Raw genomic sequence first — 252,943 nt, 5'->3', positions numbered from 1 at the left:
TCTTGTGTCGCTCTGCAGCAGAATGGACCAGTTTTTTTGGAGCCACTGAGCTTTTCTGTTGGGCCTTTGAGCTGGGCCCTGAAGCCTGTCTGCTCCTGGGGCGCTGTACGGCTGACCCAGTGCAACTGCAATTCTATTTAAGTCAATACCTGACTAATTCCTTTTAGTTCCATTTTTTTTCTGACTGTAGAGAACAAAACTAGATGCAGATTTAATTTACAACACATTTGTAAAATGATATTTAAACTGCATAATTTCTTTGTTTTTTCTGTTCATTCATTTTCATAAGCAGCAGTCAATCAGATATGATAATTCTTACTGTGATGGAGCGTCCTGTATGTTTGTGGAGCCAAGGGAGCAGTAGGGCGAAGGTTAAGATAATCCTTGATTCCACCTGATCGACAAGTCAATATTCTCAATGACGGCAGCTGAGTGTGTGTGCGTGTGTGCTTGCATCCTTTGCACATTAGCCTGACACTGAATGCTTTGACAGGTTCTTATTGCTTCTGTCTCTTGGGGTTTCACTTGAACCACACACTTAAAATACGGAGCTGCTGCTTCATATACAAACACCAACAGTCAGAATGCATGCTCAAACTGTTTGCAAGCACTTGAAAGAACCCGAGCACACACAACACACTGCTGCAGCAGCACACTTCTTCACATTAGAAACCTTGAGTGAATGATTATCCGCAGTGGAACAGCTGTGTGCCAGGATGCATACATGTGCTGCAGATAAATATGAATGAGCAGCAGATAGGCTTCATGCATTAAGGTGGGTGCGGCCATGCATATTCACTCAGCTCACTGAACACATTCACATGCATTTTAGACACATTCTCACACAGGACTTTACAAACTACTCTGCACGCACAACACAGTGGGCTGTTTGGCCTTCAGAGGGCGGGGACTGGCCGAGGTTCAAAAGCAAGACAAGCATCAAAATGATATTCAGAATAAATTTTAAAAAAAAGCAAAACATGAAATATAAATCAATAATACAAAATGATATGAGATTTTAAAAGTCTTATGAAAAAAATGCATGGAATGAAAATACAAATAGAAAATCATTTAGTAACAATGTTCAACAATGACTGCTAAGAAAGCTATTCAAGTCTCCCACCCTTTGACCAACAAGGATGACAAGTTATTGTTTATTAAAATATATACATTACTGTTCAAAAGTTTGGGGTCACTTAGAAATGTCTTTTTTTCCGAAAGAAACGCATTTTTTTCAATGAAAATAACATTAAATGAATCATAAATCTAGTCTAGACATTGTTAATGTTGTAAATAACTATTCTAGCTGGAAACAGCTGATTTTTAATGGAATATCTCCATAGGGGTACAGAGGAACATTTCCAGCAACCATCACTCCTGTGTTCTAATGCTGCATTGTGTTAGCTAATGGTGTTGAAAGGCTCATTGATGATTAGAAAACCCTTGTTCAGTTATGTTAGCACATGAATTAAACTGTGACTTTTCATGGAAAACATGAAATTGCCTGGGTGACCCCAAACTTTTGAACGGTAGTGTAAATAAATAGGTAGGGTTAACCCTTTGTATTGCATGTTACATGTATAAACAGAAATTGCATAATATATAGGAAACTGGAAATAATCAATAAATAATTTAGGGAAAATGGGTGGGATTAAATAAGTGTTTGTTTACTTCTTCTCACTCCTTTTTGAATATTTAGACCTAGTCTAGTATTGTTGAATATTTCCTTTGCTTCCTGATTTTGTTTTTTAAGAATGTATATATCATGGTAGAGACTGCGATTTGGTAGAATTGGAGTTTCTACCAGTAGAGATTGCGATTGGAGTCTCTACCAGTAGAAACTCCAATCCTACCAGTAGAGACTTGTCAGGGCTAAGGTTAGACTTTTAAGGTTAGGGTCAGGGGTCAGGGCAGGGGTCAGATTTAAAGGTCAGGGTTAGGTAAGGTTAGGGTCAGGGGTCAGATTTAAAGTTCCATCTCTGCTGGTAGAGATTACAATCGCAAACTCTACTGGTAGAGACTCCAATCGCAATCTCTACTGTTAGAGACTCCAATTCTACCAAACCGCAGTCTCTACCCTGACATATATATATATATATATATATATATATATATATAACTTCCTTGTTTTACATATTTGAAATAAATATATCTCAGATTTTAAAAAATATTATAAAAAGAAAATTTCTAATTGAAATTAAAATGAAGCTTGAGTTGCTATATCAACAGAACTGTTTCTGGATTAGTACATTTATGATAATCAAACACAAAGACAACAGCCTCAAACTAATAAATCAATAATGGCTGGTGAATGCATGAGTGATTTCACATGCAAAGGCTTGCTTTGTTTTCTGGAGGATCTTTCTGCTATCTTGTATGTTCATGAATGACTACCTTCTATAGATCAGCTGATTAACTGAAAAAAATCATATTGAATCAATATGAACATAATGGTTAGTTGTGGTATTGGTATTTCATCAGAGAGGAAATCGTGTTATTGAGCCACATCTACTCTTCACCCTTGGCTGTGTTATCCTGCCTCCTTGTGTGGGCGTGAGCATGTGTGCTCACTTGTGTTTGTGTTAGATCTGCTCAATCAGAGGCCTTTCAGAGCAGCTGTTAGCAGCAGACAGCACTCAGAGTCAGGCCATGTGTCAGGTGTCATTCATGCTTCCTGTCAGTGTTGATGACGAGCTCGTCCCTCAGGTACTTTATGTCACTGTGTCCTTCTTCCACTCAGACAGCAAACTGATCAGGACAGACATAAGGTAAACCTCACAACACAGTACCATCCAGATGTGGACCGACAGTTCATGACAGCTCCTTCAGAGGCTGCTTCTGAGAGAAATTCACCAACACGCACAGACATCTGTGAGCCATTTCAGTGATTCATAAATGAATGACCCATTTTTGTCCAGTATTAAAGACAGTTAAAGCCAGCATCTAGTGGATGTTGTACATTGCAATTTAACCCACTGAACCTCAGATTGTGCCAGTGGGTTTGAATTGAAAAAAAAATCACTCAAATTACACCATTTACCTTTATAAAAAGAGAGGATGGTGTACAGAGGAGCAAGCTGTCAGCAAGTTGTTGGGACATACTTTTAGCATGACAGTGCAAAAAATTGTATGTCTTTTATTTATTTAGGATTTGTCATTCTACGTTTTTCTGAGTTCCCTCTTCTTCTAACCATGATTGTGCCGTTTCCATAGAAGTACTGGACGACAGGACTTTAGTACAGGACTTTTGATTGCAGGAAGAAAATGAGTCCACAGTGAGAAAAACTGTGACAGGAGAGAAAGAAACATTGAGGAGCGTCTACATTGACTTCAGCCTGAAGTCATAGTTGAAGCATGTTCACAATACCTCCATCGATTTTTAAAGTCGACTGCATTTTCGCACCATTAACCAAATTACCCTGAAGATGACTAAACTAAACTAAAACCCTGTGTCTTATTGTCACCGTGTGGTGACAGGCAACCAGCACAGACTCTATAAAATCTTTGTGTCTTGCCAAGAAGTATTCTGGAAACATAAAAGACTGTTATTGTATGACATTTGGATACATGTCATACATGTATCCAAATGTGTGTTGTGTTTTCCTTGCTTTCCCACCCCTCCCTCTTCTCCCATCCCTCCCCCTTGCCCTCCTCTGTCCCTCTCAACCCGCCCGGCCAGCAGGCAGATGGGTCCCCCCTATTTAGAGCCGGGTTCTGCTCAAGGTTTTTTCCCTGTTAAAAGGGTGTTTTCCTTGCCACTGTCACCTTTGGGCTTGCTCTGGGGGTCAGGCATATGGGTTCCGTAAAGCATCTTGAGACAATTTGACTGTAATTGACGCTATATAAATTAAAAGCTTTTGCTTCATCCATCCCCTTTTCAAACCAAGATATATTTTTATGTCTGTTGTCAAAAGAGCTGTGTGCAAGTTTGAAATAAATTTACTGATTTTACTGATATATAAATAAAATTGAATTGAATTGAATTGAATTGTTCAAATTATTGACCTTTGCTACAAGGAAGAACATTCTGCTCTTTTGGAGCAATGATGCCACCCCAACAAAGAAATTGTGGCACAGTCTCATAATGGACTGTATCTGCAATGCATTTATTACCTGTATGCTTCACTCAACAGTGGACGTTTTCCATAAAGTCTGGGAACCAAACGTAAAATATATTGGACCTATACTGTCTTCTACTATATTATTTCCTAATTTGGCCTCGCCTGTCTGTAAACTCCAGTCTGATGTATAATTTGTAATTGTCTTCACACCTGAGCTGAGTTTTTGTTTTGTTACTCATGCTATGTTTATGTTGTTGTTTTTTTTAAAGAAATACTAATTAACATATTATTTAAAAAAAAGACGTATTCTGGAACGTAGGACTGCAAAACTAGATATAGAGTTCTAGAGTGAGTGTTAGAGGTGCTGCTAAGTTGACATCCAAATGTTACTTAACACAGCCAATTTTTCATAAGCATCTATCACAAAAATCAGATCATCTCATGAGTGGCCTGAAGAACCTTTAATCTCCACAGTAACAGGCGCTACACAGTTAGAGATACACGATCGAGGAAGCCTTTCTTTAAATGACCATTACTGAAGAAAAAAGATAAAGTAGCAATTTGACCCCTCATCTTGTCTTACCAGGCCATTATAACCAACCTGACAAAGAAATGCCGCTTAAATCCAAAATGCTCTCAATAACATTTAAGACCCTCAAGGCTATTCCATTCATTGATTACCACTGATGTGATCATTTACATAAGTATGGGATTGTTCAAGGTTAGTTCATGCTAAAATGATTTTCTGAAACCGTTTCAGGTGATATTCAAAAATAATGCATTTCCTATATGGAATCAAGGTCCATGCATGGCCATCTCCATGCTCTCCTCCTCTCTCTGTGACGACGGAGAAGAGCTATCGACTAACCATCAAATCTTCTATCTGCACGGTGGGCCATTTCTCCTTGTCTCAGCACTCCACACCTCCTCCATTATAGCTCATAATCTCATCTGAACAGGCAAATGACCCTCTGAGACATAGAGAACAAGAGAGAGGGAGAAAGAGAGAGAGAGGGAGGAAGAAAGGAACAGGGAGAGAGAGAAAATATGAGCATAACATGGTTTTAATAACATTCACCTGCCTGACACAAGAGAGGTTTGCAGGAAAAGTGAGATGGATGACTTAAAGGGGTGTGCATTTAAGACCCAATGCAAAAACAGCACATATATTTATGTAGGTACAACACACTGCAATTTGGTAGAATTGTGATCTGAAAGATAACGGCAGTGTTTGTCAACATGTGTCTTATTCTTAATACATTTCATGAAAAACACAAAACTAAGAATGTGTCAGATTTTCTCTTTCTGTGCCTCTTAACCCCAAAGTCCAATTTACACTTTTTAAAGAGAATGTTATCTAAACCATAAGAAATATCGCATTTAATAGTAAATGCGTCCATGTTGCTATAGTGAGTATTTTTGAGGATCTAAAATGGCACCAACATTTCTCAGTTTCAATTTCAAAAACTGAATACAAAATGCATAGAACAAATTGTCATTTTTCCTTTACTTTCGATGACTTTCCATTGACTTACACTAATTTCATCCCTTAAGCAAAGCCCTACTACTGATTTAAGTTCTTATGTCGTGCTTGAAGCAGGACCACATACAGACTTGTTAAAGACAGCTGTGAACATCAACAATACGCTGAGAATGCACTATTGCACTAATTTTGCGATTCCCCTCAGAGGACTCTGTTCAATACTAATAATAGGTCATATCTACATATTTTACAAATAAACACTACTGCCTACCACACACACGATCAACCTTGTAGCATAGTCGCCTCAAGGACACAATATTTGAGCCCCAGTGCCTATGATCATGGAGAGGTCTATGCAGACTATTGTGGACTTGAGGAGATAATACTTAATGTCCTGTGGACCATTGCAAACCCTCACATGCCTGACATGGAAAGTACAACACCATGATTTCAGATTGTGTCAAAAAAGTATGTCCCAATAATGTAAGCATTGCAACTTAACACACATTCTGAACATCGATCTTTGCAAGGACCCTTGCTGACGTAATGCACTCCAAGGCCCCTTTCTCTATACGTAGCCATCACAACCAAAGGCCAAACGCCAATCTTTCCCCTAACCAGATATAATCTCAATTCTAAAATCAAGTCTGAGTGCTCAGTCCTTTAAACATGTTTCACGTTGAAGACAAGTCAAAATTTCCTCAGTTTTCCAAAATATCTACACTCCCAAAGCCAAAACTCACACTGGTTCTCTCAAAGACAGCCGTACAAGTAGATTTCCTCAAACAAAGCTGCATTTTCATGACTTCAGAGGACATTACACTTATGTACATTAAGTTCCTGAAGACTTTTCTAACCCTAGCTATTTCCACTACTTGCCAAACCCTTCCCCTATCTTAAACCGTGTTTTACTCAAAAGTTTCATAGTTTACTCAATAGGGACTTGCTGAGTTGCTGCTTGGGGATCAGGAGTGAACAGTTCTTTTCAAGTCCAGCCACTAACTCTCTATTGGATTGATATCTGGGCTTTGACTTGGCCACTACAGAACATTCACCTTGTTGTCTTTGAACCATTTCTGTCTATCTTTTATTGTATGCTTGGGGTCGTTGTCTTGCTGGAAAAGAAATCTTCTCCCAAGTCATAGTTCTCTTGCAGACTGAGTCAGATTGTCCTCTAGGATTTGGTGATATTTTTCAGCATTCATGTTCCCCTCCACCTTTACAAGCCTCCCAGGACTTGCTACTGTGATGCATCCACACATCATGATGCTGATACCACCATGTTTCATGGTGGAGATGGTGGGTTTGTTGTGACGTACAGTGTTTGGTGTCACTAAACATAGTGTCTAGTCTCATCAGACCAAAGAACCTTCTTCCAGTTGACCTCTGAATCTCTCACATGCCTTTGAGTGAATTCCAGGTAAGATTTTATATGAGCTTTTTCCAACAGTAGATTTTTCTTTGCCACTCTTCCATACAGCCTTGACTGGAGAAGGACCAAGGCAACAATTGCTGTCTGTAAAGTCTCTCCCATCTGCACCACTGAAGCTTTTAACTCCTTCAGGGTGGTCGTAGGTGTCTTGGTGGCCTCCCTCACCAATCTTCTTCTTGTCTGGTTATTCAGTTTGTGAGGACAACCAGCTCTAGGCAGATTTAAACAAGTGCCAAACTCCTTCCATTTCTTAATGATGGATTTAACTGAACTCTGTGGGATGTCCAGTGAATTATAATCTTTTTATAATCTCCTGACTTACACTTTTCAATGGTCTTTTCTCTGAGTTACTTAAAGTGTTCTTTGGTCTTCATGTTGCAATTGTTGCAGGAATACTAATGAACCAGAGACTGGACCTTCCAGATACCAGTGATTTATACCACAATCACTTGACACACATCAGCTGCACTAATTCTGACACTGCATGCATCAACCAGCTGGACCTCTGTTGAATCAGTCCCCTTAAATGTGGTGCATATTTATGCAATCATTTACTTTGACTTCAATATTTTCAATGAATTGACATGATTTAATACAAATCTGATTTCACTTTGCTATTGAAGAGTTGTTGTTTTTTTTTTTTTTGCAAATTCTTGTCAAAAATGCCAAATTATATTAACCATGATTTCATGTATAAAAGCAACAAAAGAGTGAAACGGTTAAGGGGGGTGAATACTTTTTATAGGCAGTCTATGCCATACATGTAAAATAAAAGAAGTGTTGGAAGCTGGATAGCAATATGTAGGTTTTGTTGTACAAATATGTTACTCAGTTTTAGAAAAGAGTTTCTGAATGGTTTCATGCCTACTGGTTAAGCCTGTATTTTGGATGCTCAACCTCAAGCTGTTGCAATGCTTGATCACTTTGATCAGAGCATAAACTTAGCTGCTTTATACTCCTAAAACTGAAACAGCCTGGCTTTACCACATTTGTTTTTGTATCCCACTGCGTCTTCTCGTGCCTGCGTTACCACCACCTCTGTAAAATCTACCTATCACTCTCTGTGTTTCCCTTCCTGGGTGGCTAACTGCTGTTGCCCCCCTTCCTCCCTCTGCTGACCATTGATCCCCAGTGACAGTGATGTCTCTACTGCTCTCACTGTGTTGTCCTGGCTGCTGTCCACCCAGGATCTCCCCTGACCCCACCGGCATCAGCACCTGCTGGTTACCGTGACAACTACATCCTGAGCTGTTATTGGTCTGGCCTGCCTGCCTGCTTCGGCTCGCCTTCTGTTGGCAGCCATAACTCCTGCCAAACGAGGCTTATGATCCCTCTCCTCCTACGCCCTTTATGGGTGCTTGGGGAGACAATGGGGCGATGCAGGCCCTCCTTTCCCCCCCATGTCTCTCTCAACTGTATTTCTCTTCATCCCCCCTCCACTCCTCTTTCCTTTCATCACACACATATATATATGGCTGAAAGTGGTCCGTCACCCCCCCTTCCCCCCAGCTGCTCAGTGATGGATGGAGAGGCAGAGGAATTAACCTTGGCTTTATGGGGACTCCTCTGCCACTCTCCACTGCTGTCTAAGATCCCTGTTTGCCTCTCTGACTCGTCCTCTTGATCACGCTCTCCCTCTCTTTCTCAGTGTGTGTGAAGGGTTCCTCTCAGCAAATGCCCCATGAACAGGGCAAATGATGCATATGGAGAATTGCCTACAAATGAGGAGCGATTTGTCTCTCCTCAGCTGGAGGCAGTTAGTCAAACAGAGAGGGCAGTAGCCCTGGTGACAAGTCTCTGATACTGTATATATTTGACACGAGACAACGTGGGACAAATGTAATTAGAAATACACAACTTTAACATATTTTTTTTCATCATTTCCTGTAAAAACAACAGCATCATACCTTTTCCCTACATACAAACAGGAGGCACAGTAAAAGGAACAGATATGAGTGAAGAAATATGCAGGCACCCACTCAGCCCATCTGAACACATATAAGAAATTCTGGACCGTTATTTCAAGGAACTTTGACAATTATCCTGTTGGAACTGTGTTTGCCCATTTAGTTCAATTTTCAGACTAACATTCCCTGAAAAATAGTGTCTCAGTTCACGTCCAAGCACATTCTAGAGTTTGTTTGCTATGTGAAAGGAAATAGACCAACAATAACAGTTTTTCAAAGTATAGATGATTTTAGCAGGAATTCAATAGATAAGTTACTATTGGATTGGTCTGTTGATCACAGCAACTGTCAAGAAAGAAAGCTGCTTTAACAATACACATTAATTGGTCACATTATTAGACAAGAAAAGCACTCGGAGAGCGCAGTAGTTGGCCAAGGCTATTCATTCCCCCATATGGGATTGCCAGAAATGCAGCATTTTTTAAAATTTGTTTTAGAAATGCAGCATTTGTTTATTAGTTATTGATGATCGGAAATCACGGCAACATAGAATGTGTCCATTTTATATAGATGTTACCACAAACGAAATAACCTTGCGCTGAGCCCAGGCGTGACGCTGTGCTGCTATCTCACAACAATACAGAAGTTCATGCATCACTGCCAAACTCTAATCGCTTGGTCCTTGTGACATTTCTGGTCTTCCCTGAAAATTTCATCCAAATCCATTAGTCCATTTTAGAGTAATGTTGTGAACAGACAGACCAACAGATGAAAAGACAGATAGACAGACAAACAGGCAGACAGACAAACCGATGGAAAGACAGGCAGACAAACAGACAGACAGACAGACAAACGTACGCCGATCGTCACATGTTCCTTGGTGGTGTGAGAAAGAAGTGCAATCCATTGCTGGCCAGTACCACTGCCACTGTTTCGAGTCAGCAGAAATATGGTGCTTGTTGTCCTGTCTGAGTCTCATCAGTTAGCATTTTTCCTCATCATGTTTACCCAATCACCTTCTGAACCTGCATAACGGTGTTTCACAACTGTTTAGAAGTACCTATCTCAGAGCAAGTTTATATTAAGGGACTGTTGCAGCCATGACAACAAAAAACTGTCTCCATTAAAGTCTGATGTTTTGTTGACCCATCCATTCACACTGACCTCTTCCTTGCACAGATTTTGTCACTCCCCAACAGCGTCACCTGACCCTCAGGAGGGCTGTCACTATAAAATGTAAGTGTGAGTCCCAATAGGCTGTCTGCACATTTGACCTGAAGGTGTTTTTAATATAAACATACTGCATTCTGTCATTATTCCTTGGAGAACAGTCTCCTCAATATTCATGAAATTATATCGAGTTAGAGCCTTGATCATTAGTCTTTGAGCTCTCTGCATATTCAGACAAAATAAATAAACACATAACTGGTGAAGCGATTCTCTCACAGTACACTCAGTGACAAATAGTCACTGCTTTTAAACACAGCCTAAAAACTTGCCATGGCCCAGATTCTGCATTTCATTTTTACTCTAAAAGTGTGATCTAGGAATGACTAACTTCCACCCACAACCTTCTGCCCTGTTTCCCATCATCATTCTTTCACACACAGTATACATCTCGCACAATATATTGTGCACTTGTGGTTTTTACAATTACTGAAGGCACTGCATATCACGAGCTACAACATGGTTGCACTCCTGTATCAATCCAATAACTTCCATCAGAGCAGAATGATCAGCCCTGCTGTACATGCCTATAAAATCACAAGGCGACATGTCACACAAAGCCACCGACCCCACTCTTAACCCCTCTCTTTTTCCTCCTCTCACCAGCCCCTCACCCGAGTCAATTCTGGGTAGTGATGGTGAAGTAGAAGGGGGGAAGATGGGAGAATGACAGAGGAGAGAAAGTAAGGTAGGTGGGGGTGATGGAGGTTAATAGTCCGTCTCTCTTTACCGGCTGTAAAGGGCTCAGACAGTCTGTTAGTGCTTTAGTGCCAGGTCAATCGTACATGTCCCTTTGTATTAAAGCTCAGAGGTGACAGACAGCAGGAGAGGCAGGGTGAGGGGGAGCTGAGGAGATGAAGCTAGTTTTTAGTTACAGGACATTAGAACAAATTGTAAAATGGCTTTACTGAGCTTTTAAAGCAACAGGGCTCAAAAATGAATTTTAAGGATAACTGTCAGCATCGACCTGGAAATGTTGACTGTTTGAACAAAACACTGGCCACAGGTTATTTTGAACACCCTGAAAAATAAAACTACTTTAAAATAAGGCTGAACAGAATGCATCAGTATTACAAACACCCACATTAACAATGCTGTAATTACTGTAGAGTACATCCAAATTTTTACGATTTTTCCAGAATATGGTTAAAAGTAAATCTGATGAATCACTGCATTTTTTTGGAGCCAGAAAACAAAGAGTGACATTTACAATCTGATAGAGTGAGTTGAACAAAAAAATTTAGTTCGTAAAGCAATGTTAATTTACATGAAGTTTAACAATTTTTTCTTGGTTTTCAAATTACATTTAATAGAAAAACAATTTGTCACACATTACTGCCTTTGAAAAAATGCTGCCAATCTATAAAAATGTAACTTGCCTTCTTTATGTTAGGTGATTTAGTGGTCGATCGCAGTTCTGAACCATAAAGGAGCATATACCCTACTGGTCAAAAGTTTGAGAATGCCTCAATTTTTCCATTTTTAAAATTAAAATTCAAGTAGTTTAAGTCCAATGAATAGCTTGAAATAGTACAAAAGCATGTGGTGAAGTGCCAGAGGTTTAAAAAAAAATGTAGGTCTCTCCTACAGAGAAACTGCAAAGAAAGTCAAAGTGTCAGAGAGTCCAGTTTTCTTCACCATCAAAAGACACTCAGAAACTGGGGGAAACTATGGAAGAGGTCTGGAAGACCCACAACAGAATCAGAAGAAAGCTCCTAAGAGTCAACAGTTGATGATAGGCTGCTCACAAGACAACAGCTTCAGGCACAGCTTAATAATGGTTGTAGTAAGAAGTCTCAGTTTCCACTGTGAAGAGAAGACTTGGAGTTGTAGGTTTGATAGGTGGAGATGAAGCAAGAAAGCCACTGCTAAGACATTAGAATAAGGAAAAGAGGCTTGCCTGGAAAATTAAACACCACCAATGGACTACTGAAGACTGGAAGAAGGTATTATGGACTGATGAATAAACATCTGAAATCTTTGGTTCATCACACAGGACTTTAGTACGCTGTCGAGTTGGAGAGAGGATGGTTCCTCAGTGTGTGACATCAGCTGTTAAACACGGAGGAGGAGGCATAAATGGTCTATGGCTGTTTGAATGGATTCAGGGTCGATGACCTTAAACCTAAACGGCTACCACAACATTCAGCAGTGCCGTGTAATGCCCTCTGATATGTTCGTAGTTGGTAAGAGGTTCATCCTACAGAAGATAATGACCCAAAACAGAAGTCCAAGCTGTGCCAGAACTCCCATAGGAAAAAAAAGAAGATGGTAAGCTTGAAAACATGGAGTGGCAGCACAGTCTCCAGATTTAAACCTTAAGAAACTGCTTTGGGATGAACTGGACAGAAGAGTGAAAGCAAAGCAACCTACAAGAACCACACATTTATGGGAACTTCTGCAACAGAGTTGGGAAGAACTTTTTGAAGAATATTTGATTTCCATTGTGGAAAGAATGCCACGAGTGTGTTCAGCTGTTTTATCTGCCAGAGGTGGATACTTTGAAGTGTCAAGAGTTTAGAATACATTTTGGTTTTTGATTTGATGTTTTGTTTTTTTTCTTCATTTGTTTATTTGTTCTATGCTTCATTTCAGAGAACAATGAGACACTAACATGCATAATTTTCATTTAAAAACTGGAAAAATTTGGGTGTTTTAAAACTTTTGACCAGTAGTGTATATATGTCTGCAATTCACAGTAGTCTTTATATAGATTGATTGATTTTCTTTATTTTCGTGTCATGCACAAAAATGTGCCCAACCCTCATGGGTTTACAAGACACCAGTATACCCGCATTGCAGCAGAATACATCCAAAACATCACAATATTCTGTTACTCAATCCTTAAACAAAATGTCGCCTTTTTATCACAGGCCTGGCAAATAAATTCTGCCATGAAAAAAAGTCCTCTTCTAAAACATAACTTTAATTTTTCATGGTCATCCAACCAAAATAAATCAAAATAAACAGAGGATATCTTACTGAAAAGTACCTCTCTTACATCTTCATATACAGAACAGTAAAACACAAAGTGAACCTCATTCTCAACTTCACCTAAATTACACAGCAAACAAAGTCTTTCCTCCTCTGGAGTAGCATTAAACCTCCCAGTCTCTAAAGCTAATGGTAATGTTCCTGAACGTAGCTGTGCACACAAGGATCTCTGTTTTTTTACTTCAATTATACTTAACATAAGGTTCCACACTGTACCTATCTTTTATAAGGCAATAAGTTCGTAACTTCAGTTTATACCAAATATCAACAGACCATTTTTCTCTAAACCTTAGAAACATATTACTCCTCATCTCCTGAATGTCACATGACAACCTATTATGAAAAATAAATGATGAGTTATTCAGACGGAAAAAAAAGACTTTATCTCGTTTGCCCAGGGGTGAAGATTGGAGATGCCCCAATTAAAGACCTTTTTAGTGATTCTCTGATTTGACATCTTCACCAATCTATTCCAAAGACGAAGCATTTTGCATTTATGTCTGATGTTTGGGGGTTCCCATCCCATATCTCCAGTAATGGCCAAAACTGAAGTAAATTTATGAACTCCCAGAAATGATCGAATTGCTCTGAGATGCACTGTATTACAAGTTGTATATTCCCGGAAGCCCCAAACACCAGAAGCATAGTCAGACACTGGGCAGACACATGAATTGTATAGTTGTGTATAAGTATGGAATCTTAGATTACCACAATACTTAACTTTGTTCAGTACAGATCCCAGAGCTCTTCCAGCTGACTGAGCTAAAACATTAGCAGCTTCCTTAAATGTCATGTGTTCATCCAGTGTCACCCCAGGATATTTATACTGGTCAGTATACGACAGTACTATTGGACCAAAATTAAAAAATAACTGAACTTTTCTCCACTGATTTTCTCCTGAAATGTACAATTTGTGTTTTGTCTTGATTTATCTCTACTCTCCATTTCCGCCACCATTCCTCAGCACTGTTCAACATATATATATATATACACACACACACACACACACACACACACACACACACACACACACACACACACACACACACACACACACACATATGAAAGAACAAAACTGTATTTTACAGGTAACCATATTTGCAGTTCATGTTGAATATTGCAGAAAATCTTTTTAAAACAGTAAAGCTCATATGCAGTAATAAACCATTTAATTAAATTACAATAGAAACATACGGAGATGACCATAGTAACCACTGTATTACTGTGATTTCACAGGACATTTGGTTAGTGTATGTTCTGTATACATCTGCAACAATTTTTTTGTCTCAGCTACAACAAACAGATGATCAATGAAGAATGCACTCCTCAGTTCCAGCTTAAGTTGCCATCTCAGTGTACCTTTTATCATACAAGGATGCATTAAATGACATACTGTATCTAGATGCAAAAAATTGGATTTTGCTCACATTGCTCTCAGGTCATAAAAAAAAATAGGCATGTCAGCGTTCAGCCTTGCCTTGTGATGGGAACTGGGCATAACCTGGATGCACTCCAGGCAGAGAGGGAGAGCAGAAAACACTGCTGCAGAAACAGATTTAGATAAATGCATAACAGTCACTTTCAGGTATGAAAATAATGTGAAATGAACTTAAACATTACTTCTCAGAAAAAAAAACATAGATATGAAAGGAGGTTCGAGAGCAGCTTACAAACTATCAACTGTCCAATGACTGCAAATTCACTAACTCATTTTTCATAAAAGGCACTACAGTTGCTTACACTACATACACACAAATAGGCCACATAATATTATAACCTCCTCCTAATATTATATTTACTTACAGATTAATCAAATAATATTATCTCTTAACAAGTCAGCATGTTGCATCCTGGAATATATTGTAATTTCGCAGTTGAGTGTTGTACATTGTGTACTTCGTGTGATTGATCACTGATGAATTGTATGGCAATTTATGGTAAAAATATGCGTGGACTAAATTGGTGAGCAGAAAAGACAACACTCTCACTGTCCAACAGATCCCTAGTATTATTGTATGATTCTTTCCTGGTAACAAAACCAAGTCAATCTGATCTACTAGTTCCCCGTTTATGAAGGCTCCGATTAGTAGTTCCCTTTATAACCTGCATCCTGAAGTAAAAGAGTCAATGTTTATATGCAACTCAATTTGACCATTTGCAGCAGTTCAGCCAGCTTCTGAAAAGGCTGAATATGGCTGTCAGATGTCTCTATAAAACACACACACACCTACATGAAGACATGTGTTGGTAAATTCGTGTTGAGCCGTCATACTGTGTACATGCATGACAGTGAGAGAAAGTGAACGCTCACTCTGCGGCTCTGATTGTTTCAAAGAAACTCTCGTCCTGCTCCGTGATCAGGTGTGGCGGCTGAAGCTCCTCTGTCTCCCCATCAGTCTGTTACCCTGACGATAGGAGCTGAGCCCTGTCCCCTTTTAGTGTCAGCCCCGGCCATGTCCACGTCACAACGGCCACACTGACAGTCCACACGAGTGGCATGAGTGTGTGTTTGTGTTTTGGGGGAGCCACTGAATAGCCCTGGCAGTCTGTCCCTTAGGATCAGTCTTTCTAGCATGACCCGCAGACCCGTACACACACACACACACACACACACACACACACACACACACACACACACACACACACACACACACACACACACACACACACACACACACACACACACACATCCACAGAAGGTTGAGTAAAGAAAGAGATATATTTTCAAATTAACAAAAGCCAACAGGTTTTTTTACAATTTAATGAAACCAACAAGAACTGTAAAAACAGCACAATACCAACATTTTGAAACAGCAAAAATAAAAGTCCATTTTGATTTAAAAACAAAGCAGTAAAATAAAATATGAAATGTCCTTAAACCCTCTCTTAGGGATTCCTTTGATTTGTGTTCCTTCTCTGTCTTTTGTTAGTGTGTTTTCTCTCTACCCAGATAGGACAATTGTGTATAATGGCGATGATTCCTTATCTAGAGATCCTCTGAAATCAAGAGAGCGGACTCTTCCGAGTGAAGATTGAGGCAGCTGTCCACACTGGTTCATATGTCCATCTCAGGCAGTTCTCACTGGGGCCGGCTCGCCATCACGTTCACTAGAAACTAAATCCAAGCATGTAATCCAGTCAAAAAAACAGTCTACATATACAGTACAGAGCAAGTCAGCATAACTCATCACAAAGTGCATCTGTTCTATATCTATTTAAATGAATGAGATCTCAGCCATTTAAAAATCTTCTTTCTTAGCTATTTCTGTACTGTTTTAATCCTACTGTGTTTTAAGGCTTATCAGTGCACTTTTCAGAGTATTTTAATCAAAAAATAAATTATTCTGCATTGTTAAATTCATAGAGGAATTCTTAACATGTCTTATCTAACATGAAATAAACCCTTTTTAACTTTCAAAAAACATTTGACCAACAATATTTGTTTTAACATCTATCACTTAATAAAAACACATCAAGCACAATATTTCAAAACACTCAGTGCTTTGGGAATTTACTCACATTGGTTTTAGCTAAAAGTTATTTTTGACCTTTTTTAGCCTTTATTATAGTGCACAGTGGAGAGAGAGTGACAGGAAATGTGGGTAGAAGAGAGGGGGGAAAGACATGCAGCCAATGGCCATGGGTTGGACTCAAAACCATCCGGTGAGATACAGTGATACAGTGACACCCCAGTTTTAGTTCATTTTTAACTCAATACATACAGACATGAATCAGTTATGTTACACAAGCTAGTGATTCTCAATACTATTAGAGCGTAGGTAGCTACTTAACTCAGGGGAGCATCAAAAGAAGTAAACATCACCTGACTCATTTACCACCGGTGTCACAGCCAGGGTTTTGACCTCCTCTTTACTGCCGTCTGCCCCTCTGCTGCGGGTGTGCATTTCTCTACTTGCTGCATCCATGCTGCTGGAGATCAGTGCGGCTGCAGCTCATTCTCCAGCAGCAATAAAGAGTGGCTCCACACTGTACTTAGTCTTTGAGCCTACTAACTGTCTGCCTGCCCAGCCTCTGCATGGTGTCGACCATGGTGCAAGCGCTATTTACCGCTGGAGCAGCCCACCTTCCACCCCGTGAGGATTCCTCCTGGAAGAGGATCTCAACCCTGGCCGTCCTCCAGACTGAGGATGTGGACCCACAGATTGCTCTGGTCTACACGGCCGCTGCTCCCCGAAAAGGACCCGGCATCTCCCCCTGGCCGCTGCCACTGCGCTCTCTATTGGATGTGATTCTCACTGGACTACTGCTCCCCAGTAGCCTGCCCTCTCCTCTTCCTCATCTGTAGTGAGTTTATTAATTGCTGTGTTTCGTAAAATAAACCAGTTTAATCCTGACCTGCCTGCTAACTGCTCTTTATACTCTCACTCTTGGGTTCAAATCCCCCTCGTACCGTGACAACCAGAGCAATGGACCGTCAAATAGTAAACAGATCTGGTACATTCCTATCATTTCCAAAACTTGGTTCTTCAGCTGACTTAGCTCGTATAATTCTCCATTTCTTCCATCTTATTTCCCTCTGGAATAACTTCTGCCACTTCTCTCCTCTCTGTGCGCAGTCTACACAGCAGTCTACACAACAACAGGTCTGCTCAGAAAGGACGGGAGAAACACAACAGCAGGAGTTAAGCCTTTCATGTCCATGCAATTTTATGCTGGTTACAATTACTATTTGGTATTTTGTCCTTTAAATGACCAAATGATTTCATAATTACAACTATGGATCGTTGTTAGCTAACTAAGTTGCTACTGTTGAAACTAAACTGCTGACTGACATTAGGGATGTCAACTGCAGTTTCCCCTAAAATGGAGTAAAACTGACTGGAAACATCCTGATCAGATGCATGAACCACCTCAACTGGTTCTTTTCGGTGCAAAGGTGCAATGACTCTACTCCGAGATGTCTCCAGGTGTCCGAGCTTCTCACCCCGTCTCTAAGGCTAAACTAATCTACAGTACAGACAAAGCACATTTTAGCTGCTTGTATCTGCAATCTCATGCGTCACTACCCAGAACTCATGACCATTTGTGAGGGTTGGAACATGGACTGACTGCTATCTTCAGTGGCCTTTTGACTTAGCTTCCTCTTCAACATCTGGTACAATCCCCCCATTACCCTATTTTCTCATGCTCCATTTTCCTGTCACTCATGAACATGATCCCAAGATACAAAATGTCAGGAAAATTCTTCAGTGGAGTCAAATTAATATTCAGAGTTGCCTCTTAAGTCAAAGTAAAGTTTTACTTGCACAAGGTGGTTTTCAGCCCAGTGTGACACAGTCAGGATGAGGGTCCTCCACCTCAAACTTTTGATGATATGAGTCTGCTGGAAACAGATAGATTGCTCCTTCTGTTTTGGGGTAAGTTCCTGCTGCAAACAAAGGGATTTAAGTGTTATAAAATTATAATGATGTTATGATTTAATGCTCTTTATGATTTCAAACTATGACATTATGATTAAATGCTCTTTTTGATTTAAAACTGCTGTATAACTGTATAAGCCAATGTACCCAGTAAGTTTCCATGGTTGACTTTGGCCATGAGAATATAACAAGTTGGTCCTACAAGCAACCAGTTGAAATTGGCTGCTCAGAAATTGATAATACCAATGTAGCTTGTTTATGTGACGGCTTAAAAACTAAACTGTTGCCACACATTGTCAGTCACTCGTTCACAGTGTGTGCTAAAAGCCATGCCCTGATAAAGCCAACAGAACCACATCATCTGCATACAGCTGAGATGCAATTCTGAGGTTCGCAGACCCGACCCCCTTCTCATCCCTGCTGCCTATGAGTGAATATCATAAACAGTCTAACACTCATCAGAAAGTTGTTTGATTTTTTTATGATGTAACTTTGGGTTACATTATAAGCAGATTTTATGCAGTTCAACAAGGTTTAACACACTTTTCCTATTTTTGTTGAGTTGTCATGTAATGCTGTGGTAATCCATAACGCCTGTGGACAGACTCTGGTGTGTTAAAGCGGTTGTAAGTGTCACTAGATTTGTCACAGGTCCGTTTGAGGAACTTTTCCTCTCGCTTCCATGATTTCATTTTAGCATGGCAGTTGGTCAGGTTGAAACGAGTCGAAGTGAAGATGTCTTTAATGGACATGCAGAGCTGGACATCACTGACAAGGAAGCGGAGACCGACAGAGGCATGATATTACTGAGAGGACGAATGAGGAGTGAGCCACCTTTAACCCTGTGTGTCGGATGTTGTGAGAGAAACCACTCTTGCTGACACTCACCAAGGAGGGACCGTCACACACTCTTTCACACACACACACTCTCTCTCTCTCTCACACACACACGCACACACACACAATGACATAAAGCAGTGTGGCAGACAGGAAGGAGAGACAGTTTCTAAGACGTGGGGGGCAGGGAGGAGCTGCTCTGCTATTTCCTGCATCTGAGGAGGAGCATTAGACCCAAGACAATGTCACAGCCAATCACCTTCAGTACTGTCACATGACTCCTTGCAGTTGGCCGTCTCATCGTCCTTCCTCCTTTCTAAACCTTTCTGACAAGCCCCCAATCTGACGGACTCCTCTTGTCCAAACACACCTTTTCTCCCTGTCTCCACTTCTATTTTTAAATTTTTTTTTCCTCTCATCCAAACTCTCCTCCTTTCTCCCTTCGTCTCTCCTGTTTGTGTCCATGCCAGCTCATTGATCTCTGTCAGTATTGAATGTCAGAGACACGTTCAAAGATGCTTTTCGCTCCCCATTAATAATTCACACTGCCTGAATCATCAATAATAATTCTCACAGAGCAATCATTCAGCTTTACCACCTCTCTGTCTCTCTCTCTCTCTGTCCCCCATCCCTCTCTTTATCCTCTTCCTGCCCTAGGCCATTCTTCCCTTCCACATCTTATTCCCTACTTAAACTCCTCTCGCTCTGTGATATCTCTTTTTGCTTATTCGGCCCACTTTTCCAGCCCATTTATGTGTATCATATCTTCATCCTTTTTCCCTTGGCAAGGCATTTTTTCATGAGGTCAGTCTGCGCTTTCACACTGATGGATTATCTAAACATGGCTGATTTTAATGGAACAAATAGTAGTGCTGTTTTCCTGTGATTTCCTTCATGTAATGAATCTTTAACAATATTACTAAACTGGCAGGGCAATCCTTGTGTGGTCTTCTTCTTTAACTGCGGTTATAACTCAAGTCCTGTCAATCACCTGCTCAAAAATGAATGAGGATGGACTATGTGCCACCACCCAGCCAGTGTATATTTACTTTAATAGATATAGTGGAGAGGAGGAAGAGGTGGAGGAGGATAAATAGAGGCAAAAAGCCTCTCTTAATGTACATGTAAAACTCTCCAGTGGGCCCATGCCAAGTGTAAGTGGTTGAGTGATATTGGCAAAGGGAAAGAGGAGGGGATGGAGGGAGAGAAAGTGTCAGATTTAGGCATTTTCCTTAATGCTATAAGAGCTTATTGATATTTTGATTTTCACTGGGGGCTGGCAGGTGCTGAGGCAGCTGCTTTTTGCTCCGTCTCTTTACGGGTGAGAGATGTGGAGTTCATCCCATCCCACTCACGGAAAACCGTCCGGAAAACTGTCTCCTGGGAATGTCGCCACGACCAGAGAGAGAGAGAGGGAGAGAGAGAGAGAGAGAGAGAGAGAGAGAGAGAGATATGGAACGGGAGAGAGAAAGAGGGAGACGAAAAGGGTGGGAGGGGAGCGCTGTTGCATGCAGGGAAAGCAGAAAATGGGTCATCTAAGGTCCATCAGCTTCAGGACTTGTTTCGTTTTATTTTTATGACGAGTTGCCTCTGTCAGAAGAAGAGATACAAGTCTAGGCTTCACTCTGTGAACTATGATTACTTCAGGAGATCAGAGGCTGAGAGTCAATGAGAGTATTTACTGTGCAGAGTTTGTCTTGATCAGGAAACAAGATATTTCAACAATTACTTGTCTGATATCTGCAGTATTTTGTATGAATTTTCATGGTTCCCAGAGCAGCTAATATTTTTGGTGACCTTTACTGCTGACGGCACCTTCATTATTTTTTTTAATGTCTGCATCGATGTAATGTTCAACATCAGTCTTGCAAGTTTTGAAGCAGTGATTTTCAGCCTTCTAATATGAAGCATGACAACTTTCTTCTCCCTAATATTTTAGAAGAGGAAAAATTATACACTATGTCATAAGAAATAAAGGCAAAGTTCAGAAAAGGTCAGAAATCATGCAGAATACTGGAACCGAAAGGACTTTAAACGTATTTACCACCCTGGAAATCCTTTTGCAGTCACTCAAGAGAAAATTCGTGCTTTGCTACTCATTTCATGAATTTTCTAGAATAATGTGGGACTTGTCGCTGCTGTGATGCAGTGACTTGCCATATTCTGGCTAGTTGTAAGGTACTAGCACTATCGGAAACTTTATAAAAATTGAAGTTAATTTGCATGGAAACACATTATTACCTCCGCCAGGAAGTTATGTAATCACCGGAGTTTGTTTGTCTGTCCGTCTGTGTGTGTGTGTGTGTGTGTATGTGTGTGTGTGTGTCTGTCTGTCTGTCTGTCTGTCTGTCTGTCTGTCTGTTTGTCTGTTAACAGCATAATTCAAAAAGTCATGGACGGATTTTCACCAAATTTTTACAGGATGTCCGGAAGAGCAAGAGTAAGAATCGATTAGATTTTGGAGGTGATCCGAATCACCGCCTGGTGGCCATCTCTCAATTGTCCTTCGACCTTCAAAAAATTCCTGGATCCAGATGGTGATTCGGATCACCTCCAAAATCTAATCGATTCTTACTCTTGCTCTTCTGTAAAAATTTGGTGAAAATCCGTCCATGACTTTTAGAGTTACGCTGTTAACAGACAAACAGACACACACACACACACACACACAGATGGACAGACAGACAAACAAACTCCGATGATTACATAACCTCCTGGCGGAGGTAATAAAGATGTGGATTAAGGTGAATGTCTTCATATGTCTCTCCTCATATCAAACATTTGTTATGAGCACCAGTGACATGTGTGCAGTCAGCATGCTTACATTGCAGACAGTCAATGAGGTCTCACATTCAGGGACACACACTTAAAGAGGTCCACATGAACCTGAGTAGACTTTAAGAGACAAAATTTATGACACACATAAATCCATGCAGATGTGGAAAGCGAAAACTGGACTTTACTCTCATCTCATGAGCCCTTGTTGCAGTCTGAAATAATAATAATAATAATAATAATAATAATACATTTTTTTGTATATGCTTTTCAAAACACTCAAAGACGTGTTACATAAAAATCATCAAACATTAAAAATATAACAAGCCATAATACACATCATAAAAATAAGTTCATGTTATGTGTTAAAAGCAGTTCTGAACAAGTGGGCTTTGAGGAGTGATTTGAAAGTGGTCAGGTCTGTGCAGTTGCAGATGTGTTGTGGCAAGGAGTTCCAGAGGAGAATGCTCTGTCCCCCCAGGATTCGGTGCTTGGTTCTGAGTGGGGGAGAGAGAAGGTTCGTGGTAGATGAACGAAGGCTGCAAGAGGGAGTGTGACGGTGGAGGTGGGGGGCTTTGTTATGGAGAGCTTTGTGGGTCAGCAGGAGGACTCTGAACTGGATGCATTGTGGGACAAGGAGCCAGTTGAGGTTTTGGAGGACAGGTGTGATGTGCTCACAGGAGCGGGAGTGGGTGAAGAGGTGGGCGCAGAGTTCTGGATATACTGAAGTTTATTGAGGACTTTTGAAGATGAACCATAAAGACCGTTGTTGCAGTAATCAATAAGGGATGTGATGAATGCGTGGGTGAGGGTTTCAGCAGCAGGGAAGGAGAATGAGTTGCAGAGGTGTGTGATGTTTTTGAGGTGAACGAAGGCGGTCCAGGTGATCTGGTTGATGTGTTGTTGGAAGGTGAGGTTGATGTCAAGAATGAATCCCAGATTATGGATGTAAGAATTTCTACAGTCTGGATAATTTCTACAATAGGATGACACAAGCAGCATGTGGGGCATTACTTTTGTCCTACAGTGCAAAGTATTGTATTAATACTGATGTGACATTGATGACGGCTCTATTTCAGTTCGACGTCTTTGACATTTGGGATTTAAACTAGGGCTGGAACTTTAACACGTTAATTTAGATTAATTAATGATGGAAAATAATGTGTTATAAAGAATAGTGCATTTAATCATAGCTTTCTCAGTTCCTTAATTTCTGGAACACTGGAACACTCCAGCCCAGTAGGCAGGGCCGGCCGCTGGCATAAACACTCTATGCCGTTGTTTATAGCCACATCCACTTGAGGGGGCCACACCACATTAAGTGTGTGATTCGCATTTTGTCCCTGTCTTCATGGGCGTAACGGACGCGGGGTACGCGTGGGACATGTCCCCCGCACTTTCCACATCTGTCCCCTCTGTCCCCCCACACTTTTTTCAGCCGTTACAACAGCTAAACCCGTTATTAGCATCCAGTAACGTGTTTTCCCGAGCCGTCTTTGAATGCACCATGAGCTCATGCTAACGCAGGTGTTCCACAGGAGACGTGCTGCTGTGCTGAGCAGTGCTGAACGTGCGTCTGGAGTAATGTTTAGCAAACCAGCCAGAGCTAGCAAGAAGCAAAAAACTTTACACAGTTTTTTCCAAACAAACCGTGTAAGTTGTGTGACCTTGTTGGATGCAAACAATGTTAGACTTGTTAGCTAAATGATGACAAGGTAAAACGTGGCAATATATCAATATGTTAAGCTAGTTAACAATAATTCAAATGTGGTTGCCTCTGTTACATTACTGCTAATTAGTTTATTCTTGGAATAAACCCAGTCCTCTTTCATTTCTGGGCAGAAGATGTGCTCACAATTGCTCTCCATGTATTTAAAGCTGCTGTCCGGAGTTTGAATCGCAGCGTCTCCCAAAACACTGGTGGTCCCACCCTCCCTCCCTCTGATTTCGCCCCTTTATTTGTGCACGCGCGCAGTACATGAGAGAAGTGCCCGGAGTGCTGCAGCATCTTGCCTGTTTTGCTGTTTTCCCCTCTTCTACATTTAGTACATTTAGTAAATAATAAAGGAATTACGTTAGAATGCTGTATTGAGTAACTTGTCCTAATACCAAAATAACATGAATCTGCTAGGACGAACGAGTAAAGTTTCAATATGTGATTACACTTGTGTATCCCTCTCGATGACGTTGTTTATCAAACTTAGTGCATTTACGCGTGTATATGTGTTACATTGTTTATTTATTTCTATCTAGAGTTCAGAATTGCATGACTCCTCTGAAGAAGAGTATGTCCCAGACGCCCCAACATCTTCCTCCAGAGGTCGGGCATCTAAACGAAGCCATCAGGCGGGCTATGGAGGCCGTGGTCGGGGAGCGACGCGAGCACCCCGAGCCAAAAAACGTCCTGCAGTCTCTTGGCCTGACAAGCCGTGGGATTGGTAATTTTTCTGGAAGTTGCTGAGCCCTGATGCTCTCTCTTCCACAAGCAAAACAAATGTGCGCGTGGTTGCGTAGTGCGTAGCTCGCCCACCTCTGCATGGGCTTGCTTGCTGTGTGCGTAACCGTTGATTGACAGCATGACAAAGCTGAAGCTCGAACTTGATTGGTCGGCAGCGACCGGCGCTTTTTGGAATAACATGGGGGTCTATGAGAGGAAGGCGGAGCTCAGGAATAAATTTTCATATCGCGTTATACTAACTTTATATTATAGTATCGAACTAGACTAACACATTTAAGCTTTGTTAAAAAATGATACATAAATTGAAAACAAACGGAAACTCCGGACAGCAGCTTTAAGTCTTTTGGTCCCAAAAGAGGAGAGTCAGGGAGGAGAAAAAAGAATAGGCTATCTATGGTATAAAAGTGGTTAAATTTACAACTATTTTTACTTCTTCTACTTCTTTCTAATTCTATCTCAGAATTTTGATTTTCAGATATTTTAATGATTATTTCCTTAACAAAGAGCAGAGTCAGGCAGGAGATGGACCAGAGGCGGCAGCCAGCAGTAATGTTGACCATGCAGGGTCTGCAGAGGTGAAAAAAATATATAAGTGGCTGAGAAAAAAATATGTATCTATGGGTTAAAGTGATTTTGAGGTTAAATTCTACTGCAATTTGTACTCTTCCTAATGCTATTTCAGAATTTTTCTTACCACATTTTTTAATGTTTATTGCCATAACAGAAAGAGCAGAGTCAGGGAGGAGATGGATCAGAGGCCAGCAGCAGGGACAAGGATGTAGGGTCTTTACAGGTAAGGAGAGATTATAACTTCCTGAAAATAAGATATCTATTGCAGGGAGAAACCAGGCAGTACTGATCATTTCATGTTCAGTGTTTGGCACCTTTGGCTACTCGTCCAGTAGATGTTCAAGGGACATTGTTGTCAACTCAACTAGAGTTTGGCCACTAAAACTTTAGATTTTATAGTTTAAAGTTTTATACTTTATAGTTTAAAGAACTAGCCTAGTTGGTCCCCTGGTATTGTACTGTGGCTGTTAGGGATTATGTGGTTCTTTAGCCACTAAGGACGGTGCAATTAAATGTAAGAGAATGATAAATCGCTCTGAAAAATTTGTCCCCCTCACTTCTGAGATGGTGGTTATGCCCATGCCTGTCTTTATTCCAATAAAACATAAATCATCATGGTAACATATCAATTTAAACTGGCTTATTAGAAAACTATATGGGAAAAATACAGGAAAGAAAAAATAAACCAGCAGTCAGTTGGTGACTCCATGCTTCGTGCGTAAGTTAGGCTACTGTGACACCACGGCACCGTTTCAAACTTGATCGATTACACTGGTCTGGAGAAGCCACAGATGGAAAAGCAGTAGCACTAGAGATGGCATCATGGCTCCAAAAAGGAAGTTCAGGAGTGGGCTGAATATTTGCTGTTAATCATGTGCATGTGTGTTTTAACCCAATTACAAGCTGTGCACGTGATTTGGTAGTTACCCTGTGCATGTTTTGGGGCCACAAAAAAAAATCTTGCTTAGGGCCACCAAAGTCCTAGGTCCGGCCCTGCCAGTAGGTAGCGCTTATGAACCAAAAGTCTGTTTTTCAGCCAAGAAGAAGATCACAGGAGTGACGTCAGAGCACAAGAAAGTTTGAACAGTGCAGGAAGACGAGACCACATTGAGCTTGCAGGGCGGAAAGTTTTCTTTTAAAAATCTTCCTGATGTTGTCGCGTGCAGGCGTGTGAACCCAAGCAGCAGGCAAAAACAGGGTGGTGAAATTAATAACGATTTAATGAAAAAATATAAATGAACAGAAAACACTGAATAAAGAAAGCCGGAGGAAAGCAACGGGGAGGAAAAACAAAACTCAACTAAACTAAACTAAACTAAAGGTGGACCCGAAGGCTGAGGTGAGCTAAACATAAACTAAACTAAAGCGCGGGGAAGGTGACTCACAGAAAGTCCAGTCCAGTGTCTGATGGGCGGAAGGGGGGGAGAACCGACAGAGCTGATGGAGGGGGAGAGCTGATGACAGGGAAACAGGCAAGTAGTCCGAATGAGAGAACAGAGTCCAGGAAGCGATGTGTAGGAGATGATGAACGGAGAAACGGAGTGCGTCGTCTGGTATGAACAGGATGCAATGAACCAGCAGTGAGTAGTGAGGGGAGTCGGGCTTATATGCCGCATTGATTGGAAACTCACGCTGGCTGTCCTGATTAGAACTAGAGTCAGCTGTGCATCAGCACAGCCGCTGGTGGTTCGCTTGATGAGCCAGATCACTGGAACAGGCGGAGCGTGACAGATGTCAGCTTGGATAAAAGTGTGGTTGTGTATAAATTGTGCAACAAAGAGTTTTCTGATCACCACAGCACTTAAAGCTCATGGTATCACCTCAATGGAAAACATGTTGCTGTTAGCTTTAGAGCTAACGCTTGTACCCACGTTGGAGCTAACGTTAGCTACCACAGTCCTGGTTACAGCTAACGGAGTAGCCATCTGACAACAGATCCCTATTCAAAACATTAAAAGTGCTTAAATTTTAAAATGTTGAATATGATTGCTATAACTGCACTTTGAGTTTGCAGTAATCTGTGAATGTAGTAGATGAAAAATGCAGATAAATATAGAAATAAAACAAACATTTTTGTTGTTTAAAAATTATTACTCCACCAAGGAGGTGGAGCTTCATTGGAGTTATGTGAAGATCTCTGTTGGTTTGTCTGTCTGTCTTTTAATAACATAATTACAAACTTTTAGTTTAAAAAAACATTTTTTGAATAAAAATGTATAGTTCTACAAAAAATAACCATCAAAATGACACCATTTATCAGACCCATGTTAACAGAATGAATCTGTGGATTTTCACTTTTTGAAGATCCTTGAACTACTTATGCTTATGTTTTGAGCCATTCAGTGGAAAAAACAAACTAAATCCAGGCTTTAAATCATCAAAATTACTTTTTTCTGTATGTCCCATTTAAACATTCTATAAATTTTAAATTCTAAACACTTATATATATCTTCATTGATTCATCTATCAACCAAAACTATTTTGAATTGAAAAACTTTATTGATTGAGTGAAATCTTGCTATTTGACAAAAATGCGATTAATCGCAATTAATTAATTACAAATGACTAATTCATTAGATTGTATTTGTAATTGCGTCCCACCATTAATGTAAACATTTTTCCATGCCTCATAAAGACTCCTAAAATAACACAGATGTCATTAATGTTTCTTCTACCTCTGATTTTCCTGCTAAAACAAGACAACTGACAAAACATGAAATGAAACATTCACTCTCTGCAAAAGATAAATTATTTCAATTTAATTATCAAATTACTTCACCTATTTACTCACATAGCTAAGAAGATTTCAAGGATATTTATTTCAACCTGGCAAAATTCCCCATTAACGTGTCTGTTGTGACTGTGTTATGCTCATTGTATTTTCCATCTCCACTGTAGAGATCTAGGAAAATGAATAGCAGCAAAAAGCAGTGTATCTCACTCCATCTAGTGTGAACTCCCTCCTGAATCAATTAAAATGTTTGTTTTCAAACTCAGCTCAAACATAACAGAAATAAGACTAAACTAAACTCAAATTACCCTTTAAAGGTAGGTTTTCTTACCTATTTCTCCTCAGAAAACAGCATTTAAGTTGCTCCTAATTGAGTCCTTTCATTCTCCTAATGCCACTCCACTGTCATTACAATGACACTGATCCTTTATGATGACTTGCATAATTCATAATGATTTATTTTCTAATTTATGGGATATACAAAATCTGAATCTCAAAGCGAATACATTTTTGCAATGAATGTGAATGAAATGAAAGGGCATGAAGTATAACATGAAGCTGCAGGTATTCCACCTATTGTACACTCTGGTTGTCTTCTTTTCTCTCCGTCTCATTGACTGTCTGCTCCACCGCAAATAAATACAAGGACTCCAGCATCTCATTAAGAAGAGGAAGCTTGTAATCACCCCACACTTGTTCTCCACCTCAAGTATCTCCAGCCCACTTTTGTCTTTAATTGAAACTGCTGACAAACAGCTCTTTCAGGGGTCTGACCCTGTTTTCAGTTGTCTCTCTAAGCAGAGGCTGCAGCCTCACACAAATATCACAAAATCCAAAGATTCATCTTCTCTGATTTACCCATACAGTATCAGGAGTTGTCACAGCAGTCACACACACACACACACACACACACACACACACACACACACACACACACACACACACACACACACATATATATATATATACACCTGCCACATTCAGAAATACTCTGATGACACTGCTATCGTGACATGTATCAGAAATGGACATGAAGCTGAATACAGAGATCTGATAAGTGCCTGCTACTCAACGCCTCAAAGACAAAGGAAATGATCACAGATTTCCACAGATCCAAACCCCCTCTTCAGCCAGTGAACACTTGTGGCGTGGACATCGAGATGGTGACATCATATAAATATTTAGGTGTCCACCTTGATAGTAAGTTGGACTGGTCTACAAACGTGAACTTCATCTACAAAAAGGGCCAGAGCCGATTTTATTGCCTCAGAAGACTTCGATCACTAGACATCTGCAGTAAGATGCTGCAGATGTTTTATCAGTCTGTGGTAGCAAGTGTCCTGTTTTATGCTGCAGTCTGCTGGGGAGGCAGCATAAAACAGAAGGATGCAAGGCGTCTGAACAAACTGATTAAAAAAGCTGGCTCTGTGGTTGGAATCAGATTGAACTCCTTGGAGGATGAGGTGGAGAGACGGGCACTGAGCAAGATGGAGGCCATTCTGACAAACATGGATCATCCACTTCACATCTGCCTCAATGAACAACGAAACATCAGTGGACGGCTCCTATCCCTGCGCTGCAAGACCGAAAGATTTAGGAAATCTTTCTTGCCATCAGCAGTCAGGCTATTCAATTCAAAATTAAACAGATAAGAACCCTGACAACTGAATTTCCCTTCGGGGATGAATAAAGTGATTCTGATTCTGATGTATATGTATATACAATATCCTTTATTTTTGTCGCTATGCCAGTGGTGTTTAGGGTTGACAGACACCCCCCCCCATCTGTTAAAGGAAACCATTGATTTGTGTTGTGCAGCCTCAGTGAAGCCCACAGGTAAGGGATATTCAACACCTGAGGAGGACACTCTCACCTGTGTGTCACTGCAGGTCTCCCCGTCGCCTGCACTGCATCTCTAAAAACATACAACATGCCTGGAGGTTTGTGCATGCAGAAATGTGACGTTCTCCTTTCTTTAAGACTTTCATAACTTTATAAGAAAATACAAAATAACAGTTGAAACTCACTGCCTTTTCAGCTCCAGAAAGGTGCTATGTGTTTTGGGAGAGTGAGCGACTGATCTTAACTGACTTCTTGCTAAAGGGTCAAACCATTAATAGGTACTACTATGCATCAGAACTGAAATAAGGAAAGCTTGGATCTAGCTGCTGTTGCTCCAGGACAATGAGTCCATCCACTCAGGACAAGTGGCAGAAACAGCCAAATGTGACTCTGAAGTGTTGCTCCACGCATAACAAATGTTAGTACTGACTTCAGTACTAACTTTGTCACACTTAGATTTGTGATTAATCCCGGTGTAAATGATAGCAGCCTTAGTACTGACTCTGGTCAAAAATGGTTTTAACAGCTACGACTATAAGCTTTCAATGTCAAATGAAGAAGAAAAGGAAAGGAAATAACCATTGTGTGTGTGAGTAGTTGATTAAACTTAATATCTTGAATTTACTGAACTTGTTTTCTCAAATCCAGTTAATTGAACTCAGCTAGTTTTACACACTCACAACACATGCAATGACTTTGAACTATCCATCCATCCATCCATCCATCCATCCATCCATCCATCCATTCATTCACTATCGATACACCGCTTGATCTGCATTAAGGTCGTGGGGGGCTGGAGTCTATCCCAGCTCACTTAGGGTGAAGGCAGGAGACACTCATAGACAGGTAACAGTCACAGATCACAGGACTACACATCACACTCAAACAATCACACTCACATTCACACCTACAGACACTTTAGAATCACAAATTAACCTCGGCATGCTTTTGGACTGTGGGAGGAAGCCAGAGTACCCGGAGAAAACCCACGCATGCACATGGAGAACATGGAGAAAGATCCCAGGAAGGCCGGGACACGAACCTGGGAATCTTCTAGCTGCTAAGCGAAAGTGCTAAAAGTAACCACTGATACACTGTTCACTCAGCTCGACTTTGAAATAATTAATCCAAATGATTTACAGTATAAAAATCCCTAATAACTAATGTTTCTTCTTTAAAAGAGATGAGGAAATCTTATTTATGAACATCATTTTTTTTAACATTATAAAAAAAATTTTTATAAAGTAAAAAGAACAACTAATTAATAATTGTAACATAAGTGAAACTCCAGGCTGCTGTAGTGTAATGTGATCTCTCCCTGAGCAGGGCTCCATGTGCAGCAGTGTGTCTGGACTCTGTGTGTGGTGCTCAGGGATATGTAACACTGAGAGGAGAGACTCACCTGAGGCCGGTGCCACTTTTCACTTCCTGTACTTATTGACACCTGCTTCCTGTTGCAGGAGGAAGTGGCCACGCAGCTGCAGTGAAACTGGAGAGAGTGTCTGAGCTGCTACACTGTGAGTGTGTCGGCAAAAACTCAGCCTCCGGATAAATTATGAATGAGAGTGATGGAGGGGATAAGAAGAGGAGGGGGAGGAGGGAGAAGCAGACGGAAGGGGGAGGTATGACGTTATAGGGTTATCTGCTGTTTTAGTGAAACAGCTGGAGAGCTGAGACACAGATCCATCCTCTTCTAACATTTCATATCCACAGCAAGGAGATGAAGCAAAGAGAAGGATTCCGTCACTAATGAAAGTTTGCTTTTTTCAGAATGAGGTCAAAGTTGACGCAAACATTTATTACCAATAAATATACCCGAAGGATAGTAAAAATGAGGAAAGTTACATTTTACTAGTGAAAGTGAGTTCTCTGTTTATTGAAGAAAAAAGACAGATAGAACAAATGAGGGAAAAAGAAAGAAAGAAAGAAAGAAAGAAGTCATTGGGAGTAAGAGAGGCAGAGTGAAAAAGAAATACTGAAAAAAGAACAAGAAAACTGAGAATTTTAAAAATGCTGAAGACTATTAGGAAGACACTGAAGAAATAATTTCAAATATTTAGAAAGAAAGAAAGAAAGAAAGAAAGAAAGAAAGAAAGAAAGAAAGAAAGAAAGAAAGAAAGAAAAAGTGATAGGGAAAGGGAAGAAGAAAAGAACAGAAAGAATGAAGATAATGTAGAGGTGGGACAGATTTGGGGGAAATGGAGAAATAGGTGAGAGTAAAATGAATTACAAAAGTGAGCACAACAATATTTCAGATTTTTTTTTTTTTACATATACTCAGTTACATAGGAAAGAAAGAAAGAAAGAAAGAAAGAAAGAAAGAAATGAACAATTGCAAAGACAGAAAAAGAAGACCAGGAATGAAAGAAACAATTAAGGAGATGATGGAAATGGGGAATGAAAGTAGGTGCAAAACAATAAAGCAATCAAAAAAACATACAATAATGGGAAAATAACAGATAATTAAGGACAGAATGGAGGACCAAAGAAACTGTTGTCAAAAACAGACTGAAAGATAAATGAGGTGGAAGAGGAACGGGTTTTTAAACACTCACCTTTTCCCATCTTTAATGTAGAAATGTACTACACAGTGTCAAAAAACAGAAATACTCAAATAAAATAACAGTAATTTAATGTGTGTTCTTCACTCCAGTTCTGTGTCGTCTCTGCCCCTGAACCTTATGTGTGCAGACAGATCCTCTGTGTGACCTGGTGCAAGTCCTGTCTGAGATGTTTCCACACGCTGAAGGAGTGCAGGAGGACAAACTATATTAAGGGAAACCGCAATGTATTAAAGAGAAGCAATCATTTGATCCATAATTGATTGTCTCCATATGAGATGGCTGGTGAGTGGAAAACAGAGGGAGTCTGATCTAGATAACAAGCGCACCTCCCTGCGCCGTGACGGCTGTATGTGACCGCAGGATGGAGAAAGGCGAGTGTGAGAGTGCCTCGCTTCCATCTCTTGATGTTTTTCCCTCTTTTCTCTTTTAATGAGTGTCAGAATGCAGGTTTCTTCTCTTTTTTTTTTTTTAAAGAAAGAGTCGGGGTGGTGGGGGAGGAGGAGGGACGGGGAGGAAAACAAAACAACAAGAAAGCAGAAAAAGACCAAAAGAACAAGCGTTTCTGATAAAGTGCTTACGGAGCGTTTACAGCAAGTTCTGCAGACATGCGGTTGAGCGCTGATGTAGGGCACAAGCCCACAAGTCGTGAGGAGGTTTATCTCATTGATTAGAAGCACACAGAGGGAATAGAGAGCGAGAAACACAGGTAAGCCTGAGCATTAAACGCTGCCACTATGATAATGTTTAGTCTCTTTTAAAGGGATAACTACTTTAAATAAAGACTCTTTCTTAATCATTATGTCTCATTAGTGTGAGTTGACTCTGCAGGACAGACCACTCTGGGGACAATTTAAGACGGTTTTTCCCCTTCTTTCCTAAATAGTGGTGGTGTGTTGAGGTAGTCCACCAGTTTTACAAGATTGGTTTACTAGTCACAAGGAGAATTGCTCAGGTGCATAATGAGGTGCAGCCAGACCATTCTACACAGTGCTGTGGATGGAGGTCTGGTTGGGATTTTACAGTCTGAGCCATACACAAGGCAAAAATTCAGAAGGCTGCAGCTTATTCCATCCATCCATCCATCCATCCATCCATCCATCCATCCATCGCTTAATCCTCATTCACGTCGTGGGGGGCTGGAGTCTATCACAGCTTACTTAGGGTGAAAGCAGGAGACACCCTGGACAGTTCACCAGTCTATCACAGAGCTACACATAGAGACAAACAATCACGCTTTCACATCTATGGACAATTTAGAGTCACCAATTAACCTCAGGATGTTTTTGGACTGTGGAAGGAATCCGAAGTACCCGGGAGGACAGAGAGAACATCCAAACTCCCTCTAGAAGGGTCCCGGGAAGGCCGGGACGTGAACCGGGGATCTTCCAGCTGCAAGGCGAAAGTACTAAAAGTGCTAACTGTGCAGCCCAGCTTCAGCTTTCTGATATTGCATGATCTCGACTTCATATGATGCAGTTTGACTTTTACCAGTGTGGCCTCAAGGTAACCTCATGAAGTCTACGTGGCCCAAATAGACATTTTCCCAACACACAAGCATTACAAAAGCTTAAAATCATCATTTGGATGGACAAATTTCTGGGGTCCTGAAAAGATGTATCATTCAGCTTTTTGATGCATTTCAGGTCTTGTTTCTCTCTCAACTAATTTTTCTGATCTGCACTGAGCAACTTTCATGGGATAAACCAGGGAACCATCTTCAACTGCCTCGTCTTCCCCCATACATCCATGGTCCAGCTCCTGCAAACACTCACTGTTTGATGAAATTAATGAACCTTTCCTTAGAATTAAAGTGCAAATCCACTTCTAAGATTTTAGACTTCAGTAGGAACCAATGTGCCTTGAGCCACACAGAGTGGGGAAGTCAGAAAGTATTGTTGGTTTTCTCTTAATGGGATTTGCTGACAATCAGAGAAATCTAAAATATTGACACATCACAACTAAGAAGTACTTCAGTCCAACTAATAGTTGCCATCCTTCTCTTCTTCATCTATGGACGGCAGGCAGGCAGATTTGTTTACCTCTCCTCTCACTAAAATGCAGAAAAGACAAAAGACATATGAAACAAAAGGGTGAGGGCCCTTAGAGGAGATGTTTGTCTGCTTTAAAGCTATGAGTTGTATTAATAAAACAGCAGCAGCTGTCACAGTGCGCGCTTTTCCCCGACAGGACAGCAGTGAGAAGGCTAATGTGATCATGTCATGGAGCCCCAAAACGCACAATACATAGTCTCCTTTTCTAAACAAACAGGGTGACTGATGAACACCACCACAACAAAATGCCAATAAAAAGACAAAGGAAAATATTTTTAATGACTCCTCTCAGTAAACAAGAGGCCCTCCATCTCCTTCATCTTCCCCCCACCTGTCCTCTCCTCTTTGCTCTCGTCTCTCCCCTCCTTCCCTCCACCTGTCTGTTCTCGCAAACTGCCGCTGACTGCCGGAGACGCCGCCGTGCGATGAGCTCTGACTGAGAGCTCAGCTGGTTTGGGACACTGGGTCGATGTGACAAGTGCTGTCCTGGCCCTGCCTTGCCCCGTCTCCGCGGTGACACAGAGTTTGTGGTGACTGGTCGTCTCCATGGTGACAGGGCTGTCAGGGGATGTTGGGCAAGTAGCAGAAAAAACACACCTGTCTGTTACCTAACTGGTGCTGGGAAGAGTTGAGGACATACGCCGCGTTACAGGCAACTTGGAACACCGACTCGTGAAAAGCCCTGGAAAAAGTGGTGAAATACAGCATGAGTGCTTATGTAGTTTAGATTGTTTAAATGTGGTGGTGGCAGACCTACCCTAAATATGAGTGTTTACTGTCATTGTAAAGATCAGGTTTGGTCATAAGGGAAAGAAATGAAGATAACAGAGGCACACAAGAGAAAAAATCAAGACAAGGAAATCAGAAAGAGAAGAGAAGGCAGGATTGACTTGAAATAGAAGGACAGACTAGGACTCAAGAATATGCTAGAGAAGAATGAAAGAGAATGAAATGAAATGAGGCAATGAAACCAATGAAATAACATTAAAAAGGGAGGAGAAAAGAAGGCAGAAATATTTCAGATAATTTTGAAATGTGTGCAGTGAAATAGAAAAGAAATATGAGAAAGAAAGAAAGAAAGAAAGAAAGAAAGAAAGAAAGAAAGAAAGAAAGAAAGAAAGAAAGAAAGAAATATGCAGATGAAAAAATAATTAAAAAAATGTAAGTTGGGGATGAAAGAAGTTAGAAAACAATAAAGCAATTAAAAACATATAACAGTATAAAAGGAAAGATAATAATTAAGGACAGAACGGAGGACTGAAAACAAATGTTGTCGAAAACAGACTGAAAGATACATAAGGTGGAAGAGGAACACATTTTTTTAACAGCCACCCTTTTCCATCTTATATGTAGAAATGTACTGGGCATTGTCAAAAATAGAAATATTCAAATAAAATAACAGTCATTTAATGAATGTTGTTTCTCTAGAACAGGAGTAAAAAGGAAAAGGGTGAAGGAAAATTGAACAGAATCACGAAAACAAGGAGGAAAAGAAGGAAAGAGAGGAAGACAAATAATGAGAAAAGAGAAAGAGAAAAACAACCTTTATTCTGATGCTAACTGCACTCATCAAATCAAAAACAACAAAATATGAAGTATTTACCTCTAAAATAAAGGGGAGAAAACATTTAGGTCTTCAAATCTGCATTCATGTACACTGTTTAACCAACTGTCTTCCATCTGCAAATAAATATGAAGTCACACTCTATTTGACTTGATAAGGAACTTTTTGCAGAGGCAGTTGTACACCAACTATAAGAACCAGGTTTAACTCCTGCTGCTGGAACAGACTGGAGTGTGAAGCTGAATGACAAGTTACAAATATGAAAGTACAATTTTTACACATCCAACTTTGCCTCCAGAGCAGGAATACATCCAGCTACTCTTATTTACCTCTGCTGTGTCGCACAGCCACGTAGAAACACTCAGCCAGCAGTCCTTCAGCAGATATTGTATACAGCACAGACAGAGGCAAAGTGACAGTAAATTCAGCCTGATTGAGCACCAAATAAAATAAAAACTGTCACCACACCGCCACCAGAGCACCATTAGATAAATGCAAAATAAAACCTTAAGTGCCATAATCACCAGAGTGCAATTAAATATGAAATGAAAATGTCAGAGGAATAGACACCAAATGGCCATAACTGCTGTCCCATATCAGCATCTCCAGGCCGGAGCCGTAAAGCTCATGTTTGTTTGCTCCTCTCCCTTTTACTGGTGTATGTTTACGGTCAGGGCTCAATCATATACAGTATCTTAATGATGATGGTAATTAGACAGCAGGCTGCAGGGATGATTTAACCACACCAAAATGCAGTGAAGGAGAGAGATGGAGAAAATCCCAGAAAACAAAGAGAGGACGTCGCTTGTTGTGTGGAAGTGTGTGCTTGTTTATGTAGAACTGTAGGTATGTATGAATGTACAGGTGCATATTGATACTGAATGTGTATTCTTCTGTTGTAAATGCAGTAATGCATTGATGTGAAATCTGCTTATATCTTATATTTGGTTGTTAGTTGTGAGCATGAATGTTCATAAACTCAACTCAACTCGCACTGATTTGCAGGTAAGAAACAGCTCAGGGTCAGAATCACGAGCTTCTCTTTGGGTTGGTTAATACAATTAGTCTGACTTTGCTCTGTGGCTTCATAAGCACATAAACACCCCCTGTGACCCTCTAGTAATACACCAGGTTATATCAATGATAAATAAACCACAGAGTTCTGTGTGTGTGTGAACAAGCAGGTGGAGTAATGATTAGATTTCCATTAGTAAAAGAGGTAATGAATGTGTGTGTGTGTGTGTGTGTGTGTGTGTGTGTGTGTGTGTGTGTGTGTGTGTGTGTGTGTGTGTGTGTGTGTGCGCATGTGCATGGACTGTTAATGTCCGTGTGTGTAGTAAGAGGTGAATTAAAAGTGCATTGACTATGTGGCAGCACATGCTATATATTAAGGCCAGGCAAAGCTGGCTCAAGTCAGAGGGCCTATTCATCTTCCAGCGAAGGCTCTGCCCCCGCCCCCCTCAATAAAACCACAGCCCCCACCCACCCACATCACACTCCACCAAACCATAGACCCCTCCCCTCTGCACACATAATCAAATTAATTAACATTCCTAAGATCCCACGCTCATTAATCTATCCAGAGTGGTCAGCAAAAAAACACCAGCAGGGAATAAGTTTGGCAGCCACACTGATCTAAGAAGTCAGAGCAAATTTTGTTTTTGTTTGTTTTAAGCAATGGGTCTTATTTATTGGCATGATTTTGCAAATCAGTTTGATAACCATCTTTGCTGCAGAGGCATCAAATGTGGTGACATTTCTCACTGATTGTTGATCCTTACTTTGAACTAGATTGTTGTATTTGGGCCTGGGCGAAATAAAGATAACGATATGTACATTTAAGCTAACTGGGTGCAAACTGTGGCTTTATATCTAGAACAAGATTATTTCTACTTTAATCTTGAAGTCCTTTTCAACAGATTTTGTTGTGCTATATTGCAGAAAAATATTCCATTCATATCCTTTGGCAGAGAGCTTGGAGGAGAGTCGCTGCTCCTTTGGGTCAAAAGGAGCCAGTTGAGGTTTGGACATCTGATTCTGATGCCTTCTGGGTGACTTCCTTTGGAGGTTTTCTGAGCATGTCCACCTGGGAGCCCAGATAGCAAACTATGGGTGAATCAATGTTGAATCTATGTTGAGACCTAATGTAGAAATTATACAGAAAGCACAAGGATGATACAATGTTGAGTCAACATTTGCTTACATGGATTACATGTTTGCAAACAAAGATTTAACATTAATTAAACACTGACCTGTCAAACATTTTAATTAAACCAAAATACAATGTAGATTCAATGGTATCTTTTAAACACAAACTTCAATGTTGACAAAATGTTGTTGAATCAACGTTCATCCATCCATCAATCTTCAACCGTAACCACAATTCAACCTTCTTAACCCTAATTCAACATCGATTTAACATCTTTTGCAATCTGGGTAAAGTGTGATTTATGGTTGAAAAGCAAGCGTTGACTCAACATTTTATCAACCTTGCGCTTTCTGTATAATTTCGACATTAGGTCTCAACACAGATTCAACATTGATTCACCCATAGTTTGCTATCTGGGAGGAGTCCTCAGGATACCCAAAACTCACTGAAGGGATTATATATCTCATCTGACCTAGGAACACCTTCGAGATCCCCCAGGAGGAGATGGAAAGCATTGCTGGGTGCAGTATCCCAGGATAAGTGGAAGAAAATGGATGGATGAATGGATATCATTTTGCACATATACTGGCCTCAATGCATCTCTTTTGAGTTCAAAGTTCTTTTAAGCCTTATTTTCTGCCCCTCACTGCATCATATGTACCCAGATTATACTCAAATAGTAAGCTGACCACCCTGGTGCCATAGTAAAGCTCTATACTGTCTAACTTGTCTGATTTCTTCAAAGACAATAAAATGTTTTCTGCTACAGGAGTTGGCAGGCCATTTTTGGGCAGCCCAAATCTTTGTGCATCCTGAGGAACCATTTTTAGGGCTGCTGTTGGTGAAGAAAAAAGTGCTTATTCCAGGGCAGGAACCTGATGAACTCAATGAAACGCCATATTTCTGCCATCTCGAGTTTCAAATATCGAGTCACAATATAAAATTCAGCCCTGCCTTTGCCCAAAGTCAGCTGGGATAGACTCCAGCTAGTCTATGACGCTACAGAGGATTAAGAGGTGTATAGATAAAGGATGGATGGAATATAAAATTCATCATATAGGCTAACATAACAACTCTCCACTGTTCAGTTTCCTATATGCTCAGAGTTAACATTAGTTCCAGAAGGTATGATTTTGGGGCCGTTCCTGTAGAAGTTTATGGCACCATGTGTCTGCCCAACATTCCTACAGTTTATAACCGGTTAAGAATGACAGCCATCGGGTTAGCTGGCACTGAAATACACCCTCATTTGGCTAATGATGGTGATGTAGCTTAGCCTTCACAAGTGCAAATAAAGAAATGTCTCATGAACAACAGATTTTTTTCCCCTCTTCCTTGTCAATTACATTCAACCAATACTAGTCTCGGAGACTTGTTTGGAATAGCGGCTCACGCATCGACCATAGGAGACAGCAGCATACCATGAACACCTATTAGCATGTTAGCATTGCGTAGGACCAGTAACAGCATCTGATTGCAGCACAGTCAGCTGAATAGCTTCTGCCTTACATGATTTAAAGCAAAAATACAGCTAACATCATGTTTTAAATCAGGTGTTGATTTTCACACTTTGTGGAATGCGCAAAATATCTCTGGCATCACGTCTACTAAATGTAAGCATGATTTTATTTGAATTTCTTGTGGATGGATACTGTTTGAATCAACAAAGGCAGATATGCATCAACAGTGTCAAAAAACTACAATATAAGCAGTGGCGGCTGCTGGTAAAATTTGTTGGGTGGGCTAACAAATGCATCATACCGATTAAATAGCTAACATCACCTATGATACACACAGTTACATCAATTACAGGTACACTATACTGTAGTTCTCTCTCTCTCTCTCTCTCACACACACACACACACACACACACACACACACACACACACACACACACACATACACACACGTGTACTTTGCAACTTGTGTGTTTGACAGGTGATCTGCTAACCGGCTGTCTAAAAAAGAAAATTGGTCAACCAGGTCCAGAAATACGCCGGGTTGGGTTGAAGTGGGGGATTCGTCGGACCCCTGTAAAGCTAGCTCGTGTGCTCCACAAAATTTAATACAGTCCAAAATCCTTGATAGTGAATGTCTATTTTTTTTCACCAGCTCGTTGCACTTCTGTACAGCGACGTGGTGGCCCTCATCCAGCTGACAGACGATGTTAACTTTTCCTAACATGGGCATCTTGATGCTGTTTCCAATGTGTCTTGTGCTGCATTCATGTTTTCTAATTTTGTCCGACAAATGTTTCAAATCCACAATTCCTTGCTGAGTCCATGCGGTATCTCCTCCAAAAAGTAACCATGGGAAACAGAAAAGGGAATTCTTAGCTACACTTGCCGTTAGCCAGTCCTTTCTGTCAAACCAAGAAACGCAAAACTTACGATTTTGTCGTTTGTCACGTTGAGTTACTTGAACATCGTTTGGCCGATGTGATCCCAGTCTCTTAACTTCCAGCTTTTTCTCCAAAGACATTGAGGGAAATGGACAAGAAAGAAAATAATCCACCCGTCATAGCTTAACTTTTTCTCCCTCCTTCCCTACTCTGGCACAAATAGCGCACCGCTGTGTTAACTCGCTGCTATTGGTCAAAAGTCAGTGGCCTGTGGGCTGACTGAAGTTAGTCCAAATGATCACTAAATCACAGGGGCGTGACATGACACCTGTCAATCACTTACAAGAACAAAATGAATGAAAGCGGACGGTATCTGCTGGGGCTGTAAAAAATAAGCCCATTTAGAGATATTCTGTTTTTCTTTGGACTGATTGGTGCTGTTGCTACCATTGGTTTCACCTAAACTTAAAAAAAATCTGTTGTAAGTTATTTAAAAGATAATTTTCTCATCTTTTTTGTGTTAGCTTGGGAGGGCTTAGCCCTGTTAGCCCATTTATACCAGCCATCCCTGAATATAAGATATCTAAAGCGTGTATAACAAGAAAAGCGCTCAGAAAGAACAGTACTTCGCCAAGGCTGCTCAGTCGTTCTATGATTTTGTGGTCAGCAGCAGTGGATTTGTAGTAGAATCGCAATCATGTGACCATCAGCAGCCAGCTGATGTATTGTTCACTTGTTGTCATAGTTACAGTGACGCAGTGCCGCTATCTGACAATGATACAGAAATCTTTAACAAATCAGTGGATCCAGACTATTAGCTGCATCACTCCCAAAGTCTAATCACTTGGTCCTTGTGTCATTTCTGACCTTCCCTGAAAATTTCATCCAAATCCATTTGTCCATTTTTGAGTAATGTTGCTAACAGACAGACAGACAGACAGACAGACAGACAGACAGACAGACAGACAGACAGACAGACAAACCAACGGTGATTGTCACAAAACTCCACCATGTTCCTTGGCGGAGTAATAAATAGGCAACGCTGAGAACCTACTACCATTTAATTAGCTGAATCCAGAGCTAGAAAAAACTCCCTGCCTAAGCTGGCTAATGACATTTATTAGAGTACATACATTTACACCAGGGGTGTCAAACTCAGTTCCTGGAGGGCCACTATCCTGCATGTTTTAGATGTTTCCCTCTTCCAACACACCTGATTCAAATGATCAGCTTATCATCAAGCTCAGCAGAAGCCTGATAACGAGCCTGGTCATTTGAATCAGGTGTGTTGGAAGAGGGAAACATCTAAAACATGCAGGATAGTGGCCCTCCAGGAACGGAGTTTGACACCCCTGATTTACACAGACAAGGCAAAGTGATTACTATACCTCAGCCCTAAAACTGTTGATAAATCACATGACCTGATCACATGCATAAAACATCCATCCATCCTTTCTCTATACAACGCTTTATCCTCACTAGGGATACTAACCTATCCCAGCTGACTCGGGCGAAGGCAGGGGACACCCTGGACAGGTCGCCAGTCTGTCACAGGGCTACATATACAGACAAACAATCACACTCACATTCCCACCTACGGGCAATTTAGAATAATCAATTAACCTCAGCATATTTTTGGACTGTGGGAGGAAGCCGGAGTACCCGGAGAAAACCCACGCATGCACAGGGAGAACATGCAAACTCCATGCAGAAAGATCCCAGGCCCAGGCCAGGATTTGAACAGGGGATCTCCTTGCTGCAAGGCGAAAGTGCTACCCACTACTCCACTGTTCAGCCCACATGTATAAACCCCCATATTAAATCACATTATTTCCAAAGATCAAGAAGCCTGCTGCATCAGATGAAACAACAAAAGAAATCAGCCCTGTCTGTATTGTTAATCCTCTCCAGCTGCGGAATTTATTTTGGAACAGAAGTCTGTCCCACCTTTTAAATTTAATTAATAGATGATAGTGTGAGGATACAGGAGTTGTACCTGTCTACCTGTTAATTAATTCACCAGGGTGAGCTCCAGGAGATTGATTAATTCATGACAGGTAGCTGATCCCCTCGGCCCTGGGGCTCCCCTGTGACCCAGTCCTCCCATCCCCTACCTTTACATCATGGTATTGTTCCACACCTCCCCCCCCCCCCCCTCCCCCTTCTCTCCTCCCATTCTGTCTTTGCTCTCTCTCACTCCTTTTGGGACCTCTTGTGACACAAAAGAAAACTGGCTTATTAATTAAAACTTCTGAGACTTAATTGCTGTATTTTAGGTGTGCTTCTTCTGTACCCTCCCCTGGGACTTAAACTTCAAACTTATATTTGGAATGATGAAAATAAAAAGTGAGGAGAACAGAGGAAGAAAAAAACAGGTAGGGAAGAAGGTGAGGAGACAGAAAATCCTGCTGGATGACAGAGTTTTTCCAACTGTGCTGTAGTAGAAGCTCAGCCACAAGGAGAGAGACTGTATTGATCCCTTTCCCCTCTCCTCTAACAAGGGAAGATTTGAGCAGATTTCCCCTCGATGTCTGGAGGAATACATCCCTTTCATCCCCCTCACTTCTCCCGTTTATCTCTCCACTCTTCTGAAGAGTGCCTCCAATCCCTCCACCCCACCCCCAAAGCCTACAAAAAGAGGGAAACCCTGTTTGTGAAGGCTTCAGTAAGCCTCCCAGTGCGCGTGCACACACACACACACACACACACACACACACACACACACACACACACACACACACACACACACACACACACACACACCCCTCTTGCATGCCGACACAGTCTTGCTTGTCCGTCTATACATGTGAGTACAGGATGTCACCCTATAGCTCATTATCTACACCTTATATGTTGTTATAACCCAACCCCAGGCTGCAGTCAGACTGATTTAAAGCACAGCCGTGCCTTTCATTGAAATAACGCAGTCGGGTTTCCAAAAAACTCTGTTACTCCGACTGCTACTGCTGACCCTATGTCCTTGATTATATTTTACACAACATACCTTCGCCAAAATAACCTCACCTTCTATAAATTTCCTGTTTCCAAAGCCCCCCACCAAAAACAACACTGTCTGAAAACTTTTGAAAATGACTTTGTTTTTTTAAAAAAAAAAACAAACAAACAAACTCTTCTAACTTTTCACAGTGCCTTTACTTTCTAAAACATTCTCTAACTTTGAAAATATCATGACTGTCAAACTCAAAAATGAAAACATCTCAATTTTATTTAAAAAAAAAACTATACATACCTATCTTCCATCTATCCAATTCATGAAAAAGACCTAAAATTATGGTCCAACCATGTGCTAACAAGATCTTCAAAAAGACAGCATTGAATATGCCCTAATCCCAACATCATTTTAACCCTGGATGTCCTCATTATGAAAGAGCTCCATTCCTACATTCTACATTAGTTTTCCTAAATTTCCTTATGAGTCACCACATGTGAACTAAAAGCTTATTTTGAATCTTCTCCAAAAATTGCATGTTGATCAAATTGCTAATCAGGAATAAATCTGGATAGTTGGGAAGATACTTTAGGACATACACACGCACGCGCGCACGCACAGGGCTTGGCTGGAGTCTGGTAATACGCCTTTTCTGTTTGTCATCTACATTAATGTGCCTTGTGTACAATCAACCCCAGCCTGTTTCTGGAGGTTTTGACTAACTGGTCTCTACAGCTGTATATGTTGGTGAGGAAAGGCGTAGATGTTTGTGTGTGTGTGTGTGTGTGTGTGTGTGTGTGTGTGTGTGTGTGTGTGTGTGTCACTCAGAGAAAGAGGGGTGTTGCTGGGATGAAGCTCCTGTCATAAGGTCCAGCTTTGTGTCCCCGACTCCCACCTCCTTCCTCCCAGTCCCCCGGAGAGGCAGAGGAGTCATTAGCTCAGTCTTATGATGTCGTCACGGTGTGTTACCGACAAGTCGTGAGGCCCTCACGCCAATCCGTCCCTCTCCATGGCCCCCTCACCATTTTCCGCCCTCCCCTGCCACTCAGCGCCTCCTCTTCTGGCTTGCTGACCACCCCTCCCACCCTCCGCCTCACAAGCCCTCTCTCCCAAAACATCTCCTCATCCCTCAGTGGTCAGTGCAGGGAGAAGAGCTGCTGACGCAGGCCAGCAGAGGTAACAAGCTTACCTGAGGATAATCTGCTAAGAAAAATTTCAAGGGAAGAAATAAGAGAGTAAGAGAAGGTTGGAGACAGAGAGAGAGAGAGAGAGAGAGAGAGAGAGAGAGAGAGGGAGGCAGGAAGGGTGGATGGATGGAGAAAAACTTAGCGAAGTTTTTAGTCCCTGGCTTGCTGCGGCAAGCACTTCCTATTCTCCAAGTCAACTTCCCCTCTATGGTCAAGCACTTACTGCTCTCACAATGCCCTTGCTGAGGAGAGGGAGGAGGAGGGCAAGCAGGGGGAGGAGAGGGCATTAGGAAACATGGAGCAAAAATGCAGAATGTGGACTGACATCTAATCTCTCATCGAATAAACCAATAGCCTAAGATGAATTCATAATTATCTGGGGCTTTTAATGATAAAAACATGATTTCCACATGCAGAGACTTCTCTGTTAAACACCAGTATCCCGGCTCCTGATCACTATGTGCTCTTTGTGTAAGCACCAGTGAACACAAAGCTGCAATTTCAATAAAATTAATTTGATGTTGTTTCTTAAAATCACATTTATCCAAGTTTCTGATATCAGAATATGAAACAGGATTGTCATGTTCAAACCCACAAAAAGTTGCATTGGTTCCATTCTGAATATTATACTGTGTGAATATTTCACTATTCTATGTGAAGGTTCCACTGTTTCCTCAGATACTGACCTCATACCACTACAGTGTTCAAAGTCTCCTCAGATACCTTATTGCTGATCACTAAATTCAATATCTGCTTTAAATCTGTTTTTCTGGAATCCAATCATTTTATCTAAGGAAAATTTGTAACGCTATTTCATCCCAAACAATTACCTCCATCAGTGATAAGAGCTCAGAGGATGAGAAGGCTGAAAAGGCTCTATGTTTCTGTCATCGCTTTTGAATTGCTAGGTTTTATTTATAAAAATAATATAATACAAATATGGTTTAGACTAGCCTTTTGTGTTACAAAACACGTCGATCTGCAGTAATGTTTTCTAAAAAGTAGAATCAATTACATGTTTGGTTCACAGAATGAACGTTATAGTGAAACAGAATGTAGACAAATTTCCTTTCTCTTTTTTTTCTGTTGTATTACTCTATGTTGTCAATAAGAAATAAACTTGCTCAGCAACATCTTCTGCATCAGCGGTTGTAGCTTCCATTTTTGTCTTGATAAATGCTCACCCACAAACACTCATTTTCTTTCTAACAACTTGTAACCAAACATCTGGCTCTTTCTCTCACTCCTCTGCCATTCTTCAACGCCAAAGATATTCAAACTTTTGTTTTAGGTTCAATACTTGACTACACTTTTTGCATTACGTCCCTCCTCATTTGATAGAGCTAATCTGTTCTGCATGCTGGGTGTAATGTTAAAAATTCAGAATAATGAATGTGGACATTTGCATTAAGAGTTTTGTCCTCTGAAAGTCTGAGTTGAAAACCAAGCCAAAGCAGCGGAAAACCACTGTAAAAGTTGAGAGATTAAAAATGCAGACCAGTGAACCGTGTGTGTGTGTGTGTGTGTGTGTGTGTGTGTGTGTGTGTGTGTGTTTGTAGTACTGTTGGGTTCTCTCTTTTAATCAAGCCCTACTTTAATGAACTGTCTTTGTGCATCACTTTCATTAGCACATTTACTCAATCAATACGCACTGTGTATTCAAGCAATTCAATGAAAACTGTAATGTGATGGTTGGATTGGAGGGAAAAAGTGTTTGTGCGTGCATGTGTGTGTATTTGTGTGTTTTTTTGTTGTTTTTTTGCATAGGCATTGTTGTGTAGTGTGTGTTCCGTGGTGTACATTTGCACGTGCATATACACTGAAGCTAATTTTGCCAAACTTTAATGTAATGTGTGCGTGTGTGTGTGTGTGTATATAGAGAGATAAAAGTGTGCAATGAAGCTGTCCTAAACCTTGCAGATGGACTGAGATGGCCCCACAATTAACTTTGTCATTCTGGTTCAACCCGAGCCGTCACTAGTGATATCCGTCACTCAATCTCTATTCATCCTTACGTCTTTCCCATCATGCAGCAGTTTGTCCACGGAATGCACTGATTAGCCCTCTGACCATTTAATTAATTAGGCTCGGCACTTAATTATGACAAACTGCATTACTGCAGCGGCACGCCAGGGCTCAGGCAGGTTATGTTCGGTAACAATTTGATTTGAGTGAAAATGGGGAGCTCTGATGGAGGAGGGGGGTTTATTGAGCGGAAAGAGACATATGATGAGATTAACAATAATCAGAGCAGCGGGAATAGCCCATGACCAGCCGAGGCGGGGGGAGGGAGGGCAGGGAGGGTGAGTGAAGGGCTGAGTTGGATCAAATTAGGTTTTTCTCTTCTCATTAGGATCTGGAGAGCAAAGTGATACTGAGCGAGTGTGTGTGCCTGTGTGGTCTGTTGGGCAGGGATTTAATATGCTCTGTACGTCCGTATATTTTTCTTGAAGCTGAGATAATAATCTAATCTACATTTTTGTCTCTCCGCTCTTTGTTGATCAAAGAATAAAAGATTCATAGTTGGCTTTTCTTTTCAAGCTTGTAAAAGCTGGAAATTTGACCACTAAAGCAGTATTCACATGGGATTAGTGTGACCTTGGTACATCAAGTAATTTGCAATATTTGCAGAACAAAGTTCACAAACACTGAAGTCCTGTGTTGATGCAAATCTGTGAATTTGTGATTTGTTTTTTGTTTTGTTTTTTATTTACTGCAATTTCTTTTTTGGTTTTGTTAGTAATTGTAAATGAAAGTTTGAAACATTTTGGGTGCACATTTATAAATGAATTCATTCACAAAAAGAGCAAAGTTGCATCATTAATTTTTGTTTTATAACTGTGCAAAAATCATCTGCCTTTTAATGAGCTATTTCTAACAGAAGAATCCAATAAAAATGAAGGTGCAACATCTGCAGACACTTTCTGGTGTTCCCGTTTCTCCAGGTTCAGCACTAATAGCTTCTATTGGTTAAAGTGCTATGATTTGCATGGCAAATTTCAGAAATATCTAACTTAATATTGAAGAAATGTAGTCACTTTGCAGCTGCTAACAAAGCCACTCACTGCTCCATTTGAATGAACTGATTTTGTTGTTTAACAGCTGGAAGGAGTGGGCCTTCAGCAGCTGTCTGCCTTTTAGAACTACTATTTTTTGGTTGTGTAACTACATACAGTATATTCTGCAGCTCTCATCAATCTCACTGAAAGCAGCCATAATAATAATAATAATAATAATAATAATAATAATAATAATTATTATTATTATTATTATAAGGTAAAAGTAATGACAATAGATGTGAATATTTTTATATAAATATTCAAGCTTTAAAATTGTGCTGAAATGGCAATAAGTCTAATGCACCTGAAATTCCAACATTTTTTTAAAATGCAACCTCAATTAAACTTGATATACTGAAGAAAAATATACCCAAATCTTTGCTGTGTAAAAGACTGTTATGAATGACAGCTATTTTATTCTTACTTTGTCAACTCAAGAACCTATATCATGCATCCTTGTAATGTTTCACAGCTTGGTTTATCGGTTGTGGTAGACCGGACACTCTGCCTGACTGCAGTTCCAGTAACTGACAACCAGCATATCATAGGATCAGAAATATACTCCTTTTCTACACTGCTATGATTTGCTCTCATGCTTTTCATACCCATATTTCCCTGACAAAAAAAGTCCTGTTGAAAAGCTTTTCAAAGCTGTTTGAGGAGGGTATTAAAGGGATGAACTCTCATTCGGATACACTGTACACTGTTACATCAGTCCTCTGTACTGTGTACCCTGCAGCCGTACCACAATATGATAATGCCCATGTGAATAGCATGGGGAGTGGGTATGGTAAAATGATGAATTATGATAAATAGGGCCATAGCATAGGCATGAAGGAGGGGAAATCACCAGTGTAATGTACCATGGTGTGTGTGTGTGTGTGTGTGTGTGTGTGTGTGTGTGTGTGTGTGTGTGTGTGTGTGTGTGTGTGTGTGTGTGTGTGTGTGTGTGTGTGTGTCCTAGTGAACCAAGCCTCCTGACATCACAGACCAGGAGCGTTGACAAAAAGAAACAGATTGGATATAGAGTGAGGGGTGTGCCTGGAGGGAGGTGAGGTGGAGAGAACGAGGGAGGGATGGAGAGAGGAGGGGGATGAAAAGGCCGTCTTCCAGACACATATATTAACCCCTGACTCCCCCCGACACCGGGAGTCTGATCCCTTCAGCTCGCTCGTCGCAGATTTAACATAGCAGGACCTCCTAACAGGGGAGCAATATTAGCTTGATGCTGCCAAAGAGCGATAACATCCACACAACATTACTCCAACACTGACACAACGTCAACCTCAAATGGAAGTGACTTTACTTGTCCTGTCAGCTAGCGCTACACTGATATTTTCTGGTTTGGTTTTGTTTTGCATTTTTGTGAGCTCAGGATGAAAAAAAACAAATCCAAACGTGCTTTATTTTAAACAACAAAAACAAAAACCCAGCTCACTCAGAGGCTGTGTTGTAACTAAAACCTGCTCAGTGTTCAGACACAGCTTCGAAGAATAGAGATATTAAACACACTCTCTGGGAGTCGCTATGGCAATCAGCAACAAATCGATCAATCCCATTGGACACACTGATGCTTGAGCTAACGCTTCATGTCCCCATTGACCAGCTCATGTCACACAACACTCATAGTGTGAAGGAGGACACAAGTTGGTAATAAAACCATGTCATTTTTGTGAATTCCAATCAACATTTGCTGCAGTTAAAGAAATATGAGAAAAATACCCAAATACACACAGACTATAGACAAGATGATGGTGCATTAAGATCCATAGTAAAGGTGGAGTATGTGATTCTAATCCAACACACTTGCTTCCAAGCGGCCTGTGTGCAAACCTTTCTATCAGAAATGATGTCCCTTTACAATTCAAGTGCATTGTGAAAGGCAATTTAATAGCCACAAAGTCTGTATATAGATGGAGGAGAGGAGAGTAAGAGGCATAAGACTGAGACAACACTTTCACCTGAGAGACTAGTGTTCATGTTCTGTGTCATCTTAGGTTTAAACGACAAAAGTTTTCGGAGGAAGCACAAAGGTTTTGTTGCATTGCGGCCTCCTGTTTACACAGAAACACTATTCTAAATGACCTATAACAGAAACATTTGAATACAGCCTCCAGAGTGGAATTTTTTTGATCTAATACTTGAACAAGTATTAGATCAGTAATTCTTTTTGCTGACAAGTTAGTAAGGTTGAGTTTTGTTTGTTTTTTTACCTTACTGACATGTTTCGACTACATCTGCAGTCTTCTTCAGAGTGTCATCTGGCGTGTCCTTTTTGTCAGGTGACCAGTCTGGAGTCTGTCAGACCGGCCATACCCCCCACTGTCCGATGGTCTCTGGAGGAGGGAGTCCGAGATGTGTAAGCCTGCTCGTCCCGGTTCATGGAATTATCGGCCTGATTCCTAATCCAAATGGCCTCTTTCCACCTCGTGTGCTTATTGGTCTCCAGTGTAACAATTTTGCCCTTATCCCAGTCCATAATTTGGTTGTTTCTCTTGCAGTGGTCTGTGATGGCGGCTTTTTTGTTTTCTTGATCGGCTAGGACATGTGATTACATGTCAGATGACTCTCTGTGGAAGACTGCAGATGTAGTCAAAACATGTCAGCAAAGTAAAAATGAGTGACCCTTACTAACTTTGTTGGCAAAAAAAGAATTGCTAATTTAATTTAAGAAAATGACAAAATGAACATCATCAATCTACTGTATGAACGAGTAGCTGGAGTTTTCAGTGAGAACTCTGATGTCATGCTTCACTGTGTGCATTACACTTTTATTGTAGTTGCCAAGGGTGAACAGAATGACAACAGCAACCATGATGGACTACCAGCACTACTGCAATCAGCGAAGACGCATTCATTACATCAGAAAATCAGCCCACCTCTATATCGACAGCTGTACTTCTTCTGGTCTGTGAAGAACTAGTGCTCATGTGGGGTGTGCCTCTACAAAGTTACATCACCGACTAGCAGCCCTGCATGTGTAACCATGCACAGTCACACTGTAACTGGCTGATTCAAAACCCCTCGACTCTACGTTGTGCAATATTTTGTTTAAAGAAGTTGGAAGGCTGAGACGTCTTCCTTGCCGCTTATTCTGACAAATGTAAGAAAACCTCTGGTCAGCGGTCTCAGGCGTCTCGTACACAGCACACTCATGCACGCCTCTCAGGAACTGACAGTAAATTTACACAACTAGAAAAGCGCTCGGAGAGTGCAGACCTCCGCCAGGCCATCGCTCAATTGTACAGATGACCAATCGGAGTTTGTTTGTCTATCTGTTTGTCTGTTAACAGCATAACCCAAAAAGTAATGGACAGATTTAATTTAAACAGTTTGTGCACAAAGCATAACATGCATGTACAGTGTAACAGCACAGTGTTTTGACGCACGCACATAACGGTAGCGTTGCGCGCGTGTGTGACGGTACCGTATGCGTCGCCGCCGCTTCGTTCCGTCGGTCTCGACTCGCTCGGGCAGGCCGAACTGGCCGCGCGGAATTCGGCCGTCGCCTGGGATCGATCCGGCGACCTCTGTCTGTACAATTGAGAGATGGCCGGGCAGCCATCCCTCGCAATTGTCCTTCGACCTTCAAAAAAATCCTGGATCCAGACGGTGATCTGGATCACCTCCAAAATCTAATCGATTGTTACTTTTGCTCTTCCGGACATCCTGTAAAAATTTGGTGAAAATCCGTCCATGACTTTTTGAGTTATGCTGTTAACAGACAAACAGACACACACACACACACACACACACACACACACACACACACACACACACACACACACGGACGGACAGACAGACAGACAGACAAACAAACTCTGGTGATTACATAACCTCCTGGCGGAGGTAATTATAGAATATTACAACAAGGTAATAACACAGAATATGCACCTGATAAAATAAGAAAACCTCTGGTCAGTGGGCTCAGGCGTCTCGTGCACAGCACACTAAAAAAAAGCCACAGCATGTTCTTTATTCTAATGCTCGCTACATAGCTAGCTCATGGAGTGTCTCAAACCCCCTAATTACATATTTAAACAAATAAAAATGATAAATATATGTCAGCACACTCCAATAGACATCTGGATGACATAATGTACACATACTCATAAAATATTAGGGCTGGCCCGAATAGTGGTTTCTGGCCTCCGAATATTCGGGCCCTATTAAAGACGAATATCCGAATATTCGTTCCGCCCCGAAAACGTCGGGGGTCGGGGAGGGGGGGTGGGGGGGTGCGGGGCGGCGGGGCGGAGGTGCAGAAGTGGCGGCTTGTGACACAGATGGCCCGAAAATTATCTTGTCTTGTGTTTATGCAAGGAAGTGAAGTACGACGTCAGAGTCGGCAGCCACCCGGCCATTCGGGTGCTGTTTACAAACATGAATGGAGCAGCCGAAATGAGCCGAAGAACACGGCGGGATGAGCCGAAGTAGGCCGAAGGCGCAGGGAAGAGACAAGCTCCGAATATTTTCTCTGGGGGGAGGAGGGAGTGATCACATAGACATATGTGTATATGTTTATGTGATCACATGATGAGATGAGCCGATAAGTGCCGATGTGGGCCGAAGGCAGAGGGAAGACAGTAATACGGCATATTCTTTCTGCCCGGTAACGTCCAACGGGGGGGGGGGATATTGGATACCAAATTAATATCCGGATAGTGCCGTAGCAAACAAATATCCGGATATTCGGGCACAGCCCTATAATATATACAAAAGAACAACAAGATAGTAACCATTTATGAGCACGTGCTGTGCTCTCTGACCTACCTCGTGCACGCCTCTTAGGAACTAACAATATGCCACCAACACCAGTTGCACACTACAGCTCTAGAGAGGGCGCTATTGAGCCAACAACAATAAATAAAATTAAGTTACAGCAAGTGGAATTATTTACCACATATACACTGTTACACATGCATACTACAGCGGTTTCAGTCCTTTCATCGTTCCAATGTAAACATAGATTTTTTTTCACTCCATTCTTGTGTAAACTCAAGAAGGCAAAGGAAATACTTTTGTGTTTTTGGGGGAAACACTGTCGAGTAAACGAGGCTTTTGACTGTAGTCTTGTTTTCGCTCACTCCTTAGTTAGGTTTAAGAACCAATAGTGCATGCTTAGATTTAGGAAAATCTGTGGTCTGGGCTGAAATGTGACCTTTCACAACATGTTTAAAGCCTCCGCTCCATTTTCTGGGTTACCGGGGCAGCAGGTCTTATTCCATTAAATATATGATTACTTGTCTAAGGCAGCATCAGTAAAGCAATTAAATGCAAGCTAATTGATTTTTTTAATGAAAAAATTACTTGTGACTAGGCAAAAAAGTTTTCCTCAAAACAAAATTGAGAATGCAGTTTAGCTGTATAGGAGCATCTTTATTAGAAGACGAACCTGCTCCATGGTACAAGAAAAGCAACAAATTCTAAAAACTAAAAAGTTGTCGTTTGAATTGTTGGGCATTTCTTTCTTAAAATGTTGAGATTGATATTTTTAAATACATTCCCAATCAATCTCCAGTTAATCATTTATTTCAGCTCTCCTGCACTTAAAGAATTTAGCTTAAAGATTGAATCAACAAAATAAGAGTGCACAACAATAATAAAAACAAACAAAAATAACAACTTGTTTCTGAAACACAAGCTTGACTGAAATTCACCAAAGTGCAAAATTAAAGAAACATGATTTCGGAAAGTGAATCAAAATGTATATTATTGTTTTTACACTTAAACTCTTTTCCTACTTTGGACATCAGACAAATGGATTTAAAAGTGGATGCAAATATCTTTTCTCTGTTTGTCTTTGTCTTTGTCTCACTAGCATACATACACATACAGTAGTGTAAATATATACTCATTTGCAGCTCTGAACATGCGACAGACATCGCAACTGTCACTCATACATACCGCTGTGATGACAGCTAATACAGTATTCGTACAGTGAGCTGATATATTCGGAGCAGGTGTAATTTGTGTGGCTCCATGCGGGGAGCCCCTCACAACCCCTCTCACAGTGTGGTTTGGTTCCCTCCCTCAGGAGCAGAGTTCAGACACATAATCCACCCTGCTAATTGGCCCCCGATGCAACTGCAGTGACTCAGGTACACAGAAATACATAGTCACACGCAGCGCACACACACACGCACGCACGCACGCACGCACGCACGCACGCACACACAGAACACAGAGAAGCTGAAACTAACAGCAGATAGAAAAGGAAGAAGTGTAGGCAGCAATATGAAATATTACTAAAACCATAGCAGAATGCGTGTGTCTTTTCTAGATATCCAAACATCACAGTAAGAGTCTTTTGGCACTGACAGAATAAAAATGCTTTTTTTAAAAAGAAAAAACGACTAACTTTTCATTGTATTGATTTCCCTTTGGAAACTGAAGTATCATATCAGCAGTATTTTAAAAAATGTTGTCTATTTACACCCAGCTTAAACCAGTCGAGTGCACAGTGAACAGCTGGTAAATGTAACACACCAGTCCTGCAATTAATCCTGCTTCATGATAGTTATGCTGTTCAGTCTCTGTTATAAGTGCTGGGTCAACTGTGTGGTCAGACTGGAGACTGAATCATCCACTTTTGTTTGTTCCTCCATCCATTTTTATCATGGCACCTCTGCTTTACACAGAACAGGAAACAACACCTGTCTAAGGTCTTCTGCACACTAATATGGATATGCTTTCAGACATGTCTTCCATTTCTGTTTCACATGAAATCATTTTACAAACTCTCTCTGTACAAACACAAATGCCAAAAAACCCAACAAACTCAAGCAAGCGTGCTGCGCCAGCCTGCATCAACAATATATATCAAATAACAGAGAAAATGATGTCATGTCATCGTTTCTGTGGATGCTGCAGACTAAGTTATATTGCACCGACGCAGAGGCTTCAGCAAGCTGGTGAAGTGGTACGGCAATGCCAAGTTGAGTTGTAAATCTGTAACGGTGGGCTAAGAAAATGTAAAGAAACTGCTATATACGGTATGTTCCAATATGACTGTTGTTGATTTAGAAACATGCTTTTTACACAAAGCAACAATGAGCATGTGTGCTTTGAGCTTATACAGTCTGTGGCTTAGAGGTGACACATCATTGTTTTCTAATCATTCCATGTGGAGGTTTTTTTATTTAATCTTCACTTTAGAAAAGGTTTAATGCCAATAATTGTGGGTGAGAGACCTAAATGTAGAGGAAAATGTTAATTTTGCCAAATATCTATCAATATATGTACAAGACATAAGATAGTTTCAACAACATTGAGGGAGGATTTACTGGAGGACTTTTTGTGTATATCAGCTCAACCACCATTCATTCAAAGCATCCTAGAGACTAAAAATTAGTTTACTGTCAAAGTTACAAAACTTCACTTCACAAAACTGTTGCTTCATGTTCTTCAGTTTCCCACAAATGAAGCATGTTTCAGTGTCATATGACATGTATCACATGTAAGCACTGTCCTAGTTTATTGGTTTCATTACAACCGGTTTACTTTGAGTAACATTTTCAGAATTTCTAGGATGTAAACCATGAGCAGGTGTTTCATTTTGTAGTTTAAGTTTTGAGTGGTGAAGCCACAATTCCCTACATTGTGGAAAACAAAGTTCCCCATACGAACTAAATCACAAAACTGTGATCATGCAATCATCTTTCACTTACACGCTGCACTGGAAGGAATCGGATTAGCCCATAAATCATAATGTTCGTCTATGGTGTGCTGTAAATTTAGCCACAATATCTTAAGTGTCTGCTTCAATATTTCGGGCCACGTTGTTCCACATCTTGTCACCTCCTGTCCCCCTCCCCCTCCTCCCCCAGTGGGGGTCAGTTTGCTGAGGGCAGCAGTTTCAGGACGTCCTGTGAGCGCATGGGTAAACCCAGCTCTATATATATGCAAATCCCATTCATTCCCCTTCCAGAGCATAATTGACAATCTATGAGAGGTATTGATCGACATGAAGATGTCTCTATGCACATTTGACTGTGTGGACAAGTGTGTGTTTATTTGTTTAAGTGTGTGTTCAGAGGAACTCTGGATTAGATTAAAGATGAGGGACAGAGACCCTGAGGTCAGTGAATATCTACCTGTATCTGTGTGTTGGGCTCAGGTGAGGGTTAATACACTGCCTGGCCAAAAAAAATGTCACCACTTGGATTTAACTAAACAAATAGGCAAGAGCCTTCCACTGGATAAATACTGCAGTGGTGAATATGTTTCAGCTGCAACAGTTTATTTAACCCTCGCTGATGCAGTGAGGAGCTTCTCATTTCTTAAACAAGACATATCCTGTGGTCATGGAAAGGATGCTAATCAGAAGGGTCAAATTATTGGCCTGCATCAAGCAGAGAAAACAACTAAGGAGATTTCTGAAACTACTAAAATGAGGTTAAGAACCATCCAACATATTAAAACATGAAGGATAGTGGTGAACGAACAAATGTGGTCAAAACAAACTCTTAGGTGATCGTAGGAAATCAATAGTAGAACTTGCGGCCATGTTAATAATGAAAGTAAGAGCATTTATACACACATACACACACACACACACACACACACACACACACACACACACACACACACACACACACACACACACACACACACACACACCACCACACACACACACACACACACACACACAATGCAAAGGGAACTCAAAGGATTGGACTAAACATCTGTGGAGCTCTAAGAAAACCACTGATGAGTGAGGCTAATCGGAAAAAAAGGCTGCAGTTTGCTAGGTATCATAAAGCTGAGACTCTGGAGCAATGGATGAAGTTTATGTGATCTGATGAGTCCAGATTTACTCTGTGCCAAAGGGATGGGTGCATCAGGGTAAGAAGAGAGGCGCATGAAGTGATGCCCTCATCATGGCTCGTGCCTACAAGCCTGTGGGGTTAGGGTTATGATCTGGGGTTGGTCAGGTTCACCAACCTTATGTTCCCAAAGAATGAAGTCAGCTGATACCTGAAGATACTGAATGACCAGGTCTTTCCATCAATGGAGTTTTTCTTCCCTGATGACGTGCATGTTCCAAGATGACGATGCCAGGATTCATAAGGGTTAACATTGTGAATGAGTGGTTCAGGGAGCATGAGACATCATTTTCACACATGGATTGACCTCCACAGAGTCCAGACCTCATCTTTGGGATGTTCTGGAGAAGATTTTGCTCAGCGGTCCGACTTTCCCATCATCAATATAAGATCTTAGTAGAAAATTAATACAACTCTGGACACAAATAAATGCTGTGACATTGTAGAAGCTTATTGAAATAAATGTGAAATGTTTGTTGTTCCAGAGCTAAAGCGGTCCAATGATATCAGAGTGTGCGCCTTTTTTTTTTTTTTGGACAGGCAGTGAATTTTGCTGATAATAAATAGAATTTGCAGTGTGAACGCCCGTTGCTTCACTGTGATCTTGCTTGAACTAAAACACCCTGTTGGCTGCCTTTAAACAGAAATGTTTGGAAAGTTCCACAGAGGAAGAGAAACAAGACAGAAACTAGAAGAGTGCATCAACATGCAGAGCCTCAGCAACGCAACTTCCTTAAACTCCCCAAATTTATTCAAGTACTGTTTGTTCCAGAAATGGTACTTTCCGTTTTTGAAACTTTCAACTTTTACACTTTAAAACTCATCTGATAAAACAGTGACTTGCAATTTTGTGGGTTTAAAATTTGCATTCAAGATGATCTAAATGTAACTGTTGATATTCTGAATTCCTTTCCTTCTTTATTCCTTACTCCTTCCTTCTGCCACTTATTTTCCCTTTCTCATCTTCCCTTCTTATCTGCTTCTGTTTTCATCCTTTCTCATGTATCCAATTTTTCCAATTATTTTTTGTCAACTCTCTTCTTTAAAGTCCACATATCTTGATTCTCTCCTTCTTCTGTCTTCTCTTCTTACCCATTTGATCCCTCTTTTATTTCTTGCACACCTTTCCTAATGTGTCATTTTTAGCTTCTGTTTCTCATGTCATTATTCCTTTCATGTTTTCTTATTCTTTTCCTTCACTTCTTATTCTCATTTCTTTTGTCCTCTCTATTTGTTGCTTCTTTTTGTTTTCTTTTATCCTTCCTCCATTCTATCCTCTCTTATTAGGTGATCTGAAGGCATGAAAAAGATCAAAAAACAGGCATGCACATGTTTAGCTCTACTTAAAACCCAACAAACAACAAGGACAGGTTTTTTCTACGTATATAAATAAAATATTCAATGTTTGCATGTTACCATCAACTGCTCCTCTAATCCAAACTGCATGTCACTTGGTAGCACTGAATTAATTTAAACTTCCTTGTTCTTCTTGTTAAAATAACAGCCCTATGGAACAATGCCTGTACAGTAAGCTGTGCAATATGCCAGTGGTGAGTGTGTTTGCACATCTGTGCATTTACCGCTCATCTTGTGAACCTGCCTCCTCAGCAAGAGAGCTTTCTCAGTTAGAACTAGAAAGTAGATATACATGAACACAAACAAAACTGTGTGCTTTTTTGTGTGTGTGCTCCCATGTGTGTGATCACATGAAGAAGAGCAGGCGATGAGTATTTACCAGCTGACCAGTGTCTCACTGACAGATTGAGATTGGGAATCTTTCGGCACACGCAGGATTTATGGCCGCTTTGACGCCGCTTTCCTCCTAAATTACAGCCTGGCTGGGAACAATGAGATGGCCTGGGAATCAGGTCCGATGCTCTGAGCCTCCCCTGGGGTTAACAGTCCCTGACTCAACCCTTAGCACTCCATTTTACACCCCCAACCAACAGCTCATCCTCTTTTCGGCTCAGAGAAGAGAAGGAAGGGGGAGAAAACAGTCCAGTCGAAGAAAATCGCTTTTTTTCTTCTTTCAAATTACAAATTTCCTCTACTCACACAAAGATATAAATCAGTTTGTATTTATTTATAAAGAATGCCAATTACTTGATTTTATATGGGATTCTAACTATGACCAGCAGTTCCATGTTTCTGTGATTATTCTCATGATTTCTCCAGGTTTCCATCCTCCTGCTGTCCTTACTCTGTTGAGGTCTGTTAATGTTCTCTCCCCTGCTGGGCTAGAGATGGGCCACCTACATTGATTTCACACCCAAAGCTCAGATAAAGAGGAGAAAATCAGCTGGTCCACTGTCATGTGTGATTGTGCTTAATGTCTGTGAACACAAACTGCATTGAGGTAGAGGAGAAGGATTCAGCAGCACGATGAAAAGTATGAAAAAGAGTGCACTTAAATTATGCACTCTTATGTAAATGGTTTGCATATGGAGTAGAGACATGCAGTAATTCACTGTTCAAAGGTTAAACTGCTATGGCCAAATATATGATTTCATTTGCTTAAGTGGTATTAGCATGTATATCTAGTTATATGTGTCTACAAGAGTAGACAGAATGTGTTTCTGGTGACCTATTTGATAACGAATCGAGATGAATTTAATTTACATTTTAATAGCAGTCATGTACAACAAAGGTGGAGGTCTTTATGGGTCCTCTTGGTATGATGCAGATCAGATATAGTTGGTAAGGTGGGTAGTGTCAAAATTATATTCAAACTAATTTAGTTCACAGAGCTGTCACCATAGGTTTGTGCAGTAATGTCTGATACCTGAATGGATTAGAGAGGACTTTCTATAATGATAAAGTGCAGGACACATGTTACACATGGCTACTTTTTCTCACCATGGCTGCCCACTGGTGGACCTTATCCACAGTATGTGTGCCTAGGTATTATTTAAAGACATTTGCATGCCATTGTTTTATTTTTGGTAAAACAAAACATGCAGAATTGTCTTTCTTTTCTGTTTCAAACCCGACTTCAGACATGAAGTTGGATCAGTCTATCACTCTGGTGGACACAGGGCAGAGTACAATAAAAAGCTGTGATCTAGGACATATCAAAACAGTTAATGATACCAAAACCACGTATACTTGCAGAAGGGAATTCTACCACGCTCTTTCACAGATTGGATGCTCTGTCCTCGAGTTCATCTAGTCACTTTTTTAAAATGACTTTTAGCCTGCTGTGTTTTGATAAGGGAGTGGAGGGAGAATTTAAATCATTAAGAAAAACAAAAGGTTTATAAAAAGAAGCGATTCAGTCAAACACAGCAAGGAGAATGTGGAGAAGGGAGAGAGGTCAGTGGTGGAGGTGTGATCAGAGGAAGGGGCTGTGTTTTGTGTGTGTGTTTGGTGTGTGTGCTAGGTGGGGGGGGCAGGTTGTTTATGGTGATCTTGTCACGTTTCGTCTCTCTGGGACAATCAGGAGATTAAGTGTTGAGGAGTGGCTAGGGAGCGGCTGCAGTCACATGCCATTACTCACTCCCTGCATCACAATTAGTGCAAATGGCGCATTACAGGAAAATTATCATCAATATGATATTAAGAGACACTATCTGAACCAATCAGGGGGAAAGTGCTTATCCACTAGTAACCAATGATGACTCCAAGGCACCAGCACACGGAGGTGACACTGACATGGTCTTTGATCATACAGACAGATGGACACAGATTGAAAAGAAGCAACTCAGAGGAAACATGTCCATGCAAAGACTGTGTGATCTCCAAAAGCAGGAGGGTTTAAATTCAGCAACTTGGTTTGGACCTTGTTACAGCCGTCATTGCTGTAAATGTGTAGGTGGGCTGTGTGTTTTTTTTTCTCTTTTTCAGGTTACGACTTGACAAGCAGTGTGAGTGGCCAGGTGCTCCTGTGACCACTCTGTAATTAACATGGAGTCTTAAAAGTCAGTCCACCGTTATCATCGTTGCCAGTGGGCCAAGTCAACAGCTAGTATACTGTGTGGTGTTGGTGTCTTTGTGTTTTGTCTTGGCCAGGTGTGTGGTGTTTTGCAAAACTACCGATGAGCTGGAATAGACTCCAGCCCCCGTGACCCTAATGAGGAAGAAATGGTGTATAGATAATGAGATGGAAATGGATGGATGGATGGATGGATGGATTATGGAAGGATGGATGGATGAAGGATGGAAGGATGGATGGAAGGATGGATGGAGGATGGATGGATGGAAGGAATGGATGGATGGAAGGATGGATGGAAGGATGGATGGAGAAGAGAAGGATGGATGGAATGGAGAAAGGATGGAATGGATGGAAGATGGGATGGAAGGATGGATGAGATGGAGGAAGGATGGATGGAATGGGATGGATGGATGGATGGGGATGGATGGATGGAAGGATGGAAATGGATGGGATGGAAGGATGGAAGGATGATGGATGGAAGGATGGATGGATGGAATGGATGGATGGATGGATGGAGAGAAGGATGGAAGGATGGAAGGATGGAAAGGATGGATGGATGGATGGAAGGATGGATGGAAGGATGGATGGAGGATGGATGGATGGATGGATGGATGGATGGATGGATGGAAGGATGGATGGAAACTGATCTTCAGTTTGATTAGTGACTATGAAGCATTTTGTAGTCGTCGTGGTGAGTATCGGTGTCTGTTTTCCTGTTTAGCCTTCGCCTCATTCACAGCTTCCTCAGACAGACAGGTGAGTTTGAGTGAGTTGCTTCATCTCCTCCATCACAACTCTTTTGTTTTTTTTACCTTTATTATTTTCAGGGTTAATCTTGGGCAGGGTCCAGTCCCTGGGTGGGTTAGGTGGTCAGGACCTGGACTGCTGAGTTCAGCATTTCAAGTTGCCCTAAGCCCTGCACGCTCCAGAAGAGTCAGGCAGGTTTGTAGAGTGTTGGTGTTGTTAGGCTCTTTGTTGGTTGCTGTTTTTCTTCCTCATTAAAATACACTAAGTCATGCTGGCTGATGGTGGCAATGACTGGAAAATACCTGAAACAGGGCAACTCTTTTCAGGTTTTGTGATGAGATGTGCAAAACCTCAACAGAGTCCAATTGAATCAACAGCAGAGTTATGGCCATTTAAACCTGATTTTTTGGCTACCTGTGAGCAACACAGAAAGCGGTGAAGGAAATAATGACATAAGATCATCTTGATGAGATGACATAGTGATGAATGTTGCAAAAACGTACCTCATTACGCACTAAACAGACACAACGTTTATTAGAGTTTGCATTTCTGGTAACAATGAATACTAGAAAGCACTCAGAGAGCGTAGTACTCTACAATGCTTGTTCCCTTCCTCTTAATGGCATTGTCAGAAATGCAGCATTTGTTTATTAGTTTATTGATTATCAGATATTATGGCAACATAGAATGTGACACTTGAATATTAGATATGTTATCCATGTATAACGTTATATACGGCTACTGAATTGTTGTGATATAAATATGTAGCGGGCAGTGGGAATTGATGGGACTCGGAAACACCACCAACAGTTAATCAGTTGTTCCTTGTATGATTCTGACAGAAAGGTCTTCGATAAGTCGCAGTGTGAATTTGGTAGTAGATCACAATCATATGATCGTCAGCAAGCAGCTGACGAGTGTTCTCTTGTTGTCATAGGATACAGTAAGCCGTGCCGCTATCCCGCAATGATACAGAAAATCTTTAACAAATCTTAGATCCAGACTATAGCTGCATCACTGGCCAAAATCTAATCATTGGTACCTGTGTCATTTCTGACCTTCCTTGAAATTTTCATGCAAATCCCGTTAGTCTGTTTTGAAGTAAAGTTGTAACAGACAGACAGACAGACAAGACGACAGACGACCAATGCCGTTCAACACATACTCCGTTGCAATGACTTGGTGAATAAACTAGTAATATTCATCTTACTTAGTTCTCCTTTTGGTTTCCCAAACCATCCTGTGGAGATACTGATGTTTTAACTACCTAATGCACCAGGATAATATTTTACTGGCTAACTGCTAACTTAGTCTCTGTGCTGTTTTATTGCTGGGCTGCTGTGCAGTTGGTGTATCAGAATTTATTGTTGAAAGTGGATGGCACTAATATAAGCTTTAAGAATGAATAAAATATTAAAGCTACAGACTGTAGACCAGAAAAACAGGCCTGTAAAGACACAAGAATACTTCACAGAGCTGAGGGGAAGTGAAGTGTTGAGTGATTATTCTCTGCAGGTGTGTCACTGCACAAAACCATCTGTCATTTTACATATAATTATATGAGGAATATTTATTAGAATTTAGGAGGAGAATCTATATTATATTAAGATATTTTAAGGTATTGTAGCAGTAGCTCCCCTGATTGGACTTTATCAGCACATGAAGTGGCCCATTGTCAGTACCACAGTATTCTCATACAATTAGACCTTCTCTGCCTTCTAGTAACCTCTGTTGCACATTAATCACCCATTCTGATCACTGACAGGCAGAAAGTGACCCTGATATGTTGCTAACTTCTTGCGATCCATAGATATGTCCCAAAGAGGGACTTGAACTTAATTTTCCCTGGGTGAAGATCTGCTGCATCCCCTTCTTCCCTCCATTTCTTCCTGCAATTAAATGAGGTTGATACCAGAGCACCGTTAAATGGGGAGACTACTGACTTTATTAGAAGATGGACGAGGTTGCTACCTGTCCATTTGGGAATGATGTGCACTGAGAATGCCTATTGAAATGCATGATGCCATCCAAATTGGGTTTTTCTCCTTAAGTTAAAAATTAACAAAAAAAATCTTCAACATGTGTGCTTTTCTCATTTCATTTTAGTTTAATTTGCACAATGCATTGACTAGTTACTGAAATTAATGCGAAATAGATCATGTTTACACAAAATTTATAGTGTATCACAGTAAAAGGTACTAAATATGAAAACACAAATGCTAGATGAATCATACAAACGCTTCCCATCCAAAATTTTAAAGTGGTGGAAAACATATTATGAAAAGTCACTGACAATTAAAACAGATATGCTTTTGTTCCTCTTATGGTTGAAAGGCTGTTGTGAAGTTGTGTATGTATCACTAATAAATCAATCAGGTTGTGTGTAACAGGGCTCCCATTAAACAGCAGCATGAGCTAGATTTCCTAGACAGACTTGTGTTGAACTCCTCCATGTGACGTTTCCGTTTCCCTTCAGTGCAGGACATCATCTACAGTTTCTGATGAAATAGTGCTGCAACCAGAAAATATCTTAGTCAAAATTAAACTCAGCATTTCCTTTTAAATCTTGAAAAACAACAAAAAAACACAGCATGTGTGAAAGAAGATGGTAAAACCCAAACCCTGGGGAAAATCTACCCCTCTCGTCTGTCCTGCAGGTGGCAAAAGTAATGTCATATTTGTTTGTATGATGAAATGTACAGCAACTCCTCATGTCAGTCAGGGTAAAAATAAAACCTGTGGCAGGGCCGGTTTGTCATCTGATGGGTGGATAAATGATGGTGGAATTTACAGGAGTCCAATTTAGACACACAAGGAAGGTGCAAATTAAACATGAGTGCAGAATATGTCACTGCTTTCTGTTTCCAGATAAGATGGGGCAGAATAAAATGCTTGCTTTGCTTTTTTAGGTGAATCACCTACGTTCACCTCACAGTGAAAGAGAGACGAGTGCAAATCCTACAGTTCTAACATCAGCTGTAATTCTCCATTCCTGTGCTTATTCTCCTCACTTCTTCTCCCTCTACTCCAGCCCTCTCTCCTTCATTACTTCTCCGTATGTAGATAGCCACACATTATTATTTCCCTGCCTTATTTTGCTGACACAACGCTAGCCAAATGAAGTGAGATATGCAGCGGGGCTTATTGGTGGAGATGGCCTATCCCTTCTGGCCAAAACCATTAACAAAATGGACCACACTTTGTCTCCTGGTAGTTTTCAAATTGTTGTGTGTTGAGGGGATAGAGGCTATTTTTAGAGTTTAATCACTTGTGGAAAATAACAAACAACAAATCAACAACATTTTCAGCTGTCCAGAGATTTCTGCTAAGGTAGGGTATGAAAATAAATACAAGTGGACACCGAAAACTGGATCCGAAATCAAGCCATAATGAGCAGTGTAATATGCATATGCTTTAATAATATCCACATTAAGCAAAAGTCTATATAATTGTACCACAGGTAACGGACACAGTTATTTGTGGTGCAAATACTAAGAAAGCAATTAAAATATTTTCAATAAAAATCTTGACTTGAAATTTACAGGAATCCACAAAAGGAGTAGCATCCTAAGACAGCCTTGTATCCCGTTCAACTAAACTACATGCTCAGTTACGTTTTAAGAGAAGGGTATTTTCTGCCAGATGTTTGTGTATTGCAGGTACAGTGCTGTGAAAAAGCATTTGCAGAAATCTACTATTTTTGCACATTTGTCACATGTAAATGTTTCAGAGTATCAAACTCATTTTAATGTAAGATAAAGATAACCCAAGAAAACACAGCTTTTCGAAGATGATTTCATTTTCTTTTGGAATATTTTATTTTTCGATGATTTCATTTTTCAAAGGAAAAATGATATCCAGCCCATCTTGCTGGTGAAAAAGTTAATTGCAAAACTTCACTGGTCTTAGATTAGGTCCGTTTACCATGAAGACACTGGGAGAAAATGGCATGCATTGGAGAGGTTTCAAGGCGCCAAGTCACTACTGGCCAAAAAAGGAACACGCTCGGTCTGGCATTTATAAAAAAATATCCAGATGTGCCGCAAACTTTGGGGATAACATCCTGTAGACTGATGAGTCAGAGGTGGCAACAAGTCCTCAAACTGATACGACCCACACAGGTTGTATGTAACGTGCCCCGGGAATACGACCCATGAGAGCGTATTTACGTTAGCGCCCCTACAGGAGACAGGAACGGGCGTGTACAGACGACCTATGTGGTCATTTTTTCTATGAGGACAGGCTTGAGGTGGAACTTGTTGGAAGACATTGGTCTGTTACATTCTACAATTCTCCAATTTCATTTAGCAGATGCTTTTATCCACAGCGACGTACATCTGAGACTAGATACATCGCAAGCAAGGATCTAGTCAGGAGAAAACAACCTGGAGAAGAACCATAAAGTGATGTAATAACAGGACCATGGTGCCTACAGGCAGTGGAGCAGATCATAGGACTTTTTAAGCATTTTTTTATTTCATTTGTTTTGCTTTTTGCTGTCTGTCAAGTGTAAAGGTGTTTAGTGAAGAGAGTTTTTAGTCTTTTCTGAAAGACTGAGATAGACTTTGCAGATGGAACAGAGTTTGGTAACTTGTTCCACTACCAGGGAACCACAGAGAAGAAGAGTCCAGCTATGGACCGGCCCTGTTGTGGTGGTTGTATCAGGAGCCTTTTTTTCGCCAAGTGTAGTAAGCCGGAGGGAGAGTAGACCTGAATGAGAGAGTTCAGGTAGGAGGGAGCTGTTTTGATTGTAGTTTATATGTAGTTTACGTGTGCATATATAATTTGATTATTTTAACACATTGCTATGGTGTCCTAACAGGCTGTACCTACGAACTGATGAGGCTGCATTAACATATGTAGCACAATTTGTCACCCTTATTTATATTTTTGCTTGTGAGTTTAAATAGAATAATACAACTTGGTAGCTACTTGAGAAAGTCCTAATCAGCCACAAAAGCCCACTGATCTTTCTGAGAGGTTGACTACCCGTTTCCTCTCTAGTTCTTTAGATAATAGTTTTCTGTTGGTCAGTGTTGCAAATGACATTGTCACTGTTTACGAAAGCTGAACTACACAGAAGCTCTGAAGGAGCCTAATTCACCTTTACATTTGCATCCACTTATTGACTGTGAAATGGACTTATTTGGTCTGAAATGTTGCTGCTGTGAATGTGAGCCTGCTCTACTAACCTGAACTGTGTAGTGTAGGAATAGGATTGTTCCTTATTTACATTATTTCACTTAACATGAGAACCGAACATGTCATACAATTTGTCTGAATCTGCCGTTTTTATATTTTATTAAGTTTTTCCTGCATGTGTCAACTGTTGGTAAATGATCATTTGTATAACACAGGCTACATAGGAAATACAACTGAAAGTGCATTAAAAATAAGAATACATTGAAAAGAAATGCATGGAACTACATAAAAACTACATAAGCCTAAGAAGATATGTTTTACACTTTGATTTGAAACTGCCTACTGAATCAGACTGGCTGTTCCAGGTGAGGATTGATGATACAGAAAGCAAAAGCTTAAAATGAAATCTAACATGACTGTGAGGCCACTAAAGAGCCTTTAAACCTGGAATAATTGATCTGTCTGTTTGGCTCTGGCTGCACAGTGGTTAGCACTGTCGCCTTGCAGCGAGAAGATCCCTAGTTCGTGTCCCGGCCTTCCTAGGATCTTTCTATATGGAGTTTGCATGTTCTCGCTGTGCATGCTTGGGTTTTCTCCGGGTACTCCGGCTTCCTCCCACAGTCCAAAAATATACTGAAGTTAACTGATAATTCTAAATTGCCCGTAGACGTGAATGTGAGTGTGATTGTTTGTCTGTATATGTAGCCCTGAGACAGACTGGCGACCTGTCCAGGGTGTCCCTGCCTTCACCCTAAGTCAGCTGGGATAGACTCCAGCACCCCGCGACCCTAGTCAGGATTAAGGGGTGTACTGATAATAAATGGATGGATGGCTCTGTTCAGAAGATGCAGTGCTGCATTTTAGATCAGTCAAAATTAGTTCAAAAATTTCCTTGGAACACCATAATAGTCATGTCTGCCAAAATAATTATATATTTAAATTGCAATTAAAAGGCCATGAATCTTGAGCATGTTGTATAATTGCTGTCAAATGTGATTACCGTGCAGCAACATGACTCACGTGAGGTTTTGCACAGTTCATCCTTGTACAAAACCCTAATAAACCTGTGACACATAGCGACAATGTCCACAAACCATGGCCGCTGTCAGACACTCAACATAATTGTTTATCACTGTCAGTATTCTGATGCACTTTCATTTAATAACCCATGCAGAGGATTGTGCAGTCTTGGTGGAAGTAGCTGCTCTCTGGGTGCTTTCTGGTATGGATTTAGAGTTTGCTCTGAGTGTGTGTGTGTGTGTGTGTGTGGGCAGGTATAGTATAAATAGTGTGGACATGTGTGTGGGTGGGAGAGGGAGAAAGAGAGAGGCAGGATGAGAGACAGCCGGCGTGGGTGTAGGTGTGGTGTGGCCAGCCGGCTCATTTCACAGCTGTATAGGGATTAGGTGGTGGAGTGCGGTGGGGTAAGCTGTCTCTTTTATCTCATTCAAACATGTTGCTAATTCAGCAGAGAGCGGCTGCCGCGGGAGCCTGTGCCACTAAGCGCTGTATCATTCTCCCTGCCGTGAATAAACTGCTAGTCCTAATCCCCAATCAGCCGCCGTGACACGGATTATCCACCCGCGACCAAGCGCAGCGGACCCGGCAGAGAGGAGGAGTGGAGAGGAGAGAGAAGGTGAGGAGGGAGAGGAAAAAGAGGGAGAGGACAGGAGAGGAAAGTGTGGAGGAGAAGGAGGAAGTTAAGGACAGAGGAGGAAAAGGAAGAGGGGTGGAGAAGAGAGAAAGGAGGAGGAGGGAGTGGGATGAAGAGGAGAGAGGTGGTGAGGAGGAGAGGAAAGGTGAGGAAGAGCGGACAACAGAAGGGAGGAGAGAGGATGAGAGAAGTGAAGGAGGATGAGGGGTATAACAGCTGGGAGTAAGAAGAAGTAGAGAGGGGAGAGAAGATGAACAGGAGGAGATAAGAGGTACAAGGAGAGGAGACAAGGTGGTGAGAAGGAGGACAGAGTGGGAGATAAAAGGGAAGAACTTAGGTAAGAAGGAAGGAGAGGAGACAAGGCAAGGAAGAGAAAAAGAGGGGATGTGAGGAGATGAGAAAGGAGAGGAGATAATGATGAAGAAAGAGGAGAGGTGAAAAGGAGAGAACAGCAGCCCAGAGGAGAAAGAATGGAAGGGGTGAGGTAGAAAGGAGAAGGAATGGAAGAGAGTGAGAGGTATTGGGAAGAGAAAGGATAGGGCGAATAGAGCTCAGAGGAAAAGGAGATGGCAGGACAGGAGAAAAGCAGGGGTCAACTAGACGAAGAGAAAGGGACATGAGAGAAAATTAAGAAAGAAGAAAGGAGAGGGAAAAAATGATGTGAAAAAGAGAGGCATAAAGGTTGGGATGAAGGTAGGAGAGGAAACCAGAAAGGGAGGAGAGGTGAACAGAGAGACAGACAGGGAGGAAATCATATCGGAGAGAAAAGGAGAGATGACGGAGAGAAGAAAAGAACTGAGATGTGACGAAATAAAGGAGAACAGAGGAGAGGCTTAAGGTAAAGAAAGGAAGTGAGAGATTTCAGGCTTTAGGTAAATAGCCAGTGAGAATAAATATGAAATTGAAAAAGAGAGACAAGTCCACATGAGAGTAGAAAATGAAGAAGAGGAAAATGTCAAGGAGAGGAAGGGACAAGAAGTGAGAGTAAGAGGGTGAAAGAGATGGAAGTGAAAATGAAAGAACAGGAAAAGACAGACAAAGGACAAATAAACGGAGACAAAGCAGAAGGAAAAGAGAAAGAAATGAGCTAAATTTGAACAGAAAAGAGGATGATGAATGAATGAGAGGAGAAAGAAGAGGAAGAATGGCAATGCAGCAAATGATCAGATGACAACTAGAAAAGCGCTCAAAGAGGACAGTACTCCTCCAAGGCTGTTCGTCCCCATATGGGCATTGTTGCAAATGCAGCATTTGTTTATTAGTATTGGTGATCAGAAATAACAGCAACACAGAATGTGGTCATTTAATATAGATGTACCTACAAACAAAATGATCTTGCGCTGAGCACAGGGATGTGGTTTGTTATACAGTATACAGATACCGAAATGGCGTGACCTAAATATGTAGGCAAGCAGCGGGGAATTGATGGGACTGGAAGCACCCCCACAATTCTAATCAATTCTTCCTTGTATCATTTCTGATAGATAAGTCTTGATAAGTCCGCAGCAGTGGATTTGTAGTAGGATCTAAATCATGTGATCGTCAGCAGGGCAGCTGATGTAGTGATCACTTGTTGTCATGGTTACAGTGACATTATGCTGATATTTCACAATGATACAGAAATCTTTAACAATCCAGGACTATGAGTGCATCACTGCCAAATCTAATCACTTGATCCTTGAGTCATTTCTAACCTTCCCTGAAATTTCATCCCAAATCCATTATTCCATTTTTGAGTAATGTTGCTAACAGACAGACAGACAGACAAACAAATGGACACACACATGCCGATCGCCAAGAATACCCCCGTGTTCCTTGGTGGAGTAAACTAGTAGCATATCTGTATTACTCAATCTCTTTTCCCAGTGTGGTAAAACAAATGTTTTAATTTCTGTAAAATAAATAATCAAAGAAATGTAACTATTTCTGACTTTAAACCACACAGAAGACATTTCTGAGTTCTCTCTACTTCTAGCCCTGATTGGGCCGTTTTGATAGTGGTACAGGGACTAGTTTGTAAAAGCAAGCACAAAACGAGCAAGAACGAGACAGAAGTAAAAAGTGGCCAGAATCTGATGTGAGTTCAGAGAGCTAAGTGAATGAATGGCTCCTGATGCATCACCCATGGTTTCACTTTGTGTGTGTTTGTTGTCGCTGTTGGTGTTCCTGTGTGTGTGTGTGTGTGTGTGTGTGTGTGTGTGTGTGTGTGTGTGTGTGTGTGTGTGTGTGTGTGTGTGTGTGTGTGTGTGTGTTGTGTGTGTGTGTGTGTGTGTGTGTGCGGCGCCGCGTGTGTGTTTACATCCTGCAGCTGAAGATTGAATCCTGCCCACAGCGGCTGCAGTCGGACCTGTGGGACACCAAGGCTCAAACAAGACCCCAGAGGACCAGGGCACTTTTTACATTCTGCTAACAGCTCTCTCTGCCATACACTGCATCTCTGTGTGTTTTTATTCCTGTGCTAATTAGATCTTAATTGCTGTAACACGGTGTTAAGCCCCAGCCTGAGCCATCACTGGGGAAATATCGCTAACAGCCAGCTTTTCCCGCAGGGGATTGTGGGTAGCAGAGATGTTCACGAATACTTAATCTCAGAACAGAGAATACGAAAACAAACTTTCCTCCTTGCAGATTAAATAAAGAACTCACATAGATAACATGCCAAAAAGATAAATCCATTGGAAACCACTGTATTCTTCAACTTAATGTCCAGTGAAATCTATCCACCAACTTTTTTTAAACTTTCATTGTTTTATGACAGCATCATCTTAAAGAGTGACTTAATAAAGCAGGGCAGCAGATTTCAATCAGGTATTTAAAATAAGCCGAGCTAAGTGCTTCTATTTGCCTCAGAGGCGGATGTGTCTCCGAGGAGAGACAATCATCAATGGCAGGAAAAAGAGATGAGTATTGATATAGTTATTGAAACCAATGTTTCAAAACATGCCACATCATCAGCACAGCAAGATGAGATATTAAATATACATCTTCCTTCACAGTGATAATAGAATTACAGCTCAGAGATGCAACTAAAACCATTTACTGATCCTTCACACAGAGGCTTATGAAGCTTCAGAGAAGCACGCTATCACAAATTTTCCTCTAAATTAAGTTTTTAGTATTTTTCCAATGTTTACAATTGTAGTTTACACAGAGTTAACTACTATATAGTTGATTGAAAGTACCCAAAAAGGACTGTAACTAGACCTTCCAATGATACACCGATCAGGCATAACATTATGACCACCTGCCTCATATTGTGTCAGTGTCCTTTATACTGCTAAAACTCTTCTGACCCAGTGGTTAATGTACACAGGACCTGTGGGGATGTTCTGTGGCCCCAGGGATGGTGACAGTGAATTCTGTGGGTCCTGGGTGGGACCTACCTAGATCAGGCTTATCCCTGGCACATCCCACAGATGCTCAGTATGATTTGGATCTGGTGAGTGTGGAACCCGGCTGAACACCTTAGCTCTGTCGTGTTCCCCGGGCCACTCCTGAGCAGTTTTTTGCAGTGTGTAGGAGTGCATTGTCCTGCTGAGGGTGGCAACTGGCATCAAGGACTGCTGTTATCATGGAGGGTAAGGGGTGTTTAGGTGGGATCGTACATATGAAACATCCACATGAATATCAGGACTCAAGGTTTCCCAGCAGAACGTTTCATTATGACAAAATGACAGACCAAGTCATAAAGTTGTGGCTGATCAGTGTATACTGTATTTATATAGTGTTGCACCATAATTACCCTTAATTGTCACTGTGGCTACTTGTACCTTACAACATTATTTTCAGTCAAAATTGTGAAAATTATAAAATGCAGACATATCCCATAAATGACAATATAATAATGTTTATGATCCAGAAATGAGATAACATTTGAGAATAAATATACCACTAAATACATAAAACAATGAGGAATAAAGAATAAGTCAAGTTACATTTTAATGGATCGGGAACATCTATGTGTGACAAACTAACTATTAAAGATATTTTAGAATATATTTTTAGTTACATGATGTTTGCTTTTTTAAATGGCTTAAGTGCATATATGTAAAGTTATCAATAATATTTTTGCTGTCTGAACTGCATCAAGTCGAATCATTACTTTAGGAACAGTTGCCAAAAAATATTTGTTCAAGTCACACTGTTAATTCTTACAGCAGCCTACTGTTAACTATCTTTCTTGTTTTTAGGTCCAAAAAAATCATCAGATTTGACAGTATTTAAACAGATTTTAAATAAACAATACTCTACTGTTATGATCTGGCTTTATTTTTTACAATAATTTATAAAAGCGCAGCAGTGTAATACCATTGTTTTGTAAGTTTTAGCACCTTTATTAGAATTGCTATTAAATGGTCTGATTGCACCCAGTCTGAAAATGCATTTAGCTGACTTTTCACATGCTTTTATGCAGTTTTAAAAATGCATTTTACCATTGTCAGAAGCAAAGCTGTGAAAACAACAGAGGCAAAAAATGAGTACCATTGAGTCCATTTGATTGAATAAAAAGTCTTCATTAGGAGGTGCTTCCGGCAATGAGCTAGTACAGATGCATCTTCAGCAGCGCTGTAGATTCCGACCATAAAAACTTCAATAATGGACAGAACCATAAACTGAAACAAAATATAAAAAGAGATAGAACTTCAAGGAAGCAAAGAACATAAAGCTCGACAAAATGCCTCCAAAAAAGGGACCTAAAACCGAAGCAGCGACGGTAACAGACACAGGCCGGAGGACCGAGTAAAGAGGCTAACGGCAATGCTAATAATTCGGGAAGACCAGTTGACCCCTATCCTGGGAGTTATAGCATTGCTTCGCTCGGAGCTAGCCGGCTTTAAGACTGAAATCTGCCATACAGTCAAGGTCAAGATTGCAGACGCCACAACTGGGTTGAGAGGAGAGTTGGCGACTTTGAAAGCGGAGAACGATACCGTGATAACAACGCTAAGAACCAAAATAGAGGAACAAGGCCAGGAGCTTCAAGAGCTAGCCGGTGCAACTAATAATTCGGCCGAATCGGTACGGGAGCTTGAAACCACATGAGGGAGTTTGCGGTTATGTTATTGAAAGAGGCCATGGACTTGGAAGAGATCCCACTAATCCACAGAGCCCACAGAGCCCTAAGAAGAAAACCAGGAGATACAGAGCAACCCAGACACCTGGTAATAAAATGCACGACTGTCATATTTACGACGATATTATGAGGAAGGTAATGGGCAACACGGAGCTTTCTTTCGTGGGCAAAAAATTCCGCGACCTGCCCCCGGAGGATACAGGCTTCTATACCCAGCCAAGCTGCGTCTGAGTCATGATGGAACAGAGAAGTTTTTTACTGACCCAGAAGAGGCCACAAGATATGTAGAGCGTCTACTCCGGAACATGGACAGTGAGTGAACACTTCATTAAAGGAATACCGATAACTAAAGGGAGGTGATTTTGAAATTTCTTCTTTCTTCTGTTCTTTTCTTTTTTTTGGTAATATCTCACCTGCCCTAAACTGAATCTACATTTAAAGCTTTAATATAACTCTACTTACGTTAATTTTACTTAAATTGTTTTGATGTGTTACTAATACATACATCTGTTTGGTTCGGTTAAGAAGGTTTCTTATGTTGTTTTGATTATTATATGGTTCTGTGTCATGGTAAAATAGGAGCTAAGTTTAAAGTTGATATGTCGGAAGCTAAGTGGGAGGATAATTAGAAGACAGTATGGGCTATTGGAGAGGAGGACAGGTACCCCTCTCCAAGTTCATCTAAGTGTGGAGAAGTTTGGTTTTATGTGTTGTTTTTTTTTGTATATGTGTTTTTTGTAAATGGGTGGGTAAGAGGGTTGGGTGCTATCCGTGGGAAAGTACAAATTCATCGCTAATACAACAAATATTTTATTAGTATGACAAAAACGGGTACAAGTGGTGTTGGAGACATGAGAGGGCTTCTAACCTTCTGTACTTGGAATGTAAACGGGATTATGAACCAATAAAACGCAGTAAAGTATTGTCACATTTAAGATCGTTACACACAGATGTAATCTTTTGCAGGAGACGCATCTCAGGAATGATTCTCATTGCAAAATTAGAGCTAAATGGATAGGACAGGTATACCACTCAAAATTCTCTGCTAAAGCTAGGGGGACAGCAATAATTATTCACAGGAATGTGCCTTTTTACATAAATCAACAATTGCAGACAAAGAAGGGAGATTTATTATGGTTACCGGAGAAATTCAATCTATTCCAATTACATAATAATGTAATATCTATGGACCAAATAAGGATGATCCTGACTTTTAAGGAAAACATTTAGTCTTATTCCAGATGCTTCAACAACAAACTTGATACTTGGGGGAGATTTCAATTCCGTCCTTGATACATATTTGGATAGATCCTCAACTCAAAGAATGTCTTTCTCCAATGCTTCTCGTTTTTTAAGATCATTTATATCAGTTCAGGTCTTTTAGATAAACTGTTAAATCCTTCGGGAAGGGAATATTCATTTCACTCTGGTGTTCATAATACATATTCCAGAATAGATTTTTTTTTTACTGGACAAAAAACTGGTACAAGGAGTACAAAGCAAATCTAGTTCCGAAATCGCGCGAGCTTTGCTTTCTAGCGTCCTGAGATTTGGATACAGACCACAACAAAGAGCGATCGCCAGGTCATGTGGAGGTTTTCGTTCACTTCTCATCTCTAGTATGTAAACACTTTTTTTTATATCGGATTGTTAACTCCACTACTACCCATTTAATGCAGTGGTGTTTTTTTTTTTTAGCTGTTTACCTGTACATGTTTCAATGAGGATAATTCACTTATTTTTGATCAAAAATGTATATTAAAACTTTTTTTTAAATGTGCATTGGAAACACCTACATATAAAATACAATAGTTTTGCATGACATTGATTTTTAATATATATGTATATTTTACATTTTGAATTTTTTCTTCCTCACCTCTTCTGTTCAGGGTGGGTTTGCAGATTTGTAAAATTAATCATTTTTCATTTCATATATTGATTACACTTTTAAAGCCAAATACAAGAAGTTTAATATAGAAAACATACTTTTAATAACTTGTTTTGGATATTTTTTTTTTTTACTTTAAAATGGGTCAATTTGACCCGCCCCATAACAGAACGGTTAAACTGAAAAATTCAATATAAGGTAATGGTTTGCATTTAAAGGTGTTGACTTTTACTTATGGCTCTTGAAGCTTTAATTAAGAATGGAAAGTGAAAATAAAACAACAATCCCCCCCCCCCCACACACACACACACACGTAAAAATGACAATAGTGATGCTTTTCTATGGTAACGAGCATGTATCACCTGGCCTGCCCACCTCCTCATGACTGATCTATAAAACCAACTGGTTGCCACTGTCAAAGCAGATAAATCAACCAATCACATGCATGGATGTGTTTAATCACACATTAGTCTAATGCATATCTCCTGGTGTTCGGGGAACTGTTTTTAACGCTGACACACACACACACACACACACACACACACACACACACACACACACACACACACACACACACACACACACACACACACACACACACACACACATACAGACAACAGCTCAGCAGAGCAATCTTCCGCCCCATCAGTGCGTTAACTTTCTAATTTACTGTGTTCTTGAAGTGGAGGAGATAGTGAATTAACATCCCGAGGAGTAGTCAGTCTCCCACACAGCAGGAGATCCGAGGCTCCCTGCAGCCCGACAAACATCCAGACGATCCGAGTGTCTCTGTAATAAACACACTGGCAATGTCAATGTGATGACATTATTTTGTGTTATTATGTTGTTTTGAGGGGGCACAAAAGCTTTATTTGCCTTTGAAGGTAGAGATAAACCATACATCTAAGATTTCAATCAAATAGGTGCTATATATATATATATATATATATATATACAGATAGATAGATAGATAGATATTTAACTTTTTAAAATCACTTCTTTAAACCCACTTTTACAGACTCGTTTTAATACAGTAATTTATTTTATGAGGTGTTTTATGACCTGTACCTCTGTTTTAATGTTTGCTGATTTTGTAATTGCAGCTATGTAAAATGTCTGAGTATTTTTAAAAGCGCTATTCAAATAAAAAGTATTATTATTATTATTATTATTATTATTATTATTATTATTATGTGAAGTGTACTTTTAGATTTAAGTAGTGTCAGTGGTTTATTCTGTATCATGCCCACTTTATTTACATGTTGTCTCTAGTTTTAATTTTAGCTGACTCTTTCTTTGGTGTGATGTCGTCTAAAATTGTTTTTTAATTCTTACATTTGTTTTATTTTAAGATTCAAACTTTTAAGCATCATTTTTATTCTGTAACTTTTAAACTGCTGAGTTCCTTTGTTTGATATGCGTGATAATCTAGCTAATTGTTATTTTAACTTATTATTCCACCAAGGAATGCAGCGGAGTTGTGTGACGATCGCCAGTGGTTTGCCTGTCTGTCTGTCATTGCACAACATTTTATTAAAAAACAGATTAATGAATTTGGATGAATTTTTCAGGGAAGGTCAGAAATGACACAAGGATCAAGTGATTAGATTTTGACAGTGATGCTGCTTATAGTCTGGATCCACGGATTTGTTAAAGATTTCTGTATCATTGTGAGATAGAAGCACAGCGTCAATGTAACTATGACAATAAGCGAACACTGTGTCAGTTGCCTGCTGACGATCACATGATTGCGATCCTGCTACAGATCGACCACTACGGACAACAAAGTGTTTAAAGATTTTATCTGTAGGAAATCATACAACGACTGAGCAGCCTTGGTGGAATACTGCTCTCTGATTGCTTTTCTTGTGTAAAGCCATTTTCATTTTGTAATGAGTTCAAAATAACTGCCCATTCTGGCCATTTAAATCTTTCTAGTTTTGAGTGCAGCTATCGGCTGATATTATTTCCCTTTGAAGTCTGCCCACACATCCACTTCCAGAAAGTACATGCAGTTAAAAGATACTGCCAAATTCAAGATGCACATCATCGTGGAAACGAAACAAAGTTGGAAAGCTCACTTAAACCCACTGATATAATTGTCAGTGTAACTTCTTAAAACATGTGTCTCTCAAGCATTTACTGTGAGACTGAAGCAGCCCTATTATGGTTTTGTAGTCAGTGTAGAAATGTTCCCACAGCTGACCTTTGATAATCATGAGACCGACACAGAACATGGGTGATATGATGAGGTACAGTCAGAACTGAGTTGTAGGAGTGTGTGTGCTCTGCTTGGTGGTTAAAGCGTCAGGAGTGCCAGGGCAGAGACAACAGCAGATGAGAGAGGCTGAGCAGCAAAGCAGCCGTGAAAATCCTCTCTACATCCTCCTCCTTCTGCAAGCAAATCCCTATGAAATGGAATCATCTTTTCTTTCTCCACCTCTTTATCTCACCCCATCCTCCCTAACAAACCCCTTCTCATCCTCTGGTCAGTCCCTTTTGCCCAAATTTCCATTTTATTGTGCCGCTGTACAGTTTACCTTTCCCTCTCTAGTTCTTCTACAGATGCTTCTTTGACGGTTGCTCTCATTTTCATAAAATGATGATGTTCTGCAGAAAGAGAGTTAAACAGGTAAGTCACGGAGAGAAGAGAGCGAGAGCAGGAGAGAGATGGAGAGACAAAGGCAAAGACAAAGAGAGAGAGAGAGAGGAAAAGTTAGTGGTCAGCAACACCGCGGGCATCATAAATCAGATTTCCCACAATCCCCTGCGGAGGGGCCCTTCGCTCGGCCTTGTGCGGACACGCTCAGCGGGGCGCGGAGCATCGATTGGCGTCGCCATGCCGATGCTGACTGTGCCGGGTTCGGAGGGCGAGAGGGGCGAAGGGGTGAGGCGGTGGGAGGGGTGGCTGGTGTTGGGTGTGTATGTGTCGGTGAGGGGGGGAGTAGCTGAGTGGGGGCCCATGAAGAAATCTGCCTCAGCATCAAGCTAAAACAGCAAACCAAACCCTGGAAAACCAAGGTGTGTGTTTGTGTGTTTGCGCAGGAGAATGTGCAGACTCGGGGGTAATTTCCTCCCCCATCAGCACACCCTCATTCACTTCAAAACTTGCCCCCTTCTTCTTCTTCCCTGCTCATCACAATCTTCTGCCCACTCACTCCGGGGCAAACAGGGAACAAGACCTTCCTGCTGCTGTAGGGTTTGTGTAGAGAGGCTAAGATCCAGCTCACACAGCCGGAGGGCAGCTGTCGACTCAAACACTGAACCCTGGGGAGGAAACGCAAACTGACATCAACCAACATGTCAGCTTTGTCTCCTCGTGTGTTTTAATAGATCTTATGTCTTATTCACCTCAACTCTAGGGAGAGTGAAGTTACTTTGTAATAAACTGCCTCCTTTTGGCTTGTTTTATCATAGAAGCAAATACTGGTTTATTTCTTTCGAAGGTGGATCTCAATGAAAGGGTTGCAGTCTTTGGAATAAAGCTGTGTACTAACGACAGTCTCAAAAGCACTGATTCAAACTTGCAGGGTTTCAGACGTTTAGGGTGTCACCAGGATGTTGTGTTGCCAGGGCATCTCTCAAGTATATGAGATAGTTGGCCACTGTCATTTGCATATATAGAGAGGAACAACTGTCCACATTTGGAGGCCCAGTGAAGATGGAGGTCTACAGGGACTTTTACTGACTGAACTCTTGTTTTGACTTTGACTTACACTCACTGCTTTTCAGTTGCTGTTTGTTTAAGTTTAGGCACCAAAACTATTCGATTAGGTTTAGAAAAGAATAATGGTTTTAGCTAAAATACACATTGTTGCTGTTTACCATATGTTACAAAACTCCATTTTGTATGTTTCCAGGGTGACGACTCCACAAGAGATTTTACATGCACTCATTCACATAACCGTTTATGTTATTAAGGTTACTTTCTGTTCATCAGTGATTACAATCAGCGATAGCATCCATACTGATCTACTAGAAGGTGGGGGAGGTCCCTAGCAGCCCATATGTTTGGGAAATATATGCTCTGATGACGGCCATTTAACGGGCGAAAAATATCCATAACACACCTAAGGAACCAACCCTGTCAACCTGTGCAGTGGAACTTTCCATATCATTATTCTTTTTCAGTTTGAACGTCTATAACTGAAATACTTACAGTGCCGTGAACATGTATGAGCAGAAATGGAATAAAAATCTATTTTTCCATATTTGCCATGCTTAAATATTCCAGATTATCAAATGAATATTTATATTTATTGAATATTATACAGAGATAGCCCACAAAAAACAAAATGTTGCTTTTGAATTACGGCTTATTTAAAAGTGATTGAAACCCGATATCACCTCTGTGAAAAAGTAATTGTCCCCCTGAACATAATAACTTGTTGGGTCAGACTTTAGAGGTGGACTTGTTTGTGTGCCATTAGTGTTGAGCTTTATGTCATGAACTGATGATGGATATTCTTCAGGAGGATTTTCTGATAGAGAACAGAATTCATGGCTCCATCAGTTATGATCAGGCGTAAACTAACCGTGACGTCACCCGTTGGTTTCAACGGCGAGAAAATGAAGCCCGGATTTTGCTACTTCCTGGTCGCCGTTTTGGATTTTTTTGGAGCCAGTGACGTAAATAGCGTCATCAAACAGACTGGACCGGAGAGCAACTAGGGGCAGGATTGGCTGAGAACTCTCTTATCCCGCCCACGTTTTGCCGCAGAGGCTTCTGTTGCTGTCTATCAAGTATAGCCACGCCCCCTGGCTCCGCCAACTTTAACGATTTATTTAAAATTCAGTATTGATTTATTTTAAGATCGGCCACCTGATCTCTCATTTTGACCATGAAAACTAACGGGGGAAAAATCCTGAGCTGTAGAAAATCAGTCTATCAAATTTTATTTTTTCCAAAAATGAATTGGGGTCTATGGAGAAAAAGCTTTTTGGAGCCAGCCCTCGCGGACGGTGTGATATTGCAAGTTTTTGACACTTCCGGGTTTGCTTCAATTCTGGAGCCAGATGCTACGTCCACTATATATACAGTCTATGGTTATGATAAGTTTTCCATAAAGTTCCACCTTTGACTCATCAGTCAACCAGATGTTATCTCACAAATCTTTTTGTTCTTTTTGTCAGAGGTGGTTTGTGCCTTGTGACCCTCTCATGGATCCATTTTCTCCCAGTGTCTTCTTTATTGTGGAATCATGTAGACAAACCTTAACTGAGGCCAGTGAGGTCTGCAGTTTTTTTGATGTTCATCCTGGTTCTGTTGTGACCTCCTGGATGGTCTTGGAGAAATGTTGGTCGTTGATCCACTCCTGGGAAGGTTCACCACTGTTCCATATTTCTCCATTTGTGGATAATGTCTCTCACAGTGGTTCTCTGGAGTCTCAGAGCCTCAGCAATGCCTTTGTAACTTAAGCCACTGCTGAGGCTCTTTTTGTAACCAAAGCCATTGTCAACGACTTTGCTTTGTATCTGTTCTTGAATCTAGAACGTGGCATAATGTGGTGCATTTTGAGACCCTTAAGGTACTTCACAATACCAGACAGGTTCTATTTAGTGATGTTAAGATTCATCAAGTTTGGCTGTAATCATATGTGGGCGTGGATGGTCAAACTGAACCTAACTGCCAAATGAATTTGGTCATTAGGTAGATTGGTAGCTAAGGGGGCAATTACTTTTTCACATAGAGCAAGGTGGGCTGGACAGCATTTTTAAAACCTGCATTTTCTTGGGTGACCTTTGCCTTACATTAAAATTTGTTTGATGCTCTGAAATGTTTAAGGATGACAAATATACACTAATATAGTAGAAGATTTCTGTAGGAGTCCTTTGTACAGCACTGTAAGTGGACGTTTGTGTGGCCGTCTGACGACGGTTGGAGCAGTACCATGACTTGAATGCTTTGTCTACAGGAAAATTTGCAGAAGCACATATCGCATAGTCATGGTCAGGGTATTTAAATATCACATCTTCTCCTTTTGGTGTACCAAATTTCCCACCTCAGCACTCAGCAGGCATGAAAACTTTTTTGTGAGAGACTTCAGCTCTTAGTTCTAGTTTTTTTTTGCTTTTGTTTTCTATTACCAGAAACAACCATCAATGAGCCTTTCCCGCATCTTTCCTATGCTACTTCCTCTGTCTTTCCATCCTTTCCTGCCTCACTCTTCTTCCCTCTCTCTTTCTCCCACTCTTTTCATAAATTTCATTAACAGAGAAATCCCATTTGCTCCCTCTCTGGCCCTGCCTCTCAGGGTTAACAACTTTGCTTAGCTATGTAAATTCAGAGCTTAGTCAGGCCAATTCTCCACACTGCCACCACTAGATGCACGCTGTCCTCGCCACATTAAACTCTATCTTTAGATACGTTCATGTGTGTAAAAAAAAAAAAGTGTGTATGTGTGTGCACACGCACATTGGGCAAAGAATTTGAGGTCTGTGTCAACCTCTTCCAGCAGATAATCTAGTGTGTGTGCTTGTGTATCTCCATATCATATGCATACTGTATGTATTCTAAGGGTCTGGTGTGTGAGGTTGAGAGGGATGGACACTTATCTCCCGTGGGCAGCACCGAGGCGTCTTACCACTGGCCCTACTCAGTCCTCCTCCTTCCCACTCTTCCTCCAATCTCCTCCTTTCCTTTCTGAGACACAAACCCAAGAAGATTTATTCCATGTTGGCACCACCATCCGCTCACCGGTGCTCATGCAAAGTGAAGCAGCTTACATTGATATTTCCCCCCAGAGAAGCTTCTTATTTTCTGTGTTGTAACACAGGTATGTCCAGGAATCTGCAGGTAGCTGTGTGGAAGTGTTTCTCCATCTCATAGGTAAAATATTACAAATTTGGGCAGAACTAATAACTATAATTCACTCATGTCCGTTGTTGCGGTTCACACGGGTCTTAAAAGTTTTACTTCTACTTCTCCTTATCTGCCCTCCTTCCTTCCTCACTCAGCTCCAATGATGCTGTCAGAATGAAAACAAGAAAGAACCAATCTGAATAAATCACAGCTGCTCTCAGATCCCTGCACTGGCTGTTGGATAGCTCCAGAAGTGACAGCCAAGTTTTTTAAAGCCTTAATATGAACCAGTCAGGACTCTTGGGTCATCGGTTCAGGTTTTCTAGCAATCCCGAAAATGTAAATGAAGACGATGAAGTGGTTTCAGTTTTGGTGGTCTCAGCTTCTGGAGTGCTTTTATTATTAGATGTTCTCCATCATTAACAATGTTTAACAGCAAAATTAAATTCCTGTTTTCCTGGGTGTTTAATTAATCTTATCTCATTTGAAGAGATGGAAAAATCAACTTTTACATGCAACTTTTTAGTTTTAAATGTTAATCACATAAAATCTAAATTACACCTGTGCAGGAGTGTTACTAATATGCTGTTAAATAAGTTATAATTACAAATCAAGCTGTGAGTCAAGATGTGAAATGGATCCTTATTTTCATAAAACAAGACATCTTGACACTACATTTTAATGCTTGTGCCAAGAAACCAAGTCAGGCTGTCATAATAAAGCAGACTGCAAAAGGTTGCCTGCAATCAGTTTAATTCAATATTAGATCAGTGTTCAGTTATTGCCTGGTAATGCAACATCAAGTAGAAAGAGCCCAGTATTAATTATACAGTTATCTGCTGTTTAGTTCACACTTCATACCTGTGGTAAACTGATCTAAATTGTTCGTTTCAGTATCCTACCAGATTCTGACTTAACAGAGGTCAGCTGTTTGGAATGTTGCTATGTTCATGCACAAGTAAATGAAAGTAAAAGAGAGTCTTTTTTAGGGGGAAAAGTAGGGAAAAGAATGGGGGGAAGACCTGCAGTAAAGGGTTGTGAGCTGAAACTGAACCCAGGCCGCTGTGTTTATGGGTCACCGACTCAACCAGTCGAGCCACCTTTGAGTAAAGATTCTTTTTTTTTTAATCCAAAAATTTTTGGAGATTTGTCTTATTCCATTTACCCAAGCTATGCCCTGATCCACATTCACAATGTCTCCAGTCCCAAATGCCCACAGTACTCTTGTTTTGTTGCTGAAGGCGACAGCAGGTTGGACTGAACCAGCTAATTTGAAGGCATCACACCACTACATGAAACAACTAAGACATTTAAAAACCATGTGGAAGTAGAAAATAAACTGAACTCATGTGAACCACAGCATATGATAATAGTCTATAATTCACTTGACAGCAAATCACGAATTTTCAGTTTAGGTTTTTAGCTCTCATGTGTGACTACAACTGCTTCAACCGAGTGCCTCAAGCTAAAAGATCCTTGACTCTGGGGAGAGGATTTGACCCACGGACAAGGAAACATGTCAACATTTGAGGGTCAGAGGTCAAGTGGCATAAACCTGTAAGCTCCATTATGAAACACATCTGTGAGGTTAACAGCAGTGCTCTGATCCCACCTGCCTCAGGCAATCACAGCGAGAAAGGACGGTGTCTCTGAGCGGTCAGCTGTGACTCCAGGCTGACCCTGTTCACTGCTCGCTCTCAGGTGCTTTTTCACTCTATTTTGGGAGCAAGCTGCTCAATGCTTTCCTGATTGATTGTGATCCTAATCAATGACTGGCAGTGGCTGGACTTCTGTCCCAATACTGGATCTATAGCGTCTCCCTTCCTGGCCTGCAGCCTGCACTGCTTCCTTCCTTGTCTGGGACTGGAGGAGGTTTATCAATGCAGCTGAGCTCCCACTCCTCTGTCTGCACACTCCAGCCACTTTGTGACCCAGTCAATGTCCTGTCTGTCTCCTGACACACATGTACACAAAATAATGATCCAGTGGTGAAAAGTTCCACAAAGAATCTTTCCCACTGCCTTTGACTATAACAAATATTTAATATACCTTGTTGTATATTTAGTAATCGTACTTCATATTACAGAGAGCCAACTGAGATTTGACACCAAATTTTAAAACTGAAAATTTAAATTACAGGCTTGTAAATCTAGAAAAAAGAAAAGCAGATATCAATAATAATTTTCATTTTATTTTCCTGTGGCCTTATAATTGGGAATTGTGCAATTTCCCAATAACAAGAACAAAGTAGGATGAAGACAGATATTGACTTGAATGAAGCACAAACTCTGAGCTGGCTTTTGACAAATGAAATGTGTAAATTATGGAAGAAGAGAAAAAAACGTTTTATTAGGATAAGCTATAGATTTGTAAAACTTCTACTATGTGAACAGGTCACTGGGAACTTTTTTCCTCTCTTTTGCGATCCTTTTGCTTTTTTAAATATCAATTAATTCTACATTTTGTAAAATGGTGCTGTTTTATAATCCCATACAGGATGAAACAGATGTTTAATATGGTGAAAAAATTGAAAATTTATGCAACAACAGTGCAGTATTGTTAAAAAATGCTATGAGGTAGTTTAGGGCTGTGCAAAAGCAAAATAAATAATTATTTTATTTTATTTTTTAGGAGGGCGTGGGGGTTTTGTGGCTCATAATAAAACATTAATGTTAAAATAAGATATCCAAGAAAACTGATGATATTCTTCAAATGCTGTGAGCATCCACACAGTACAGTAACACTAGCAAATGTTACTGGGCTTAACTATGAGGGACCATGTACATAACCACACGGTGGCACTATGCAAGTCAACAACTCATTGTTCCTTCTAGATCTGTGGGTTAACAGTGAATCTTATTAAATTTCACTTCAATACTTTGAGATTTCTTACTGACAAACAGACCAGCAAATATACACAACTCAAAACCTCTTTCTTGTACTTATACTCTTGTACTTGTACCTGAATCAAGACACAGACAAGCACACACAGTGGCGCACACACAGAAGCAGTGACAGGGGAGGGGGGTTCGTTCACCCACTGTGAAAGCTCTTTGGACATCCCTGGGATGAGGGAGGACTGTCAAATCCATCCTGACGGCATTGCGGCTCTCCTCTGTGGGATCAGGAGCCGGTTGCAGAGGCCCAAAGCCGAGGATTTCAGGCCAGTGGCCGGCCAACGAAGCGCGGCTGTCAGTCTGAGCAGGCACAAGGAATGAAACTCTTCGAACAGCTTCCACAGGATCAAGAGGACCACTTCCCCTGGCTTAGAGAGAGGCTGCTTTAGACACAGATTTGAGAGGAGAAGAGAAAAGGATGTCATGTGAGACAGTCTGAAGTCCACAATCAGGCCTCAGCCTCCTTTTGTTTGGGGATAAAGAACAAAACAACTTATTTAGATAAAGATGAAGGTTCTGAGCACAGTGTGATGATAAGAACAGCAAGCACAGAGGTGGTCAGACTATGTATAATGTGGGATTGTTATTTATATCAGAACAAACTCAGATTCATTTCCACCAAGAGAACCAGGTGAGAACCTTGGTTCAAGGTAAGGGCCGGCGCGTTTTTGATTCAAATCTCGTACCTCCGAAAAACCCGTTTGCTTTTCCATCGGCTAGGAGCCAAGGTGCGGCGGCGTCATTGTGTCACTGCAAGACATCAGTACGCCACTGCGTGCATAGCCGTTCAACAACGTTCGCGCTGTACGGAAGCCCACATAAGAACAATGGAGGACCTCTTTGGAGGAGCAGTGTTTCTGGCTTTTCAGTTATTCTGCAGGCAGTTGTGGATGGCAAAGGACTTTTCTGGGATGTGTGTGTTGGTTTTCCAGGGAGTGTACATGATGCTAGAGTACTTAAACAGTCATATTAGTAGAACATTTTAAGTGATGGACAATTACTGGGGCAAAACAAAATGACCATCTCTGGCTGTGATGTTGGACATTACCTTATTGGTGACCCAGCCTACCCCATGCTGAAGTGGCTCATGAAGCCGTTTTCTGACACTGGCAGACTGACTCCTGAACAGCACACATACAACTACAGGCTGAGCAGTGCACAATCACTGGTAGAAATGGCTTTTGGGAGATTGAAAGGACGATGGAGGTGCCTCCTGAAAAGAAATGACTGCAAGCTGGAGCTGTGCAAGAAAATGGCTCTGACCTGCTGTGTACTTCACAATATTTGTAAGGAACATGGGGATAACGTTCCTGAGGAGCTCCCACACAGATATGTGCACGTTCAGCCTTCTGTCCAACCGTTACCTGACCACAGAACTCAAGAAGGGAGTGATGTTCGAGCAGCTTTAATGGAATATTTTAACCATGTTGATTAGTGATGTTTTTCATGTGACTGAAGACATGCTTACTGTTGGTATTGTTTGCTGTGAAATACCCACCACTGTTGTTACCATTGCTTCAATAAAGTTTGAGATGAAGACATTTCTATTGCATGCTTCTACTTAAATGCCCATCTATCACGACATGTCACAGGCTTTCTGCAGGGCTTTAAAAAGCATTAACAGTCATTACATTGAATTTGTGGAAATCAAGGCCTGAAACAGCAGTACATTTGATTCTCAGTGGCATTACAAAGTCTGTCTGCAGTTTTCAATAGCTGATGTAATAATGGTATGTAATTGTAGACCCATTTCCAAGTTCTCCAATTTCCAAACACAGATACACACATCTCACAAATCGCAGTCTGTAAAAATGTAATTTTTTTGGATAATTTTCGTGAAAATGGCAGAATGTTTAGTTCTAAGGAATCAAATATAATGAATTTTCATGCAATTTAAGGCCTTCATTTTGCAAAAATCAATTCAGTAACGATTAATGCTTTTTATGGCCCTGCAGAAGCCCTGCTACAGTTGTGCAGTTCATCTCACTAGCTTGTTGTAACAGTATAAAACACATGACATATGACAAAACAAGCATCTCTTGTCAAATTCTTTATTCACACACATATACTTAAATATAGAAAATTTCAAAACACTGCACACTTAAAAATCACAAGTATTTACAAAAAAAGGCATTGTGCTTATTTGTGAGCTATATGTTCCATAACGGACACCATCCTCTCCAGCAGTCCCTTCAAGTCTTTCAGCACTTCTTGATTATTTAGAACTGCTGATGTGACATGTGACAGCATTGTCCCTTTCAGTCTGTAGGAAACACTGCCTACCAGTCCGCTGCAAGTACTCCAGGACATCCGCGTGTGGCCCCTGCTTCCTTTTTCATGTGTAAAAGCACACAAAGAAGTATTAGTTGTTTGTATTTATGTTTTATATTCAGAAATGTAAGTAAACTGTTTTTTTTTCCTTTGGGAACTTTGGATGCATTAAAAGACAACATATTGATCATGACTCGGTGTTTGCATAGCCTAAACAAATCTTACCGGATATGGACTGGGTGGATGCCGTCGAGGTCGTGGACGCCGTCGTGGACGTGGACTCCATCGAGACCAAAGAGCTGAGGGATGGGACCAGCGAGCTGCAAGCTGTCATCTGGTCCAACCAATCCAAGAGCGACAACTCGATTGAAAATGAACAAGAAACGTTGTGTGTAGCATTTGTATTACAAAGCATTTCCTCCAGTAACAGATTCATTAATCCTTCATCCATACAATGTCTGAAAGTGTTACAAGAGATACCTGCAAGACTGTATACCTGTAATAATTTCCAACAGCGGTAAAGGCCTGGTCTTTTTCGAGGCACAACTAAAAACCAACAGAAAACGTGTATAAGAACTAAATACATTGAATTTCCACATCTGCAAAGCTGAAAAACCACAGAACAATCAGCATTTTACCCTGAAATTATTAGAACGGCTGCACCGTATGTGCTTTCTTTACTTAACATGTTACTTTGGTCATTTGAACCAGTTTTAAAGCTTGTGTTAATGATACAAAGCACAATAATCACATAAATTTGAATTGTGAATGAAAGCCTTTCAACTGGCAATGAAAGGCTGCTGCTTTTCTCACGTTCCACTTGGGCCTTGTCTCTTTGTTAGCTTCGCAGCGGCTAACTGGCTAGCAAACAATAGCCAACCTCCGATCAAAATTGATCCTTTTTCTATACTACGTTAGCTGCTGTAACGTTCTTAATACTGATGTGCAACTATTGCAGCAAGCACGTTATTGGCAGCCTTACAGCCGATGTTTGAGAAGTAAAACTTACCAGTTTCTGGAGAGGGTGTCTGCTGCTGCCTCAGCTCCAGTGTGGCACGTACTGGGCTCTCACCTCGGCCCACCTCTGGCCCAGCAACGAGTTGGGGCCGAGGTGAGTCCCAGTTTTTGGAGCCCGGAGGCAGACCACCACATGTTGGAAAAACAAAAAGCCGGGGCCAAATCGGGCACCGACTCCAACTTCGAACCGGAACAGCCTTGGTTGAAAAGGCCTAACTGATACTGACCCCCTGTCTGTTTTTACATTCAATATGTGACCACACAACAGATATCACATTGCACTCACACAAAAACACAAAAAACAAAAACAGGAGCACATAGGTTATATAGAGTAAACTGATTAAAGTATGGGATTAATTCCCATCAAAGAGGTTGTGAGAAACACAAACACTCAGAACGCACATGACAGTGAAATGCAGATCAGTACCATTCCAACTATTTGCAGTGACAATGGTCTTAAGTGAACCTGTGTGAGACAGCGGGTTCATGAATAAGTCATGTCAATAAAATCACAGAGCATGGAGACCATCCAGGAGCTCTCTCTCACACATACTGTGTACTGTACATGCTATGAGGCTTTCAAGACAATCTGTTAATTACAGCTACTCTGAGCTGGAACTGGAGTAGGTGTTTATAGTTTGTCTTCAGATCTGAGCAAAGGAGCTTTATGGGGCGCTGAGTCTAAACCTGTATGAGACAGGTCTTTTTTATTGTTTTAATGCATGTCCACTTACTTGTTGCTTTTTAGCAATGTGTGTCTTTGGTCACCTTTACCTCTTCCCCATCCTGTAGTTGATAATGGCTTGCACAACATAAATACAGGAGGTGATAATAATCAAAACATGCTGATGCAAGGACTTCACTTTTTTTTTTTTTTTTTTTAATATGCTGCTTTTAGTCACTTAGTTAATTGTAGAACTGACACACTGCAACCAGAAGACATCTGGTATGAAAATCTAAACCAATGTGGAGTGCAGTTCATTGAATTTCCACTTAAGGCTGGTTTCAGAAGTGAATCAGTCCCCACAGACCTCCATGTTAAAATGTCTAACTTTACAGCAAAAATAAACTTGTTTCCAGCCTGTCTACTATCTTGGTTTCTGTAGCTAAGTTCCCTGCTTCATGGCAACAGTATGAGGGATACATTATTATATAACTCATGTAATTAAATAGTATTGAGGCAGTGAGTGACAGGTGGGACCAAAGTATTACATAATATATCAGTCAGATATAATTAAGCATTAATTGAGACAAAATTTGCACTACCAGTGGACTATCCAAGGCTATGGTCAAGTAATATCTGCAACAAACAAAGGTTTCTGGGAAGGAGAGTATCACACATATACATCCAGAGACATACATGATCAGTATATATTTATTGAGTTTTCAGGAATGTATCTGTTTATTTTGGATGTTTGACATAAACTAAATAAAAATTACATGCAATGACTACAACCAAGTTGTATTAAAAATGTGTTTTGCCCCCCTTCTGCAGCATCTCCTGCCTTTCAACACCACTAGCTAACACAATGTAGCATTAGAACACAGGAGTGATGGTTGCTGGAAATGTTCCTCTGTACCCCTATGGAGATATTCCATTAAAAATCAGTCGTTTCCAGCTAGAATAGTTATTTACAACATTAACAATATCTAGAATGGATTTATCATTCATTTAATGTTATCTTTTTTTTAAATGCTTTTCTTTCAAAATAAGGACATTTCTAAGTGACCCCAAACTTTTGAACAGTAGTGTACATACTGACAAATCATGTTGTTTTGCTTCATGTTTCATTACTGATTGTCAAAGGAGAGTGAGAGAAAGAAATCCCAGCAACATGACCTCTGACCTCTCTCAGAGCTCAAGAGGGCTGACAGGAGAAATGGGAGTATGAGGAGGGGAGGAAGGAGGTGGAAGAGGGGGTGGGGTGGGTGAGGAGAAGGAGTTTAATTTTTCAATAGGACTGTCAAGGACACATAGAGGTTCACCAGCTCCGCTCACCTGAAAGAATGTGTTCGGAGACTAAAAGAAGCACATGTGTGCATTTGGTCTTCTTTTCTGGAGAACTAAGAATGAAGTCATCAAATAACATAGAGCGGTTTATGAGCTGTGGAAAAAATAAAATGCTTTCTCACAAAGATCACCAAAGCAGGGAAGTAAATAGTTTATTTATTCATCCCATGGTCACAGGAGGGGATTTGAAAGGACACACACACACACACAGTCCTCCTCCTCCTTCTCCCTGGGTAGCTGTTAGCAGTGTTTCACATGTGTGGAGAAGCTCCCAGCAGAGACGGCGGGAAGAAGATTCGAGGGTCTGCCACTTACATCAGAGATCACCACTGTGAAAAATTTATATCAGATGCTGTGCACCCGGTGTTTCTCTGTGTGTATGTGTGGTACAGAGGAAGGAGGGGTGGCTGGGGGCAGTAGAGGGGCACTTAAGTCAATACATGTTGAATGAGTGAGATACATGTGTTACTGCAATGCAACAACATATACATGTGTGATTTGTTTTCTGTGTTGCGTTTCATGTTTACTTTGATGGCACATCATCATTCATCCATTTACACATCTACCAGTTCATTTACCAGTCAAACTGTTCATCTGTCTACACAGCTATACACTGCAAAGTGCTAAACACAAGCAACAAAAACAAATGCCAAGCAAATAAACAAAGACGGAAAACCAGTACAGTCACACATATCCACTGCTCCATTTTCTATGCTTCTACCATCTATCCATGCATCTAGTCATCATTAGTCATTGAACAGTTTATCCGTTTGATCACTCATCAGTCCTTCTGTCCTTCATCAATCTGTTTATCTATCTATCTATCTATCTATCTATCTATCTATCTATCTATCTATCTATCTATCTATCTATCTATCTATCTATCTATCTATCTATCTATCTATCCTTTCATCCATCCATCTATGTATTCACCCTTCATCTTTTGTGGTAAATGACTATTCTAGCTGTAAATGGATAATTTTAATGGAATATCTCCATAGGGGTACAGAGGAACATTTCCAGCAACCATCACTCCTGTGTTCTAATGCTACACTGTGTTAGCTAATGTTGTTGAAAGGCTCATTGATGATTAGAAAACCCTTTTGCAGTTATGTTAGCACATGAATAAAAGTGTGAGTTTTAATGGAAAACATAGGCGTTTCTAGCCCATTTTTGGGGGTGCTTCAGCTATCGCATGTCCTTTTTTTAACAAACCAGAAAAGTGTAAAAAAACCATACAGTACTTGGTTGATACGTAATGTTTTAACAACAAAAATACAGCACCCCCTCCCCCCATCTTGCCTCAAAATGGTTTGATCCTGCTCAACTTTCCCAACTCGGGCTCTATGGCTCTGAGCCGCTACTTGCAGAGCTCAGCGCTGCCCCACAGAAGCTAATGTGCCGTAGTGGTGTGAGTACCTGGTTTGAACTTCTATCACTCAATACCAACACATTATTATCATTACCAGTCCTCATTTTTGCTGCATTTAATCAAAGGTTACTGTTGTGTTATGTTGTTAGGTAGGAGTTAGCTTACGTTTTTTCTAGCTAGCAAACGTTACAGGTGGTCACTGTCTGTTTGAATTGGACTGAGAGAAGCTAGCTGTTGTGTCAGTGCATGAATTAATATTAAAGCCAAGGTGCTACTGACTAGCTAACTGCCCGGATGCCCATTAACATTATAACTCCTATTGTGTGTGTGTGTGCAGACAGACAGCCTCATCATGGACATAAGATTGTTTTTTCGAAGAAAAGAGCCAGGTTCAGGTAAGAGTGTAAGATCAAATGGTTTATCTATCAAGAGTAATGTTGTAAGTTGGATCAATGTATCAGTGTTTATATCTGTTATCAGATATAAAACACATTGTCTGGTTATTTGCCTAGATTGACATTACAAAGAGAGAGAGAGGACGTTATTTATTTGTATTCTTATTGGTATTTTTTCATATTTATATAATTTTTCCTCTAGCTGAATACAATCTATTTGTGTATGATTGTCAGTCCAAAGAGGAAGAGATGAAAAAGGGGAAGGAGAGGAGAGAGTGCAAAGTCAGGAAGAACCAGGTAAGAAAACAAACAGAGAATAGTGGCAAGCAAAACAGTAACTGTTAAGATGACAAAGAAAAACATCCTTTAACAATATAATTTTACATATATGTCGTGGAAGTTATGTGTTCTCCCCACAGTAAATGCTTTCCAGAAGCACACTTAACAGATATCAGTGGACTTCATTCTAAACAGAACATCATTACATTTTCCTAATTATCTATTTGTTTTTCTATTTGTTTAATTTCACTATAAAAGGAAGAGAACAAGGAGAGACTCTGGGAGATGAGAGAGTGCAGACCAGGGAAAGAAATGCCGTGCATCACATTTCAAATAAAAGTCAAAAAATAAGTCCTAGGTCCATTTTTGTTTTTGTTTTTTTGGTGCTTGGTATAGGGGGCTGGTTTACTCCAGAAACATACATGCTGTTTATGTGTATGTTGAGGAGCTGCTGTATCTAAATGAGTCGTCTTTTCCCAGAAATTAGGACTACGATATGTTTCTTTTAAGATTCCAGTGCATTCCTCCTTTGCGGTGATTCAGCATTTAAATAAACTTTATCAGATTGGATGGTTTAGTCACAGACCTTTTCAAAAAATGTTATGCTTTTCTTTCACAAATGTGGGAGTGAAACTGCATTAAAACGTACAAAACAATGAAGAAATTTATTTTGCCTGGCTGGGCACCTCTGGGTGCTCAGCACCCCTAAACCTCTGATCCTAGAATCGCCCCTGATGGAAAACATGAAATCGTCTGGGTGACTCACTCATATTTTCCCTAAAGACTTACGCCACAAAGGTACACTTTGATGTCTTGATCTTTTAACTTGAGCTGGATGTCTCCCCAGTCACCAGAATTTAAATAATAACTTCCATGTGTTGTCTGACACAATGAAAGAATGTAAAACAAGTTTTTCAGGGAGGCCAAGTGAGCGCAACATTTCCCCACATGCCGCCCCGTCAGATTAGATTAGGATTAGACTGAAGCAAACAGGATGTCATTCTGTGTTAATCTCCCCTAAACTCAGTTTAGCTCTACCACAGCTGACAGCTGAGGCCCATTTGGTCTGAGAGGCGGCAGGTCGCTGCTGCCATTATCAACCTTTCCTCTCCATCTGCACATGCACACACACGAACACACAAAGTTTCGAGAGTTGGGAAGGCCTGGAAGGAACGTACCAAAGCTGGCATCCACCTGAGAGAGTTGATCCACACAAGTGCCTCCATCAGCAACTTCCTCAGAGCTTTTTAGCCACTTTCCTCCTCTAATTCAGCTCCTCGTCACGGGTTCACAGTGTTCCACTCTGGACACGTTTTGGGTTTGATGTCCCTGAGGTCTGAGGAGAAAAGTTACAAGAGCCTTTCCAGGTGTAAGGAGAACATTCTTATTTCCACCAACCCCCAAGCGTTACTGCCGTATCCGACCGTCTTTTCTCCAATGCCCCTTTTCCATCCATTCCCTCCATGTCTGGTCCATCAGCACCTCAGCACCCCATGACAGGGAGGTCTGGACTGATTGGCAGGTGGCTCATCAGAAGGGACATGTTCAGCCTATTGAAATGTACTTATTATCAATTATTCAGACACACACCTCTCTCTCTCTCTTTTATTCGTCCAGCAACATGGCAGGTGGAAGCTGAAAGAGTTCCTCAGTGGCTCTTCAACTTCCTTGCACTCAAACAGACCCACAAACACACGTAGACACGTAGATTTATAAAGACTCTTTTCATAAATGTTTTTTAAACAATGTTACTGACCATCTCCACTGGATAAATTAAACAGAAACTCCTTACAATGGTGACAAAATGGTCCTCATTTTCCAAAAACACCTTCACTCCAAGAGCTGCAAGTCCTCACAGAAGTGAAAGCATGAGAACGTAAACGCACCAACTGAGGTTCTAATAGCAGTGTGCAAGTTGTTTTACCAAATGAAAATTACTTCAATATTATCAGCAAACTTTTATTAAGGTATTAGAAAAAGAAAATCACTTGGCGAAATGGCCGCTTCATGTATTTGTTCAGTGTGTTATTTGTATTACGGAATTACACGTATGCAGCATTTTTACACTGAAGATGGTGGAAGCAGAGACAAACTTATTCACTCTATCCTATGCTTGGCACTTTGCAACAAAGGTTTGTGTTTTACAATTTGATTATGTATGCTTTGGGTGTAGTATTTCAAAGCAACCCGTGGTAATGCTGGTCATACATTGTACATGTAGTGGAACCTAAAGAAGGAAATTTACCTTGACAAAAGAAAAAAAAACTATTAAAAATGCCTCAATTTATAAAAGCAACAACCCAAAATCAGGTTTGTAAGGAACAAAAAATAGCAAGGTATTGACCTGACTCCTCTGGAAAGGTTTTACACATTTACACATTTTCAGTAAACCTTATTGTCCTTTCTGTTTGTTTGATTGAAAAAAGAATATCAGCTCCTCACCTTTATAAAACATTTTTATTTTAATTTAAGTTTATATTAACCAGCAAGAATTAATTACGCAAAAATATTGTCTGCTTTGACTAGACAACTTAATGTCCATCAGTTTCCAGTAGCTTCCAGCCACCTCACACAGTGTCATCAGCAGGTTGGGTTAGTTCAGATATGATGGAGATAGTTATGCTGATTAGTGAACTCAGTAACTGTTGATTTCACTACAGCACTTAGGACTTCTTGTCTCTAAGGGTAAAGCATTTAAGTTTATTATTGGTCTTTCACAAAACAGTTTCAACAAAAACTTGATTTTATTAACTGGTCTGCATTACAGTAAGGAGTATGTTCAGTTGTCATACACACTACTGTTCAAAAGTTTGGCCTCATCCAGACAATTTCATGTTTTCCATGAAAAGTCACACATTTATACATGTGCTAACATAATTGCACAAGGGTTTTCTAATCATCAATGAGCCTTTCAACACCATTAGCTAACACAATGTAGCATTAGAACACAGGAGTGATGGTTGCTGGAAATGTTCCTTTGTACCCCTATGGAGATATTCCATTAAAATTATCCATTTACAGCTAGAATAGTCATTTATCACATTAACAATGTCTACACTGTATTTCTGATTCATTTAATGTTATCTTTATTGGAAAGTGCTTTTCTTTCAAAAATAAGGACATTTCTAAATGTCTCCAAAATTTTGAACAGTAGTGTAGATGTGCCAAAAGTTCTGCACAGATGGTTGTAGACTTGTGAGAATGTACGTCATGTTGACCCTGGCAGACCCCCATGCACTGACAGATGTGTGAAGTATAACAGTGACCTTAGGAGGAAGGAGGGGAGGATGGAGTTTATGCCTTGTTTGGGACCATTATTCTTGTACTTCTTTTCGTTTCCTTTTCACTCACTGTTAGGTTAGGGTTAGGCGCCAAAACTCTTTAGTTAGGTAAAGTCATTCCTTACGCTAAAATGCAACCCCCCTACAACATATTTGAAGCTTCTTTTCTGGGTTACCAGCATTACAAGCCTACCACATCTAATATATGACTGTAACAATGTGTTAATTAGAAACACATTTGTGATACAATACAAACAAATTTCACCTGACACAAACTATTTTACTTTCAAAACATAAATGAGAATGCAGCTGAGTTGTATAAAAGGTAGTTTTTGGGATACAGGACTATTTCTTCTCATTCTGTTATAGTTTACTGGCTGGTGAACCAGCTCCACCAGCTTATTTTTTGCCAATTTTCTGGAAATTTGAGAAAATAATCTGGAGAAAAAAAAAGTGCTACCTTTGGATGGAAACCTGAATTTTAAAAAAAATCTTCTGCTGAACACGGGAAAACAAAATGAATATAAGCAGCTGCAAAGGTTGCATTAACTTTGTATCAGGATATTAAGACAGTTTGGCTTTAAAAAGCAAAATGAAACATACCCAGCAGATAACAGCTCCAAGCCTCTCTCCCCTCCTGTTACATCCCAGCTGGCCTCATAAAAGGATTTCCAGCTCTGTGTAGAGAGGAGTACATCTCCTGTTCCTTTTGATGCTTCTATTGAACACTTCTTGTTTTCTAAGGTGAGCTAAAAGTCTCCTCCTCCTTCCTTCATTTCCTTCCTCTTAGCTTCCTATTAACCCTTCCAAACCCGACCCCAGTCTGCCCAAATCCGGGCTCAGGAGGAGACATGCCAAAATGAATAAGGAGGCCGAGGAGGGTCAGCTGAAAGGCATGATGGGACTTATCATGGAGCACATATGGGAATTGTGGAGGATTTGAGCGGCAGCGTAGCGGACACAGGAATGGATCAGCCAGTGACATCATTAACCACAGGGAGCTTCCATCCGCTTGGATTTCTGGGATTTCTGTAAGCCAGTTGGTGAAGGGTTGGGAGAGGCCGAATGGTTGGGGGAAGCGGCGCTGTGACATTGAGAGACCCTAGTGTGTGATTGGCCGAAAAGCTGATATTATGATTGAATTTGAAATATAAACATGAAAGTTACAGACAGAGGGAGTGGAAAGCAGTTCAGAAAATTCTTTACTTCTGTCCTCTTTGTTTCTGTTTGCTTTCTTTTTGTTCCTTATCACTGAAAAGGAATAAAAATATCCTAAAGCTCACACACACATACACATTCCCACTTATGTGGCAGTGCACCCCAGGCAGAATTTGGGCGTGTCAGTGGATAAGTTTGTCTCCGTCAGCAGGTCTGGTGTTTGATGGTTGGACTTTGTCGAGGTGTTGTTTTTTCTCCCTTCGTTAGACTCGGCGTTAATTACTAATCTCACGGTCCAGCGCAGGACACTTGTGCTAACGTTAACTCTCTCTTACTAATGAGGGGGAAACCAGACAAACAGAGCGAATTTACAGCACAATACATGCGCGCTATTTCACTGTCACACACACAAACAGACGCATAAACATTCAGGAACAGAGATGCTTCGAGAAGCTCCAGGGAAGGTGGGCACATAGACTGGATGAGCATTTAGTAGTTTAACTACACACTAAACTACACACTGTGTGCAAAAGGGAAACAAAGTCCATTTGGATTTGTGTGTTTTACTTTCTTGTGCTTTGTGATTTTTGTACATTTCTAACTTATCTCCACAGAAAGGTTGTTATGAGGCTGACCCATTCATACGCTGACAGTCACTTATTCAGTCAGAGAAACACAATCCACACATGTTCCTGTGCATCTACAGTGCACACACAAGTCAAGCAATAGCACGCTAAACTGCTAAAACAGCAAAATGTCCACCCTACGCCAGATGCAGCATCAGGGCTGCGCACCCCCCCCCCCCCCCCACACACACACACACACAAATATGTTGGTATTTCTATATGTTTGAGGATCCTCGCTGACATGCAGCATTTCCTTCACCACCAGTCATACTATTAACATTATTCTAGCCCCAATTTTATATCCCAACCTTTCATAAAGAATAAAATGTGATCTCATCCTGAAACTATCCTCCACACCCAAAAACAAACTACTTAAAAGAGGTCCTTTTCAACATTTTTAATCATGTAATCACTTTCTAAAACAGCCAGTTCTTTTAATAATATATATACTTTAGCATTTTCTTAAAAGTCCGTGGCTTTGTATATATGTATTTTCAACTTGTCATCAATTTATAAATATATCTTTATGTTTTTTTTAATGTCATCATGATCTAAAAAAGACCTCATGCTGAGTTCAGTGGCCTGTTTCTGCATTTGCAGACAATTGCAACATCTCAAGCTATGAACACAATGGCAAGCTGCTGTGTTCTTTTTTTATGTTTGGCTGGACAATGCGAAAAGTCAAAAAGAGAAAACAGTGTGTCCAGCCGCATAATGAAAACAAGGACGTGGAACAGAACAAACCTGACAAAGTACATACGGCGCACAAAGCAAATGTGCAGTCAATGCAGCCCCAAATCCAGAGATACATGCAGATGTCCACAGAGAGGTCTCAGTGGACTCTTGCAGAAAATATGATTGGCCTTATGCCACTGCAGTTTCATTTGTGATATCATTTTTAAAGTTTCCCTGCAACCCTAGTGAGAATAAAGCGGTGTTGGAGAATGGATGGATAGATGGATTTTTAAAGTTTTTAAATGTGTGATGCAGCATTACCACATTAGGTACATTCAAAAGTGTGACTGTTGCACAAGGACGGCGTTATGAATTTGTAAACTATGAACATAACAGTTTAAATCGTGGCTGCGGTGTGTTCGGTGTGCATACTCTAAATTGCAGTCATTATAATTTGCTAAATACTTTTTTTCAAATTGCAGTTTTAATTAGAAATGGATTTATTCTAAAAATGACTAATCACAATCAGAATTAGCTTTAATGGCCGAGTATGTACACAACATATAATAAATTTGTTTTTGGCTGTTGGTGTCACCCTAGGAGTATGGAAGAGAATAATAAAAATAAAGAATCTATAGAAAGAGGAACAGTGAGGGAAAAATAGTAATAATAAAATAAAATATAACACAAAATATACAGAAATTTACAGCTAGAAAGGAATATATAAACAAGGTAGTGCAAAAATGATCACTGCTATAAACACTGTTGTGCAAAGGATAACTGCATGATGCAGTGCAAAAAGCAGAGTACGCTGTTCTTGGTGCAAAAAAACCTGTACATATCTATTGGAATACTGTCTATTGCACAGGTGTGTAGGAATGGCTCAGCTGTTCATCAGGATGATGGCAATGGGGAAAACATTCTCAATTTTCCCAAAATGCCCAAGATTTGCAAAAATAATCACACTTTCCAAATATGTCCTCAAAATGCACTCATTTTTTAAAAAATGCTCTACTTCTTGAAAATGTCTAAGTTTTCCAAGATTGCTCCACAAAGGCCTAACTTTGCAATAAAGTCCTCACTTTCTAAAAATGCCCTTGATTCCCCAGAACATTCTCACGTTCTCTAATGTGCTCTCTCTCAAGGGCTGAAACAGTCCTCACAGAGATACATGCACAGCAACGAATACACAACACCTTTCCCATCCTGCCTCAGTGCTCCGGCCCCTGAGGGACACCACAATTAATGACCCTACTGATGACCGCGGTGCTGGAGGGGCAGGTGGCGTCCTCCGGGGGTCTACATCACCACCACGTGTGTGTGATCGGCGCATATGGAAGAGCTGAGGGAGGCACCTCCGGGCCCAGCTGATGTCGCCCAGCGTTGTCAGTGGCTGCACATGTGTTAGGTCACTCTCCTGTGTGCTGTTCACACTTTACTTGTCGGCTTCCCAGCGCCAGGTGACGGGTCTGTATCGACGGACCAAGTGTGTGTTTTTGCTGAGGTGTGTGTGGACGTGTGAGGCAGACGCAGCATTTTAAAGCTCGTGCTTCAGCACAAAGGGAGCTGTGCTAGCTAACCATCAGCGCTTTAGCAGCAGCACCCAGCTCCGAGGAGGGGCAGGGGGGGTGAGGGTGGGGGTGTCAAACTGCCTCCCCCCTCCTGTCCCGCCCGGGAGCTCCCTGCCCTCCCCTCCACACCCCCCACCCACACCTCCCCGTGGCCCCGCAGCCTGGCAGGGTGATGAAGGAGAAGCTGTCGAAGGGAAAACAGGCCACGCATAGGTTCAAACAAACTGCTGTTAGAGACACAAACTAACAAGCCTCGGGCCAAGGCCTCTTCTTCTCTGTTCTTCTTCTTCTGTGGTCTTCAGCGTCGGCTTTTTAGTTTCTCAAAGAGTCCTTTTATCATGCATGTCACAGATTCCACCCTCTTCAGCACTTTGTGCGTTTGATTACACCTGTTTATGTGCTGGTGATGTTGTTTGCTCAGACACTCTGTGGATGTGTGTGTGTGTGTGTGTGTTCATGCTGCTGGTGTGTATGTATGTGTGTTCTCTTAAACCAACCTGCTGACACAAGGTCTGTCCAGTTTAGATACCACACACTGAGGGCATTGCTGAACTTGAAACTCTCCTCTATTTCTTCAAAGTTCACACTGATGTAAGTATCCACCTTTACGCTGTTATTCAGCTTCTGCATGTACACATCGCCTCAGTGCTTATCGTAGCTCCAGCGACAATATAGAGAGGTATCTTCTCTAATGTAGCCGAATAGCAAACGAGTTTTGCCTTGACCAGTAGTTTGTTTTATTAAGATGCCTATTCCCCCCTATCCTGGGGACTTCATAATTACCAAAAATGGCAGAGTTATGTGACAATTGGTGTATGTTTGTCAGTCTGTCTGTCAGTCTGTCTGTTAGCAACGTTACTCAAAAACAGACTAACGGATTTGGATGAAATTTTCAGAGAAGGTTACAAATGACACAAGGACCAACTGATTAGTTAAAGATTTCTGTATAGTGGCACAGCGTCACTGTAACTGTGACAACAGATGAACACTACGTCAGCTGTCTACTGACAATCACATGATTGTGATCCTACTACAAATCCACCGCTGCGGATTTCTCAGGACTTGTCCATCAGAAATCTTACAAAGAACAATTGAGTAAATTGTGGGAGTGTTTCTGAATCCCATCAATTCCCGCCGCCCGCTACATATTTATTAACGTACACATTCGCAAGGTCATTTTGTCTGTAGGTACATCTGTATTAAATGGCCACAATTCACCCCACACTCCTCAAAAACTATCTCCCCATCAGTCAGTTTTTCAAATTAAGAAGGATCTGCTACTCCACTGCAGAAAAGTAGTATCCAGCTCTGTGGACTGGACATGTGAGCTGGTCCTCAAGAAAATGTGCTTGGATTTTCTTCTCTCTTTTTTTTTAAAGACTACAAAAAACAAAAAACAAGCGATTACCTGGTAAATGCCCACTTTGACCAGAGGGGATAAATCCATCCCACTAACACAGACAATGTTGCAACAATTTCCATATATTTTTATGTCAGAAAAAACCTAGAAAACTCAAAGAATATTAAAAACAAAAGCACAATTTGCAAAAATGGTCATGATTATCCTGTAGCTATGAATTTCGGTGATGCTCATCATGACATCTCATCACTACGTTTCTGAGGGATTTACATTTCACTTTACCACCATGAGACGGGGACCATAGCAAAATACTAGAACAGTGTGAGGCCTACTGAACCTACACCCTCCAAACACTGGTTCCTAAGGTACTGAATCACACTGTAGATAGAGATTGGGTGGATTGTTATTATTTTACAATATTCTCCCCTTCTTCTCCCCCCTTTAGGCATAAATATGGGTCTGTTGGTCTCTGATACACATGAATGTGCACAAACATGACTTTTTAGAATGTACATGAACCTGGACTCAGGAGCGCTGATGAGTGAAGAACATATCGAGAAGCTGCTGAGTGTCTCATCCAGCATGTTTTCATGCAGGTCTGTGTGTCCTGTGACCTTAGTATCTGCCCATGATTAGTTTTTATGAGGCCTAATGAATGCTTATGCATTCTCTGGCCATCTGTGATTAATATTGATGAGATCCAAGGATTGCTGACATGCACCTTTCTAGAAAGACTTGATTATGACCCGTGCATGTTAACACACAAGTCGGCTTGAAGAGGGACAAAAGGGACAGTCAGGTGATGCTTTTCAACCAAAGTGTAACATCATAACGCCGTAGAACAAATTATGGTAATGTCACGGTGTGGAGAATTACTGCCAGGTTGCTTTGAAAGCAGGTGAAGGCCACTATCACAGCAACCTGGGCTTCAATAACGCCTCAGCAGTCCCACAGGCGGATCAGCTCCATTCCTCACCACACCGATGCAGTAATTTGTGGCAAAGGAGCCCCAACCAATTATTACAGTGTAGAAAAGAATATACCTTTTAGAAGTTGGACATGTCTCTATTGTAAAATGTTGTTTGACTGATATTAAATATGGTAATAATTTGAGATGATGGATTGTTGATTTTCATGCATTATAAGTCACAATCATTTAAATTTAAACAATAAAATAATTAAAATATTTCACTTCACACATAATTCGCATAGAATTTATGAATGTTTACATTTTTGACACAAAGTACAAAAAATATTTTTAATGATATTTTAATTCTTTGAGCTGCATCTGTATTGGTATATGCTGTATATTTGGTGTTTGGTGCAAGATTACAAGAGGATAAAATAAGATTTAATTATCCTAGAATAAAATACAACAACAGTCTTGAATTTTCTTTCATGCCAGTCAACTTGCATAGATTTGTGTCTATCACTTTTTTTTTGATTTTATTCTAAAAATTCATCTGAATTTGTTGAGAGGCATTAAAAGGGAGATGTTTCTCTCACAGTAACATACATTTATGGTGAATGAATATTGTAATTTACAGGGAGCACATTAACCGCCAAGTTTCATTTTACCTAGCAATGTATTAGCATGAATTAGGTACAGATGATAAAATCTGTCATCAGGAAAGGTTGTCATTTCAAGGAGTGACTCACAGGGCAGCCGAAAAACAGTACAGTACAATAGTGGCGGGATGTTTCTTCCAGGCTCAGAAGACATGACAATAGCCTGAGCTGAAAGATGAAAATGGCCTTCGCAGATTACAATTTGATTCATTTTATGCTGCACTTTCCATCCATCCATCCATCCATCCATCCATCCATCCATCCATCCATCCATCCATCCATCCATCCATCCATCCATCCATCCATCCATCCATCCATCCATCCTCTACACTGCCCATCCCAACTGACTTAGCCTCTTTTTAGCCATTTTGACACCCTGGACAGGTCACCAGTCTATCACAGGGCTGCACAGAGAGACCAACAATCACACTCACATTCACACCTGTGCACAATTTAGAGTTAGCAATTAACCTGAGCATGTTTTTGGGCTGTGGGATGAAGCTGGAGAACCCAAAGAAAAAAACCCATGCACGCACAGGGAGAAGATGCAAACTCCATGCAGAAAGATCCCAGGAAGGCTGGGATGCAAACCGGGGGTCTTCTAGCTGCAAGGCAAAAGTGCTAAAATTTCTAACTACCAAGCCACTGTGCAGCCCATGCATCATCCAAACAAACAAATAAAAACATAATGCATATCAGAATTTAGTTTTGCATTGTCTTGTATCATCTTGCAGTTTTGATACTGTGCTTTTCATGGCACTGACCAATAGGAGCATGGTGTGCTCAAACATGAACAAACCAGCAAATTAAAATACAGCTCATTAAGAACAAATGATCTATGTTGTTGTCTCAGTGTGAGCCACAGATGTGTCCACAACCTTCCTTTCCTTTTCAAGGCATTTCTAGCCAGCCTTGGTATCTATTATTTGCTTATATCCATCTCTCTGGAGGTTGGTTCCTGGTACCTCCTTCCTTTAATATCCCACATGTCATGAAAGACAGGAGGTTGTGATTGGTCAGGCACCATTGTGTTGTGTAGTCCTGGCCACATTATAACAAATTGTGACTCCTCAACCACACAATTTGAAACCATTTAAAACTGGTTCCATCAGACACAAACATGAACTCTTAACCTGTCATTGCAGCTCAGTTTGTTAGAACTGCAGATACTCAGAATGGAACCAGTTATCAGAACCCTACACTAATAGAAAATTTAACCTGAGATTAAACAAAAAAGAATTCAGGCAGTTGTAATATTAGTTTAAAAACTTTATAAACACATAAAAAGCTTGGGGGTTAAGTTTTCTGTGAGAGCAGGTTGATGTTGGATATTAAGAAATAAGTGAATGTGCTCGGTAAGAGGCAGAAATGCATTAATGATCTCAAAGTGTACTCATCGCACTCGGTGTAAGTTCAGCTGTCAATCACCCACGGCACCTGGATTCAGCCCCGCCTTCAATAATTCAGGAAAATGGAACACAGAAATGGACACGCCATTAGAGTCATCTGTCTGTCTAAGACCTGTCATACAGCAGGACGGTGGTCCACTCACATTTACACCACATCACATTCCAATCCAGGCTATATCCATTAAGCAGTAGCCCCTGACTTACAGAAAGCAACCATTAAATGAAAATTTCCCCCTCTTTTCACGCACAGAACAAACACTCACCACGTTCCAAGAGAGAAACAGGAGGTACATCTGTGGAATGACAGGTGCAGAAAAGGGAGGCCTGAATAATTCATGGAACGGTCTGGCAAGGCTTCACCTCTGTGATGATCACTACCCACAAATGTCCTTCCCTCTTCATCCTCTAATGTTGAATCCAGGACCTGATTTCCATGTAGCACATTGGTATCTGTCACATTATAGTCATTTGATCATTATGTTTTAGGACTACAGTTTCATTTGGGCCTGATAATTGTTTTCCTGATAACACTGCTAGTGGTTAAGGACCATACAATATCTTGTGACTGCCGTTCCAGACAGTGGTGGAATGTAGCTAAATTTACTCACCAATTGTACCATTTTCTTTCTACTTCATGAAAATGTCAGTGGTAAATAATGTTAATACTCCACAATGTTTATATGTGATAAATAAGTTACTATTTTCTGTTTAGATTTAAAAATATATATATTTACAGATAGACCAGTTGATACAGTTAAAAATGAAAGTTGATGTTTCATGCACAAATACCAAACCTTTCTTTATATCAGCCTCTGAAATGTTGAACATTTTTAGCTTGTAGCACAATAATACTTTGCTTAATTTAGAACTCAAGTGGCAGTAGAAGTTGGGAGAACATGCAGATGGAGCTATCATCCATCCATCTATCCATTATCTGTAAACCACATCATCCTCATTAGGGTCTGGTGGGGTTGGAGTCTATCCCAGTTGACTACAAGTGAAGACAAGGGACACCCTGGACAGGTCACCAGTCCATCCCAGGGTTAATTGATAATTCTAAATTGTCTGTAGCTGTGAATGTGAGTGTGTTTGTTTGTCTGTATATGTAGCCCTGTGTACACTGATGACCTGTCCAGAGTGTCCCCTGCCTTCATCCTAAGTCAGCTGGGATAGACTCCAGCCCCACTACAACCCTAATGAGGATTAAGCGGTGTATAGATAATGGATGGATGGTTGTTTTTGGACCATTGGAAGAAGCCGGAGAACCCGGAGAAAATCCACGCATGCACAGGGAGAACATGCAAACTCCACACCCACACAAAGAGATCCCAGGAGCAGGCTGGGATGTGAACCAGGGATCTTCTAGCTGCAAGGTGACGGTGCAAACCACCGAGTCACTGTGCACAGATGGAGATAGTTAAGCACTTTTTAGAACCAGACAAAAAAAAGCAATGTCAGGAAAAACAACTTTTTCAAAGGGATGACTGTCAACTGTGACAGTGTCTCAGTTTGTTTTCCTTTTCTCAAAATCTGATAGACCAGCATTTAGGCCACTCATTCTATAAACTCTACTTTCCCAAGTGCCCACCTACAGTTACATGAACTGGAAAAGTTCTTTTACAACACAAAATGGCACATTTTATGAGATAGTAAATGATAATTTACTACTTCTTAGAATAAAGTCTTACAGCATCTTAAGCTGCAGCAAAGTGTGACTCTATTCTCCGATAAGTAAAGGGAGGGAAAAAAAACACCTCTTTATCTATGTGCATATAAAGAGTTAGAAAACTGTACAAAAAGAGCGAAGTGAGTGGAGCTACTAAATAACTGCTCCTTTCCTCTGGTGTATTGTCCTCAGTTGTCTTGGCAAGCACAGATTCTGGTTTTGGTCTCTGTATGGGGATGTGTCAAGCTCACAGTAAACTCAAGACTTTGGGAAGCTGAACACCAACACTTTGCCTGTGTTTGACAAGATCACACTATTGATCAAATACTTGTTGGTTCAAGCCCCAGTACGCTGCCAACCTGCTGCTGTTGGGCATCCAACCCTATCTGCTAGAGGGGCGCTATGGTGTGGCTGACCCTGCACTCTGACCCTAGCTTCCTGACAACACCCAACTTCTATCTAGACTTCATTCCATTGTACTATGCAATGACAAAAAAGGCTGAATCCTGTCATACTTTTAGTAATTAAGGGCATAGTTGCTTTGATGGACAGATGGATGCCTCTCTCAGAGAAGATTCCCTGGCCTGCCTCAGCTCCACTCACCTTCCTTTCCTCCTCTTTGTTATTTTTAGATTAGCCAGGACTTGGGAGGACTCAGAGTCTGCCAAGATCTAGACGGCTGGTGGCACCATACTGAGCTTTAAGACCACTGATCAGGAATTTTATGAGTGATGTCACAGGACAGGGGAGATATATATTCATATATAGTCGATGAATAGGCCTCTAAATTGTTCTGACTGACACCAGTTCACTCAGCATTTTAGAACACAAACAAATTAACTGATTATGTGAATCAATGGTTGGTTATTACTGTAAGCTGCACATCAGTCACATGTTGATGCACACCGATCAGGCATAACATTATGACCACCTGCCTAATATTGTGTTGGTCCACTTTATGCTGCTAAAATGCCTCTGACTCAGTGGGGCATGGACACAGGACGGCTGGGGATGTCCTGTGGCACTGGGATGGTGGCAGTGAATTCTGTGGGTCCTGTGGGTTGCAGGGTGGGACCTACCTAGATCCCACAGATGCTCAGTAAGATTTGGATCTGCGGAGTGTGGAACCTAAATAATTCATATTAAAATTCCCTATGATATAATATAAAATCTCCTGAATCCTTCACAAACACCAGACAGATTTATTTTTAGCTTTTAAATTTGTTCAAATTCAGACGACAACAGACCACACTAGTTTGCTCTGTTTGATCAACCAGACTAATTGGAAAAACAGATCAGAGCTCCTTTTAACCAAATCAAACAGATTAGGCATGAAAACACCCTGAGACAAAATGTGAACGTGTTAGTCTAAAATGCATTCAGAAAAATAAAGGTGCTAAATGGAACCAAAAATGATTCTTTACAGTGATGCCACAGAAGAAATGTTTTACTTCCACAAAGAGCTTTATAGCAAGAATTTCTGTAAAGAACCAACCTGTTAAACAAAAGTCAAACACTTAAAAGACCTAAAGCATAAATAGGTTCTTTCTATAAAGAACAATTTTCAAGAGGGTTTGTAGACTTTGTAGACCCACTTGGTTTAATTTTGATAATTGGACTTAATATCGCATCAGTGATTTTCAGTTTGCAGCATTTCTCATTGTTTCTTTATTATTTAAAGATTAAATTATTAATCAATTAATTGAGAAATTAATCAACAGATTAACAATGAAAAAACATCATTGGTTGCAGCTCCAGTTTTATGGTATTAGCTGCCACTAAACCCAGTGACTTCAATAATATGAAGAACTTTTAGTACTTTTAAGAACCACATACATTGTGTTAAATAAAGAGGTTATTTCACTGGTGATCATACTTTGAAGAACCAGAGAGGCCCCTGAAGAACAATTTAAAGATCATTATTTTGGGAGAATATTGAACTGTTCCTTCAAAAATGTTTTCAATTGAACATACTATAAGTTCTTTAGTAACAGAGTGATTATTTGCACACCTGTATGTATAGATTCAGAAAATAGTCATGAACACACATGTAGTTTTCTATATTTTCTCCTGGTAAATGTGGATTTTAGTACTTTATGAGGAGCTTTTGGTAGCTTTTTAGCCCATGTGGTCCTACTACAACTTGGCCTTTAGGTGTCCAAAGTATTACGTGTTGAATCCTGGAAGTCCTACTTTGCTGGGTTGATGGTGTGAACACATTAACTTACAGTATGTGGTGTTATAATCTCTGAAACAAGAGTTCCGAATTAAAAAACAGCTCTAAGTATTAATGTGTAATGCAGTGGTAGTGTGTGTGTGTGTGTGTGTGTGTGTGTGTGTGTGTGTGTGTGTGTGTGTGTGTGTGTGTGTGGGCGGGTAATTATAGGGGTTGTGGGGACCTGATGTCCTCACAACCACAGGAAAACCAAAAGAAATGTCATTTGTGGGGACCTCATTTGGGTCCCCATGAGAGGAAACAGTGTTTTCTTGGCCATGTTGTTGTTACTGAAAAAAGTATAAGTGCAAAAACGTGTTTTGGTCTGGGTTAAGATAAGGGTTAGGGTAAGGGTTAGAGGTTAGATATGAATGGGAGTCAATGGTAGGTCCCCACAAGGATAGGAATACACAGTGTGTGTGTGTGTGTGTGTGTGTGTGTGTGTGTGTGTGTGTGTGTGTGTGTGTGTGTGTGTGTGTGTGTGTGTGTGTGTGTGTGTGTGTGTGTGTGTGTGTGTGTGTGTGTGTGCGGTGTCACTCTGCCTGGCTGAAGTGAGAACTATCTCCTTGGTAACTCAGCACCTTTCCCCTCTCCTGATGCTGACCTCCCACTGAGTGCATCAACACCCCCTTCACATCCCTCCCCACCATAATACACCGACACACACACACACACACAAACACACACCGCCGCTGCATGCTTCATGAATGTTTAATCACTACTGGCCCTATGACATGCAGTATCAGACCAGTGCAGGAACATCCTTTCTGAGCTGCACAGAGGCTGATGATGCTTAAGGGACACACCCACCTCCACAGATAGATTGTACACACAGAAATATGTTCTCCTTCTCTTTACATCCACCGATCAGGCATAAGATCATGACCACCTGTTTAATATTGTGTTGGTCCCCTTTTGCTGCCCAAACATCCCTGATCCATTGAGGCATGGACTCCACTAGACCCCTGTTGTGGTATCTGTGCTGTGGTATCTGGACCAAGATGTTAGCAGCAGATCCTTTAAGTCCTGGAAGTTGTGAGGTGGACCTCCATGGATCGGACTTGTTTGTTCAGCAGATTCCACAGATGCTGGATTTTATTGAGATCTGGGGAATATGGAGGCCAAGTCAACACCTCTAAGTGGCTGTTGTGCTCCTCAAAGCACTCCTGAACCATTGTTGCTTTGTGGCACAGTGCATTATCCTGCTGAAAGAGGCCACAGCCATCAGGGAAACTCACTTCCATGAAAGGCTGTACATGGTCTGCAACAATGCTTAGGCAGGTGGTACACGTCATTAACATCCACACTGATGGCAGAACTGAAGGTTTCCCAACAGAACATTGGCATAAGCATCACACTTCCTGTGCCAGCTTGCCGTCTTCCCATAGTGCATCCTGGTGCCATGCGCTGCCCAGGTAAGCGACACACCACATGATGTAAAAGAAAATGTGATTCATCAGACCAGGTCACCTTATTCAATTTCTCTGTGGTCCAGTTCTGATGCTCATGTGTCCATTGTTGGAGCTTTCGGCGGTGCACAGGGGTCAGCAGTACCCTGACTGATCTGCAGCTATGCAGCCCCATACGCAACACACTGTGATGCATGTAGTATTCTGACACCTTTCTATCAGAACCAGCATTAACTTCTTCAGCCATTTGAACAACAGTAGCTCATCTTCTGGATCAGACCACACAGACCTGCCTTCTTTCCCCATGTGCATCAATAAGCCTTGGCCGCCAGTGACCCTGCTGCTGGTTCACCACTGTTCCTTCCTCAGACCGTTTTTGATGGATACTGACCACTGCTGACCAGGCACAACTGACTTCTTCTTCGATGTCCCTTAGTTCTGCCCCTGCTTATGCTGCTATAGGCCTAGGCTGCTGGGGGACCTCTCTTGATACACTGAGTCCTTCTTTCATTATCTATGTATTTACTATATATACCGTTATTGCGTGGCATTCACTCCGTTTCTACCTGTGTCCTTTCTCCAAGCGTCCCTGGTCCTGGAGCTGGATGCTTCTGATCTGTGGTTGCTGTCTCCATCATGTCCACTGTGGGATTCTGCTGCTGACCTTCCTCCAGTCCACTGCTTCCATTTGCCAATTCCCATCAATCTATTCTGAGTCATCCTTACCATACTTGACATGTTCATCTACACACTGTTTGCATCTTACTACAGGCTGTATATGTAGTATATTTGATGCCAGAACCTTACACCATGACAATAAACTTATGAATCACTTTCAATGAGAGCTTGTACTTTGTATGTATTATCTATCTTATCATACATGTACCCCATGTGTGTTATATGTTCCTTGTTCCCCAACCCCCTCTCCGTCCCCCTCCCTCACCCGTTCTACCTCTTCTGTCCCTCTGAACCAGCTGACCAGCAGCAGATGGGTCCCCCCCATGGAAAAGAGCCGGGTTCTACTCAAGGTATCTTCCCATTACAAGGGAGTTTTTTCCTGCCACTTTCGCCTTAGGGCTTGCTCTGGGGGTTCAGGCATGTGGGTTCAATAAAGCATCTTCAGACATTCTGAATTCTGTTTGTCGCTGTAAAACTAAAATTGAATTGAACTGAAACTGAACTGAACGCCCTACAAGAGCTGCAGTTGTGGAGATGCTCTGACCCAGTCTAGCCATCACAATTTGGTCCTTGTCAAACTAGCTCAAATCCTCATACTTTCCTATTTTTCCTGCTTGTAACACATCAACTTTGAGGACAAAATGCTCACTTGCTGCCTAATATATCCAACCCACTGACAGGTGTCATGATGAAGAGATGATCAGTGTTATTCACTTCACCTTCAGAATGTTATGTGTGACCGGTATATAAACGGATGTGTCGCACATTTTGTCTTTGATTTTAAGCATTTTGAAAGTGCATGTTATTGCCAAAAATTGTGCCACATGGAACAAACTCGTGTCTGTTTCTTTCATTTGATTCATTCAGTCTGCACACACCTGTACACCACTAGGACTCTCCTACTTCATTCAGTTTTTTCAACAGAGCAAAGCTGTCTCCCAGAAATTAGGTTCCTATACCAAACCTCACTCCTATTTACATTTTCAGACGAACAGATTTTCTCCCCAAAAATGCAAGACTGTGACACGGTAGAAAAGGCTTCCAGTCTGAAGGAGCCACAAAGTTTGTATAGGGAGCCTGGAGGCACCAGTCAGCATCAGGACTCTAACCTCAGAGACTGTCCTTTGTTATTCTTACACTTGAGTTTTGTTTTCATTCACTGGTTGGTTAGATCAAGGCAACCAAACGACATAGTTAGGATTGGGAAAATAGCTTGCTATTTGTTCAAATATTACCCTTTCACAATATGTTTGAAGCATTTTCTGGGTTACCAGGATGACATGTCCCACTCTCTCTATTATATAATTGATTGGCTGTAAAGGAGCAAGGGCAAAGCTTTACCATAAATGACAAAAATGTATTGACTAAAAATGTATTTAGGATACATAAAAAAACAACACTTATTCAGGACAAAATGTTGCCATTATTCTGTAATTTAGCATCCTGCTGAAACAGATGGGGGTTCATATCGACTCATGTTGGTTGCACCTTTTCCTTTGATTCAAACCTGCTGATGGATGGAATTGGGGATTTATTTCTAAAAGGGTAGCTATGAATTCAAAGTTTCTTTTATAAGATCTTAACATTCAGCTTATTGTTTCACTCAGAAAAAAAGACTAAAAGCAGGAGATCATTTTGTTGGACTTTTATCGTAAAATACACACACACACACACACACACACACACACACACACACACACACATATATATATGCAGCAGATAGAAGATTTAAGAAAAAATGTGTTCCTACTGATGACAGGAAAGACAAGAAACTAGCATCTTCACAGAGTGACAAACTATTGTTGCTGTGGTATGGATATCTTAGAAGGGTTTACAGGTTTGAAATGAGATTCTTAGTACTTCATTACAGTGTATAATTTGTTAGACATGATTCTGAATAAGTCAATTTCATTCAAAATCCTGCATCAGTGTTTTCACTCCGTCAGTTTCAGAGCTGGTGAATGCTATTGTGAGCTCGTAAAGTCCTAAAACTGCAATCGTTGAAGCTTTTGAATGGCACAAAAATTACCTAAGGTATTATTTGAAATATTTCAATATTAAGAAAGCCTGTTTTGCCTGAAATAAAACATCACCCATGATCCTGAGTTGATGAGACATTTTTTTTTTTTAAATTACACTTGCATTTTTAAGCAAAGCACTGTATTTAGTCAATCAATTTTAACTGTGGGCTGCACAGTACCTCAGTGATTAGCACTTTGGCCTTGCAGCCAGAGATCCCCGGTTTGCGTCCCAATCTTCCTATGATCTTTCTGCATGGAGTTTACATGTTCTCCCTGTGCATGCGTGGGTTTTCTCCAGGTTCTCCAGCTTCCTTCCACAGTCTAAAAACATGCTGAGGTTAACTGATCATTCTAAATTGTGGATGTGAGTGTGATTGTTTGTCTCTCTGGGTAGTTCTGTGATAGACTGGTGACCTGTCCAGGTGTCCTCTGCCTTCACACTAGTCAGCTGGGATAGACTCCAGCCCCCCATGACCCTAATGAGGATTAAGCGGTGTATAGAGAATGGATGGATGGATGATTTTAACTGTTCATTTTTTTTGCCAAAAAATGAAAAATAAAACAGAAGCTCCACTTCTTTGCTTCGCTGAAGCATTAAACCACAACACCTTACTGAGTTCCTCTGGTATGGTTTCACAGTTATCATGTGACCTTAGTATGAGGTTTTGGTCATGTGGTGTCATATGAATTTTTCATCAGGTTTCTGCAAAAAGTCAACAGCCTGCTGTTAGCAACACACGCAACACAATTTTCAGCCTGAATGTTTCATTTACCAAAACACTCCTTTAACATTTCGTTAAATAATCTGATTCTGATTTCCAGCTGTTCATCCTCTGGAAAAATAATTCAACCAGAAGAATACAGGGTGAATCTAATCTCTGAAATGCTTCAGCTGTGAGTCCACTAATGCCGGGCCTCCCACAGCAGCCACTCCTACCAACACACATTTGTTTTTAAGTGGCAGGTATAAATTTTTTAACAGAATTTGTGGCATTCAGCAGTTGCTTGAATTTACTCCTATAGATAGTCTGCCTTTTGTCTCAGGAGGGAAACACACTCTCTTGCTGAATGAGCATATAAATCAGGAGGGTATATGATACTGAAGGTTAACACACACTTTCCCTTTCACTTCTTGGTAGTTAGCTTGAAAGTTGTTAAAATCATTTTATTCCTCACCATCTGACAGCATCAGCTTCTTCAAGTTAAAATTACATCCTAATTGCACTGAGAAAAACTGTGCAAGGTTTGGATGTGCAGTAGAAGTTTGTAGTGAGTGAACCACCGGTGACAAACTGCCTGTCATGAGGTTAAGTGAAATCAGATTTAAACAAACTGAATCTTCCGTTTATGTAATCATAATATGGACTTGCCAGTTTACTTACAGTCCAGGTGATTTGTAGTGACCACTTGGTAGCCATGGAACTCATATTACTTTCTGCCATGATCAAATGCTACATTTTGCATCATATCTACTGAACCTGCATGGTACCTCAGAAAAGCCTTGCCTTCAGTAGGTTCCTTATAGCACTTTCGAGGGTGTGATTCCCCATGTGACGTTATAAATTCCCATCTCCCTCCTATTGCTGTCGTCACACTGAATCTGAATACTGTCTCATTGCCCTGACTTTTTTCTTGTTGGCTCCTTGTATGTTTGAGCCCTTAACAATAAAGATCATGAAACAACAAGTAAAGGTACTTTTGTTCTGAATTTGTTGTTTAGACAGCACTTGTTGCCAGACATTTTAGTTTCTATTTTAATTTTTTCATGGTGCCAATGTTCCTGTCGGTGCTGCCTTATAGGCTGAAGTCAGGGCACAAAAGTGCAATGGTTAAGAAAAACCATGAAAGACTGGGTCATGAGTGACTGCAGTCTTACTTTGTAGGGTATGGAATGACAGATACCAGTGGGTGTTTGTACAGAGGTGTGTAGTATTTATCACTGCACAGGTACGTACTGCATTCCTGGTATACACCCGATGGACACCTCTGACTGCCTCTTTTTGCAGCACATTGTCTACAAATGTGTTAATATTTTCTGATTTGAGTTAGGGGACTTGCTGTCTGAAGGCATTTCCACCCCTGTGGTACGCAGCCCAACCATGAGGTCACTGGACTGCCAAGAAACATCTTTAAATTTTGTGGCAAATATGTGAAGTAAAATTTCCTGCAGAACACAGTATGCCAGTTTGATGTGTAGATTATATTAATGATAAACCCTACAAACAGGTGCTGTTTAACAGATTATCATCTTTAGGCTGAAACAGATTTTAATACTGTTTTGTTGCTCAAAAATGTTAAATACATGGAATAGAAAAAATGTGTATTTGACAAGAAAACAACATTCTTGCATGAGGTTCATTGTTTATTAAATATGAGCAGGGTTTTACCTCTGGAACCACACATCTACAGGACCTCCACTGTACTTCCCTCTCTGGTTGTCCTGACAACGACCCTGCATGCTCCACTCGAGTCCTACCATTCATTCCCACTCTGGATTCTCCTCAGCTGTGACACTCATCAGTCTCCTTACATAACCATGGAGGGCCATTGGTCTGACAAGATGCGGAAGATGAATTTGTCTCATCAGGAGCTGTGTGAGTTCCCTCTCCAGGGGGGATTCCCACCCACTCCTCTTCTGACAGGTTTGATGAATCTCCACTACGCTTCTTCTCTGGACGCAAATCCAGAGGTTTGAACCAAACGCACCACTGCTCTATCGTTCAGACGGGTTAGAGCTACACTGTGGGACATTTGACTAATGAGAGACTTGACATTTTAACCTTAACTTCAACCCAGCTCGACCTGACAAGTAGCAGATGTGTCGTGTCCTTCTGCTCAAAGTCAGTGGATCTCAGAAGTGTAGGAAACATTCAAATATTACTTGTATGAAAAGTTACCCACTTATAAGGTCTGCTTTCAGGTCTTTACTTCAGAGTATTTGCCCTAAAGTGTAGGCTACCCAAATTATAGGTACCTATAATGAAGAATAGCTTTGTTTCAATGTCATTCATTTAGTAAAATCCTGCATCTCTATGGAAATGGTACAACCATGACAAGACATAGGAAAAAATCAATGTCTTCTGTGTAGTATGTTTTAATGTGTCCCAGGTGTTACCAGTGCTGGGAAAAATGTGGGCTCCACGTGCTACTGATAGGCATTTTGGCTGGGCCTATTTACATTTTTAAAACCTCTACAAATCAAACATTTTCACTTTATTCTGCACAGGTGTGCTAGAAAGATATTTCCCCATGCAGAGTGTATCCTCCAATGATTTGCTGACGACTTGTGCCTTTGTACACTGTTTCTGAGACATGCTGCATTTATATAACTGAATATATTTTCTCTCTCTTGACATTTCCTCTCTGCTCTGTGTAACACATTTGAACATTCTCTGAGTTTTTGCCATGTGACTGTTGATTGCAACTGAGTGGCTTTTCCATTGTGTCAAGCAGTGCAGAATGTCACATTTTCACAGGATCTGGTGCAACAATTTTGTTGTTGTGGAATTTTCCGTTTATTCAAAATAAAGTAATTTCAATTGAAGGTCACAATTTTAAGATGAGATTTGGTCATTTTTTGGTGTAACTTTGGCAATTTTTTGAAAGCATATCTTTCAAACCTGTTTAGGGTTCAGAGGATTAACCCTTGTGGCCACAAGTAAAGATTGGTGTTCAGCAGTTAGTTTTGCTGGAACATAGTTGTAGGCAACAGGTACAAAGATTATTTACATATGGGAATAACAGCACAATCTCAGAGACAGCCTTTGTCTGAAGATATTATTATTTCTGCAGTGCCTCCAGGTATATGGATGCCGGTGTGATGTCAGCAGTGATCGGTTTTCCAAAGCAGAAAAAGGAGTAAGCACAGCGATGGAGATAGAATTAGCTACAGCAAGTAAGAGTGTGGTGGAACAACTCAAGCATTCAAGGAAAGTTTTTTAATGTTCCTGATGACAAAAGAAACCCTGTGCACAGAGAAAAGATTACTGTAAAAAAAAAAAAAAGGTCATTGTCAAGACAGTTCACATCATATGTAGGAAACAACAGTGTTTGAGTAATTACTCTCACTGCCAGAAGAGGGAGACAAAAGTTCCACACAGCAGGTTTAGTTCGTACATATTTACAGTTCTCGTGTCCAAAAAGAAGCAGCTGTGTGAAGTCTTTAACTCATGCCCCTTGAGTCATCCTTGAGCTGCAAACTACAAGTCTGGAAGTGAAAAAAGGAAAGAACTAGGTGAGCGCAATTCAACGGAAGGGGGCCCAGTAACTTGCTCAAAATCTAAAAGCTAATTTAGTAGCTATGACATAACAGATCTAAATCTCTGACCTAACCGTTGGCAGTCAAGTTGCATTTTGAATAATGTAGGCTCCAAAAAGAAGAATGTGTGGAAGTCAAAAACATCATATATGTGTGTGTCCTGGCTGCAGCCATCTGTTTCAATCACACTTCTCTCTGAACGTTACCGTTAAATCACATTGAGAGAAAGGTACAACATTCTATCTGCCATGCTTCACTTTCTGTGTAAATGGAAGTGCAGATGATCTGACTGATCATTCAAATCATCAGTGTTTAAGAGGCAGAACTGGATACAAGAAGAAGAATGAGAAAAGACATGGAAGGAAATATAGACAGTAAAATCTTATGTTCTGTGTAAAAATCTGAATCGGTACAATGTGACAGGTCAACATGGCAGCTGGAGCAAAATGCATTGGGCTAAATTACAGCATGTCCCTCTAAAATGTACATGTGGAAAACTGAAGGAACACAATCACTCCATTGGAACAATACAAAGCTGATTACTAAAGGACAAAACAACAGATTAGAGGCAAACTGGCAAAGACTGGAAACTATGTAGGTTTGTCGATATTTGATGCCAAGTTGCTTTTTTGGATGTCATTAGTACAAACTGAGGAGAGAGTCACTGCTGTAAAGGAACTACTTTTTTCTGTTTGAGTAAATGTCCTTAATTACTTCCCCTTTCGGCAGAATCCAAGAAGTAGAAGAGTGCAAGTAAAAGGAAATTCTTATAATTTTAGTTTCTTCTCAGATATTTGTGCTGTGCAACACTATTTTAAAGCACTAATCTCCACCCAAGCCTGTACTTCTACCTTGTCTTTCCTTTAGTCTTTCCACAATGTAACATCACCTCAACACTAACAGGACAAATCTGCAGATAATTCTTCTCACCCCCCGAACAAGCAGGAATAGTAATGTGACCCCCAAAACCCTGATGTGTTTGGATCAAAAGGATTAGATCAGAGGTACAACCTGAAGTCCTTAAATCTTAATAAAGGTCATGCAAATTTAATCCATGTAAACAGGGCCAGGTGAGTGGACTGTGGAGAATGACTTATTCATGGAGGCCTATCTGACCCAGACCTGCTGGCAGAGAGGCAGATGCTCATCAGGCTGATAGCGTGTGAGTGTAACTATGCTCCATTGCTTATCTACACCACTGAGAATTACAGGTTGTGGTGTGAACATATGGATGAGTGAGTCTGAGGGGATTAAGGATGATGATTTTCAGTAACAATGATAACAAATAGGCTTTTACAACCAAAACATGGCAACATATAGAAAAGTTGCTGCTAATTTGTGCTATGATCCAGACACCAATCAGCTGGCAGCAGGTCAGTATTTGGCATGAACAGCATGAATCCATGAAGCCACACTGCCTTGGGTCAGGTGCCACAGCCTGTTGTTTTTGACTGTGTGCATCACTTTGCCATGGCCACAGTTTAAAACCTTCTAATGGCTACTTCCAACAGGATAGTGCAGCATTTCACAGAGAAAAGAAAGGCAAACTCAGATTCAGATTCAGCAATAAAAACACACAATTGAACAAACACCTCAGATAAAAATCAAGAAATTATAAACACTGGTGACGTAGTGCAGCGAATGAAATAAACAAGTGAAAATGAGAGAATAAATAAGAAGTTGTTTCACAGGTCCAAGTGTATGTGTTTAATATTTGCAGTTCAAAAGACGGATGGTGGTGGGAAAGAAACTCTTCCTGAACTGTTCACATGACAGTGAGTTTGGTGGTATGAATGTGCAGCTTTCAAAATGCAGAAATATTGTGATGTAGTCAAATCAGCCTGAAGTTTAAACCCTTGATGCCTATTGTCTCTAATTCACATCATGCCACTTTCATTCAGACTGCAACAGAGACAGCGTATCAATTCCCCCAATGCAGTTTGTGCATATTCAATACATACCTCGGAACCTTTTGCAAGCACTGGTTGGAGTGGGACCTAATTATTATATATCTGTTATTAATATTATGTATTTGTTATTATTATATATCTAAGTAACTATGTTCTAGGTAAATGAACAATTTCCACTTATTTTAGCATCAGAAAAACGCAAAAAAAAGTTTTTTTTATTTCATTGTAAATAAGTTCAGAGGATAATCTCACAACAAAATCCTCAATATTCTTGTGGAACTCATGATATCAAACACTGATGCTGTTCTGACAGCAAAGGAAAGATCAGCATTTTAAAATTAATGATCACTTCATTAATATCAGACAACAGGAGTCAGTAACATCCCAGCAAAATGAATTCAGCTTTAGTGGCTCAAAAAGTTTATAATGTAACCGTCAAGTGATGTCAAGTCAAAGTACTATTTTTTATCCTACTAAGTATACTTCCTTAGCTAACATAGTCTCACATAAGTGGAGCAGTCTCCAGAGTGATGAGTCAGCACTGGAGAATGCTGAACTGAAGGAATCTTGAAACTAGTGACTGAGACCTAAAACCTTTTAGGAACATGTTTACTGAGGTAACAGATTAAGTGAGCAGTAGATTGTTTTTTGTAGACTTGTGTTTAATCAGACTACTTCCCACAACCACAGGAGTGGCCCCCTGCTGGGTGTACGAAAGAACACAGATTTAATGCACTTTCACATTGCATTCACTGTTCAGACGCAGAAGGTAAGTCCATCTTTTAGATTAAGTCTATGGACTGCAACCCATTGTCATCCTGCTATAGAGGAAAAAAAGGTTCTGACTTCCTTCTATTTCTTTAAGCAAGCCACAACTGTCTTGGGATGCAGCAATGGTGCTGGTGCCAAATAGGAAGGGACTTCTGGGGGCACTTGCTTTGATGGAACATCCATCCATTACCTACACACCCCTTAATCCTCATTAGGGTTGTGAGGGGCTGGAGTCTATCCCAGCTGATTTAGGGTGAAGGCAGGGGACACCTGGACAGGTCACCAATCTATCACAGTGCTACACAGAGACACAAACAGTCACACTCACATTCGCATCTACGAACAACTTAGAGTTACCAATTAACCTCAGCATGTTTTTGGACTGTTGAAGGAAACCAGAGAACCAAGAGAAAACCCACGCATGCACAGGGAAAGTCAGGACGTGAACCAGGGACCAGGGCTAATCACTGATCTGCTGTGCAGCCTTTGATTGAACATCCTTGGAAAATTAGTCTTCTTCCTTGACTAATTAGCAAACAGGCAAGAATGTCTCTTTTAGACAGCAAAGGTTGGAAATATATTCCTTACAGAACTTTGCGGCAATTTACTAAAAGATCCAAGCAGGTCTGCAGATTCAGGTTTTTGTTCGAGCTTCCAGCTAGCAGGTTGCTGCTCAGACTTGGGGTTGTTGTTGCTCATTCAAATGTTCTGACACTAGTGAGTCAGAACCTTGAGCTGAGAGTGTTTTCTTGACCAAAATAAGCATGTTCAACAGAATTTCACTAACAGTGCATTCTTTTTCGTACATGACAGGATTTGGGCGACAGCTACATTGACAAACTAGAAAAGCACTTTGAGAGCGCAGCGCTCCGCCCAGGCTGCTCAATCACTGTATCATTTCTGACGGATGAAATCTTTAAAAAAAATTGTGGTTCACAGTGGTTGATCTGTAGTAGGATCTCAATCATGTGATCATCAGCAGGCAGCTGACATAGTGTTCACTTGTTGTCATGGTTACAGTGACGACGTGACGCTATCTTGCAATGATACAGAAATCTTGAACAAATCCGTGGATCCAGACTATGAGCTGCACCACTGCCAAAATCTAATCAGGTGGTCCTTGTGCCACTTTTGACCTTCCCTGAAAGTTTCATCCAAATCCGTTACAGATAAACAGACGGACAGACAAACCAATGCCGATCATCACATAACGCCCTCAAATCAAATCAAATCCCTTTACTGTCATCGGACATACGTACAATGAAATTTGAGTACATCTCCTTCGTGGGATAAAATGATAACAGATAAGATGACTCACTTTTTTACTCCTTGGCAGAGTAAAAAGAAGGTAAAGTAAAATCCATTGTAATAAGATTGTTCTACGGATTGAATTAGTATGTTTGGCTCAGAATTCAAAAACAACAGGAAAAGAAAGCTAGTTGAAGATTTATTATCGTTACATCAAACCAGGACTGAGAACGAACGGACACAAACTGAGTCAACTTAAACTCTTGAGCGGAAACAGAAAAGCAAAACCAGACCAATAAGTCTGGTAACAACAGCAACAACTAGCACAGCAGCGGCAGCAGTGAAGGTAGAGAATATGATCAGTTAGAGAAACAAAGACAGAAGGAATAGAACAGCTGGCCCCAAACTGCCAACATCTCTCACCACAAAAAATAGCTCTAAATGAAAAGGCAACATGTCAGACAAGTAGCTCCTCTCTTTCACTGACTGCCTCTACTTTGTCTCCGTTTGGAGCTGCTTTGCCTCTGCTGTGTGGCGGCTCACAGCGCTCTGTCACTGAGCGAGGGCTGCCATGACAGTTACAGCACTCGGTCTCTGTCTCCTCTGCACGCCGCCGGCAGAGCTGAGTCTGCACTCCTTCACCGCAATCACTTCTTCATTCTGTTTATTTCTCCTCGTCTGTCTCATCCTGCAGAACGGTTCCTCTGCTCCGTACTAAACAGGCTAAATGAGGACGTGCTTTTATAAGGCGCAGGCTTTGAGTGTACCCCAGTTTAAGTTACATCGCAGAAGAAAGAAGACGTTGTACTGCCGCTTTCTGTCGCTCTGGCAGTCTCTGTCACACAGTGGGATTGAGTTTAGATGCTTTCCTCCCACTCTGATACTCATATTCTACATTTAATTGAGAAAAACTTTTAGTGACACACGCTAAACTTTTACCACCACATGTAAAGTACACTATTCTAAGACTGTCAGCACTGATCATTTGTTGTTCATTTGGCCAGTGTTTTCCTGACTCCTTGGTTGTCTCCATCTGGTCTTTTTTGGTCAAATACTGGAGTTCTGGGCTTGTATCCACTGAAAAAGGCAATTTCCCCAGTAACCAATTAGAGTTTCACTTTCCTCCATGCAAAAATGTTGACACACGTCGATCAAAACCACTGCAGCAATGTGAGTTGTTGTTGCCAAGAAAGAGGAAAAAAGACAAAGATTCTATGTTCCAAACAACCATTACAAATACTATAGCTACAAACTGGGATGGAAGTTTGCTCCTGTCCCATTTTTACTCACTGTGAGCTCTTTATCCACTGCAGCATAAAGTCCTGCTCCTCTATGGAAACAATGCCAGCACGACTAGGAGTGCAGAAAACTGCAATGTGTCTTCTGTGCTGTATGACACAGTTAGAATTCCATAAATCAAAAGAAAAGAAAAAGCAAAAGTTGAATTTCCCTGACAATTTATTTTACAAACATTAAAAAAAAATTGAATCACATGCCCAATGTTTTTCCAAGTGCCCACAGCTGCTACAAATACTGGAAAAATGAGGCCTCTGCATTCTATAGATAGTCTGTTTGATGAAGCCTACTTATTTTCAACCAGCGTTTTTTTTTGGCTTGGTGGTTAGCACTGCCGCCTTGCAGCTAGAAGATCAACAGTTTGCGTCCCGGCCTTGTCTACCCTCTGATTTATATGAACACAGCCTGAAGTTCACCCCAAAAGTCCTGAAATCAAAGTCTGCTTAAAGGTTTTGGAAGATAACTGGGCATAGTGGAATGCATCCATTGGCCTCTTAGTGCTTTCTTTCTTTCTTTCTTTCTTTCACTATTTTTAAATTATGATATTATTTAACCAGGATATGTTTGTTTACCCTTTCCACTTCCATGCTTTCTTTTATTCATGTGTTACACCAGAGTCTATTTGACATCGCCTATGAACACTTTTGTCATTAATTTTAAAGAAGGAGATGCTAAAGAGATTCCATCTGTATCTGAATTACTACCTAATTAACTTATTCACTGCTCTGTGTTGATATAACAGAGAGAGGAGGTTGAAGATGAAATACTCAGTGATGCACAGTTAACATCTATTCATCCGTCAGTTATACCCAGTCTCTCCTGCAGAGGGTCGTGGGGGCTATTCCAGGTGAAATTAGGAGAGGTAATTGGTCTCCATCCCACCTCAGGGTTAACACACAGAAAGAGATGACATGCACACTCACACCTAAGGCCAATTTAGAACCAGTTAAGCTGTAATGCCTGTCACAGGTCTGTGGGAGGTAGCCGGAGCACTTGGAGAAAACCCACCCAGACACAGGGAGAAAATGCAAACTGTACTGATTGCGAATATAGATGACAGGAAACGTGGTCGCAGCTTGTTTGGAAAATGTTTGGATCTCTTCACCTCAAGTCTTACTGCAGTGGAGGAGTCTTTTGATTTCATTTTTTTCCTGTTAGTGTCTGTCCACGCTCTTGACTGTACGTCCTCTTGCATGACAAACAAGGCAAAACCCATTTAACAAACATTACACTGACGCAAACACACACAGAGTCTGTCTGTCTGGGCCGCCACCTCTTAGACGGGCATCAGTGTGGACAGTGTGTGTCTGCCTCAGGGTCCAGGTCCTCAGATTGTGTGTCAGGCTCAGTGACACCTCAGTCACTCTGGCTGTGCAGCTGCACCATGTTCACCAACATGAGTGCCTGCGTGGCATTTTGCGGGTGCAGAGGGTGACAGGGTGCATGACAGCAGGCGGCGTGGTACTGGCACTCCCCTGTCATCTGTGAGAGTTTGTTTAGCAGTGGGCAAACACAGATTCACCCGCTGGGCTGAAGAGGAGTCATTTGAAGATGAAAGCAGCTCCTGAGCCGCACAGGATGGGACTGTGTTTAAATGGGTTCTGGGTGCATTGACTGATATTCACACAGTCCTAGTGAGAGAGAACAACACACTGAAGAGCTGAGAACACCACTAGGATCTACAAAGACAGCAAATGTTCAATTAAAAACTTACAAACTCAGAAATAATGTGTTGTGGTCTATCACTGATGGTCTGGTTGTCTAAAAATGCAGGTAAATATCTTTGTGAGGACACCTGCAAAGGAAGTTGCATGCTGCACAAGATCTGACACACACAAATAAAAACCCCAACTCTCAACAGCTATGCATGAATGATCAATCAATCAAGAGGCAGATGCTCTGTGGAAAAGAAAAAAATGCAAATGTTATAGTAAAAATCTGCACAGGTGTAAAAAACAGTGACACAAATGTCTTCAAAGGACCGCTGTGCAGCCTGGTGAGGCCTGCTTCAGCGATAGACTGGATGTGAAAGAAATCAGCGCTCAGGTGCCTTAAACCTTAATTCCCTCTACAGCAGCCAACAGAGGGGCTGAAAAAAGAGGCCAGATTGTACAGAAGTCAATGGGAAGACGACCCCCCCCACCACCACCACCACCACCACCCCACTTGATTTGTTACTCCAGTAAACATTTTCCTAATGAGTTTATGGTATGAATTACTAGTTTCAAGTCTCGTTCAACACAGTATGGTGTTTGTTTTACAAATGATCTTGCTGCTAGAATCCTTGTCTTTGACAGCAGCTGACTGGCTGGTGCTCCTGCCACTGAGCTGCTCAATGACCTAGTGGACAACACTCAAATCCCCTCTTGCAGCGTCACACTCGGCATCGCCTGCCAGCTCCTCAACAAAGGCATCAAAACGATACTTCACAAACTGACATCAGTCTAAAGATGTATGTATGACGGGCAGAACTTCACCAGTTTGAATCTGGTTGGCACACTTTTATTCTTCTAATGCTTCTGGTTTGTTTTTCAACTGTGTGGGTGAAGGCAGAAGTCTAATTGAACCCTCTGAAGCCCAGATCCTACCAGTGGGTCTGGGTGCATGTTTTCTTTTCAAAGAAACCAAAACTGTATCATGTAGCAGAGTCAGAACCCAACTTTCTGTCCTTCAGTGTATCATGTGCGATGCAGCTCCATCAGGAAAAATAAACAAAAATAAGTATAAAACTGCGATATTTCATAAAAATTACTCTGTTCTACATGTATCCATCCAAAATGAGGAAAATATGTCAGGAGCAAAAAACACCCAGACACTGTTTGGAGTTTGGCGTTAAAAACAAACAACAACAAAAAACATACTAAGATCTTAAAGACGGAAAGACTACATGAGCAGGGTTGGGTGACGAGAACAATTCCTGCAGTGGAGCACTTGAGTGTTTGATTCCAAATATGTAAGAAGAAGGAATTTGATAGTGAGTTTCTATTTCTGAGACAGTTCTATTTCAGGATAAGGAGTGGCGGCCTATAGGACAGTAAGAGGAACTAAAACTTTGTAATTCTCAAGACGGTCAGCAGAATAACTGCCAATCTTCTGCTGAAAACACATCTTTCTCACTGCACCTCGACATCAGGTCTCATTTCTACACACCATTTCATACAGAAAAAGAGGATGCAGCTACAGTTTGATGTTATCTGGCTCTTGCTCTCTCAGGTTTAAATGCACTTATGGCGTGGAATCTTGTACAAAAGCATCTGCCAAATTAATGTAATGTAATTGTTTTATGATTGTCAGTTCTCAAACCACTAAGCATTAGTCTTTATTCCCAAAGCACACGTGTTTACAATATGACAAGGCAAAGTACGAGCATCCCAGTGTCAGGTCTGACACTGCAAAATGTATTCACTGTACCGTAATAATGCTGATCAAACACGATAAAGCAAAATGTCCCAGAATCAGCTGATGTAAATGTATCCAACTAAAGTAATTACAGAAAACAGCAAATCTGCTTCTCCACATGCAGACAGATGTTTGTCTCCAGTTTACAAAAAAGCTGATCATGTACGAAAAATGTTTAAAAGAGAAAATACATTTGCTTTCAGCATATTTTAGTTTCTTTTATTAATCTCTGAACAAGATTCAGAATGAATAAAAGACTGTCTGTGTCTCATTGACTTTCCAAACTGAAACATCTTGTTCTAAATTGCTTCAAACTTGGCTTTTCCATAAAATGACGTTCCTTTAACTAAGCTGTCACTGTACTATACTCCCTGTGAACACAGTACTGAAATGTTGGTAAAATCTGAAATGCAGCAAAATACACTGATGCTGAAAGTATGTGGTAAATGTGCACTGCTACAGAACCGTTTCATTTTTAACAAAACTATCCAATTACAATGTACTTTAAAGTTAATTTTAAAACAATTTAATTTGGTTACATTACAGTCAATTCTAAAAAGTTGTCGACATATGAAGAAGTCTTCAGAAATTCTATTTATTATCTGTTGGTGCTTCAGTTCTTGGCTGGTTCTGCAATGTTCCCTGTGCTTACAGTTGTTGTTGTGAAAGAATTAGTGAGGCTTAACGCATGACTGCTGATCAAGTGTTAAGAATTAAACTTGATTAAAAAGACTTTAAGTGTATTTTTTTCTTAATTAATTTATCTGGATTAAATAATTAGGAAGCAAATAAATGTTTGGTTCATTTTACTTAAACCAACTGGCCAGTCAGTGTGCTAAACATCTAATAACAGTTTCAGCCCTTTAAGTATCTCTCTAGAATTCGTTGCACATCATTCAATTCTTTAAGGCAACTACTTCCCTCAAAGTTTTTTCTCCCCTGCAACATCCAATCTTGTAATAAATCATCCAGTCTTGCAGTGACTGCAGCAGTGATTTTTGTTTGTTTATTCACTAGTTTTAATTGCTGTTACACGTCTTTTTTATATTATTTTGTTTCTCTTAGTTTGTTGTCATGACCTCCTTAACTTTGTTAAGAAAAAAAAGATGTACAGATAAAGTTAAAAGAATGGATTAAAAATCTGAGTCAAATTGTATTTGTGTATCCACAACATTCACTAAAGGTCAGAAAAAGAGGCTGATCTGCTTTAAGGCCTTGACTTGACCCCTCCATCAATGTGGACATGAGGGAGAACATTTGTGTCTATATGGTGACTCTACTACAGGGTCACTAGTGCACATGCTCGACAGTAGTGTATATGTACAAAATACATAAATACAACCAACTCTGCAATCCACCCATCACTCTAACTCCAAGGGGACTAGAAAGTAGCCTGATTACAACAGCTCCATGTCTGTGATGTCCACAGCTGTCTGTGTTTGCTTTGCAAGGAGGCTTGATTGTACTTCCAAATGTTTGACTGCATGTGGACATCCATGAAGGTTCCACGTGAACTCCAGTGGACTTGGCAAATGACGAAACTTACATCACCTGGACCCCTTCACACTCACGGATGTGGGAAGGAAAACACTAATTTTAAATCAGAGAAAGTCCACCGTAAGCTGAGTGAGAGTGGTGCATTTGTACGTCCATCCGTCTATCCCAGCTCCTAAATGTAGCTTTCCATTCATCGAAGTGAAACACGGCCTCAGAAAGTAATCCAGCCTGTAAATACACCGCACCAAGACATTAAACTGCTGGAAGACACAGCTGGTTTGAAACTTTTGTAACTGTGGGCTCAATCAAGTTGAGTACAGTCCAGGACTCACACAAGGAGGCTCTTAAGACTTGCTAATCCATGTGTTTGGATGCAGGATCTCAGCACATTCATGGCGTGGCTACAGCTGTCCAGTTCAAACCAAGAACCTCCTTGCTGTGAGGCAACTGCACCACTGTGTCACCAAAGAATGAACTGTGTGGATCAATTTAAGGAGTCAGACCATGATGCCATTAGCCAAATTAACTGGACCAAACTTTTAAACCAAAAAAACCTGAGTCCAGCGTAAGTATTTTTTTTCATTCATAAATCTGTGGGTTTTCTATGAAGTGACGCCAGGAGGAATGTGAGTGTAGTGTCTCTGATGGTGTGTAAGTGTGTGTTTGCTTGGTGCAGGAGTCTGTGGTGTGGCTGCAGGCCAGGCTGAATGGAATAATTGATTGCCGATTGACCCTCCACTGCCACTGAGGACAGTCCTCCCTACTGCATTACTGCACACACTCATCTGGTCCACAGCGTGTGTGCAGCTTCACATCTCTGTGTATGTATATACGCTATTGGATTTGTGTGTATATATGTGTGTGTGTATGTGTGTGTGTGTCATTTCTCTGCCCACAAACCGCAGTGCAAACCAGCTACTATTATCGAAACACAAGCAACCGTGTGACCTGTGACACAATAAAATGAATGAAGTTTGAGAAAGCATGACTGGCTGATTGGGACAAAAGTGCTGAATCACAGACACACACACAGAGACACAGAGAGGTGAGGAAGTGGAGCATGAAGGGAAGTGATAGTGGTGGTTTGAGGGATTCAGCAGGAACTCGACCCCTTGTTAAAAGGTTGACTCAGTAAATCGCCTCGTGACCATCGTCAACGGGAAATAAAATAACATGAAGGAAATTCTCTTTAAGTGAATTCCTGGCAACAAATGCTGAGCTGAAACTACTGCTGGGCATAAAGCAGACAGAAGATGCACAAAACAGAACACAAATATGCAATCATAACACCAACTGTAGTTATCTGTGAAGTTGCAAATGGCATTGATAACAGTTGTTCTGCTTAAATAGTTTAAAGAGAGCATCTGGAAGCAATTCTCTCCTTATGGCACATTTTAAAAGCCTCATTTTCCAGCTTCAGGTAAAAAACGGCCTATTTTGTGTGATTCAGGCACCCTCCCTCCTCCTCCTCCTCCTTGTTTAGAGATCAGCACATCATCCCACCAGTCTCATTTATTTGTTTGTTTGTTTGCCAGTTAGTTTATTACTGTATTTTCAAAGCATGGGACAAGGTTAGATTTGCTGTTTGGGCATATTTTCTCCTGTGATAGCATGTTTGAATTTGTCTACTCAGCATGCAGCGTGTCAGGGTGTGTGTGTGTGTGTGTGTGTGTGTGTGTCTGGGTGTGTGTGTGACAGTGTGGAGTCGGTGGAGGCAGGGCACGCGCTCAGTCAGGGGTCGCAGCAGCTCTACGGCGCCAGTGCTGCCAAATTGCTTTCCTGGGTGTGCCGGGCGGGGACAGCACCCCACCCCAGCCCCGCTCTGTGGGGGCTCGTGGCCCGGGGTCACTAACTCCATCACCAGATCAGGAGTAATAATTATTAATACCCCGTGAGTGTTAACGGCACGCAGGTGATTTATCACAAATGTCGATTCCATTTTGTGCAGGGTGACAACTTTTTAAAGCTGAACACCTCCCCCGGGAGCAGATCTAACGGGAGCACGAGCACACCTCTGCTGGATGGAGCTGGTGGGTTTCTGCTAAATAAAAAGGACTGGATGTTACTAATACAGCAACCAGCGTCTTTCATCTCCAGCTGTTAGATGTAGGGTCAGTATTTGAAGATTGTTCAGCTCAGAAACACATGCTTCCTTACTGCCTTAAAAATACACTACTGTTCAAAAGTTTGGGGTCACCCAGGCAATGTCATGTTTTCCATGAAAACTCACACTTTTATTCATGTGCTAGCATAACTGCACAAGGGTTTTCTAATCATCAATGAGCCTTTCAACACCATTAGCTAACACAATGTAGCATTAGAACACAGGAGTGATGGTGGCTGGAAATGTTCCTGTTGCAGCAGAGATATTCCATTAAAAATCAGCTGTTTCCAGCTAGAATAGTCATTTACCACATTAACAATGTCTAGACTGGATTTCTCATTCATTTAATGTTGTCTTCATTAAAAAAAATAAGGACATTTCTAAGTGACCCCAACTTTTGAACTGCAGTGTATGCAAACTGAACTGAGGCTAAACTGTTATTTCGACATCATCTTATTGTCTTTTAAATGTTTCTCAGTTTAGGTCATAGGCATCAGTTTAGGTGGGGACGGTGGGGACGGTGGGGACGGTGGGGACGGTGGGGACGTGCCCCCCCCCCCCCCCCCACACACACACACACACACACTTTTTGTCAGGGGTCATTTTGTCTCCAACACATTCAAATTCTTCACATGTAAGCCGTTGTAAACCCAGTTATTTTCAGCAGTATAGAAAATTCCGACGCTCCTGAACGCACCATCCGCACTCCGCCGAGAGTTGCACAGACACGCAGCACACCTTCCTGAGGTTAAAAAAAAAACCGTGCAGATGCTAAATTTGCGCCTGTGCCAAGTGGAAGCTCCGACCAGAGGCGTGCAGGGGCAAAATTTCGGCCCGGGAGAATTAGTACTATAGCGGCCTCAGATCCCTCTATTCTCATATACTGATAGCTCAACAGGTTGAGCCTCTGCCTTTGGTGTGGTGGTTGTGAGTTTGAGCCCAGTTTGTGGCATTTTGCCGCCGTTCTTCGACATTTTCTCAAAGTGCTGTGGTCTCCATCCCCCCCCACTTTTAAAAACAAACTGACGCCCTTGGTTTAGGTAATATATTTGACATGAGGAAATATCAGCTGCAAGTGTTAAAACCATTTTACAGCCAATGTGGCACTTCTTTGCTTTGTTTTAAAGCAGGTATAGAGAAGCAGGGATTGAATTCATACTAACCTTCCTCATGGTTTACTCTGTTTTCATGATTATGTAAAGAACAACCAGGATTTGAAGTGTCTGAAGTGTTATTGTGAATGGGGTTTTCAAGCTGCAGCAGAACAGTTTGAAGAGCAGTTTAAGTCTCACACTGTGCATTCTGGGAAGTCTGCAGACTCTGTTTAACCTAAATGTTAAAGATTTAGGGAGTTGATTAAATTCTCAGCTGGAAATTAATTCAGGTCGATAGTTATTTTAGGTAAAATTGACTTGAAATTAGCAAAACTTTTGTACTTTTATTAAATTTACAAGAAACAAGTTAATTCTATTAAATTCCTATTTATTATTTTACTGTAGATTGTGAATGCTTTCATTCTAAACGCTGTAAGAAAACATCAGTGAACAGATTGAAGGATTCTTACTACTGACCACAGAAACAGTCTATCTATGCTTAGATCACATGTAGGTGGGAGGCTCCTGTGTGATGGCATTAATTAAAACATTTACAGCTGCAAACTGACATAAAATGCATTCAAATCAATGTTTTGATGTTTTATTGGCACCAGCCTAAGCCTGAGATAACTTTAACATTCAGTCTCTGTCCTGTAACTGTAAGAAGGGGTCCCTGTGAACATGGAAACAGGTTTTGCTTATTTTAATCACTTCTCCTGTTCATACTGGATATTTAAAGGATCTCCTTCTAGATAAATGATAGTTTAGTGATATGGAGCTAATTCTACAGCTCTCACTCTGCACACTGAGACACTGTAAGCTTTAGCTGAAGTTAAAGTGGATAAATGATAATAATCACACATTCAGAATTTAGCCAAGTCAAGTCAGGCTGTCTGCACTGGGAATCGACCAAATATCAACCTACTATATCCAGTATTTTTCCAGCGATTGTTAGTGTTTGATGTGTTAAGTTAATCTGAAAAATGTGCTTGCCTTAGCAAGTTTTGTGTTGGAATTGTTCAAATTTCGAGACCAAAATTTTCATTTTAACTGCAAATATATTATTTTCCAGTATCAGTTGTTGGCGTCCTTGAATAAATACAATAATCAGGGTCAGTTGTCCAAAAAACGGCTGAACAGCACAGTTCTGAATAAGAAAAACAAGCTTAGAAATCCTCAGAACTGAACATGTGACACTCTACAGCAGAATGAATGCACAGGGCTGGGTGGTCAAGAATAATCATCTGTACCATTGTTTTTAGTGTATTTTGGTCCACATATGAACAATTTCATTAAAAACATATTTATTTTTCACTTTGTCACAGATTTTGAACATTCTGATAATCAAAAAAGAAGAATATTACACAAAACAGCAATAGAAGAATGTCAGCATTTTATTGACATTTTCCACTCTTTTCCTCCAGCTGTTGCTGCTGCATCACCTCATATGATATTATCAGTGATACAGAGGTTGGGGTAGTGATACAATTATTACAATTTCTCTAAAGGTATAAAAGATTAGGGTTAGAATGACATCAAAAACATGTTTGCTGAGGACTAGCTGGAATATTAAATGACAGAAGCTTTTCATTCCAACGATATTGTAAGGAAGCGACCTCACTGGGTCATTTTTGACTCATCCTATGCATCTAAGGGTTAAGAGTGTGAGCTGGTAGCAGCCTTCACAACCACAACCACAACCACAACAACAACAGCAGGTAAGGAGGTGGAGGCTGAGGTCACCATCAGTCTTATTAAAAGGATGAGAATCTAACAGCTGCACGCAGCTTCCACACTGATTGTCTGGCCTCTCTGTTTATGGTGTGTGTGTGTGTGTGTGTGTGTGTGTGTGTGTGTGTGTGTGTGTGTGTGTGTGTGTGTGTGTGTGTGTGTGTGTGTGTGTGTGTGTGTGCGCGCGCTGTAGGTAAGCTGAGCCGAAGAGACGCTGACTGTGTTGAATCTCAGCAGCAGCAGCTCCAGACGCCAGAGACACACTGCACCTCTCTCTCTCTCTCTCTCTCTCTCTCTCTCTCTCTCTCAATGTTTCACTCGCTTTGTTTCTCAGATGCAGCTCAGATGGACTCTGCCCTGATTTATGGAAAGAAAAGCCCACAGTGTAGTCACGCTGATGTCTCTCTCTGTCTCCTACACAAACACACACTGAATGCACGTCTGTTGCCTCAGTCCACTGCACACCGCCACAGCCTGTGTTTGTGTGTGTTCTAAGTGCACACACACCCTCTGACTCTCAGTGAGGTGACGGCTGTCACACTGCTCAATGTTTCCTCTGAGTCAGCAAAAATAAGAAGAGGAGGAGAGTAGTGATGGAGAGGCTGGAAGGAGGGAGAGAGAGGGAGAAAGAAGAGAGGGTGAGCAGGACAGATATTAAGAGAAAATTAAAATTTGAACTGAGGTGAGAGGGGATGTGTTCTCTAGAGAAAAAGCTCAGCAAAAAAAAAAGGTTTTTTTTTAAGCTGGTGAAAAGCATCGAGGATAGATAACAGTTCAATAGATGGTTTATTGGAAACTGGACTGATATTGATGTCATTGAAATGTGATGAGAATGAATCTACAGGTTTGTGTGAGGAAACAGGTGTGTCATAAATGTGCAGTAAATATGTGGAAGAAGCTTTCATTATTGTTTTTAGATATTACATTTATGAAAAATGATGTGTTGCAAAGAAATGAATAGGAAAACAAATATTCAAAGCCTCTTTGGAAGGAGGAAAACGTAAAAAACTGCACCTCTCCATTTGCTTTTTTGTGGACACAAAGCCAGGAAAGACCAGTAACCAGAGCAGCACATGAAACACATGAAAGACGGGAAACTATGAAACCTGGGGGATTCTAAATCAGCCTGCAGGAGAAAAATCACACCTGAGCTTGGAAACCGAATACTGTAAAGTAAATAAAGTTTTTTAAATTCAAAACACACAGCTGCACACATGCAAGCAGCCTGAAGTGCAGGTGGGAAGATGCAGCTGCAGGAGCTGCAGTGTGGGCAACATCACTGACTTCCTCCATCCATCTAACATCTACTGACCCCAACAAGCGCGCGCGCACACACGCACACACGCACTGATACGTGCTTGAAGTGAGCCGTCACCCATCGGGCCTGACGGCGGTGTCACATCAGCACCAACTCGGGCTGGCATCTGTCTCAGGCCGCGTCCACCTCGGGCCGCGTGCACGAGTGCGAATGCACCCACACAAGCTATGTGGACATCGCGGGTATCATGCAGAAGTGCCCTATGGACACTCTCTAAACATGAAGTGAGTGAGAACGAGCTGCTCACCTGCTGCTCTGTCCGGTGGTGGCAGGCAGGAGCCGGGCGTCCTCCATCCATCACCGGCTGACCAGGCGCTCAGAGGCCCGCTGACAGGCGGCCAGAGCCAGCGGAGCGGAGGAGGGCAGCTCCGTGCGCCTCCGCTGCTGTTGCTGCTTCTGCCTCTGCCTCTCAAACACAGAGACAGATCTGGAAATGTGGGCTGTGATGCAGGAGGTGAGAGCAGCTTGCAGGCCGACATGCTGCACTCCGCTCCGGCTGCACCACACTTAGCCAGCCCGGTGCCAAAGCCGGTCCTCCTCCTCAGACAGCAGAGGAGCAGTCACAGCGGAGCGGGCTGCTCTGGAAAATATACAAGAATTACAAATAGCCAAAGAAACGCCGAAATTAAATGAGGGAACGATGCATTTAAGTGTCAAATAATGGTGAAAGTCAGCGCTATGTTTGCGCCTTTACGCGTACAAATAATAAAAACATATCTCTACTACTGCTGCTGCTAATAATATTAACAACTATAATTATACTATTTTCATTATTATTATTAATACTACTACTACTAATAATAATAATAATAACAACAGTTTTTGTAACATCTTCATTATATTCGGATTTTTGTCACATTCGACAAAATGATCATTTGTCGTAAAGCAATCAAACATATTTGCCACATTCGCTATATTTTTAAATATATTTTAACAGCTAACATTTTAAAACAGTCTCTCATATTTTTTATAAACCGAGAATATAGTTCAGATGCAGCTCATTTTTGTTGTTCTTTTGCTAACATAAACTTGTCATCATTTAATCAATAATGTTCAGACAGGTTAACAATAATACAAACGTTATTTAACAGGCTCATTTGAAGGATTATTTTAGTTTTTATCTAGTGTCGGCAAAACGCAGCTGGCCTAAAACAAGTAAAAGACGGGAGCACATTTGTGACATTCTTCCATAAATCATTTAAGGCCGGAGTGTCTTTGGGTTGTTTTCTTTTTCTAAATCCAACCTGCAGTGGAACAATGACGGCAGCAGCAGTCTGACAGGTTTGGGACAGAACTTTTTATTAAACATTATGAAAACAAGATTCTCAACAACGATCCACTTTGTAGGGTTTTCACTTGTTGACACGTCAGGACACGTTCATTGAATAAATATAGAAATCATATGTACAGATATACATTTACAGCACTGTGCAGAAGTCTGTTTTATTCCCCTTCTATTTATTCCCTTCGAGTTCACATTATTTTTGTCGCTTTAAGAAAAAAAAAGGAAAAGTCAAACTTCATCTGGAAAAAATAGAATTAAAGCAAATAAGATCACCGAGGAGGATTTATTGTTCGATTACAATTTTAGAAAATAAATAAGGAAATAGAGATCGCAAGAATTAAATCACGTTTGATTGTTGGTTTTCTTCACACACAAAAATGTTTGGGACGAAATAAACAAACAAAAAATTGAATAATCTGAGTTTCCTTGTTGCACTTTGCGCTTGTTTGTGGCTGTGAATGGAACATCTGCAGTCTGAACCTCCAACAGGTTGGCTGAGCATCGGACACTTCTGCACAATATTGCACATATATCTAGGCAGCAGAAAACACACGAACCAGGGATTTGTTGTTGACAGAATAATGTATGGAGTTACTCCAAGAACAGTAAACTCTCCCCACCAGGCTCCTCTTCCCTAACAATCACGCATCCTCCTGTCACACACTGGATCTTATTAAGACACGGGGCTGGGGAAGGATCCCACAGGCCCGACACATTTTTGTCTACAAATATTTAAAGTTTAAAAAAGAAAAGAAAAAAGAATCATTAAACTAAGTCTTTTTAATCATCGGGTTGATGCATAGAGTTTTAGCAGCGAATGCAGTCCTTGTCCGTTTCATAAATGAGGATTTCCGCCTCATCAAATTTACATCCAGGATTTTAAGAGTAACAGATCAAAGGTCCTACGAGTAGAAAACAAAAGTCCAGTTTGATCTCTTCTTAGTGCAGTATAGGCTTGTTTTTGACATTACACATGTTCAGTAGGAGGAGGAGGATACCATAGACGATTTGCATGCTGTAACATACAAACATTTGTATTAAGACATTTCGAATAATCCAAGCAACAAAAGCAGTTTTCTTTAAAAAGAGAGAAGGGAAAATAGCACAGGTAACTGTTTTTTTTCTCTACACATTATGTACAGGTGGAAATAAATACAGTCTAAAATCTGGCTCAGATAATCTCTTTTTGTCGTTTTTCTTTTCTTTTTAAAACAATAGAAAAATTGATTGAAAATAGCAGTTAAAGACGCATCCATGTTTCGCAGTAGCAGATTGATTTGCATTTTTGTCCGCAGTCCTTGCACCTCTGTGGGATTGTGGGAGGCAGGGGGAACATTTTGGTGGCTTTTTTTTGCATACCCAGGCCTTACTGATGGCAGAGGAGGAGGAGGAGGAGGAGGAAGAGGAGAGGACCATGGGTCATGCTTTTTCCATACATGTGTGGGGACTGTGGGAGATGACTGGAGGTTACCATACATGTCCTGCATGCAGGGTTGCAAATAGGGATCTATTAGACTTGCATTATTGAAAGGTCTCTTCTCTGCATCACAGATCGCCTCTCTTTCACATCAACAGTCTTTGGAGCTTTCTGGAGCGAAAGGAGAGGAGGTGTATTGCTTCTTCTGCTTCTCTTTCAGTTCTTTCAGACTTTAAATTAAAAAAATCTTTCTTTGTCCCAGTTTAAAGACAGAATCGTCGCTCTCTCTAAATTAAGACAGTCACGTCAAACGTCCTATTGGTTCAGTAAGACTTCTGACTAGAGAACAGTCTACAGGCTAAGTGATCCCATGTGAACAGAAGTTTAGCCGAAACATCTTTAAGACTCAAAATGCGCAAAAGGTTCACAGTCTGTGCGCATCAAATGTTAAGATGTTGAGTTTAAAAGTCTTTTTCTGTCGGGGGGAATAACTGTAAACAAAATACAAACGCAGAAAAATATAAATTAATGTAAGAAGGATGTTTAGGTGGGGGTGTAATTCAGAGTCTATGCTACAAATCATCAGTCTCTCACATGAAGAACTCGGTGTTGGCCTGTTTCCCAGACGGATCTCTCGTGTTCGCGGGTCCACCGGCATTGTAGGTCCGGCTGGCCAGCTTCTCATACTTCTCCTTGTATAGATCCCTTTCCTTGACCAGGCGCGCCACGTCCTGCTTCAGCTGCTCCACCTGGTTCTGCAGGGTGCACTTCTCGGTCTCTAGCATGTGCCTCTGCTGCACACGTTTGAAGCGGCAGGACTGCGCGTAGCCCCGGTTCTTCAGGGTGCGTCTCTTCTGCTTCAGGCGGATCACCTCCTCCTTGCTGAAGCCCCGCAGCTGCCGGTTCAGCTCCCGCACCGTCATGCTGACCAGCTGCTCGTCGGAGAAGCGGTCCTCCAGGCGGGCGTGGTGGCCGTGGTGGTGGTGATGGTGGTGGTGATGGGCTTGGTGGTGGTGCGCCGCCGAGGCCGTGGACAGGTCCTCCCCGACGTACTGCTGCCCGCGGAAGCCCTCGTAGGCCTGGTGGTGGTGGTGATGGTGGTGCGCGTTGCCGATCAGGGCCTCCACCGCGTCCTCCGGGGTCAGGTTGAGCGCCTCGGGGTTGATGTGGTGCTGGTAGCTGGGGATCCAGTAGAGGTCCTCCAGCTGAGGCTTGCCCGCGTTGCTGTGATTGTTGTTGACGCCGCTGTTGTTGCTGCTCCCGCTGCTGTTGACGCCGCTGGTGAGGCCCTGGTTGGGCTGCGCGCCCGGGCTCGGGGCGCAGAAGCTGGGCGAGGAAGGCACTGAGGAGCAGGGTGTGCTGATCGGGGTGGAGGACAGGGAGCCGGACGGGAGGCGGTGGCAGTAGCGGTCGGCCTCCGGCGGCTCCTTCTTGACCTCAAACTTCATCAGGTCAAAGTCGTTGACGTACTCGATGGCCAGAGGGCTGTTGGGCAGCTCTGCGCTCATGGCGAGGTCGGTGGCCATGTCAGTCCATGCGACGACTCCTGCCCTTACAGCCAAACCGACGGCAGGCAGCCCTCTCGGATACAGATTGCACAGAGGAATAAAAGCCTGTATGGTGTATATATAGACACACGCACACGCCCGGTGCGTGGAGCTGCTGCAGGGCCGGCGGGTGGGTGGAGAAACTTATTACGGCTGCTCGTCCCTAAGACAACTTCTATATATAGTGGCGTGAATATACGTATGCATGTAAATGAACTTGTACAGCTGCCAGCTCGCCTCCACTCGCTGCTCTTGTTGACAACTTATCCCAGGTCAAATGCACGCTTTAATACCAGGAGCCCCCGGGGCGGCTGAAACTCGAGCCCGATGAATTTGGAGACACCAACCTGTCTTGCCCTCGCTTCACCTCTGCAGTCCACTTGCCTCCTTGTGATTTACTGTCCTCGGATCTGCTCGATCAGGTATCACGAAAAGGTTTCTCTCTCCTCCGCTCGCTGTTATAAATATTTTCCAAGCATCCTTCTTCGCTTGTTTACAACTTGATCATGAAGTCCCAGCAGCGGGTTGAAGTCACTGCAGCATGGCCCGGACTGAAACTTTCTCACACAAACAGCATCAAGCAGTGTGTGGCAGTCACAGAGTGCGTAAAGGTGTGCCAAACGTCCCAGGAATCCAAAACGGAATGGCACTGTCAGACTCTTTCAGAGTTCGTATGGTTCATGTGAGGTTGCAGGTCTTAGTGGAGGGACGGGGCTCTGGTCCCTTGTTGTTGTGGTCAGTCCATATAGCAGCTTCTACTTACAGGCTCGGTCCCCACGCTCCTGCCCCCCCTTGTCAGGCAGCGCTGTTGACCTTACGTGTTGACTGTGTGTGGAATTTTATGGAAGAGGTGATAAATTCCAGTTGATTTTGCCTCTGATATTCCTCAAACTATACTCCTAATAGCTCCACGGTGCAACAACGCAGTGTCACTGAGGCGCTGGAAGGCAATCTGCACTTATAAAGGCAGCGTGGCCCCCGACCCTCCCACACAGAGGTGTGACGGGCCAATGGGAGGAGAGCGCAGGCGAACATTTGCGTTCTCCTATAGCAGAGCCTCTGCTCCGACAGCGGCCGGCCGAGAAGAGCCGAGCAGAGCCGAAGGGAGAGCAGCGCGCCTGGAGAACAGGTGCAGCAGATCCCCCCCTCTAGTGACCGAGCCAACGCTACTGCACGGAGGAGCGCGGAGTAAGATGAGAAGTCCGGGAGTTTCTCAGAGAAAAATGTTTACTCGCTACAGAGAAGCACCTTTCACCGTTTCAAAGCGCCTGTCAGCTCTGAAGTCAGATTTCACAGACAGAACATGACTTCCAAGTCTCTGATTCGTGGTAGTCCTCTAAGTACATTTAAGTTCATATTGACTTTAAATGGCTCTGCTTTACACTCCTAAAGGCTCTGATCAATAGAAAATGCATTTAAGGTTTAATTAATTGCCATATTTGCGTTTCTTGGAACTTATACTGATTTGCCAATAGGAGAAAATAAATACATTTTATCCAGAACACATTCACTGATTTCATAAATCCAGGGTGTATTTTACTTATGCTTGTACAACGTCACCCATAAACGTATGGAATGTCATTTGACCCCTAAAAAGAAACCTATTGATGTTCAGATTAAATTAGAATCAAGGTAACTGGCTGTATATGGACACTGCAAAAGGCAGGAGGTCAAAGTGGAGAAATACCACGAAAGACCAAAAAGAAACAATTAAAAATGGGAGAAAGCAATGCAACGGATGAACATAAAATATATAAGTGCAGCTGTAAAGGGAAAGAGCTGCTCCTGTAAACACAGAGGCCAGGTGGGTGAGTAAACCTGCGCGTAAAACTCCTTCATGCTGTTGATGGGACAGGGAAAAGTGAGAATATGACACCGGATAAAGCATCTTCTGTCCTATTAACTTTATTAAAAACAGCTTATTATGTCCACTGTAGTCCCCGGGGCCTCACAAAGGAGGCCCTGAGATTCCTCTGACACCACAAACCACCAAATCTATCAATCACTGATCGATTTAAGGCCGTGCGCCCCACTGACAAAAATCAATCGGCATTTCCGCGGGTCTATGAGGAGGCCGGGCTACGGCTGCGTGCGGGTTACGCGTGATTGGATGGTTTTCATTCGCAATTAAACACAAATTGCATCCCAACTCATCTCCGCGCGGATCGACGGATAATTAAGCCCCGCTGCCTTCTCCTCTCTGCACGCGTGTGTTTTTCTCTTGGGGGGAAAGACGCTTTCAGTTGGGGGTTAAAGCACATCAGAGCGGGAGGCTGAGGAGAATGTCGATAGCGCTGATAAGCATCATGGGAGCAGGACTTCAACAGGGACACCGCTGCACCTGACCCGTTTAGCCTCTTCAGCAGCGGCCGCCCCCGGAGTCCCATCCGCTCCCCGGTATGTGAGTGATATATCTGCGCTGCAAAGTGCCGATCCGAGGGAGAAAAAAAAAACAGGTGGCAGTAAGTTTCACTTGGTCAGATGTGAACAGGAAAACCTTGCACAGCTGCTGAGCTTAACTTCCAGTCCGAACTGGCCATGAAATACGCGCCCCCCTCTGCCTCAAATCTGCTGGCAAGGATGAAAAGGAGTGTATGAGATGAAGGGATGGAAATCATATCAAGGTATTTTAAGTTTAGGTGCGCTAAGTCATTAGGAGAGGTTTTTTTTTTTTTTTTTTTATCAAAAAAGCAGGAGCTGGACCTCAAACGCCAAGCTAAGCAGTCCGCATTGAAATGGCACATTTAAGAAGATCTGCTGTGGTCCATTCATTGTCAGGGGAAGGGGAGTGTCTGCGGCCGAGGGCTTGAGACATAAATTTTTGAAGTCAGGGTTTTCTTTGTGCCTTTGCATATTGGGACTTCGCTGCAAGTGCAGTTCTACCGACTTAAGCAAAACGGACATCAGCAAGGTGGAGGATCGACGGCGCGCTTTGAGCCAAAGGTAGCCAGCATCCAGACCAAAGAGAGCAGCTCCAGGAGGTGGCTCAGGGTTATCTGAGGCCTGGAGGCTCTTTGTCACCGCCGGTAAGTCACTAATGCCGCCGCGGAGGAATCAGCTTTAATTGTGCAGGAGATGTGACACGCACGCGGGCATGCGCACGGACAGTGAAGTTGCAGGGAGGCTTACTTTAGGAATGAGGAGTTTCACCACGTTTAGGAGAAAGCTTGTATAGAAATCATGTTTGTTCCCCACAGTGATGAAAGGTTTCTGGTCTCAAAGAGGCAAAAAATAAAAACGTCACAAGACCGAGTCTGGACTGAAAGGAGGAGAATAAGAAAGAACAGCAGGAGGATAACAGCAACCTGGCTCCTATTTTAGCACCTTATGATCACACTTCATTCACCAAAGTCAATGCCTAGATTTGGGAGCAGGGAGACATCTGAATCTGAGGACAGACAAGAAACAGTGAAAGCTTTAGGGACTGGACAAACTACAAATAACATCTGTTCAAACCAACACAGATTTCAAATCAGGAGCACATTATGAAACAGACGAGTAAACTCAGTGAGATCAAACATGAAAAACTTCAGATGATGGTGAGGTTTCAGCCAGCGTGACTCCAGAGACCAGCTTTGTTAGTTTTCTGTGACTTTCACTCAGCACAGTTCTGTTTTCTGTCAAACACAGGAGCATTTCAATGCTTACAGTCGTCATTAATTCCTCCCTGCAGCCCACTGAGCCATGTCTGAGGCCTACGGTGACCCTGATCAGAGGATGCGTTCCACATCCTCTGACACCTGACACCAACTCAGCCACACTGAAAGTGGTATTTAGGCCTCATGTCATCCTATTAGTGTTATCTCTGATGCTGGAAGAAACACCAATGGTTAGAAATTTTAACTGTATGTTTACCTACAAGTGAGCACATGGAATTAAGGCGGCAAAAATGTCTTGATTTTAAAATATTCACATTTGGGAAACTGGATTTAGAGAATTTACATTTTTTTTCCATTAAAAAATCCTCAAACTGGTTAATTGATTATCAGAGTAGTTGGCAATAAACTGATTATTTGTTACAGCTCTACCTCAAATGTCAGTAAAACTTCTCATTGCAGAGGAAAACTGCTCAAAAATGTTCAGTAAACTGTGACTAAAGGTTATGGCAGGTTGGATCACAAGTGTACAGTTCAAGAAGAGTTTTCTTTTTCACACCTTTGCTCCATCTGGGGGATTTCTTTCTAGGTGCTGCTACCATTCTGTCAGATCTCTGTAGTAATGTGGTGCTGATAAAATAATCTTTATTATCTGAACCTCCACATCAGTAACAATAAGGAGCTACTTTGGACTTTAGATTTGGAGTTGTGTGCCTTTTATGGTGGTCTTTGAGATACAGAAGTGATTGTGTTGTAAAACGGATGATTCAAGAACAGTGTTAATACCAAGTTCACAAAAGTTTGTAGAAAATAATGAAGAGGAGAGTTTTAAACTGTACTTCAGGCTGCAGATCATCCTTTAAGGTGTCTTTAGAAACCTTGTAGGTATTGAAAGGTTTATAGATGATAAATTTGTTTTCTGCATCATCTCTTTATAGTTTGCTTACATTAACATTCAAAAGTTTGGGGTCACTTAGAAATGTCTTTATTTTTGAAAGGAAGGCAGGTTTTTTTTTTTTTTTTACAATGAAGATATCAATAAATATATCAGAAATCCAGTCTAGACACGGTTAATGTGGTAAATGACTATTCTAGCTGGAAACAGCTGATTTTTAATGGAATATCTCCATAGAGGTACAGAGGTACATTCCCAGCAACCATCAGTCCTGTGTTCTAATGCTACATTGTGTTAGCTAATGGTGTTGAAAGGCTCATTGATGATTAGAAACCCCTTGTGGAATTATGTTAGCACATGAATAAAAGTGTGAGTTTTCATGGAGAACATAAAATTGCTTGGGTGACCCCAAACTTTTGAACAGTAGTGCATGTCTGCCTGTGTCTTGTTCTCAGGTCAGTTAGCTATTAGTAATTAACTTAGCAGCGAGGCAGGTTCTTATCTAAACTAATCCACTCTTTTATTCTGCACTGGTTTATATTGAGTATGTCTTTCATATGTTATATGTTATGACCCACCAGGAATACTTGTCTGTGTTTTTATAAAATTTCACCAGAGCACCCAAACAACTCTCCTCTTTGACTGCTAGCTCAGTTAGCCAGTCTGTCTGTCCATTCATGTTATCATAGCTCATAAGAATGAAGGACAACTGCACCAAAAGAACATCCAAGTTGTAAAAAAAAGTGGAATTTTCCTTCAGTGAACTTCAGTATAACTAAAGAGGACCAATCTCATAGAAAGGAAGCAAGCAGGATTTCTGAACACACATCATATTCACAGAAATAATTTGTACCAAGTCTCTCCAACACACACCTTCACACAAACACACACGATGAAGGATCACAGTTGACCTTTCTTTTTGTCTCTTTGGGTCTCCGTGGACAGATGATTTCTCTCCCTCTGTCTTCTCTCCATCTCTTGCGCTTTTACTAAAAATTGAAATATTGATCTTAATTAGAGTTTGCCGAGCTCAGCAGCTCGCGTTGAGGGTTTTAGACAAGAGGCAGCAGCGATCTGTCTAAGGCACTTACGTCTTCAGCGCAGCAGAAGAGCAACGTGGGTGAGGAGGAGGAGGAGGAGGAGGAAGGGGAAAAAACGTGTGGTGAGAACAGAAGAGTGATGGCTCCCTGTCTCCTGCTTTTTCTTAGAAACATGTCGAGCTCTCCATCTCTGCTCGCTGCTGTCAATACAACTGAGAGAGAAGCGAGTTGAAAAGTGACACACACACACACACCTCAAATATTCACCCTGACAAAATGTATTCAACACGGTTTAACTGGCAGAATGTGACAATCTGTACATGAAGTAAAGTTTTCAAGTTCCTCTCATGTGAGTGATGTCGGGTCCACACTGAGGCCTGATGCAAATTAACAGCAGCATAAAAAGACTGCACCTATGGCAAGTCTTTCAAACATCCATGAACTGCTTTTGTCCATCTTAGAATTACAGACATCAATGTCAGTATTAGTCATGAAAACATTTTGAATTTTTTCTCAACATACACTACCTGTGAAAAGTCTTAGAACACTCCAATTTTCCCATTTTTAAAAGTTATTTTTTTTGGCCTTTTTGGCTTTACTAGACAGGGGCAGTGAAGATGCAGACAGGAAAGTAAGGAGAAGAGTTGGGGGGAAGACACGCAGTACAGGGCCGTGAGCGGAAATCAAACCCAGGCTGCTGCATTGGGGACTAGCCCCCTGTTCATGGGTTGCCCACTCAACCTGTTGAGCTGTCCAGCACCCAATTATTCCATTTTTTTAATCGAAAATTCCACATGTTAATGTCTGGTTGTACTCTGAAATGAACAAATAAAAAAATGAAGTAAAAAAAAAAACAATTTATAAACTAAAATGTATTCTAAACCTTTGACTCATCAAAATATCTACCTTTGGCAGATAAAACAGCTGAACACACTCGTGGCATTCTTTCCAAAATGGAAATAAAATATTCTTCAGAAAGTTCTTCCCATCTCTGTTGCAGAAGTTTCCATAAATGTGTGGTTCTTGTAGGTTGCTTTACTTTCACTCTTCTGTCCAGTTCATCCCAAACCAGCTCCATGGGGTTTAAGTCTGGAGACTGTGCTGGCCACTACACATTTTCAAGCTTACCATCATATTCTTTTTTCTTAAGGTACTTCTGGCATAGCTTGGACTTAATGTTTTGGGTCATTATCTTGCTGTAGGATGAACCTCTGACCAACTACATACCAGAGGGTACTGCATGCAGAATGCTGTGGTAGCTGTTTAGGTTCAGGGTACCATCCTGGTTCCATCCTTTCTCCTACTCGACAGCGTACAAAAATTCTGCATGATGAACCGAAGATTTCAAATGTTTATTCATCAGTCCATAATACCTTCTTCCAGTCTTCCATTAGTCCATTGGTGGTGTTTCATGGTCCAGACAAGCCTCTTTCCTTATTCTAACATCTTATCAGCGGCTTTCTTGCTGCAACTCCAAGTCTTTTCTTCACAGTTGAAACTGAGACTTCTTACTATGACCACTATTAAGGTTGTTGTCCTGTGAGCAGCCTATCACCAAGCTGTTGACTCTCACAAACTTGTCTTCTGATTCTGTTGTGGCTTTGGGTCTTCCAGAACTCTTCCATAGTTTCCCCCAGTATCTGAATGCCTTTTAATGGTGAAGAAAACTGGACTCACTGACACCTTGACTTTCTTTGCAGTTTCTCTGTAGGAAAGACCGACATTTTTAAGCGCTATGATGGTCTGTCTCTCTTCTATTGTTTATTGTCTTTTCCTTTCCATTTTTATAGCAACACACTACTTTCTGCAGTACAATACTGTTCAAATAAAGCTCTGGAGGGTGTGGTGTCACGGTGTGTTCCAGCACTACTTTTATGCAGACAGCAGGGGTTGTAAGTAATCATGAAAAGTTGAGACACCTGTAGGATTTGGTTGCACCAACTTTCAAGGCTTGATCAACCTCCATTGCTGCAGAACAGCTTTAAGTTGTTAATCCATTTCTTGTTCCCTGAAAAAGGTCTTTCTGTATCATTCTGAAATGCACAATATTTTTCAGTTTGGGGTAACATTAACTTTTTTTTTAACCTTTGTCAGTTCACTACTTACCTTTGTACCATTTTAAGCTTTTCATTGGACTTGAATTACTTGAATTTCAATAAAAAACTGGAAAAACTGGGGCGTTGTAAAACTTTGGACCGGTAGTGTATCTATAAAGTCATTCTCTACAGTCTGAATTTGGAGCTTAAAACAAATGCTTGTTATGAAAATGGGCTGCACAAGCTGATTTTCCATCATAATTTATCAATAAAAGAGATATAATTGGAGTAGTGGTTGCTGGATTATAGATGTGATTTACAGATGCTTTTTTGGATGGTGGTCAAACACAACAGGAAGTTCTAAATTCTCTACAAATCCTGTGCTATTTCTACCTGCAGCATTCAGAGCACTTCAGGAATACTCTAAAAACAAAAAACAGTGCAGCTGCACTCCAGTCTGGAACGAACTACTATATCCTGTAAAAACTACAATGTCACAGCCAGCCCTAGTGTTCTGTATGGGATCAATGCTACCAAATGTAGCAGACTGATGCATGCGTATTGTATAAAAAGAACAACTGGTCTTGCTAGATCATATTTAGGTCTTAATTAGGTCTGGATGTTGTCTGGACCCATGGAATCTAAAGTAAACATATTCCTGCCTTTTAAGAAGCATTTTTCACAATACATTCAGCAGTCTCACAATGTCACGTGAACATAGTAAACTTAAACAAGACCAGAGTCAGCCTAGAGACACACAAGTAACTGTGAGGCTGCTCTAGATGCTTTGAGCTGAATGCTAATGTCAACATACCAACAGACCCATGAGGGCAGTTTTAACATGCTGATGTTAAGCAGGTATTAAGTTTGGGAATGCTATTGGTGTTGCAGACATTTGGCCATGACCTGATGATCACATGAGAGGAAAGGCAGCCTCAGATCACCACAGTCTTTAGACTTCATCCTCTGTTCACAAGGAAGGGATGCCTGCACCAAATTTCATGTCAATCCATCCAATTGTCGAGATATTCAAATAATATTTGAGCGACACTGCCCCCCACAGAGACATGTCACTAATTAAGCTATGCATAAGCCTTTATAAAAGTGGTTTAGACGTTGAAATGTCAGTCAATCAGCAATAGGTGACTTTTAGCTGCTGGAACTTACAGATTTTATAGAAATGGTACAGATGTTTCCACAAAAGCTCCATAATCAAACCATTCAGCCTTTCTGTTTTTGTTGCTGTGTGCGATCAGACAGCTTTGACTGTGTTATATGTTAGCCTGTACACTGAATTTTGTGTTGTTGATGGTGATGTTGGACAGGTGAAGAAAGCTACTTGATGAGCAACACTGAGTGACCAGAAAACTGACACCCATTGTTGAGCTGAACCAATCAGTGTCGAACCAGCAGCTCTTTTTTTCCTTTCTGAAAGAGGTTCTGCAGAGGCGGTTCTTGAGGTCGGAACACATAAAAAGGTTTGAACTGTCCGAAAATGACCCACAAGCTTCTGCAGTGCAACACTGCCTATTCATGTGGATCAGTCAAGGCAAACTTTGATGCCTACATTTTTCTGTGATCTCTTGTTTTGTTGGACAGTGTAAATGATCAAACCCTACAGACATTGTCACTTAAAAGATATGTCCACGTCTTTCATGAAGAGAGCTTCATTTTATCATTTTATTATCATCACCAAGGCCTAAACTAACAATAAAAGGATCTAAAGCGGCAGTATGTTCATGTGGCTCACTCCTTCAGGCTGTAAAATTCCATTGTTGCATTTAAAAACAGTTAAATGCACATACTTGAGTCACACATGGAAGTGACATGTTTCCTGACACTGAGGCTTAATCCCTTATTAGCTTGTCAAATTAGCAAAGAAGTGTAAACACAGAAGTGTGTCACTGAGACCAGTGACAACCTCACATGTAACTACTCTCCTGGGATCAAAATGCAGTTGCAGCCTTGTTTCATAATGAACACACTGCGTTCATCACGACGGGAAATTAGTCTAACAGTTTGTTGATATGCAACATTTTCTGAGCAGCCCGTCGTGAAGATAAGAAGTTACGATTACTCAAACGACATGAGTATAAAATAATTATCCGAAGAGCAGTGGCACAAGATGACATTTGAAATTACTTTTGTGGACATGCTCTGGGATGCGTTACCTCCGGACAAGAATGAGCACTCAGGTGCACACCCACTCCCACATATACAGTGCCACTTCTTCATTCTGCTGGGGGATGTCTGATACTGTACAGCACAAGTACATGTTTCTAATCTATAGTGTCACGCCGCTTGTTTACTGAAATCATGCCTTGGTTAAATAGCTTGTTAATATTGCATATCTGTGACTTAAACATACAGACTGAGTAATAATAATTTTATTAGTGGAGCCTGTGCTTTGCGGGAAATCTGAGGAGTTACATCTCTGCACTCAACCACTGACATCACATAAGAACAGATGAAGAGAAATAACGGGCACAGAAATAACAAACGCACTGGAAAAACTGTGTCTTTGTGTGACACGTGGAGGAGCTTTGCTGGTGACACTGTTGGGATTTATTCCAAACTGAAGGCACACTGAACCATCATGGCTACCACAGCATCCTGCAGCCACATGACATCCGGTTTGGTTTAGTTGGACCACCATTTATTTTTCAACAGGACAATGATCTGACCAAGAAGGAGATGATGGAGTGCAGCTTAGGTGAGATGACCTGGCCTCCACAGTCACCTGACCTAAACCCAATCCAGATAGTTTGGGATGAGATGGACCACAGAGTGAAGACAAAAGGGCCAGTAAGTGCTCAGCATCTCTGGGAGCTCCTTCAAGACTGTTGGAAAACCATTTCAGGTTCTATCTCATGAAGCTCATCCAGAGACAATGCCAAGAGTGTGAAAAGCAAGAATCAAAGCAAAGACTGGCTATTTTGAAGAATCTAAAATATAAAACATGTTTTGGCTTATTTCACTTTGTTTTTTGTTTACTACATAATCCCATATGTGTTCATTCATAGTTTTGATGCCTTCAGTGAGAATCTGCAATGTAAACAGTCATGAAAATAAAGAAAAACCTTTAAATGAAAAAGTGTGTCCAAACTTTTGAATGATAGTATAGATTTTGTGCAAAAAATGTGGGGGTACCAAATAGATGGTAACATACCAACAGCACCAAAAGGCCTATTTGCAAACCCAATAATTTAGCCATCAGGAGAACAGTGCATGTAAAAGATCATCAGATGTGCTATTACACTGTCAGACACAGGTAAATGCAGGTGTTGTCTTTCGACCACATCTATTACAGACCATATACTGCACTTTTGTGACAGTTGAAATATCATTCAAAGCTTGTCGTGTTAATTCTACCTCAGTGGGGCTTTAGTGTAAATTGAATCATGTAACTACATCATATGTCTGGCATTTAAGCGCAGTTTAAACACATGAAGCAAACAAGAAAAAGAGTATTGTGTACACTTTCTCTCAAACACACAGAGACACACTCACAGCATGGTGAGGATGAAGTCACAGTGCGCTCATGTGTCTCATGTCCGGGCTTTAAAGTGAGGGGCACTGCTGCTTCTGTCACCACCTTCCCGACGAAACCGCTCACAAACACGCTTGAGTCATGTGACGACATTGCTGCTCCGAAAGAGAAACACACTCACAAGCTATAAACACTTTCACAGCACTGGCTTCACATGTCACAAAGAGTCTGTGAAACAAACACGGGTGAAAAGCTGATTCTTTATTTTTCTTTTTAAAATTTACAAAACCTGATGAAAAAAAACTGTGCTGTAAACACCCAAGTATTTACGTAAACCAAGTTTTTCAATAAAGAAAAAACTCTCAGGCCCTGAGTGAAATCAGTCAAAGGGAAGAGACAGGAATATATCTGCCAGGACAAACCTAAAAATCACTTATCAGTAAGATCTTTTCACCTCCATTGTTGCTGGTCTCTGCAGTCTTACAGCCGAGGCTTGATCTGCAGCTTTTTCCCTGTGAAAGAAAAACAAGAAAAAAGCATAAGAAGAAGAGCATTTGTAAAAAAAATAAAAAAATAAAAAGATCCAGTTATAAAATGACAAATTGTTTGCATGTGCCCATGTGTAGCACACTGATCTACTGTATGTTAAAATGCTTGAAACCTGCTGAAATGTTGAGTGATGACATCTCAGCTGATGAGTAAATGAGGACAAGAACAGGACAACAGCGATGGATGAAAATGTGTGTGTGTGTGTGTGTGTGTGTGTGTGTGTGTGTGTGTGTGTGTGTGTGTGTGTGTGTGTGTGTACACAAAAAGAGTGTGTGTGTGTGTGTGTGGGGGGTTGTACTCTGGCAGTGATACATTGCATCTGGGCTAATTTATGCAAAGTGAAGAGGAGCTTGTTTGGCCGAGTTCCACCTTTAATGAGGATCTGGGCGGTGCAGTGTGTTAGTGACAGACTAGAGTGTCATTAGTAATACTTTAGAGCACAAACCAGCCGGACAGCAGGGGTGGAGGATGAGCAAATGATCAGTGGTTCATCTGCATGTGTCTTTCTGTAAAGCAACAGCCTAATTCAGGTCTTGGCTGTTTTCTCCACAGAAAAGAGCAAAAGAGAAAAACTTTTCCCATTCATTCACTTTTTCTGGTTTCCATGTGTTTCTTAGTCATTAAGAGGTAATCTAAAATGCTAGATGTTATGCAGGAGAGGTTGGAACCCTGTGAGGAGACAGCAGCAGCGGCATGCTACCAAAATCTCATGATATGAGCAAGGCATCCATTTTTACTTACTGGATATACACAGCATGCAAGGATGGACACCTAAAAGAATCCATAAAACTAGTGGTGGGATGTGACAAATTTTTTTTGTCTAATTAATTAGAGGCTTTGTAATTATTTACCATGAATAATTGCATTCAAATAAATTTTGGTTGATGATTGAATTGATGAATAGACATATACGTGAACAAAATTGTTTGTTCCATTTATACACACGTGGACAAAATTGTTGGTACCCCTCAGTTAAAGAAGGAAAAACCCACAATTCTCACTGAAATCACTTGAAACTCACAAAAGTAACAATAAATAAAAATTTATTGAAAATTAAATAATCAAAAACAGCCATTACTTTTGAATTGTTCATTAACATAATTATTTAAAAAAACAAACTAATGAAACAGGCCTGGACAAAAATGATGGTACCTCTATAAAAGATTGAAAACTATTTGACCAGAGTGACATGATTAACTCAGGTGTGTCATTTAATTGACATCACAGGTGTTTCCAAACTCATAATCAGTCAGTCTGCCTATTTAAAGGGAGACAAGTAGTCACCCTGCTGTTTGGTGAAAAGGTGTGTACCACACTGAACATGGACAACAGAAAGCGAAGGAGAGAATTGTCCCAGGACATCCGAAAAAAAATTATAGACAAACATCTTAAAGGTAAAGGCTATAAGACCATCTCTAAACAGCTTGAAGTTCCTGTGACAACAGTGGCTCATATTATTCAGAAGTTCAAGACCCACGGGACAGTAGCCAACCTCCCTGGACGTGGCCGCAAGAGGAAAATTGATGACAAATTGAAGAGACGGATCGTTGGAATTGTATCCAAAGAGCCCAGAGCAACCTCCAAAGAAATTAAAGGTGAACTCCAAGGCCAAGGTACATCAGTGTCAGATCGCACCATTCGTCGTTGTTTGAGCCAAAGTGGACTTCATGGGAGACGACCAAGGAGGACACCACTGCTGAAAAAAACTCATAAAAAAGCCAGACTGGAATTTGCAAAAATGCATGTTGACAAGCCACAAAGCTTCTGGGAGAATGTCCTTTGGACAGATGAGACCAAACTGGAGCTTTTTGGTAAGGCACATCAACTCTATGTTGATAGACTCAAAAACCAAGCATACGAAGAAAAGAACACTGTCCCTACGGTGAAACATGGAGGAGGCTCAGTAATGTTTTGGGGCTGCTTTGCTGCATCTGGCACAGGGTGTCTTGAAAGTGTGCAAGGTACGATGAAATCTGAAGACTATCAAGGCATTCTGGAGAGAAATGTGCTGCCTAGTGTCAGAAAGCTTGGTCTCAGTCGCAGGTCATGGGTCTTCCAACAGGACAACGATCCAAAACACACAGCCAAAAACACCCAAGAATGGCTGAGAGAAAAGCGTTGGACTATTCTAAAGTGGCCTTCTATGAGCCCAGATCTGAATCCCATTGAACATATGTGGAAGGAGCTGAAACATGCCATTTGGAGAAGACACCCATCAAACCTGAGACAACTGGAGCTGTTTGCTCATGAGGAGTGGGCCAAAATACCTGTTGACAGCTGCAGAACGCTCATTGACAAATACAGAAATCGTTTAATTGCAGTGATTGCCTCAAAAGGTTGTGCAACAAAATATTAAGTTATGGGTACCATCATTTTTGTCCAACCCTATTTCATTAGTTTGTTTTTTTAAATAATTATGTTAATCAACAATTCAAAAGTGATGGCTGATTTTGATTATTTAATTTTCAATAAATTTTTATTTGTTACTTTTGTGAGTTTCAAGTGATTTCAGTGAGAATTGTGGGTTTTTCCTTCTTTAACTGAGGGGTACCAACAATTTTGTCCACGTGTGTATTTATATGCATTTTTCATCTGTCTACTACATTCAGAGATTACTGCAAACAAAGTGCAATTATAGGGATTATATTCAATATTTTCCATTTTATTTGTAAACTCAAGCACTTTTCAGTCTTGAAGAGTGGTTTATTATGGGATGGCTACAACGTTTGCTGGTACCAGGACTGTTGTAGGTTGTCAATTTCTCACATCCCATTCATTGTCTATGTGAAACGCATCGCATCGCATTGCATTGCATGCTGGTTGAGTTGCAGCATGTTTTGAGCTTTTTTAATCCTTAACACGTCCGCAACTCCACGTAGATAAATTACATCATTTAAACAGTCACGCCCCATCACAGCCCTCCTTCTCAAGCAGAAAATTTCTGTGTTGCACACCTCCAAATTTTTCTAACAACGTGGACTTAGATGCGTGGAAAATACGCAGTCCATGGGAAAACATGGCAGAAGAACAAGAGCTCCTAGCAGCAGAAGTATAGAAATACAAGCATCTATACGATTCCTCACACAGAGATCACCGTGATAACTGAGTTACGAACAATTCATGGCGTGAAATTAAAACTAACTGCTGAACTGCCGCTTATTGGTAAAATGCCATGGTGTAAGAGGTGGAAACACTTGCAAACCTCTACTCTAGCTTAGTATTGTGGTCAACGTGTTTACAACACACTGCCCCTTGCAGTTTGGGAGCAGATGCCGCACAGAGTATAAAAGCCACACGTGTTCTCTCATGTGGATTTCGAGTGTCTCATTTCTGCGTGTCACATTTGTGCAGGAAGTATAGCCTAGACTGTACGGTGAGTCTGCCTGGAGCTCATTTTCATGAAGTAGAGTTGACTTCTACTTTATGCAAATTCGACAGTGGAGTTCGGACGCATCAGGAAATATTCGTTAAATGTCTAACGCATCCGTTGTTGAACTAAAACGAGGCCAGATTCAGCAACTGCACAGCTTATTTATGACCTCAAATGCTTTCAGAAATACTTTTTGCTGAAGTATTTGTATGATAAAAGAAAAAGTTTGCCGCCATATTGGTCTGATGCTTCTACCGGACTGAAGCTAAAGCACAGTCAAGACCAGCTAGCGGCCAACTATAGTGTCCTGTGTATCTTCTTCAAGGCTGGAAAACAGATTTTAGGTTCATGACCACCACCTACCGAGTTGCAATGTGCATCAGTTTTACCGGTGTACCAGAAATTAGGGAATTGACAAAGGTGTAATTATATGTGCTATTTTTTTCGCACATTATTTTTTCTGTAATTAATCAAAGTTAACACGTTAAAGTCCTAGCTCTAATAAAACTCAAAGAAAAAAAATCCCCATAGCACCCACCGAAAAATCCAATGACGTCTATTGCAATGGTATTAGTATAAATTTGAGCTGTGAATGTATATCTGTGGAGAGGGTCAGAGGTCAAGATGACTCAGGTCAGGTGAAAGGTTCTGCTTGTTTCCAAGAAGAGGAGGTGGCACACTGCCCAACATTAAAACCACCTGCTCCACACTGTGTCAGTCCTCTTCGTGTAGTAAACTGTGTTATATTCATTGTGGCCTGAAATCCGTAGACCTCTGAAGGTACTCTGAGGTGTCAGGCACCAAGACCACTGAAGCAGATTTTTATGTTCATGAGAAGTCCATGGATCACACTACATTTTCCAGCATATCCTAGAAAAGGTGATCATATTGACATCTTAGAAATAGGGAGGTCAAGTCAACTACTTGAACTGTTGTGTATCTCAAATCATTCCTGAACAATGTAGAAGTGTATCAAGGAGCATTATGCTGCTGAAAGAGGTCAACACAATCATCAGGGAATACTGTTGTCATGAAGTGGTGGATATGGTCTGTAACAGTGTTAAAGTTGTTGAAACATGTTAAGGTAACATCCACATGAATGCAGGAATCAAGGTTTCCATGCATTACATAGCTCAGAGCATCACACTGTCTCTACCAGGTTGCCTTTTTCCCAGAATGCATCCTACCACCATCTTTTCCTCAGATAAATGACACACAAGCCCCTGGCCAGCAACAGTATCTAAAAGAAAACGTGATTCATCAGACCAGCCCAGCTTCTTCCACTGTTCCACAGTCCAGTTTGGACACTGTAGGTGTTTTCAGACATGGTTCAGCATGGATCCTCTGATCAATCTCATCAACAGCATCAACAGCTGCGTGTGTTCTGACATCTTTCTATCGTAGCTTCAGGTTTTCAGCAGTCTGTGCTACTGTAGCTCTTCTCTGGGATTGGACCACGTAGACAAGCCTTCGTCCCCCAGGTGCATCAGGGAGTCTCCACAACCCTTTTGCAGATTTTCAGTTTTCCTTCTTTGGAATGTACTACCCACTGCATACTGGAAACACCCCACAACAGCTGCCTTTTTGGAGATGATCTGACCCACTCGTGTCGACATTACAATTTGGCTCTTGTCAATGTCTGTCAGACATTTTTCTGCTTTCAACACATCAATTTGAAGTACTGACTGTTCACTTACTGTTTCATGTAACCACTCCTTGACAGGTGCCACTTTAACCAGATAATCAATGTGACTCACTTCACCTGTCAGTGCATTAATGCTGTGGCTGATCAGAGTATAAAACCTACAAGAACTGGCTGGCCAAGAATGAAAAAGTAAACGTGATCCGAACCAGAATCGCTGGCAGAATTTTCTGGTTAATAGAAAATACTGACAGATTTGTTACAGTCTAGCAGGACTGTGATCAAGCTGACAGAGTGAAATAGTTCCTGCTCAGGTTAATGTGCAATTCAAATACTATCAACATTCATTACATTTCAATTATGTAAATAGTTTGAAACTTTAAGTTTGAACAAATACGGGGGGGAAAAAACCCTGAAACAAAGTACAAGGCAAACTTCAGAAAAAAAAAAAACAACTGAAAAAACTAAGAGGTTCAAAGTAGTGTTAATTTAAGAGACTTGTCCTCAGTAAATCTAAATCACTTGATACGTGCAATTAAAAACTGATCAAAAAAATGTTAAAAAACTATAAATAAAAGTAACTGTAAATTAAAATAACTGTAAATCAGAATTTGATAGTTAAGGGAGAAATTGGAACTGTGTCATATGAGTTGCGTGATGTGTAGACAGGTTGAACACAGGTGGTAGACGCAATGTGTGTGCGTGTGCGTGTGTGTGTGTGTGTGCGTGTGCTGAGCAGGCTGGGGCAGGTGGATGGTCGAGCCTGGGTAAAGACAGGAAGAGGAGGTGGGGAGACTGGGAGGGATCAGAGGAGGCAGCCTCTCTCCTAATCCTCTATCTGTCAAGTCTGTCAACAGAGAGCTCAGCTGTGCCTCCGTCCAGCCCAAAACCTAAATATTATTGCCTCTGTCCTCAGACCATTATTATTGTTCCTCCCCTTAGCATCATCATCACACACACTCTACAGCCCAATTCCAGTCCTATGAATTAAGAAACTGGTCCTGTTCCTTTCACAACAAACAAGACGTTTTTATAAGTCATTTGTGGACAATACTCCATATCGTCAGCACTTACACCAAGTAAAGCAGTTATTTTTTGGGATTATTCTTATCTGAAGATATAGAATTCAGCATGGGTTGAACCTATCAGAAAACTTGAGATACTCGGCCCCGATTAATGGCGAATATCCGAATGACGAAGGGCCGAGTCAAATACTGATCGTGCGACATCATCCAACGGGGGTATCCCAATATTCGGATCTCAAAATAAATATTCGGATACCAGAGTAGTGACAGAATATTCGGATGTTCAAGTCCAGCCCTAGAGAAAACCAGACAAGTTATAAACAAGCCCCATATTTAACTATCCATCCATCCATTATCCTCATTAGGTTCGCGGTGGGGCTGGAGTCTATCCCAGCTGACTGAGGGTGAAGGCAGGAGACACCCTGGACAGGTCACCAGTCTATCACAGGACTACACATCGAGATAGACAACCAAGCACGCTCACATTCACACCTACGATCAATTTAGAATCATCAATTAACCTGAGCGTGCTTTTGGACTGTGAGAGGAAGCCGGAGTACCTGGAGAAAACCCATACATGCACAGGAAGCGTATTTAACGAGATTATCTAAAACACTTGATTTGGAAGTAAACATAGAAGTGAGTGCAGTGACATGACTGCATGTCAGTAACACTGTTATTTTCTGAGAAAATCAACCATTTTTGCCAAAGTTCCCAGGTCAAAGTTGAGCTAAGAAGTTTGCAGATTATTCACAACAGATAAACTACAAAAATGTGTGTTTTTCTCAAAAAAGGTGCAAGGTTTGTGTGATATGACCAGCTGATTTCCCTGCAGTCTTGTTGGGATATCCCCAATTGACAGGAATGATTGCCCAAAACAAACAAATAAAAGCAAACAACAAACATCCACTTGTCAGAGAAAATTACTATCCTTTGTTGTCTTGGTTAAAGCTTCAAATTGGTTGGAATGTTCTGCTGGTATGACAAATGTTGGTTAGGTTTAATCTAAAATGTTTTATATTTTAAACAAATCTAGCTCATTCTCAACCTAAATGTCTACAAATCTTTATAGGTGCAAATCACTAAGTCAATGCTTTTGACGACTTTTAAAGAGGGCTGGTCTCATACAGCTGCAGACGGTGGAGTTTTCATGACATATCGTGTACATTTCTTTGACTACTGGTCATTCTGAAGAGCTCTATCTTTGTTGAGTTCTGCATGTTTCTACCCTTGACTTGTGAAGTGTCCACTGGTGGTGTGTCTGGTGCATCTGCCTCCTCTGGAGAGCTGGACAGGGAGATGAACGATGGCAGTGCCAGAGTGGGCGTCCCTGAAGCTGTCTGAGGGTCCTGTGGCATGACGACAGACAGACAAGGCCTAGCAGAGAAAAAAAACAGAATTAGCCATGACCAACCAAAGTTTAAATGCCAGTAAGACAGACGATGATATGAATCAGTAATAACTGAACACCCAACATTTTGTGTTTCTAACCTTTTCAAAGGCTCCTTAGGGCGTGCTTTCTTGGCTGGAGTGGTGGAGGTGTTGCTGGCGCTTCGTTTGACTCGTTGGCGGTGTTGCAGCTTACAGCGGGAACCCCGCGGGCAGGAGCCAGTTTTAGAGAAGTCTGGACACACCAGAGTGTGCTTCTTCTTACACTGGTGGAAAAATACACACAACATCAGGTTTAACACAGTAAAAGAAAATCTCAAAGGCTCAAACAGAAATAAAAAAATGCAATATTGGGGGAACTTGCTTCTGGGTGCTGGTGGCACATCCACAGAGATTCATAGCAGAACAGTTCTTTATAACAAGACTTCACCTGTCAGTGGTTTTAATGTTGCGCCTGCTCGGTGTGAGGACATGTCTTTATGCACTAAAGTTAATTGTTGCTTTGTATTACTGTTCATTTTAAGTTTTTACAGCACTCTTGTTTGGCTAATCGCAATTTTTTATGTTGTCTGTCAACATAAAAAAATAGACAAACAGAAAAGACGACCAAATTTGAAGTTAACTCACATACAGTTATGAAGAAGCTATGGAAGTCATCCATGTTACACTGAATGGACTCTTGCTGTCTGTTTTACTGTAACTTAACGAGGCCTGACAAGCATAGTTTGACTGAGTGAAAAGCCACACCGTGCTGCACAAATGGCATCACAAAGGAATCGAGACGACAAGAGACAAAAACAGCTTAAAAATTACAAAGTGATTCAACATCTCTAAGAAAATTTTGTGTGTCTGTAGTTGATATTATGAAGAGTGTGGCTCCCGTTGTAATCATTATTTCAAATACATATGGTCGAGTTTAAGTAAAATAAAAAGCATATATGCATATATATATATATATATATATATATATATATATATATATATATATATATTCTCATTCAAAAGTTTGGGGTCACTTAGGAATGTCCTTATTTTGAAAGAAAACCAGAAAAGCAATGAAGACAACATTAAATGAATCAGAAATACAGTCTAGACATTGTTAATACAGAGGAACATTTCCAGCAACCATCACTTCTGTGTTCTAATGCTACATTGTGTTAGCTAACGGTGTTGAAAGGCTCAGATACAAATGTATATATATATATGTAAATCTCTTGTTGGCTACTCGCAATTTGATAACATTTAACATGAAAGAACATGGTGGGCCTCTTAAGTTTGTTAGCACTATCCTATTGTTAAGGACATAACTGTTTGCATGCAGTTAAAGTCCTCTAGACATATTTTACAGCAGCATGTACAGGCAATAAAGACAACAGTGTTTCTATAAACTAAAGGATGAGACTGCCTGTTTAAATTTTAGATGAAAGACTGATTCATAAACACTTATACTCGATCCAGTTACTTGAGTTTCTAAATTTCAATAAAAAGCTCTAAAAAAGGACTTAGTAAAAAAGATGTCCTCCGTTTCCAGAAGCGATCCATTTATCTTACTAGTCACAGAGAAGGACTTACGAACAGGATTTCAAATGGCAAAAGTGAGACCCATCTCCTGATTAGATAATTAAAATGATACTCTCGTAAGTTTGTACTTTTAAGAGATTACGTTTGTGTCACTCTCTCTTTTAATGTGCAAGTTGAGCAAGTGGGTCACAGTTAGTGTCATTCTGAGGAGCACTGTGCATGAGAGAGTGAGCTTTCACATGCATGTTTGCAAGTGAGCGTGTATGACAGTGTAATACGGGTGTAAATTGGTAGCTTCATTCTCTACGAGATCCGATCCCTCCCACCTGTCAGAAAAGCTAATTATATTCACTCTGGGTTGCAAGCTGCAAGGAGTGTGTGTGTCTGTGGAGGGGTGAGGAGTGCAGGACTGGGAAGCAGATTGGTCCCGAAATAGAGTGTGTACCGGGACATGTGTGTGGAGGGGAGAGGGACCGGGAGATCGATTTTCCAGGAACACTGTGGACTCTTGGTCAACTGTCTCTGGACCCCAGCGGTCCTGACTCACTGCCATCAGAGCCCCTCTCACCACCCTCACACCCATGTTCCTGCACCGATGGGTGCCAGGGCAGCCCAGGATCAGCTCGCTGTCAAATGTTTCTCTGGATCATCTTATAGGGCTGCGGTTTTGACACAACATTTCGCTCAACAAATGAGGTCTGCTGCTGGTGTCGATGATGATCGTTTTATATTTGGTGCACGACATCACTCCTGAACCTTCTCTGTCCTCTTGTGGTGTAAATGATGGCGCGAAATATTCTGGCTTCAGCCAATTACTATTATACCATCAAAAACTGTGCAGCTATAAGTCCTAACTCCATAGAGAGTCAATATACGCTGATATAAAACACTAAAAGCTGCATGTTTAAGTAGCTGAAACCAGAGAATCTAAAGCAGTTCTGTAGGGCTGGACCCAAATATCCGAATATTCAGTCGTGATGGTGGTATCCGAATATTTATTTTAACATCTGAATATTCGGATTCCCCCCCACCCCCACGTCAGACATTATGGAGCGAACCGAATATTCAGATATTCGTCATTAATCGGGGCCGAACATCTGCAGTCCAGAAACTGCTATTCGGGCCAGCCCTACAGATTAATTTAAATGATTTATTAATTACTGAATAATCATGAGTGAATAATTGGCTCAATAGTACGGATTTCTCATTCTGACAAGGGCTGCACACTGAACTGCACAATGCCCTTGATTCTAATGTTTTATAAGTCTGCCCTGATCTGTCCAACTCAGTATTTACACTGAGTTGGTGAACAGCCCATGCAATCACACATTTGTTATAAGTAGGTTTGTAGTTTGCAAACATAATGTAGGTGCAGCTGCAGACCTGACTTTTTACACTACACAGAAACCTGCAAGATTTATACTGAAAAATGACAAGTTTTTATTTGTTTCTGAGTTTGAAAAAATGAACAAGTTTGATCCTAAATATGGTTTATAACATTGGATAAACTACAATTATCATCTCTGCTAACCAAACAAGACGCACTGAGCATCCAATCACCCAATCAGCTCATCCTCAAATCCAAGTAAACATTTGTGTCATTTCAAAGAAGTTTCAGGGTTTCAAGTTATACTGTTTGCAAGACTGGGGACAGACAGAGGGATAGACAACTCAAAAATGCAAGCCCCTCTCAGACATGAAGTCCTTGAAATGTGTCAGCTTTACGTCTGCACCCTGCACACTTTTCCATAAAAGGTTGAACAGCAATCCTACTGAGTAAGCCTAATTTTTGTATCACTTTCAACATGGCACAAGTTGGAACTTCGATTTGTGTGAGTAGCTGGGGAGGGCTTTCTTCACGTTCCAGCACCAATATCGGGCCAAAAGCATCACAGAGAGCGCAAGAGACACGGTTCGCTGCCAAAAATCACAACATACCTTTCTCATTCACTTTTCTGGACAACTTCACATCTATTACAAACTGAAAAGTTTGTAAAAAATAAAACTACTCTGATAAAAACAGTAAAGAGATCTACAACAGCTTTGCAATTTTAAGGCCACTCTGTACATCTAAAAACATGAAAAAGACATATGTACTTACTGAAAAATTGACCGTTACAATTATTTAGGGCTGATACAGATACTGATTATTGGTGATTTTATTGGTAAATGATAACTGGAACTGATATACACTACCATTCAATAGTTTGGGGTAACCCAGACAATTTCATGTTTTCCATGAAAACTCACCCTTTTTTTCATGTGCTAGCATAACTGCACAAGGGTTTTCTAATCATCAATTAGCCTTTCAACAGCATTAGCTAACACAATGTAGCATTAGAACACAGGAGTGATGGTTGCTGGAAATGTTCCTCTGTACCCCTATGGAGATATTACATTTAAAATCAGCTGTTTCAAGCTAGAACAGTCATTTAGAATCAGAATCAGAAAAGGCCTTTATTACCACGTGAGTACACACAAGGGATTTGACTTGGTGTATAGAGAGCAGTGCCAAGCAACAACAACAGACAGTAGAAGAATAAATATGCAAAAAATATACTGCATTGATAATGTCTAGACTGTATTTCTGCTTCATTTATCGTTATCTTCATTGACAAAACACTGGTTTTCTTTTAAAATAAGAACATTTCTAAGTGACTCCAAACCTTTAAATGGTAGTGTACATTTGCAGTTATTTCCTCGAAATGACTTGTATGACTGAGCATTTATGTTTTACATGTTTACTGCCAGAACAATAACCAATCAGCTAATGACTAAAAACAAAAACAAAACACTCAAAAGCAATAGCGATAATCAGAAAATGCTGAATATCCAATCTCATTATCAAGCTGATAACCGGTAAACCTTGCTAGTGTCGTGTTTATTTGTCACATGCAGGGTGAAGTAGGATCTGCTCCAACTTTACTGACAGACAAATTAAACATGTAACTGTCATATTAGCATCACTCACAGGAGGACTGAGCACTACTCTTGAGGACTGTGATGGGTTAAAGCTCAAGTACTTAACCAGTGTGAGAAACAGAAAGTGTCGGAGAAATTGACTGCAGAAGCTCAGTCCACTCCCCATAGCTCCATACATCCTCATTTTCATAAAAAGACAGAGAGGGAGGGAGAGAGAGAGGGAGAGGGAGAGAGAGATGGGAAATGGGAGGAAAAAGCTAAAGTGGACAGAACATCTTTATCTCACACCAAGTTAACAATTTTCCACTTGATTTAAGGAATGCTGGGATGTCTCTGGGGCCTATTAGAGAGCTCTCTGCTGGGCCAAAACCAGGAGGAGTCAGCACATTTACCAAGAGACTGAGAGAAGGAGCAAAAGAAGCAAGAAAGGAAAAGACAGGAAGGGAGGGTGGAAGATGGAAAAGACGGTAAAACAAAAAAGGGACATCACATGCATTTACAACTTGGGCATTATGCCAACACTCATTGAGAGCAACTTACAGTGAGTGGAATAGAACAATAAATGAACCCAGGTTGATACATTATTCAGATAAGACAAAAACGTTGAGAAAATGGGGGTTCACCGTGTCACTACTTCAGGATGTGATCAGGTCAGCATTAGTATCCTCCTCATTTCTTTCAGTGACAGCATTGTGTTGATGCAGTGGAGGTGCAAATGCAGGGAGTTTAAGTAAAAGAAAAAGCATGGCCATCCTGTTGCACTGTGGTGCAGCGAAAAGCAAAAAGTAGAACCTGGTTTCACTTTTGCCCCAATATTGCAATTTCTCATATTCCACTGCAAGCAAAATGTAGCATCTAGTCTTTTTCAAATTTTTGGACTTTTCAGTATGTTTTAGGTCATATTTAGAATTTTATTTATTTCCATATAAAGGGTTCCAAAACCTTCAAACACCACTGTATAAAGCCAGCTTTGCAAAAACCTTAGATGACAGCTGGCCAGAGAAAATGAATGGTTCCTGGCATCTGTCAGCTTATTGTGTCAAGGAATAAGAAAGAAGATAAACCTGATACAGACGTTACACAGAGGTGACAAATTAAAGTCCCAGTGTGGTCATTGCTTAAACCCCTAATGGCTTATCTCTATGTATTAAACTTACACAATTGAAGTTTTTCTATGAAAATAATTTCTCTGTACCTAAAATGGCTTAGATGTAACGTTCCATTGTTGGTTCCTCAGATCAGTAAGCCTCTGCTTCTCTCTCCATGCATCACTGTCCACTTGCTGCAGCTTAAGCACGCCAGCTCATCTACGCCTCTGCCCGCTGTAAAACCACTCTACACAGCACAATTAGAAGCTGCAATATTGGAGAAATTCAACCACAGTGGAGGAAGATTCTGCAATATTAGAGCAATTCATTCAAACCGGAGGAAGAATGATACAGAAAACCCTACCCTGCAAGTTCTTCAGGATTGTTTAACGATGTAAAAGCTTAGTCATGGTGCGGACTGTTCATTTCTCTAAAGATGTCTTCTGTCATACAAAAAACACCATATGGACAGGTGAGCAACGTAAAACCTTGTTTTTTTATGTATTTATTTTAACGGTGGGACATGATTGAAAAAAATAATCAAATTAATTACAGGCTTTGCAATTAATCGCAATTACCACATTTTGTCAAATAACAATATTTGACATAATATGTAAAGTTTTTTGATTCAAATACATTTTAGTTGACAGATGAAGCAATGAACAGACATATACCTGTTTATAATTTAAAATGTATAAATTTTAAGATGGGACCTACAGAAAAAAAGCGAATTGGAACATTTAAGGCCTGGATTTAGTTTGTTTTTTTCCACTGTATGGCTCATTACAGAAGTATGCGTAGTTCCAGGACCTTCAGACTGTTGAAAATCCACAGATTCATTCTGTTTTCATAGTTTCTGGGTCTGATAAATGGTGTAATTTTGATGGTTCTTTTCTTTGGAATATAAATTTTCATTTATAAAAAATAAATGTTTTTTGTAAACTACAAGTTTATAATTGAGTTATTAAAAGACAGACAGGCAGACAAATCAACACCGATCATCACACAACTCCGTCGAGGCTCTGCCTTGGTGAAGCAATAACTTAAACAACGAAAATGTTTGGTTCATTTCTATTTATCTGCATTTCACCTGTCTACTACATTCACAGATTACTGCAAACTCAAAGTGCAATTATAGCAATTACATTCAACATGTTAAGACTTTCTGTAAACTCAAGCACTTTCAGTGTCCTGAAAAGTGGTCTATTATGGGATGTCTACACCGTTTTTCGTTAGCAAGACTGTCGTAGTTAACCTTAGCTCTGGTGCTAACAGCAAAATATTTTGCACTGAGATGATACCGTCGGCTTGAAGCGCTTCAGTGATAACAAAATTTTTGTTGGACAATTTGCACACCACCACACTTTTATCCAAGCTGCCATCAGAAGTTTTTTAAAAGAAAACTTTCCTCCCAACAAGCTCAATTCTTCCTTCACTGTTCATTAAACTTTCTTGTGCTCTGATATCACTTAATGCGTCCTGTGTATCAGTGTTACCGGTGTGCCAGAAATTAAGGTACTGAGAAAGGTGCAATTAAATGCGCAATTTTTTCAACGTGTTATTTTTTTCTGTAATTAATTAACTGAAATTAACGCGTTAAAGTCCCAGTCCTAATACATTTATTTTATCCAGAGTGAGTACTGAAGTGTTATAAAGGCCAATTCATGTTTTTAGCAGCTAAGTGTCCAATGGTCCATAATGTTACGTGTTACAGAAATTTTGTCATGCGTTCAAGTTTGCAATGGTCTGTGTTGACGCCTCTGCTAATGTCCTTGAGCATCCCAAAATCTCTGACTGGCTGGACTGCTGGAACAGCAAGCATGAGGACTGCACATACATTGGCAAAACCAATTATGTTTGAAACAAATGTTTCAGTCAATCAATCAATCAATCAATCAATCAATCAAAATTTATTTATAGAGCACTTTACAACACTCAAGGTGATCAAAGTGCTTTCCAGTTAAAAACAAATAATAAAATAGGAAATAAAAGCAGACTAAAACAAAACAACAATAGAACACATGTCAGAGAAATAAAATCAGATAAATCAAGATAAAATAAGATACAATAAAATAGAAAAAATAGAATAAAATGTCACCACATTACTGTGTATTAAAAGCCAGTCTGAAAAAATGTGTTTTGAGCTGGGCTTTGAAAAGGCCAAAGTCGGTGATGGTGCGCAAGTCAGGAGGCAGTTTGTTCCAGAGTCTGGGCCCAGCAACCGAAAAGGCTCGATCACCCCAGCGTTTATACCTGGCCCTAAGGACTTCCAGAAGCAGCTGATCAGTTGACCTTAACGCCCTGCTAGGGTTATGAACAGAGAAAAGCTCAGTCAAATAAATAGGCGCAAGGCCGTTAAGGGCTTTAAAAACAAAAAGTAAAATTTTAAAATCTATCCTAACGGAAACTGGAAGCCAGTGGAGGGAAAAGAGGACTGGGGTGATATGCTCACGCCTTGGAGTGTTTGTCAGGAAATGAGCTGCTGCATTTTGTACCAACTGGAGGCAGCTCAGAGCAGACTGGGAAATGTTGACATAAAGAGCATTGCAGTAGTCAATGCGTGAGCTGATGAAAGCATGAATCGTCCTTTCTAGGTTGGCGCGATTTAAAAAAGGCTTTACTTTAGACAGAAGTCGTAGTTGATAAAAACTAGCTCTGACCACATTGTCAATTTGTTTGGCAAATGTAAAACTGCCGTCAAAAATGACACCGAGGTTCTTCACATATGGTTTTAGCTTTGAAGACAAAGGGTCTGAATCCGCAAAAACATTATCACCGAATAAAATATAATCAGTCTTGTCCTCATTTAAATGGAAGAAATTATTCCTGAGCCATGACTTGATGTCGTTGATACAGTTTGTGAGGGATATAAGAGCACCACTTTTGTTTGGGAACACTGGTAAGTACAACTGGAGATCGTCGGCGTAGCAGTGAAATGTTAAATTATGCCTCGCTATAATCGACCCCAGTGGCAACATGTAAAGGGAAAATAGCGAAGGGCCCAACATGGAGCCCTGGGGAACTCCACAAAATAAAGAGGCAACAGAGGAGGACAGGTCGCCAATCATTACAGAAAAAGTCCTGTTGGTCAGATAAGACTCGAACCACTTGAGTGCAGTACCACAGATGCCAACATAATTCTTCAAACGGGACAAGAGAATGAAATGGTCCACTGTATGAAATGCTGCCGTTAAGTCAAGCGGCACCAGGACAACAGGACGTTTGGCATCAACAGACACAGCTATATCATTGTGTACTCTAAGCAGTGCTGACTCTGTGCTATGCCGTGATCTAAACCCAGACTGAAATTTTTCTAGAATAAAATTGTTTTCTAAAAATGCCTGTAGCTGTATAAAAACAATTTTCTCAAGGACTTTAGAGATAAAAGGCAAGTTGGAAACAGGTGTAAAATTAGATAAAACATTAGCATGTTTGTTATGAGGAAAGACTGTATGACCAAATTCTCTGTCAACCCTCCCTTTATTATTCATCGTTTAAAGTGTTGGAATAACAGTAGTTGCTGCTAGACTTGTTTCAGGTGCTTTGTACCTACTTTCATTTACAGTGTCCACGCACTATAAGAAGTTCTAAATTCTCCAGAAATTCTGTGCTATGTCCAGCCAGTGCGACGCAGTGCTACAGTCAAACTATAACTATTTTGTCCTGTAAAGAGTACAGCAGTCCAGTGTTTTCCTCTGTATTGGATATAAAGTGACTGTCTGACCAATACATGTCTACTGTAGTGTCAGTAGAGCCTCATATGTGTCTGCTGTGTGCTGATAAGGTCTCCATCAATCATACAGAAAACAAGAATTGGCCCTTAGTCAGGTGTTGGACCACTATGTGCTACACAACAACTTCAATGCTTCTTAACATTGATTCTCCAAGTTTCTGGAACACCATGTTTCCAAACGATAATCCATCATTTGGTGTTTTGATGATGGTGAGTGTACTGTAGTGTCTAACTTGCTCGTCCAAAGTCTTAACAGAATAAGTAGATCCAAACCATGGCAGAAAAATATCCCCACAGCGTAACAGGCACTCAGGCCCACAATGTAAGGGTCAAACATTCAGTTTTTCACTTTAGACTGTGACTTGTCTGTATTTTTGAGGTAATAAAAAGAACAAAAATAAGTAGAAACAGCTTCAAATGAATACTAATTAGGAAAGCATACACAGTCCTGTGAGGTGGAAGGTGAGCGTTAGACAAAGCCAGGATGAGGCGGGATGGTAGCATGTCTGTGAGGAGGAGGAAGAGGAAGAGGAGGTGGAGGAGGATGAGGATAGAGGCGAGGAGCAGACTTAACCCCTGAGCTGCTGGAGTGTCTGCCTGCCTGGCCCATAGTGCCATCCTCAGCAGTTTTCCCATCTATAATTACTGCCTGCTATCCATCATAGAAGCGCCAGAGCCTCACAGCGTAGCGCTCCGTAAACACACACACACACATATGCTCCCAGGCACAAACACACACACAAACACACACGGGGGAAAATCACAGACCTAAGCACTTCAGCTAATAGAATAAATATTAATATCCCTTTTGTTTTCTATATCCTCATTTCCCCATGCACTATTTAAATGAGGTCTGACAGTGTGAAAAAGCATCTGTTTCACACTCAACGCTCAGAAACGAGCAGAGAAAGGGAGAGGGGGAGACAAAGGGAGGTAAAAACACAGGAGGGGGGAGGAGGAAACAAGGAGGGCTTGTTTGAAGTGGACATGGGGACAGTGAGTGAGTGAGTGTGTGTGTGTGTGTGTGTGTGTGTGTGTGTGTGTGTCTGTGCGCGCATGTGTGTGCATGTGTGTGTGTGTGTGTGTGTGTGTGTGGTGACATGAGAGTCTTGAGTCATGTGTAGGTGTCTCTCTGTTACCCATCAGGCCCTCAATGTGTCACTCAGACACTACAGTTATGCCATTATGGACCACCACCCCCTGCAGCTGTTCCTGCCTGTGTGTCACTGTGTGTGTGTGTGTGTGTGTGTGTGTGTGTGTGTGTGTGTGTGTGTGTGTGTGTGTGTGTGTGTGTGTGTGTGTGTGTGTGTGTGTCGCGGGTGGATTGGTTACCAAACTGCTTGTTTACCTAGGCTTTAGTTTAACTTCAGTGGAACTTTATACATGTTATACAAGATATGTGCATTCTAATAAAGAGCACAGCTTAAAGAAATAACTTGTAATCAGATAATAGTGTCAGTGAAGCGGCAACTCAAACTGTAGCCAGAGCAAACCAACATGAGGTCTAAAAAAAACTAACTGCATATTATTATCATCTTTTGGTTCAGTTATTCCATTCAGACTGACTCGGTGATACAAGTCACAGCTGTGCAGGCAGAAGAGCAGGATCCAGACTGGACCTGGGTTGAACACGGATCAGATACTGCCTGGATCTGCTGTACAGGTGTTTGTAATACATATTCAATTGATGTCATGCATAACATAGAAGGCAGATCTAAAAACCATACCAATCTGAAAGAACAGATTATGAGGTCACTGTTTGACAGACAAAGCAGAGATACTCTACAATCTAAAACATTCAGTTACATGAGGAAAAAAAAACACTTTACTATGTTCAACTCAGATTTCAAAGAGCTTTATGGGGTTTCAGAAATGAAAACACTTCCAGGGAAAGGAGATACATGATATCTAATTGCATAATATGCACTTTGGGTACCTTGCAGGTATAGTAAAGGGCTATATAAATACAGGCCATTTACCATTTAAGACGCCAAACCCTGAGGTGCAGAGAAAGGCCTCGACATAAGCATCCATCTGCACACATGCAAATAAACTGCATGTAATTATGTAATAATGATGTTACATAAACGCTGAAATTACTAGTATTCTACACTGTCCTAATATTTGGAAAATTCTGAGGCATAACTGAGGCAATGTCAAGTTGTATTCCACTGCAAGAACTTATGGGATGTTTCAGGGTGGCCTAAAACTTTGTGCCTGCTCTGACTGCAAGACCTCATGGCAGCAAAATCTACTCCAAGGTCAGTACCTCAGAGTGGCAATGAAAACCTGCTGTGCAAGGTTCATCATGGATTAGCTCAACTCAAAGAATACAAATTCTGATTAGCTTAACATGGAGACAGCAGCAAGCACCACTTTTCTGTCCTCTTTATATGCTCATCAACCAGCATTCTTCTCTTCTCTGATATCTCTACCAACAGCACAAAAACTGACACATAACTGTAGTTACACCCAGTACCTAAAATGTATTGTTGTTTTGGCAGAGAGGGAGACAATATGGTCATGGCTGAGCACAACAGAAAACCAGCAGAGTGAAGTGTAAAGTGTAATATTCGATGATCTGGTTCTTCCTCTTGATCTAGAGTAGCAAACATGATTCTGTGAATACCACCAAACACAAGTCACCTGTGACCTGTTGTGTATGAAATACTGGCATATTCCTAAAACCAGCGTCTAACACACTTTTGTTCTCTGAAACGGGTTTAAGAGCCCCAGGCATTGATCAGGGCTAAATGCATTTTGATGCTGTACGTCATCAGCGTATGTCACAACTACACGTCCGGTCAAAAGTTTGGGGTCATTTAGAAATGTCCTTATTTTTGAAAGAAAAGCATTTTTTTTCTCGATGAAGATATCACTAAATGAATTAGAAATCCAGTCTAGACATTGTTAATGTGGTAAATGACTATTCTAGCTGGAAACAACTGATTTTTAATTAAATATCTACATGGGGTGCAGAGGTACATTTCCAGCAACCATCACTCCTGTGTTCTAATGCTACATTGTGTTAGCTAAGGGTGTTGAAAGGCTAATTGTTGATTAGAAAACCCTTGTGCAATTATGTTAGCACATGAAAAAAGTGTGAGCTTTCATGGAAAACATGAAATTGCCTGCTTGACCCCAAACTTTTAGTGTATGTTTTCCAACATCAGCACCACAAACCTACCAATTTTTCAAAAGTGTAACTCAATGAACTGGCAAATCCTAGCTGCTGTCTTTACTTCTTGTTTTGCCTGACGAAAGTACATCTTTTTCTGCTCAGCTGGCAGTAAATGAAGAGAAACTTATAACAACATCCAGAGCTCTCTAATACTGTCACCGAATTCACGATGTCACTGCCATGTAAACACAATCTTTAAAAAGAATTGATGAGCCATTGGGAATGCATTGGGAAGCTAGGACATCTGTGCTTGTCCTCAGGTTGTTTGAATTCAAATTGAAAGCAAAGAAGCACACATTGAATAGGCGGGACATACAGCTCACATAGTCATAAGGAGCCTATGACATGCTTTGCACAGTCTGTAATGCTGTCAGGTGAAATGTCTTTCATGTGTCTGTGTGTTTTTACCTTCTCTCCTGCAGGACAGTAGCCTCTGACAAAATCCTCACACACTTCAGCGTTGCGGGAGACATAGACATGACTGTAGGGACAGTCACTGTTGTTACAGATGCCCTTGAGGAAGTAGGAACACACTGGCATCTAGAAAAAGACAGGCAATCAGATCACATCTCAACAAACTGTGGATACTCTAACGGGCAAAGACAAGGTGCAGAGAGACAGTCTATGAAAACCAGTAAAACTCATCACAACATGGGCTAAGAGAGGCGTTCTACAGAAAACATAATGATTACTGTGACTGGTGAAAGGGCTGAAGCAGGAGTAGCTGACTTTCTTCCAGTATTCTGTGACTGCCCAAATCTCTCAGATTATTTGCAAAATGCCCAAAAACAAACTTAATTGATGTGTCTGACTGAATAAAGCATTTGGCATTATTCCTAGAAACCTATCAGATAATAAGTGAAAGGTATTTATTGAAATGTGCTTCTGATAGCAAAAAAAAGGAGAAACTACAGCCTCTTAATATTGGACCATGAAAGGAAAGAGTGGAGGTGGTTTATGTAAATGCAGATGAAAAAGAAAATCAACACAGAGAGAAGAGAGCAGGGGTGATGAGAGGGTGAGATTAAATGAGATTATACGACTTTGTAAACAGACGTGGTTCTAAAACCACACCGCCGTCCTATACAGTTCAGACGTGTCCTGTGTGCCAAGCAATCTGTCACACTGAGCAGCTAAATGACCTTAATTGCAGTTGACAGCGGCAGAGTGAGAGTGAATGTGTGTCTTGACAGCATGTGTGCGAGTGTGTGCGCAGAGAGACGTCTACCGTTTGGTGTGTGGGTGCGAGCCTGGTGGAGGCCGGTCTAAATATACCTCTGAGGGGGTTTGAAGGGGGGAGGTCGGGGGAGGCGGAGTGTAAGAGGGACTCCTCCTCGTTGAGTTGGGATCAGTTCTACCTAATTAACTGCTACAGAAATATTTATCCAGGCTGCAGCTCGGCCAGCTCTCATGATGTGTTTATGTGCTCTGGATGTGTGCAGCGGGTAGGACAGGGGTGGAGCGCGGGTGGTGTTCGCGGGTGTGAGGGGGGGGAGGTTGTAATGCCAGGGGAGTTGGCTCAGGGGAGTCTGGTTTCAAGGTATTTGTGGTAGTCGGGGGGACAGGAGGGTGGGGTGCAAGAATCGGGACTCAGGCTCATCTATCCACACTAGAGCCGTGGATCAAGTTTGGAGGGGTGATGGGTGCATAACCCTGCACCCCTTCCCCCCCTCAAATCAGCTCCCCTCTGCTCAAGGCCTGCATACAGTCCTGCTTAAAGGGTCCACATGAAATAAGAGCGGGAGTATCCTGTGGAGGGAGGGACCAAAGCTTTGGGGTTAGGGGTGGCTGTTGGAGAGGTGGCATTACAAACAGACAGCTGGGCTCTCAGCACTTACAGGCAGCAGTGTGACAAACAACACAGGTGTTGGGCATTGTGTGTGTGTGTGTGTGTGTGTGTGTGTGTGTGTGTGTGTGTGTGTGTGTGTGTGTGTGTGTGTGTGTGTGTGTGTGTGTGTGTGTGTGTGTGTGCGTGTGTGTGTAGGGAGTCAGCAGTGCACCTGTTGCAGGGTTGTTTGTCTGAAGAATAAAAAGCTAAAAAGACAACTTTGGCTTTCTGAGTGTCACACATTCCCTTTGAAGGCGAAGGATATTTACTAAAATGAATACACACATACATTCAAACAAAGCTTTGCCCACTTGTAGATACAGCTTCCAGGTAGCACTAATTCATATCAGTCAGGACTGATCCGATAATCAACAAATTGTTTCACCTAACCTGGACCCTAACCCTCGCCATCGGTTTGAATTTAGAGGGCTAGTTCCTTTGAAGTTACATGCAGGGACAGTTTGCTCCAGCTGGAAAGGATCTAAGAAGTCAATAACCTTTGTTTGTCCAGCTTAAAGTTGAGTTGGGGCTGTGTAATAACTCAGTACTATAAACCTGTAGCTGAATCATATCATGACATGAAAATATTCAATGAAAGAAAAAGTTAATCAGATGATAAAATTGTGATTAAAACCACAACAACAAAATAAGTTTTGCACCGGAACCTGCTCCATAGAGGAAAAACGTGCATGATCTCAAGATCGTGTTTCATGTTGCTGCATATGCAAGACACCTGTGCTACACTCTGACATTTCAAAAATTAAATCAATCATCGCAAGTGTTTTTTTTAATATCTCCAGCAGTATACACAGTTACAAGAGTCACTCAAAAGTAGGCGGTTAGGAGACTGGGTGAGCATAAGGCACAAGTCTAACATTTAGGCTGCTCGTTTATCCACAAGTCCCTCCCCGAATCCCCCATCAGTTTAAGTCTTCCTCACGCCATCCTGTGCCATGGAAACAGGAGACATGCCAAGTGTGCGAATACGACCCAACGGCGGCTGTACCCAATAGTGTGTCATCTTATACCTACACACTGTACCCAGCTTTGGTCTTTGCAATGAAAACTCGTAAAACACTGTGTTGTTCAACATCTAGGTCGTGAGTGTGCATATATGTTACCTTCTCCTTCGCCAACTTATGGGAGAACGGGCAGACGCCATCTGCCTGCTTGCACGTCCCTCTCAAAAATCTGCAAATGAAAAACAAAAACAAGCCTGAAATGACAAATGCTAATAAATGGCAGGAGTCAGTGGAGTTCCAAATGCTTTCCCTACTGTAAATGTTTTATTTTTTTAAAATATCTTCCTTGCTTGTCCTCTGGATCATGATGCGTTACATTTATCCCAGATTTGTTCCTTCGAAATGATGTATTTTCAATCAATTTAGTATATCAAATGCAGAGGTGGGTAGTAACGAGTTACATTTACTCCGTTACATTTACTTAAGTAACTTTTTGGAAAAAAATGTACTTCTGAGAGTAGTTTTACTCTGCCATACTTTTTACTTTTACTTGAGTAGATTTGTGAAGAAGAGACGCTACTCTTACTCCGTTACACTGGGCGACACTCGACTCATTACTTTTACGGCTTTACTTTGCCCGAGAGATTTCCCCAGTACATTTACCACATGACTGTGTTTCGCCAATCAGAAGAAGCAACAATAATCACGTGACTCCGTTTCACAAGACGTCGTCCTGCAGTCACATTAGCGGCATAGCAGCACAAAATCTACACACATAGCAGACAGGGAATGAAAAAGCGGAGGCGTTCTCGAGAAATTTGATCTTGCTTCGGAGTCCGACATTAGCATAGTATTAGCATGGATATCTCCATCTTTTGTCTTCTGTTTACTAACATGGGCGAAGTGAAGCATGACGTCAGGTTTGGTAGGTCGGCGTGATACAGCAATGAGGTCAAGGGGCAAAATCCAGCATGCACATACAGTCTATGGGCATACAGTATATCTTGTCACTGGAAGTAGTTTGCACTGTTCAAACATACAAACGTTACCTTACTACAGGTATTTGTTTCAAAGCTTTATGTTGTGAAAAACTGAGATTTGGAAATTTGTGTTTTTTGCGCCTTATCTTTTCATTTTAGAAAGGTGTTTATTTCTTGCTATATTTTACATTTTATTATTTGGAAATACCAGAATTTGCACATTATTTTACATTTTTGTTTGTCTGATCACATCATTTCTAAAAATGTAAATCAGACATTACAATCAAACAGTTACTCAGTATTTCAGTACTTAAGTAGTCTTTTCACCAAATACTTTTTTACTCTTACTCGAGTAATTTTTTGGATGACTACTTTTTACTTCTACTTGAGCAATATTATTTTGAAGTAATGTTGCTCTTACTTAAGTACAATTTTTGGCTACTCTACCCACCTCTAATCAAATGGTTCTGAAATACTAGCGCACCAAAGTGCCTTAGGGGGCCATTGCTCTGAAGAAACAAACAATTAGAAATGCTGATCAAACTGTACCCTATTCAGAAGATTTACAGTTGCAACAGGAACCAAAATATGATCATGGCAGCTAAACCGATCCAAAACTGACCCAGACAGTGAAGTAATTTTTACTATTGAATGTTTCACTGAATTCCTACAATGTCTAACCTTCAGCCTGAGAGTGGCATGAGCAGTGTACTCAACTGGATTTGAAAACTTGACTTGATGCTTGTAATCGACTTCTTTCCTCAAAGTTTTAACAGGCTTGTTCCTTAAGGCTGATTTTGCTGAAGAACCAAGCATAACTGCCTATCTGTTTGCATTCATTCAATCAGGAGATTTTTATGCAGAAAACAGGACTTTACCAACTGGAACTGTGGATTTCTGAAATAAGTTGCCACTTCACTACCATCATATGTACATCAGGCACATTGCAAAAAGAGAAGGTTTCCTCTCAATATTGAGGATCATATATCAAAAAGCATCTAACTTGTCAATGCTGTTGCTCATCAGTATGATTCTCTTCTGATTTGACAAAATGGGATGTTCTTGTGTCTTTGTGGTACCTGGTGCAGACGGCCACCTTGTCCGGGTCGTGTATGTAGGGACAGCTTGTGCCACGGTTACATTTGCCGAAGCGGTTGTAGTACATGCAATACTGCTTTTGCTGCTTCTTCTGACGAGCATGTCTAATGATGGCAAGACTCCGCTGGACTGCCCGGCTGGATTCAGGAAACAAAGACAAACCACAAGCATCCACAATCAATAATAACAAGCCTGTGGTAACTAAAGAGGACAAACCATGCAAGGATTAAAGTTTCACCTATCACCCTCGTGGGGGTTTCTAAGTAAAAGTATCTACCATGTACTAATTTTAATTTTAAAAGATTACTTCTGGCTTTACAGCTCTTCGTTGACAGTGATGAAAGGCAGTTAATATTGGAAGAGAGAGAGAGAGAGAGAGAGAGAGAGAGAGAGAAGGATCAAATGCAAAAGCCATGACTGGATTCAATTTCACGATGGTGCTGTATGTATGAAGAAAGCCAGGACAGCCCACATATACCATAGGTGGCAATGAAAACAATTGGACGATTTCTTCCACTTTTAATATACATGTGCTTGAATTTTTGTGTGCAAGTGTTACCTGGCTAAGTGCCGAGTGCTGGAGGGCCGTGGCATGGCAGGAGTCATGTGTGAACCCTGGGAGCTGGAGAACTGTCCTAAATATGGAGGAAAGAAGAGAGAGAGAAAACAACAACTGAAAGGCAGCCTGTGTTTGGCTTACTTTAGTCGACAATCTACACACCAACTCCACAGAAATGGCTGAGATTCATTCAATCAGCTAATTCCTCACAATTGTTTTGGATTGCATTTGTCACGTTGATGAAGTAAAAATGTCTTTGTTTGGGTTTTGTTTGTTGTTTTACAAAATATAAAATGTTCTTTTCTACCGCTGGAATCACAGCTACACACGTGGACAAAATTGTTGGTACCCCTCAGTTAAAGAAGGAAAAACCCACAATTCTCACTGAAATCACTTGAAACTCACAAAAGTAACAATAAATAAAAATTTATTGAAAATTAAATAATCAAAATCAGGCATCACTTTTGAATTGTTGATTAACATAATTATTTAAAAAAACAAACTAATGAAATAGGGCTGGACAAAAATGATGGTACCCATAACTTAATATTTTGTTGCACAACCTTTTGAGGCAATCACTGCAATTAAACGATTTCTGTATTTGTCAATGAGCGTTCTGCAGCTGTCAACAGGTATTTTGGCCTACTCCTCATGAGCAAACAGCTCCAGTTGTCTCAGGTTTGATGGGTGTCTTCTCCAAATGGCATGTTTCAGCTCCTTCCACATATGTTCAATGGGATTCAGATCTGGGCTCATAGAAGGCCACTTTAGAATAGTCCAACGCTTTTCTCTCAGCCATTCTTGGGTGTTTTTGGCTGTGTGTTTTGGATGGTTGTCCTGTTGGAAGACCCATGACCTGCGACTGAGACCAAGCTTTCTGACACTAGGCAGCACATTTCTCTCCAGAATGCCTTGATAGTCTTCAGATTTCATCGTACCTTGCGCACTTTCAAGACACCCTGTGCCAGATGCAGCAAAGCAGCCCCAAAACATTACTGAGCCTCCTCCATGTTTCACCGTAGGGACAGTGTTCTTTTCTTCGTATGCTTGGTTTTTGAGTCTATGAACATAGAGTTGATGTGCCTTACCAAAAAGCTCCAGTTTGGTCTCATCTGTCCAAAGGACATTCTCCCAGAAGCTTTGTGGCTTGTCAACATGCATTTTTGCAAATTCCAGTCTCGCTTTTTTATGAGTTTTTTTCAGCAGTGGTGTCCTCCTTGGTCGTCTCCCATGAAGTCCACTTTGGCTCAAACAACGACGAATGGTGCGATCTGACACTGATGTACCTTGGCCTTGGAGTTCACCTTTAATTTCTTTGGAGGTTGCTCTGGGCTCTTTGGATACAATTGGAACGATCCGTCTCTTCAATTTGTCATCAATTTTCCTCTTGCGGCCACGTCCAGGGAGGTTGGCTACTGTCCCGTGGGTCTTGAACTTCTGAATAATATGAGCCACTGTTGTCACAGGAACTTCAAGCTGTTTAGAGATGGTCTTATAGCCTTTACCTTTAAGATGTTTGTCTATAATTTTTTTTCGGATGTCCTGGGACAATTCTCTCCTTCGCTTTCTGTTGTCCATGTTCAGTGTGGTACACACCTTTTCACCAAACAGCAGGGTGACTACTTGTCTCCCTTTAAATAGGCAGACTGACTGATTATGAGTTTGGAAACACCTGTGATGTCAATTAAATGACACACCTGAGTTAATCATGTCACTCTGGTCAAATAGTTTTCAATCTTTTATAGAGGTACCATCATTTTTGTCCAGGCCTGTTTCATTAGTTTGTTTTTTTAAATAATTATGTTAATCAACAATTCAAAAGTAATGGCTGATTTTGATTATTTAATTTTCAATAAATTTTTATTTATTGTTACTTTTGTGAGTTTCAAGTGATTTCAGTGAGAATTGTGGGTTTTTCCTTCTTTAACTGAGGGGTACCAACAATTTTGTCCACGTGTGTACATCACCCAAATGCTCAGATCCAACAACAGTCACCCACATGAAACAACAGGTTTTCAGTGCAGCAAACCAACATGCAATTCAACTGATGTGGGCTTGTTTCTCCAATTGCTTTCACACAAAAAGGTATCAACTGGTATTGGTATAGGGTATGTCAGATGTTCAGATGGCTAATTTGAACTGAATTTCTAACCATTTCCATGCATTGATTTTTACTAATATCAACATTGTTTTAGTCAACTGAAATTTCCCACACAATGTCCACTAAGTATATCCCTCTTTGAGGATACACTCCTCTTTAGGAAACCAAGAATATAAGAGGCCATCCTATCACCATAGGGTGTAGCTTAACTGTTTATACTAGTTATTCACGTTGATACTACATATATTAAAAAAAGAGTCAAGAGGTGCCTCTGTTTTGATTTACTTCCAAATTTGTTTTAGATTTTGTATTGTAGCATTTCCTATTGGGATTATTTGAAGCTGGAGGACTTAAAACATTTTAAAAGTTCTATTTAGATCATATATGACAGAACTGAAGCTGTCTGATAGTGGGTTTGTGCAGCCAGAAGCAATAACAACTTGATATGTGATTGGTTATTTATACTGTGGTGGTTTGACGCATTGGTGCCAATGCCAAACGTGACGTCCAGCCCTGTCTGAGAACATCATAAACACTATGTACCCAATGCACTCCACAAACACTGGAAGGAAACCTGTGTGTATGTGTAGGGTTGTTCGAGGCTATGTGGAATGGACAAGAGGACAGGGAGACGAGGAGGTTATGGTTACAGATGGCAGTTGATCTAATTCAGGCCTCTAATTTTGGAACTTTTTTGGCTGTTAAGGCTCTCATCAAGTGTGTGCTCTGGTGTGATTTAAGCAGAGCAGGATTACACCCTGGTGGCTCAGTACCAAGAACAAATGTGAAGCTTGCCACAGGATGATGTGATATCACAACTCCTGCTGGGAAGACACTTGAGGTGTATTCCCAGAGGAAAAGAGAATGCGTGTGACTGTGTTGTGATGCTGGTCACGAGTTGAGCAGAATGGAGCTCTTCAATTTCACCTGCAGGTTGAGTTGCACCAGAATGTCTAAAAGAGAGGTAGAGGAGTGTGAAGGTGCAGAGGCAGATCTGGGCTTTAATCTGCACCATCCAGTTCTCCAGACCCTCCCCCTTGCCGCTCTGACAGATGACAACTTTATTATTTTAGATGGCAAATCCAGCTAGCTCCCCTAAGTCTATTAGGGGTCATGTGGACAGAGCTACAGCCACAAACATGAAGAAACACTCCTGTGTCACCTCTGTGTGTATGTAGTCTTACTGCCCTGTACTCACTCTAAGTCCACAGCAGGGCTGGTTATCAACCTTCTGTATAACTCTTCTGTATGTGTCTACAGCCCTGACTACCAAAAGCTACTAAGGAACAAATGCTAGCATGAAACAATGGCCTGGTTTATACTTTGTTCACTTATTCTTCACTCACATTGTTCCTGATTTAGATTTTTAGAACTGTATTTTCATTACGGAATTAGATTTATTGTTCTTGTGCAGCTGCTATCATTAAGAAGTCAGTGCCTAAATGAAGCTTTAGTGGCAAAAAACAGTTTTTGCTTCTCATTCATATTGACCCAAGTATTGCTTTTGGTACTGGTGGTGTTCTAATGGCTTGACTATGAAAAGTTTTAAAATGATACCCTGCCATAGTTTTGTACAAACTTGCAATACACTTGTGTGTTGAACCCTTATAATCTCTCACTCTTTAATCTGATCTCCTTTCACCTGAATGACAACTTGAACTGATGACCTCAGGGGAGGCCAGTGAGACCTGGTCCAGTACTGTGACCAGGAGAAGCCTCAGTACACACATTTATACGTGCAAATTTATCTGAGTGCTTTTCATTATGGTATGAACATTAAAATTGCTACTTGTCTACACTGACAATAACGCTAAAGTGGTTACAATTAAAGTAAATTGGTTAAGATCAAATGAAACTGTTTTTTCGCTAGTCTTTATGAAGAATAGTTAATTAAACAACTGATTGAAACAATACACTTTCAGCTATATCAGTCAGGTCTAGTCATATTAATCTAAAAAGGCTGAAATAAAAAAAGTGCATCATCACATTTAGTCTGTGATTTTTTTTGTTGACAATATACAGTATCAGCACATAAAGCTCTTCCCTGACAGCTCTCAGATGTAACAACAGTTACTACACGTTAACGTTTATATTTGTTTTTTTCCCCAAAGGGAATAAAAATTAAAACTCAGGTGTGCAAATTAAAATTTAAAAATGTATTCTAAATATGGGCTGCACAGTGCAGGTTAGCACTTTGGTCTTAAAGCTAGAAGATCCCCGGTTTGTGTCCCGGCCTTCGTCGGATCTTTCTGCATGGAGTTTGCATGTTCTCCCTGTGCATGCGTGGGTTTTCTCCGGGTTCTTTGGCTTCTTGTCCAAAAGCATGCTGAGGCTAATTAAATTGTCTAAATTATCCGTAGATGTGAATGTGAGTGTGATTGTTTGTCGCTATATGTAGTCCTGTTATAGACTGGTGACCTGTCCAGGGTGTCCCCTGCCTTCACCCTCAGTCAGCTGGGATAGACTCCAGCCCCCCACGACCCTAATGAGGATTAAGGTGTATAAATAATGGATGGATGGATGTTCAAAATATTCAAACTTGATGCATAAACTCAAGTCCTTTTTCTCTCGATCAGTACTTATGGTGGGGGAAAAAAATATAAGATTACAACTTTAGAAATATTTTTAACTTAAACATTTTAGTTAATTAGTGAATTATCAGTCTTCTTTCAATTATTCTGATCGAACCAACCAATAAATAGTAAGACTCCACAACATATGTACCTGTTCGGTTGATTGACATGTTAGCGGTGCGGGACAGCTTATTGGCCGACACACGGTACAAAGAACCACGAATCCAGCACATGTCGCTTCCTCTCCACTGCTGGGTGGGTGATGGGTGTCTACCATGGGGAGCTCGAAGTCGGCTCTGAAGGAAATTCCTAAGACAAACAGGGATTAAAAAAAGAATATCTCATTGACTCATACATGTCAACTTGAAGTCAAATTTTTACAAATTTCAGTATATTACTCTTGGAAAAGAGATTCCAATTGTCAGTTTAGCTCAATTTATAAACAGTGTGAAATTTTTCAGTCATGCCTTCCCCCAACTAGAATATTATGTGCTTATCCCTCTCTCAGCTTCACCTCTCTTTTGCTCATCCTCCCTCCAGCTCTTCCACTATATATCCCTTCTTCACTTTATGTTTCCCATCCTGTAGTTTCTCCCCTCCCTCCCCCTTTCTCTCTCTCTCCCTCCCATGTCACAGCACTCTGTTAAATTGCTCCTCTAATGGAAAGGACGGCAGTGTGGAAATGGAGAGAATTGAAAAGAGGAGAGGAGGAAATCAATGAGATAATAGGCAGGGCAGGGGGCCAGAGCAGTGAGGTTGGCCCCTACACTGGAGTGTAGAGACCACACACACACACACACACATCATTATAACACACTCCTACTACAGTATGTACAGTCCACACAATCACAGGCCTTTACACACACACTCACCATTCAGGAATCACTCAGCAGGCTTGTGTATGTGTGCAGCGGCTGTACATGCGAGCCTGCAGTGTGTATGGGACTGCTGGGTGGTGGTGGGGCGGTGCAGGGGTTATGGCGATAAATTGCGCTGTCCTGTCACTTCTATTTGGGGTGGATTGGGGCTGGTGTGCAGGGCGCCGCTGGAGGTAATTTGCTGCCGTATTTCAGATGGGCTGGAAATGGGTTTAGAGCGAGAGTTCATGCCTCCCATTACAGAGAAGAGAGAGGGTTACCCCGAACGCATGCCGCGCGCAAAACAACTGACACGGACGCTTAACACGTGGAGAGCTGCTGCACTGCTGCAAATAAGAAAAAAACGGACCAAATATAAGCCTTCAGTTGCGTTCACATACATAGTCTACCTGACTCTGTGCCATAACTCAGCAGCACAGACACTGAGTTTCACCGATACAAGATCAGTGGCTGCCCTACATAGGGCAAGTGCAGCCAGGGGAGCTGTAATGGAGGCTAATGTTGGAGCGCTGACTGCCACCCAGGGAGGCTTAAACAAGGACCGGGTGGCCTGGGGAGCCACAATGGAGGTTAATGGGGATATGACATGAACAGTTAACACAGACGGCAGTTAACCCTGATACAGGGCTCAGTCAGGGGGTGACTGGGGGTGTGACTCCCAGTCTGTTAGCATGTTTTCTCACTGGGTTCATATGCTGAAGTCCAAACCTCGGAGTGACTACCCTACTGATCTCACACTCTTGTTCATTACTGCTTTAATCCCTGATATGTTTACAGGCTCTCCTCATCAAAATGCTGTTGTTCATTACCGTTTTCCAGAAAAGATGATGGGACAGCTTATGTTATCATTTGAGTGCTTGTCATGAATAGATTTCTCTGAATGTAAACATTCACAACAAAGAAAAAGAGTGTCACAGAGGGCCCCCAGAGAAGTGTCCAAACACCTACCAAACCTATGCGATGTGATGCAAGTCAAACTGTTTGATCAGGTCATCGTTCAAGGACGGGTTCAAAATGGAAGACTGGAGCTTACCAGTAGACATTAATGTACAGGTATAAAACAAAACAGCCATGTGAATGATTCTGAACAACTCCAAAGCATGTTCATTTGTGTGCAGACAAACAATAAGTATGTACCATTTTTACCAAACTGAAAATGGATTCAGACCAAACTGCCTGTGTTAAAGTACTGATAACATGTAGAAATATGCACAGATCTGAAACAGCTGTGACCATATAAGTGACTTTTTATTATTGTTCCCGTGATGTTTTCTGGAAGGCTCATTTGTGCATGAACTAAGTTGTTACAGTTCTGTGTGGCTGTACATACAGCCACATCCGTAGGTTCCACTCTCAGGCCAAACATCATTAGTGAAAAGGGCCTTTGCAGAGGCAGATTAGCAACTCAAAGGAGTAACCTGCCCATAATAAAACAAGCAAGAAGGAAGTATAAAATCAAACAGTCCAAACACATACGCCCCATAAATAATGAAATAATCCACAAACAAGTATGCTCTTTCTCTCTCCGACCCCAGCTATGGGGTAGCCTGCTTCCCCTGATGTCCTTGACCTCCAGAGGAATACTAGTTATCAGAAACATTCCAGGCTGGTCTAATGCTGGACAGTCAACTGGTCTGGAAGGCCTTTCAGTGTTGCACACTACACATATACACTAATGCTTTTATTCCTGCTCCAAGTCCAATCACGGTCATCTTGGATAGAGGTAAGTGAAGGATGTGGCTTCAGTGTTCCTTCAAAATAGAAGCGGACAGAATCACTGTGATGGGATACTTGCACACAAGGAGACGACTACTGGGATTAAAATGGATAATCCACTGGAAAAAAAAACAAAACAGTGAGGCTGCCTTATACAAAGCCTCAACAGAACTTTTAGTGTGGTGGGTTGTAGCCTAGAGGTGGTTGTTGTTAATATTAACATATAGAAAGAATGGAGAGGAAAAAAGTAGCTAACAGAAACAGCCAGTGGCAGTCTTATTCCTGAAGCCTACATCTGGTGAGTCAGACTAGCAGACTACTCTGACTGCTCACATGTAGACTTTGAGAATAAGCCTTCCACTTCTGACTCACATGTCACACAGATTACCGCTCCCCTTCTGCAATCTGCGTGCTACCAATTTCAAAGCCCCCCTCAAAACAACAACAACCTCTAAGCAGCAACCTGCACGCTGAAAATGATAAGCTTTGCCTAGGACTTATATTGTGTAATAAAGCAGGCCTACTTGGTTCTTTTGGTCAATTAACTATTTTCATGGCGGTGCTTGCCAAAGTTCCACCAAAACAATTTTTCTTAGCATTGCCCAAAACGATTGTTATTGGTGTAAACAAACACAAATAAACCCCAACGTTTTTTCTCCGATAGCATAATAATGATGAGGTGCTGCTGGACCATTATCAGAACTGACACAGCACTGTGGAGATAGATAAGACATGATAACATGAGATAACATTTTTATTAATCTTGAAGGAAGTTCTTGTGCCCTTCTGCTCAAAGAAAAAGAAAAAAATGACATAAGAAATACAGTTTCTAAAAAACAATAACTCCAAAGTCAAAACTGTGACTACCACCCAAAGAAGATTGCATACATTTGTAAACCCATTGACACAATTTAAACCTAGGGTCAGACCTGCTACAAAAAGTACAAGTTGTATTTATTAAATGAGACTGGGCTTATGTCACTCGAAACATCATGTACACAAAAAACGGAAACGAAATAAATCCCAGAATTAGAGAAAGTAGAGGCAGAGCGATCGGCATGCTTTCTTAATTACCTGCATGATAAATCATATTTATTGTCAGTAAAATTTCTATAAATAACCTCATTATTTAACTGATTCAGCATTAAAGTACAGTGAGTAGTGCACGCTTTTAGATATGTTATAAAGTAGAAAAATATTCACTGGAGGTCAGAGTAAAAGAACTTCAAGTCATCAAAAAAGAACAGTAAAAAATATGGAGGAAAAAAGGAAGACATAGAGGACGTGGCAAGGGTGAAAAGAAACTCCCTTGAGACTAGTCTGTATGTGTGTGTATGTGTGTGTGCAGGTGTGTGTATGTGCAATGCTCTGACCATGCGATGCACAGATAAAGGAGAGCGCAATTCAGCACTACCGGTGCCGTTGATGAATGATCCGACTTTTGTTTTAGTGACAGGGAAGAATTTGGAGGGTCGCGCGACTGCTCAGAATAATGCTGCCCTTGTCTATTTGTCTGCAACCCAAGCATTAGGAAGCTCATATTGGGAAACAGTTACCCTTGAAACAAAGCGCAGCAAAAACAGTCATCTGGCTAATTCCAGCCGTTAGACTGCTCTGCTGCTCTTCCTCAGGCACTTAAAGGAAATCCAAAGCAGTATCATTATGCATCACAACGCTATCAAATCCAACTCAAAGGAGGAAAACTGCAATGAAATAAAAACATTTTACTGTAGGAAACAAACTTTAAAAACACTATGGAGAGTGTTTGTGTAGAATACAGTGTTAACAGCAGCAGAAGAGGATCATAACCCATCAGTCTGGGTGACAGGTGAATGACTAATGTGATAAGTAATGAGGAAATGAATGAATTGGGGTATAAAAAGGGATGAATGGGGGAGTGAATGCGGGGAAAGCAGGAGAGAAGTGAAGAAGAGGGAGTGCTGCTTCACTTTATTGCCCAGTCTTCTACATCCTGTACTGATCAATACTGAAGCACTAAAGGAGATGAGCGCCTGGACCAACTGAGCATGTGTGTGTGTGTGTGTGTGTGTGTAGATATCTAAATATATATGCCACTCAATGAAAGAATACTTATTTGTGGTTGGGGTGTCTCATCATGTCGGAGGCTTTAACATGTATGCCAGAAATAAGTAAATTAAAAAAAAGATGGAGGCAAACGGATGACAGTGAGACAAACGTTGATAAAATGAAAGAACATAAAACCAAAGAAAGAACAGCAACAGCGCAAACATAAGGGTATAGAATATTAAAAAGGAGTTCAGGGGAGGGAAAAATAGGGAGGGCACGAGAGAGATGGAGGGAGGGTTGGGCTGTAATTTATCCTCCGTGTGCATGCTTTACGGCTTTCTTAATTCAACTCCTGCTACTATTAATGGAGTTAATGTTGAGATTATATCTATTTTCTGGTGGCAGGGCCTGAAATACTGCAGCCGATTCCCCCGCCTCTTCAAACTGCCACCCAGCGCTAAATCACCCGCCATTGCTCGTTACGGCTAAAACTAGGTAAGAGCACTGCATGTTGGGTAGGGAGAGACTCACTTCCTGGTGGCCTGTGAACAGAACAATTCTGAGACTACGTGGATTAAAGGGCTTGGCTAAACAGGGTTGTAAGTCTGATGTAGAAGTGAAACAAATCATAAATTAACAGTTAAATTGTTGTAATACAAAAAGCATTTGATGTGAAGCATGATTGGCAATAAAAGAATAAGGAGGAGCTATAGAGGGTGACAGCCTATGAAACTGGTCAGGTGTTGTAAAGTGAACCTTTCAACTGACACCTAAACACAAAAAAGGTTCAAGTTGCTGCCAAATAACACTAAATTCTATGATATGATCCAATTTCTACATAAAATACTTTGTCAAAATATCTGGATTGTCTGTTTGGTTAGGGTGACATCAGCAGAGGGTTTTTAAATACTTATATTCTAGAACCATACACCAACACTGTTCAATACTGCAATGCCAAAATCCCTTGCAGCAAATATTGAAGTCACGCAGTTCCTATGTCTTTCTTAATTTTGCTGTGAGGATATCCATGCCAAATGAATCAAATGTCAAATGACCCATCTGAATAATGACTGACTCAATAAATAAAAATCATGGAATGAAAGAGATTTAAAACTTCCCCTTTAATACTTGAAGCCGCTAACGAAGCATGTCAGTTGCAAATTTTTCTGCACTGTTGTTATTCCACCTAGGACTGCGGCAGGGTCATGTGACAATCACTGATGACAAAAAGTGACAACATTCTACGTTCATGGTTATAATAGTACGTAGTCCTGTCTCCTCAAGAACAAAGCTGAAATAATTACACAGTGTGGCCGAACATAACCTGTAAGATCAGAATATTATCACGGAGAGTCTGTGTGTCAGTAACATTAAAGACATTGTTCAAAAAAATGAAATCACATCACAGATTAGGGGGAAAATACTTGTGGAACTACTCTCAACTCTTCACAGCAATATCTTATGTTAATGTAGGCAACGATGGTCATTACATCTGTCTCACCAAAGGATGCTTCTTGTTTGGCTGTAAAATGTCAGTGCAACCACATCAGAAATAAAATGCAACATTGTGTAGCGTTTCTCTTTGTTCTGGATCAAAACAACCAATCTACAGGAATAAATGATCATTGTATGCATGCTTGAGTTTAAAATTTAGAAACTTTGGCTTCATATTTAAATGAAAGACAAAAAGCAGGAGAAATACATGCTTAGATTTCTCAAACTTTTTTTTTTAGAAGAATTCAGCAAAACCCTAAAACGAATATCAAAAGGCCTCATTTAAACATCCATGGGAAGGTGGAGTCTGTCTTGACAAGATATTGGTGTTATGTCACCATGTCAAATCTATACAGGTTGTACTATATAACACAAGGGTGGTGTTTTGTTTTCACGATGCACTGGGTGCTGCTATGAACAGGCACAGAGATAAGAGCTGAGAACATATGAGGACAAGCATCAGTGAGTCAGATAGGGCAAAGATGAAGAGCAGCACTCAGTAGTTAAGAGCAGAGAATATGAGCTCTTGCTCCACTCAATAGCTTCAAATTGATAAAAATGGTGGTCTTTGGAATTAAACAGATAGATAAGCATGAGAAAGGAGTGGGAGAGAGGAGAGGTAGTGGACTCTCCCTGGGGACCCAACCTGTCCCTCTCCCTCCCTATCTCTTTCCTCACTTCTACACACTTGGTGATATTTCACAGGATGTCACACGGCTCAAATTGAAAATCCCTTGATGAATCAATATTTACTGCAGTGGCTAAATGAATAGTAATAAGTCACCAGAGACTGAATCCAGCCACAGTCCAGGCCCCTCTTTCTCACCAAATCTGGATTACACAAATGAACCCCATCACTAACACACACTAAACACACATACACACAATGCTTGGAGTGTGAATTGCTATCTGAACAAACAACAACTTCATTTCTTTCACATGCAGACATTTGGAACAACTTTCCACAGAAACAACACATATATGAAATCTGTTTACAGTGATGTTTGTGGGTGCTCCTCAGTGACACAGACATTGTTTCTGAAGGCAGACGTTTGACATTCTACAGTTTCATTTAGCAGACACTTTTGTCCAAAGCGACGTACAACACAAGCAAGAATTCAGACATAAGGAAAAACCTTTAGTAAGTGCAAACATGACATGTGGATCACTCAAAAACTCAGGACCTGACACTCAAATTATCTAATGCCTAAATACCACTATGGGTAAAAGACCCAATATGCTTTTTAATAATTAGGATAAACTACCCTTGGAAGAGTTCATATTATGTGTTTTCACTTCCTGACGTGTGCTGTAGATTTTTTGCATGTGTAAAAGGTCTGCAAAGTCCACACCAAAAAAAATGTATTCTCTCTAACAGAAAGCACTGCCTGTTACCTCCCTAAACACCTTGTTTGAAGTTTAGAAGTGCCTATTTATGCCCCCATGTGATACATTCGCATAAAGCCTGCCCAGTGGCTAGTTTGGCCTGGTCTCAAACAAAGGGTGAGCTGCTTCTGCTTGGTCTTAGGCTAAAATGTATCAACCACAAGGACAGCATACCAAATGTTCTGCTGGTGTCTGGAAGAGTAAACAAGAATCTTCATGCACTCAAAAGACCCAGTGGATATCCTAGTGGAGATGCTCAGAAATGGTGGACACTTCAACAACAACATAGAACCAATAAGTAGGGACCGGGTAGAATTTAGAGGTGTGGTTTGAATGAATGATGCCTACCAGCTGATGAATCAGAGCTGGATGGGCTTTTCAAGCAGGTGAAGTCTGTAGAGATTTTGACAGTTATCATATTTAGATAGTTAGCATCATTCACTACAACTGTCCGATTTACTCCCCCTCCATTCCCCCTCCCTTTCCTCCTGTCCTGTGCACGAACACAAACATGCAGGATTGTGTGCATGAATGCGTACAGCACACGATGGAACAGTGTCGAGTAGATCAGCCCAAGCTGCTTTGTGTAAAAACAAAGGATTTTTCCAGCACATACACAGAGCAGACCGCTAGCAGACTATAATCTGTCAATGAGCAGAAAAAGGGCATTCAAAGGCACAAAAATGAAAAATTTGCAATATTTTCAATATCAAAAGTTTCCAAATTATAAATGCTTAACCTCCTGAGCCCAAGCTCGCTTGCAGGTTTGAAGGGTATGTTATCTTTATAGAATATCGCCCAAATTACACCACACAGTCTGTAAAAATACAAGAATGACTGAGCAGCCTACTTACAAGGACAAGACAGGAGACAGTTGCAAATTACAAGTGTGAGTGGTGAAAGATCCATAACATGTTTTCACATGTATAACGTCCAGTACTGGTAATAAGTGTGGGCACTTGGAGAAATGTTGGACCTGCTGATCCCAGATTTTTTGCAAAATAAATAATAAAATTAAACATGGTACGAGTTATTGTTTTTCCTTTTTAAAACTTTATGGCATTACAAGTTTGGTATACTGCAAAAAATAAAAAGAAGCCCATTTTGAATTAGCTTTACTTTCAGCCATGGTTGGACTGTTTCCATTGAGACATGGGATAAGCTGCTTCTACTCAGTACTGCTTTAAATACTTAAAGTCAAATCATAAAAATACAACAAAACACAAAAGAAAAAGAAAAATCAGAACTGTAGTTTTGCAAACCTATAGCCAAATGACATATTATCACCATTATCAAAGTAATTAATTGAGATTCAGCAGTCCAGATGTAACACTCTGTGCCAACGCATGCAATTAAACATCGCCCTCTGACAACCAGCTGTGTGGTAACAGTGAGTGACAGGTGAAAATAAAAGGGCACAAAGAAAGAAACCACCTATGGTACAGCGTTTCCTACACTGATCAAGATTGTTCTGCAAGTCAATTTTACAAAGCCTCTGATTAAAGGAGACAGTGTGTTATTGCAGTGGAAAACGATACTCAACAAAATACTTACAGTAACATACCATTACTGATGACATTGCTAATCTACAACTAAGGAATTTGTGTACATTAGCAGAAAAACGTGTGTCATGTTTAGATTTAGCAAAAATGCAATACCTGCTGGTTCCAGACACTTAAATTTCAGAATTTATATCTGCTTTACTGAGTGCGAATGTGAGACAGTTTACTCTATTCTCTACACATTAAGGGGGAATTTTACCTTCAAATATGACAGATTTGGGTGAAAAAGTCAAATTTTGAAAAAGATGATTATCATATACCTAAACATGTATTCTTTCTCCTGATTAATTTTTATTTTTATTTGATTGCTTATATAATGAGTCATCATCAATCATAAACTTTAAGTGCCGATATCTCAGAAGTCGATTTTCGGACACACATAAACTGCCCCTTAATTTATCTTCTGACGCTTTTGACCAAAACTTCCCATTTTTGGTAGCTTGGAAAATCCAAACTGAATCTCCATGTAATCTCCAATCTCCATGTTAGGAGATACAGGAGAGTCAGTTTGGCATTGTGCGAATTGAATCGCGTTTCCCTCCCAGTACAGTTTGGTACGACCAATCATAACACGGGAGGCAGGAGTTAATGCTGCGTCATCTTCAGCGCCTGGATTACCCATAAAGAAGATGCCGGAGGAGGGGGGGGGGGGGCCAAAGCGAATCTTTTTGTAGTCTCTTGGCGTTTTGGATGGCATTAGTCGTTGCCTCTTTTCACTTGACGTTTCCGACGATGAGGAGGCAGTGGATGGCTCGTTGCTTTCGGCTTCTTGCCATTGTTTGTACAGAGGAAAATCCCGTTCCAAACGTGTGAATAAATTTAAGCAACTTTTACACATACGCACAACTTGGATTGGCTCCGATTTAAAGTTATTCCTAACACCGCTAATCGTTTGGAAGGAGTCTTTTGTTGCGTAGCCTTTTCAAAAATAAGTGTTGTACTTGAGAGTACCCCATGTACTCGCAGATTTTTGTGACAAAAACGGCAGTAATCATTCACCGTGACGCTTTCTCGGCTGCATGCCATTGTTGTTTGGACTACATGGACTTCAAGGTCGATTTGTTTGTGCACCACATCCGTGTTACGCTGATTGGTTCTTTCTCGTTCAAGCTGCAATGGTTAGCCCCTCCTTTTTGAAATCGTCTCGTATCATCACAATGCCAGACTGCCTTTATTTGTATTTATATTAATACATAAATAAAGTCAGTCTGGATTTTCCAGACAACATTTTTGGCATGCTGGTAGTATAGGCTATGTAGAATGCACCTATTAGCCATTTTTTTTGATAACTTCATTCTATGCTGAGTTATATACGAAAATCCTTGTAGCAATTGTTTTATTTCATTACCATGGTAACCACAGCAAATTATGTCAAAATGCCTAATAGGTGCACAGGTCCCAACTTAAAGTACTACGTGGTGCATTGGTATCATTTTATGTTAAATATTGCATGAGATTTTGCTTGGGGCAAATACAAGATGTAATTTTGGGTTCCATAATTCAACAGTATTTAATTTTAATCCAGTTATTCAAAATGAAAAAAAGTTGGTTTCACAGTAAAGTTGGTGTTTAGAGGTCTCTAAAAATGCATACCTTATCTTAAAAGTGTGTGCAATATGAAACTTTTAACATTGGTCATTTTTAGGTCTCGGCCGGGTGAAGCTTCCCCTTAACTGATCATCAAAATCCAACACAACAGCCTGTTCAGAGCCTCCATGACCATACTTACAAACAGTACTTAATCTCGCAGTGTCGAAGCAAAGCTCAGCACGTCGTACTTAATAAATCCCATTTTTCAGCGGGACGAAGCTATGAATGAGGTGTTAATGTCCATCACCCGTTAATGACCTCATCTTAAACATTAATTAACTCACTACCTCAGAAATGACCTCAACACCAAAGTGTCATATCACACAAAAGACTTTCTCCATTATGTGAGACTTAAATATTGGTACAGAATAACAGAGAACTGTCTGTTTCTAGCTTTTTAAATATGATAGAAAGGGAATCTGTTTAAATTTGGAGTATTTGTCAAACAAAACAAGCAATGTATACATAAAACAAGGACAACACTTGTGGCTGATGGAAACTGTGACAGACACTTTACAATTTAATGGCATTTTTGACTGACCAAAAAAAATAAGACTGAAATAAACCAGTAATAAAAATATTTACTAACAAGAGTCCAATTCAAGTGTTTTTACTGTAAAATCACGACTCAGTGGTAGTTTATTATCTTGAGTAAGAGCATGGAACTGACAGAAGAATGAGTGTGGAGACAGAGGAGATGAAAGTCAGACTAATGAAAATAGGAAAAAAAGACAAGATGGGGCTGTAATGACATCAAGAAAAAGACCCATTCCCCCTACTCGTCTCTCCCTCTCTGTATCTGTCCTGGGTTTGATGCTTTCCCTGCTGGTGTAAATTAATGTGAGGAGCACATTGGTGTAAATGGTTTATTCTCTGGGTTGTCTACTGTTTAAAAATGAGCGCAATAAATTTGTGACCTCTTCCACTCATGCTACTCATGACGGTGACAAAGAAGACAGGGTGCTGATCTGCACCAACAGTACTATCCACTGCGGCACATTAAAGGAAGACCTGCAGGAAGTCTGTGTGTATTTGTGTCTGTTAAAACATGCTACCTGGCAGACTGGATCCTCTTGGTTCGCCAGGAGAGGGCTGGATTATAGTGCAACGTGTGCATGGTGCTGAACCCCGGGCGGGTCACCATCTTGTAGTGAGTCCTGAACACCCGTTGGGAGGCGGGGCTACGATGGAAGGAAGAGGCGGGATCTAGGAACAGCAATAATTACAAACAGATGAGTGAAAAACTCGTCAAATGCAAATCTGACCCCACACACACATCCAGTTAAAAATCTAGTCAGTGTGTGTGTGAAAAGACGCACATTTACACATCATTTTGAATGCAAAAAAACATGTATACATGCACAAACACACATGCACACACTCATATACACGCACACAAAAGTTTGTCTGAGGACTCTGGCAGGTGTGCTCTTTAATAAGCTTCACGTATAAAAATGAGAGGGAATAACAAAGGCAGAATTTTTATGAGTCTAATAAATCATATGCTCTGTCTCTTTCCTCGGTGCCTTCATTCCTCCTGCCCAGCCTCCCTCCTTCCCTCTCACTTTAAGTCTCATTCGTTATATCATTTTACAAATCCATCAGAGAAGCGGCATAACAGTAGAGCGATCGGAAGAGAAAAAAAGGGGACTAAGTGTTTTTCTTTATTTATTTATTTGACTGTGTATCCATCATGTTGTTTTATGATGGCCCGGGCTGGCTGACGCACTTGCACAAAGAACAGAATTTGCATTGTGGATAGTCTAAGTCCCTGTTTGAATGAGTTTACCAAGATCAAAGACTACACAGACCAGGAGCCTGTCCACCAAAATCTGAAACGTAAAGTTGCTGTGAATAACTGCAGAAGTTATGTTTCTTTTTAGGTCTAAACCTCTGCCCCTACAATAATTGACGGTAATAACTTGGTGTACATCAGAAACTGAATTGCCCCTAGGGGATAAATAAAGCTATCTGAATCCTGAGATTTGTCATGAAACAATCTTTTCCTATAAAGCTATATAAAGCCCATAGAGTCAAGAGAACACAGCAGCATTGCTTTATTCAGAGGTAAAAACAGAAAGTTGGCACATACCTGAAATGTCCATCATTGTACATTATCACTATACACACACAACTGTGGTAAGAACAGTAGGTCAAACTGAAGTAGACTATAAACTGGCTTTCATTTCAGACAGTCAGAATTATCTCTTTGAGCCAATTATCTCATCTGTCTAACTTTGAATTGTTCCTGTCTCTGCTGCACACTAGTGTCAGAATGATGTAAATCATTCTTACCCTGCCAAAACGCAACCGTCTAGCTGGTCCCATTCTTCACATTTTCATCACTAGAGTCCAGCCTTGTCACCGGCTGTGTAAAATGATGACTTAACAATGGTGTCTAATCACCAGAGTCTCCTCACATATCTTTTCAGCTGTTCTTTTTGTGCACACTATATCAAACAAATTCATTTTTAATAACTCTTTAATGTGTTCTTTCAATGAAGTCTCTCCTAACTGAATTAAATTTGGCCAATCTTGGATTTTACTTCTGTTATGTTTTTACTATGGTCCCACATCTCAGCTATTGACTAGTATGTGTGTACAATACATTTACGATCCAAGAGAAACAAGAACCCAAGTTGTAGTAAACTAAAAATAGACTTCAGGGACAACCATTCACACAAAGGATTTTTACACTTTGTGGAAAATTGCATTTGTAAAACGGCTTTCATGAATTGAAAAGGTACAAAATATCCATAACTACAGACTGAAAAGTGAGATTTCATGCAACATGAATCAGTTGCAAAACATATTCATTCAAATTGTTCCACCACAAAAAATGTCAATCTGCACTACCTCTACCCCCATCTACAAATCATTCACTGGGGTGGTCAGTGATGGCACTTCGTCTTCCTAATGAGTAAAGAAAGGATAGATTGAGGAGAGGTGTGAAAGAGGGATAACAAATGTGTTTATGTACCCGCTGAGGAGCTCATTTCCTATCACCTCTTTCACAAGTTTTTAATTGCCAATTGTCAGGATTGTTGCCATTTTAATTAGCGTCCAATAGCAAACCGTGACCACACGGGCTGCAGTGACAAACAATAAAATGATTCGATTTCCACATCTGCACATTCCACCTCTCTCTCCACTCCTCCCCCTCATTCTTCCTCCCCCCACGGGAACTGGTTTCATTTGTCAGCCGTGATGCAGCTCTGGATCAGCTGGAGAATTCATCTCAGACAAACATTTACTGTTCAACAAATCACCGAGAGCTTGGGGGGGGCTGCCGAAATACTGACTGCATCTTTGTGACACAGACATACACAGACACACACACTGTGGTTTACACATGTAGACTTATGCAGATGTATCATATGTTTACATAACGTTCGGTACAAAAGCTAGAATTTTATGTTATTCTGCCTGTGCCATTCTGATGGAGGCAGGTTCCCAGGTAAATTGTAACAGGACATCTAAACAAACACCAAGCCAATAACTATGTTTTGTGAGATCAGCATTGCTACACTGGACCTTCCCATCAAACCTTGGATCTCTACTCATTTGTTGTTGTGTTTGCTTTTTTTTTTTTTTTTTTTTTAGTAAAGACCAATTCATATTAGAATGTATATCATATACTGGGTTACAAAGGGCAATGTGAATTCTGACACATCCATCCATCCATCCATCCATCCATCCATCCATCCATCCATCCATAAATCAGGAGGACTGCCTTCTGACTCCGCTCCTTCTTCATCACAATGTCCTGGTACAACGGCCACATTACTGTTGACACTGCACCAACCCATTTGTCCATCCCATGCTCCATTTTACCATCACTTGTAAACAAGATCCCAAGATGCTTAAAACTCCTCTGCTTTGGGCAGCATCTCACCAAGTCACAGGGATCAATCCATTGGGTCGCAAGTGCTGACTCTCATCCTGGAAGCCTCGTGTTTGGCTGTTCATGATCTGATGAAGCCAACAGAGCCACATCATCCACAAAAAGCAGAGGCGGGACTCTAAAGTATTTACATCAGACACCCTTCTCATCCTGGTTGCACCATGCAGGGTTCTCGCCAGCGCATTTCAGCGTAACGGCCCGTTACGCTGCCATAACGGACCCGTTACACTGTCTAACGGCCCGTTACGCTCAGTTTAAAAGATTACGCTGTGATTAGGGCCGCTACGCCAGCGCATTTCAAAGATTACGCTGTTGTTATGAGAGTGTGTGGCTCCGTCATGAGAGTGAGAGAGAGAGCAGCGCCTGTGTGGGAGGGAGGGGGAGGGAGGGGGAGAGCGAGTGAGAGAGACAGCAGTCAGTGCCATGGTCGGTGCAGTCGGAGGAGGAGAGAAGGTGTGTAGTTGCTGGTTTGGCGGTACTGTGCGGTTCAGCCACTGTTGATAGACAATAAAGGCTGCAGTGTTCTTCGATGCGGCTGGGCTCCTGTGTCTTTGCCTCTACGGCTGCTGAGGAAGTGAAGGGGGTTAACCCCGGGCTTCCTGACCGACCTGGCCGAACAGGAAGGGTTAACACTGTGATTAGGGCCGCTGCGCTGTTATTTTGACAGATAACGCCATGTGCGTTTGTTTTTATCAACTGGGTGCCTATCTAGGTTAATTTATGTCTCCCCACCTCAGCCATACTTTCCTGTCTATTGCGCGCGCGCGCGTTCCCGTCTATTGCGCGCGCGTGCAGGAGGACCTGCCGTTGCGCTGAAAAAAATCCTGGCGAGAACCCTGCCATGAGATACCCTCCGTGACTAATACAAACAGGTTCGACATTAGGGGTAACCCTGAGGTAGTCCAACAATCACTGGACACATCTTTGACTTTGTGCTGAGAACACAAGCAGCTCTTACTATGGTGGTACAAGGAACAAATGGTTTGTAGCATTGACCCTTGTAGCAGGCTATTCCTGCATTATCCCCTACAGATTGTGGGCCTTGTCCAGGTTCACAGAACACATGTGGTCTGGATAGTGAAACTTCCATGACCCCTCTCAGCAACTCCACAAAAGGTAAAGAGTTGGCTCATCGTTCCATGGCTCTGGTCCAGTTCTTGAATAGCAACACTGAAACAGTTGTCTGTTGGCTTGATGGTTGCTGCGACTGCACTTGGAGATACATTCAAAGTTTGTGAAATTTTCTGAAATTTGACTGACCTTCAGTTCTTAAAGTACTGATGGACTTTCGTTTCTCTTAACTGAGTTGAGTGGTGTTTGCCATAATATGGATTACAACAGTAATCAAATAGGAGCTGTCAACTGTGTACTAACCCTGCCTTTGCACAGCACAACTGTTGATCTCAAACACATAAAGAAGAGAAGAAATTGAACAAACTGACTCTTGAAAAGGAACACTTGTTAATTCAAAACCATTCCAGGGAGACTACCTCATGAAGCTGGCTGAGAGAATGCCAAGTGTGTGCAAAGTTGTCATCAAAGGAAAAGAGGGCTACTTTAATGAATTTAGAATATTAAACAATATTCTGTTTTGTTTAACACTTTTTGTTTACTACATAATTCCATATGTGTTCTTTCATAGTAGCATCATTGGTCAAGTCAGGTTGTGTTACCTGGTACAATTTAATCCAGTATAACCTGCCGCATTGAAAATGGGTGGATGGTTTACCCAGGTCTCAGTCTCCAAAGGGTGTATGAACTCAGTAGTAACCAGCCAACCATCAGACATAGAGTGGGGCCCCATGTAAACTTAAGTTTACATTCCAACTTAACCGCTCCTGCACCTGCAGAACATAGCAGACGTATTGGCGGTGCCTCTCCTCTGATTAAGATGTACTGCAGGCGAGAGAAGCACTTGATAAGTAGGAGGGCAACCCAAGTTGCCTCAAATGTCCTGGCTTGAAGATCGGCTCATGTGAAGAGACAACGGAGATGCCTGTCTACCACTATCTATAAAACCTGGCTGATCTTCTGCATAATCAGCAATGACTGAAGCTGACCTGAACTGAACTGTTCTTTCATAGTCTTGATGTCTTCAGTATTAATCTACAATGTAGAAAATAAATAAAATAAAATAAATAAAAGCTATTGAATGAAAAGGTGCGTCCAAACTTGTGACTGGTACGGTATATCATTTTCAGAAAAAAAAATTGCACAATAACACTGGTACTGATTTCAGCTACATTGCTTGTTCTGTAGGTGAAAGTATGTGTGTTGGGTTACAAAAGAGACCCCAGTAAAAAAAAAAGAAAGAAAAAAAGAAAGACAGCACAAGAGAATGAGGTAGAAAGAGTATATGCGTGGGGGTAGTGGTTTGTACAGGATTAGTTGCCTGGCTTGTAGTCACTTTTTCTCCCACAATCCATCCGTACTGCAGTCAGAGCTATTTGGGTGTCCTGGCAGATGACAAATAGGGCTTGTCAAAGGTGCTGCCACGATTCCCACCCTGCAACCTCGTACTGCCCTTCCCCCCGCATATCTAACCTGCACCTCAATCTGCCTCTAAACGCTCACTGCAAACATCATGACACCCACCGTGTCCAAGACGCAGTCACACAGCTGTTCCAGCTTGGCTACTGTTTAATGATATCTATAGTGAGCTGTGCTATGGGTGTGTGTTTGTGAGTGCGACTGTGTGTGTGTGTCAGCAGGGATGGATGGACGGTGTTGCTCTGATTGTAAACCACTGCAGGTTGTGTTGGTTGAGTGGCTCTGGGAGCAATGGGGTCTCAATCTTCCAGTATAGGACCATGACCAATGAGCATGTGAACACATACGCGCACACACAAACGCACACTTACTCACACATATACACCTGGGGTCTCAATCTTCCCTTAATAGACCTTTGACAGTGGCCTGCCTTGCAAGCGGTGCCTTGTACTGTAAAGACACCATTTGCAGACGCATGCAGCTCGCACGCCGTTCATCCATCTCTCACTGACTTGCTGCTGTGAATCCACAGATAATCTACTCTCGTCGCCTCACGCTGAACTCATCGCTCCTTCTGAAAGTGCTCCGGCTCCCCGTCACAGTCCCACATTAAAGGTTGAGTCAACACGTTCTCTCTGTTACTGAACCAGGAGTTCCCTACTCCTGGCCAGGTACAACAGATGTGATAAGAATTTTGTTTGTGATGACAATAGCTCAGCATATATCAAGACTGATGCCAGTCCTGTCTCGATAAACTAGAGTGGCTACTGGTAATGATGTGTTCAGTTCATTTGGTCCTTCATTTTATTAACAGTTAACACTGGATTTTTATAGTTATTCAGTTTTTAGTCCCACAATAATCCTTGTCCTTACAGTTCTTTACACAACAGCAGACATGTCTTTTGTCTCTTCATGATATTCATTACAAAAGAACTTGTATCCTCACAGTGCTATTACTCTATCATCAAAAATGCTAAGTTGAATAAACAATCTTGAACTCTTTCCTCCTTATTATGACAATTTCTGCATTAAAGTTAGAGTTAGCTATTATAATTTTACACACGATATTGAATTGTGAATATCTACTAAAGTTCTCTAGCTGGTCATTCTGTGAGTGCACTGGAAAAAATATCTAAACAATCTTCCCCCTTCGACAATGACGGAGTTCAGCTTTCATTATTTTTTCATACAAACATGCTTCATCTTTGCATTTCAGAGTTGTGCTTTTAATGAATTTGTGAGATAAAAACATCACAAATCATTTGTGGATTTACATATTAATAGGTCCAATTATGTAGTATATAATAAGATCAACTACTCCACATTGAATACCTGTGATGTGAGTATGGAGGTTGTACTATGTATGATTCTTGAGATATGATAATTAAAAGACATTGTGACTTGATAGGGAATATAAAAATGATTCAAATGAGTTCCACACAATGACATATCTACAGATTCTAATAATGCTTGAAAAGAGAGAACACTGGTATTGGATATGTAGGTGATACTGGCAGACAGAGTAGACGTATCATAATTAATACTTGGAGAGAAATACACCAAATAAATGTCTGGAGGGAAAACATTTGGTGCCTTCATGACATTTAAAAATTCAACAGCATCAATCTGTTGAACCAGTGTCCATGTTAAGATTATGTTATGCTCAATCAGAAATCATTCAGAAGATGTTGTAATGGAAACAAAAAGTGCTGATAGTTGTTCTGAAAGGCCACAGTGGAAGGAAAAGTCAGCCATCCTAGACAATTGGTGGGATGCAAGACTGTATATACCATAAAGAAGTGCAATGAGGCAAGAAACGTGAGCAGTCAGCGAATCAGACAGATTTTAAGAAAACCCTACAAAACTTGGAGGCATGGAGGCAGAAATCTGACAGATATTGCAAATAGAACCACAACAATCTGCATATCAGACCAGTAGAGTTCAAGACCCAACTTTAAGACTCTGAGATCTTTCTATGCAACACGGTTCAACCAACCTCTCAAAACAACATCATGTTCTTTCCTTGTTAATCCTCTATATGATATATATTGGTCTGATCCTCTTTTGTTAGTTCAGCTGAGGAATCTACTTAAAACTCCTGACAAATCACTAATGCAGATCCTGCTTTTTCAACATGAAGAGACAGATGTAGCATCACATAAGTGGATCTGAGTGTTGAACCAGTCCCATCCCTAAGATGACTGAGCCTCGTCTAAGCAGTGTGGACTAGACTTTGAGTTAAGTTCCATGCTCTATGTGTCTATCCTCAGCCCTCTAACTGGGACTACTGACAGGGCATTGCACTGCACCTCCAATCCTCCATCCTCTTAAAGATACCCCAGAAGTCTGCCTTGCTATACCTGATGGCTAATTCCAGAGAACTGCGGTCTCTGCCTGCCCCCTCCCTGGGAGAACCCGATGGATAATAAATCTTATTATTGACAGCGCCTGTTTCCCCTGCCATCCGTGTTCCTGTCCCCTGGGGCTCATCCTCTGACTCCCACAGCTCCAGCGCTCTTACAGAAGACAGCAGTGTCATGCTAACATCAGATTTAACAAGAGAGTTACCACAATTTAATAACCTACTGTAAGCCAACACAGTTATGATAATATGATTTCTGCATGTCTGACATCCACTGATACTTTCTGACAGACTACCCAGACATCAACAGAGGTTGCTGCCCCACCCTGCCAACAGACAGCTGCATTCCTTGGTGTTTAATATACTGCGTCCTATAAGTCATCGGAGGGCATCAGCCACTCCAACGGTATGGCCAGAATGTGAGGGGAGCAGTATATATTGCATGTGAATGAGTTTAACATCTTGTTTAGGGAAGATTAAGAAAGATGAAGAAATGTGCCGACAGAGCATATAATGTTAATATACTTCTGTGTAAAACTCCTCTAATGCTAGAGTCTTTTCAGTCTGGAAAGTTTCAAAGTGCCTCATCAACACGGTCTCACGGGGATTCGTGAAACTGTTACGTAAATTTTTTGTTTCTTTTTCTTGCGCACCAACACGATTTCGTCATGTTTTTCGTGCCGCTCACCACGAAATGTTTTTCGTGTTGCTCACAACGAAACCCGCTGTGGTAATCACAGCTGAAAGTGGTTTATACCAGCGGATTCATGACGATCTAAGCTGTCCATCGGCGTATACTGCTTGTGTGATCGCGTTTGCGGCCGCCGGCCGCCGGACATTCTTGAAATTCCTATGCTAATTGGTAAGTGTACCACCGGGTTATGGTTAGGTTATGGTTAGGTTATGGTTAGGGTTATGGTTAGGGTTATGGTTAGGGTTATGGTTAGGGACGATGTCATGCAAAATATAGCGTTGGATTCGCCACGGTTTTACATTAAAAATATAATACACACATTCGTTTGAAATACGTTCTGGGTGGCACGAAAAGTCCGCCGTTTAAAATACATTGGTGCGCATTTCGTGGTGAGCGGCACGAAAAACATGACGAAATCGTGTTGGTGCGCACGAAACCGAAACAAAAATTTACGTAACAGTTTCACGAATCCTCGTGAGATCGGGCTGGCCTCATTGCTACAGGATGGTAGAAGAGGTCATTTGGTCTACAGAAGACATCTGCCAACTGAGACAATCATTCCAAAAGTAACATTGATTTGACAACCACATCAGCTCTATATGTCACAGTGTGTGCACTGCATGACTCAAATGGTGGACATACTTTTTACTGACTTGTGATTTCTGGTCTCTGATCCCAGTCTCTATTAGCTCATTATCATTTTCAAAATAGTTGTACTTGGTTGTTTCAAGTTGTCAGTTTCGTTGTAGAGATGCCGTGTGCTGGTACAAAAAAATATCTATTCCCCAACATAAAAAGGGGTTGATAACATAAAAAGTTATTACAAGTTAGATGTCAGACAACAATGATGACATACAGTGCTGAACAATTTATTAGACTACCACTCAGAGTAAGGTGTTTGCCACTGCTGCCCTAAATTAACAGAATTGCTGATTACCAAAATATTTTTTATGTTTCTGTAATGGTTGATCCACCAGTATGTATAGCTCTTTAGTGAAAATGATATCTTTATTGCTATAACAGAATTATTGTTGGTGTCCATGAATTTTCAAATTTACTGTTTTACAAAAAAGCCAAAAAAAAAAAAAGTAAAGCACATTCTTATTTTTTGATTGAGAGGCCAAGTGACAATTATATTTTGCATTCCCAACAGAAAAAAAAATGTTTTAGTGGTTGTATTTTATTCTTGATTCATTTTTGACTTCTCAGAGAATTCCAGCGTGCTGGCTGAAATTTAGGTATAAAAACATGAATTCAGTTTGAAATTCCTCACTCCTATTCAAAATGGTGAAGCATATGGAACGGAATGAGAAAGACAAAGTCCAAATTAAAGCACTTCATGATGCTGGATGGTCTGAGACAAATAGAGCAAGACGTAAAATGTTCTCACACTGTGGTCAAGTATGCCTTGAACTCAATTGCAGAGACTGCTACTTCCAAAAGGAACAAAGGAAGAGGCTGAAAAAGTTAAGTGAAGCAGATGTCAGACACCTCAAGATCTGAGGGACTAGAGACAGAAAGATGACCACTGCTGACCTTCAGGCAGAGATTAATGCTTCTGAATTACAATCTGAGAAAGTCTCCAGAATGACCATAAGCAGACGACTGAAGGAACGTCTGGGCTCAAAAGGAAAAATAGCTGCTAAGAAGCCATTTTTGAGGCTTACAAACATCCAAAAATGCCTAAAATTTGCCAGTGAACATCAACACTGGACTGTAGATGACTGGAAGAAGATACTCTGAACAGATGAGTCCAAGTTTAAAACTCTTTGGTCAGCATTGTCATGTTTGTCTGCAGAAAAGCTGTAAACGTTTCATGGTAGATGGATTGCACACAATGAAACATGGTGGAGATTCCATGATGGTATGGGGTTCCATTTGTGGAAACGACATTAGAAAATGAGTTAGAATGGATGGTAGCATAAACAAGAAGGTTTACCACAACATCTTGGTTCATCATAGAATCCCTTCTGGATTGAACCTGATTGGTCGTAAGTTCATGCCAAGCAGACAATGACCCCAAGCATGCGTCAAACTGTACAGAGACGTCTGGACCAAGAGAAAGGAATCTGGAGTGCTGGAACTGATGGACTGGCCAAATTAACATCTAGACTTGAATCCAATTGAATAGATCTCAAAAATAAATCTCACAAAAGTTGCATCCAAAACATGCCTCAAGGAACAGTTAGAAACTATTTGGAACTCAATAACAAAAGAGATTGTGGAAAAGTCCATAAAAAAGGGTGTTAGCAGGACCAAAAGTGGTCATATAAAATATTAAGATGTTTGGTTAATATATGTGAATAAGGATTATTTAGTTTCTCCAGTTTGTTATTTGCCTAATAAATAACAATGCGTTTTTTAGTTTGAAACAAGTTTTTGACACATTTCTAAAATATCTGTGTCTCATTTTTATGACAAGTACTCTCATAAATTTGTTAAGCACTGTATATATGTAGTATTTCTGTGCAATGGACTAATCTTTTAAAGGAATACTCGTGGGCTTCATTAGTGTGTATGTGGATGAAGTAGTGGGTTGTTGCGAACTGACAGGCTGATGAAACTACACACGACACAGGAGGGCCAGGGTGCGTGCCATCAGCAGATGCTGTCAGTCGTGGCAGTGATGTCACCACACAGAAGCGTGTTCAGGGGAAGAGTGTACTTTGGGAAGGAGGATGGCTGCAGCGGTTGGGTGGTGGGTGGTGGGTGGGTTACTGGCTTGTGGCCTCGTCCATCATCGCAGTGGAGCCATCAGCTGTAACATATACCAGCTGACCCAGGGAACCTCAGGCTGATCAGGGGAGGGGGGACTCTTTCACTTGGCCAAATGGAAATACAAACACATGCTGGTAGGCTGTTGCTAATAAAAACTAGAAACTGCAAGATCATAAGAGAGAAATGATCAGACTAAAAAATAAAAGTAATATCTTAACACTCTTAAAAATACTTCTCACATACTTCTGTTGTGTTGAAGCCCACAAAAACATTTGGTTTTTAAAATTATCTAAGAAAATTGGGGCCAAATGCAATATAATTAGTTATGGTTTATTCTAAAACTTATTTTTACATTAGTGTATGTGCTATACAAAACAAATAATGCTTAATTACTGAGCTTTAGCCGCATTGCTAAAAGTGATTTTGACTCTGCTTCTGGTCCTCATCATAAGCTAGATAACAGGTGTCTAAATCCACTGAACAAAGTAAAATCACGTATTTCCCCAAATGTCCAATGTTATTTTTAAAAATAAATCTAAAGTTCAAATAATGATTAATGTCTGGACACAGCTGGTTCAACATTGCATACACAACTCCCTAATGTTGAAAAATTTGGGTAGAAATCAGGTCCTACTAGATTAAAGAATAGGTGTGGATAGAAAACACATTAAATTAATGACCTGAGAATTTCATCAAGGTTTCCTAAACAGCTTTTTAAAGGTTGGATACATTTATATTCATATTATATTAATAATGAGAGCTGCAAATTTGTCTTCAGTTTTATGTGTATTCAGTATTAGGTTGAATTTTTACTCTATAAATAGTTTCAAAAAACTATGCAACCTTTTTGAAAAGCAAGGAATAAAATGGGCAATCTAAACATTGAGAGGTCAATGCTTAAGTATTTTTCCAAATATTAAATAATATGCAAGGAGACCTGACAACATCCTTGATGAATAATTAAATGATAATAGCCCTATGTGAGCTTTTCCAGAGTAGCCATATGCTCCTGTAGCCATAAAGAGCATCAATAACGTAAATAAGACATGATGAAAACATGCATTTCCTGTGAACTCAACCTTGACCCTGACCCCAACCCTGAAAGCTGACAAAGTCTTTAGCGGTTATCAGGACTCCGTCAGGTTGTGATTCGCCTCAAATATTCCATGTGTGTCCCATGACGTTTGTGTCACACACACAGTGTTTGGTCAAAGGGATGACTGTGGCTGTCAATCATCAGATCCCATTAGAAGCATCCAGAGGAAGAGCCTGGGGCTTTGTCCACTTAAGGACTGCCATTATTACATATGTTATATATGCATCTATTTGTAAGTATAGAGAGTGTGTGGGTGTTTGTGAGAGAAGGTAGGGGTAAGAGCATCTCAGAAAACCTTTTCGAAGTGTGACTGGGGCACTTGAAGGTTAAGTGAGTGTATCCCTAAAGGGCAATACAAGATCCCTCCAGGGATGTGAACTTCTGCCCTGAACAATACACATCAAGACCCCCAAGCACATACGTAAGCAGTGCTAGACAGTCAAAAGACAGCTGAGTGAGTTACAGAATAGCCAGAGGGCAAAGACATGTGCACAAAGAAGTGGGCTAGTAATGGGTCTGAGGATATTTCTTTTCTTCTTGTTTTTCTGTTTTCTGATCTTCATAATGCTGCACTGACAGTGACTCAGATGTCTTTGTGACATCTGAGAACAGAAACCGAGAAATCAGTGACATCGAGCTCAAAAACACTGTCAACTTGGGAAGAAATGTTTTTTATTCGAGAGCTGCAACTAACAATTATTTTCATGACACAATTATTATAATGAATAATAATTCATAATTACCATTCATTATAATAATAATAATTAATATGCTGATTATTTATTGGTCAGTAAAATGCCAGATATTAGTAAAAAATAGTCAATAATATATTTCCCAGGTGCAATGTCCAAAATATGCCCAAAAGATATTATAGACAGATAGATATTATAAATACATAGATACATACATACATTTATTATGCGCAAAAACAAATCTTTACATTTGATATTGGAGTAAACTGTTAATTTTCTTTACTCCTGACCAAGTTTAATCATTTTTTATATTTGAACTTGTTTATAGTCATTATAAATATCTTTTCATTTATATTTTTATTTTCATTTTAATATTTTGTTGTTTCTACTCAGTACTTCATACTAGGGCCATAACTTTACTGCCAAATTTCTTTCTAACAAAAATGCATTGCTTCTCGTTTTTAGTCCAATATCTTATACGTCTTCTTCTGCCACAAACAAACACAATTTATAAATATGTTTATATGTGGATGTATCAGTATGCAATAAATACAGAATGACAACAATGTATGACAGCTGACAAGCTACAAAAATGACAATAAAAAAATATCAAAAAACAATCTACACTAAAATCAGGCATGGTTTCTAGATGTGGGTCCTGGTTCTTGGTCTAAAACATGTTCCTGTCTGAACTGTGATAGTGTTTTGTTGAAAAATGTTGTTACATCAAGAAGTACTTTGTGCCTCGAATGTCCTGGCTGACAGCAGTCTTGCACAGAAATAAAGCAATATTCAGAAAGAGGAGCCGGTGTACGGACCTACACTATGCTGTTTGACTTTGATTCATCATACTGAGTGATGGCTTAGAGACACATGCAGGGCCCTGCAGTTTGTCAGTCACCACACACACAGGGAGCAGAGCACAGTGGCTCACTGGTATAGATTTAAAGCAAGACTGAGGTTCTGGTTGCAAATGCCAGCACGGTGCGCATCCATCATGCTGCCGATTCTTTTGGGCCAGTGAGTGATGGACCCCAGTCAGCCGGTCGGACACCGGCCCTCAACTTCTGTTTCAGCCAAAGAGTGAGAGACAAGGAGGTGATGTACACGCCCGCTGGGAGACACACAAGCACCATGAATGTGTCAAAGTGTTAAGAGAGAAGGGTGGGGGGGCAAAGCACAAGCCGAGCAGAAGTAGTGTGGAGTGGAGGGTCAGGGTGTCGAAAAGGGCAGTACAAAGGTGGGAGAATGGCACTGGCATAAGGTGTATTTACAGTGGTTGTTCTTTATACTCATCTGAAAGCACAGGAATATCTTTGAGTGGATAAAGGTTAGTCTCACAAGCAGCTGGACTTCTTCAAGTTCAAACAACAGAAACGCTTGGAACGGTTTGCCACTTAGTTGTCGCACAACCGACCTTCAGCATCATTTGCACCATCATTTCAGTTTGTAAAGAAGAAGCAGGAATGAAGACTCTACGTTAGATGTGCTAAATGGTACTTTTCTGGATTTCTATTGCATGTGTAAAAGTAAATAAACACCACTCTCCACATAGTTTAGCTCTTATTTTGGTTAGAATGATTTAGTTGTACATTGCTGATTCCATTCTCATTTGGTGTACCTGACCATGCTTTGCTTTCTTTTCCAGATTAGATTAGATTTTTTTTTTTTTATTTATCACATGCACATCCGGTATGGCCGTGAAATGCAATGACTGTCCACTATGCTTTCTAAATACAAAATGCTAAAATAGGCAAAAACATGAAATACAAATAATAATATAGATAAAATACAAACACGTAAAACTACAATATACAAGAAATACAAACAGGTTAAATTAATATATTTATGGAATGTACAGAGTGCAAGAAGTAGCAGATGTGCAAAAGTGACGGTGTGCATTCACACAGAGAATGTGCAGTCTGTGTGATGTGCATGTGCAATGCTATAATATTTACAGTTATGTGTTTATAGTCTTTGTTTGTGAAGCACTGACTAAAACCAAAACCTCTTCTTATTGCATGATCATTTATTTCTTGTGTTTATTTGCAGTTATGGCTTGATCTGCAGTTCGACTACTTTCTTTTTAAACAATTACATTTTTGCAATAATAGTGTTTTTTTCCCCAACACTGACAATGTGCTTAATCATTTGGATATTGTGTTTTTCTTTTCCTTTTGTATGGTTTTTGTGTTTTCACAGGGAGCCTTTAAGTTAGTGCTCTGATCCTTAAGACTGTAATCACTCATAATTAGACATGTTGTGCTTTAGCTTTTATACCTCCAAGTTTCTGAACAATAATGACAGACCTCTATCTTAGAGAGCCATGTACAATTTGACAGCAGCATGAAAATAGGAAAGTCCTTGGGTTACTGTAAAGGATTGCACGTCCAATAATATATAGAGTGTAGATTTACAGATGACCCTGGGCAATGATGCTGATATTTGACCTTTGAATCTCAGTGTAATGAAGAGGGCCTGCTGGAATAAACACAGAACTTGTGTCTGACAGTTCACTCTGGCCCCAGGCCATGATCAGCTCAGCAACAGGGGTTCGACTCCTGACATGGCACCGCATTACCAGGGTGAAAAGTGAGGGTTCAGGGGCTAAATGTCAGGAGAGAGAAAGGGGAACGACGGTGTGATGAGGAACAGTTTAGTCTCTTGTCGGCTTGGGTGCTAATTTGGTGAGTGCAGGGGGCCAAGGGACTTCCACCCTCCCTTTTCTGGTCCCATAGAGGATGAGCAGGTGCTCTGATGAAGACAGGCTCCACATAAACAAACTGCGCCTCTAAAGGTTTTCCACCTTTCTCTTTAACATCAACTCTTCTCCAGGTCTTTTTGTGCTCCCATCAAACTATCCTTTCTTTAGTTTCCATAGTGGACCATTTCTGCAGTTACTCACTGTTGTTGTTCATGACATCTACTAGTGTGTCCTTAGTGCTAGTGCCCTTCTCATGTGCAACATCCTCGCCCACTCGTGGCCCCCTCTTTCCGTGGCGGCATTCTGGGTGCAGCTGCCAGGGCCTAATTGGTCCCTTTGGGCCAGAGAAGAGCTGGCAGCAGCCCGCTAAAATGCTGATCACAACCAGGAGGAGTGGGCATCTGCTAGGAGCGGACACTGCTGCTGAACCACTGGCATAGTCCGCTCATAAACACATACACAAAGGCATATGTACTAATAAAGGTCCTTCAAAGTCACAGCAAACCTTAGCTTAACAGCTGAATGCATCAGTTCAGTGATGGTAAGATTAGACTAAGTCACTCATTATAAATCATAGCAAGATTACGGGTACATTGATTCTGTTGTTGCTTTGCTTACCCACTACTACAACAGAGACTACAATAAAGACTAACAGAAAATCAGAAACTTACTGAAACTACTTCATGTATGAAGTCATGATTTGTTAACAGAAAATAGCATCAAACATATCTGCAACATTCATCACAATTTAGCATATTTTGCAGAAACGGCTCTTGTCTGGGATTCCAGTCAAACTAGAAGGTTCCAACTTTAGGTTTTCAACAATGATTCTTCATGTTCTCCAAGATACTTGACAATGAATGGACTAATAATAATTTCAGTAAATCTGTGATTTTATCTTTCAGTAACAAAAATGCTTATTTAGGTTCAAGCAATAAATCATTCTGTCAATTTGCCAATGTGAAAAATCACATTAAGCCTTGACTCCAATTAAAGATGTATACTGTGAATGCATGCACCAATGTGGAACTTCTGTGTAACTGAAGCTTCAAGGTTTAAGAGTAACTAATACCAGTAAGATGATGGAACTGACTAAAATTGTGACAACATTACAGGATTTTCTTTCTCTGTGGACATCACCATTGTGGTAATTCAATCCATACTTCTCCCTAACTGGTCATTATATGCACAAACTCATTAAAGCAAGAATGCAATGAAAGACAAGCTTCAATGTGAGACAGATAAGCGTGGAAATAGCACATGGTAATCCTCTCTAAAATAGACCCAGGGTCATGAACCTCAAGTGCGCAAGCTAAACTGTAAGAGAGGAGCTATGCTATTAAGTATCACAGGCACAGATGCATATATAGGAGAGCAGCTGTAAACGGAAGGTGTTAGCAGGAGGCAGTGATCTAATTAAAACAAGAGACAGAAAGATGATAAGGAAGTATGTAACTTCTTTACGTCACTATATGTTCTGATGACAGATGTCAGTGATTGATTTGTTGCTGTTAATAATTTAAAGATTTAAAAACATAATAAACGATAAGGGAAAAAAATGAAGGACATGCATGTCAGAAAATGTATAGCAAATTAGCTGCTTGTGTTCCCTGGTTGAGCCTTTTACTGTTTATTGAGATGAAATCTGCAGCTCGTTTGCTGTGTTTGTTACGGCAGCGCTCCGATGAGGCAACTGTTTGGTCTACAGGTAGTTCTGTGCTGACAAACAGAAAGCATGGTAGTGGTTTAGCTAGTACAGGGCCACCATGACAAAGACTTCTGTGGCGGTTAATGGTTTCTGGCCAACGATCGTGCACTGAAGACGAACTGAAGTTTATCAGGTCGGTATTTTTACAATCAAGCGGCTAATGTTAGGGGAAGGCTATAAATGTCTTTTGGGAGGAAAACACTTGATTAAATGAATCATTTTTGTAGAATAACAAAATATCCTCGCTTGATTATTCTGTGTGATTTTGCTTCTTGTAGTTACTGGCATTTTATGGTTATTTTTCCAGAGGATGTTCAATATGTATCCTTGCATATGTGGCACATGAAAGGCTGTGCTCATTCAGCCATTACCTAATGTAAGGGGAGTTTCTCCATGGATAAACAAAAATCTCTCAGTCTCACTGTAGACCTGTCCTTGGTCCTGCCTAATAGAACTTTAAGGTGGTCACTAAACTGTTGAGAAGTAAGCATCTTCTGCTTTTGTCCTTCAGTGTTGAACATCCTGAAGACATGGCTTGTTCTGGGTCGTGATACTGAAGTATCTCTGGCATAAACCTCTTAATCTCTCATTCTCTTGGTCTTTGTCTTTAGGTCATATGCTACATTTTGCAGGTACTTTATTTATTTTTGCCTGTCAATGTTAATGTCAGTGTCAATCATGCTGTACAGCTAGTATGATGTTGTGTGATCTGTCTGAATACAGAAATACAGTAGCTCGTTTATGATATTGACAAAATGTTTAGAAAATGCTGGTTGAACACAGGGGCTGCACAGTGGATTGGTGTTCAGCACTTTCACCTAGAAGATCCCCAGTTTGTGTCCCAGCCTTGCAGGAATCTTTCTGTTTGAGTTTGCATGTTCTCTCTGTGCATGTGTGAGTTTTCTCCAGGTTCTCCAGCTTCGTCCCACAGTCCAAACACATGCTGAGGTTAACTGCTAGCTCTAAATTGTCCGTAGGTGTGACTGTGAATCTCTATATGTAACTCTGTGATAGACTGGTGACCTGTCCAGAGCGTCCCCTGGCTTTGCCTTAAATCACCTAGAATAGGCTCCAGCACCCCATGACCCTTATGAGGATTAAGCATGTATAGATAATGGATAGATAGATGGGTAGGATGTTTAAAGACAGCCACTTGTGATTTGCAACAATATAATGAAAGCAATATAGTACATGGAGAACTATGGGTTTTGTGAGTGGTCATATGTTAACTTCTTAATGTTTGTGGTCTATCAAGTGGCAAGCTTTCCTTAAAATCTTGTAGACATTCAGCAGTCAAGTGAGTAACTGATTGTGTGCATTCATTTTGGCCAGATGATGGTCTACATGACTTTGATTGTGTGTTTAGGCGAAAATGCACATCTGTGGCTTTCACATATATGCCGGTAGCCAAGAGAAGTTGACTGCAAATATAAAATAAAGGTAAAAATTGAGTTTTTATGGATATATGGTTAATCTGAACTCATTACTGGCATTTTCTGGAATTATATCCCTCCCCTACTAATGTATATGTATATATTTATTTATTCATTTATTATAGGATATGTCAGGGAGGCTTATGAAATGGCAGTGATGTTTCAGTTTTATGTGTGTCCTTGTTGGTCATTTTTCATGTTGATGTGTAGACGAGCGGATGAGCTGGTTGAACATACCTTGCAAGTTGGCTCCACATTATGTTTGGTGGTGGACAGGGTAGCAATGAGAATAATCTTAAGAGGAGAAACTAACATGGTTTTCCTTACTAGAGTATACTACTTTTAGTTTTCTATATGTACTTTGTAGTTATTAATGAAGGCTATTTGGCAATCGGTCCCGCATTACTGTCATCGAACAAGACGATCAATGATATCAGTGTGTGTCTCTGCAGAGACAGAGTGAGGTATTTAACAGCTAAGCCCCCCAAAGACAGACACAAATTACCCACACACACCACAGGCATACACACACACATATAGAGAGAAGCCCCCTGGACAGGAGACAAATTAACCACTTCCCACAGAGCAATTCACAAGGGAACCAGGGACAGTAAATGGCAAATGATCAATACTACCTTCGGCGGGAGAGCCCACACAATATTAGCCCCACATGTAGATACATATAGCAGATCACAAGTGCACGTGCAAACACACAAGTATATGTCCATGGGACAGTGCATCAAACCTCCATATAAAAGTAACATTTTAAGAACAAATGAGGACAGTTTGGTCCGGAGCTCCCCTGTGACCGAGCAGGTCTTTGTGGTTCTGATGCTCTTGTCTTGGTTAGACAAGTGGCTTTCTTTCTCCAACTCTCTCTTTTTTTATACTCCTCTTTAACTCTGAAGCTACAATGACAGGAGACAAACTAGCTATTTCCCCCAGAGCAACTCACCGGGGACAGCAGAAAATGAACTGCCCCAGATCAATACTGTACTCTCACACAGTCACTCTGCTCTCCTCCACAGACACACAGTAAAGACTGGGGCCCTGTGAAAAAGACACTTTCACTTTTAATTTGATTTCAGAAATGGATGTAAGAATGACCATGTTTCCATGAGTCGCCTTGCTTAATGCCAACTAAAAAGAGGGAGTACATTCAATCATCTCGTGCCACAAGTGGTAATTCTGGAGACTAATAAAGACCCAGGTATCCAATGTACAAATGTTTCTGTATGTTTACATTCATGATGCAGCTCAGTAATTTGTCATGCTCTGGTTAAGGTCAACCTGCTTACATGCAGCTTTAATATACTGCAACTCAATATCCGCTTTCATGAATAAACCAATTTACCTGGAGCAACAGCCCACAAATAGGAAAATCACCTCACAGAAGTAAAGAGCTTTTTTTAAAAAAAAGTAATCTTTGACCGCACTGATTGCTTCACCCAAACATGTCTTTGTTCACACTGATAATACATGATTATTTATCGGTATTCATCTTCCCTGTCCTCATGTGATATACAATATTGACAAGCTGCTATGCTATATAAAATGTTTACTGTTGCATATTGCTTTTCTGTGCTTGCTACAGTATACAGTACTGTGGTTAAAGTTTTAGGAACTTCAGATGCATCCGATCAGTCCCAAAACGTTCTGCTACACGATGACAGCCTCAGACATGTAGCCACAATCATGAAGAATTACCTTAATGACAATAGCAACAGGCAGTATGCCCTCCAGTACACTGTGATCTCGGTCTGTAAAAGTCACTTGAAGGAGTTTTAAGATTCGTCACATCATAGAATCAACTGTGCAAAAAATTGTTTGTGGGTGGCTGTTGGAACTGGTGCTTTACAGAAAGAAAAAGGAATAATCCAAAAGGAAGAGCACTTTCCCATTCTTCAGGAAAACCTAAAATTATCAAACAGAAGGTTGGGTCTTGGACAAACACACATGAAAAGCCATAAAGGTTTATTTTGCCATTAAATATGTTACTTTGAATTACACCCTTTAGCTTGTTTATGAAGGTACACATGTAATAATTTTAATGTTCGCACTACAATAACAATCGGATATTTGCACAAAAAATAGAAAAAAAAGAACAAAGAAATGATCTCATCTCGATATACAATAAAAAGAGAGAATCGAAAACAATGGTGGCCAGTTTTTTTGTTATTGCTATTGATGAAGTGTCTATTACTAGTATATATTGCAACTGTTTAATTGCCATCATTTTATTGTCCAGGCCTAGCATGACATCAGTTGATAAATAAAAAGTATTCATTGCATTACTGAAAATATTCTCCTTGGTCCGCATAAAACCGTTGCAGAGTGCATGCTTTTGCTTATAACTGCCTGCACTGCAGCTCAGTCTGGTTGTTGTAATATTCAGATTCATTCGGCTTTGCTCGCCTGCTAATTACATTATGCTTTGTAGACGTGCTTTCAAAGCTGTACTTTGATTTTTCTACATGACTACTGTATCTTTTATGCCCAAACTGCTCCTGATACAAGGGTTAAAAATTCAGCCATTTTTCACATGCGAAAAGCTGACTTACTATAAATGAAAACTAAAATCTATTTTCTAGTTAAAACATACTGTTTCTGCATTTTCAAGTATCTGTGCACACATAAGCACTAAATAAACCGTATTGTGGTGAAGCAACAGTTTGCAGTTCTACCTTAAGAAAGGCTCTAGTTCATCAGCTACTCAAGATGCTGAGCTAGCAGCACACAGTCCATGTGCAGAAGCTCCTCTGCAGCACGCTGGCAGGAATGCACAAGAAGGACCTGCTGGTGCACGTATGCGTGCATGTGTGGGTGTGTGTTTAAATGTGTATACTTAGGTTTCTGTGTGAGAATCTCTAATCTGGCTGTACACCCTGACCTACTCACAGGTGAGTATAAATAGGACTGAACCCCAATTCCGCGTTTCCCTGCCAAGTCTGTGCTGGCCCAGAAAGACGTGACAGAATCGACACCAGCGGTCGTCTCTGACCAATGAGTGCCGCATGCTGCAGTCCACAGACAGCCACTATGGGACCACAGTCAAACGTTATCACTGCCAGCAGACTCCAATCACTGCTGATACCCAAACACAATCCAGGCTTTAAATGAAGATCAGACCAACAAATCATCAACACATCCTTAAATTACTAAATTTACAGAGATTAATCTGCGTTTTATTCTTGTTCAGCTATCTAGTGGTGAAACTGTTACTTGATCACAGTCAATCAGAAACCAATCGACTGTTACTTAGCAACAGCTTTTATAAGAAATTAATTGTTTACGTCAGGGCAGAACAATAACACAATGTGAACTGACACAAAGAGGTTCCCTCGATAAAAATGATCAACTGTTGAGTAATCTAGAACAAATGTATTTGGGTCATCTCTCATCTCCATGATCACTCTATCAAGCTAGAGCAGCAAGGTTATGTGCCTGATACTCGTAGGGCCAAAACGTGGAAAGAAAACACACACACTTTTTGGATGCGTACAAATAAGTGACCGTCAGGAATGTCTAACAAAAATTTCGTCAAAAACAAGGGACAAATTTGATTTGGGAAAGGGGCAGTTAAACAGCAGAGTCAATACCTGCTACAAGAAATGCAGTTAGTCTATATATACATACTAACAGCACTAAATGCATATTGTAGTCAGCCCTAGTGTACATATGTGAAATTATACACTACCGTTTAAATGTTTGGAGTCACCCAGACGATTTCAAGTTTTCCATGAAAACTCACACTTTTATCCATGTGCTAACATAACTACACAAGGGTTTTCTAATCATCAATGAGCCTTTCAACACCATTAGCTAACACAATGTAGCATTAGAACACAGGAGTGATGGTTGCTGGAAATGTTCCTCTGTACCCCTATGGAGATATTCCATTAAAAATCAGCTGCTTCCATTTCTCAGTGAGCCCATAAGTTTGAATGGTAGTGTGTGTTTGCAGTTGTAAATTGTAAGAATGTGATGTTTTTTTGGGTTTATATCATTCAATATCTTGGGACATCTGCTTCCACAAAAGCAAATAACTTGAGGGGATTTTTTTTGGATACTGTGAACTTGTGAGGGTCTTTTTTTTTTTTTTTACCATATTCTCTCATTTTACAGACTACAGAAATATTTATAACACTCTCTAATACCTACAAAAGTAAATAATATTAAAATGCATTAGTCATTCATAAGCCCTACCGCTGCGCAAATATGATGTGTGTTAATCAAACGTGTACTAAAACATAATTTCTGAACCAACAACTAACATTGGCCACTAGCATTTTGATGCCAGCAGAAGCATTTTTTTAAGCTAAAAGTAGTGGGAAAAAAAGCAACAAAACAGTGAATTCCAAAAATGTAAGATAAGAAGATAACCATAGTAGGAAAATGAACGTTTAAACTGACCTCTGTGACTCCTGGAACATTCAGAATGTGTCTATTGTACCAGAATGCGGTGACCAAGTGTTGAGCCCCAATTACAACACCGACGATCAACAACTCTTTTGTTGTTGTTCTGGCCCATAGTGCAAGTTATAAATATCACAACCATAGCTCATAGTCTGAGTTGTCCACCTGCTACTGCTAGCTCCCTTGTGGCTGTCTATGCCAACCCCGCTGGCATGATGGCTGCAGGAAACAGCAGCTTCCAGGGCTGGAGTTGCCATACCAAAATGGTTACACCTCAGCTGCTACAAATGCCCCCACCACTAATGCCACCTTACTGACAGTTACATCGAAGCCACAGAGCAACTTTAAATCATAAGAGCAGCTTCAGTTGAGCAAACAGGACAAAGTGAGCTACTTCACAGTGCAATCACCTTACATGCAACAGTGACACACAGATAAGCACAAATACATTTCACCCAACCACACATGGGTTGAGGACTCAATTACTCTGCTTCTGTTCAGAGAAAATCTCACTAATTAAATAGGTTAAGCATTAATTATTCAACCTCAGAGTGAGAGGGACTCTTGACGAGGAGCGCAGGCATCGAAGGACCATGGGAAGGGCGTGATGGAGGGGATGAAGTGTTCTTCTCAGGCTATTAAACAATCCACACCAAGCGCGGCTAATCAATACAGCCCTGTTGGAATTAGCAGTTATCTTAAAGCCCTTTAACATGAGCATGCTGACTGACAAACACAAACAATCATCCATTATTAAATACCAAAACACAATCCAGGCCCTGCAAAGGGGAGGGGGGAGGGAGAGACACAGGAAAACACGCTGGTATGGGTGATGTGTCAGTGGTAGCAGAGTGAGGGCTGGGAGGATGAATGAAGGGATGGGTGAGTGAAGTTTGAGAATAAGGGAAAAATAGATGAATGAAATTTTTAAAGATTTAAAAAAAAACAACTAAAGGATAATCCTACTTACTATTATTATTTTTATTTTTGTAGCATTCGACAGTCACTGGACTCAACAACGTTATTACCCAAGATGTGAAATTACAGACCACAAACATCTGAAAAAGGGCTCTGCAGGACTAAAAACATCAGACAGATTAAAAACATGCAAACAGTTCCAGAAAAGGCTACGTAAAGCTTGTGACAATAGACAAAGAAAACATCCTAAAAGTAAGTAGCAATACTTTTGTTGAAAGGGAAACTGTGTATGAGTAAGACTGGGAAATAGAACAGGAATAAATCATTCTGTAAAGCTGTTTGAGTGATCATTTCACTATCTGTACTGTCACCTTAAAATAAGTCTGGCAAGGAGTTTGGTAGCAGATTGTCTGACTGCTTGTGCAGTGAACTTCTTAAAATCTGGGAAAAGTTAGTAAAATACCCTTCTAAAACATTTCTGTGGTTGCAACTGATGTTAGATTATTGATAAATATGATGCCTTGTAACACGGTCTCACGGGGATTCGTGAAACTGTCACGTCAGTTTTTGTTTCGGTTTCGTGCGCACCAACACGATGTCGTCATGTTTTTCGTGCCGCTCACCACGAGCGAAACCCGCTGTGGTAATCACATCTGAAAGTGGTTTATACCGGCGGATTCATGACGATCTAAGCTGTCCATCGGCGTTTGCGGCCGCCACTGCGGCCGCCGCTGCGGCCAGATGTCTGGCAGCCGCAATGGCGGCCGCAAACGCCGATGGACAGCTTAAATCGTCATGAATCTGCCGAATTTGCATAGGAATTTAAAGAATGTCCGGCGGCCGCAGCGGCCACCGCAAACGCCGATGGACAGCTTAGATCGTCATGAATCCGCCGGTATAAACCACTTTCAGATGTGATTACCACAGCGGGTTTCGCTCGTGGTGAGCGGCACGAAAAACATGACGACATCGTGTTGGTGCGCACGAAACCGAAACAAAAACTGACGTGACAGTTTCACGAATCCCCGTGAGACCGGGCTGAGTGTGCAGGAATTCACTGCTTGAACTAATTGAATGAAAAAACTACAAAGACACAAATATGACAATAACAAAGAGGCTAAATTATAAGTTAATTACTCAGCTAGTCACAATGAAAACAATTAGCAACTAGTTCTAAGTAGTTTTTCAAGCACAAATAAAACTTACTTAGTTCCAGCTTCTGAGCTGTAAAGACTTTTACTGTTACTTTTTTATTGTCTTACGTGATTGTAAAGTAAATATCTTCTGTTGGTTGGTCAAAGAAAATTAACCATCTGTTGCCATCGACTGGTTTGACAGGGCTCGACATACAGTCCGAGATAACTGTATTTTTTGATAGCTAATGTCAGCAGCTGTGTAACTGTGAATGTTACACACGTGGACAAAATAGTTGGTACCCCTCAGTTAAAGAAGGAAAAACCCACAATTCTCACTGAAATCACTTGAAACTCACAAAAGTAACAATAAATAAAAATTTATTGAAAATTAAATAATCAAAATCAGCCATCACTTTTGAATTGTTGATTAACATAATTATTTAAAAAAACAAACTAATGAAATAGGGCTGGACAAAAATGATGGTACCCATAACTTAATATTTTGTTGCACAACCTTTTGAGGCAATCACTGCAATTAAACGATTTCTGTATTTGTCAATGAGCGTTCTGCAGCTGTCAACAGGTATTTTGGCCCACTCCTCATGAGCAAACAGCTCCAGTTGTCTCAGGTTTGATGGGTGTCTTCTCCAAATGGCATGTTTCAGCTCCTTCCACATATGTTCAATGGGATTCAGATCTGGGCTCATAGAAGGCCACTTAAGAATAGTCCAACGCTTTTCTCTCAGCCATTCTTGGGTGTTTTTGGCTGTGTGTTTTGGATCGTTGTCCTGTTGGAAGACCCATGACCTGCGACTGAGACCAAGCTTTCTGACACTAGGCAGCACATTTCTCTCCAGAATGCCTTGATAGTCTTCAGATTTCATCGTACCTTGCACACTTTCAAGACACCCTGTGCCAGATGCAGCAAAGCAGCCCCAAAACATTACTGAGCCTCCTCCATGTTTCACCGTAGGGACAGTGTTCTTTTCTTCGTATGCTTGGTTTTTGAGTCTATGAACATAGAGTTGATGTGCCTTACCAAAAAGCTCCAGTTTGGTCTCATCTGTCCAAAGGACATTCTCCCAGAAGCTTTGTGGCTTGTCAACATGCATTTTTGCAAATTCCAGTCTCGCTTTTTTATGAGTTTTTTTCAGCAGTGGTGTCCTCCTTGGTCGTCTCCCATGAAGTCCACTTTGGCTCAAACAACGACGAATGGTGCGATCTGACACTGATGTACCTTGGCCTTGGAGTTCACCTTTAATTTCTTTGGAGGTTGCTCTGGGCTCTTTGGATACAATTCCAACGATCCGTCTCTTCAATTTGTCATCAATTTTCCTCTTGCGGCCTCGTCCAGGGAGGTTGGCTACTGTCCCGTGGGTCTTGAACTTCTGAATAATATGAGCCACTGTTGTCACAGGAACTTCAAGCTGTTTGGAGATGGTCTTATAGCCTTTACCTTTAAGATGTTTGTCTATAATTTTTTTTCGGATGTCCTGGGACAATTCTCTCCTTCACTTTCTGTTGTCCATGTTCAGTGTGGTACACACCTTTTCACCAAACAGCAGGGTGACTACTTGTCTCCCTTTAAATAGGCAGACTGACTGATTATGAGTTTGGAAACACCTGTGATGTCAATTAAATGACACACCTGAGTTAATCATGTCACTCTGGTCAAATAGTTTTCAATCTTTTATAGAGGTACCATCATTTTTGTCCAGGCCTGTTTCATTAGTTTGTTTTTTTAAATAATTATGTTAATCAACAATTCAAAAGTAATGGCTGTTTTTGATTATTTAATTTTCAATAAATTTTTATTTACTGTTACTTTTGTGAGTTTCAAGTGATTTCAGTGAGAATTGTGGGTTTTTCCTTCTTTAACTGAGGGGTACCAACAATTTTGTCCACGTGTGTATATAGTTCACTTTACATTTTACTATATGATAATCTTAACTAAGCACGAACCTAGACAACTGACACACGGACTCACTGAATCAATCACATTGACCACTGACCCTAAAACACAATTGAGATTAGCTACAGTATAAGCATACCTAACTGGAAAGAAGAAAGAACTAGCTAGCTAGCTAGCCAAGCCTGCCGTTACCTGAACACAACATAACTGTCATGTCATGTTGAAAATATTCTAACAAAGTAATCAGAAAAGACTACACCATTAGCTGCTTAAAAGGCAAGTTAAGAAACTGTAATGGCCATTTTTCATTACTTTATTTAATTTCCAGACCTAACAACTTATTGAGAAAATGGCTTTCTGATGAGTCCAGAACCAAAATTACCAATAGTTTCACCTCTGCAACAGCATACATAAATATTTTATTTAAAAAATAACTTAGAATTCCAGTGTTCTATGATATCCTGGATATCCAATGTCACAGCCCATTGAAATAATCATAATAATGCTCTGTTGATTGCTGACAAACATTAAGTTTTGCTAATGAACACTTACCAAAGATTTCTCAAGACATTCAGTCAAATCTAAAAATTCACAGTGAGAGAAAATTTATAAATGAATTTTTTTGTTTTAATTAGAGCAGAAAAACTACTGAAATGTAGCTGAAATACAAAAATGAGACTAATGTTGACAGAATTTGAAATTATATGGAAAATTGAAAAAAAAAGTGACAGAGGTTGACAACATCTATTGAGTGGGCTTAGCTGAAGAATTTGCTCCAAACTCTGACAAAAATATTCATATTGGTTAAATTTAAAAGGACATCTGCAGGGAGGTAGTGCTGGGCTCAGAAAGTCAACCGTTTACATGCAAGCAGGGAGGTCAGAGACATAAAGGAAAGCTGGGGCATTGAGCTCAGAGATCTGGATGCCAATCATGGCAGAAGCTACGCATTCAAATGCCCCGAGAGACAGGAGAAAACTTAACTTTCCCCATGGGAGGGACATACATTCAAATGAGAGAAATGAAAAGAGGGAACAAGTGGTGACCAGGAGAGTAGGGAAGGTACTTAGATGGATGGGAAAGGAGCATTAGGGTGGGGGAGATAGTAGGGGTCAGTGGATAACTCACTAAGACCAGAATAGACTTGGGGGGGTTCGGATGTCCAGGGCGGTATGACTGAAATGGAAAGTTGGAAAGCCTGAAAAAAAGTCAAGATGATAAGGGCTCTGGTTTCTCTTTAGCCATGGGCCTCGACCTGAAGCTTGGCTCTGAGACTTGGATGGAGAGCCATGTGGAGCAGACGGTTTTGGAGAGGACATGAGATTCAAACAAGGACAGAGAGATGGAGACACATAGAAAGACAGAGACAACAAAGACAAGAGCTGAGTACTGAGCTAGAAGGGATGACCAGTCCACTTGACTATAGGGATGTGGATCTTGAACCCTACTTGGCAGCACCAGCCTACCGAGACATGTAGCCAAGCCATCAATTAGGGTAATACATTTAATCCCTGTGGACAAGGAGGACGCCGAGAAATAGATGAAGGGTGTGGTTTAGCAATTACAGACTGCGACTACAGTCGATACGAAAAACAGGGAAAGTGCTGAGAGAAAAGGATGAAAGCACTCCAAATGGCCTGTACACTGTACATGTGCATATGTGTGACCACTATGATCAGTGATGGCACAATGTAAGTTTTCTGCCTGAAGATCTCTGATGCTTAATAAGACCGGACTGACAAACACAATCACACTAAAGATTCCACACGTTTTTTCCATGACAAATGAAACATCCCAACAAACACTTAGAATTAAATGGGAAGATTCTGAATTAAAGAATAAACAATGTTGTCATTTATCAAATAGCCAGGATTATGACTCTGACCAAACATTTAACACCAGGAGGAGGTGCAGTTTGATACCTTTTACTACAATCACACGAGCCATGATTGAAGAGGGAAAAAAAGATGTAAGTGAAAGGGGTTTTTACACTTCCTTGTTTTGTGCTGTGGAGGAAACAAAACACTTTTTTAAATAAATTGTGATGTAGCAAACATTTAACTGACATGACTGATCAGCTGTTTCGGCCCCTTCCATTGTCACTGGCTAATGACAGCATGAGACATGATCAATATCAGCAGACATGAAGGAATAATTACAACTTAACTGACAGAAAACACTTCTTGAAGACTTCTCTACACTTCTCTCCTGGAGAAATACAATGTTTTACTTAATCTTTTTTGTATTGTTTTCCTGGCATGGGCAAATAACTTATTAACTAAAGTAACATGTGGCTTTAGAAATCATTATTAAAGTTCTGTGATCAGCACCATTGCTGTGTTTTTTTCTTAAGGCTGTAATGGATACCGTTTTGCCCATTCCTTAGACCAGCATCATCATATTTAAGCCACTAATATTTGTGCATCTTGTGCAAATACATTTTGAAATAACTGATATTGACTGAAAAAGCATAAATACACACATTACTGATAACCAGGTATCGCAGCTTAAATATTTAAAGCCTACAACGTCATGTTTCCATATACTGTACACCTCATATTTCATAAGCCTCTTGCAGATTCTAAATCATGTGGTTTTACTTTATTCACATCAAACCAGATCAAAACCAGACATTTTATTCCAGAACATCTTGATAAAGCCTTAGGAATAAAAAAGTGTAGACTATTATTGGTACATGACAGTGTTTGTTTAATGTTATTTTTTTTTAATCTCCTTTATTGTCAAGAGCAAAACTGAAACTGTGTGAAAAATGTACTTAACAATCAGAACACTAATTCATCAGTGTTTTTGAAGTGTGACAGTGTGAGGCATGTGTTCCCATGTGTCCACATCCATGTTCATGTGCGTGTGGGACATAATTAACATGGCAAGCAGTCTTCAGACTCTTTGCTCATCTTCCCACGCAAACAGTAAACCCCCAATGATTATTATGGCAACACATTAGTGTGTGCAGAAATATGGAGGAGAGCTGGGCCGGGTAGTGTTACTGTCATAGGGTCGGGGTGCAGCAGGGCAAGCGGCTGAGCAGCTATAGCGACATCTTCTCCAGCTGACAAAAGGTGACGATTTATGGGGGAGCTCACAGAGTTTTCCCAAGAAGTATTAGTAGCCTGCACTAGAAATAAAGTAGCCTGCACCATTCTTGCGTAACGGAGGTACGCACAATCTAGGGGGGTTTGGGGGCATGCCCCCCAAGAAAATTTTGATTTTTTTAGTGCTATTTGGTGGCCTCTGGTGCATTTTATTTGTGTAATTTAACATTTTTCTAGCACTTGATTTTGTCATGTGATTTGTGTATTTAAGTACATTTCATCAAAATGTGAATTTTAAGTACACAATTTTCATGCAAACTGCACTTTCACCAGTAGTATGTGTGTCTGGTCTCTTAGTAAACCTCTGTAGTATGCTGTCTGACTTGTAACATAACTGCATATTTAGCATAGATGTTGTGCATCTTTCTGTATGTTTGGTTTTGGGAAAATATTAATTAAACTAATTTAATGACTATGTGTGAGAGCTTAACTACGGGATCATAGACTTATGGGAACCTAGGCACTCCAGGCAGCTCTAGGAATGAAACAAACTAACATCAATATATGGTAAGTAAATCATGTTTTGTTTATTCACTCAGACTGCTGGTGGCTGAGTGAAAACAAAAAGTCATTGATTATTATACAGCAGATCAGAACATAAATTAAAAAGTCAAAATGCCCAGAATATTTTTCTAAGTCCAGATGTGAAAAAAATGGCCAAGACTTCCCCTGTATTTTATCATTTCACTCATCTTACAAAATATTTACAATCATTTAGAGCATTAATGAAAAAGGCTAAATTAGATCTATATGGGTAGCACCCAGAATATTTTCCAAGTCCAGACATGCAAAAAAAATTGGGCAGCATTTCTCCTGTATTCTGTCATTTCATTCATTCATTCATAAAAGGTAATTGAACAAATCTATGAAATGTTTACATTCATGGGATTTGTTTCAGTAAATTTTAGTAATGTCAAATCATAGTTTGCAAGCAAAAAAAGTGGTAAACACTGTTCTCTGTTTTTTTTAGGAAGCCCAACATGGTCTGCTGGCCCTTGCCAATCTCCTGCTTCCTCTCTGAGAATGTCCTATTCTCATTCATGAATCAAACAATTCCCTCCAGAAATGTTGTGATTGTGCGAAATCAACCAATCTCCGCGAATTTTGCGTGGCCTTGCAATTTTGTCCAATCACCGCAACTTTCCCGCAATTTTGGCCCGCCTCCCGTGAGTTCCACCAATCATAGCAGCTCCCAGCGAAAACGTAATGCACGTACGTCACCGAATTCACTTCCTGTTTATGGTTTGAAGATGCAGACGTGCGATACTAATGTCTCTCATTTACCAATAAAAATTACTGCTGAAGACCATGATAAACAATTAATTCACTGATGTTCTTCACCAAAGCAGAGCTAAACTGTTTTACAACCGTGCAATATTGTGGTGGAATACAAAAAGAAAATCATCGATTGATACACAATTAAAAAAAAAAAAGAATCACGAAACATATTAGAACGGCTGAAATGAGCGGACAACAGACCAGACAAATCACTATGATGGAAACTGTTGCATCCAGATCCGTTAGAGCACTGAAAGAATGATGTAAATTAGATTAATTATTCCACCAAAGAGTGGAGAGAAATGCCCGTGTTGTCCGGAGGGTCGACCACCGCCTGAGCGGGACGCGACCCCGGGCAATGCGCTCCGTGGTTGGACAACTGGGGCAGACGGGACGTGTCGGTCTCGCCGCTGAGAGCCACGGCGGAGTTATGTGACGATCAGCGTGTGTGAATCATTTCCTTGTTACCCATATCACTCAAAACGGACTCAGGGATTTGAATTAAGTTTTCAGGGTCGGTCAGAAATGACACAACGACCAAGTGATTAGACTTTGGCAGCAACCCGCGGACAGATGAGCGGTAATCCGCGATTCCAAGGGCCGCGGTCGCTCTCGGAAAACACTGTGAGCTCCGAACAACCCCTGACTTTCCCCTACTCTGATGCCAGAACAAACACCTTTATGTAACACAACAAGACCCGTTACGGCACAGGGCTAACACTGATTAGTTGATTTAGAAGAGCAGCTCAAGAATATATGGTGATGTGTTTAAAGAGGTAAGTGGTAAAAGTCTGTTCCACTGCTTTGAGTTTTACAAAAAAACTAACTTCACATTACTGTAGACTATTCTTTCAAGCAGATGTTGGTGTCTACTCGTTATAGTAGAAAAACATATGATTTATAAGGTTTACTTTTGTTATCAATCATAGTGAAGTCTGTATCTGTTTGTGTGTCAAAGTAGATCCAAGGCAAATGAACAAGTGTTTATCTGTCAGCAGGATTATGCAGAAATTACCAGGCTGAATTTCATAGCACTTGGTAGCGAGGTGGAGCAAGAGCAAAGGAAGACCATCAAATTATGGTGTGGATTAGGATTACTTTATTTAAAACTGTAAAGTAGGGCAATTGCTGGAGCAGAGGATGCGCTCTTTGAGTAAGAACAAAAATATCAGACTGCAAGTAAGTACTTCTGTTAAATAAATGACAAACCACTGACTGTAGGCAGGATGTTAAGGCGACAAACATAATGAGAAAGGGGGAGTTAGTGTAAACTAAACAAAGTATCAGCAGGATTCAAATTCTGTGGTATTATAATGGAAGACAGCAACACCTCTTGCCCTAGCCAAGTCATTTACCAGTAAGTGACACCTGTATCGCCTGCCATGTGTTCTCAAATAATTTGTCGGTCTCTGCCTGTGTCCTGTTAAGTTTCTGATTTATTCAGACAGCTTGACACATGTGCCACCCCTCTATACACCAAGAAAACATTTACCTCCTTAACTGGGGAGGAGGATAAAGTTTCCAGACTCGATAGTATTAATTACACATTTCAACACGTCGCTCCCTGCTCGCCTGCTTCCCCCCCATGCATGATAAAAACACATGATGGCACATAGCACTTTGAGCTCATCTTAAAGAGTTCAGTCCCAAAAAATAATAATAAAAAATAACTAACAAGCAAACAAAACTGCAGCACAGATTCAGTGGCATGAATAAAAGACTGAAAGAAGTATCTAACTTGGCAAAAAATATTTTAAACTACAACTAACGCTACCCAGTCAGTTGACCAGGTTAAGGAAAGGGCTACGGGTATTTACTACTCCTCGTGTGTCTTCAGGAAGGCTGGTGAGATCTGCCGGCATGCTGAACTCAAATGAGTCCCAATTTTAATTATGGACAGTTGACAGTTTGATGAGAGGAGGGGCCTGACAACACAGTTGAGGAGAAGTTACTCATGTGGGTATACTGTAGATACAGTGGTCAGATCATTGGCATGCACAGCTCCTTGGGTCCTTCGAGGTTAATCAAAATGCCAAATGTTACCGTGCAGCATGGCAGAGAGCTATACTGAGCATGTCCTGCACAAGACACCATCTTACATGGGAAACTGAATCATTCGTGCAACTGAATAGTCATACTATTTATATGTAGCCACAAAGATAAATGCGTGCAGAGGTCCACGGTACATCTTCCTTTTAAATCGGTCCACAGAAAAGTGTGGTGATTGAAAAGAAATAAATATAGATTTCTTCAATCTCCGTCTGTTACTTTATTATTTTTATTTAGAACAGTGCTGTCTGAGTAAAATGTATGTCATTTGAAACACTGTGTGTTCTTTCACACAAAGGAAAAAAAGGAAATGCTGCAAATATTCTGTTTTGTTTGTTGTCCTTTTTTCGTCTGCAGCGACAACAGCAGTCAGCGCTTAAATCATTATGGTCGTGCTACAATTCTGGATGTGCGGTTTGTTCGTGTGTGTGTGGGCGCACATGTCTTGTAGAGCAAGTGTGTGAGGGACAAATGGTGACAGATATAAAGAGAAAGGAAGAGAGAGAAAGCCACAAGCACTTCAAGACAGACAGAGTGAGAAGACAGAGGTCCACCTGTTTGACACCGAGAGCCTGAGAAAGTGCAGTGGAATGAGCAGAATGCCCGTGTGTGTTTGTGTGTGCGATAGGTTAAGGTCCATACGGTGCAAGTGTGTGGGTGTTTCAACCAACTGATAATACTATGGGAGCACTGGGGAATGGCATTTCGAGAAGGGTATGCAGAAAAGCAGCTGATGGGAGGATCATACACACCAACACTCACACACATACACACAAGCGTGCACACTAGCAAAACAACTATTAAAATCATTTGACCAATAAAAAGTTCAGGGAAAGATCAGCGTACAAATACACATGAGTGACGCTTCCAGTATGCACACAGCACAGCCAGCTATGTGCGAGCTCCAAACAAACAGCAAGTAACTGTCCTCCATGAGCTGTCTGTGTGTGCGTGCACCGCTGTGTGTGCTGATGTGGGACAGCGAGTCAGTGAGAAGAAACCACAGGACAAGTGGCCACAGTGTGAAGGAAAAGTGGGAGAAACTGGAGCAAGTGTGAATCAGAGAGTGATGCAAACAAACAAACAAAAATAAACAAATGTACGTTGCGCCAAGCTGAAGTCATAAAAGGACAGACAGGGCACTTTGACGTGTGACAATGCCTGAAAAATGTACTGGCTGCTATACTTGTGTGATTACTGTGTTGTAGCAGCTGAAGGAAAGCTCTATATCCCTAAAGTGTAACATAATTCACAGAGCATATGCTTAAAGATAAAGAAAAACTGTCAGAGCCAGAAACTGTGAAACAGGAAAAAATTGACCAACATTGAAGTGGCCTTTGAACTACTTAAGTGTAATGTGCAGCAGAAAAATAGCTAAAGATAGCGCTATAATTGTGATATTTCATCATAATTACATGATGTGATGTGTTTCATTCAAAAATTCTTCAAAAATAAACCACTTGCACTGGAGCTAGTAAAATACACAAATAAAATTCTGAGTTTCTCAACGAAACTGAGAAGACATGAGTGACTCTCAACCAACAGCCACATGATAAAAAATAAGTAACTTTTCAGGTGAACTGCAGGTTGTGTCTACATAGACAACAAGAGAGACTGAGAGGAAAGAAAAAAAACATAGTGGATCAAAAAAAAATGTTTTCTGGGTGAAAGTTGTTGGAGCATACATTCCGAATGGTGGCACATCATTGCAGAGTTGATGTGCTGAGCAGTGTGAATAACACCTTGTTTTTACAAGCTGTAACAATGCAAATACCTATGACATGTGGAGCCAGTTTATTTTCAATATCTGTAACACCTGTGGGCACTTTGGAAAATGTGGGGTTATTTCAGTTTTAGTGAAATAAATAATGAAAGAACCTCAACTATTTGCTATGGGGTAACTAGTTTTCCAGGTCTACAAAATGAGAATATTATTTTTATTCATATTACAAATAGAGTAAAGTAGCAGTGAGCATAATTTGTGTTCATCACCAAAAGATAGGACAAGTGTCAAAAACCTCAACATTATACATTTTTCATTACATTGTGTTAGAAAAATGATTATATATTTTGAATAAGATGACAAATGTACTAGTTTGTACTATGCATGGGCTGAACTTCTTTAATTGGAGGGCAGCTATCTTAACTTTACTTCTCCAGAACTGAATTATCTTTCTGTAGTATGGCAAGCTTACTGTTTACTACTCCAAACACTGCTGTCTCGATTAAGCCGGGCTCTTTGATAGAGTTTACAAACGCACACAACTGCTGTCATAAAGTAGCTGTTGCACGTACAAAAGATTTGAGCTCTACTCAAAGGGGGTCGCACGGACTGTCATGGACTTGGGTGGATGAAGTAAATTACATCATGCAGCCCCTGGTGCACATGTAAAGTGCAACACTGGCCATAGGCTGCTTCTCTCCTACAGTTGCCTGAGCCAGTACCACTGATGACTTCATCTTAACCATCAACATGTCTTTATGACCTCCAACTAAACTGCTCAGAGATGTCCATCCATCCATCCATTCTCTATACACCGCTTTATCCTCATTAGGGTCGCGGGGGGTGCTGGAGTCTATCTCATCTGACTCGGGCGAAGGCAGGGGACACCCTGGACAGGTCACCAGTCTGTCGCAGGGCTACATATACAGACAAACAATCACACTCACATTCACACCTACAGACAATTTAGAGTAACCAATTAACTTCAGTATAATTTTGGACTGTGGGAGGAAGCCGGAGTACCCGAAGAAAACCCACGCATGCACAGGGAGAACATGCAAACTCCAAGCAGAAAGATCCCAGGCTCAGGCTGGGATTCGAACCGGGGATCTTTTTGCTGCAAGGCTCAGAGATGTGTTTCCTTTAATTGACACTTTCTTCTTAGATCTACATTCAGACAAAACTGAAGTTATTGGAACTGGCCTAAAACATCTCAGGAACACATCAGCTAACCATATAGGTACTCTGCATTCTATTGCCTTGCCTTTAGCAGCACTGTAAGGAATGTTTGTGCTATTTTACACTATGATATATCCTGTAAGTTACAGATGGGACTTGTATTCAGTATTTTGGGATTTACTGTGACTACTATAATTCTGATAGTGAGATCCAATCCAATCTGTGTTAAGAGTTTTGCAGCAGTATTTGTTAAAGTCATGTTGATGAGACAATCGCACAGTTTTTCCTGTTCATCTTCTATTCACGCAGCTCAGACACAGCCTGCTAATGCTAACTGATTAATGCCAGACTCACATTTTATTGAGACAGGTGCATCAGCAGATAGGAAGATATGCAAACATTCAACGCAAATGGCAACTGGTGCAAATGGTTAGTGGCATAAAAAAAGTGTTTTCAGTACATTGTAATTTTAAATAAGATAGTGGTATTTGTTTAGGAATCAAAGCAGAATTTGAATAAATCATTTGAATTTCTTATGGATTCCTTTAGTATTGGAATTTTTTAACTTAGAAGCGGTTCTTGATGGAAAAGAATTCAGTTCACCTCATTACAGAGTGCTACACAGCAGTGTACAGTCAGTAGCTGTTGTTGCATCCCATCTCTGTTTGCATGTGTCCATACGTACAGTAGCGTGTACATGCATATCACTGGAGAAAGTGGAAAATGTCAGTGAGAGCGGGGCCTCATGGCAGAGCAGTACATATGATTTATGGGCGAAATAAATGGGATCACTGTAGGCACGGTAACAGGATCCCTGTAGGAGGGGGGTGAGAAGGGAAGATTCTTTTGTGGTGGTAATAGGCTCCATGGTGTCAGGGGGGTGCAAAGAGGCAAAATGTTGGTAAGCTGATGCTGAGAGAGCAAAGGTAGCAGCGTTACCACTGTAAGACAGCCACTCCTAGTACAACACATAAACAAGTCAACAGTCTGACCCTATGAGACAGAGAGTGCACAGAACTCTTTCTGATTTGTATTAAACGGAGCTTGATACTAAACGAAATAAACAACTTTGTATACTTTCACATCAAACTACTCATTTAGAGAAATAAGAGGGGGTCAGGTGTTCATTTTGAATACGGTGGTACGGAAAAAAGCACAAAGGGCTGCGTAAGTGGATGGATGTAATTTACACTTAAAGGTTAAAAAACTAAATACAATCCAGGTTTAAATACAGTTTTCGGAGTGCATGCATGACTTTGAATCTTCCTTTATTATCACAACAGTCAAATGACACCATTTAGGGAATCTGTCTGGAATCTCAACGTAAACTATTTGAATTTTTGCCATACACCCAGGAGTCTTGTATGTGGATGTGAAAACCTAAACTTTATTGCCAGAAATGGCCACGAGCTACCATTTGGTCTAAATTAGACGGAATGATGTGTGCCCATCCACACAGCACAGGTAGCAGTCAGCACAGGTGGTGTTGACACCGTTTAAAGCCACATTAGGCTGCTTCTACCTGTAGTTACGCCCCTTGTTTCCATGTGAGGCCCAGAACTTTTTGATGTACCCTCATACAACCTGCCTAAACCATACCCAGACCAAACACACAGCAATGGCCCTCCCTGACAGCAGTGACCTCCCACAGCAGGGCAACGCACACTGCCACATCAGAAACTAATCACTTGAGAAACATGACAGTGAGATGAAAGCACTGACCCAGCCACCAATCTTTCCAGATCCTAACCCAGCTGAGCATCTGCAGGAACAAGCCTGATCCACGAAGGCCCCATCCCGTTACCTACAAGACCCAAAGGATCTTCTGACACCACACAACACCCTGAGCTCCCAGGTTCGTTTTGGCACCAATGGGAGGACCAACACAGTAGCAGGCAGGTGGTTTTAATGCGGATCTGCTGATCGGTGTACACATTACACTCCGATGCCTAATTACAAGCTTCAAGTGAGCAGCCCAAAATAACCAACTGTTACCAAACCAGGAGCTGAAATGATGAGTCGATTAAGTGATTTTCTGAACAGCAGAAACATTATGGGAAGCTATTTTGATAACTGACTGACGTTCATTTTGGAAAACAACAACTCCTTACTTACAGCCTCTAATATGCAACTAGTTTTCTTTCTTGTAAACTAGTGAGCTGAATATTTTGGGGGTTTGAATGGACACACCACATTATTTACAGCCTTTATCTTGAGAATTCTTCCCCACTCTGTGCCATTTCAAAGATAAAACAATCGAGAAAACCACTGCTACTAATAATTGGGACTAATTGGTAATTAGAGCCAAGAGCTATTGCTGAACTTGACACACTGATGTTTCAATATCTAGTTAAAATGTTTTTTACTGATTATTTATTCCTGAACAAAGTATGAATCTGAATGATGAAAGTCCAGTTAACTATCATGACTACATCAGTGTTCAGACCTAATGTGGCTGCAGTCTGCAAAGTGACATACACTACCATGCTTGTAAAAAGGAAGGGAAAAAAAAAAACCCACACAAGGTACATTAACGGAACAGTGAGGACAGCAACAGCAAAGAAAAAGATGGAGCGGGACTGGATGAAAAATGGTGAGGGAGGAAAGAAACCGGAGTGAGATAGAGACCTAAAACGCTCCAGAAGCCTGTCACATGGGGCCTGAAGTCGCACGGCTCAGCACTCTTTCTCTCTGTGTTCTGTCCATTCCTGACATTTTTCTGCTTTATTAGATTATCTGGGCTACATGGCTGTCTGTGGGTGAACACACACACACACACACACACACACACCTCGATTCATTAAGAGGCCTAACTGCTTACTTAGGTGTATGCCCTCTTTAAATTAAACCAGAGATAACCAAGCACCTCTAAAAACACCGTCCTTTAACGTGGACAGGGAGGCTAAAACCAGCCATTGAGGAGGAAATTAAGAAACATTGTTTGTGAGTGTATTATCATGCGTGTGTGAGTGGTCATAAGGTTGTTTTTTAACGGGCTCATCTATAGGGACTCTGCTTCACATCATTAGTAATTCAATTTGCTCTTTATTAGCAGCTCTTATCAGAGGCACAGACGGCTAACAGCAGCTTTCCTCACTCCATCTTCCTCTGCACTCACCCCTGCTCCACCTTTTCTGTGTCTCTGATTCTGAATGCCTGTCTTTAATTAGAGATGCATTTGCTCCTGCTGTAAGCTGCTCACGTTCTTCATATGGTAGAAAAAACATGGGGAGAAGATGAAGACGAAGGGAAGGGAGGAAAGCTCTAGGAGGTGTGAGAAAGCATGCATAAAGTTGAGTTAAAAAACCCAAAAAAGAGAAGTGTACTGACATACACAGAGCCACGGATACGAATAAAGCCTAATGTTAATAGTGATGGCTTTTCTAATGTCTTCTGACTCCATTGAGTATGGGAGATTACACCAAGATGGGCATGAGCCGTGTAGGGTACGCACAGAATGACCGGAGGGTTGGAGGGGCAAGTGGAGGGAGGGGCAAGTGGAGGGAGGGAGGGGGGCTGTAAAAACAATGATTGCTTTCCATCAGGTTAGGCCTATATTCTACAGTTCGTTAAAACAATCCAATTTGCAAAAGGATAATTATGCATTAGCTCCTTTTTATCTACTGGAGGGAGAGTGGTGCCAGGGCTTGATAGCAGTGGCGCTGCCTGCCTCCACCTCTGCAAATTACCCGCTATCGGCACTTGTTCGCCATCACGGCTGAATTGGGCAATCAATTAACCCCCACCTCACCCCCACCCCTCCACCCTATAGTCTGCCTGTACACCTCTCCTGTGACAGCAGGAAACACAAAGCCTCTACAAGGACTGCGTGGATGTGAGCTGCTGCCCTCTGCTGGCAATTGCTGCAATCGCTGCTGTCAGAGTTACTGCCGGACGGCCAACAACTTAGTGGTTTTATACTTGGACTGGAAAAATTTAAGGCATTAAGTACAGCAAAAAAGAAATTAGCATGCGTTACTGAATGTGGTGTTAAGATAGAATATTCTCCCAGCAAATTAAACGGATGCAAACAATACATTTTGGATGGTTGTAAAAACAGCGCAGGAGGATTTTGGAAAAAATATACCGTCAAATCTTAAGGAAAATGTTCGTCTTACAACCGCTGGTATCATTTCAAAACCACAGCTTGACTGAACTGTCAGCACATTAATTCAACGTGTTGTCTTCGATTAAAAAAAAGGTGAAATACCGTGGTTTCTTAAAAACTACATGTAGAACCAATTCACTTAGACAATTAGCATACAGTATAAACCGTACACTACGAAAAGGAGAAGCACTGAGGGGAGACACAGAAAATAAAGAAAGCAAAACTAAATAAGCCCACAAAAAGTAAGAATGGCAGCCATTAAAGAACCATCGACAACCCAAAGAAATATTTTGAAATGCTCTGGGATGTTTTAAGCCTCCTTTAGACCGATTTCCATGAATCTGACAGCAACTAAACTTGTCGGCATCATATATGAAAGAACACCCTGCTCTGTTTTCTGCAGAAGTTGTGACAGCAGTCCTACTAGAGCTGATCAAGTAACATATTCATAGCACTTTCAGCATAATGCAAGTCTGAGCCGCATGTGGTCGCATTAAACTAGCGCAGCTCAAGTTACATGAAAGAGAGCACAAAAGACAGTTTGCAGCTATAATCACAAAAAAGCCCACTCTCATTCACTTTGTTCTGCAATTACACATCCATTACATACGGAAATGTCCCAAAAAAAAACCTAACTGGATGCAAGACAGAGTCTGTAACAGGTCAGATTAATCAGACTCACCAATACTGTAGCTAATTCAGCTTTGACTAAATATGAACAGAGGCCTGTAGAAGTCTGTTTTCTGAATTTATTAAATGCCTGCAGCATCAAACAGCAGCAGGATGCATATGAGCTCTCTGAAAAGAGAAATGCAAATTAACATATGTGGAAAAACTGCAGCAACTTCATTAATTATTTAAAAGTAAAAACTGCCTCCAACGTGGAGGCAGGGTGGACTGGAACCTTATAGAAAGTTACAGGTCTGCGTACTTCACTTCTCTTTACCTCAGACATCTGAGCTGCACAGTTTATCAGCTGCAGTTAAATCATTTATGTCATAGCAGCCGTCCTCAGGTTAAGTCCTGAATTCCATCAGAGCTATTTTAAACACCTGGTCTGGATTGATTACCATCATAAATGGACAGAATATTTAGTGTTTAGGAAATCATAAAAAAAACAAGCTTATTTGTTATTTGGACCATTTAGTCTAGATTGAGCCTTTTGCTTTGTAGAGGATTATCATGTATGATATTACATCATTTTATGTACTGTCCACTTGCAAGCATGACAAATATTGCATTTGCCATATGGTCATGCCACTGGAAGCACAAAAATAAAGTCCAGTCAAGACCGTGCCATGAGTAAGTCATTCACAGAGTGAGAAAAATATTTAGTGAGGATCTAAGGACCAAAAGGAAAGTAATTATTTCTAAGATTTTGTGAAGCTACAGTAAGGAGAGACCCCTTACTTTCAGAGAATAGCCAATATTAGTGAAACTGAAAAGAATTTTAGACTAATTGTGACTAATTTGATTCCCACTGTGGTTGAAATGTAAGATCCCAGAGGACCTGAGAACAGTATGTGCATGTGAAGTTTTTGAATGTCTGGTTATGAATGCTTGAGTTGCTGGCTTAAAGAAATGAATACAGAACAAAAATAACTACAGGGTTTTAACATTTCTGCTAAAAGACCACAGACAATTAAAGTGTATCACAACTAGCCAGATTAGATAGGTTCCCTCCTCACCTTTTAATGTTACTTTCCATGGATGAGCATTTAGAGCAATTAGACAAATTCTTGGCAAAAAATAAATAAAAATGAGAAAAATAACTAAGGAGGAAATAAGTCTACTTTTTATTTTTGTCTGTAGTGTGTGTTCCTTACTTGTCCGTGATAATGTGGGAGATAGCCGCCTCAATTTGTGTCTACCAAAAGAGACAAGTTCCCTGGAGGGTGTCCTCCTAACTCCCATGGGACTCCTGGTGAAGGTGTGTATTCGGCCTCGTGGGAAGAACTTTAGAGGTGACGGGCCGCTCCCCCTCTCTGACCCACTGCCACTGTGGTCACAATGCAGGGGGCAAACAGAACAGTACAAACAGTAAGACACTGAAAGTTACTGTTAAGCAAACAACACAGAAAAACGTATTTTATCACTGTATAAACAAACAGCTGTCGAACATGGACAGAAAATACTCTGCTGCCACCTTCTGGCAATAGACTGAAAAGTGCATGATTCAAGAAGGTCTGAGTCATCAATAGGCCTAGATTAAAGTACATCAGGCCATCTGCACGTTGCAGTTATTTACCTGCTAGCAGCTTTCCGAATGATTTTCATCCTGCTGCGGAGCTTGAACCCTCCGGGAGACGATGAAGAGGAGGCACGTTGAGGAAAAGTTGGGGAAACAACCAGACCTGCCTTCAGTCCTTTGTTGCTTTTCTCTGCAGTCCAGTGGAAGGCAGATCTACGACGGGCCACTGTGGCCCCTTCTGTCACTACCACAGAGGCACTCTGCCCCCCAGCCTTCCAACGGTAACGGCTGCTAAGTGGAGAACTGGTAGAGCAGCCTACAGTTCCCTTTTTCAATTTTGTAGAAGGAAAAGCACATGGTTTAAGTCTCTTGGAGGTGTCGCCCTTTTCCAGGATTCTCTGAGCAGGAGTCAAAGCTTTGGGAGACAGAGACTTTCGAGGTGTCTTAGCTTGGGCTCCAGCAGAGGAGACCCATTTGTACTTTGAGGTCTTCTGGGCTACACTGACTGGGCTGAGCTTTCGAGCCATCTTCTTAGCCGGGGTTCTCTTACTGACTGAAGGACTTCCACTGGCAATTCCAGCCTTTAAGACTGATGTTGGGGCAACAACCTTACCTGCGATGGAGGGAATGGCCTGGCTTTTTACCCATTTGAACTTGGATTTTTTCAAAAAAGATGTACTGATTTGGGCCTGGCTGTTCTGGGATGAGGGGTTAAGGGAAAGTGGCTTCACTACTTTTGACAGAGCGGACAAACCTGGTGTGGAATTTAGAGCTGGGACAACTGCTGGAGTTGCAGTACTAATGGTCTGTTTAGTCGCAGTGGTGGTTTTGCTGGTCAGGGATGACTGGATCTGTACTTTGGAGGTGCTCTGCAAACTGGCTGAGATGTTTGCTTTGGCTGATGATGGCACTACTGAAGAACAACCAGTATTTTTTCCTGGCAGGACTACATGTCTGCTGTCAGTCTTCTGCTGAAATTCTTGAGAGTTTTTGAGTAGAGTTTCATGTTGCACACTAGTCCCTGTTGAACATGAAGCTTGTTTTTTATTTTCATCCTGTGATACCACTGCACCTAATTTTCTAAGAGTATCTGTATTTTTGATGTTTATATGTCCCTTTTTCTTCTGTTGAGCAATCTCTGATGATGAAGTGGCATCACTCTCCTTTCCTCTGCTGTGGCTGGGCAGTGAGATGCTGTGAGTGGTACTTTGGGAAGAAGACTGGTGAACAGAGAAGGAGGAGGAGGTAGAAGCTGAAGGATGTCCAACTGACGATTGGGGGCTCTTATTTCTCAGCGAGTACGTTTTCTTCCAGCTTCCTCTGCTCTGAGGATAATACGGCCGACCTCTGGAGCTGTGAGGATGGACAACAGATGTACTCTGACCTCTGCCTCTGGCTGATGCTGAAGCCTCAGGATGGCTCTGCTCACTTCCAGTAAATGGCGCATCACCATGAATGCTCTTATGCTTATTGATGAGATCTGTGAATTTAAAAAAAAATCAATGTGATTCTGTTTTTCAATCATTTGCAGATTAAGGGCCAAAAATAATTAATCAAAAACCGGGTTAAGTTTAACCAATAAAACATATTTGACACTTTCTGTTGGTGGTATTTAGTGATCTAAAACGTTCTGCTGTAGTTTAGATATGAAAGGCAGTTAGCTTGCTGTGATGAAGACATCAAAATGTTCCATCAAAAAAGCTAAATAGCGTATTTTTACAATCAGTGTCCCTGTTACTCTGGATGATTCACACAACACGCTATCTCCACTTCTTACTAAAAAGAATTGCCACTGATGTGAGAATGAATATATCTTGATGGCCTCGACAAAGATAAATAGCAGCACTTGTAAGCGAAAACAATGTTGTTGCTTTTTCTGAAAATGGAGGCTAGCTCCCGTTATGTCTTGCCGTTACAATTACATATCAATATTGTTCTTCAAGTGTGTTATGGTAGTAAATTATAGTATAACACACTGAGCTATTAAGCTATTCGATGAAGCCAATCGATTCCAACATAAACAGCGAACTGGTCACTTATTAAATTGAATTTAATAACTGACACTAACGCCTCGATTTAGACAGGTAAGGAACGTTAACAGGTACAAAGCTAACTGTTCAAGTCTGTTTTCGAAATGCTTAAAAAAGACAGCCTGACAACCTACGAGCGGCTCTGAATTCAGAAAGCTCAAAACTTAAAATGTTTTCTAACCCCCCTGTTACAGTTACAGTCGTCGATATTTATCAAGAGAGACTTACTTTGTAAAAGTTCAATTTGTCTCTTCAGTGCTTCCCTCTCCTCCATGTTTACGACTGAAACGGCTTGTCATCATAAAGCGACACAGATAAGCCCTTAAGGATGACGTAGTTTTTACTGACCAATCAGAGGCTTAAGAGGGAACGACGTAAACCCACAGTGTTGACTTACAGGATTCAAAAGACTTGTTCATAAAGAGAGGTGTCAAACTCATTTAGTCCAGGGGCCACATATCGTCCAGTTTGATCTCAAGTGGGCCGAACCAGTAAAATCACAGCATAACAGCAAATAAATTATGACATATGGTATTTTACTTTATGATCAAAACAACTTGTCAAGATATAGAAATCACTTTAAATTCACATTCATTTACACATCTGTGTTGTAATCCTGAGCACCACATCACACAAACTAAAAAGGGAACTATAAAGAACGAAGGTTAATGTATCCCCCTGCCTTGTAAATGTATAAAGTTTATGAAGAAATATATAAAAGTTGTATTAGTAAAGTGGACAAATTTAAAACAGCAGTTACTTTCATTGAAAAAACTGCACTAAATGTTAGCTCTGTAATTTTTATATTTTGCAAAGTCACCCCCCAGGCGGGCCATATGTTTTACACCCCTGCCATAGACAGTGTAAGAAAGAAGAGTTTAATAAATGAGTTGCTTCTGTAACTTCCTATGCTGATGGATACTGGTAACTGTCTGTTTGACAGTTGACTTTTAGCTCCACTTCCTACCTCTGCCACCTGCTTCCATCCACTTTCTAGGTGCAGCTCACCTTGAATGAGCCTAGTGACTTTATGTTGACAACATGCTACCTACAGCAACATTTCTGTGTTTCTGCTTGACAGAACTGGTGGTTAGGACTTTATGAAGACATAATGTACCTCCATCCTCTATACACCGCTTTATCCTCACTAGGGTCACGGGGGGTGCTGGAGCCTATCCCAGCTGACTCGGGCGAAGGCAGGGGACACCCTGGACAGGTCACCAGTCTGTCACAGGGCTACATATACAGACAAACAATCACACTCACATTCATACCTATGGACAATTTTAGAGTGATCAATTACCCTCAGCATGTTTTTGGACTGTGGGAGGAAGCCAGAGTGCCCGGAGAAAACCCACGCATGCACAGGGAGAACATGCAAACTCCATGCAGAAAGATCCCAGGCCCACCCTGGGATTTGAACCGGGGATCTTCTTGCTGCAAGACGAAAGTGCTAACCACTACTCCACTGTGCAGCCCCAGAATGTACCTAACTTTGTGAAATAAAGAACCAAACAATAATAAGAAAAAAACAAACACACCAAAATATATATCTACACAGACAAACATGTAATGTTACTATAGTTTTTAAACCAATATTTCACCTCATTCTTTAACAATCAATAATTTCAAAGCTAGTTATTATTTTACTTGGATATTTCTGAATACTGACTTTGTACATACCCCGATTAAAGGCTTCAAATACATCATTTGCTGTGCTTTAAGTAGTTGCCTTGATTATTAATACTTCTCAGCTTTAAGAGTATGTTTGGTCTTGATGTTTTTTAACATATGTGCTTGAATATGAAAAGCTGAAGACTCCAGTCAGAAAATACTTTTCTGGAAACAGTGACTTGATTAGTATAATGCACTCATACATTTCATAAAGGCTTCTTCTTTATCAGAAATTACATTTCACACGCAAACAAGACATTAGTTCACCTCTGCTTGTTGGGGTTATTGCAGAAATCCCCACAACAAATATATCTCAAAACTTCAACTGTCTGCATGGATGGATGGCAAAGGAAGTCAAAGAGAAAATACACAGTTTGCATATTTTTGGAATGTGAGTGAACATGTGATCTGTTGAATGTAAAAGCACTAGTCTAATGATGAAACAGTAAGTTGGCGTTGTTAATTGTGGGGAAAATTTCTCATTTCAAAAGTTACAGCTGAACCAGTTTCACAGTGAAGCAGACCATTATAAACTACCTTCAGATACAACAAGCTGGAAAAAGTCAGCAGCAAACAAGAAGATAATCACATGTCTAAGTGATAAATCCTTTATTACAGGAGTAATGCAGAGTACAGTTGGGGGAGACATCAAGAGATAGCCATGGTTATCTCAGAATAAAATCTGGCCACTTCACACAACCGAAAGTGGCACTAATGCTATAATAAGTTGTGATATAAACAACTAAAAAGGCATACCTTGGAACAACCCTTCCAGTTTTTCATAAAAAAAGGACAGATATTAGTCTTCATGGCGTACTTTTATATGTCACTCATCCTTCATACATTCATCCATATGTTACCTATGGCTTAATCCTCTTAATCCGGAGTCGATCCCAGCTGACTTAGGGTGAAGGCAAGGGACACCCCGGACAGGTCACCAGTCTATCACAGGTCCACATATACAGGCAAACAATCGCACTCACATGCACACCTATGCAGACAATTTAGAGTTAGCAATTTATTTCAGCATGTTTTTGGACTGTAGCAGGAAGCCAGACAAACCCACGCATGCACAGGGAGAACATGCAAACTCTAATCAGAAGGATCCGAGTCCCAGGGATCTTCCAGCTGCCTGGTGACGGTACTAACCACTGGGTCACTGTGCAGCCCTCAGTCATCCTTCCATCTATCCATCCTCTATACACCGCTTTACCCTCACTAGGGTCGCTGGAGCCTATCCCAGCTGACTCGGGCGAAGGCAGGGGACACCCTGGACAGGTCGTCAGTCATCCTTGCATAAGCCACTTAAACGTGATCACAACAGTTGACCCGTGTAAGTAATGTTCCCAGCCTGACCACACCTATAAAAGTAATTTGGCTTAGTCACGGGGGCAAGAAGACTAAAACAGCAGAGTTTATATTTTCATGTTTAATTCTATGAGCGCCGCTGGTTGCCTGTCAGACCGCACGGAGGGAAGCAAAACTCCAAGCCTCTCAACCAAACAGCGTCGCTTTGAAAACATTCCTGGGTTTGTGCTTTACAACATTTCTAACTTGTCTCCGCAAAGGACATTGTGGCTTAAAAAAAAGTAGTTTTTATGGTTTAAAAATTTTGTGACAACGTGTGTTTTCACGAGAAGAGTGTTATACCAGTGACACGACTTTGAAATGAGAAATGAAACGAAAGGGGAAGTGAAACTTAAGGCTGTTGTCGTGAAACGAAAACAGCGAAGACATAACAGAAAGCAAACTCTGAAGTTGCTTAAGAAGTGAAGGTAAAACTAACTAACACTAACTTTACCCCAAGTGCTTTTTGGAGAAAGTAAGACTGACACTGTGAACTATTCTAAACTGAAGTTATTCAAGTACCGTGTAGCTTTAACAGTGTTAGCTGTGATTTTAGTTTGACGACGTTAACTTGGTAGCTAGTTAGCGAGCTAGCTTCAGAGTTCCTTACCACATTTATGCTAGGCTTGTTGTTGTTGTTGTTTTACCACTCGTCTGTGTATTCCTGTACAGGACCACCTGGCATCAGCAACATGACCTCAACAAACTACCAATACTACATCTTAACTAAGAAGCATCAATTCCTAGAACACGTCAAAGCAGGACGAATATGTTACATCCGTGAACACCGTCTCAGAGCAGAACTCAATTCATCTCACCCTCTCAAAAAGTTACCTGTCTTCCCAATGGGTTTACGTGCACCGTTAGATTATAGCATAGAGATCAGCAGTATGGAGGAGCTAAGTGTACAGGAGGCTGAGCTGCTGCAGGCCCTGTCTGAAGACACCGAGAGGCTGAAATGGTTCGAACAGAGACATGCCCTCAAGACAGCACTGGGGCTCACTGTGGGCACTGAGGTCACTGTGGAGGAAGAGGGCAAGAAGCTGAGAGGCATCGTCCGCTATGTTGGACGCATCACAGAGCCAGCCTATCCCGATGTCATATCAGGAACATTCTTTGGGATTGAGCTACAGGTATGACTTCAAAGTATTGGTCCAACCAGATCAGTATAAACAAACCTACAAACAAGCAAACAAAACACATGAATTCAATCCCAGCCTCCACACTGATGGATTTGTGGACTAAAAGTGTGTCCCTCCCTGCTCAGCATGAGGACCACTGTGAAACTATCAATGGCATAAGAACAATTGTTTTTTTTTTATTTAACCTTTATTCAACCAGATAAAACCCACTGAGATCAGGATATTTTTCACAAGGGTGACCTGGCCAAGAGGTCAACAGCACACATCACTGCAAGACCAGATTTACATTTTCAGTGGTGATTTGTTATTTTCAGGCAGCTTGTGCTTTTATAATCGTGTGTCCCATTGCTCATTTTATGCCATTTCGAGCCTCCATAGATTCACACACCCACGCACTACAGCTGGTATGTCAGTTTAGTCTGTCAGGTTTTAGTTTTTAAGTTGCATTGTGGTGGCTTTGATTGGGCCTATTTCTAGTTTTCTCTTCTGCTCAGGCAGGCAGGTTGTGTTTGATTTGTGCAGATTTTAAGATATGCATCTCTGAGATTTCTGCATTCACTGCGGTAGTGATAGTGAATGGAAATAGGTTTGTTGTTTTTACTAAATTAAAACAAACTGTTAAATTTGAGGGCTGTACAGTGGTTTGGTGGTTATCCCTGGTTTGCATCCCGGCTTTCCCAGGATCTTTCTGCATGGAGTTTTCATGTTCTCCCTGTGCATGCATGGGATAGACTCCTGCCTCTCCATGACCCTAATGAGGATTAAGCAGTGTATAGATGATGGATGGATGTATGTTAAATTTGGTGATTTACCTCTAAACATCTATTTCGTTAAGTGGATATGAGGTTGTCACATTAAGTCTATTCAAAATGAGCAAGGTTTGCACACAGTTACTGCAGATCGCTGCACAATACATCCATGTGAGATTTCTGTCAAATTAGGCAACAATGTTAACAGTAGCAACAATAAGGCCACTGCAGGTTTTGGAGGCAAGTCTTGAAGTTACTTTCTATCAACTTCACAGCTTCAGGCAATGATGTTCCCATCTGATCTAACAGCTTACTTAAGATGTTAGCTCAGCCTTATGATTGAACAGATTTTGATTGTCTGATTTTGCACAGTGAAGATTTATTCTGTTAACAAAGTAAGTACTGGTGAGGGTAAAAACATGTACACCATATTACAAATAATATATTGAATACAAGGACTGTAACAAATTATTATTTTTTATTTTCAGTTGCATAGAGGAGAGAAGAAATTTTAAAAAATGTCAAATTTTAAAAGCTGAAGTTTTGTCTGCCTTTCCCCTTACAAAATAAAAAAGCAATTAATTAATTATCAAAATAGTTTGCTGTTAACTTACACTACTGTTTAAAAGTTCAGCGTCACCCAGGCAATTCCATGTTTTCCATGAAAACTCCCACTTTTATTCATGTGCTAACATAACTGCACAAAGGTTTTCTAATCATCACTGAGCCTTTCAACACCATTAGCTAACACAATGTAGCATTAGAACACAGGAGTGATGGTTGCTGGAAATGTTCCTCTGTACCTCTATGGAGATATTCCATTAAAGATCAGCCGTTTACAGCTAGAATAGTCATTTACCACGTTAACAATGTCAAGACTGGATTTATGATTTATTTAATGTTACCTTCTTTGAAAAGAAATGTGTTTCTTTCAAAAATAAGGACATTTCTAAGTGACCCCAAACTTTTGAACGGCAGTGTATAATAACTTAATAGTTGCTGATTACTTAATTCATTGTTGCAGCTCTACTCCCAGTTGACATCTTTAACTATTAAATGTTTTTTTGATTACTCAATCTAGTTAATCATGATCAAAATAGTTCGAGATTTATTTGATAGTTGACAACTTTGATCAATTAATCAAAAAACTCTGCAACATAAAATAATGACAGCCATTCTCCCTTGTTTTTTTGCAACCATTCTACCCTGTCATATTTAGAACATTTGGGGACTGTGTACAAACTAATTCATGGGTCTGGTAACATTTTATTGCTTTGGAATCAGATCTAATAAAATGTGAGCATTTCTGTGGCTTGCTGAACTGACTGTGTATTATCAGTAGTGCTAACAGGATGCGTGGCTGTGGGCAGTTTCCATTGGAACTACTTGCGCTCATCAAGAGACATCTGTGATACCAGTCTGTATTTATATAAAAATGTATATTGCTCCCATTACTCCAAAGTATGGGAGATTATTTCTTTGTTATGAACTAGTTCAGATGAATGGCACACCAAGAAAACACTGTACTTTAAGGGACAGAATTTTTGAACATCACAGAGTTCTGTTTATGTTGTATTATGGTGGAAATGCATCCAGATTTGGATATCTCAAATGCCAGTTAATTAAGCAAAATATATCTGCATGTCTAGTGCCACCATGGATTAACTAGCTGAACTGGCCGTTTCTGAGATTTTGTAATTTAATTCAATTTAATTTTGTTTGTTTTTTTTTCCAGGGAGAAGACAGAAAGAAGGGCAACACTGATGGGTCCTTTGGGTATAGAACATTTTTCTCGTGTGACAGAAAGTGTGGCATTTTTGCCCCATTCTCCAGAGTCAGGCCTTTGGTCCCCAGCTCCTTGTCGCCGACTCATCCTGATCCGTCCCCACAGCCACAATCAGATGAGCTAACGCCAGGGGACAGAGTCACATACTTCATCAATGACACATGTCGCCATGGAATGGTGGTGGATGTTCAGGAAAAGGATGGACAACACATGGTTCAGATCTCCACGGTTAGTCAAATTTCAGTTTTTTAATTTAACTTTGCCCACAAAATCTAGAAAAACAAAGAAAGAAAGAACTAGATAAATCTGTGTCACAAATGGTCTCCTGTACAGTTGAATACGGTGTACTTAGAGTTAGGTCTCAGTGGTGACACTTTTTTTTTTTATAATTTTCCGTCTGTGCTCTATCATTGAAGATGTGAAATGAAAACAATCGAGCTGCAACTGATGTGCAGACTCTACGCTTTAATTCAAGGGTATGAATAAAAATGTATTTAACATTAGGAACCCGAACCGTCTTTCTGCTCAGTCCTCTTTTTTTAGGGGCTCAAATGTAATTGGACAAATTAACGTGATCGTAAATAATGTCATTAATAACCATTTATAATACTTTTCCAAGAATCCTTTGCCGGGAATTTCTTCCTGATGTCTGAAAATCGCCAAAGAACTGGTCCTGCTCCTTCATAGGGCTTTCTTAGACCGTTAGTCATTCTGTTGATTTTTGTTCATGCATCTTTCTGTCCGTAGTTTTGTCCTCAGCAAGTGAAATACTTGCTCAGTCGGGTTTAGGTGGATGACTTAACCGTTGCAGAGTTTTTCACTTTTTGCCTTCATAAACTCCCAGATTTGTTTTGCAGTGTGAGTCTGGTCATTGTTCATCTGTGCTGTGAAGCGCCATCCAATCAGCTTTTCTTTATTTGACTGAATTTGAGCAGAAAGTAACTTTTTACCTCGCCTTGTCTGCTTCAGGCCTCTGTAGCATCATCAGTAAAGTGACACAGCCGTACAATGCCCATACCATCGCACTGCCTTTGTGTGTTTTACAGATGATGTGTGCCTTCCATCATGAGGTGTTCCAAGTCTTTACCATACTTTTTGTTCCCTTCGTGCAGGTGCAGGTTGAACTTAGTTTCATCTGTCCACAGTAGCACTTGACAAGATTTTTCAGATGGTCTTTGGGAAAGACTAGTCTGGCCCTTCTGTTTTTGAAGCTTGCATGATGTAAGCTTTTCACCTACTGGTGAACCTTCTGTATATGCTTTCATTAAGTTTTCTTTTTCTAGTAAACTCAGACAATCATATCCCTACATCCTGAATAGTTTTCTTCACTTGGCTAGATGTTGTGAAGGTTTTATTCTTCACGCTGGATAGGATCCTCCAGTCATCAGTGAGGATGTCTTCCATGGACATCGAGCCTTTTAATCTTGCTGAGCTCTGTTCTTTTTCTCTCAGTCTTCCTGATGTATTGGTTTATTTTTTGCAGCCTAAAGATGGCCTGTTGACTTACACTGTGAGTTTCTTTTCTTTGCACTGAAGGGTTTCTGGAACCCCATGTTGTGGGTGGATAACAACAGTTTGGAATCAACTTCAGATCTTTTGCCTTTTACCACCAAACAGCTTTTGAATCAGTGTCAAGTCACTTTTGTTCCACTGAAAAGGCTACATCCTAAATAATGTCAGTTTATAAAACCATCCTCCAACATGGATTTGAATGCCCTTTAAATAAAGCTGAGAGTTTGCGCTTTAATTCCATTTTCGTCATATGCCTATAATTGAATAGCATTTTTAAACTCATAACTACCCCTACTGACAGTTTCTTTTGAGTTGTAAGACACCATCTTGTTGCCATTTTTGCTACAAGCAAACCTTCATATTCAAATACAAATTTGCAGCTAACTAAGGCATATCATTGTGTGTACAAGACATTTTCAGTTTTTTCCTTGGCAATTTCAGGACAAAGATGAAACTGGGAAGACGGGTGGCGAAGTTAAAGTTCCCCTTCATATGGTGGCTAAGGGAGAGGTGCCTGCAGGTTTGAGCAACTCTGTACAAGATGGAATGTAAAAATGTTTGTCACATTTGTGATAAATGTGACCCACATATGTTCTTCATTGCAGAACCAGAGAGCATGGACATTGATGAGCCCCCGGTGCAGAGAGACACTGATGATCAGTGCATGAGTCTGAGTGTGAACTCTGTGGTCGAGGTGACGTTGGGTGCAGGCAATTTACATGGAATCATCCGCTGGATGGGCATTCTCCCTAACCGAAGTGAAACCATGGTCGGATTAGAGCTGGTAATTTTTGTACTGATACAGCCTAGAGAAATATCACTTAAGTACGACATGATTCAAAATCGAATCACTTCTGAATAATTCTATTATTTCTTAGCTGAACAGTGGACTGCTTCCTCTTACAGACTGTCAGAACAAATACAGTCATGGGAAAAATTATTAGACCACCCTTGCTTTGTTCAATTTCTTGTTCATTTTAATGCTTGATACCACTAATGGTATATTACTTGAAGAATACAATGAACATGACCAAAAATGCAGCTGATTACATAACACTTTATGTCCTGTTTGACATGCTTAACCTTAATTGTATTCCCAGGGCATATAAGAGGCCATTTCATGTCATAAGCAGGACTGCACATGCAAAAGCCTAAAGTGGTTTCCTGCTGACATTCAAGCCATAGCACAACTCAGGAGTTGTCAGCTCTCACATAGCGCCTATAACTAAAGAACTATGTGAAGCCACAAAGGCAGCCATCTTGACGCTGCTGGAAATTGGCATGAGTGAGAGACAGGTAACAAAAAAACTGGAGATCTCCAAGACAGCCATTCATTATACCAAGAAATAACAAGCCAAACATGGTACTACCAATCAAGAAATGTGACGTGTTCGGCAGTTGGACTTCTTGAAGCTGGTCTGAAGTCACTCGGCAGAGAAGAAGCCCTTCATCAATGAAAGGCAGAGGAAAGCCCGGTTACTCTTTGCTGGGGATCACAAGGATTGGACTGCTGATGGTTGGGCTGAGATTCTCTTCACTGATGAATCTTATTTTCACTACTCCATCCAACTTATTGGTTAGGAGGAAGCCTGGAGAAACCTACGAACCAGACTGTCTGCTCCTACAGTAAAACCTGGGGGTGGTTCAGTGACAATCTGGGGTTGTTTCAGTTTGGGTGGAACAGGACAAAAATGCAGCTGTGTGAAGGGCGAATGAACCAGGTCATGTACAGGGCTACTCTTGAAAACAGTCTTCTTCCATCAGCTGGAAAACTCTTTCCTGTCTCCAATGACTGGATTTTGGCACAGACTTCATTAACACTCAGCACAAACTAATGTACACTGCTCAAAAAATTAAAGGAACACTTTTTAATCTAAGTATTGCATCAAATCAGTGAAACATGGGATACTGATCTGGTCAAGTAAGTAACTGAGGGGCTTTTTAGTCAGTTTCAGCTGCTTTGGTGTTCATAAAATTAACAACAGGTGCACTAGAGGGGTAACAATGAGACAACCCCCAAAACAGGAATGAGTTTACAGGTGAAGGCCACTGACATTTTTTTTCCTTCCTAATGTTTTCTGACTGTTTTTCACTAGTTTTGCATTTGGCTAGGGTCAGAGTCACTTCTGGTAGCATGAGGCGATACCTGGACCCTACAGAGGTTCCACAGACAGTCCAACTCCTCCAGGATGGCACATCAATGCGTGCCATTGCCAGAAGGTTTGCTGTATCTCCCAGCACATTCTCAAGCGCATGGAGGAGATTCCAGGAGACAGGCAGTTAGTCTGGGAGAACTTGACAGGGCTGTCGAAGGTCCTCAACCCATCAGCAGGACGGGTATCTGCTCCTTTGTGCAAGGAGGAACAGGATTAGCACTCCAATAGCTCTACAAAATGACCTCCAGCAGACCACTGGTGTGAATGTCTCTGACCAAACAATCAGAAAGAGATGTAATGAGAGTGGTCTGAGGGCCCAGCGTCCTCTAGTACCCGCTGTGCTCGCTGACTGGCACCGTGGAGCTCGGCTGGCATCACAGGAATTTGCAAGTCCACCACTGGTGCCCTGTGCTTTTCACAGATGAGAGCAGGTTCACCCTGAGCACATGTGACAGGCATGAAAGGGTCTGGAGAAGCCGTGGAAAACGTTATGCTGCCTGTAACATTGTTCAGCATGACTGGTTTGGTGGTGGGTCAGTGATGGTGTGGGGAGGCATATCCATGGAGGGACGCACAGACCTCTATAGGCTGGACAATGGCATTCTGACTGCCATTAGGTATCAGGATGAAATCCTTTCACCCATTGTCAGACCCTACATTGGTGCAGTGGTCCTGGATTCCTTCTGGTGCACAACAATGCCCAGTCTTATGTGATAAGAGAACTTATGCAGTTCCTGGAGGATGAAGGAACTGATACCATTAGCTGGCCCCCATGCTCACCTGACCTGAATCCAATAGAACACCTTTGGAACATTATGCTTTGTTCTATCAGACACCATCAGGTTGCTCCTCAGACTGTCCAGGAGCCCAACGATGCCCTGGTCCAGTTCTGGGAGGAAATACCCCAATACACCATCTGTCGTCTCATTCAGAGCTTGTCCCGGCATCGTCAGTCATGCATACAAGCACATGGAGGCCATACAAACTACTGAATACCATTTTGAGTTGCTGCCAAGGAATTTCAGCAAGATGGACCAGCCTGCCACATCAGTTTTTCACTTTGATTTTGGGGTGTCTTGCATTTAGCCCTCCTGGGGGGTTGATCATTTTCATTCCCATCAAACAATGTGGCACTTTTCATTCCTAATACATTATCCAGTCCATATCAATGCTAATATCCAGTTTGTTTTTTCCCCGTATTGAAATATGATGTATTTTCAAAGTGTTCCTTTAATTTTTTGAGCAGTGTATATCGTTTTAAGATATAGTTTGACCCTATGTGAAAATGTTTGCAGTTTATCTGTAGGAGTGAGAGGCAACATGGGATGCTGGAGCTCATTCTGAAGCTTTAGGAATATCTATTGTGTTTAGATGACTCAACAATACTGACATCTAAAATTGATCAAAATCTTCTGACATAATACTGTTACGTGGTTCTCTGATTAATTCATCATCAGTCTGTATTTCCACCTGCAGGAGGAAGACAAAGGAGTGAGTGATGGCACTTTCAGAAATGAGCGTTATTTCGAATGTCCTCCCAAAAGAGCTCTGTTTGTAAAGCTGAGCTCCTGCCGTCCTGACTCACGCTTTCAGAGCTTTTCAGACAATCACACCGAGGCGATGCCAATGCTCAAAGACAAAGGTTTGTACAGGACTGACCAACTAACTTCTGAGTGGTCTTGAGAGACCCCCTTGTTTAGAATGGATTATTTTCCTGAAACGTAGTGCATTTATTTCAGGAAGGCAGTTTTGGTCAGAGAGACAATTTGTGCCCCTTTTTGGGGTCACTTTGAAATGTCCTTATTTTTGAAAGAAAAGCATTTTTTTCAATGATGATAACATTAATGAATCATAAATACAGTCTAGCTATTGTTAATGTGGTAAATGACTGTTCTAGCTGGAAACAGCTGATTTTTAATGGAATATCTCCATCCTCAGTTATCATTTTATAAAATTAGAAGGGAGACCGTGAACATGCAATAAATGTACCGTTTTCAAAATTACTCGTAGCTGTGTACATCATGTTCATAAAATCCTACTGCCTATTGTTTGATGTGTTACAGTTTTCTGTGCGTCCACGCGTTAATTTGTCTGTTTGTGTTCTGCTTCAGAGGAAGAGACTGAGCACAACATAGGGACTCTGGACCCTGTCCTTCCTCTCACCACGGAGCAGATTCACCAGTTTCTGATTGGAAGAATGAAGGGGATTCAAGGGCACTGTAACTCCTGCTATATGGACGCTGCTCTCTTCAGGTCAGGATCATGAATATATGATGATAAATAATATCCCCTCTTCTCGTTTCTCAGTTTGTGCATCCCTTCTCTCCTCTTGTCTTAGTCCCTCCCACACCGAATGTGAGTGGAGGAAACAGAGAACAGACTCATTTAACAAAATGAGACATCTCTGCTTCAGATCTGTTGTTCTTAGACAATGCTAATTGCAAACTCCACAGAGAGAGACGCCAGCCAACCGCAGAATCACACCTAACTACAAGAATGCAAACCACCACCATGTGTTGCAATTGGGTGATAGTTTTTATATAAACACATTTGTCAGTCCTGCTCACAGAATGGTATATATATTCCAGCTGTGTGTTCAAAACACACACTCATGTAGAAAGTCACATTTAAAGCTTCCATTATGCTGGAGGACATATTGTACTTTTACATGTTTTCATGTTTCTTTCATTGCTTTCAGTTTGTTTTCCTGCTCCTCTGTGTTGGACTCCATGCTGTTCAAATCAACTGCACCTCAGGATGCCCCAATCCAGAAAACTCTGCTCCATGACATTGTCAACCCCCTCCGCAGGTGTGTGTTTTTCTATATTTGTGTCATGCAAAATGTGAAAATCCATTTCTATTAAAAATACCACGTGCTGGGGCTGGGCAATATATCTTGAAAGTTTATTATGACAAAATCTTTCAGTTCAGCTGGTATTTATAATTACTGATCGTATGTAAGGACCTGTTTTAATAAGACCAGCAGAAAAAACAGTTTACATTGAATCAAAGCACAGATAAATGAAAAATACATTGGGATAAAACAAATATCTTACTTTTATACACATTAATAAAGAAAGCAAGTAAAACATTGAGGTGCAGGGAAGGTTGCCAAGGTGACCTGCATGGAGGCCAAGAAGAGAACAATAGAAGACAAAGGTCTCCCTTATCCAGAGATATGTTGACCCAGGAAAGAAGCTCGCTTGGGATTCGTTCATGAACTGAACTTTTACAGTGGTTTGTAGTCGATGCATTTAAGTGAACATTTTCTTGAACGTTTTTCTTCTCACAGGTACACATGGCTGTTATTTTATGTGTTTTGTTGTCTGTGTTGTTTGCAGTAAGGGCTTTGTGGATGGACGGCACATCATGAAGCTCAGGCAGCTGCTGCAGAAACACGGCTACAGTCACTCCTTCACCACGGATGAGAAGGGTCAGTCTGGACGCTTAAAACAGATTTCTTGGTTTCTTGGTTTAAAGTAAACATTCATTGTGAAATTTGTGTTTCAGATCCAGAGGAGTTCCTCATCGTCATCATGCACCACATTCTTTCCCTGGACCCTCTGTTAAAACTGTACAGTTTACTGTTATGCATTCTTCCCCAATATATAGCTTGAATCACTTGACACTACTCCATGAAAGTCTTTTCATGCTCTCTCGTTTAGTTCAGCCGGTGGTAAAGTGCAGGAGAGTTACTGCTATCAGATCTTCCTGGATCAGAACCATAGTCTGCTTCTGCCCACTGTCCAGCAGCTCCTGGAACATTCCTTCCACAGTGCAGGACTCAAGCTGGCAGAGGTGAGATCACTTGATTTGGATAAACTACAGTGCTGAATGTGCACTTTTCCTTTTGTTATTTTATGTAATAATTAGCAGTGATGTTATGCTTCATAAACACTTCAGGCACTAATCGTAACAAACCCTCTGATTCAAAATACATTGTGATTAGTTACTATCTTTGAAGAATCACGTATTTTTCCTTAACATTTATTGATCTAGTTCTTGTCTCTTCTTTGGCTGATCAATCAGTAGATGGCGCTGTCCGACAGTTGTTTTTTAGCAGAACTCTTGGGATCAGTTTGTTTTAGTGTGTTCTGTCTGTGTGCTGTGTGTGATCTTATTTTATTGTCTTATACTTGCAGGTGCCATCCTGTCTTATCCTCCAGATGCCTCGCTTTGGGAAGAAATTTAAGATGTTTGACAAAATTATTCCCTCTCTGGAGCTGGACATCACTGACCTGCTCTCTGAAGGTACTGTTAAGCACACACATGCACATTCAGCACACATGGACATCCATGATTTAACTCAGTGAATATAATATGGCGTGTGTTTCAGGTCCTCAGCAGTGCATGCTATGTGGAAAAGTGGCTGAGCAAGAATGTGCAGACTGTTTCAGAGATCCAGTTTTCAGCACGACAGGATTCAAAGTCTTTTGCATGTCGTGCTCATCTAAGGTTTGTAGCATCATCTGGACACTTGAGTTATTTTCTCCTTGGTTAGTAGCTTCTAGAGCATAGTAAGAACAGATAGACATCACTTTTCAATGTAATAAATCCCACCTCACCACCGCTTCACCACGTCTGGCTGCTATTCATAGGTAGAGTTGAGCTACAGGGATGGGAAAAAAAAAAGGTGTAGAAAATTAAATGTGAATCAAGAATGAGCTACGCTGCAAATCAGTCAGTGGTCTTTTAATGTTGGAATGTGGACAGAAGTTAAGCTTCTCGACATTTATAATGTATGAATGTGAGTATGGATACTCAATAATACTTTAAGGCTGGATTTGTTTGATCAAAATCACCGCTGCTTCAAAGAACATTCTGCTCTGCCTGTGGAAACAGATATGAAATTAGTCAGAAGTTTTTTCATGTTTCATTTTGAAAACTGTGTATTTGGTGAGAAATGTAGCAGAGTAGTAATAAGCCTTTCACTGTGTGTGTGTTCTACTACAGTTAGACACAAAACCCCTTTGTGCACTTCTTGTTTAGTTGAGTTTTTTGTTGTTTGGTGCGTGATATCAGATGCACCCCATATGTTTAAACCTCTGAACCCCAAGCACTTCCTGGACATTTTTTTCATCACATTTCTTGAACAAAATGTCTTTTGTGACGTATAACAAAGTTATAATACCATAATTCATTAAAAAAAACCCACCAGTTCAACTAATAAAAAATATTTCTTATAAATTTTAAAAAGTGAAAATAACATGTCCAGTAATTTTCCAGGTGCCCACAAGTGTTACCAATGCTAAAACATGGGGACATGAAGTAGCTAATATTTTAGGCTTATTTATTTACTCTGCCCTGGTCATCAGCTCTAGAAATATGTTTCACCAAGTTGAGTGTCACTTCCTCACCAAATTTGGGTGTTTAGACAGTTAGGTAGTGACTGTAAGTACTAGTTCTGAAACAGTTTCTCAAAATTTTGACATTTTCAGTAATTATTTAGTTGGTTTGTTGATCTGAAATACCCAACATCAAGTTCCACCTTCTCAAATGGAAAGACTTACTGCTTTTCTCTGTTCCATATCATTGTAAACTGAATGTTTTGTGGATCAAATAGGAAGAAATCTCTTTGCGCTCAAGGGAGTTGTGATTATTCTTTTGTAGACTCCATACTAATTTGCTAAATGTGAAAAATAATGCTGATTAGATGGACAGAAGTAGTCAGTAGTTGCAGCCCTAACAGTGTGTTCTTCTTTGAAGGTGCACTCTCATCCTCAGCGTAGATCCCATCAGCCAGCTCGCCTGGACATCCCCAAAGGTTACCTGGGTCGCGGTATTCCTCGTGCTCTGACCAGGGACAAACTAGAGCTGTTTGCTGTGCTCTGCATCGAGACGAGCCACTATGTGTCCTTTGTCAAACACGGACCAAACAGCAGAGACTGGATCTTCTTTGACAGCATGGCAGACAGACAAGGTGAGTTTTATGCATATTCTCAGTCCACTCATTGTTTATACAAGCACACATTAAAGCAGTGTTGTACTGTGTTCAGGAGAGAGAGATGGCTTCAACATCCCGGAGGTGCAAGCCTGCCCAGAGGTCGGTACGTACCTGGAAATGACTCCTGCCGAGCTGGCCAGTCAGGTGCCTCGAGACATGAAAGGTGTGGCTAAGCGCCTTTTCTGTGACGCCTACATGTACCTGTACCAGAGCACCAGCATGTGCCTCTATCGCTGATTGTCTCATTACTTCTCCACACAGGACAATTCTGTGTATTCACTGACATTTTGTCCATAAGAAAAAAAAAAAGAAAAATGTTTTGATTTCTTGCAGTTGATTCAATTTTCTTTTGCTGGACTACTTTATTTAAGTGATTGTGTGGTACGCACACACTTATTTAAAACTTGTTTATACAGACAAGTGACAAATTAAAGGAAAAATCCTGAACCCCTGACCGTGATAATGAGGGGATCCGGTGTCTCTATTAGACTGGATTATCTTTATTCTTTGATGAAGCGTTTCTGTCCTGATTGGAGTCGTCTCCTCCAGGAGGAAAATGCATCCATCTGTTGAGCATTAGAGCTCACTGAATAGTTTGATGAAATGATGGGAATCACATGATGCTCTTCAGTCACCAAATCTCAACTAAGCTGAACATGAATGCCAGATTTTGGACCGGTGTGTTTGACAGTGCTCTCCACCACCACAGCCAAATAATTGATTATCTGTTAGAAGAATGGTGTTCATCCCTGTCAAAGAGTTCCAATACTTGGAGAATCAACACCAGATGAACTGATGCTGTTCTGGCAGCAGGATAGTGGCCCAGTCGCCTACTAAGACAATTTATGTTTCTTTTCCCTTTCATTTTTCATGTGTCTGAATATATAATTTTCTGCTCTGGTGTTGGGAAAGTATTATTACGCTTGAATAATTTATAACAATGTTGTTTAACTTCTGTAATATTATAAGAAGGAAAGGACAAATGGTGTGAATCACATGATGGTCTGACAAACTGACATTGCTTTCTTAGTAATTTTGCACTATGACAATCACCAACATGCAGCCTGTGATGGGCATGCTGCATTGCAATTTAGAGATGCTGTTTTGTGTTTCCTCTTTTTGTTTGCAAATTACCTTTAGCTAAATGTATAACTCCTACATTAAGAGTAAATGAGTTTGCAGTAAACTGCAGAACAAATATTTGGCATGGCTGTAATAGATGGCACTGCACAATACTATTGTAAATATACTATATTTAATTTACTCAGAAAGCTCACCATTGGAACTTAATGTTTTTCGGCAAGGTTTAGAATGGTGTCTGGACCAATTACTAGATATATTTTAGTACACTTTTTCAAATTTTGCTGTTTTTCAAATTCTATTATTTGAATTTCACCTCAGGAAATATGATATTTGATATGAAGTCCTTTTTTTTTCTTTGCATCTATCAGCATCCTAAGTGGTGTGATGTTTTGGATAAGATTAGATATTATGCAGTTTATTGCAAGATTGGGAAAACTGCACTCTCGGGGTCCTGGCTGAGCTTGTGGCCTTTTCTATTTTTACTGTATGTTTGTTGCGACTGGTTCTGATATGCAGTGCAATACTTATAATGAATAAAAACGTAGTTAAACATCTCAGTGTCTGTCTGAAGTGAAAGAGCAGGAGATGCGTGGACACAGGTATGTTTTGCTGACACATTTGCATGTTCTCCCTGTGCCTGTGTGGGTTTTCACAGGGTGCTCCAGCTTCCTCCAACAGTCCAAAGACATTTTGAAGTTAATGGGTAATTCTAAATTGTCTCCAGGTGTGTTTGGTATTCTGTCTCTAGGTGTAGCTCTCTGATAGACTGGTGACCTGTCCAGGTGAAGCTGCCTTCACCCTAAATCAGCTGGGATAGACTCCAGCTCCCTGTGAAGAAAGTGGATGGATAAATCCTAGTGACCCTCTCCATGCTGTGTTTTTTCTCTGTATGCTTCATTCGGCAAAGTCATAGACATACATAAATATTAGTCATGAAAAGGGCTCTCTGACAGCCCGTTTGTGTTATAAAGGGGGCATATAATTTTTTGTGCCATCATTGTAAAAGTGAAAGAAGCCATTTTCTTAATAGAAAATAAAATAGAATACAACACAATACAAATTTACATGGAACATTTAATA

At 40.9% G+C, this 252,943-nt stretch overlaps 3 protein-coding genes and 1 long non-coding RNA gene across 6 annotated transcripts; 2 read left to right on the top strand and 2 right to left on the bottom strand.

Moving 5' to 3' along the window:
* Nucleotides 1–91,221: 91,221 nt before the first annotated feature.
* LOC127533625 (uncharacterized) lies at nucleotides 91,222–92,222 on the top strand. 2 transcript variants are annotated; one of them, XR_007941388.1, is made up of 3 exons: nucleotides 91,222–91,236; nucleotides 91,535–91,592; nucleotides 91,795–92,222. It is a non-coding gene; the product is annotated as an uncharacterized LOC127533625 (long non-coding RNA). The 2 variants fall into 2 exon arrangements; XR_007941387.1 differs by lacking the exon at nucleotides 91,222–91,236 and having other exon boundaries at nucleotides 91,254–91,592.
* A 41,195-nt stretch (nucleotides 92,223–133,417) lies between these two features.
* On the bottom strand, nucleotides 133,418–140,991 carry mafaa (v-maf avian musculoaponeurotic fibrosarcoma oncogene homolog Aa). The gene has a single exon (XM_022208418.2). The coding sequence runs from the start codon at nucleotides 136,361–136,363 to the stop codon at nucleotides 135,428–135,430; it is 936 nt and encodes a 311-aa protein (XP_022064110.1). The 5' UTR covers nucleotides 136,364–140,991; the 3' UTR covers nucleotides 133,418–135,427.
* Nucleotides 140,992–147,687: 6,696 nt separating this feature from the next.
* Nucleotides 147,688–234,780, bottom strand: zc3h3 (zinc finger CCCH-type containing 3). The gene is made up of 12 exons (XM_022208417.2): nucleotides 234,699–234,780; nucleotides 232,498–233,920; nucleotides 232,076–232,248; nucleotides 189,672–189,822; nucleotides 178,114–178,271; nucleotides 173,289–173,364; nucleotides 172,711–172,866; nucleotides 170,811–170,880; nucleotides 168,270–168,401; nucleotides 155,519–155,682; nucleotides 155,256–155,404; nucleotides 147,688–147,953 (listed from the first exon to the last, which is right to left on the bottom strand). The coding sequence occupies exons 1-12, from the start codon at nucleotides 234,742–234,744 to the stop codon at nucleotides 147,922–147,924; spliced, it is 2,730 nt and encodes a 909-aa protein (XP_022064109.2). The 5' UTR covers nucleotides 234,745–234,780; the 3' UTR covers nucleotides 147,688–147,921.
* Nucleotides 234,781–237,622: 2,842 nt separating this feature from the next.
* cyldl (cylindromatosis (turban tumor syndrome), like) lies at nucleotides 237,623–252,415 on the top strand. Of its 2 annotated transcripts, none has more exons than XM_022208416.2 (15): nucleotides 237,623–237,673; nucleotides 238,164–238,624; nucleotides 241,118–241,396; nucleotides 243,122–243,200; nucleotides 243,286–243,464; nucleotides 246,313–246,478; nucleotides 246,948–247,089; nucleotides 247,535–247,645; nucleotides 248,178–248,269; nucleotides 248,347–248,410; nucleotides 248,502–248,634; nucleotides 248,979–249,087; nucleotides 249,173–249,291; nucleotides 250,543–250,756; nucleotides 250,833–252,415. In XM_022208416.2, the coding sequence occupies exons 2-15, from the start codon at nucleotides 238,184–238,186 to the stop codon at nucleotides 251,015–251,017; spliced, it is 2,313 nt and encodes a 770-aa protein (XP_022064108.2). In that variant the 5' UTR covers nucleotides 237,623–237,673; nucleotides 238,164–238,183; the 3' UTR covers nucleotides 251,018–252,415. The 2 variants fall into 2 exon arrangements, with proteins under 2 accessions (XP_022064108.2, XP_022064107.2); XM_022208415.2 differs by lacking the exon at nucleotides 237,623–237,673 and adding an exon at nucleotides 237,680–237,919.
* The last annotated feature ends 528 nt before the right edge of the window (nucleotides 252,416–252,943 follow it).

This window comes from Acanthochromis polyacanthus, chromosome 4 (genome assembly GCF_021347895.1).
Source record: "Acanthochromis polyacanthus isolate Apoly-LR-REF ecotype Palm Island chromosome 4, KAUST_Apoly_ChrSc, whole genome shotgun sequence".
Lineage (NCBI taxonomy): Eukaryota > Metazoa > Chordata > Actinopteri > Pomacentridae > Acanthochromis > Acanthochromis polyacanthus.
The sequence above is the reverse complement of the archived record's forward strand: the minus strand, read 5'-3'. Positions and strand labels throughout refer to the sequence as shown.

Excerpts from the sequence above, each read along its gene's own strand:
- cyldl (XM_022208416.2), top strand. The coding sequence starts at position 238,184 with ATGACCTCAACAAACTACCAATACTACATCTTAACTAAGAAGCATCAA. Across the intron at positions 248,270-248,346 it reads CTTCACCACGGATGAGAAGG|ATCCAGAGGAGTTCCTCATC; the intron begins GTCAGTCTGGAC and ends TTTGTGTTTCAG. Across the intron at positions 248,411-248,501 it reads CTGGACCCTCTGTTAAAACT|TTCAGCCGGTGGTAAAGTGC; the intron begins GTACAGTTTACT and ends TCTCTCGTTTAG.
- zc3h3 (XM_022208417.2), bottom strand. The coding sequence starts at position 234,744 with ATGGAGGAGAGGGAAGCACTGAAGAGACAAATTGAACTTTTACAAA. Across the intron at positions 189,823-232,075 it reads TCCCACATTATCACGGACAA|ATCCCGCCTCTTCCTTCCAT; the intron begins GTAAGGAACACA and ends TGCTGTTCCTAG. Across the intron at positions 147,954-155,255 it reads GGACACTTCACAAGTCAAGG|GGAAAAAGCTGCAGATCAAG; the intron begins GTAGAAACATGC and ends TTTCTTTCACAG.
- mafaa (XM_022208418.2), bottom strand. The coding sequence starts at position 136,363 with ATGGCCACCGACCTCGCCATGAGCGCAGAGCTGCCCAACAGCCCTCTG.